The sequence below is a fragment of the Thunnus maccoyii genome, chromosome 14 (assembly GCF_910596095.1).
Source record: "Thunnus maccoyii chromosome 14, fThuMac1.1, whole genome shotgun sequence".
NCBI classification, from domain to species: domain Eukaryota; kingdom Metazoa; phylum Chordata; class Actinopteri; order Scombriformes; family Scombridae; genus Thunnus; species Thunnus maccoyii.
In genome coordinates, this window is record NC_056546.1 from 2,976,638 (window position 1) to 3,264,995 (window position 288,358).

Genomic DNA, 288,358 nt, shown 5'->3' on the forward strand with positions numbered 1-288,358 from the left:
TGAGCGAATCCAGCTTTCTGAATGCTCAGATGCTCTGCAATTGGAGAGCACTGGTAATTGTGGTAATGCTAGGAGAGAGTGAGCAGATCTGTTTAAACAGACACAGTTTGGAAATGACAACTGGATTTACTGAAGAGTCAATGTGTACACTGCCTTTTAAACAAGAGTGACACCTGTCACCGTGGTAACTGTACACAACAAAAATGGTAACAGCTGTAGCCTCAAAATGCTTAGAAGACACAAAAATGACAGAAGACAATGCAGACAGAAATGAGACTAAAATGTCACTGATGAAAACTGAAGACTAAAACAGAATTACGTGTCAAAATTAACACTGTATTCAAAGAAATCAATTCTCTTAATGAAATTCAGTGTCTAATTTAAGTTTTTTTGCGGTATAATGGGAAATTTGGTAAGGTTTATGCTAAATTGATGCATACAAGCTCCTTTACAACCATTACAAAAGGCTTATCACGTGGGCTACAGTAAGCATTATATCGAGGCAACAGGCAGCCCTGCTTTAACTGATTTACAAGCTGGGTAATGTATTATCTAATATGAGCCACCTGCTCTAATCTAAAACAGATAAAACACTGTCTAGATACCCAGGAGCACGGTTGATATCACAAATAGCAACCTGTTTTGCTCTATAATACAACCTACCAAAGCATGTTTTTTGTTGTATTTGTCACGTCGAATCTGTCGGGGTGCTTCAGTGATGTTTTACTTTAAGAAACTAGAAAAAATATCCACATTTGAGGCATTTATCTTATTCTATGTGACTTATGATGATATAGCAGGCAGTAGATTAATGCCAAATGCCGCTTTGACAAGACCGTTCTGTTTGGGTCGCTTATTCTAACCAGTCAGTCAAACTGCAGTTAAGTTGTTCAGGTTCCTGTTGATGTGCATGAACAGTATTAGATTTGTTCTGCACTTTAAGTATGTTTGTAGCCTCTAGGAACAATCAACAAGAAAAATACCAAACAGGGTGAAGCAATAGTTAAGTAGAGAAAAAACACAACACTTCTCCTCACAATAACACGAAAATCCATAAAGCAGAATTCATATGAGGCTGATTTTTTTTAACACCACTTGGCCGAGCAGCAAAAGCCCCCACAAAAATATATGATGTTTGTTCCATCATGCGGCTGCCACAGGGCTCTGTCAGCTGAGGTGAAGTTATGAAGTCATAAAATTATAGTGCCATCACAGCTTTAGTTAGACATGTTGGCTTCTCATTGGCCTCGCTGCAAGGAGAAAGGTTGTACGTCTTCATCTCGTTTTTAAACTCTTGGGCTTCCTTCTCTCTAAAAGTGATATGGCATTGATAAATGGATACCTTACTGATCTCAATGGGAGCTCCCTTCCATCTTAAAAAGATCTATTAGACTGCAGAGCAGCACCACAGCAGCTGGTAGGGATTTGTCTTGTTCGCAAACACTTCAGCTTGGTGTATGCTGCATATGACTTTGAAGCCAGGTCTATCACTTGAAGGCCGTTGGGTCTGATTAATCACTAGATCCAACACGCATTGTATTTTATGCACATATTGTAAACAGTCAAACTGGCAAACTCCTTGACCTGAATGTGTGTTACTGCTTTGAATATGAAGCAAGGTGAGCTCAGCAAAGTCGTTAAGTATACAGTACATTCCTCGGTCAACGCTGAAGACCAAGGGTGACAGAGCTTTCGCTGTTGGGGCTCTCAAGACTTACTTCTGCCGTGTGGCTTTTGCTTAATTATTTATCTATTACTTATTTTGTTATTTTTACGTGTTACTTTTAATTGTTTTATGTGTTATTTTTTTGTGGACTGTGATTTTATATTTTATTGTTTTCCTGCTTTCTTTTATTTGTCCTTGTTTGTGAAGCACTTTGTAGCAGTTGTTTTGAAAAGTTCTATCTAACTATAAAGGAAGGCATCGCTGTCTGTCTGTATGTATGTGTGTCCTGTGATTTTCTTGACAACTGTTCATCTGACTGAATTCAAACTTGGCAGGTGTATTGATGAGGACCCAAGGACGTGCAGTGTCAAGTGTGAAGTTGTTTGGATGAGAAAGATATAAAATACCTCATAAACAATGTTGCGTCTGCTTCTTTACTGCCCGTAGAGTCAACGAGCAGAAATGCGGACAGCGCCACTCCACCATTGCAATGCACATTGTGGTCGGAGGAGGGATTACATCCATAGTGATAGGAAATACCATAGAGAATCAATTGAAAAGTTCAAAGAGTTAAGCTCTACTATTCCTGCTGCTCATGCAAATGTACATTCAAGACATAGTGCAGGATGTCTGAGGCACGTTTTGAATGAGCACTATAGTTTATCTGATTGACTTCAGATCAAAATTGTAGTGTACTCCTGATAGCCTGCATGTGATGCGTTTAGGGAACACTGGTAAATTGTACTGTCTGCCGATAGCCTGCATTTGAAGCGTTTAAGGAACATCTGTAAATTATTCTTCGACCAATAATCTGCATGTGAGGCGTTTAGGGAACACGGATAAATTGTAGCATCTACCAATAGTCTGCGTGAGAGGTGTTTAAGGGACGGGCACTGTTCTCTAGGTATTGAGAAACTGGCCCATTCCCAACAGGCACATTTTGAACGGGCACTGCACTAGTACAAATAAAGTTATGGTTAATATATTATTGTAGTGGTACAGTGCAAGTCCTGCCTTTTTATGGAAGTTGTAATGGCCCTAAAAATGCCTTTTTGCATGAATATTAAAGTCCCCCTCCACACAAAAGTGTATTTTACTTATACTACAGTTGAATGTTTGAGAAATCTGAGTTTAAGATATATGCAAACAAGCAGGATTTTGTGATTTCACAGCTAACTGGAAGCTAATCATGGTCCAATATGAGGCTTGCACAAGTGTGACGTGGACACCTGAAGCCTCCAGTGCACATACACTGAGAATGGAATTTACAGTGAAGAACCAGACATCTTGTGTCCAACCGTTAAACTTTTGAATGAACAACATTTTCATATTCATAGACTCTGTTTTTTTTTTTCAAATAGGGAGAAGGAGTAGTGTAATTTTAAGATTTTTTTATGAGGTAACTGAACTTGAGAAACCCAGACATAACTTATTATGCTAAGTGGGTATTTTTATGTCTTCAAACATGCCTGGAGGTGATCTTTAAACATATTCATGAAGACAGAATTAGACCGCAAAGAGAAATGTGCTGACTCCGTTATGTCACTTGGAGAAAATGATTGCTAGGTTGCTGTTAAGAGGTTGGTAGGATGGTTGCTGGGTTTAAGTTATTGTTAAGGCGTTGGTCGTTAGTTACTATGTGCTATGGGCAGTATTAAGGCATTGCGAGGTCATTGCTAGGGAGTTCAAGTTGGTTTCTATGGTTGCTAAATGATTGTGTTCTTGTTGAGGGTGTTGCCAAGTGCATGCTACGGGGTTCTTGGTCATTTTAACAGTGTTGCCAAGTAGTTTATAAGATGTGGTGATTGATGGGGTGTTACTGGGTGGTTGCTACAGTGTTTTAGTGAACTTTATATAACAGATTGCTGCCAAACAACACAGCTCACATCTCCTCAGTGAGTCACATGTATCAATGAATCATATGTGTATGTAGCAGGAAAAATTCTTGGAGGTTTAGTTAGACCGAACTACCCAGAAGGAGAAAGAGGAAGTTAGCGATTTATTATTGAACTGTGGAGTGTCATAAGGGCACTGTAAGAAAACTGATTATGAATGTATTTGACTGGATTATTTCAGAATTTTTGCGTACGTGGCATTAATGAAGATTTATATTTGTCTTATATTTTCTGACACTTTATGTATGAAATTTTTATCCTGACCATAGCATTTTTTAAATTTTTTATTGGGTTTTCAGCTCTGGACACACAACATCACAAGCACACACACAACAATACAACACTGAACAAATACAACAAAAACAGTTGTCTAGGGCAACTCAGACATATATATATATATATACATTCTCTTTTCCAGTTTTTTCATATCCTAACATGTTCAGCATCATGTTTCACGTAAATGATCCACTTTTCCTTGCTCTATTTCCTTTAACTCCTAGCAGGTAGGTCAACTTGAATAGATATCCCTGACAATCTCAAACTATTGCTCTTTACCCGGAGGATCAGCTTTACGCCAGTTTCTTGTTATATTAAATATTTTTTGCTGGCTATAAGCAGATTTTTTGCCAGATATCTATGTCTTCTTTCTCATCTATCTCATCACAGTTGTTTGGAATAACATATCCCATAATGTCTTTAGTTTTTAGTGCAGCTCCAGAAAACGTGAGTACAGTTGGCCTCCAGGTCACCACAGAGCCTGATTACATGTTTCAATGGTTTCCCTTGTTCGTGTAAAATTTGATGCCCCCCCTTTGTGTTAAACTGTGTGAACTTGTGTGACGTCACAACACTGTTATAGTGTGTGTATGCTGAAGAAAGGCCATCTGTGCATCGTAATAAATTATTTCTCTGTCTTGTGATAAATTATGTGATTGGAGTGCTGTCATTTACTTAATTATTTTTCCTACCTCCCATGAAAAGTAACATAATTAAACACGGACTGCAAACTGAGGAGACAGATTGATGAACCCATCTGGCAAACTTACTTTCTCTGAGCCCGGGCACCAGCTTGAAAATGATCTCCTCCAGGGTGTTGTCCAATCTGGGAATAGAGAGAGAGAGAGAGAGAGAGAAGAGTGTGAGAGGGGAGGCGGAGGGAGAGAAAGACGAGGAGGAAGTGAGGAGGATGTTACATGTGTGGCGAGGAAGGGGAATATAAGGAATGAAAGGAGAGAGAGAGAGAGATCAGGGGGAAGAAAAGCAAAGAAAGGAAGTCAAGTAGGAATAAACAGATCTTAGAAAAGGGGAGATGTGACAAAGGGGAAAATGAGAGAGTTTGTGAGAAAGGAAGAAAACAGGATGAGTATTAAGTATTAAGATGAGAAAAATGAGATGATCAAAGAGTAGAGGGAAGATAAAAAGCAACAGGTCAAATAAAGTCAAATAAAAGAGGAGGTGAGAGTAGAGAAAGTACATCTTACCTGAGCATCTCCAGCGGGTTGGTCTCATGGACCTGAATGCCACATTTCGGACAGTCATTACTCTCCTCAAAGTGCTGCACGATACAGCTCTTACAGACTGCAGAGGAAACAACATTAACATGTTTTACTAAGGTCAAAATTAGTATCTCCAATCGCAACACTTCGTTAAGACAGTTTGACGTCATGTTTAAGTCCTTTAAAGCAAAAAGCAAGAAAGGCACAGCTGAGAACTGCAAGCTACTTAACTTGTTAGCTCGCTCATTAGCAGGTTACAGCAGCTAACTTATTAAAATCTTGTTAAGTCACTTGCTGGTGGGGGAGCTTGCTAGGTCACAAGCTAATTGCCTTGCAAATTAGTTAGCAAACAGAACAGGAAATCCTGGTAAACTTCCCATTATTTAGACTTGTGATGGTTACCCCTGTTTTTAGCCTTGAAGTGACACCATATAAAAAGGTTTTTCCCACTCAGCTGTTCACAATAATAATATTCTGAACAATATGATGTGCTTTAGCTTTAGGCATTAGCTTAAATAGGCATTAAATCTAACTAGCTCATTTTCATGAGTGGATGATGATGATTTTATTCAGAACACTGTGGGACACATTTCAGATGAAGTCAAACCATCTTCATGCACCTTTGTTATTTATTTTCACCCCTTTAAATGAGTGTAAACCTGGTGCAGGTCAGCTTAAAGGACAGGTTCACAATTTTTCAACTCTGTCTTGAAACAACAGTCAGGTGACCAAATGAACGAAATATGTTATTCTTGCTGTAAACGATCCCTTCATAATGCACTTATAGTGTAAGTGATGGGGGACAAAATGTATTTAAAAGTTTATCTGAAGCTAATATGAAGCTTCAGCATCCAAATGAGTCAAATCAAGTAGATATCTTTCAACGTTACAGTCTTTTTAGTGCCAAAGTCCCTCTTTTTGTTACTATACTTCCACTGCAGCTCAACAGGGAAACACAAAGAGGGAATTTGATGCTATAAAAAGACTGTAAATGTGGCAGATATCCACTTTTATTTTACATTGAAAGCACATTTGAAGGATCTTTTAATATCCAGTATGAACAGGAGGAATGATTACAGTGAGGAAAACCTCTTTCACTGTTCATATGGACACCTGACTGCTGGTTTAAAACTTAAAAAATTGTGGACTCATTCTTTAAATAACAAAGGATGTGTGTTAGTCGTTCCACTTACAGGTATGCAGGCACTCAGTGACTGTGGTCGGTTTAATCAGGTAACCTCGACACAGGTAACAGGTGATGAAATGGTTGAAGTCTTTCACCATGTGCTTCCTTCCCGTGGCGGCCATGTTTGGAGTGTTTTAATGGCACTGCAGCAAGACACTGACCAGGAGCGAGAGGTACCGTTTTGAAGCTGAAGGGAAACGTCGCCTTCTAGCTTTAGAAGAGTCAGACGTCCATTCACAACAATGAGGAATGGAAATGTTTACAGTTACAGGCAAATATTGCCAGCTAGATTTTATTTACCAGTAGGATGATTTTTTTTTTTTTAAGTTGTTTTGGACGTAAAGGTTTGGAAACTTCACCAACACTGGCTAATGTTAGTCCAGGCTGGTGCATACAAGTCTTCACAAGCCACAATTTATGAGAGAGATGAGAGATCCTACTGTGTGAAATCCTGCTCCATCCTTGACTTCAAAGTATTTTATAGTCAGTTTTGCTTTAGGAACATCTCCCTCTCAGATCTTATTCCATCTTCACTTTAGTCCCATTTAAATCAAAAAGACACTCCAGTGTGTACAAATCCTGCTTCAAACAAACACCTTGGTAAAAGTCCAAGAATTCCCAGAGAGTATGATGGGTTTCTTCCCTCCCTGTTTCAGCCACAGAGCCATTTTTAATCCATGAGGGGGTCAAAGCTCAGCTGATGACCCCAAAGACTTCTGCGTAGTCGTCCTCATCCCGGTCTGTTCGTTCATCATTATGGTGCTGCTGCTGTTGACGTCTTCATTCCTCTAGTTTGCACTTGACTGTCTGATGACCTTTTAACCTCAGGCTCAAGTCACCTAGAGAGAATAAAACACATGTTAAGAAAAAAACTTGCACCTACACACATATATACACAAACATACAAAAAAAGGAAAGTGAGAAGTTGACGGCTGCTAACAAACATCCTCTAAAAATCAAATCAAACTGTATTATATCAATTATATTAGACAAAGAAGTCAAATAAATGTGTCTAAAACATAAGATTATTTAGTGCTTTACAAGCAAGCATGAAAACCAAAGCAGGCAACACACAATTAGAGCTGCAACTAACGATTATTTTCATTATTAATTAATCTGTCCATTATTTTGTCAATTTATCAATTAGTTGTTTGGTTCATAAAATGTTCCAGATGAGGTCTACAACCCAAATATATACAATTAATTTAATAGTTGGCAACTAATTGTTTAATTAACTAATCATTGCAGCTCTACAAACAATAAAAAGAAAAGGACAAATAAAATATCATCACACCTTTTCCGCTGAAATACCTCTAGCGAGGATGTGGTGGTTTCTAAGGAACGACTGTATTCTTGAGAAACTCAGCCACAAGTTCAAATAGTTGTGTCACTGACACGTCTTTCAACACCAGGAAAAGACAATATTTCCAACCACCAGAGGCTCCAAGCTGTGTGAACTGGCTCACAGTTACTTTAAAGGTCAGTGATAAAACTTGGATAAAAGCCAGAAGCTTATTAACGTGACCTTACTGACTTTCTGAACTCTTGAGTATTTACAAAGTTTCAAACGGTGGATTTAATAACCTTTCAGTGCCATTTAAAAGCGTCACCATACAGTCACCTCGGACAGCTTTACCCTCCATTTAATCAAACACAAATTAACCAGCGTCCAAACTCCTCGGCTGAGCAGCGTCCAGTCCACTGATGGACTCAGCGGGTGGAGGGTTAAGTGCTTTGTTCAACAGAAACTAAGAAGTACTTATTGAAGAAAGGGAGAGAACTTTTTCCCAGAACCATCACCCTTCCTGGACATGAGCCAACATCTCTAACCCATTCAAAAACAGCACTGGTTTTGTACCCGTAGCAGCTACTTTTGTCCTCATTTTACTTGTTTTATGGCTTTTATTTGCTCTCGGCCTGTTGTGAAGCTGTATTTAAAAGTTTATCTGAAGCTAATATGAAGCTTGAGTCAAATCAAGTAGATATCTTTCAATGTTAAAGTCTTTTTAGTGCCAAAATCCCTCTTTTTGTTACTATACTTCCACCGCAGCTCAACAGGGAAACACTGTCTGATGCTAAAAAGACTGTAGATATCCACTTGATATGACTGATTCAGACTGCTGAGGCCTCATATAAGCTTCAGATACGCTTAAACTTTAACTAGTTTTGAGGTTCTAACAACATCATGATACTTTTGTTCCTGCTTTAGAGGGACAATAGTCATTATTTGCACAACCACAAGAAGCTTTATGTCAGTAAAATGCAAACAAAGGTCGTTTTAGGTCTTTGGATAAATGGCCGATGTTGTTGTTTTTCTAGGGAAGGACAGTCTCTTATTATGACCTTTGAACACGTTAGAGATGTCACCACAAGCCATAGAGAATGAAGACTAAAACTTTTTTTTAAATAAGGTTCAGGGTGTGCGCAATCATAAAGTTGACACATATACAGTCTTTTTACTTGTTTTATAGCTGTATTCCAGGTTCAAGGTCCGACCTTCATTTTAATTGTCGTTATAAAATGCAGGTTTACACAAAGAAATTCAGTTGTAGACGCCTCCACAGTACGCAATGTATTTACAAATATTAAAATATTTTAAATTAGAATGGAATTAAACTGTCAATTTGGCAATAAAGTAAATATATTTACCAGGAATACACAGTTACACATACATTATATATAACCACCTGTTTCTACATATGTACACAATAAACATAATATGTGAGTTATAGTGCAAAATAACTTGAGGTAGTAGTGCGAGTGTTTCTTTCTATTGTTTCTTTTTCCCCTTTAGCATATTTTTTAGTTTTCTCTCTCCTACCTGTTTTGTTGTGAAGTATTTTATAGCCTTCAGTAATTAGTGTGATTATTATTAACTAACAGTGACCCGAACATCCACCACGACAGGACTGTTGCAGTTCTGACCTACATGCATCCGTCTCTGGATTACCATGACTATGAATAGCTAAACTCTCCAACTTGCCCCCATTTCATCCCCACTTTGATGGATCTAAATGACTTCTTGGTTTCCCTTGCTTCAAATATAGATACTGGGCTGAATATTAAGTCTCATAGTGGCTGCTACCAGCCCACTGGGTACTTTCATACAACCCTTTTGTAAACCATTTATTTTAATGGGATGTTTTCAGTGCTGCTGTTACAGTAAATGAAGTGAGCAGGCCAGCAAATGTTCCTGGATATGGGATCAGTCACTGATCTCAGGTCTGATTCATTCTCTTAGTAAACACTCAGCGGTCTGTCTATTACTTGATAACAGGCTACCATCAAATACTAACCATCATGCAAATTACTATAATAACAATTACAGAATAAACTGTTTGTTCAGCGGGCAGGTTGCATTTATTTTACCTCATCTAACGTCTCATATGAGTTTGAAACTTCTTACTGTGATGATTGCTATAAATCAACCTGATCTGCAATTAATGTCAGAGTTTAAATGAGTCATTCTGAGTTTTGGTGGGTTTACCTGACACATAATTTACTCATATAATAAATGATGGAAGGATATGGCAATATAAGATTGTTTCACAAGGAAACAACACAGTGAAGTAGTCTCGACAGTATGTGAAACAAGGTGTATATAAATCATAGAAATAAGGTTATTGGTACTATTGTTTGTAGTGTTGTATGTATAGTATGTTGAGAAATAGCAGATTAAAATACCATATAGAATTTGATGGTTACTATAAATTAAATTTAGATAAAAATGGAAATTCCAACACTGGTTAATGATCACTAATTACTAATATATCTGTCAGTATGTATTATGTCTGACATCTCCTGTTGAACTTTCTTTAGATTTTGAGATCTGAAAGCAATTAATATAATATGTTGGCTGGAAAGAATCAGATTTGTTGAAGTTATATTCTGATATGTTTTAAAATAACAACATTTTTGCTGTAATAGAGCATAAGTTTACATGAACAAAATGCTTTATTACATGTTGCTTGTTATATCTTGGTTGTATGTTGCTGTTACGACACATAAATAAAGTTTATATCGAAAACGTTTTACTCACTAAAAGTTTTAAAGACTATGTCAATTTTATATAAAATAATGTAATTACAAGTAAAAATGTCTTAGAGATTTTTAATTTTTGTACATATATATATTTCTCCAACAAAACTTTACCACAAGCTGAATCCTTGTAATAATCACACTTATTGAAGTTATGTGATGTTTTAAAATAACATAAAATTGTGCCATCAAAGATTGTAACATAAAAACATTGTGCCAGACGATGAACAAAGCGTCGGATCCTGCTGAGACTCAAAGCTGCACAATCTGGCAAATTATTTCTAATGTTATAATAGAAAATATCAAGGAACTTTTCATCTCTGTATGCATCTGACTTTGAATCAAAATGCACTGCGATAGACGACCATGTGCCAAACTTTTTTTTTTAATGTGAAGAATTTATTTAATTCCTGACTTTGCAACTAAATGAATCACCTGTTCTTCAGCCCATAATAAAACTTATATTTAAATCAGTCAAAAAGCTTTTTCAGATATTTTGCCGACTAACAACAGATAAACAAGCAAACACAGGAGACTGACAACATAAACTTTTTGGCTTTTTGGTAACGAGATGCCCTGCAGCTATGAGTACCATGATGATAAGACTTCTGCAGGATTTCTGTATGGTTATATTATTATACATCATTATAAGGTCATTATTTTGACAGACAGTAATCTTCATTAGCCTATTAGATACTAAGTCATAATACTGACTTTCTATGTCACGTTTATGATATGAGAGAAATTATTGAACTTCTTACTAATTAGCAGGTGAGCGATGATGTCATTTTAGAGTCCATATTTGTAGTTTAATTCTAGTGGATCACATTATGAGTTGAACCAATTCACCTGCTGTTTATGCTACTAACTTATTATAGATCCCAACATAAATATCATATAAGAAAATACTGTTGCGATGACTTTTAATTAGGGTTGCACTTTATTCTCATTTGCAGCTTCCATCATTTTGAAATTACGTCATAGAAAGTGTGTGTGTGTGTGTGTGTGTGTGTGTGTGTGTGTGTGTGTGTGTGTATGTGTTGACGTGCTGTGGTGTGTCAGTCAGGTGTGTTGAACACATGCAGAGGTGGATTTTAGGCAGCTTACTCACTGCAGAAACAAACTACAGACAGAGGAAACTGTGTGCTTCGCCCCAGACTCCTGCTTCATTCAGCGTGGGTCGCTTTTTGCTAGAAAAATCTCAAGTGCGCAGCTCAGAAATCCCCCTCAGTGTCCGTCAATGAGGCGCGCGCACAACACACACACACACGCACACACACACTTACACACGCACACGCTCGCACACACACACGCGTGTTATTTATTCACACAGAGCAGATCTGCTTATCTCATCGTTAAGGCGCGTCACGGTCTACGTCACCTGTGTCAAAACAACATCAATGGACGACACACACACGCACATTACAGAGATACACACACACACACCGATAGCCTATATAATACATACAAACGCTCGTGTACGCACACGCGCGCAGGCTATATACGCGCATGTCGCATCTCGTTACTGTACTGTATACCAATCTATCTACACACACGCGCCCATACACACACACACGCGCGCGCACGCAGCACGTATCGACAGTAAAAGTTGCAGAGCTTCATGTCACGGCCTTTTAACGACACGAAAGGGAAGCGCGCCGCACGAGGGTTATTTACCGTTTGCGTGAACATACCGTAATCCCGCATGTGAGTGTGCACGGCGACGCACTTTGCGTTTCGGGAGAGAGAGAGAGGAGGAGGAGGAGGAGGGTAGAGAGAGAGAGAGAGAGAGAGAGAGAGAGAGGGAGAGAGAGGAGGTCCAGCCAGCAGCGTCAAAGTTTGGCTGTAACGTAACGCGACCGACGTCGGCTGATGAATTCGCCATCCGCGCAGAATTAATAAGAAATAAAAACACATTCCTCACCTCCGTCCACACTTTCCCTCTGCCCCCGGACTTATGGATGCCGCGGCTGGGCAGGAATGTCCACCATGACACTGCCGGGTCCTCCCGTTCAGTCTGCTCCGCGTACTGGGAGAGGAGAGAACACGGAACTGGTCGGCTCGAATCTGCCCCAGTCCGCCCAGCAGGCAGGCAGGCAGGCAGGCAGGCAGGCAGCAGAGAGCAGCGGTGGGCGGGGAGCCACCAGGCAGGCAGGCAGGGCTCGGAAACTGAAAGCGGTTGTGTAACTGAGTGACTATTGGCCCACAACACACACACACACACACATACACTCACACACACACATATACACTCACTCACACACACACACAGAGCGCCGTGTCTGCTGTGTGTAGTGATGAACAGGGATGAAGCGGAGGCACCGCAACTCAGTTTATTCAGCTGCTCAGGCTGAATGACTGATGTTACTGCAGAGTTTGGGCTCGTTTATTCACTTCCAAGCAACATTTTAATACAAAATACAACCAGATTAAGTATTAGACAGTCTGGATTTAAACTAAAACTAAATATTACAGAGGCTACAACATATAGAATGAGAAGCAGTCTAGACCAGAACTGAATTTCTCATGCATATACAAATATATATATATATATATATATATATATATATATATATATATATATATATATACATATATATATAAAATATGAGTCAGCAGGGAACAAACACACATCTGTATGTTAGTGACAGTTCAATACTATTTCATTTATATTGTGCCAAATCATGACAGAGGTTATCTCAGGGCACTTTTCACATAGAGCAGGTTTAGACCGGACTCTTTATTTTACAGAGACCCGACATTCCTCCATGAGCAACACTTGGTGACAGCAGCAAGGAAAAACTCCCCTTTAATGGGAAAAAAAACGTCAAGCAGAACCAGGATCTAGGTGGGCGGCCATCTGCCTGGACTGGTTGGGTTGAGAGAGAAAGAGGGAGGGAGGGGGGGAGAGAGAGACACAGAGAAGCACAACAACAACAATAATAGCAATAATAATAATAATAGAAATATGACTAATAATAATAATAGCAGGTGTGGGTATCAAGCAGGACCACAGCAGCACAGGGTCCACAGCTGCGACCCCCAGCCATAGACTGTATGTTATTGACAGCAGCCTGCATGATAAACTATTTTCAGTTAGCAACCTGCAGCAGACTGCATGATGTGTAAGCCAAATCATCAGGTAGGCAATAGGTGGTTGTTTTGCAGCATTACAGTAAAGTGATATCATTTTCTGAATTTACCAGACTGTTCTAGTTGTTCTATTATTTGCTTTTAGTCACTCAGTCATTATATCCACATTACTGATGATTATTCATCAAAAATCTCATTGTGTAAAGATTTTGTGAAAGCACCAAATAGTCATCCCTACAATATTGTTGCAATATCGATACATCAGGTGAATGATACCAGGTAATATGACAAGGCTATAGAGGTTGTATAAATTTAGGACCTGAAACCGTCAGTGATTGAAGCTTTTTCTGTGTTGTATTTAGAGTGAGCTACAAGCTACAAGGAGCCACGTTGTGTTTTGTCTGCTGTCATCCGATGAACAGATTCCTTCATCTGCAGCAGTGAGAGACACCAGAATCTGAGCCTGAAGGTTTAGAAAGTTGTTCTGACGCACAACAACACAGAAAAGCTGGTTGAGTTTTGCAGAAGTGACGACATCAATGTTGACAAGAAACCTGCGAGTTGTCATATCGACTTGTCTACAAATGAACACGGAAAAGAATTCAATATCAGTTGACATTTAATTTAATAATCTATTAAAATTACAAGACCTGATTATAACGTGTGCTGTCACGACTCACACTGCCTCGTTAATTTCTTGCGACTTTGATGTAGTAAAAACTTTTAAAACCAACCTGTCTGATGTTCTTTTCAAGTAATAATTGATCGATCTTCTTATTTGTTAGACAAGCTTTGCAGAATGTGGCAATAACTGCCTTTGTACATCCTGCAAAACCAGAGCCAACGATTCAGCCAACGATTCCATATAGACATGTAGGCATCAGCCTTGAGTCTGCTATGATGTAGAATACATCGTGGGTCTTGAAGTGCAAACTGTATCTTTAGTGTTCAAAGCTGCCACATTTTTTTTGTACCGAAGAGACTTTATGGCTCTGAGTAAACAAAGCAGAAGTGCACATTCATAACTCTGATTCAACGTTTTATTCTTCTTCAGGGTTTCTGAGTTATGAAAATAACACATGCAAATATTTCAAACTGTTTAAACCAATCGTGTGTGTGTGTGTTTTTGGCAGGAAATGACTAATCAAACATTAAGAAAGTTACAGTACGTGCAAGAGAACACACAACGTTTTATTCAGTGTTGTCCATTAATTCATCAATTACCAGACTTAATGGATGATAAAGTGGGCTACATTATACATTTTTACATATATGTATTCAGCTATAATATGACTGAGTCAAAACACAGGGGCAAGCAACTGAAGATGAAGAATACAGCAGAATATTAAAAAGATATGGAGAGATAAAACAGATGATAGATATGTTACATAGAGACATGACTGGAAGCTCTCAGTCTGCACCAGTAATAATGACTTTGGGGATTTGCAGTTGAAAAGGCAACAAGGTTCAAACTGAGAGTAAATGTTTAGACGTCTGCTTGGATCTTGGCTCAACAGCATTCAGTGACTGTATTTCAACAAATGCAATTAAATGTAGTAAGTTTAAACAGACTATACACAGTCTATTTAAACACTCACTGTCAGACGACATTTAGTTTGCAGTCTGCAGGTGAACCGGAGGAAATATTAATCATCTCCAACATGACATGAAAACTATGATGGGAATGTTCCATCAATGCAGCTAATCATATCATGAGACATATGAGGTGATTATTGATCTTATGTGTCTATATCTTTTCCTTTTTAAAAAATTTTTTAAGAGAAATGATCAGATAATAAACATGCGAGTGCAGGAGCTGCTGTAACAACCTGACACCTGTGTGATGGATGTGCACAGAGTCACGGTGTTATAAAAGGACACGCGGAGGTTTCATTCTGAGCTGAGAGTGAATTTATGCTGCGTCATATTTGAATGTGAAGACAGAGATCGATGTTCAAAGAAACGACTGATGTGCATTAAAAGGGGAAATGTTTTTAAAGATATTCCTCTAGTAACAAACTGATATCCAACCGGGATTTTGATTCTGACATAGAGAGTGAACCTCCTCTTTGATATCGACTGGATGAATGAGGAGTAAAAATATAGAAAGTAAAGTTAAGTAAAAGTTGGACGAGAGTATGCATGTATGTGCGAGTGAAGTATTCCAGTTTGGCCTCATAGGAAGAAGTATTCAGATCCTTTACTAATGTCAAAATACCAATACAGCAATGTAAAAATACTCCATTATAAATAGAAGTCATGAAAAATCCTACTACAGTAAAAGTACATAAGTATTATGAGCTTGATGTAGTTAAAGTATTGCAGTAAAAGTAGTGGTTTGGTCCCTCTGACTGATATATTATTATATATGACATCATTAGATTATTAATAGTGAAGCATCAGTGTTAGAGCAGCATGTTACTGTTGTAGCTGCTGGAGGTGGAGCTAGTTTACACTACTTTATATACAGTTAGCTAGTTTAGTCCAGTGGTTCCCAACCTAGGGGTCGGGCCCCTCCAAAGGGTCAGCAGATAAATCTGAGGGGTCGTGAGATGATTAATGGGAGAGGAAAGAAGAAAAAACAAAGTTCTGATACACAAATCTGTTTTCAGTTTTTGGACTTTTTCTCTAATCTTTGATTTTTGCTGAAATATTGGATCATTTGAACATTTATTGAAATGAAAGCATGTGAGAAGTTTAGAGGGAAAAATCACTATTTGGTGGAGCTGTTAACAACTCATAGACATGTGAAATGTGACCCCGACTACACACTGCTTTTTGTAAGACGTCAAAAGCCAAAAAGGTTGGAAACCACTGGTTTCATCTTTAACAATGTGTTGTATTTTAAAAGCTTGTTATATTATCCATTGTGTCAAATCTTCATCTGAAAAACTAAAGCTGTCAAATAAATGTAGTGGAGTAGAAAGTACAATATTTCCCTCTGAAATGTAGAAAGTAGCGTCACATGGAAATACTCAAGTAAAGTACCTCAATATTGTAGTTAAGTACAGTAGTTGAGTAAATGTTCTTAGTTACTTTCCACCACTGAATGCAATAATTTTTGCAAATATAACACAACACACCTTTTAACTTCATGATGTAAACTGAAGAGTGAAAATTAAAGGACAGATTCACAATTTTTCAAGTGTGTCTTAAACCAGCAGTCAGGTGTCTGTAATCATTCCTCCTGTTCATACTGGATATTAAAAGATCCTTCAAATGTGCTTTCAATGGAATTTAAGTTGGAAACCACTGGTTTCATGTTTAACAATGTGTTTTGTATTTTAAAAGCTTGTTATATTATCCATTGTGTCAAATCTTCATCTGAAAAGTAACCTAAGGCTGTCAAATAAATGTAGTGGAGTAGAAAGTACAATATTTCCCTCTTAAATGTAGTGGAGTGGAAGTATAAATTAGCATCACATGGAAATACTCAGGTAAAGTACAAGCACCTCAAACCTGTACTCAAGCACAGTACTTGAATAAATGTACTTTCCACCACATAAAAAATATACGTCTTGGTGTGATTCTTGCCACCAGTTAAAAAGAAGTATGACTGATTTCTACTCATATTTCCCATAAAAAAAGTTTTAGATCTGTTGTTTATATGAGTAAGTGGTCTCAAGAGATTTGAAGTCAGTGCTCTAAATTAGTACGACGTGACGTTGTGCATCAATCAGGGGGAACTTATTGGATATCCTGAAGATCTCCTCCAGGACTGAACAAGGATTTTGATGTTATTTAGTTAGTTAGTAACTTTATTTTTCACAATAAAAAAAAAACAATACAATACAGGATCATGATGAGACACTGTATCAACAAACAACATGATTTGAAACATATAAAAACAGTAAAAATATAAAATGAATAAACAGTAAAATTAGATCTTTAAACAGTCCCAGTCTTTGTGTGTCCTCCTCTAGTTGAGCTGTTCCACTGATGCTTGGTTAATCATGCATGCTGCATGCCGCATGAAGACATAATGGCAAAACTTTTTAATAGCTGCACCCAATAAATCTTTTTTGGGAGCAACAGTTCAGTGAGCTGGTGCCTTGTTGTTGATGGTGAATACTTTACTGTTTTTATGGCTTAAGTAAGTTACTTTACCATACAGTTATTAGATAAAAACAATTATATAATACTAAATCATATTAATGAGAAGGTTTTCCATGGGGAGACTTGGTGGATATTTGTTCCCTCATGTTATAAAGTTTTAATTGTTGTTTTGTCAAATATTACAGGTTTTAGTATATTCTTGTCATGTTGGTGGTTCTTTGAAGAGATTACTCTTTTGTTTGTTTTTTGTTTATGAGATTTTCATTGTGAGTTTGTCATTGATTTTGAGCGTGTTATGACCAGGCTCTCTAAGGGGAAGAGAAACAACAACATAAAACCAGATGGATTTGGTGAAATAAAAAGTTATTTATTACAAGGATTGCTCATAATTAACTTCGCTGTGCAAATAACAGAAAAAAAGAGGCAAACTTCAAAGGAAAAAGGAGTCTGAGGCTGCTGCTCGAGTCAAATAAATAAATACAACCAAAAGATGAAAAATTAAACCTCAGCTAACCTGCTCTGCTCTTATTGTACCTGTTCAAAAAGAAAAAAACATTAGAAGAAACACCTCTGCTCCTATTATCTCCTCAGCTATTTAAACTATTTAAATCAAGCCTACTTATCTAACACAAACAGATCCGCTCACATCGAATCACAGCTGCACTGACTAATAACTTGACCGAAAATATATAACACAACGGCCCAAATTGCATCCACTGGATTGGACGGCATCAGGTTGGCTGCCAGGAAGTGAGATGGGCGATGTCTCAGCAACAGGACCGATGTCACACAAACCAAACCAAACTAATTAACCTAATTAACCTTCACGCCCAACCATACACACTAAAAATCACAGGGTTAAATTTTCACCCATTTTAGTGCCATCCTTGAGTGATAGTTGTCATGTGATTAGTTACATTTTTTATGCCCTGAGTGATCATGATTCTACTCAGTCTGTTGTCTGATTGCTTATTTAGTATCTAGTGTTATATTGTTATATACATTGTTATGTACATTGTACAAACCAAAGTCTTATTATCGTAATGTTCAGTTTTTCATCACCCTTTGTTGCCTCTTGTATGTCATAAAGGAGCTTTTCAGACAGCGAGTAGTTGCCACCGCCAGCTCCTCATGGCCATTTCCTCTGTTTTAAGCTACAACTAACAGCAGCCTGTGATGTTTGCTGGTGAGTATCGCAGGTAGATGTTCGTTGTCTGAAAGCACCTTAAAGGACACATATTACGCTTTTTGTGATTTTACTTTGTGATGTTTCTAAAATTTGAGGTGAATGTATGTTAGTAGTCCGGGTTTCAAGATTCAAGAAACTTTATTGTCTTTCACATAGTAACTGAAATTTCTCTTTGACGCGACTCAATCAAAGACCAAGGAGAACAAATGTAACAATAAAAAAGTAGAAACAATAAAACAGTAAAAACATTGCAGTAAAATAAGTTATGAATGCTAACATCAATACTGTTAAAATTTATTATATTTATTATTAACTAAACTGATTTATTTAGGGCAGTAAAGCTTTATTTAGGGTAGTAAACAAAGCAGTAAGCTTTGTTGCAGAGGTTGTTCATGTTGTCTTCTCTCATATTTCAGACTAGATTTGGGCTCCAACATGTACCGATTGATTTGAGAAGTTGACATTTGGAGTAAAGAAGGAGAAAAAGAAGTGAAATCCTGCTACTAAAGTTTGTTTACGTAGCCTCTGGAGCCAAAGGAAGCTTCCTGAAAGCTGACCAATCAGAACAGAGTGGGCTCATCAGGAGGCGGGACTTAAAGAGACAGGAGCTAAAACGGCCTGTTTCAGACAGAGGCTGAACTGAGGGGCTGCATAAAGGACCAGTGTAAGATAAATAAGGAGTTTTTTTAACTACAAATCATGCAAAGATATTTCAGTAGAGCCCCAGAATATAAATATAGACCTGGAAATGTGCTGAATATGCCCACTATCATTTTGAATGGAACACCATGAAATCTGGCGCAGATATTGCCCCCGGAGGATGACTTCCCTTGATCCCCTGACTTTTCCTCTAGTGCTACCATGAGGCTGACATTTTTAATTTTTAGTTAAATGTCCCGACAGCTATTGTAATTTGCTACAGTCATTCCTGGTCTGTGGAGGATGAATCCTAATGACTTTGATAATCTGACTGACTTTTTTTCTAGCGCCACCAGCAGGTCAGAGTTTACACTTATCCAATGAAAGTTTTCAACATCTAGTGGATGGATCAGCACAAAGTGTTGTACAGACATTCATGCCTCCCAGACGATGTATCCTAGTGACTTTGGTGATTTCAATGACTTTTTTTGTGCAATGTTTCAATGACTATTGAATGGGTTGCCATGACATTTGGTACAGACATCATGTCTACCGACAAATTTTCCATTTTGTCCAATTCTTTGGTTCATGATCAAATATCTGCAGGACTAATGGCATTCCCATCATCCTCAGCTGTGCTTTGTGTTTTGTGCTATGCTAACATGCTAAACTGAGGTGACCATGATGAACATTATACCTGCTAAATATCAGCATGTCATTGTGAGCATGTTAGCATATTGTTGTTAACATTTAGCTCAAAGTAAAGTCACAAATAGCCACTAGCATTGCTGTAGACTCTTATTTTGTTTAAATTTGAGGAGCCTCTTCCAGTTTTTTGGCAATATGCAGGCCTGTAGCTCGGCCACATGCACCTTAAACCACTTCTTGAAAACTTAGAATGAAGACTACAAACTGTCTACTGTTAATGTTCACTGTGGCTTCTACACATGGATATTTTAGCATGAACTCCCCCTTCTTGTTTGAGTTTAAATCAGATGTTTAGAGATAGCTTTATGTAGCTGACTTTGCTTCCAGCAGGTTTGTTGGTACAGCACTGACACACATAAGGGGCTCGCTGAAGGGAAAACAGTGTCTCCAGTGATATCACCCCGTGGGATGTGAACTCTTGTTTTGGGAAGTGGAATGTATCACCATGGCAACAACGTTCCTAATCACACAGCGGGACAGTCCTGGAGATAGTAAATTCCAAAAGTGAAAACGCTGGCCTGCAACACATTGAGCAAAAAATGTGTCATTTTCTCTTCAGGGACTGTTATCAGGATTGTTGAATGACTCTCTCTCTCTCTCTCTCTCTCTCTCTCCGTTTCTGTGTCTCATCATCAACATTCCCCCTCCCTCCCTCCGTCTCCAGAGGTGCAGGTGGTTCTATTAAAGTTGGGCCAGACTTCATGCATTATTTCCCTGCCTACCAGATGACTTGACAAAATGGAAATAACTCCTGTTTTTCATCAAAAACAGTGACTCACTCGGTGCATTTTTTTTTTTTTACCACCCAGTTACTGTAATAAGGCAACAGTAAACAGGGAAGGATGCAGGCATCTAATGTACCCATCAGTAATGTGATACATCATCAAGATGAGAGAGGGAGCGTTACAGATATGACTTTAAGTGTTTATTGTAGTTGTTACAAGTAGTCCATACCAGAGAAATATAATAGGTTTCAGGGTATTTTTGTCGGGTGAATTAATTGTTGTGTAAACAGAAGGGAGGAGACTGTCCTCCCAAGAAAAACAACACAATAGGTCTTAATGTCAGTTGCCTAAATAGAACCAGTAGTTACGTTTGAGTGACAGATGCCATGTAGCAGCCATAGTAATTTGAGTAATAGTGCAGTTTAGATGACGTATATATATATATATATATATATATATATATATATATATATATATATCGACAAATTTCCTCATTCAGAGGAGGAGGGTGGATGGAGGCATCAACCCAACAGCGGACTTTGCCACAGGAGACCGCTGTTCCTTTCCTGTTCCCAACCGTTTAAAAAGCGTAACTACGATCGTCCCTCAGCCTTTACCCTGTGGGTATTATTGTAGCCATGACGATGAAGGTGACCTAACTTTAAGGAAGTAGTAGCTTTAACCCATCACATGTTTCTCTAACCCCAACAAAGTGATCATTTTAACCTAAACCATCATCTTTCCTTAAACCTAACCAGACCTGAACCACAGGTTATGCTTGGAAAGCATAAACAGATGATGTCGTCCTGCTGGTTACTGCTGATAGAGGCGCCAGATTAGAAAACGCTCCTATATGTCGTTGTGGAGTCACATGATCAAACCACATGTTTGGTCGTTTAATTTAGAGGACTTGTTGTACTACGGACATACTCTATGTGGATGTATGAAAGTTGTATTAGTGTGTTTTTTTTTTCTTTTTTATGTATGAATGATTGTAAGGATGTTGCTAAGCATCTAAGTAAGCCTGGAGATAAATGCTGTGTGATGCAGCGATGCTGAGCCCAAGAAAAAAATTTCCTAAGAGGACAATAAAGTATATGTTATCTTATCTTATGTAGGAAGAGGGAAAAGAAGAATAAGAATGTTTTTATGATCCATCATTAAAAGTTTAGTCATCTGATTGTGTTTTCAGTGTTAGATTTCGAGTTAAAAGTTTTGACCTGTAATTTCGGTGCTCTCATTAGACCAATTAGTGCCGACTGTAAGGATTAGTGTAGCGAGGTTCGTGTCACTCCGAGTTAGGGAAGAATACTGATTAGAAGACAGAAAGAGAAAAGAGAGAGGGATAGAGAGACATGAGATTACGAGTGGGGGAAGATAGAGAAAGAGAGGAGAAGGGGGTCGACAGGTCAGGAGAAGTTGAAAGAAGAGGAAAAAGACAGATCAAAATATACAGATGGATGAATGAAAGAGACAAGAAGATGGTAAGATAGAAAAAAAATGAGGTAGAGGAGGAGAAACATGGTAATAGAATTGAGGGCAGAACCGATATGAATAGAGAGAAAGAAGAAGAGGTAAAGGGTGGAATAGAGAAGAGATAAAAAAGACAAAATGTGACAGGATACAGATACAGCAGATGGATATCAAAGTAGAGCAGGAACATGCAGACAGCTGCAAAGAAAGAGGAAGGGAGAAGAGGAAAGATAGATTCATAAAGACAGAAAGCGAAAGAAAAAACTGAGACAGAGGATGTGTGTGACTATGTTTTTTTTTAACATGGCAACAGTTTCACCGCTTTGTATTTGTATCTCTTTATTTAAATCACTCACGTCATACTTCATCTATTGTGAAACACACAAGTCTACATAGATACAGGAGCTAAATATATACATGTATAATTTTATATCTCTGTGTGTGTGAGAGAGAGAGAGACAGAGTTTATGCGCATCTTTGTGTGTGTTTATTATAAAGTCTTGAGATTATTCCACCACATATCTTTGTACTATTATAGTACTGCCAAAACATTCAACACTACTTTGAAAAGTGCTCCAAACTAAGTAAGAAAATACTGTACGTTGTTTCTCGTTGCTCAAAAAATGACTCATATTACCATTTTCCAATATAATCCTCCTGTTGGTGTGAACAGTGCCATCCAGAACTGTTTACAAATCATCCATCAATCCATCTTCTACCACTCTGGGTCCAAGTCGTGGTGGCAGCAGGCAAAGTAAAGGCGCCTTTAGACTGTATGACAACAACTACTGGTATGTTTATTGTATGTCAAGCCGCCTGTAATGATGTCAGTTTGAGGATGTCAGATTGTGAGATGAATGCGTGGTGAATCGGAGCGATACAAGGTAAATAAATGAAATGAGAGACACATCATCAGCTTGTCATCCATCTGTAGCTGTGATGTCTTGAAAGTACAGTTTAGTCACACAAACTTCTTTTTCAACTCCATCATTTTGGATGAGTTTTTGTCCCCTAAACTTGTTGTGCCTTCTAGTGTACTCTGTGTTATATCATGTCAAAATCTTATTGATTTGTTGGTTTGCAGATGTGGATCGTAGAGGCAGCCATATTGTGAGAATTTGGTCCTAAATTTCTGAAACTTTCAGAATTTTTCTGCAGGTAAAGTCGGCAGTTGACGTGTCTCATGGTGAGATCTACGACACCGTTTTGGACATTTGCTAACTTTTGTCTCAGATAGCCCAAAATCACACATTGTAAAGGGGCCTTAAGGTATCCACACATCCCATAAACCTCCAGAATGAGGCTTCCAGGAGGCAAACACAAGCCTCAACTGGATGCTATTGACGTGAAGATGCAGCGGTTCTACTTCAGCCTCCTTCTAGCTGTCCGAGGTTCTCACTGTGTCCTTGAGAGTCAGCCACCTTTCAAAGGAAACTTACCTTATATGGTTGCAACCTTGCTCTTCCAGTCATTTAAACAATACTCCGCTGATTTAGCACCGCAAATCTTATCGCAACCCTGATAGAGCCCAACACCCACAGGAAACACACTTGACTTTTTGCCTTCTCACATTACACATTACATTACAGCATTAGATAAATTATCCACTTGGTTGTTTCCTGTCTGTTTGGTCAGGTTTAGGCACCACTTAGTTTGTCATCCCATCTCATTGGAGTCAACTTCTGAGAACAATATGACTCTTTATCTGCTAGATGTTCCACTTTCTTCACTAACTGTGTCTGTCTGCTCTTTGGTGCTGCTCAGGTAATGTGCGGTCGGTTTATTAGAGCTTGTTTGCTGCTGCTGGTTGATGAACTGATTGATTTCATAAAAGTCGGATGTGGCTTTACATAATAATGTTTCTTTATGCGACTGTGCGTTATGAACAAAAGGGAGAGTACTGAGAGAAGCATCTGTCCTCCTCATTTCTCTCATCTAGAACAGGATATCATAGTGTTTCTTTCTACATACACTGCTGGCAGCCACTGCTCTATATCCTCACCATACAAGAATGTTGATCGACTCCTGAATCCCCCGGATTACTGACCGCTGCCCTATGAATTCCCCCTCTTTTTCCTTTCTTTTCCTCCACTCTCATGTGCTCTGTTCTTCTCCTTTTTCTCTGCCATCTTTTTTCCTTCTCTTGTCTATCGGACATTTTTGCTTTCACCACTGTTCCTCTCCCTTTCTTTAACCTCCTCTCCCTCTCTCTTTTTATCCACCCCTCCCCTTCTCTCATCTTTATTTTCCATCTCTCAAAAGGCTCCTTTAGCAGGTTCCTGGCTGACTGACTCATCTTCAGTCATCAGTTCACTTTGTATGACTCATTATTCTCCCTGCATGATTTACACCGGTCACATTCAGAACAATACTTTCACCTATAAGCAATGCCATAGATGAGTAGATGCATGGGTAAAGGGAGCTTTAAATACATGCAGATTTTACATTAGAGAGTTTAAGATACACGTCCAATCATAACACTTTTTCTTCTATTTTTTTAATACTAAAGTCTGAGAGTTTTGTATTTTATTATTTTCATTTCTAAAGCAAAATTCTGGCTCAGGTTGACAGCGACTGTGTGGTTCAGCAAGCTGTTTCCTCCAGGATTTGGAAATCTCTGTTCATTATATATCCTTTACTCACACACCGTGACAGAGTATTCATTTGTTCTGAAGTCAAAAGTAGCTGGACTTTATTTAAGTAGCTGACGAAGCTTCCTGGCAGCCCAGTATTCATTGGAATTACATCCATATTGGACGATTCAGCACCAAACAGTTTACATCCGGTGCCAACATTTAGTGCCAATGCAGGGATTAGTGTGTCCTTCATGTGAGGTGGAGTATACGGGTGTGGAGGTCGAGTTGGCGGGCGGATGGGAGTGTAGTGCATCAGACTTCCATGCAGTGGAGTGGAGTTTGCATCTGGTCACAAACCTGAAACGAACATTCACCTTTTTATGAATTGTGGCTACTATTTTCCCCGAATCTGAAAGTGTTTCAAAAGTTATTGCCTTAACTGCAATCTTTCCCTGATCGTAACCATACCATAGTCTCCAGAATAAAACGTTGTCAGTGAACATAATCAAAGGTTTTGCAGAATCGTCCAATATACTTGCAGCCGTTTTTCACTAGCTGTGGAAAGGTTCAGTGTATTCTGGACTTAAAAGCACGACTCAAGGCATGACAGGTGAGGTAAAAACGTTGAACCTTAATCGAAATCCAAAAACATGCAGAGATCAAAAACACCAGGAAGACAACAGGCCAACAAGACAAAAAAAAAAAGGGACTGGCTGGACCGCTAATGGCAGGGCACAAAAGATGATCTGGCAGAGAATGAATGAGACCAGTATAAATGCTGCCGGGGCTGACTGGGGAAGTGGAAACAGGTGAGCACCGGGGGGAGGGTTTGGCAGGTGGGTGGAGGGAATGGGGTAACTGCAGGAATGACAGGAGAGTTAGTATGTGGCGAGGCAGGAAAAAACAGACAAAGAGAGTTTTCTTCGGCGGTTAAATGGAAATTTCACTGAATAAGTACTTTCCATCACTTGATGAAGTCCTGGACCTCGCGTTAAGCCTCAGTGACATATTTCCAGGGCTTCCCCTTAAGCATCAGTGATTTGAATCATCAGTCAAGAAGCTCCTGAGTTGACTAGCATTTTGTCATACGAGTGCCACGTTAAGTTGTCAAGCTCTCAGTCAGGTGTAATTACTTTTTTTTTTTGGAGCATGAAATGTAATTGATTTACCAAGTATGGTAATAGTTGCCTGCCTACTGCCCATCTACAGTAAGATTTCTGGTCATGTTACTGCACCTTACAAAGGTAGATGACACTATCAATTTCATTGCCATCTGTGCATTCAATACAGAGGTAATCATGCGATGTGTTTACTGTAGTTAAGCCCAAATATCGGATACAGAGGAAACTGGAGACCTTTTAAATCTTCAGTCTAACTCTCTCCAAGCACAAAGCTGGACTCAAGCTCATAGTGACCATGAAAAGATTTAGATCTTAAGACATTAGATTTTTCCCTCTGCATGCTGCATCAACATCTCTTGACAAACATTTGCCAGTAAATGTTCTACCAACTTGTGGAAACCCCAAACAGCTGGGTCATATTTAAATCTGAGGTTTATACCAGCTGTGGTTGATACCATCAAACTAACAAGACATGTCTTTATTAGATGTTGTTCAAGCCAGGATTTGGCTTTTCTGAGCTTCGGTTCAGTTCAGTCCAGCTGAGCAACTTGGCGTTGCGTCGATGTGACAACACCTGCCTGCTCTCAACACGAAAAATAAGATTGAAATGAAAAAAATGGGAACAGAAAAGCTCCATTCTCACTGTAATTCTTTTTTTTTTATTTTCTACGTCCATTAATTAAGTATATGTTTGTCTTTTTTTACGAACATGATATAGGGTAAGGGTTAGGGTTAGGGGTTAGGGTTAGGAGTTAGGGGTTAGGGTTGGGGTTAGGGTTAGGGGTTGGGGTTAGGGGTAGGGGTAGGGGTAGGGTTAGGGTTAATGGTAGGGTAAGGGTTAGGGGTTAGGGTTAGGGGTTAGGGTTGGGGTTAGGGTTAGGGTTAGGGTTAGGGTTAGGGTTAGGGTTAGGGTTAGGAGTTAGGGTTAGGGGTTAGGGGTAGGGTTAGGGGTTAGGGTTAGGGTTAGGAGTTAGGGTAGGGTTAGGGTATAGTGAGTTTTTGTCAATCCTTTTTGCTCCACAACACCCGCAGACTTAATGTAGCCATGGGTGCCAACCGCTTTTAAATTTAACCTTGTTTTGTATTCAGTATTGCCAAATGTTCGGGGTTGGGTGTCCAACCCTTCAAATGAAGCGTGCAGCAGCTGAATAGCAGCTGAGTCAGAAAATACCAAACTGGGATTATTTTCAGGGTGTGCTGGGCACCAGTGGAGTTCCCTCAACACTGTGGCTCTGACCGCAGATATGCTTCTGGGCAGCAGGGCGCGGTGATTCATTGCTGTGCAGAGAAATTAGACTTCCTCTCTGCTTTAGTGTTTCTGGGAACACTAATGACAACAAAACATTTAAAAATTTAGGATTTCAAAGAGCTTCACTACATAATTTCTAAAAAAAAAAAGACAAAACACAATTTTCCTCTTATAAATTAAATGTTGAATTTCTAACTGATGAGATACTAATGTGGTTAATTTTAGCAGTATAACTGACACTACTGAATCACTTTTCTGACTTTATGACCCTTCTCAACTTGTCTAACTGTTAAGCAACATTTTTGTGCCCCAGGAAAACATGTCAACGGTTTTGTCATGAAACTAAGACAAGAAGAGAACACAGTGTACCTAACAGCAGGGAGGGGGATGTTTGTTGTTTCCTGTTTGTGGTCCTGTTCCTCTCACTGTTCCTCTCACTTTCAATCAAGCCACCTAATGATGACGCCTTTCGAAGCAACGGACTGAGGAGAATCTTCAGCCGGTAATTGCTGCTTGTGGCCACAGAGGCTGCTGTTCAGCAAAAAATGCACAGCCTGGCTTTAAGATTTTTCCTTACTTGTGTACAAATGTGGTGCAAGAAGCATCTCAAACAGTCTCCTACAACAAAATACTGAATGATTTGTCACAGGGCAGCATGAACACTGTATTTAACAGCATTTAAATGCAGCTCCTCAAATCTTCATTATAATCTCAATCTCTTGTTTATGTTTTTTCAGGAGTGTGTATATTTATCTTGCCTTTATTGGACAGGAGATAGAAGAGACCAAGAAAGATTGCAAGAAATTATGGACAAAATAAAGTAGCAACACAAATTTCCCTGTTAAAACATTAAACCACAATGTATAAAAGGACAGTGTGCAAGATGTGGCTTGTAGTGATGAACCTACAGAGAATTATCAGGGACTTTACAGAGTTTTATAGTGAGTTTCAGCTCATTGTTTATCTGTCCAGCTGCAACTTTACTGTTTTGGTTCACTCTCAGCGCTCTCATAGCGTCATTTTCAGGGAAAAAGCTGTAAAAAGCCGCTGTACACTACCTGCCCAGCACCAAACGGCAAACAGACACAGTTAGCTGTAGACTAGCTGGTGAACATAGTGGAGCATTTAGCAGCTAAAGAGCCAGATATTTCCCTCAGGAGTTAGTAGAGAGTAAAAACTGAGCTAAAAGAGAGTGAATATTGGACTTACATTCACCAGGTGGACAGAAACACGACTCCAAATGAATGATAATGTTGCTCCGTAACTGCTGGATGTAGAAATAAGCAACTGTTTGCTAACAAGTTCAACATACCAACTTAAAAGCTTCACTTTTTACAAAGAAAAAACTGTAACGACCATATCATCTGACTGCTCGTGTTTCCTGCCATCAGACTTCTTTACAGTGATGTCAGTGTGTTCCCAGATCATTTGGTAATTAACTTAGTAATGTTGTAATTATTGATCATTGAGAAATGATAAAAAAACTACAGAAATAATACTGGAATAATCCTTTAATCTGATATGGCACTAACCTCACCACAGAGGCGCGTCACGTGACAAATGTTTTTCTCTGACAGTGATATTGCTTTATCATTCAGATCATTATAAGCTCTCTCCTCACACTCCTCTTGTCTTTAACCTTGAACCTGAGGATCAGCTTTGATCCCTCTGGAGCTGCTGTTTGCTGTCGGCGAGCCTTTACTCACCACACGGCCCGTTACCGCGCCCGCTCCACCTGTTCATGGCGAGTAGCTGGCATTCCTGTAGACACATATTCATGAACACACACACAGAGACACACATGTATCATACACACACATGCACACATGCCACGGGATTGTTGCCTCTATGTCTGGTTTAGCCTTGGTGTGTGTTCACAGCATGTGGAGCAGCAACTTGAGCGTTTGTCCCAACAATATCCACTGCTGGCAGCTAAAAAAATGATTAAGGTTTTTAAAGGAGAGGTTTAACAGTCTCTCAAGTTTATATTGATACAAGAGTGATTGGTTCATTCCTGCTCTCCACATTGGTTATGAAAAGATCTCTTCCTCGTGCAACAAACACTGTATATCTGATATGATATATCTTAAGTCAGAAGCACATTTAAAAATGACAAATGCAGACATAAAGTCATTAAGATCAATAAGTAAATTAATAAAGATGTAAGAAAAGGTTTGGATAAAACTTTAAAACACAACAGGCATGTTGCACAGAGAACAAATAAACCACAGTCAGGTTTTCAGTATATTATAAATATATGAACACATATTAAATAAAAGAACTAGAAATATGTACATACAGTATTTTAAAATAGATTTTAATTCAATATCTGTGTTTTACACATCAAAAACTACTAAGTATGTCTTTCAACATGCAATATGAACCAAATATTCAACATAAATATAAAGATATTTGACATATGTGATTTTAATATGTTCATAGCTTATGAGAATTTAGAAATGTAGACTTTTTTTTTCTAAATTTAAAAAGAAAATGATGCCTCATATGCAAGTTTCAGTTTGTTATTTGCAAAATGATTATAATAAGACTTGTCATTATTACACATGGTTAAATGACAAAATCTACAGGACTTAAATAAGCCTTGTGTCGGTGCATCGACTTTTTTTTTTTTAAATCAAAATGTAAATATATATAAAGTCGATCTAATGCAACTTGAAATCTTTTAAAGCTACATAAGTAATTTTGATATTTGGGGTATTTATCTAACTATCACCTCACAGTACAAAAAGCTAGCTGGATGTCTAACTGATAACAATATACCTCATATGACAGCATTGATGTTAAAAATATATTCATTTCTATATACATATATCTTTAAAATATATTGTTGCAGTACTTTGAAATACATACATATATATATATATATGTGTGTGTATATATATATATATATATATATATATATATATATATATATATATATATATATATATATATATATATGTAGATTTATGTGACTAACATGTTTTGGACAGACACAGATCAGGGCATATAAATTACACATGTAATTTGCAAGTATGGTCATATAATGTATGAAGCGAAGCCTGTGAGCTATGCTGCCGGTAGCTGCCGTTGATATAATGTTTCAAAAGCCTCACCGCCACCCCAGCATCCTCCTATAGGCTCCCAGGCTCAGAGGATCAGAGTATGTAGAGCGGGGAGCAACGAGGTCAGAGCCTCAACACCGAACACTAATGCTATACATACTCTACATTTACATATTCCACGTGAGTTGGCTGACTGGAACGAGGGTTTTTTTTTTAACTAAACACTGAGCGTGTTGACTTGTGTATTAGTATCCTGGTTATGATCAGGTTTTTGGTTTTAAACATCATATCCTGTTCTCAGATGATGAAGGATCAAAACACATCTGGACACAGACGATCAGACACCTGGATCATGTTAGAGTCAAGTATAAGGCAAGGCAAGTTTATTAGTATGGCACATTTCAACAACAAGGCAATTCAAAGTGCTTTACGTAGAGCATAAAAGGCATCAAACAGAATATAAAAGCAACACAATTAAAAAGACATAAAAACAATTAAAGTGTTAAATTTGGAGATAAATGGTTTAATAAAAGGCAGCGGCAAACAGAAAAGTCATCAGCTGTGATTTAAAAGAACTGAGAGTTGCAGCAGACCTCTAGTTTTCTCCATGTTTAGTTTTGACTCTGGGGACAGAAAGCAGACCTGATCCAGATGACCCGAGAGGTCTGGATGGTTCATAATGTAGCAGCAGATCAGAAATATGTATTTTGGCTTCTAAACCATTCAGTGCTTCAGTATCTTAAAATCAATTCTTTGACATAGGTGATATTAAAACCAGGTTATGTTCCATGTAAACACCAAATATGATGGGATAAGGCTCAAAAACCAGGATGTAAACACAGTCATTTGCCAACAAATTTAAACCCCTTTTGGAAACTGCATGTCTACATATAGAAAAACAGGGTTTAGTTCTTGACCGACACACTGTTCTGCGTTTCCCCTCTACAGCTGGACGTCCCTTTGTTAAACCGGTCTGTGTTGATGCAGAGTGGAACTTTGTTTGAAGCGTGAGGGAGATTAGAGGAGGATTATGGATTGTTTATCATCAACGGTGTCAGACAGAAATAACTTGTATAGGGTGTTATGTATCTGCATGTGTGTGTATGTGGTTGCAGCAGGTGTTGGTTCGCTGACCTTTGCCTCCACTCTTATGAGGGTGATCTCATGTATACATGTGAAGCAACACACACACACATATACACACAGAGTTCTCCAGTGACCTTGAGCAGTGAATCTTCCTGAGAGGCAATTTTTACAGCTGTTCATATGCTGATGCCTGCATGTGTGTATTTCTGCCTGCCTGTACATGTATGTGTGTGTGTTTGTATGTGTGAGTGTGACACCTGTAGTTAATCCCAACACATCTCCACTGTCTTAAAGACCCTCATTACTGCCATCCAGCTCTCCACGGCATCTATTAATACACACGAAGATGCTTCATCGTTAAGCTCTTTTAGCGCTCCGACAGGAAGTGTTTATGTGAGCTTGTTGCTGTGTTTTGGGGGGGGGGGGTCAGGTCAGGGGGAGAGAGAAAGACCAACAGCTCGTCCCACTTAGGACTCGTGCCACAACATCCGAGTTGACCTCGTTCTCACACTGTCGTAAACTGAAGTGTTCAAAACAATCTGTAGCACACAAACAAACACACTAACATGAGGTGACTGTACAGAAGTGTTTATGTTTATTCAATTTTTATTATATTAGTTCTTCACTCTGGTTGTATAAAACTTAAGTTAAAACTATTATAATTTGTGTGAGAATTAAACATGAATGGCTGTAAATGTTTTCAGTGATTCACCTTAGTAAGAAAACAAATAGTAATAAATGACAATATAGAGATGAAAAACAACACGTCTTATACCATTATTTTCTATATTGGGGTACCTTACGCATGATTATAACATGTCTGTTTACAAGGTGGAAAGATTTACTTCTTGTTGGTCTTCTTTATACTAGAAAAGGTAATAAAATGAAAGTGTAGGATGGAGTTATTATTATAACAAAAGTTCAGGAACAAGACCACGCACCTCTCTCTCACTAAATTCAATCACCTGTGCCTCACTAATTCAGGCATACCTGTATAAGCATGTCTAACCCTTTTCTCTCCCGTTCGTCTCAGTTCTCACAGCCCTCCCCCCCAAACCCCATTTTTCTCCTCTCTTCCCTCTCAATGGGTGGCACTTGTGCCTCACAGCAAGAAGGTCCTGGGTTCGAACACTGGCCGTCCCAGGTCCTTTCTGTGTGGCGTTTGTGTGTTCTCCCCGTGTTCGCGTGGGTTTCCGCCGGGTACTCTGGTTTCCTCCCACCATCAAAGACATCCTCGTTAGGGTTAATACTTCTGCATAAGTGATTCTTCTTGTCCTATTCTAGGAACCACAGGGGGATGATGAAGCAGAAAGCACATCGAGACATGCTCCCCCCCACCCTGAGTCTCGACCCCCTGGTTCCTAGACGCTCCAGCCTCTTTGTGATTCCATTTGGTCCCTGGTCATCCCAACGCCATTGACCCCCTTCATCCCTTTCCTCGACCCCCATCCAGCCCATCATACACTATCCTCATCCAATCCTGAACCCTCTCGACAATCCAAATAAAACTACTTTTTATACCGTTCAAATGGCGTGGTCTATGTTAGTGAATTCACATGTCTTTTCATTTAAAGTTTTAAAACAATGGTCAGGTGGAGCCTGTCCTCCCAAGAAAGACAACACAATGTCAGTCGCCAAAAACAACCCGACCTATAGTTACATTTGAGTGACCATCTAGCGGCCGTAATTATGACCTGGAGAAATGCTGCAGTTCAGATGATTACTGTATTATTCAGATGTGAGGGGTTGGCAGATGGCTAGATAGATAGATGGCAAAAAGTGGACTTAGTGGATCTTCCCACTTCCAACTGTGAGTCAGGACACTTTTTTAAAAACTAGGATTGTCATGGTGTTTACTGTTGCCATGATGACGAAGGTTGCCTAACTTTAAGGAAGTAGTAATTTTAACCCAAACCATGATCTTTCCCTAAATCTAACCGAGTGGTTGCATGAGTAAACGACCTATGTGGTCATTTAATTTGGAGGACTTGTTGGTCAGGAGCCCAAATGAACATGTTAAGCTCGCTGTAATCATTCCTCCTGTTGTCATACTGGCCATTAAAAATCCCTTTCTCAATGTGCTTTCAATGTAAGTGATGGGGGACAAAATCCACAGTCCCAGGGCATCTTTATGATTTATCTGAAGATGATATGAGGCTTCATCAGTCTGAGTTAGTCATATCAAGTGGATATCTGCCACATTTACACTTTTTAGTATAGAGTTCCCTCTTGTCCCCTCGTGTTTCCTCAGACAGTGTTTCCCTGTTGAGCTGTGGTGGAAGTATAGTAACAAAAAGAGGAACTTTGGCACTAAAAAGACTGTAATGTTGAAAGATATCTACTTGACTCATTTGGACGCTGAGGCTTCATATTAGCTTCAGATAAACTTTTAAATACATTTTTGCACAGAAGGAGGACTGTGGATTTTGTCCCCCATCATTTACATTGTAAGTGCTATGAAGGGATCTTCTAATGGTCAGTATGAACAGGAGGAATGATTACAGCAATAAAAACATGTTTCAATGATCATTTTGCCTCCTGACTGTTGTTTTAAGACACACTTGAAAAATTGTGAACCCGTCCTTTAGCACAAACGTGGACTGACAGTGAAGCCTGTCAGCATCATCATCGACCTGCTGATGAACATGTTAATAAGCATGACTCATAAATTGAAATTGTTTTATTTCCCACACAGTATTTCCCAGCGGTTCCCAACACAGCCAATAAGATAATGTTGCTTGGCAACAAATAACTTATTTTCCCATAAACCAAGTTTTGGCTGCTGCTGCTTAGCAACAAACTTTATTTCCATGAGTTATTTCAAGGAGGAAACACCTGAACCAACAGGTCCCAGAGCATCTTTGTGCAACAGAGTAGGATTTTGAAGACTATAGCAGCTTTCACAGTGTTATGAGTCTTTTTATTAACATGTAAAATACTGAAAGTGAAGTGTTCCTGTTGCAGTAAAACACTGTGGTTGTAAAGGACGTCAGTAATTGGTTGGTTTATGATATTATTTTTACTGAAGTAGGAGGCAGAAATATTCGAAATGCCAAAATCCAAAAGGTGAGTCATCATCATCTGCAGAGAAAATGAGGTTGTGTCTCCTGTCTTCACTTCCTGTCTTTCCTCCAACAGTTATGTGGGAGAAAGTCCAGTGCTGTGTTTAAAAAGAAGAAGAAGAAAATTAATGATCTCATCAAAAAAAGGCTGGCTTGACAGTTTGATTGAAATTGTTTTGGAGAAAAAGACCAGCAAGAGGGTTCAAAGTGTCGAGGATATGAATTAATATTTTTTTTACATGCTCCGACGCCTCCTCATGAGTATAAAAAAACAGAAGTCAAGTAGCTGCTATGACTTTGAGAGCTGTGATACAGAGCAAAGCAATATTTTCAAAATGTAAGAGCCATTAGCCCAAGTGTGCACCGCTAGCTGTTCCCAGTAAGCTAGCGTTGGATCTTTATTCATTTACGTTATCACAAATATCAAGTTTTCTTACTTCTGGTGCAGAATCCAGAAGTTCAGATTTCACTTTGGCACTCTTTTGCAGGTCTTTGCTCTCCACCTTGTTAAATAAATGACACTAAACGTTGGCGTTGTGCGTAAACTGTAAAGATATGAAGCTAGTTCCTGGGGGATACGGGGCTGTTTGATATAAAATACAGTTTAACACGCATACTAAAACTCGGCATCCTCGTCACCTTTATCTCATCTCATCTCTTCTGTCACGCCTTTGTGTCTATTCTGACAAAACGTGGCAGCGGATTGACAAATCACCTTTAAAATTTCATCTCTGTCAGAGTTTACAGCTCTTTCAGACAGATGGCAGTAGGACAGAGTCTGGGGGCCTTGGAGAGCCTGAGGGCGCTTGTCAGAAAGCAAACAGCGTCGTGAATTACGACCGGACGGTTTGTCTCTCTGAGTGAAGGATTATCTTCATACGATGACACACTCGTAAACAGGACCAAGGCGCTGCAATCGATCTCACAGATGCAGCGCCCCCCCTCGCCCCCTGTCCCCCCCCCTCCCTCAAATGAGAATACCGGGTGTGAGGAGGATTTGCGCAGCTAATAATAGAGTAAACTAGATATATTTCCAGAGAAGGAATTCTGCACGGGGCCTATTAATAATTACAGAATCCTATGATGTATCCCTCTGGGTTTAACGCCAAACCGGTCTTAGACTACCGACATGCATATAAAGATAGTGTCATCTTCACACTCTCCTTTAGACTGTGACAAATATGAGCAAAGGATATGAGGTGTGTGTGTGTGTGCTGGTAATATAGACACAAGGGACTTTATTTCGGTGAACTGTACCTTTTTTATTTAGTCTTCACCGCTGGCGCCAAGCGCTCATTGCAACGAGATGATTTGCTGTTCCTGATCGAGCTATGGACCTGTCAGCGAGGCATTCACAGACTAAAATAACTAAACAAAAAGTTGTTCATAACTTCTGGTAAGTGCTGCTGCTACTGGCACAGGAAATATATGGTAACCCTATCTCCAGATAAGAACATGACCCTATAAATCCCCCCTCCTCGCCCCACATTATATCCAGTCACATTGTCTTACATTCACCTCGTCACATCTGAAAAACTCTCACTTTCTATAAAATTTGTGCAACTGTGGCATGGTTAAAGTTAGAGAATGATCATGATTAGGGTTAATGAAAGAGTTAACTAGTGGTGACAAATCTGCTGCTAGATGTAGAAAGTGGTGTGCGGGACCTCTGAAGGTCTCCATCCAAAACAGTTTCCCCCTTTTACCATCTATTTCAGTCACAAGGTCAGTGTTGAAAATAGCCCGCAGTTATGAATTCACCTTCAGAGGAACAGATCTGAGCCCCGTTTTGACTTAAAATGTACATAGAAGAGCAAAGACTGTTATTCTTATTTTCACTGTTATATATCTTTTCATTTTGCCTCGTGTTGCTTCTATATTCTGTCTTAATGCCTTTTATGTTCTATGTAAAGCACTTGAAATGTGCTATACAAATAAACTTGCCTTTGCCTTCTTCGTTATCTCACTGACCCCACTAATGTCATTTTCACTGATTACTGTGTTTATTTTTCCGTAGGTTGACCTTGGTTCTTGATTCTTGACCGGCAAATTCACTTTTTTGTCATATTTGCGATTTATTTCTGTTCTGTCGTCTGGTGCAGTGTAGTTCATAAACCCGGTGGTTAAAACACCGCCACTAGAGTTGAATGAGAATGAAAGGTTATTGGATCGTAATGCTAGAACATGTCTTTTTATGGACGTATTGTAGCCTTTGAGATCAAAATCAATCTGCTTCATAACCAGCTGAGCTACATCAGCTCTAAAACAGACAATAATGTTATATAGATTTCAGATAAGACAATTTTTTTTAATCAGATTCATGATAAATAATAGTTTGCTTATTAAATGTTATTCTGGATATAAACTTGTAAACTCCTTTACATTGTCATCATTATTTGGGTCTTAATTCTGACATTTTTGACTTAATTTAACTATATGTCATTTTGCCAGTTATACATTTTATAAAATTTGATTTCATGCAATCCAAAAGGGAGATATATTGATTTATTATAATATAATTAATAGCTGAAACACTGAGAAAAGTTGAAATCGACGTGACAGCCGAAATAAAGTTCTTGAAAGAAGTTAAAATGGAAGTGTCAGTTCACTTAAGTTTCAGCGCTGAGTGAACTTAAGGAATCAGTTGAAGTTCAAGCACTTAAAAGGAGTTGAAACTGTCAGACAAACTGAGCAGGAAGTGTCAGAGAAAGTGGAACCCCACAAAAAAAAAAAAAAAATCGAATTTAACGAATCTTTAAATCGATCAAAACACTAAATCTCTCATTTAGATGAAGTTTTTCTCTCATGTGTCACACCTTACGTCTTCATTTTCCGTCCCCTGATTGGTCGACGGTGAGCTCACGCAGCTTGTGACTGTCACATACCGTAAGATGTCATCACTCCCAGAGAATGTACTGTACGCAGCTTTGTGATGTGTAATATGCGCATTTACCAGCAGGACATAAACCATCTGACATAACGTTACCCGCCGCCGGCTGTCAGTCAGTCAGTCAGGCATCCTGCTGACCTTTGGCCCTGATCTGTGATTGGCTGCCGGGGCGGTGAGTGGAGTGTTTGGAAGTGTGACTATTTATTCCTCAACCACCATGAACCTGTCTCCTCACAGTGATATCACTGCATGTCTGAGGCCACATGGTCAGTGTGATGAGACACTGCCAAAGATTGTTTGAGTTTGAGAGGATGAATTACTCTCCACTGATTTAGCATCACTATGGATAGTTTAAAGAAAAGGATCTGAAGCGATGCTGTAGACTAGCTGGTGAACATAGTGGAGCATTTAGCAGCTAAAGAGCCAGATATTTCCCTCAGGAGTTGGTAGAGAGTAAAAACAGAGCTAAAAGAGAGTGAATATTGGACTTACATTCATCAGGTGGACAGAAACATGACTCCACATGAATGATAATGTTGCTCCGTAACTGCTGGATGTTCAACATATCAACTTAAAAAGATGATGATATGTCAGTGTTGTGTTCACTACTTGTTTCTGCTGAAAGCTGGTGAACAAAAACATCAGTTATTGTAAGTTTAAGTCAAACATTAACACAATTGACATGAATGATGGTCTCCATCTGTAATAGGATTTACGTCAACAGTGGCAGAGTGACACCTCTTACCTGACTTCAATCTTTGCATGATGATACAGAAACCAGCAGCAGTCCATACTGGGCAGGACTGGTAGTGGGAGGGGCTGGAGATGGAGATGGTGGGGGGGGGGGGGGGGGTGATGTTGGCAGCACTGACCGTGCCAAATGTACACATGAGGGAAGTAATGTGATCTGAGTTGAATGACAGGACCTCTATTTTTTGGACAGAGGTTTGACAAGGCTATAAAAGAAGCCGACACTCTGGCTGCAGGCAGAACAGAGAGACAGAGAGACAGGGAGCATCTCAGGAGAAGACCAGTGGACTTAACTCTACCTCCAGTTACCTGCAGTGAGATTAAACTACATCCTATCAAAGAAGAAAAATGGTCCTGCACAGTGTTGAGGAACTGGTAAGATCTGCTCATGTGTGTGTTACTTTTAAATGATCGCAATTATGAGAAGGCCTCGGAGGCGGAAAGAGTCCCAAAAATGAGCTGTAGGATTTCTGTGCTTGCAACTTTTTAAATGAGGGGATAGAGGGAAAATTAATTCATTTTCTCTCTCTGGTTTCAAACAATTTTCAATTTGTTCGCATAAGAAAATAAGAAAATAGCTTCTGGTTTTAACGTACTGCTGGAAACTGATGATGCTTTGAACATGTTGGGTGAAAGGATTCATTTCTTGGACAGATGTTTGATTTATTTTGCCTTCTGTCCCTTTTAAATGTAAAAGATGACTAGAAATATATTGTAGTGATGCATTTAATGAGAGATTGAAACAACCAAAGTGAAACTTTTACATGTGATGCCAGAACACCTGAGGAGAAAGATAAATAAAACTAGAAAACGCTCCATTAAAACAACTCAAAATAACCTCAATCATCTCTTAATCTATGTACACAACCTGAAATAAACTCTTTCATTTACCTCATTTTATGGCTCAATTAGCGCTCACTCTGCAAGCTTAAGGGAAAGGCTGCTTAATTACAACTTATGTTTAGGTGAAGGTAATTAAACATTAAGCAACACTGATCACTGCTAAGCATCAAATTGAATTGTTTTATCTGATAAAGTTTCTGCACATTTCAACTTCATATTTTGAATTTCTTACTCCTCCCTGTGAGGATTAAAAGTCGGTTAGAATGATTAATAATGATCCAGTGATTACATGAATGATTCATTAACTGGACATATAAACAGTCGTCCCTCCGGAGCTGAAGTGTGTGTGTTAATGTGTTGAAGCTGTGGTGTGTTAGCAGCATGACTTGGCTCTGCAGCCACTGAATGCTGAGAGCAGCTCCTGTGTTTTAACTCTCTGGATAAGACCAAACAAAAAGCTCTCCCGCTGAGCTTTGATTAAGACATCAAGTTAACAGGGAATCTGTTAACAGCTTCAGTCCTTTTCCTTTGCAAATGTTCTCATGGTCTCATATCATCTTTCACATGTACAGAACAAGTCTCAGGAAGCGGGAATAGTTTGTGTCATCTGTCCCCAGCAGCCTGATAGTGACATTGGTGATTTACAAACTCAGACTCCTTCTTATGTTTCATTAACTTGGAGTCACTGTGGACAAAATGCAGAAAATATAAAAGCACCAACAACCGTGAAACAACTCCGCCAGTGATTCTGTCTTCAACATTAAAGTCATTAAACCTTCAACAAAATCCAACAACTGCACCAAACAGCTTCAAAAATCTTAAAGAATCAAAACTAATACATATAAAATATTAACTTTTGATACATTTTACTCTATTCTACCTCAAAATAATCAAATTATATGTTATTATGTCTCATTCTGAGTCTAAAAAACACTACTGGAACTACCAAACAAATCATCTCACCTTATTTGAAGGTTTTTTTTGTATTTAAATAAATGAGTAAGGCTAAATGTGAATACTACTGTAGTATTTTAAACTTAGACTTAATGTTCACCTTTTTAAAGCTCAGGGCAGATATTTAGACATTCGTATGACCTTAAAGAGACACGTCACGTACAACATCTCCACCTCTTCTCTCCCTTCAGGTGACCGGTAAGAGGTCAGAGGGCAAAGAGGCGGCGGCCAACTTCCAAGACGGCGTGTACGAGACAGCTGTCCATCAAGAGAAGCAGGATGACTGCAGGTCCCACAAAGAGCTGGCGGAGGAGAACGACAGCGGCAGCGAACAGGAGGAAGTCAGCGTGGCTGCTCTCAATGTAAGAATCCACTGATAACAGCAACAAGAGGGCCACTGAAGTATCTGTTGTCACCAGGACAAGGAGAGGAAGTCATTGGGCTGTTATCCATGACTTTGCTCTGTATCAACACGTGTTGGCAGAGCTCAGGATGTACTTTGTTTTTATTTAATGACAAGCATTTGCCTGAAGATGATGGTAAAGCAAAGGCAAAGAGACAAATGAGACTGATACAGTAAATACTATTTAAATCCTGCATATCATCTCTAACTGGGTTTGAATTTAGTCTCCTCTGAGCTTCACTTCAGCTCCATGCTGCCACCTGGAGGCATTCACATATATTTTCATACCAATTTCTAGTAAACTAGACTTATTCTTTCTTTCAGGAATCATTTTATTATCATTTTTAAAACAAATACACATGTCTTTTTCCATCTTTTTATGATTGTGTAAGGGTGACAAGTCAGTATAAATGCTGCAAACCTCATTTGACAGATCAATAATCACTAAAACAATCTGAGGAGCCAATAAGGATCAAGTCCAGCTGTGATGTATTTTGTGGATTTGTGTATGACGCCCTCATGATGGAGTAAAGTAGATAAAAAGAAGAGGTTGTGTTTCTTAACTTTGGGATTTTTTGTAGGCGACTATAGGAAGGACAAGCTTCTACATTGAGATCATGTTTACAAGTTACACAATATCATTAATTCACACTCTGAAATATACTAATATGTACCTTTACTTTTTATATTTAAGCAAATATTTCGCTTTAATCAATGAATACTTTCATAAAGATGAAGATGAGAAGCTGCTTTTCAAATAAGTTTCTTCATTTAGTTGTTGATGTTGTTTGTTGAAGTCCTGTGTCTCGTCTCTGCCCTGTCAGACGGATAAAAGTGGCAAACTGAAGCTGGAGACTGTGGACGACCTGTTCAACATCCTGCAGCTGAGGAAGAGGAGGAGGGAGAGGAAGACTCCCATCCGCAAGAAACGAGAGCCGGAGCCTGAGTTCGTGGTAGGATTATATTCTTCATTTCTTTTATATTTCTAAACATGTCCTTGTCTTGATAAGTTGATATTCAGCCTAGTTTGCTTGAAGGCAGCATCTAGTGGCTGTAAGAGGAAATGCAGCTTCAGAAACACTGATTTCATTGAACCTCTGTGTTCATACTGAAATACTCTGCAGTGACACTCACATGTAGCCACCTTTGATGCAGGAAGTTGTAAAAGCCGCTGCTGCAGGGAACTGACCATATCATACATTTAAGAGCTGATGAGGGAAATACAGTCTTTTCAGATTTGTATTTGTTTTTAAACCTTCTTCTAGTTATTTTAAGCTTCAGAGAAAGAAAGCTATAGATTATATGTAATTTTTTTTTTGCATATATCTTCCAGCCAGAGATTGTGGATCAGAAGCTGTTCCTGACAGCAGCCATGGAGAACAAAATGGCTGTAGTGGAGAAGTACCTGAGTGACGGAGGAAACCCCAACGTAGCCGACCATGTGAGTGTCGCCTCTGTAGAAACATCTCATTAAACACAAAGTATTACTAAATAATCTTTATGTTTGTTTGTCTTATCACTATTTTGCTTTTAAAATTCATCGATTGTTTCATTGAACAAACTGTTGAAATATTAAAAAGGAAACTTTTTAAATCCTATATCCAGTTCCAGAGAACAGCGCTGCACAAAGCCTCGTACAAAGGACACGTGGAGGTGATGAAGAAGCTGCTGGAGGCCGGAGCTGCCATCGAGAAAAAAGACAAGGTGAGAGGATTGAAAACTCCATACTTTCTTTTGTTCCTTCTTTCTCCTTTCACTGTCTCTGTCATACATGCACATAGACACACACACATACAGCAGTCTAACAGTCGAGTGTGTGTTTCAGCTGGAGGCCACAGCGGTCCACTGGGCCTGCAGAGGAGGCAGCCTGCCGGCCCTGCAGCTCCTCCTCGACCAGGAAGCCAAGTTCACCTCCAGAGACAAGGTTTGTCCACACACTGAACTTGGAAATTGGGTTTCCTACAGGTCACCTCTGCTGCATAGAGTTCTTATTCTCTCAGGTGCATCTAAAAGCCAGTACAGTAAGTGTTTGTTACTTTAGCACCATCTGGTGGTTGTATTAAAAACAACACCAGTGCAGGAATATATTTTCACAAAGTGTGCACAAAAATAAAGATTGAGCCTTTAATGTTTTAGTGGAATTTTCAGTATTTTTCCTGCATAAATCAAGAAATCCTCTCTCTGTGTTTGTTTTCTCCAGTTGCGCAGCACTCCTCTCCATGTAGCTGTGAGGACAGGACACTATGAGTGTGCTGAGCATCTCATTCACTGCGGAGCAGACGTCAACGCCAAAGACAGAGTAAGGACTCAGACAGACCGAAGATCCAGACATCTGCAGCTAGTCTTCTTACAGCTACATTAAATCTCCTGCATCAGGACACAAAGCTAATTCAATCACTGCAGGGGTGCTTGTCTGTGGCTTACAGCAGCAAAATGTGCTGCTACAGACTTGTATTTATATTCAATTACAAAAGTCCAAACTAAATATGCAACATGTCACACTCTGACACACAACAGCTTATTAGAAATGAGTGTTTTTATCATTGGGATTGTAAAATGATTCCTAATGAGCTTTACATATGCTGAATGTCTGTTTTCCTCCCTGAGTGTAGGACGGAGACACGCCCATGCATGATGCTGTGAGAATAAACAGATTCAAGATGATCAAGCTGCTGATGATGCACGGAGCCAGTCTCAAAACCAAGAACTGTGTAAGTACAGAGTATCACCTCACAATATACAGTACATGACTCCTCAGAGCCTCCATACTGTTATCAATACACAAAGTCTATGTCAATAATCACAAGTCAGATTTTTACACACAAAACAAATTGCAACCTTTGAAATTATGATGCATTTATTCCCTGAATGTCTTCTTATTGTGTTTTTCTGAACCACTTATTTTCTCAAAACATGTAAAAAAAATATCTATTTAGAGTATCTTCTAAAATTAAGATCCTTTATTATAATTTTAGTGTAGTGACACATCTTATACTTTCTTGCTTCAAGATGCAGTTGAACTGAAAACAGATGGAAATACTCTTTCTGCACTGACTGGTTTTTTTACATTTGTGTTGAGAAAATAAATTTTCAGGACCCATTTATTGATCTTGTGTGTTTGTTTCTTTTTGTGCAGGATGGAAAAACTCCGATGGAGACGCTGTATTCATGGCAGAACGGAGCCAAGAGCCTCCTGTGTAACTTCAGCGAGTAGAAACCAGTAGAATCATGAGTTTCAGCCACAGAATGTACTGGATTATCAGGGAGAAAATGTTGTAGAAAAAGGGAAAAAAACTTGTATTTTTCTAGTCCTGTCTGGTTTGTCGGGCGGGACTGTCCATGGCATTTCCATACTGAGGAAGCACACAAGTCTTTTGTTTTGAAAATCTCTGTTTTTTCAGAGAGGCTTTGCTGAGTGTTCACACTCTCTTTCAGAGAACGCCCTGCATCACATTCAAACTGTCTCACGTGTTGACTGACAGATATTCAACCGGAGTGTTTGGGTGTGTTGGAGAGCATTAGTCGCTAACATCCAGCGCCTCCTTCTGGTTCAGGGATTTGAACCTGTAGGTTATTGGCAGGGTTACATTTTCTCAGATGTTAATTACACATATGTTGTATCTAGTGTAACGTCACATGGGAGAAGAACCTTCCGGAAAAAAAACAGCAGGGATGTGAGCTTTTGATCAAAAATGTGAAATCTAATCAGGATGTTGTTAATAATGTGATTATTAGCACTGGTAGATTCATTGATCGCCAAATATTGCTGGACAATGTCTCGGCTGACAACATTAGGATGTTTTCTTTTTCTCTTTCTTAATATTTATTTGAAGCTGAGTTGAAGTCAGCGATGCATTGAGAAGATGATTTATTTATTGATGAATGATGAGTGTAAGCGATCGCTTTTGATTTATGTCAATACAATACACTTAATAACTGAGTTACTGGTTGTCTAGAGTTATACTGTAGTTGGTTTAAGGATTTTTATGGTCTGACTTTAACCAATTATATAAACTTGGAATTTACTGATTTTTATTTACTGACATCATGGAAACAAATGGGATACTGCTTGAGGTTTTCCAGATTTTCATCACCTGGTTGACACTTTTCTCTCAGTCCCATTGGATCAACAATCAGTGGATCCATTCCAGAGTAAAACTGAAGTGAATCGTTTGTATCAAATTACTGCGGCTCTGTGTGAGAGTGTTTTGTTGTACTTAAACATTCAGAGAAGTTGAACCAAGTTCTTTGGTCTTATGCTTTTTAAGTTTGAGAGACGAGACAGGACAAAGTAAGTTTTTGGATCAGGTCGAGAAGAATCTCTCCACTTACACTTTTAACACTTTACACTTTTTAAATAAGAGCAAATAGGTAGATTGTAAAATAGACAACAGTATAACATTTTATTTCCTGCAAGGACATGTGTTTATATTGCATAATAACAGATCTGGCTCCACAATATTCTGCAGGTCTTATCTGCAACAAAATTTCAAATAAAAGTACAATTTATCATTTTGAAAATTAGTTTCAGGATTATTTTAATGTTTTTTTCTGCTGCCAAATACTCTGTGAATCTAATTTTCAATGTCTGCAAGTTTAATCTTTAGACTAAGTTTGTCTTTTTCCCATTTTCATCTACTGGAGTTCAGTTTGAACATCTGGGGTCTAAATAACTTATCCAACGTATCACATCTGTGATACAAACAGAGCTTCAACTGGCCCCACAGAGGAGATATTCTGGGGATAGTGTGAGAGGGATGGAGCTGAAACTGTTGGTTCAGAGGATGTTTGACAAGTGTTGATGTTGATACAACAGATCTTGATATATGAATGGTTATCGGATTCCTTTTTTATTATTAAAGATGTATGTAAATCTTGCCTTGTATTTATGGATTGATTGAATAAAACAGATTTTGAATTTAAGCTGTTTTTTTTATCGTTGACAGAGCTTCACTTCCTCACTGAGTGCATCAAGTATTCTGAAATAAGAGATTCAAAATCCCGCTGACATTTCTAGTGATGTAAAAAGAAAAAACAATGTTTCATAATCAATGAAAAACATGCCTTAAAGTGACAGGAGCTAAAACGGCCTGTTTCAGACAGATTCTGAACTGAGGGGCTGCATAAAGGACCAGTAGAAGATAAATAAGGAGTTTTTAACTGTAAATCATGCAAAGATATTCCAGTAGAGCCCCAGAATAGAAATGTAGAGCTGGAAATGTGCAGAACTTCTTCAACTGTCTGCAGTTTTAATTGATGGATTGTGCTGAAGGAAGTTGTACAAACAGACAGTTCTTGGTAACTTCGGACAGCTAAGCTAGCTGGTTTATTGGACGATGATTAGCTAATGCTAATGCAATGCAATACTCCTCCTCACTTTGTTTTCTGTTATGATTGGATTTTAATGTGACATGGAAAATTCATGTCACAATGAAAAACAATTTTCCCTGTTATTAAAGACAAAAAAAATGAATAATTTGTCATATAACATGTTTTTCATGTAATTACGCTACTGTAAATGTAAACATGAACAGGAAATACAAATAACAGTGTGTATTGTATTTCACTTTATTTATATCTGTATTTGATTCGTTTTCATTGTGGTATTTAAAACCTTTCATTGAATGCCGTTGTCGTGGCGACGTAGCAAATTTCGATGTTTCGCGATGAAACAGGAAGTTTTTCTAATTCAAATATACGTCTTCCAATCTGCCCGAAATTTCTCAGGCTTGATAAGAGTCCTGGCCTGATGACATCTACATGTCACTATTGAGTCATAGTCATAGCGCCGCCTACTGGCAACAGGAAGTTATAGGACCTTTACTTTTACAAACTACTAGCATGTTAACCAGATCCAGCTAAACTTTGGTCAGCTTATTTGTAAGACCTTGATGATGCTAAATAGTGAAGCTTTTAAGTTTTCATCAAACATTGTTGCCATGGCGACATATTATTCATTTGCCATAAAACAGGAATCTGTTTTTGAGGGGGTTAGGGATGCTCAAAAACTCACGAAACTTGGCACATGCGTCAGAAGGGATGAATTTTGTTGTCTGATATGGGTCTTGGGCTTAGGGTGTGGCAGGGGGGCTCAATAGTGCCCCCTAAAAATTTCAACAAAGGAGCCCTCGAGGTACGTTTCACCTAGACCGTCACATATCAGCCTGTTCTCACTCCCAAGTCGTCACATGCTGAAGCTTGGTCAGGACCCCATGGCATCACTTTTTAACACACTTGATACCCCTTTAGCATGATTTTTTAACGGGCAGGGGAGTCCGATAGACTTCTGTTGAACTCCTACAACGTCTGAATTAGACGCTGTGAGACTGATGACGTCTATATAAGGTGACAAATTTCAGCCTGGTCGCCAGAATAAAACGTTGGCATTGTATGTTTCACTAAACCACAGATACGTTGAATATGTACATTTACCTGTAATACAGAGCATATTAACATTTCAACAGTACGTATCATATCGACATTTCTGAAGTGACGTACTTCACATGACATCTATATAAGCTGACTTTCTCATTAGGAGGTGGATGGCTTGTATTATTGTTGGCAAAAAGTTGGAAATCATCACAGAGTCAGCGCAGAGCACGGCTCGAGACCACCTTAACCCAACCCTAACCCTTAACGTTGTTATTTCATTTTTTATTTAAACCCAAACCATGATCTCTCCCTAACCCTAAACAAGTGGTTTTTATGCCTAAACCTAACCAGACCTTAACCACGGCGTTGTCACACCATAAAATATAACTATTTTTTAACAGTGACTGCCGTGATACTGCGCGTTGAAAAACGATGCTAAAGGGGTACCCAGTGGGTCAAAAAGTAACGCCAGGGGGTTCTGACCAAGCTTCGGTATATGACGAGTTGGGAGTGAGAACATGTTGCACATATCGTAAAGAGTCATCACTGTCAGAGAATGTACTCTACGCAGCTCTGAGATGTGTAATATGCAGTATACAACATTTACCAGCAGGGCATAAAACACATGACATAACGTTACCCGCTTCCAGTCAGTCAGGCATCCTGCTGACCTTTGGCCCTGATCTGTGATTGGCCGCAGGGCAGTGAGTGGATGTTTGGACGTGTGATATTTATATTTATTGCTCAACCATCATGAACAATCATCATGTCTCCTCACGGTGACATCACTGCATTTCTGGAGCCACACGGTCAGTGTGATGAGACACTGCCAAAGATTGTTTGTGTTTGAGAGGATGAATTACTCTCCACTGATTTAGCATCACTATGGACAGTTTAAAGAAAATGATCAAAAGTGATGCTGTAGACTAGCTGGTGAACATAGTGGAGTATTTAGCAGCTAAAGAGCCAGATATTTCCTTCAGGAGTTGGTAGAGAGCAAAAACAGAGCTAAAAGACAGTGAATATTGGACTTACATTCATCAGGTGGACAGAAACATGACTCCACATGAATGATAATGTTGCTCCGTAACTGCTGGATGTTCAACATATCAACTTAAAAAGCTGATGATATGTCAGTGTTGTGTTCACTACTTGTTTCTGCTGAAAGCTAGTGGACAAAAACATCAGTTATTGTAAGTTTAAGTCAAACATTAACACAATTGACATGAATGATGGCCTCCATCTGTAATAGGATTTACGTCAACAGTGGCAGAGTGACACCTCTTACCTGACTTCAATCTTTGCATGATGATACAGAAACCAGCAGCAGTCCATACTGGGCAGGACTGGTAGTGGGAGGGGGGGGGGGGGGGGTGATGTTGGCAGCACTGACCGTGCCAAATGTACACATGAGGGAAGTAATGTGATCTGAGTTGAATGACAGGACCTCTATTTTTTGGACAGAGGTTTGACAAGGCTATAAAAGAAGCCGACACTCTGGCTGCAGGCAGAACAGAGAGACAGAGAGACAGGGAGCATCTCAGGAGAAGACCAGTGGACTTAACTCTACCTCCAGTTACCTGCAGTGAGATTAAACTACATCCTATCAAAGAAGAAAAATGGTCCTGCACAGTGTTGAGGAACTGGTAAGATCTGCTGATGTGTGTGTTACTTTTAAATGATCGCAATTATGAGAAGGCCTAGGAGGCGGAAAGAGTCCCAAAAATGAGCTGTAGGATTTCTGTGCTTGCAAATTTTTAAATGAGGGGATGGAGGGAAAATTAATTCATTTTCTCTCTCTGGTTTCAAACAATTTTCAATTTGTTCGCATAAGAAAATAAGAAAAAAGCTTCTGGTTTTAACGTACTGCTGGAAACTGATGATGCTTTGAACATGTTGGGTGAAAGGATTCATTTCTTGGACAGATGTATGATTTATTTTGCCTTCTGTCCCTTTTAAATGTAAAAGATGACTAGAAATATATTGTAGTGATGCATTTAATGAGAGATTGAAACAACCAAAGTGAAACTTTTACATGTGATGCCAGAACACCTGAGGAGAAAGATAAATAAAACTAGAAAACGCTCGATTAAAACAACTCAAAATAACCTCAATCATCTCTTAATCTATGTACACAACCTGAAATAAACTCTTTCATTTACCTCATTTTATGGCTCAATTAGCGCTCACTCTGCAAGCTTAAGGGAAAGGCTGCTTAATTACAACTTATGTTTAGGTGAAGGTAATTAAACATTAAGCAACACTGATCACTGCTAAGCATCAAATTGAATTGTTTTATCTGATAAAGTTACTTATTTCTGCACATTTCAACTTCATATTTTGAATTTCTTACTCCTCCCTGTGAGGATTAAAAGTCGGTTAGAATGATTAATAATGATCCAGTGATTACATGAATGATTCATTAACTGGACATATAAACAGTCGTCCCTCCGGAGCTGAAGTGTGTGTGTTAATGTGTTGAAGCTGTGGTGTGTTAGCAGCATGACTTGGCTCTGCAGCCACTGAATGCTGAGAGCAGCTCCTGTGTTTTAACTCTCTGGATAAGACCAAACAAAAAGCTCTCCCGCTGAGCTTTGATTAAGACATCAAGTTAACAGGGAATCTGTTAACAGCTTCAGTCCTTTTCCTTTGCAAATGTTCTCATGGTCTCATATCATCTTTCACATGTACAGAACAAGTCTCAGGAAGCGGGAATAGTTTGTGTCATCTGTCGCCAGCAGCCTGATAGTGACATTGGTGATTTACAAACTGAGGCTCCTTCTTATGTTTCATTAACTTGGAGTCACTGTGGACAAAATGCAGAAAATATAAAAGCACCAACAACCATGAAACAACTCCGCCAGTGATTCTGTCTTCAACATTAAAGTCATTAAACCTTCAACAAAATCCAACAACTGCACCAAACAACTTCAAAAATCTTAAAGAATCGAAACTAATGCATATAAAATATTAACTTTTCATACATTTTACTCTATTCTACCTCAAAATAATCAAATTATATGTTATTACGTCTCATTTTGAGTCTAAAAAACACTACTGGAACTACCAAACAAATCATCTCACCTTATTTGAAGGTTTTTTTGTATTTAAATAAATGTGTAAGGCTAAATGTGAGTACTACTGTAGTATTTTAAACTTAGACTTAATGTTCATCTTTTTAAAGCTCAGGGCAGATATTTAGACATTCGTATGACCTTAAAGAGACACGTCACGTACAACATCTCCACCTCTACTCTCCCTTCAGGTGACCGGTAAGAGGTCAGAGGGCAAAGAGGCGGCGGCCAACTTCCAAGACGGCGTGTACGAGACAGCTGTCCATCAAGAGAAGCAGGATGACCGCAGGTCCCACAAAGAGCTGGCGGAGGAGAACGACAGCGGCAGGGAACAGGAAGAAGTCAGCGTGGCTGCTCTCAATGTAAGAATCCACTGATAACAGCAACAAGAGCGCTACTCAAGTATCTGTTGTCACCAGGACAAGGAGAGGAAGTCATTGGGCTGTTATCCATGACTTTGCTCTGTATCAACACGTGTTGGCAGAGCTCAGGATGTACTTTGTTTTTATTTAATGACAAGCATTTGCCTGAAGATGATGGTAAAGCAAAGGCAAAGAGACAAATGAGACTGATACAGTAAATACTATTTAAATCCTGCATATCATCTCTAACTGGGTTTGAATTTAGTCTCCTCTGAGCTTCACTTCAGCTCCATGCTGCCACCTGGAGGCATTCACATATATTTTCATACCAATTTCTAGTAAACTAGACTTATTCTTTCTTTCAGGAAACATTTTTTATCATTTTTAAAACAAATACACATGTCTTTTTCCATCTTTTTATGATTGTGTAAGGGTAACAAGTCAGTATAAATGCTACAAATCTCATTTGACAGATCAATAATCACTAAAACAATCTGAGGAGCCAATAAGGATCAAGTCCAGCTGTGATGTGTTTTGTGGATTTGTGTATGACGCCCTTATGATGGAGTAAAGTAGATAAAAAGAAGAGGTTGTGTTTCTTAACTTTGGTATTTTTTGTAGGCGACTAAAGGAAGGACAAGCTCCTACATTGAGATCATGTTTACAAGTTACACAATATCATTAATTCACGCTCTGAAATATACTAATATGTACCTTTACTTTTTATATTTAAGCAAATATTTTGATTTAATCAATGAATACTTTCATAAAGATGAAGATGAGAAGCTGCTTTTCGAATATGTTTCTTCATTTAGTTGTTGATGTTGTTTGTTGAAGTCCTGTGTCTCGTCTCTGCCCTGTCAGACGGATAAAAGCGGCAAACTGAAGCTGGAGACAGTGGACGACCTGTTCAACATCCTGCAGCTGAGGAAGAGGAGGAGGGAGAGGAAGACTCCCATCCGCAAGAAACGAGAGCCGGAGCCTGAGTTCGTGGTAGGATTATATTCTTCATTTCTTTTATATTTCTAAACATGTTCTTGTTTTGATAAGTTGATATTCAGCCTTGTTTGCTTGAAGGCAGCATCTAGTGGCTGTAAGAGGAAATGCAGCTTCAGAAACACTGATTTCATTGAACCTCTGTGTTCATACTGAAATACTCTGCAGTGACGCTCACATGTAGCCACCTTTGATGCAGGAAGTTGTAAAAGCTGCTGCTGCAGGGAACTGACCATATCATACATTTAAGAGCTAATGAGGAAAATACAGTCTTTTCAGATTTGTATTTGTTTTTAAACCTTATTTTAAGCTTCAGAGAAAGAAAGCTATAGAGTATATGTAATTTTTTTGTGTGCATATATCTTCCAGCCAGAGATTGTGGATCAGAAGCTGTTCCTGACAGCAGCCATGGAGAACAAAATGGCTGTAGTGGAGAAGTACCTGAGTGACGGAGGAAACCCCAACGTAGCCGACCATGTGAGTGTCGCCTCTGTACAAACATCTCATTAAACACAAAGTATTACTAAATAATCTTTATGTTTGTTTGTCTTATCACTATTTTGCTTTTAATTCATCGATTGTTTCAGAGAAGAAACTATTCTTGAAATATTAAAAAGGAAACTTTTTAAAACCTATATCCAGTTCCAGAGAACAGCACTGCACAAAGCCTCGTACAAAGGACACGTGGAGGTGATGAAGAAGCTGCTGGAGGCCGGAGCTGCCATCGAGAAAAAAGACAAGGTGAGAGGATTGAAAACTCCATACTTTCTTTTGTTCCTTCTTTCTCCTTTCACTGTCTCTGTCATACATGCACATAGACACACACACATACAGCAGTCTAACAGTCGAGTGTGTGTTTCAGCTGGAGGCCACAGCGGTCCACTGGGCCTGCAGAGGAGGCAGCCTGCCGGCCCTGCAGCTCCTCCTCGACCAGGAAGCCAAGTTCACTTCCAGAGACAAGGTTTGTCCACACACTGAACTTGGAAATTGGGTTTCCTACAGGTCACCTCTGCTGCATAGAGTTCTTATTCTCTCAGGTGCATCTAAAATCCAGTACAGTAAGTGTTTGTTACTTTAGCACCATCTGGTGGTTGTATTAAAAACAACACCAGTGCAGGAATATATTTTCACAAAGTGTGCACAAAAATAAAGATTGAGCCTTTAATGTTTTAGTGGCATTTTCAGTATTTTTCCTGCATAAATCAAGAAATCCTCTCTCTGTGTTTGTTTTCTCCAGTTGCGCAGCACTCCTCTCCATGTAGCTGTGAGGACAGGACACTATGAGTGTGCTGAGCATCTCATTCACTGTGGAGCAGACGTCAACGCCAAAGACAGAGTAAGGACTCAGACAGACCGAAGATCCAGACATCTGCAGCTAGTCTTCTTACAGCTACATTAAATCTCCTGCAGTAGGACACAAAGCTAATTTAATCACTGCATGGGTGCTTGTCTGTGGCTTACAGCAGCTAAATGTGCTGCTACAGACTTGTATTTATATTCAATTACAAAAGTCCAAACTAAATATGCAACATGTCACACTCTGACACACAACAGCTTATTAGAAATGAGTGTTTTTATCATTGGGATTGTAAAATGATTCCTAATGAGCTTTACATATGCTGAATGTCTGTTTTCCTCCCTGAGTGTAGGACGGAGACACGCCCATGCATGATGCTGTGAGAATAAACAGATTCAAGATGATCAAGCTGCTGATGATGCACGGAGCCAGTCTCAAAACCAAGAACTGTGTAAGTACAGAGTATCACCTCACAATATACAGTACATGACTCCTCAGAGCCTCCATACTGTTATCAATACACAAAGTCTATGTCAGTAATCACAAGTCACATTTTTACACACAAAACAAATTGTAACCTTTGAAATTATGATGCATTTATTCCCTGAATGTCTTCTTATTGTGTTTTTCTGAACCACTTATTTTCTCAAAACATGTAAAAAAATATTTATTTAAAGTATTTTCTAAAATTAAGATCCTTTATTATAATTTTAGTGTAGCGACACATCTTATACTTTCTTGCTTCAAGATGCAGTTGAACTGAAAACAGATAGAAATACTCTTTCTGCACTGACTGGTTTTTTACATTTGTGCTGAGAAAATAAATTTTCAGGACCCATTTATTGATCTTGTGTGTTTGTTTCTTTTTGTGCAGGATGGAAAAACTCCGATGGAAACGCTGTATTCATGGCAGAACGGAGCCAAGAGCCTCCTGTGTAACTTCAGCGAGTAGAAACCAGTAGAATCATGAGTTTCAGCCACAGAATGTACTGGATTATCAGGGAAAAAATGTTGTAGAAAAAGGGAAAAAAACTTGTATTTTTCTAGTCCTGTCTGGTTTGTCGGGCAGGACTGTCCATGGCATTTCCATACTGAGGAAGCACACAAGTCTTTTGTTTTGAAAATCTCTGTTTTTTCAGGGAGGCTTTGCTGAGTGTTCACGCTCTCTTTCAGAGAACGCCCTGCATCACATTCAAACTGTCTCACGTGTTGACTGACAGATATTCAGCCGGAGTGTTTGGGTGTGGTGGAGAGCATTAGTCGCTAACATCCAGCGCCTCCTTCTGGTTCAGGGATTTGAACCTGTAGGTTATTGGCAGGGTTACATTTTCTCATATGTCAATTACACATATATTGTATCTAGTGTAACGTCACATGGGAGAAGAACCCTCCGGAAAAAAAACAGCAGGGATGTGAGCTTTTGATCAAAAATGTGAAATCTAATCAGGATGTTGTTAATAATGTGATTATTACCACTGGTAGATTCATTGATCGCCAAATATTGCTGGACAATGTCTCGGCTGACAACATGAGGATGTTTTCTTTTTCTCTTTCTTAATATTTATTTGAAGCTGAGTTGAAGTCAGCGATGCATTGAGAAGATGATTTATTTATTGATGAATGATGAGTGTAAGTGATCGCTTTTGATTTATGTCAATACAATACACTTAATAACTGAGTTACTGGTTGTCTAGAGTTATACTGTAGTTGGTTTCAGGATTTTTATGGTCTGACTTTAACCAATTATATAAACTTAGAATTTACTGATTTTTATTTACTGACATCATGGAAACAAATGGGATACTGCTTGAGGTTTTCCAGATTTTCATCACCTGGTTGACACTTTTCTCTCAGTCCCATTGGATCAACAATCAGTGGATCCATTCCAGAGTAAAATTGAAGTGAATCGTTTGTATCAAATTACTGCGGCTCTGTGTGAGAGTGTTTTGTTGTACTTAAACATTCAGAGAAGTTGAACCAAGTTCTTTGGTCTTATGCTTTTTAAGTTTGAGAGACGAGACAGGACAAAGTAAGTTTTTGGATCAGGTTGAGAAGAATCTCTCCACTTACACTTTTAACACTTTACACTTTTTAAATAAGAGCAAATACGTAGATTGTAAAATAGACAACAGTATTACATTTTATTTCCTGCAAGGACATGTGTTTATATTGCATAATAACAGATCTGGCTCCACAATATTCTGCAGGTCTTATCTGCAACAAAATTTCAAATAAAAGTACAATTTATCATTTTGAAAATTAGTTTCAGGATTATTTTAATGTTTTTTTCTGCTGCCAAATACTCTGTGAATCTAATTTTCCATATGTCTGCAGGTTTAATCTTTAGACTAAGTTTGTCTTTTTCCCATTTTCATCTACTGGAGTTCAGTTTGAACATCTGGGGTCTAAATAACTTATCCAACGTATCACATCTGTGATACAAACAGAGCTTCAACTGGCCCCACAGAGGAGATATTCTGGGGATAGTGTGAGAGGGATGGAGCTGAAACTGTTGGTTGAGAGGATGTTTGACAAGTGTTGATGTTGATACAACAGATCTTGATATATGAATGGTTATCGGATTCCTTTTTTATTATTAAAGATGTATGTAAATCTTGCCTTGTATTTATGGATTGATTGAATAAAACAGATTTTGAATTTAAGCTGTTTTTTTTATTGTTGACAGAGCTTCACTTCCTCACTGAGTGCATCAAGTATTCTGAAATAAGAGATTCAAAATCCTGCTGACATTTCTAGTGATGTAAAAAGAAAAAACAATGTTTCATAATCAATGAAAAACATGCCTTAAAGTGACAGGAGCTAAAACGGCCTGTTTCAGACAGAGGCTGAACTGAGGGGCTGCATAAAGGACCAGTATAAGAAAATTAGGAGTTTTTAACTGTAAATCATGCAAAGATATTCCAGTAGAGCCCCAGAATAGAAATGTAGAGCTGGAAATGTGCAGCACTTCTTCAACTGTCTGCAGTTTTAATTGATGGATTGTGCTGAAGGAAGTTGTACAAACAGACAGTTCTTGGTAATTACAGACAGCTAAGCTAGCTGGTTTATTGGAAAATGATTAGCTAATGCTAATGCAATGCAATACTCCTCCTTGCTTTGTTTTCTGTTATGATTGGATTTTAATGTGACATGGAAAATTCATGTCACAATGAAAAACAATTTTCTCTGTTATTAAAGACAAAAAAAATGAATAATTGTCCTTTAACATGTTTTTCATGTAATTACGCTACTGTAAATGTAAACATAAACAGGAAATACAAATAACAGTGTGTATTGTATTTCACTTTATTTATATCTGTATTTGATTTGTTTTCATTGTGGTATTTAAAACCTTTCATTGAATGCCGTTGTCGTGGCGACGTAGCAAATTTCGATGTTTCGCCATGAAACAGGAAGTTTTTCTAATTCGAATATACGTCGTCCAATCTGCCCGAAATTTCTCAGGCTTGATAAGAGTCCTGGCCTGATGACATCTACATGTCAATATTGAGTCATAGTCATAGCGCCACCTACTGGCAACAGGAAGTTTACAGGACAGGACCTTTACTTTTACAAACTACTAGCATGTTAACCAGATCCAGCTAAACTTTGGTCAGCTTATTTGTAAGACCTTGATGATGCTAAATAGTGAAGCTTTTAAGTTTTCATCAAACATTGTTGCCATGGCGACATATTATTCATTTGCCATGAAACAGGAATCTGTTTTTGAGGGGTTAGGGATGCTCGAAAACTCATGAAACTTGGCACACGCGTCAGAAGGGGTGAATTTTGTTGTCTGATATGGGTCTTGGGCTTAGGGTGTGGCAGGGGGGCTCAATAGTGCCCCCTAAAAATTTCAACAAAGGAGCCCTCGAGGTATGTTTCACCTAGACCGTCACATGTCAGCCCGTTCTCACTCCCAACTCGTCACACGTCAAAGCTTGGTCAGGACCCCATGGCATCACTTTTTAACACACTGGGTAGCCCTTTAGCGTGATTATTTAACGTGCAGGGTAGTCCGATAGACTTCTGTTAAACTCCTGCAACGTCTGAAATAGACCCTATGAGACTGATGACGTCTATATAAGGTGACAAATTTCAGCCTGGTCGCCAGAATAAAACGTTGGCATTGTAAGTTTCTCTAAACCACAGATACGTTGAATATGTACATTTACCTGTAATACAGAGCATATTAACATTTCAACAGTACGTATCATATCGACATTTCTGAAGTAACGTACTTCACAGGACATCTATATAAGCTGACTTTCTTATTAGGACGTGGATGGCTTGTAATATTGTTGGCAAAAAGTTGGAAATCAGCACAGAGTCAGCGCAGAGCACGGCTCGAGACCACCTTAACCCAACCCTAACCCTTAACGTTGTTATTTCATTTTTTATTTTAACCCAAACTATGATCTTTCCCTAACCCTAACCAAGTAGTTTTTGTGCCTAAACCTAACCAGACCTTAACCACGGCGTTGTCACACCATAAAATATAACTATTTTTTAACAGTGACTGCCGTGATACTGCGCGTTGAAAAACAACGCTAAAGGGGTACCCAGTGGGTTAAAAAGTAACGCCAGGGGGTCCTGACCAAGCTTCGGTATATGACGAGTTGGGAGTGAGAACATGTTGCACATATCGTAAAGTGTCATCACTGTCAGAGAATGTACTCTACGCAGCTCTGAGATGTGTAATATGCAGTATACAACATTTACCAGCAGGGCATAAAACACATGACATAACGTTACCCACTTCCAGTCAGTCAGGCATCCTGCTGACCTTTGGCCCTGATCTTGGATTGGCCGCAGGGCAGTGAGTGGATGTTTGGACGTGTGATATTTATATTTATTGCTCAACCATCATGAACCATCATCATGTCTCCTCACGGTGATATCACTGCATTTCTGGGGCCACATGGTCAGTGTGATGAGACACTGCCAAAGATTGTTTGTGTTTGAGAGGATGAATTACTCTCCACTGATTTAGTATCACTATGGACAGTTTAAAGAAAAGGATCTGAAGTGATGCTGTAGACTAGCTGGTGAACATAGTGGAGCATTTAGCAGCTAAAGAGCTAGATATTTCCCTCAGGAGTTGGTAGCGAGCAAAAACAGAGCTAAAAGACAGTGAATATTGGATTTACATTCATCAGGTGGACAGAAACACGACTCCACATGAATGATAATGTTGCTCCATAACTGCTGGATGTTCAACATATCAACTTAAAAAGCTGATGATATGTCAGTGTTGTGTTCACTACTTGCTTCTGCTGAAAGCTGGTGAACAAAAACATCAGTTATTGTAAGTTTAAGTCAAACATTAACACAATTGATATGAATTATGTACCAAACTCAAAGAAATACAACCCAGGAAGTTGAAAAACTAAGACAATAAAACTAAATTCTTATTGTCTCCCCCCCAGAATCTGTAATACGGTTTATGTCAACAGTGGCAGAGTGACACCTCTTACCTGACTTCAATCTTTGCATGATGATACAGAAACCAGCAGCGGTCCATACTGGGCAGGACTGGTAGTGGGAGGGGCTGGAGATGGAGATGGGGGGGGGGGGGGTGATGTTGGCAGCACTGACCGTGTCAAATGTACACATGAGGGAAGTAATGTGATCTGAGTTGAATGACAGGACCTCTATTTTTTGGACAGAGGTTTGACAAGGCTATAAAAGAAGCCGACACTCTGGCTGCAGGCAGAACAGAGAGACAGAGAGACAGGGAGCATCTCAGGAGAAGACCAGTGGACTTAACTCTACCTCCAGTTACCTGCAGTGAGATTAAACTACATCCTATCAAAGAAGAAAAATGGTCCTGCACAGTGTTGAGGAACTGGTAAGATCTGCTCATGTGTGTGTTACTTTTAAATGATCGCAATTATGAGAAGGCCTAGGAGGCGGAAAGAGTCCCAAAAATGAGCTGTAGGATTTCTGTGCTTGCAACTTTTTAAATCTGGGGATGGAGGGAAAATTAATTCATTTTCTCTCTCTGGTTTCAAACAATTTTCAATTTGTTCGCATAAGAAAATAAGAAAATAGCTTCTGGTTTTAACGTACTGCTGGAAACTGATGATGCTTTGAACATGTTGGGTGAAAGGATTCATTTCTTGGACAGATGTTTGATTTATTTTGCCTTCTGTCCCTTTTAAATGTAAAAGATGACTAGAAATATATTGTAGTGATGCATTTAATGAGAGATTGAAACAACCAAAGTGAAACTTTTACATGTGATGCCAGAACACCTGAGGAGAAAGATAAATAAAACTAGAAAACGCTCGATTAAAACAACTCAAAATAACCTCAATCATCTCTTAATCTATGTACACAACCTGAAATAAACTCTTTCATTTACCTCATTTTATGGCTCAATTAGCGCTCACTCTGCAAGCTTAAGGGAAAGGCTGCTTAATTACAACTTATGTTTAGGTGAAGGTAATTAAACATTAAGCAACACTGATCACTGCTAAGCATCAAATTGAATTGTTTTATCTGATAAAGTTACTTATTTCTGCACATTTCAACTTCATATTTTGAATTTCTTACTCCTCCCTGTGAGGATTAAAAGTCGGTTAGAATGATTAATAATGATCCAGTGATTACATGAGTGATTCATTAACTGGACATATAAACAGTCGTCCCTCCGGAGCTGAAGTGTGTGTGTTAATGTGTTGAAGCTGTGGTGTGTTAGCAGCATGACTTGGCTCTGCAGCCACTGAATGCTGAGAGCAGCTCCTGTGTTTTAACTCTCTGGATAAGACCAAACAAAAAGCTCTCCCGCTGAGCTTTGATTAAGACATCAAGTTAACAGGGAATCTGTTAACAGCTTCAGTCCTTTTCCTTTGCAAATGTTCTCATGGTCTCATATCATCTTTCACATGTACAGAACAAGTCTCAGGAAGCGGGAATAGTTTGTGTCATCTGTCGCCAGCAGCCTGATAGTGACATTGGTGATTTACAAACTGAGGCTCCTTCTTATGTTTCATTAACTTGGAGTCACTGTGGACAAAATGCAGAAAATATAAAAGCACCAACAACCATGAAACAACTCCGCCAGTGATTCTGTCTTCAACATTAAAGTCATTAAACCTTCAACAAAATCCAACAACTGCACCAAACAACTTCAAAAATCTTAAAGAATCGAAACTAATGCATATAAAATATTAACTTTTCATACATTTTACTCTATTCTACCTCAAAATAATCAAATTATATGTTATTACGTCTCATTTTGAGTCTAAAAAACACTACTGGAACTACCAAACAAATCATCTCACCTTATTTGAAGGTTTTTTTGTATTTAAATAAATGTGTAAGGCTAAATGTGAGTACTACTGTAGTATTTTAAACTTAGACTTAATGTTCATCTTTTTAAAGCTCAGGGCAGATATTTAGACATTCGTATGACCTTAAAGAGACACGTCACGTACAACATCTCCACCTCTACTCTCCCTTCAGGTGACCGGTAAGAGGTCAGAGGGCAAAGAGGCGGCGGCCAACTTCCAAGACGGCGTGTACGAGACAGCTGTCCATCAAGAGAAGCAGGATGACCGCAGGTCCCACAAAGAGCTGGCGGAGGAGAACGACAGCGGCAGGGAACAGGAAGAAGTCAGCGTGGCTGCTCTCAATGTAAGAATCCACTGATAACAGCAACAAGAGCGCTACTCAAGTATCTGTTGTCACCAGGACAAGGAGAGGAAGTCATTGGGCTGTTATCCATGACTTTGCTCTGTATCAACACGTGTTGGCAGAGCTCAGGATGTACTTTGTTTTTATTTAATGACAAGCATTTGCCTGAAGATGATGGTAAAGCAAAGGCAAAGAGACAAATGAGACTGATACAGTAAATACTATTTAAATCCTGCATATCATCTCTAACTGGGTTTGAATTTAGTCTCCTCTGAGCTTCACTTCAGCTCCATGCTGCCACCTGGAGGCATTCACATATATTTTCATACCAATTTCTAGTAAACTAGACTTATTCTTTCTTTCAGGAAACATTTTTTATCATTTTTAAAACAAATACACATGTCTTTTTCCATCTTTTTATGATTGTGTAAGGGTAACAAGTCAGTATAAATGCTACAAATCTCATTTGACAGATCAATAATCACTAAAACAATCTGAGGAGCCAATAAGGATCAAGTCCAGCTGTGATGTGTTTTGTGGATTTGTGTATGACGCCCTTATGATGGAGTAAAGTAGATAAAAAGAAGAGGTTGTGTTTCTTAACTTTGGTATTTTTTGTAGGCGACTAAAGGAAGGACAAGCTCCTACATTGAGATCATGTTTACAAGTTACACAATATCATTAATTCACGCTCTGAAATATACTAATATGTACCTTTACTTTTTATATTTAAGCAAATATTTTGATTTAATCAATGAATACTTTCATAAAGATGAAGATGAGAAGCTGCTTTTCGAATATGTTTCTTCATTTAGTTGTTGATGTTGTTTGTTGAAGTCCTGTGTCTCGTCTCTGCCCTGTCAGACGGATAAAAGCGGCAAACTGAAGCTGGAGACAGTGGACGACCTGTTCAACATCCTGCAGCTGAGGAAGAGGAGGAGGGAGAGGAAGACTCCCATCCGCAAGAAACGAGAGCCGGAGCCTGAGTTCGTGGTAGGATTATATTCTTCATTTCTTTTATATTTCTAAACATGTTCTTGTTTTGATAAGTTGATATTCAGCCTTGTTTGCTTGAAGGCAGCATCTAGTGGCTGTAAGAGGAAATGCAGCTTCAGAAACACTGATTTCATTGAACCTCTGTGTTCATACTGAAATACTCTGCAGTGACGCTCACATGTAGCCACCTTTGATGCAGGAAGTTGTAAAAGCTGCTGCTGCAGGGAACTGACCATATCATACATTTAAGAGCTAATGAGGAAAATACAGTCTTTTCAGATTTGTATTTGTTTTTAAACCTTATTTTAAGCTTCAGAGAAAGAAAGCTATAGAGTATATGTAATTTTTTTGTGTGCATATATCTTCCAGCCAGAGATTGTGGATCAGAAGCTGTTCCTGACAGCAGCCATGGAGAACAAAATGGCTGTAGTGGAGAAGTACCTGAGTGACGGAGGAAACCCCAACGTAGCCGACCATGTGAGTGTCGCCTCTGTACAAACATCTCATTAAACACAAAGTATTACTAAATAATCTTTATGTTTGTTTGTCTTATCACTATTTTGCTTTTAATTCATCGATTGTTTCAGAGAAGAAACTATTCTTGAAATATTAAAAAGGAAACTTTTTAAAACCTATATCCAGTTCCAGAGAACAGCACTGCACAAAGCCTCGTACAAAGGACACGTGGAGGTGATGAAGAAGCTGCTGGAGGCCGGAGCTGCCATCGAGAAAAAAGACAAGGTGAGAGGATTGAAAACTCCATACATTTTTTTGCTCCTTCTTTCTCCTTTCACTGTCTCTGTCATACATGCACATAGACACACACACATACAGCAGTCTAACAGTCGAGTGTGTGTTTCAGCTGGAGGCCACAGCGGTCCACTGGGCCTGCAGAGGAGGCAGCCTGCCGGCCCTGCAGCTCCTCCTCGACCAGGAAGCCAAGTTCACTTCCAGAGACAAGGTTTGTCCACACACTGAACTTGGAAATTGGGTTTCCTACAGGTCACCTCTGCTGCATAGAGTTCTTATTCTCTCAGGTGCATCTAAAATCCAGTACAGTAAGTGTTTGTTACTTTAGCACCATCTGGTGGTTGTATTAAAAACAACACCAGTGCAGGAATATATTTTCACAAAGTGTGCACAAAAATAAAGATTGAGCCTTTAATGTTTTAGTGGCATTTTCAGTATTTTTCCTGCATAAATCAAGAAATCCTCTCTCTGTGTTTGTTTTCTCCAGTTGCGCAGCACTCCTCTCCATGTAGCTGTGAGGACAGGACACTATGAGTGTGCTGAGCATCTCATTCACTGCGGAGCAGACGTCAACGCCAAAGACAGAGTAAGGACTCAGACAGACCGAAGATCCAGACATCTGCAGCTAGTCTTCTTACAGCTACATTAAATCTCCTGCAGCAGGACACAAAGCTAATTCAATCACTGCATGGGTGCTTGTCTGTGGCTTACAGCAGCAAAATGTGCTGCTACAGACTTGTATTTATATTCAATTACAAAAGTCCAAACTAAATATGCAACATGTCACACTCTGACACACAACAGCTTATTAGAAATGAATGTTTTTATCATTCGGATTGTAAAATGATTCCTAATGAGCTTTACATATGCTGAATGTCTGTTTTCCTCCCTGAGTGTAGGACGGAGACACGCCCATGCATGATGCTGTGAGAATAAACAGATTCAAGATGATCAAGCTGCTGATGATGCACGGAGCCAGTCTCAAAACCAAGAACTGTGTAAGTACAGAGTATCACCTCACAATATACAGTACATGACTCCTCAGAGCCTCCATACTGTTATCAATACACAAAATCTATGTCAGTAATCACAAGTCAGATTTTTACACACAAAACAAATTGCAACCTTTGAAATTATGATGCATTTATTCCCTGAATGTCTTCTTATTGTGTTTTTCTGAACCACTTATTTTCTCAAAACATGTAAAAAAATATTTATTTAAAGTATTTTGTAAAATTAAGATCCTTTATTATAATTTTAGTGTAGTGACACATCTTATACTTTCTTGCTTCAAGATGCAGTTGAACTGAAAACAGATGGAAATACTCTTTCTGCACTGACTGGTTTTTTACATTTGTGTTGAGAAAATACATTTTCAGGACCCATTTATTGATCTTGTGTGTTTGTTTCTTTTTGTGCAGGATGGAAAAACTCCGATGGAAACGCTGTATTCATGGCAGAACGGAGCCAAGAGCCTCCTGTGTAACTTCAGCGAGTAGAAACCAGTAGAATCATGAGTTTCAGCCACAGAATGTACTGGATTATCAGGGAAAAAATGTAGAAAAAGGGGAAAAACCTTGTATTTTTCTAGTCCTGTCTGGTTTGTCGGGCAGGACTGTCCATGGCATTTCCATACTGAGGAAGCACACAAGTCTTTTGTTTTGAAAATCTCTGTTTTTTCAGGGAGGCTTTGCTGAGTGTTCACGCTCTCTTTCAGAGAACGCCCTGCATCACATTCAAACTGTCTCACGTGTTGACTGACAGATATTCAGCCGGAGTGTTTGGGTGTGTTGGAGAGCATTAGTCGCTAACATCCAGCGCCTCCTTCTGGTTCAGGGATTTGAACCTGTAGGTTATTGGCAGGGTTACATTTTCTCAGATGTTAATTACACATATATTGTATCTAGTGTAACGTCACATGGGAGAAGAACCTTCCGAAAAAAAAAAAACAGCAGGGATGTGAGCTTTCGATCAAAAATGTGAAATCTAATCAGGATGTTGTTAATAATGTGATTATTAGCACTGGTAGATTCATTGATCGCCAAATATTGCTGGACAATGTCTCGGCTGACAACATGAGGATGTTTTCTTTTTCTCTTTCTTAATATTTATTTGAAGCTGAGTTGAAGTCAGCGATGCATTGAGAAGATGATTTATTTATTGATGAATGATGAGTGTAAGCGATCGCTTTTGATTTATGTCAATACAATACACTTAATAACTGAGTTACTGGTTGTCTAGAGTAATACTGTAGTTGGTTTAAGGATTTTTATGGTCTGACTTTAACCAATTATATAAACTTGGAATTTACTGATTTTTATTTACTGACATCATGGAAACAAATGGGATACTGCTTGAGGTTTTCCAGATTTTCATCATCTGGTTGACACTTTTCTCTCAGTCCCATTGGATCAACAATCAGTGGATCCATTCCAGAGTAAAATTGAAGTGAATCGTTTGTATCAAATTACTGCGGCTCTGTGTGAGAGTGTTTTGTTGTACTTAAACATTCAGAGAAGTTGAACCAAGTTCTTTGGTCTTATGCTTTTTAAGTTTGAGAGACGAGACAGGACAAAGTAAGTTTTTGGATCAGGTTGAGAAGAATCTCTCCACTTACACTTTTAACACTTTACACTTTTTAAATAAGAGCAAATACGTAGATTGTAAAATAGACAACAGTATTACATTTTATTTCCTGCAAGGACATGTGTTTATATTGCATAACAATAGATCTGGCTCCATAATATTCTGCAGGTCTTATCTGCAACAAAATTTCAAATAAAAGTATAATTTATCATTTTCAAAATTAGTTTCAGGATTATTTTAATGTTTTTTTCTGCTGCCAAATACTCTGTGAATCTAATTTTCCATATGTCTGCAGGTTTAATCTTTAGACTAAGTTTGTCTTTTTCCCATTTTCATCTACTGGAGTTCAGTTTGAACATCTGGGGTCTAAATAACTTATCCAACGTATCACATCTGTGATACAAAAAGAGCTTCAACTGGCCCCACAGAGGAGATATTCTGGGGATAGTGTGAGAGGGATGGAGCTGAAACTGTTGGTTCAGAGGATGTTTGACAAGTGTTGATGTTGATACAACAGATCTTGATATATGAATGGTTATCGGATTCCTTTTTTTATTATTAAAGATGTATGTAAATCTTGCCTTGTATTTATGGATTGATTGAATAAAACAGATTTTGAATTTAAGCTGTTTTTTTTTATTGTTGACAGAGCTTCACTTCCTCACTGAGTGCATCAAGTATTCTGAAATAAGAGATTCAAAATCCCGCTGACATTTCTAGTGATGTAAAAAGAAAAAACAATGTTTCATAATCAATGAAAAACATGCCTTAAAGTGACAGGAGCTAAAACGGCCTGTTTCAGACAGAGGCTGAACTGAAGGGCTGCATAAAGGACCAGTATAAGAAAATTAGGAGTTTTTAACTGTAAATCATGCAAAGATATTCCAGTCGAGCCCCAGAATAGAAATGTAGAGCTGGAAATGTGCAGAACTTCTTCAACTGTCTGCAGTTTTAATTGATGGATTGTGCTGAAGGAAGTTGTACAAACAGACAGTTCTTGGTAACTTCGGACAGCTAAGCTAGCTGGTTTATTGGACAATGATTAGCTAATGCTAATGCAATGCAATACTCCTCCTCACTTTGTTTTCTGTTATGATTGGATTTTAATGTGACATGGAAAATTCATGTCACAATGAAAAACAATTGTCTCCGTTATTAAAGATAAAAGGCTGAATAATTTGTCATTTAACATGTTTTTCATGTAATTACGCTACAGTAAATGTAAACATAAACAGGGAATACAAATAACAATGTGTATTGTATTTCACTTTATTGATATCTTTATTGGATTTGTTTCCATTGTGGTATTTAAAACCTTTCACCATGAAACAGGAAGTTTTTCTAACTCAAATATACATCGTCCAATCTACTCAAAATTTCTCAGGCTTGATAAGAGTCCTGGCCTGATGACATCTACATGTCAATATTGAGTCATAGTCATAGCGCCACCTACTGGCAACAGGAAGTTATAGGACCTTTACTTTTACAAACTACTAGCAGGTTAATCAGATCCACCACAAATTTGGTCAGCTTATTTGTAAGACCTTGATGATGCTAAATAGTGAAGCTTTTAAGTTTTCATCAAACATTGTTGCCATGGCAACATATTATTCATTTGCCATGAAACAGGAAGCTGTTTTTGAGGGGCTAGGGATGCTCGGAAACTCACGAAACTTGGCACACGCATCAGAAGGGATGAATTTTGTTGTCTGATATGGGTCTTGGGCTTAGGGTGTGGCAGGGGGGCTCAATAGTGCCCCCTAAAAATTTCAACAGAGGAGCCCTCGAGGTACGTTTCACCTAGACCGTCACATATCAGCCCGTTCTCACCCCATGGCATCACTTTTTAACACACTTGATACCCCTTTAGCGTGATTTTTTAATGTGCAGGGTAGTCCAATAGACTTCGGTTGAACTCCCACAACGTCTGAAATAGACCATATGAGACTGATGACGTCTATATAAGGTGACAAATTTCAGCCTGGTCGCCAGAATAAAACGTTGGCATTGTAAGTTTCTCTAAACCACAGATACGTTGAATATGTACATTTACCTGTAATACAGAGCATATTAACATTTCAACAGTACGTATCATATCGACATTTCTGAAGTGACATACTTCACAGGACATCTATATAAGCTGACTTTCTCATTAGGACGTGGATGGCCTGTATTATTGTTGGCAAAAAGTTGGAAATCAGCACAGAGTCAGCGCAGAGCCTAACCCTTAACGCTGTTATTTCATTTTTTATTTTAACCCAAACCATGATCTTTCCCTAACCCTAACCAAGTAGTTTTTGTGCCTAAACCTAACCAGACCTTAACCACGGCGTTGTCACACCATAAAATATAACTATTTTTTACCAGTGACTGCCGTGATACTGCGCGTTGAAAAACGACGCTAAAGGGGTACCCAGTGGGTTAAAAAGTAACGCCAGGGGGTCCTGACCAAGCTTCGGTATATGACGAGTTGGGAGTGAGAACATGTTGCACATATCGTAAAGAGTCATCACTGTCAGAGAATGTACTCTACGCAGCTCTGAGATGTGTAATATGCAGTATACAACATTTACCAGCAGGGCATAAAACACATGACATAACGTTACCCGCTTCCAGTCAGTCAGGCATCCTGCTGACCTTTGGCCCTGATCTGTGATTGGCCGCAGGGCAGTGAGTGGATGTTTGGACGTGTGATATTTATATTTATTGCTCAACCATCATGAACCATCATCATGTCTCCTCACGGTGATATCACTGCATTTCTGGGGCCACATGGTCAGTGTGATGAGACACTGCCAAAGATTGTTTGTGTTTGAGAGGATGAATTACTCTCCACTGATTTAGCATGACTATGGACAGTTTAAAGAAAAGGATCAAAAGCGATGCTGTAAGCTAGCTGGTGAACATAGTGCAGCATTTAGCAGCTAAAGAGCCAGATATTTCCTTCAGGAGTTGGTAGAGAGCAAAAACAGAGCTAAAAGACAGTGAATATTGGACTTAAATTCATCAGATGGACAGAAACACGACTCCACATGAATGATAATGTTGCTCCATAACTGCTGGATGTTCAACATATCAACTTAAAAAGCTGATGATATGTCAGTGTTGTGTTCACTACTTGTTTCTGCTGAAAGCTGGTGAACAAAAACATCAGTTATTGTAAGTTTAAGTCAAACATTAAGACAATTGATATGAATTATGTACCAAACTCAAAGACATACAACCCAGGAAATTGAAAAACTAAGAGAATAAAACTAAATTCTTATCGTCTCCCCTCCAGAATCTGTAATACGGTTTATGTCAACAGTGGCAGAGTGACACCTCTTACCTCACTTCAATCTTTGCATGATGATACAGAAACCAGCAGCAGCCCAAACTGGGCAGGACTGGTAGTGGGAGGGGCTGGAGATGGAGATGGGGGGGTGGGGGGGGATGATGTTGGCAGCACTGACCGTGTCAAATGTACACATGAGGGAAGTAATGTGATCTGAGTTGAATGACAGGACCTCTATTTTTTGGACAGAGGTTTGACAAGGCTATAAAAGAAGCCGACACTCTGGCTGCAGGCAGAACAGAGAGACAGAGAGACAGGGAGCATCTCAGGAGAAGACCAGTGGACTTAACTCTACCTCCAGTTACCTGCAGTGAGATTAAACTACATCATATCAAAGAAGAAAAATGGTCCTGCACAGTGTTGAGGAACTGGTAAGATCTGCTGATGTGTGTGTTACTTTTAAATGATCGCAATTATGAGAAGGCCTAGGAGGGGGAAAGAGTCCCAAAAATGAGCTGTAGGATTTCAGTGCTTGCAACTTTTTAAATGAGGGGATGGAGGGAAAATTAATTCATTTTCTCTCTCTGGTTTCAAACAATTTTCAATTTGTTTGCATAAGAAAATAAGAAAATAGCTTCTGGTTTTAACGTACTGCTGGAAACTGATGATGCTTTGAACATGTTGGGTGAAAGGATTCATTTCTTGGACAGATGTTTGATTTATTTTGCCTTCTGTCCCTTTTAAATGTAAAAGATGACTAGAAATATATTGTAGTGATGCATTTAATGAGAGATTGAAACAACCAAAGTGAAACTTTTACATGTGATGCCAGAACACCTGAGGAGAAAGATAAATAAAACTAGAAAACGCTCCATTAAAACAACTCAAAATAACCTCAATCATCTCTTAATCTATGTACACAACCTGAAATAAACTCTTTCATTTACCTCATTTTATGGCTCAATTAGCGCTCACTCTGCAAGCTTAAGGGAAAGGCTGCTTAATTACAACTTATGTTTAGGTGAAGGTAATTAAACATTAAGCAACACTGATCACTGCTAAGCATCAAATTGAATTGTTTTATCTGATAAAGTTACTTATTTCTGCACATTTCAACTTCATATTTTGAATTTCTTACTGTGTTCTCCTCCCTGTGAGGATTAAAAGTCGGTTAGAATGATTAATAATGATCCAGTGATTACATGAGTGATTCATTAACTGGACATATTAACAGTCATCCCTCCGGAGCTGAAGTGTGTGTGTTAATGTGTTGAAGCTGTGGTGTGTTAGCAGCATGACTTGGCTCTGCAGCCACTGAATGCTGAGAGCAGCTCCTGTGTTTTAACTCTCTGGATAAGACCAAACAAAAAGCTCTCCCGCTGAGCTTTGATTAAAACATCAAGTTAACAGGGAATCTGTTAACAGCTTCAGTCCTTTTCCTTTGCAAATGTTCTCATGGTCTCATATCATCTTTCACATGTACAGAACAAGTCTCAGGAAGCGGGAATAGTTTGTGTCATCTGTCGCCAGCAGCCTGATAGTGACATTGGTGATTTACAAACTCAGGCTCCTTCTTATGTTTCATTAACTTGGAGTCACTGTGGACAAAATGCAGAAAATATGAAAGCACCAACAACCGTGAAACAACTCCGCCAGTGATTCTGTCTTCAACATTAAAGTCATTAAACCTTCAACAAAATCCAACAACTGCACCAAACAGCTTCAAAAATCTTAAAGAATCGAAACTAATACATATAAAATATTAACTTTTCATACATTTTACTCTATTCTACCTCAAAATAATCAAATTATATGTTATTACGTCTCATTTTGAGTCTAAAAAACACTACTGGAACTACCAAACAAATCATCTCACCTTATTTGAAGGTTTTTTTGTATTTAAATAAATGTGTAAGGCTAAATGTGAATACTACTGTAGTATTTTAAACTTAGACTTAATGTTCACCTTTTTAAAGCTCAGGGCAGATATTTAGACATTCGTATGACCTTAAAGAGACACGTCACGTACAACATCTCCACCTCTTCTCTCCCTTCAGGTGACCGGTAAGAGGTCAGAGGGCAAAGAGGCGGCGGCCAACTTCCAAGACGGCGTGTACGAGACAGCTGTCCATCAAGAGAAGCAGGATGACCGCAGGTCCCACAAAGCGCTGGCGGAGGAGAACGACAGCGGCAGGGAACAGGAAGAAGTCAGCGTGGCTGCTCTCAATGTAAGAATCCACTGATAACAGCAACAAGAGGGCCACTGAAGTATCTGTTGTCACCAGGACAAGGAGAGGAAGTCATTGAGCTGTTATCCATGACTTTGCTCTGTATCAACACGTGTTGGCAGAGCTCAGGATGTACTTTGTTTTTATTTAATCACAAGCATTTGCCTGAAGATGATGGTAAAGCAAAGGCAAAGAGACAAATGAGACTGATACAGTAAATACTATTTAAATCCTGCATATCATCTCTAACTGGGTTTGAATTTAGTCTCCTCTGAGCTTCACTTCAGCTCCATGCTGCCACCTGGAGGCATTCACATATATTTTCATACCAATTTCTAGTAAACTAGACTTATTCTTTCTTTCAGGAATCATTTTATTATCATTTTTAAAACAAATACACATGTCTTTTTCCATCTTTTTATGATTGTGTAAGGGTAACAAGTCAGTATAAATGCTGCAAACCTCATTTGACAGATCAATAATCACTAAAACAATCTGAGGAGCCAATAAGGATCAAGTCCAGCTGTGATGTATTTTGTGGATTTGTGTATGACGCCCTCATGATGGAGTAAAGTAGATAAAAAGAAGAGGTTGTGTTTCTTAACTTTGGGATTTTTTGTAGGTGACTATAGGAAGGACAAGCTTCTACATTGAGATCATGTGTACAAGTTACACAATATCATTAATTCACACTCTGAAATATACTAATATGTACCTTTACTTTTTATATTTAAGCAAATATTTCGCTTTAATCAATGAATACTTTCATAAAGATGAAGATGAGAAGCTGCTTTTCAAATAAGTTTCTTCATTTCGTTGTTGATGTTGTTTGTTGAAGTCCTGTGTCTCGTCTCTGCCCTGTCAGACGGATAAAAGTGGCAAACTGAAGCTGGAGACAGTGGACGACCTGTTCAACATCCTGCAGCTGAGGAAGAGGAGGAGGGAGAGGAAGACTCCCATCCGCAAGAAACGAGAGCCGGAGCCTGAGTTCGTGGTAGGATTATATTCTTCATTTCTTTTATATTTCTAAACATGTCCTTGTCTTGATAAGTTGATATTCAGCCTAGTTTGCTTGAAGGCAGCATCTAGTGGCTGTAAGAGGAAATGCAGCTTCAGAAACACTGATTTCATTGAACCTCTGTGTTCATACTGAAATACTCTGCAGTGACGCTCACATGTAGCCACCTTTGATGCAGGAAGTTGTAAAAGCCGCTGCTGCAGGGAACTGACCATATTATACATTTAAGAGCTGATGAGGAAAATACAGTCTTTTCAGATTTGTATTTGTTTTTAAACCTTCTTCTAGTTATTTTAAGCTTCAGAGAAAGAAAGCTATAGATTATATGTAATTTTTTTTTTTGCATATATCTTCCAGCCAGAGATTGTGGATCAGAAGCTGTTCCTGACAGCAGCCATGGAGAACAAAATGGCTGTAGTGGAGAAGTACCTGAGTGACGGAGGAAACCCCAACGTAGCCGACCATGTGAGTGTCGCTTCTGTACAAACATCTCATTAAACACAAAGTATTACTAAATAATCTTTATGTTTGTTTGTCTTATCACTATTTTGCTTTTAATTCATCGATTGTTTCAGTGAACAAACTGTTGAAATATTAAAAAGGAAACTTTTTAAATCCTATATCCAGTTCCAGAGAACAGCGCTGCACAAAGCCTCGTACAAAGGACACGTGGAGGTGATGAAGAAGCTGCTGGAGGCCGGAGCTGCCATCGAGAAAAAAGACAAGGTGAGAGGATTGAAAACTCCATACTTTCTTTTGTTCCTTCTTTCTCCTTTCACTGTCTCTGTCATACATGCACATAGACACACACACATACAGCAGTCTAACAGTCGAGTCTGTGTTTCAGCTGGAGGCCACAGCGGTCCACTGGGCCTGCAGAGGAGGCAGCCTGCCGGCCCTGCAGCTCCTCCTCGACCAGGAAGCCAAGTTCACTTCCAGAGACAAGGTTTGTCCACACACTGAACTTGGAAATTGGGTTTCCTACAGGTCACCTCTGCTGCATAGAGTTCTTATTCTCTCAGGTGCATCTAAAAGCCAGTACAGTAAGTGTTTGTTACTTTAGCACCATCTGGTGGTTGTATTAAAAACAACACCAGTGCAGGAATATATTTTCACAAAGTGTGCACAAAAATAAAGATTGAGCCTTTAATGTTTTAGTGGCATTTTCAGTATTTTTCCTGCATAAATCAAGAAATCCTCTCTCTGTGTTTGTTTTCTCCAGTTGCGCAGCACTCCTCTCCATGTAGCTGTGAGGACAGGACACTATGAGTGTGCTGAGCATCTCATTCACTGCGGAGCAGACGTCAACGCCAAAGACAGAGTAAGGACTCAGACAGACCGAAGATCCAGACATCTGCAGCTAGTCTTCTTACAGCTACATTAAATCTCCTGCAGTAGGACACAAAGCTAATTTAGTCACTGCATGGGTGCTTGTCTGTGGCTTACAGCAGCTAAATGTGCTGCTACAGACTTGTATTTATATTCAATTACAAAAGTCCAAACTAAATATGCAACATGTCACACTCTGACACACAACAGCTTATTAGAAATGAGTGTTTTTATCATTGGGATTGTAAAATGATTCCTAATGAGCTTTACATATGCTGAATGTCTGTTTTCCTCCCTGAGTGTAGGACGGAGACACGCCCATGCATGATGCTGTGAGAATAAACAGATTCAAGATGATCAAGCTGCTGATGATGCACGGAGCCAGTCTCAAAACCAAGAACTGTGTAAGTACAGAGTATCACCTCACAATATACAGTACATGACTCCTCAGAGCCTCCATACTGTTATCAATACACAAAGTCTATGTCAGTAATCACAAGTCAGATTTTTACACACAAAACAAATTGCAACCTTTGAAATTATGATGCATTTATTCCCTGAATGTCTTCTTATTGTGTTTTTCTGAACCACTTATTTTCTCAAAACATGTAAAAAAATATTTATTTAAAGTATTTTCTAAAATTAAGATCCTTTATTATAATTTTAGTGTAGTGACACACCTTATACTTTCTTGCTTCAAGATGCAGTTGAACTGAAAACAGATGGAAATACTCTTTCTGCACTGACTGGTTTTTTACATTTGTGTTGAGAAAATAAATTTTCAGGACCCATTTATTGATCTTGTGTGTTTGTTTCTTTTTGTGCAGGATGGAAAAACTCCGATGGAAACGCTGTATTCATGGCAGAACGGAGCCAAGAGCCTCCTGTGTAACTTCAGCGAGTAGAAACCAGTAGAATCATGAGTTTCAGCCACAGAATGTACTGGATTATCAGGGAAAAAATGTTGTAGAAAAAGGGAAAAAAACTTGTATTTTTCTAGTCCTGTCTGGTTTGTCGGGCGGGACTGTCCATGGCATTTCCATACTGAGGAAGCACACAAGTCTTTTGTTTTGAAAATCTCTGTTTTTTCAGGGAGGCTTTACTGAGTGTTCACGCTCTCTTTCAGAGAACGCCCTGCATCACATTCAAACTGTCTCACGTGTTGACTGACAGATATTCAGCCAGAGTGTTTGGGTGTGTTGGAGAGCATTAGTCGCTAACATCCAGCGCCTCCTTCTGGTTCAGGGATTTGAACCTGTAGGTTATTGGCAGGGTTACATTTTCTCAGATGTTAATTACACATATATTGTATCTAGTGTAACGTCACATGGTAGAAGAACCTTCCGGAAAAAAAAACAGCAGGGATGTGAGCTTTTGATCAAAAATGTGAAATCTAATCAGGATGTTGTTAATAATGTGATTATTAGCACTGGTAGATTCATTGATCGCCAAATATTGCTGGACAATGTCTCGGCTGACAACATGAGGATGTTTTCTTTTTCTCTTTCTTAATATTTATTTGAAGCTGAGTTGAAGTCAGCGATGCATTGAGAAGATGATTTATTTATTGATGAATGATGAGTGTAAGCGATCGCTTTTGATTTATGTCAAAACAATACACTTAATAACTGAGTTACTGGTTGTCTAGAGTTATACTGTAGTTGGTTTAAGGATTTTTATGGTCTGACTTTAACCAATTATATAAACTTGGAATTTACTGATTTTTATTTACTGACATCATGGAAACAAATGGGATACTGCTTGAGGTTTTCCAGATTTTCATCACCTGGTTGACACTTTTCTCTCAGTCCCATTGGATCAACAATCAGTGGATCCATTCCAGAGTAAAATTGAAGTGAATCGTTTGTATCAAATTACTGCGGCTCTGTGTGAGAGTGTTTTGTTGTACTTAAACATTCAGAGAAGTTGAACCAAGTTCTTTGGTCTTATGCTTTTTAAGTTTGAGAGACGAGACAGGACAAAGTACGTTTTTGGATCAGGTTGAGAAGAATCTCTCCACTTACACTTTTAACACTTTACACTTTTTAAATAAGAGCAAATACGTAGATTGTAAAATAGACAACAGTATTACATTTTATTTCCTGCAAGGACATGTGTTTATATTGCATAATAACAGATCTGGCTCCATAATATTCTGCAGGTCTTATCTGCAACAAAATTTCAAATAAAAGTATAATTTATCATTTTGAAAATTAGTTTCAGGATTATTTTAATGTTTTTTTCTGCTGCCAAATACTCTGTGAATCTAATTTTCCATATGTCTGCAGGTTTAATCTTTAGACTAAGTTTGTCTTTTTCCCATTTTCATCTACTGGAGTTCAGTTTGAACATCTGGGGTCTAAATAACTTATCCAACGTATCACATCTGTGATACAAACAGAGCTTCAACTGGCCCCACAGAGGAGATATTCTGGGGATAGTGTGAGAGGGATGGAGCTGAAACTGTTGGTTCAGAGGATGTTTGACAAGTGTTGATGTTGATACAACAGATCTTGATATATGAATGGTTATCGGATTCCTTTTTTATTATTAAAGATGTATGTAAATCTTGCCTTGTATTTATGGATTGATTGAATAAAACAGATTTTGAATTTAAGCTGTTTTTTTTTATTGTTGACAGAGCTTCACTTCCTCACTGAGTGCATCAAGTATTCTGAAATAAGAGATTCAAAATCCTGCTGACATTTCTAGTGATGTAAAAAGAAAAAACAATGTTTCATAATCAATGAAAAACATGCCTTAAAGTGACAGGAGCTAAAACGGCCTGTTTCAGACAGATTCTGAACTGAGGGGCTGCATAAAGGACCAGTAGAAGATAAATAAGGAGTTTTTAACTGTAAATCATGCAAAGATATTCCAGTAGAGCCCCAGAATAGAAATGTAGAGCTGGAAATGTGCAGAACTTCTTCAACTGTCTGCAGTTTTAATTGATGGATTGTGCTGAAGGAAGTTGTACAAACAGACAGTTCTTGGTAATTACAGACAGCTAAGCTAGCTGGTTTATTGGAAAATGATTAGCTAATGCTAATGCAATGCAATACTCCTCCTCGCTTTGTTTTCTGTTATGATTGGATTTTAATGTGACATGGAAAATTCATGTCACAATGAAAAACAATTTTCTCTGTTATTAAAGACAAAAAAAATGAATAATTGTCCTTTAACATGTTTTTCATGTAATTACGCTACTGTAAATGTAAACATAAACAAGAAATACAAATAACAGTGTGTATTGTATTTCACTTTATTTATATCTGTATTTGATTTGTTTTCATTGTGGTATTTAAAACCTTTCATTGAATGCCGTTGTCGTGGCGACGTAGCAAATTTCGATGTTTCGCCATGAAACAGGAAGTTTTTCTAATTCGAATATACGTCGTCCAATCTGCCCGAAATTTCTCAGGCTTGATAAGAGTCCTGGCCTGATGACATCTACGTGTCAATATTGAGTCATAGTCATAGCGCCACCTACTGGCAACAGGAAGTTTACAGGACAGGACCTTTACTTTTACAAACTACTAGCATGTTAACCAGATCCAGCTAAACTTTGGTCAGCTTATTTGTAAGACCTTGATGATGCTAAATAGTGAAGCTTTTAAGTTTTCATCAAACATTGTTGCCATGGCGACATATTATTCATTTGCCATGAAACAGGAATCTGTTTTTGAGGGGTTAGGGATGCTCGAAAACTCATGAAACTTGGCACACGCGTCAGAAGGGGTGAATTTTGTTGTCTGATATGGGTCTTGGGCTTAGGGTGTGGCAGGGGGGCTCAATAGTGCCCCCTAAAAATTTCAACAAAGGAGCCCTCGAGGTATGTTTCACCTAGACCGTCACATGTCAGCCCGTTCTCACTCCCAACTCGTCACACGTCAAAGCTTGGTCAGGACCCCATGGCATCACTTTTTAACACACTGGGTAGCCCTTTAGCGTGATTATTTAACGTGCAGGGTAGTCCGATAGACTTCTGTTAAACTCCTGCAACGTCTGAATTAGACCCTATGAGACTGATGACGTCTATATAAGGTGACAAATTTCAGCCTGGTCGCCAGAATAAAACGTTGGCATTGTAAGTTTCTCTAAACCACAGATACGTTGAATATGTACATTTACCTGTAATACAGAGCATATTAACATTTCAACAGTACGTATCATATCGACATTTCTGAAGTGACGTACTTCACAGGACATCTATATAAGCTGACTTTCTTATTAGGACGTGGATGGCTTGTAATATTGTTGGCAATAAGTTGGAAATCAGCACAGAGTCAGCGCAGAGCACGGCTCGAGACCACCTTAACCCAACCCTAACCCTTAACGTTTTTATTTCATTTTTTATTTTAACCCAAACTATGATCTTTCCCTAACCCTAACCAAGTAGTTTTTGTGCCTAAACCTAACCAGACCTTAACCACGGCGTTGTCACACCATAAAATATAACTATTTTTTAACAGTGACTGCCGTGATACTGCGTGTTGAAAACGACGCTAAAGGGGTACCCAGTGGGTTAAAAAGTGACACCAGGGGGTCCTGACCAAGCTTCGGTATATGACGAGTTGGGAGTGAGAACATGTTGCACATATCGTAAAGAGTCATCACTGTCAGAGAATGTACTCTACGCAGCTGTGAGATGTGTAATATGCAGTATACAACATTTACCAGCAGGGCATAAAACACATGACATAACGTTACCCGCTTCCAGTCAGTCAGGCATCCTGCTGACCTTTGGCCCTGATCTGTGATTGGCCGCAGGGCAATGAGTGGATGTTTGGACGTGTGATATTTATATTTATTGCTCAACCATCATGAACAATCATCATGTCTCCTCACGGTGATATCACTGCATTTCTGGAGCCACATGGTCAGTGTGATGAGACACTGCCAAAGATTGTTTGTGTTTGAGACGATGAATTACTCTCCACTGATTTAGCATCACTATGGACAGTTTAAAGAAAAGGATCAAAAGTGATGCTGTAGACTAGCTGGTGAACATAGTGGAATATTTAGCAGCTAAAGAGCCAGATATTTCCCTCAGGAGTTGGTAGAGAGCAAAAACAGAGCTAAAGAGAGTGAATATTGGATTTACATTCATCAGGTGGACAGAAACACGACTCCACATGAATGATAATGTTGCCCCGTAACTGCTGGATGTTCAACATATCAACTTAAAAAGCTGATGATATGTCAGTGTTGTGTTCACTACTTGTTTCTGCTGAAAGCTGGTGAACAAAAACATCAGTTATTGTAAGTTTAAGTCAAACATTAAGACAGTTGATATGAATTATGTACCAAACTCAAAGACATACAACCCAGGAAATTGAAAAACTAAGACAATAAAACTAAATTCTTATTGTCTCCCCCCCAGAATCTGTAATACGGTTTATGTCAACAGTGGCAGAGTGACACCTCTTACCTGACTTCAATCTTTGCATGATGATACAGAAACCAGCAGCAGCCCAAACTGGGCAGGACTGGTGGTGGGAGGGGCTGGAGATGGAGATGGGGGGGTGGGGGGGGATGATGTTGGCAGCACTGACCGTGTCAAATGTACACATGAGGGAAGTAATGTGATCTGAGTTGAATGACAGGACCTCTATTTTTTGGACAGAGGTTTGACAAGGCTATAAAAGAAGCCGACACTCTGGCTGCAGGCAGAACAGAGAGACAGAGAGACACGGAGCATCTCAGGAGAAGACCGGTGGACTTAACTCTACCTCCAGTTACCTGCAGTGAGATTAAACTACATCCTATCAAAGAAGAAAAATGGTCCTGCACAGTGTTGAGGAACTGGTAAGATCTGCTGATGTGTGTGTTACTTTTAAATGATCGCAATTATGAGAAGGCCTAGGAGGCGGAAAGAGTCCCAAAAATGAGCTGTAGGATTTCTGTGCTTGCAACTTTTTAAATGAGGGGATAGAGGGAAAATTAATTCATTTTCTCTCTCTGGTTTCAAACAATTTTCAATTTGTTCGCATAAGAAAATAAGAAAAAAGCTTCTGGTTTTAACGTACTGCTGGAAACTGATGATGCTGTGAACATGTTGGGTGAAAGGATTCATTTCTTGGACAGATGTTTGATTTATTTTGCCTTCTGTCCCTTTTAAATGTAAAAGATGACTAGAAATATATTGTAGTGATGCATTTAATGAGAGATTGAAACAACCAAAGTGAAACTTTTACATGTGATGCCAGAACACCTGAGGAGAAAGATAAATAAAACTAGAAAACGCTCGATTAAAACAACTCAAAATAACCTCAATCATCTCTTAATCTATGTACACAACCTGAAATAAACTCTTTCATTTACCTCATTTTATGGCTCAATTAGCGCTCACTCTGCAAGCTTAAGGGAAAGGCTGCTTAATTACAACTTATGTTTAGGTGAAGGTAATTAAACATTAAGCAACACTGATCACTGCTAAGCATCAAATTGAATTGTTTTATCTGATAAAGTTACTTATTTCTGCACATTTCAACTTCATATTTTGAATTTCTTACTGTGTTCTCCTCCCTGTGAGGATTAAAAGTCGGTTAGAATGATTAATAATGATCCAGTGATTACATGAGTGATTCATTAACTGGACATATTAACAGTCATCCCTCCGGAGCTGAAGTGTGTGTGTTAATGTGTTGAAGCTGTGGTGTGTTAGCAGCATGACTTGGCTCTGCAGCCACTGAATGCTGAGAGCAGCTCCTGTGTTTTAACTCTCTGGATAAGACCAAACAAAAAGCTCTCCCGCTGAGCTTTGATTAAGACATCAAGTTAACAGGGAATCTGTTAACAGCTTCAGTCCTTTTCCTTTGCAAATGTTCTCATGGTCTCATATCATCTTTCACATGTACAGAACAAGTCTCAGGAAGCGGGAATAGTTTGTGTCATCTGTCGCCAGCAGCCTGATAGTGACATTGGTGATTTACAAACTGAGGCTCCTTCTTATGTTTCATTAACTTGGAGTCACTGTGGACAAAATGCAGAAAATATGAAAGCACCAACAACTGTGAAACAACTCCGCCAGTGATTCTGTCTTCAACATTAAAGTCATTAAACCTTCAACAAAATCCAACAACTGCACCAAACAGCTTCAAAAATCTTAAAGAATCGAAACTAATACATATAAAATATTAACTTTTCATACATTTTACTCTATTCTACCTCAAAATAATCAAATTATATGTTATTACGTCTCATTTTGAGTCTAAAAAACACTACTGGAACTACCAAACAAATCATCTCACCTTATTTGAAGGTTTTTTTGTATTTAAATAAATGTGTAAGGCTAAATGTGAGTACTACTGTAGTATTTTAAACTTAGACTTAATGTTGACCTTTTTAAAGCTCAGGGCAGATATTTAGACATTCGTATGACCTTAAAGAGACACGTCACGTACAACATCTCCACCTCTTCTCTCCCTTCAGGTGACCGGTAAGAGGTCGGAGGGCAAAGAGGCGGCAGCCAACTTCCAAGACGGCGTGTACGAGACAGCTGTCCATCAAGAGAAGCAGGATGACCGCAGGTCCCACAAAGCACTGGCGGAGGAGAACGACAGCGGCAGGGAACAGGAAGAAGTCAGCGTGGCTGCTCTCAATGTAAGAATCCACTGATAACAGCAACAAGAGCGCTACTCAAGTATCTGTTGTCACCAGGACAAGGAGAGGAAGTCATTGAGCTGTTATCCATGACTTTGCTCTGTATCAACACGTGTTGGCAGAGCTCAGGATGTACTTTGTTTTTATTTAATCACAAGCATTTGCCTGAAGATGATGGTAAAGCAAAGGCAAAGAGACAAATGAGACTGATACAGTAAATACTATTTAAATCCTGCATATCATCTCTAACTGGGTTTGAATTTAGTCTCCTCTGAGCTTCACTTCAGCTCCATGCTGCCACCTGGAGGCATTCACATATATTTTCATACCAATTTCTAGTAAACTAGACTTATTCTTTCTTTCAGGAAACATTTTATTATCATTTTTAAAACAAATACACATGTCTTTTTCCATCTTTTTATGATTGTGTAAGGGTAACAAGTCAGTATAAATGCTTCAAATCTCATTTGACAGATCAATAATCACTAAAACAATCTGAGGAGCCAATAAGGATCAAGTCCAGCTGTGATGTGTTTTGTGGATTTGTGTATGACGCCCTTATGATGGAGTAAAGTAGATAAAAAGAAGAGGTTGTGTTTCTTAACTTTGGTATTTTTTGTAGGCGACTAAAGGAAGGACAAGCTCCTACACTGAGATCATGTTTACAAGTTACACAATATCATTAATTCACGCTCTGAAATATACTAATATGTACCTTTACTTTTTATATTTAAGCAAATATTTCGCTTTAATCAATGAATACTTTCATAAAGATGAAGATGAGAAGCTGCTTCTCAAAGAAGTTTCTTCATTTAGTTGTTGATGTTGTTTGTTGAAGTCCTGTGTCTCGTCTCTGCCCTGTCAGACGGATAAAAGCGGCAAACTGAAGCTGGAGACTGTGGACGACCTGTTCAACATCCTGCAGCTGAGGAAGAGGAGGAGGGAGAGGAAGACTCCCATCCGCAAGAAACGAGAGCCGGAGCCTGAGTTCGTGGTAGGATTATATTCTTCATTTCTTTTATATTTCTAAACATGTTCTTGTTTTGATGAGTTGATATTCAGCCTTGTTTGCTTGAAGGCAGCATCTAGTGGCTGTAAGAGGAAATGCAGCTTCAGAAACACTGATTTCATTGAACCTCTGTGTTCATACTGAAATACTCTGCAGTGACGCTCACATGTAGCCACCTTTGATGCAGGAAGTTGTAAAAGCCGCTGCTGCAGGGAACTGACCATATCATACATTTAAGAGCTAATGAGGAAAATACAGTCTTTTCAGATTTGTATTTGTTTTTAAACCTTCTTCTAGTTATTTTAAGCTTCAGAGAAAGAAAGCTATAGAGTATATGTAATTTTTTTGTGTGCATATATCTTCCAGCCAGAGATTGTGGATCAGAAGCTGTTCCTGACAGCAGCCATGGAGAACAAAATGGCTGTAGTGGAGAAGTACCTGAGTGACGGAGGAAACCCCAACGTAGCCGACCATGTGAGTGTCGCCTCTGTACAAACATCTCATTAAACACAAAGTATTACTAAATAATCTTTATGTTGGTTTGTCTTATCACTATTTTGCTTTTAATTCATCGATTGTTTCAGTGAAGAAACTGTTGAAATATTAAAAAGGAAACTTTTTAAAACCTATATCCAGTTCCAGAGAACAGCGCTGCACAAAGCCTCGTACAAAGGACACGTGGAGGTGATGAAGAAGCTGCTGGAGGCCGGAGCTGCCATCGAGAAAAAAGACAAGGTGAGAGGATTGAAAACTCCATACATTTTTTTGTTCCTTCTTTCTCCTTTCACTGTCTCTGTCATACATGCACATAGACACACACACACATACAGCAGTCTAACAGTCGAGTGTGTGTTTCAGCTGGAGGCCACAGCGGTCCACTGGGCCTGCAGAGGAGGCAGCCTGCCGGCCCTGCAGCTCCTCCTCGACCAGGAAGCCAAGTTCACCTCCAGAGACAAGGTTTGTCCACACATTGAACTTGGAAATTGGGTTTCCTACAGGTCACCTCTGCTGCATAGAGTTCTTATTCTCTCAGGTGCATCTAAAAGCCAGTACAGTATGTGTTTGTTACTTTAGCACCATCTGGTGGTTGTATTAAAAACAACACCAGTGCAGGAATATATTTTCACAAAGTGTGCACAAAAATAAAGATTGAGCCTTTAATGTTTTAGTGGAATTTTCAGTATTTTTCCTGCATAAATCAAGAAATCCTCTCTCTGTGTTTGTTTTCTCCAGTTGCGCAGCACTCCTCTCCATGTAGCTGTGAGGACAGGACACTATGAGTGTGCTGAGCATCTCATTCACTGCGGAGCAGACGTCAACGCCAAAGACAGAGTAAGGACAGACCGAAGATCCAGACATCTGCAGCTAGTCTTCTTACAGCAACATTAAATCTCCTGCAGCAGGACACAAAGCTAATTCAATCACTGCAGGGGTGCTTGTCTGTGGCTTACAGCAGCTAAATGTGCTGCTACAGACTTGTATTTATATTCAATTACAAAAGTCCAAACTAAATATGCAACATGTCACACTCTGACACACAACAACTTATTAGAAATGAATGTTTTTATCATTCAGATTGTAAAATGATTCCTAATGAGCTTTACATATGCTGAATGTCTGTTTTTCCTCCCTGAGTGTAGGACGGAGACACGCCCATGCATGATGCTGTGAGAATAAACAGATTCAAGATGATCAAGCTGCTGATGATGCACGGAGCCAGTCTCAGAACCAAGAACTGTGTAAGTACAGAGTATCACCTCACAATATACAGTACATGACTCCTCAGAGCCTCCATAATGTTATCAATACACAAAATCTATGTCTATAATCACAAGTCAGATTTTTACACACAAAACAAATTGTAACCTTTGAAATTATGATGCATTTATTCCCTGAATGTCTTCTTATTGTGTTTTTCTGAACCACTTATTTTCTCAAAACATGTAAAAAAATATTTATTTAAAGTATTTTCTAAAATTAAGATCCTTTATTATAATTTTAGTGTAGCAACACATCTTATACTTTCTTGCTTCAAGATGCGGTTGAACTGAAAACAGATGGAAATACTTTTTCTGCAGTGACTGGTTTTTTACATTTGTGTTGAGAAAATAAGTTTTCAGGACCCATTTATTGACAGAATTTCAGTACTTTTACTTTTGATAATTTCAGTAAATTTCTACTTTAACAGAGTAGTTTTACATTGACGTATTATTAATTTAACTTCAGTAAAGAATCTGCATATGTCTTCCACCATTGACTACAAGTATAATACTTGAAAATGTCAAATGCAGCATCTAATGACCATCTAATGAGCTATAGACCCACCTTACAGTACCAAACTTACCTCAGACTCTTATTATCTTTTTTGTGAAGAAGTCTAAAAATATAAAAGCATCCATTTAGTTTTGTAATCTTGTGTGTTTGTTTCTTTTTGTGCAGGATGGAAAAACTCCGATGGAAACGCTGTATTCATGGCAGAACGGAGCCAAGAGCCTCCTGTGTAACTTCAGCGAGTAAAAACCAGTAGAATCATGAGTTTCAGCCACAGAATGTACTGGATTATCAGGGAAAAAATGTAGAAAAAGGGGAAAAAAACTTGTATTTTTCTCGTCTTGTCTGGTTTGTCGGGCAGGACTGTCCATGGCATTTCCATACTGAGGAAGCACACAAGTCTTTTGTTTTGAAAATCTCTGTTTTTTCAGGGAGGCTTTGCTGAGTGTTCACGCCCTCTTTCAGAGAACGCCCTGCATCACATTCAAACTGTCTCACGTGTTGACTGACAGATATTCAGCCGGAGTGTTTGGGTGTGGTGGAGAGCATTAGTCGCTAACATCCAGCGCCTCCTTCTGGTTCAGGGATTTGAACCTGTAGGTTATTGGCAGGGTTACATTTTCTCATATGTCAATTACACATATATTGTATCTAGTGTAACGTCACATGGGAGAAGAACCCTCCGAAAAAAAAAAAAACAGCAGGGATGTGAGCTTTTGATCAAAAATGTGAAATCTAATCAGGATGTTGTTAATAATGTGATTATTAGCACTGGTAGATTCATTGATCGCCAAATATTGCTGGACAATGTCTCGGCTGACAACATGAGGATGTTTTCTTTTTCTCTTTCTTAATATTTATTTGAAGCTGAGTTGAAGTCAGCGATGCATTGAGAAGATGATTTATTTATTGATGAATGATGAGTGTAAGTGATCGCTTTTGATTTATGTCAATACAATACACTTAATAACTGAGTTACTGGTTGTCTAGAGTTATACTGTAGTTGGTTTCAGGATTTTTATGGTCTGACTTTAACCAATTATATAAACTTAGAATTTACTGATTTTTATTTACTGACATCATGGAAACAAATGGGATACTGCTTGAGGTTTTCCAGATTTTCATCACCTGGTTGACACTTTTCTCTCAGTCCCATTGGATCAACAATCAGTGGATCCATTCCAGAGTAAAATTGAAGTGAATCGTTTGTATCAAATTACTGCGGCTCTGTGTGAGAGTGTTTTGTTGTACTTAAACATTCAGAGAAGTTGAACCAAGTTCTTTGGTCTTATGCTTTCTATGTTTGAGAGACGAGACAGGACAAAGTACGTTTTTGGATCAGGTCGAGAAGAATCTCTCCACTTACACTTTTAACACTTTACACTTTTTAAATTAGAGCAAATACCTAGATTGTAAAATAGACAACAGTATAACATTTTATTTCCTGCAAGGACATGTGTTTATATTGCATAATAACAGATCTAGCTACACAATATTCTGCAGGTCTTATCTGCAACAAAATTTCAAATTAAAAGTACAATTTATCATTTTGAAAATTAGTTTCAGGATTATTTTAATGTTTTTTTCTGCTGCCAAATACTCTGTGAATCTAATTTTCCATATGTCTGCAGGTTCAATCTTTAGACTAAGTTTGTCTTTTTCCCATTTTCATCTACTGGAGTTCAGTTTGAACATCTGGGGTCTAAATAACTTATCCAACGTATCACATCTGTGATACAAAAAGAGCTTCAACTGGCCCCACAGAGGAGATATTCTGGGGATAGTGTGAGAGGGATGGAGCTGAAACTGTTGGTTCAGAGGATGTTTGACAAGTGTTGATGTTGATACAACAGATCTTGATATATGAATGGTTATCGGATTCCTTTTTTATTATTAAAGATGTATGTAAATCTTGCCTTGTATTTATGGATTGATTGAATAAAACAGATTTTGAATTTAAGCTGTTTTTTTTATCGTTGACAGAGCTTCACTTCCTCACTGAGTGCATCAAGTATTCTGAAATAAGAGATTCAAAATCCTGCTGACATTTCTAGCGATGTAAAAAGAAAAAACAATGTTTCATAATCAATGAAAAACATGCCTTAAAGTGACAGGAGCTAAAACGGCCTGTTTCAGACAGAGGCTGAACTGAGGGGCTGCATAAAGGACCAGTATAAGAAAATTAGGAGTTTTTAACTGGAAATCATGCAAAGATATTCCAGTAGAGCCCCAGAATAGATATGTAGAGCTGGAAATGTGCAGAACTTCTTCAACTGTCTGCAGTTTTAATTGATGGATTGTGCTGAAGGAAGTTGTACAAACAGTTACAACAATTACGGACAGCTAAGCTAGCTGGTTTATTGGACGATGATTAGCTAATGCTAATGCAATGCAATATTCCTCCTCACTTTGTTTTCTGTTATGATTGGATTTTAATGTGACATGGAAAATTCATGTCACAATGAAAAACAATTGTCTCCGTTATTAAAGATAAAAGGCTGAATAATTTGTCATTTAACATGTTTTTCATGTAATTACGCTACAGTAAATGTAAACATAAACAGGAAATACAAATGACAATGTGTATTGCGTTTCACTTTATTTATTTCTTTATTTGATTTATTTTCATTGTGGCATTTAAAACCTTGCGCAGCTCTTTCCCTGATGTTAACCGAAGTGTTTTTGTTGCCCAAACCTAATCACGGGGGACTCAAGATGCAAACTACTACCTCTACTCAACATACACTAGAAATAATGCTGCCATGTTATATGATCAAGGCAGCAAAAACTGTCACTGTCAGCCAGTTAGTCTTCATTCTATCCAGTATAAACGCTTCCAGACAAATTTATGACAAACAGATTATGAAACTGAATCAACTGATCAAGATGCTGGAGGCAATAAGTCACATGATGTTAATTCCCATTGAGGAACAAAAGTGCATTTACAATGTAAAAACTGTTGAACAAACAATGACGATTGTTGAGTATAAGTCAGGTTAGGTTTCAGTTATTGCCCTAAAAATTAGGACATGGATGCCAGTCATAAAGTTTATGGTCCGATTGTTCCGTCTGCTATATTAAATTAATATTTGAGAGCTGTTTTAACTCAAATCTGAGACAATGCTGCTGTTTCATCACTAACTTAACAGGTGGAAATGTACAAATAACTGATGTTTAACAGCATTTTGAATGCTAAATGTATAGATCTGCATTGTTCATAAAGTAACAGAACCAGTAATACAAGATTTAATGTCTGTCAGCGCATGTTGTCAAGATAAGAGTCTGCACACACATCCAAACCGAATGTGCTGAGACAATGTGGTGCTTGTTGCTCACAACTGCAGGTCTCCACTAGAATGTATCGCATCTTATGTGCTCGAAAACATTGCACATATGCCAGAAGTCGTGAAAAATTTTATGGGTCTTGTGCATGGGTGTGGCAAAATGGCTTGATAGAGGCCCATTTTAGCCTCAGGTTTCAGGGGTTGGTTTTCAAACAATGTCTTGGATACTAGAATATTTTTTTAGGCGTGGCCTTTCCTCATCATTCTCTAGAAAACCTTTCAAACCTGTCAGGTAATCAGTCAGTCAGACTTCAACTTGTGAGGACGTCTATTAGGTCAATCATGGCTGTAAACATCCCAGGAGTGGTAGCGATGGTGTTTTTCTACCTGCTGGTCCTTGGAACTGGCATCTGGGCTTCCTTCAAGTCCAAAAAGGAACAGAAAAAGAGTGCAGCTACCAGAATGGACATGGTCCTGCTGGGAAACCGAAGCCTTAACCTAGTGGTGGGGATCTTTACAATGTCAGGTGAGCTCGCAGGCATCATTGCTTTTGTCCTGTGGAATTCTGACATTTCTTTTGTGATGATGGAATAGAGTTCAATATCATCTTAAATATTTCAACCAGAAAGGTCTTTGTGAAAATGAAGATCATTCTGGGTCAAAAGTTGCTTTAATAAACACTTGATAACTCATCTTTTTCTGCATCTGTACACACACAGTACTTCAAATTTGAAGGATTTATTGGCGAATCCATTCATACAGGTTTGAAAGTGGTCAGACTTATAGATTAGACATCAGAAGCCTCTGTTTGACACAAAGTTCATGCCTCCCCATTGGTTTACATTGTAAGGGTGATGTGGCACTGAAAATTTGAGGGCTTATAAAATCCAAACAGTTCAAGTTATTACAAAGTTTTTAACAACTTTTTTTCAGCATAGTGTCATAAGTCACCTATTAAAGTTTGAAGCCGATACCATTAACACCCTCGGAGGAGATAACGTTTGTTCGGGGGCCAAAATTGGGGCAAAGTCTTATTTTGAGAGGCTGATTTCGGACTTTGTGTTTGATTTAGGTCAGGGCCAGTGTATGATTTGTAGGTCTTGATGAGACGAATAATTGAGTTTTGGTTTGATCTCTCTACGACATTCCTACAGGCTATGGTGGCCATTTTAGTTACATAGGTGGTGCTAGAGAGCACATTTTGGCAGTTTAGGGGTTAATTTTTACATTTTATCAAATTTTTCACCACACCTGATGTGTGTGCCAAATTTAGTGAGTTTCTGAGCATGTTTAGGGGGTCAAATTTAGGATTGAGGTGGCGTAAGTGTTGTTTTACAAGCAGAGTGTACACTTGAATGGAACATACAGAATACTTATCACTCACAGAGAATCCTCACGCTTTAGACAGAGATACAAACAACCAACACATTGTATAACAAGGCAATGATTCGCCTTAATCTCCCAGCCTGGAGACCCTGACCATAAACACAGATCCCCTGCAAGCACACATTTTATCTTTACAGCTGGAGCCCAGTGAAATAAACCAGAAAACACACACAATGTTGTGAATGACCCTGGCTTAACAGAGACTAAACATCTCAGTACACAGCTTCAGTAATCGCAGTAAATTTCAATCACAGTCAGTAGTTTTTCCTCCCAAACCATTTTAACAGAAATACTCTCCACAACTCAACAAGTCTGTGTTTGACTTCCTGCTTATTTGATGCAATTTTATAGGATTTCACTGCAGCATTATTTTCCAGGTTTGTCATCATATGTCACTGTCCAAATCAGTCTTGCTTTTCAACTTATCTAATATGTTTATTCATTCTGCAGCTACGTGTATTGGTGGAGGCTTCATTGTCGGCACAAGCGAGATGGTGTACACACCGTCTTTGGGACTAATCTGGGCCATCATCATGTTTTCTGCATATGCAGTGTCTTACATTTTTGGTAAGAGTTAAAGGAATTGTAATATGACAATTTGCATTTGTTACAAAACAATTAACAATGAGATTAACTTTTTGAGTCAATGCACCGATGCAATACAACAATACAGCAAGAATAATCCACTTTCAACAGAATATATAGCTCATGCATCTAGGTTCAGATGAACATCGGGTGTTTAATAGTTTTTGATTAGCAAATAACATTTCATCTAATTGCATTATAAGGTCAAAATTTAGATTTTAACCATTTCTTCATTGAGGGCAGTACAACCCTTGAATGTACTGTACATACTGAACCTTGTCCTGCCTGTTTTGCAAACACAGTGCAAAAATGTTCATTTTTTCCTTCTCAAGGTGGCCTTGTATTCGCCAAGCCTATGAGAGACCGAAAATATGTGACCATGTTGGACCCTTTTCAGATCAAGTATGGAAACGCAGTCACAGCCGTTCAGTCCCTGGCTTCACTTATAGTTGATATTACCTGGGTTCCTTCAACACTGATGGGTTTAGGTAAACAGTGTGGCCTTTCACAAAGTTTTCAGTATACAAAACACAATGCAATACATGTATATATTACATATTGTAATGTTAATGGATATAACATAAATCTATATTTACTTTATAGATATTTAAAGTTATTATATTTAAGTATTTCTTATCAGATTTACAGTTATTTTATATGTTAAATAAAATGAATGTATACAGATTTGCAAAATTAACAATATTTAAACAATATTTGGTTGTAAGTTTCTCTTATATGATGTGTTTAATAGGTGCAACTATGAGTGTGATTTTGGATTTGTCCTATAATGTGTGCATCTGGATCTCTGCTGCTGTGGTCATCATTTACACACTGCTGGGGGGTCTCTACTCTGTGGCCTACACAGATATTATACAGCTCATCCTCATATTCATCAGCTTGGTGAGTTTGTTGTATTTTGTAGTTTTGTTAGTTTCGACAGCAGTTTTGTAAGAGGTATCTTTGATTTAGTTATTTCAATAACTGCTTTGAAGTAGTCTCAGCAGTAGTTTGTACACATAACATCTATCTCCTCTGTTGCTCGTCCTGAGGGGTTTTTTGGATTGCATTTTTTCTTATCTGAGTCAGTGGTCTTAGGACGGAAGATGTATTGCTGTACAAATTGTAAAGCCCCCTGAGGCAAATTTGTGATTTGTGGTATTGGGCAATATCATTTTCTTGACTTGACTAGTTTACTTCTTTTTGTTAGTCCCTGACTCATACACATGCATGTTGTTGCACTCCTGCAAGTTGACATTTGTTAAAAAATGATTTTAACCCAGAAATCTATACATCAATATATCTATCTAATAAAGAAACATTAAATGGACAGATTGTTTTCATTGGACCCTCAGGTTTACAGACTTGAAACACAAGAACCTATGTGCAGTGGTGGAAAATACTAAGTACATCTACTCAAGTACTGTGCTTAAGTACAACATTGAGGTACTTGTACTTGAGTATTTCCATGTGATGCTACTTTCTACATTTCAGAGGGAAATATTGTACTTTCTACTCCACTACATTTATTTGACAGCTTTAGTTACTTTTCAGATGAATATTTGACACAATGGATAATATAACAAGCTTTTAAAATACAACACATTGTTAAAGATGAAACCAGTGGTTTCCAACCTTTTTGGCTTTTGACGTCTTACAAAAAGCAGTGTGTAGTCGGGGTCACATTTCACATGTCTATGAGTTGTTAACAGCTCCACCAAATAGTGATTTTTCCCTCTAAACTTCTCACATGCTTTCATTTCAATAAATGTTCAAATGATCCAATATTTCAGCAAAAATCAAAGATTAGAGAAAAAGTCCAAAAACTGAAAACAGATTTGTGTATCAGAACTTTGTTTTTTCTTCTTTCCTCTCCCATTAATCATCTCACGACTAACTGTATATAAAGTAGTGTAAACTAGCTCCACCTCCAGCAGCTACAACAGTAACATGCTGCTCTAACACTGATGCTTCACTATTAATAATCTAATGATGTCATATATAATAATATATCAGTCAGAGGGACCAAACCACTACTTTTACTGCAATACTTTAACTACATCAAGCTCATAATACTTATGTACTTTTACTGCAATACTTTAACTACATCAAGCTCATAATACTTATGTACTTTTACTGCAATACTTTAACTACATCAAGCTCATAATACTTATGTACTTTTACTGCAATACTTTAACTACATCAAGCTCATAATACTTATGTACTTTTACTGCAATACTTTAACTACATCGAGCTCATAATACTTATGTACTTTTACTGCAATACTGAATGAATTTTGTCATTTTGTTCATGGTTCCCAGAAAACAAACTTTCAACAACCAGATGATTTTTTTTGTGTAAATGATTTACTTGCTTCTTGTCTCTGCAGTGGATCTGTGTCCCCTTTCTCCTGACGAACCCCTACTCATTAGACATCACTCAGACGGCCCTAAACAACACCCTACACGCTCCCTGGTTTGGTCAACTGGAAGCAAACATGGCCTGGAGGGCGATCGATTATTTCTTATTTTTGGTAAGTTTTTTTTTCCAAGTGCATTTTATTCTAGTCTGTAAATACAGAATTCACTTGCTGTAGTTTAGTCTGTCAAGCTCTCTAATCTAGCATGGGACATACTGTATTCAGTTTTTAATAATAACAGTAAGAGATTTACTACTCAAACAGTCATTTCTGGAACAATGACATATCCCTGGCAAAATGTCAGCATCCTCATCAGTTGATGATTTATGAAGAAGATGTGCTCTTGTATTTAATGGTATCTACTTAGCCACAGTATCACAGTACAGCAAAGTAAGAAAAAAAATGCTGAATCAGATTTGATATTTTGCACTAACATAAGCCTGTTTGGATGCTTACTAAAGAAAAATGTACCTTGGAAATGAACACAGAGGTTAGATTTATGTTTTATTTTTTTGTATTATTTTCACTTTCACAAGATAAAACAAACTGCGAGGACTTACGTAATGCCAACTCAGGTAATGAGCTTGGCTGTGGTTTCTGGAAAGTAAAATCCAATTAAAAGCAGGGCTGAGAACCTCAAGGGTGTAAGTTCGGTTTAACTTTGTTTGGGACATGTTTTTGTCAGACAGCCAAAATAATTGTGCACGTACACTTGGTCTCCGTCTCTTTCTCTTTCATATGCATGTACGCACACACACAAAAAGACTTTTATCATGATTTTTTTTCTCTTTTTCTCTCTTTTACATTTCGTTTTACTTACCTACTTAACTATAGATTATCAAGTCGGGTATCCTCCCACATCCTGCTCTTTCACTCCTCATCATAATAGTGTACTTTTTTGCTCAAAACACACAAACCTGACATCTTGGCACTCTTTCAAGGGACAATTCAGCATCACCTTCATATTGGTAGAGACATGTCCCTATCATTCGTATCGTATGCCCCACATTATTTTGAACTGATGTAGTAGCATCCGTGATCGGCTCCCACACAGTGCTTATCTGACTCTGAACCAGACTGCCGTGCCTAGTTACAGTTGATACTGATGAAACTGATAAAAACAACTTAAATACTTTACAACAAAAAAACAAAGACGCATACAGGCAGTTATTCTGAACAGCTGATGTCTAAAAGTTTCAAATCCAACACAGAGCAGCTTTAAATTGAACTCGCTTTATGTTTAAGGGAGGCGGGAACCTGGGATATCAGGCCTACCACCAGAGAACCTTGTCGGCTTCTTCCTCAGCCACCGCTCAGATCACATCTTTTGCAGCTGCTTTCTGTATGTTTGTATTTGGGACTCCATCTATACTGATCGGGGCAGTGGCAGCATCCACAGGTATTACACTTTCTCAGTGACTGATGTGAATATTGTAAAATACATACAAGAACAAGACTTGTAGTACAAGTGTATATGACACTTGTGATCACTAATGTATGTTCGTATCCACAAATAAATACTACTCAACATGATTAAATGTCAGTTCTACAAATAAATATGATGCAGTTTGAATAAAATTTAAATATTATGTTCAAAGTGAAAGCCCAGTGTTCACCACAACCACCAACAGCTACACCGGCAGCAGACGGTGCCGAAAAGCACAATGAGGATGAGAATTTAAATGAAAATGAGCTTGATCGAGATGCCTCAGAGCCGATGATTAGCACCACATGTTAAGTGTTTTCTGTGCAGTGCTTATAATATTATTATCATTATTATCTGGCTGTTGTTCACCAAGAAATAGTTCCAGCACAAAACCGACAAGTTGTGTTTATATTTCAGTTTGTGTACAAATTAAATGAACTACGTACAGTTAATTTGTGATCTTTAGAGGTGTTGGTAGGTGTATTTTTTGCTTCCTGTTTCCAGTCTTTATACTATGCTAAGATAATCACCTTTGGCTTCATTTCCATAGTTAGCACACAAATATGAGATTGATATCAATGTCCTCATCTAGCTCTTGACAAGAAAGGGAATAAGCAAATTTCCCCAAAATATCAAATTATTCCTTGTGCTACTTCTTGCATAACAAAAGTAGTTCATGATAAAAGTAAACACATTCACACATAAGTACACATAATATGACTTTGATAACATAAATGATTGTTTATTTGAATTGAAATCATATAATTTCTTGAATGCTTTATATATTAAGCAAGTTGCTTGAAACAATGTTTAGGTTGCAACATTCAAAAAACAAATTGTACTTGCAAATGGAAGATCAGATGGAGAATGTATGATGTTGTCATGTGTCATTAAAGAATGAAATGTGGACAAATAAAGGTGTTTCTTTCTTTATTTTTGTATCTGAGTGGAAAGAGTATCAAAAGATGTTACTACAAAACCTGTCCCTGGAAAAGTGAGTTTTTTTTCTCTGATTTATTCATTTATTTATTTTTTATTAACTCACAAAAATACAAACAGAATTCTGGCAATTGATTAACAAACAAGTGAGTCCTACTGCCTCTACCAGCAGTTCAGACCAAACAGCAGCATGAATAAAATACTAAAGTGAAGTTGACAGATATACTATCTCATTTACATGTTAAACACCTTATACACAGTCAAAAGCTTACTTTAATTGGAACTTGCACCTCGTTTTGGGGCATTTTAGGCCCATTCACATTAAAACTACGATACTATCAACTGTTGTAAATAACAAAAACATTGCACATAAACTGCTGCATGAACTTAAATAATGTTAGAACATATACAGCATTTGATAACAACATAAACAATTTACCAAATACCGATATGTGCCAAAGTGTCTCGTACAGGAAGCCCTACTGTATCTTGCTCAGGTTAATATTTTTATTTTTCACCACTAGATGGACACCTAAGACTGCTAATTTCACACTGATGCTTCTTCAACACAGGTAAGTAATAAGATGTTACACTGTTAAATACATTGTATAATACGTTGCCGTTTAATGCCTGCTATCTGTTTGGTTTCAATCAATGTTACTGATATCACATTAAGTTAATGCTGATTAACCAACAGCCATTGTGATTTTACATTCAACATAATTGAATCCCAATAAGCATACCAGTAACTCCATCATGGTTTTATGTTACAAGAAACAACCCCAGGATGAAATGTTAGGTAAGCATACAAGCCTTAGTTCAATCTATATCTACTTTACAAGAAAGGATGTAGGATGTAATGACAACCGTCTTCCCAGAGGTGGTGCAAGCTGGATGCTGGTGAATAAAGCCACCCGTGTCTCAAGATCTGTGTGTTTATACACACGGCAGTCTGACACACAGGATGAAACTGCAGGGTGGAGCCGTTGACTAACCAGTTACCAGAACTTGGATCTCAACAAAGCTCAACCTGTCAAATTTCTGCAGAGAGAATGTCTAGACTTAACAGTAGGCTATTTTAATTAACTCAGTGTTAATTATACATGACATTACGATTGCCTGGCAGTACTTTGATCAACCATCTATTGCCCAAATGTTGTTCATATGTTATTAAATGTTATTACGGACACAACAACTGTTGCAACACAATTTTTTTTTTTTGTCAGTCCCAACCTAAAGGCTTAGTCTGTCACAAGGCTTAATTTGCCTCTCACTCCACAAGTAGTCATGGCCCTGCTCCTCTTGGCATGGTGTGCTATCAGTTTCTGTGGAAAGGTATGTGTAGTGTCTCAGTGATACCGTGATGTCTTTGGAGCTCCACTCCCATCCACAGTCAGTGATGGCCTGGTCTGTTACGCCATGCTGTGCAACTTGAGCCTTGCACCTCAGGACTGCGGTTTCTGCTGTGAGGTCAGGGACCAGATCAACCTCCTGCATGGTTGAATAGGTTCATGCTCGCTATCTGCCAGGGATGTGAGGGAAGCGGGTGAGACATCATAGTCTCCTTCTGTTGTTCATACTTGTTGCACACAGAGCATTGCTGCACAAAGTCTATGATTTCTCCTTGTTGGCATGTTGGGCCAAAAGTGGGTAGTAAGCCTGTAGCAAGCCTATCCTCCTACTTGGCTGTGGTGAATCTGTCTCAGCATTTCCAGTCGCAAAGGTTTAGGATTGATAACACACTGGCTTCTGAGGAACACAGTCTTGTGCACTTATTTTGTCTCTGGTGGTCCAGTACTCTCTGATGGCGATGGGGAGCTCCTCTATGCAGTCTGATCATCCCCCAAACATGACAGTCTTGAGGTCTGAAGGCACACATCCTCCTCTGTGTTTCTGTTTAACTTGCACAAGGTGTTGGCTGGTGAAGTTCAGGTAGTCTGTCTGCTGAAGCGTTGCAGCATCACATTGCTCCTGCTGCAGGCTGCAGACCATTTCATGTCTGTAAGGCGTGTCTTTTCTCTTGTATACCAGTGTAAGGGCCTCCTCTGGAGGCGCTTTGGTGCCCGGAGGAGGGGCTTTATGAAGATGGACACCAATGGGCGGTGATCTGTCTCTGCTGTTACGTCTCCCCTCCTGTACAGGCAGTAGTGGAATCACTAACAGGCAAATATGATGCTCATGCACTCCTTTTCAATCTGTGCATAGTTTTGTTCTGTGTGGGATAATGCAAGGGAAGCAAATGCGACCGGCTGCCCTTCCTGTAGCAAGCAGCAGCCGTCTGACCGGAGTCACTCCGTATGGTGACTGGCCTGATCATAATACCTTAAGACAGGCACCGCTGTGACCAGCATCTCGGTCTCCTTCATAGCCTTCATGCTTGGGCAGCCAGTGACACTGCACATCTTTATCCAGCAGTTTTTTCAATGACCAGATTACTTATGCAGTCTGTGGATTGTATGACTGTGGTTAAGTGTCCATCTCTCTCGTATTGATTCAACGGTGCTTTGACGGCTGCCTTGAGGACCAGTGGCATGTTTCTGAGAGCGTGCTGAGCAGGGGCCACAGTGCTGTCCAGTTTTAAGTGACCATGCTCTATACTATGCAGCTCCTCGGGAATGGTGAAGCATATCAGGCCAAGTCTCTTGCATTTGAAACCTGAAAGCAAGGGCTCGGATTTTATAATTTCAAAATAAAGTTTGTGTGTCTTGCCTCTAATAACGCACTGTGTGCTGAACAGGCATCCCCACACTGGAGTAAGGTTTCAGTTTGGTGAAACTTGGCTGTGCTGGTAACCTGGGTGCTAGCTTCATTTTGTCTTTGTTGCTCATCACGTTGCAGGTTGCTCCACAGTCGAGCTGGCATCTCTGGCGCCCCTTTTGCAGCTGCAGGTTGACAAACATCTTTTTCCCCTGTGTTTTCACTGTTCCTATGCTCATTGCTGTGTAAATCTGGCCATGATTGTAGTCATCGTCATCTTGGTCCTCCAGCGATAGATGGGGCATCCATGGCATTTAGCTGACGTGCATTTAGGCCTCTTTTCACTTTAGCGAAGTGATTGGCGGTGTCACATGAGTGACACAATTTTTCAAAAGCAGGGCACTGGTCTCACCCACATCTGTGTTGAACGCCACAGCACTTGCATTCGCCTCTGCCCCAGGGTCGGTTTGCTAGTTGACTCAAATGGCCTGCTGGTAGGCCATGGTCACTGGCCACTTTCCCCACGCCTAGGGCTGTCCAGCACCCTAGCCTTTGTTTCCCCTTCTTATTGTTTAAGATTTCTAAAGACATACCTTTCGAAGGTATTGTTCAAGCTCCTCCAGTATGGCCACCATGTCTTCCTGTTGGGCTTGAGTGAGAGCTAGGTTGTGCTAAATGTGACAACCTTCGTTTCCCATCAGGTTCCTGTGCTTTACTGCCTACACATCTACTGCTTTCTCATGGAGTCCAGTCACCAACAAGTAATCCTCAAACTCTGCTTGAAAACTTGCCCAGTTGCTGCTCAAGTCACCAGACATCTTCATCCGCTCCGAAAGCGGAATGGACGACGCCACCTCCTATTAGCCTCAATTTTCGTATCAATACAAATAAACATGCATCGTGTTAGCGACAGGCTACACTAAGCTCACTTTCGGGTCCTAGTCTATCTGACACGATGTTGCAGGTTGGTGAATAAAGGTGCTGGCCAGATTGTGTCTCCAGATCCACATATTCATTCATGCAGCACACTGATTTGGGCAGGAAAAACACACAGCTTGGACTCAATGACCAGTAACTGACAAACAGGATTTAACCGCAGGAGTGAACGTTTGACTAACCAGTTACAACAAGACAGTCTGTGACAGAAGCACTCACCTGAAGCCTTGGATTCAAATAGTGTTTTTGTTGTCTTAAGCAAGTATGAGCAAGCTAGCTTTAAAATCTATGACAAGTTCTAATTCCAGCTTTATGTCAGTTTAGGGTGTGTTTTAATTACTTGGCAATCTACCTCCATGCATTGGAGAGAGAGAGAGAGAGAGCGCGAGCCCAGCAAACATTTCAACATTGAAAAAATAGTTGAAATGACAGGGTTTAAATATATAGCCAGAATGACAGTTGAACTGACGTCAGTCATAACGTCAGTGTTATCTCAACGTGCAGTCTTCAACTTTAAAAATCATTAAATTTCTATGTCCTGACATGTTAAATGAATAACTGCCTTGCAAGATTTCCACCAATGTTTATATTGACATCATGGCTAAGCACATTAGCACTCAATATTCAAGAATTCCTGCACACATCATCTGTTCAGATTAACTTTTTACTGTAAAATAATTACAATATAGTAATTATTATATATATATATATATATATATATATATATATATATATATATATATATATATATATATGGTGTGCTGGACTACTTCAGTCTTGAATGCTGCATTATTCCTGCTCTTGTTGGCACCCTGGACTACTAACACACTACACAAAATAACTTACATTCTCTATTTTTTTACTGTTGAAATTATAGTAGGCAGATTAACTTGTGTAACTTGTGTATCTCTTTTTCAACCACAACAACGAAAATATAATCAAGACATTTATGTTATTTGATAGCAGATAAAGGAAAGGAATGTTTATAACATGCCCTCAATGACTGCATTTTCACACATACAATGCATTGAGAGGAACTGGTTTTGGTAAAAATGGTACGTTTGACACACATGACACAAGTACAAACAGTTTAGTTAATTTTATTTGTGCAAAAACATCCATAGATTCTAACTCTCCATTCAGAAGGGCATTGGCCCCTCGACATACTGAGATTTGGCTGTGCTCAGAGAGGGTGCTCTAAAACAGTTATAACAAATAAATTAACAAATGAAATTATACATCTGAAGTTGAAACTATGACTCTCCTGACATTAACATTCCATAATAAATTTTTTATGACTGCATTAATATAATTGTACTGGGTTTTTAAGTTTGACGCATATAACACAATCCACTAAACTAATCGAAAAGAATCTGGACTGCCTGGAGCTACCACTACCTCCCTCTCCCTCCACCGCCTGCTCTTCCTGAAACATGCTTTAAGTGATCAGACATGGGACCGCTCTATGTCATAGGTTATGCTGTTAACTCTCCATCTTTTCACGGCACCTGTGGAGAGGCAAAACAAACAGTTCCTTGAGATCTGTTCATTCTTTCAACATTGGCCCTTTGCGCAGCAGCAATTTGACTTCTTAAACCCAGCCATCAGAAACATTAATACCACACCAAATGATATTACTTTAGAGTCATGGGTTACTGTGTTTGGTGCACCCTCTATATGAAAGTGGAAAGGTAAATAGTTGACTGGAATGCACTTTATGTTCTTCAAGAAACTAGACAGTTAATTGTGGTTTTAAACTATTTTTTATGGTCAAAACATGACAAACACTTGCCAAACATAGAACGTTCAAAAAAAATTATAATGTTAAATCATTTTTCAACATCAAAATATGCAGAGTAAAATTAAGTGAAATCCTTTTTCCTAAACAAAATAAATATCTTAATAGTAAAATTAAGTGCTACAGTGTGATACAACACATGTAAGATGGCTCAGACTGCAAAGTTAGTTACATGTCCAGTAACACACGATACCGTAAGTGTAACCCATCATCTTGAATTGAGTCTTAACATGAGAGGAAGTAAGACCATTTCCACACTAAGCTGGCTAAATTCATAAACGTATCTTTTTCTCTCCATTTTGGCCCTCCGTCCAGACTAAAATAACATTTTTCTCCCTCGAAAACAGAGCTTTGTAGAAATGGCCTCCAGAGTGTGTAAATGTGAAAACACAGGCTGGTTTCTACAAAGCTCTGTTTTCCCCGTATACACCACAACACCAAGCCAAGTGTTTTCACATTTACACACTCTGGAAAAGCGCCATTTTCAGGGGAGAAAATCAGTATTTTAGTCTGGATGGAGGGCAAAAACAGACAGAAAAAGATGTGTTTATGAATTTAGCCAACATAGTGTGGACAAGGTCTAAGAAACATCTCAGTATAGGGGCAAGACAAGCATCATCATGTGTTGTCTGATATTAATAACAATCTTAATACTTTGGTGGAATTGTGGGAAGTTTGATGGCTGATGGACAGGGTTTTAAATAAGTTAGATAGTAGGAAGGAGAAACTATGTGTTCTGTGTTTTCAGGAATCATGGCTGAAACCCAACTTGGATTTTGTTATGCATGGATATGTGGCAATTAAGCGAGACAGGAGACATATTAGACAAGGTAATCCCTGAAGGGTACTGGGTGTTGGAAATGGACTGGAGTTCATTTGGTGGTGGAAATGTGGGATGAATATAGAATTGAACTATTAGAATTTAAATGGCTTTTAGTCAATCATCCTGTCAATCATTCAATTTCATTTAGACTTTAGTAGATTGAACAATTCGTTAAAATGAATGCAATACTTTATGTTTTCACAATAAAGATATACTAAAAAGCTATTAAAAAGGCACATAACTTACAAGCAAACATAAACAGAGTAAAATCTCAAAAAATATATCGACATAACAGAGAAAGGCGAGACAACAAAGATACAGGTGCCACATAAAGTTGCAAATCAAACAGCATGAGAAGTATTAGAAGTATATATATGTCCTGTTAAAGGCTGTTTCAGAGCTAAGGTTAGTCTTTAAGTGAAATTCCTCTGAGTAATTAGAATGGTAGTGTGTTTTTTTCCAGACAAAGCAGAGTTTCAAAAGCACTGATTTCATTCTTTAAGGCTTTGGCAGAATATTAATGAGCAGCATGCTGTCAATTATTTTGACAGGATACGCCACTGATACTACATAGAGCTTTCTGGCTGGAAGAAACTAAGTAGTATATATTATATAATTAAGACTAATTAAAGCATGTATTTTTAATAATAGAATAGAACACATAATAGAATTTAACAATTGAATGGGCACAAAGCCTGTTCTGTAGGAATGAGTTGGATGCTTTGATCATAGTTTATAGATGAAGATCTCAAGCCTGCATGTTTAATGAAGCTACCCGTCACTGATGGTCTTTGAATTAAACAGACACAATTACATCATTTCCAAATGGCAAGGCCCCTGGTCCAGATGGTTTTGTTATTGAACTGTATAAAAAATATTCTGGGAAGGTGGCTCCCTTTCTTTTGAGGATGTTCACCCATTCATTATTACTGAAAGACAGTAGGGGTGAGACTGAGTGTTTGTCTTTTTGTCCTATTGCATCACTGAACTCAGACATGAACATTTTTACAAAGTTTTGCAAACAGGTAAATAAATATATTTCATCGAACAGCCATGCTGATTAAACTGGCCCCAATAGGTTTTCATTTTTAATGGCAGAAGACTAGAGAGCATAATGTACCATGGGTAAAGGAAGGGTTCTAAGGTGGCTGCCCTTTGCCTAGAAGCAGAGAGGGCATTTGATCAGGTGGAATGGGCCTATATGGCAAAGGTATTGAAGGAATTTGGGATTGGTAGCCAATTTGTCTCATGGATTACAACATTGTATGATCACCCATCTTCCTACATCCTCACAAACCAAGAAAGATCAGCACTGGTTTCATTACATCGCAGGACATGCCAGGGCTGTCCCATCAGCACGTTCCTCTTTGCAGTCATTATTGAGCCCCTCAACTTTAGTATTAGGGATCACCCTTCTATTGAACCCGTCCAATTGGGGAATGTGGATCATCCCATCATATCACATCTGCCCATAGACTGTATAAAAATATGGACGTAGTTACCATGACGTCACCCGTTGGTTTCTGAAGAGCAGTTTTGAAGCTCAAAGTGAGCCGCTCCGGCCGTCGCCATCTTGGCAGTGCGTGACGCTGCCTAACTCCCAGCCAATCAAAAATGGGCAAAGAGGCGGGCCGAATGGCTGGAACAAGCCACCTAGCGGCTGGCGGACCTGTCAGCAGCCATGTCCTTCGTTATGCATAAATTTACGGCTTAATAAAATTTAAATGGGTGAGTTATAAAAAAAAACCCCGTACAGTTGTCAGGAAAGGGGAAATTAGCTATAGAAACCAAAACCGTTTTTTGTACCAGGCTGTAAAAATGTTTATTTCTGCTGTAAAGTTGGGCATTTTAACATGGGGGTTTATGGGGATTGACTCGCTTTTGGAGCCTCAAGTGGCCATTCAAGGAACTGCAGTTTTTGGCACTTCCGCATTGGCTTCATTTTTCAGCCCCTGAGGTTGCCACTTGCATCTGCCTTTCGAAATGACAGATAAACTGAAGTATCTTGGAGTAGTTCTGCCAAAAGACCTGAAACTATTTTTTAAGATGAACATCCTTGAAAAAGTGGAAAAACTGAGGGGGGGCTCTTTCTATGGTGGGCCATATAAATGCCATCAAAATGGTCTCTCTGCTGAATTCTTGTTCCTCTTTCAAAATCTACACATTTTTTGACAGGGTGTTTTTTCAAATCATTAGACTAAATAGTTATGCCTTTTATCTGGGGCTTTAAAGCTCACAGGATATCAAAAACTCATTTACGTAAACAGAGAGAGATAGGTGGAAGGGGACGACTGTACTTCCTGCATTATTACCAGGCAGTGAATGCAAGGGCCCTTGTTTATTGGCAGGAATGTTACAGAATGGAGGTATCCACCGAGGCTGCCCCCTGGGTTGCCATTGAAAAGAGTGATGTTAAAAACAGCACTCCCCCAGCAATCCTTTTCTCAGAACCCAGATCCCCTGCAAATACTAAGGTGGCTAACTTAATCATTTTGAATTGTTTGAAAATATGGCAGCAAATTAAGTCATTTAGCATTTACATATTGTTTCTATCAGTGGCCCTCTACCACCAGTCAGAAAAGGAGTTGAACAATTCAGCAGATTGTTGGCACTGAACACATGGCTCTCAACTGCATGTACTGTCCATTCACTGTACTTTATTGAAAATTTCAACTTTTTCTGGCACCACAGACATCTTTTTAAAGCAGATGGACTTTTCCTTAACAAGTCAGGAGTAAAATTGTTCATCTCTAACTTATTTTACTTCCTGCATCACCCATCTGTTCCCTCTGCCAAGGACAAGAGACAAGAGGAATTAAAACAAGAAGAAGACATAACAAAACACGGCAGAAACCTTGAAAGAGAGCCACCTCAGCCTCCGTCTGAAGAGAGCTTTCAACATGACATCAGAGTCGAGAGGAGGAGTCTCCACCCCCCTCACCAACTTCCACCTTTGAGGATTCACCCCTTTCAACCCCCAAAACCCCATCCAGGTCACTCTCCTCTCCAATCACCCTTTCCCCCTCTTCCCCCTTCTTGGAGTTCACTGAGCAGATGAAAGAGCTGGTCACTGCAGGGACCAAACTTACACCCCACCTTACTTCCATTTCCTCTTCCCTAAACCCCCCTCGGCGTCCACTTCTACCGATGGCTTTAAGTCCTCGACCAGTCTCAGTCACAGTTATGCCCCCCTCCCTATGATGGCTATCATCCTCTCTTTCCCCAGCCTGAGAAAAGCACAGCACATCCAGTTATTTGTGTACAAAATACAGCAAGTTTTAACTGATATGTGCTGGGTCCAGGCTGCAAGGCTATTGGCACTCATGTCTCTTCCCAGGAAAAGCCAGGGTCCAGTGTGCTGGTAGCTTGCCCAATTCCTGTCTTGATACGTAACAAGAAAAGAATGGTGGATCTGCTAAGAAACAGGAAGCACTCAACCAGTTCTGCAAATTTATCAAATATAGCATCCATTCCTCGTCAGCTACAGCTTGTCCCTAAAAACTGTTTAGATAATATCTTTAACACATTAAATTTAGCTTTATTAAATGTCAGGTCTTTGTCAGGAAAAACGTTTTTAATCAATGAGTTTATCATCAAGCACAACCCTGATATTATGTTGTATGAAACCTGGTTAGACCAAGATAACAGTGCAGCTGTTCTTATCAAGTCAACCCCTCCCAACTTCAGTTTTATGAATGAAGCTAGAGTGCATTTGTTTAATGATTCCTTCCAATGCAAATAGATGTCTTATGGAAACTTTGATGCTTTTGAATATGTGGCTCTTCAGTTGAATTCCTCCTCTACAGCTGTATTTCTAAATATCTACAGGCTACCTAAATACTGTGCTACCTTTTTTGATGACTTTGCTGAACTGCTGTCTTTTATCTGTATTGACTTTGACTGTGTAGTTATTGTTGGTGAGTTTAACATCGATGTTGACACCCCCCAGGACAGAGGGACTAAAGAACTGTGTTATGTTCTTGGTAACTATGGACTGACTCAGCATGTGACAGAGCCCACACACAACAAGGGGCACACTCTGGACTTAATCATCTCTAAGGGTCTGAACATTTCTACGGTTGTGGTGACTGATGTTGCTCTCTCTGATCATTCCTGTGTTTTCTTTGAGAGTGCTATCTCCATGCACACAAATGTTCAAACAGAGGTAATCACAAAACAGTATATCACTGACAACACCAGTGAAATATTTATTCAGGCTTTCTCTTCCACACCCGCCCTTTCTTGGGTCTCAGCCAATGAGCTTGTAGATAATGTCAGTTCTAAAATTACAAATGTTATTGATGCCATTGCACCCACTAAAGTGAAGCTTGTCTCTGGTAAGAAAAGATCTCCATAGACAAATGCCACGATGGTCAGAATGGAAAAAAGAGAGTGTTGAAAAGCTGAATGCAGTTGGTGAAAAATAAATCTCCAGGTTCATTATGACAACTATAAAAAGAGACATCACATTTATAATTTGGAACTGAGAAATGCGAGGCGGTCCTTCTTCTCTGAGATCATTGCCAAAAACAATAATAATGCACGTGCCCTTTTTTGCTACTGTTGACAGGCTAACAAACCCTCCTGTGTCAGTAGCCCCTGAGTTTCTATCCACTAAGGCCTGCAATGAATTTGCCTCCTTCTTCACTGACAAAATTCAGAATATTAGACAAGCAGTTTGAAAAGTATGACACAATTCCATCTGTTCATCCACAAAAACCTGGAGGACATTATACCCTTATTATTTAACCTTTATTATAACCTTTATTATATGTTATATAATACCATTATATGACATCTGAAATCCTCTTGCTGCCTTGATATTCTGCCTACAGGCTTTTTCAAAATTGTTTCAAACTACATGGCCTCAGCTCTTCACACATCTCTTCTCTCAGGTGTCTTCCCACAGGCCACTCTTAAAAAAGAGCAACTATAGGCCCATATCAAACCTCCCATTTTTAAGTAAGATCATTGAAAAAGCTGTTTTTCAACAGCTGAACAACTTTGTGGCACTAAACAACCGTTTTGATGTCTTCCAGTCGACCACACCACAGCACTGAGACTGCTCTTGTTCAGGTCTTCAATGACATACACTTAAACGCTGACAGTGGCAGAATTACAGTATTGGTATTATTGGATCTCAGTGCCGCATTTGACATGGTTGACCACAAAATATTACTAGACAGACTGGAAAACTGGGTGGGACTTTCTGGCACAGTAGTAAACTGGTTTGAATCCTACTAAAAGGACAGGGACCACTTTGTGTCTGTAGGAGATTACACATCTGAGCGGACAAAAATGACATGTGGAGTTCCCCAAGGCTCCATTTTGGGGCCTCTTCTGTTCCACATCTACATGCTCCCACTAGCTCAGATTATGGAAAACAACAAAATATGTTACCACAGCTATGCAGATGACACACAAATTTACATAACCGTATCACCAGGGGACTAAGTCCAATACAAGCACTGAGTAAGTGCATTGAACAAATCAACAATTGGATGTGCCAGATTTTTCTTCAATTAAACAAAGACAAAACTGAAGTAATTGTTTTTGGAGCCAAGGAAGATCGATTAAAAGTCAGCGCCCAGCTTTAATCAATACTGTTAAAAACCACAAACCAAGCCAGAAATCTTGATGTAGTCATGGACTCAGACCTGAATTTCAACAGCCACATTAAGACGATTACAAAGTCAGCCCTCTATCACCTGAAGAATATATCAAGAATGAGAGGACTTATGTCTCAGCAGGATTAGGATAAACTTGTCCATGCATTTATTTTCAGTAGATTTGACTACTGTAACGCTGTCTTCACAGGTCTCCCTAAAAAATTGATTAGACAGCTGCAGCTGATTCAGAACGCTGCTGCTTGAGTCCTCACTAAGACTATGAGAGTGGATCATATAACTCCAGTTGTCAGATCTTTACACTGGCTTCTTGTCTTTCAAAGAATTGATTTTAAAATACTGCTGTTGGTTTATAAAGCACTGAATGGTTTAGGGCCAAAAAACATTTCTGATCTGCTGCTACATTATGAACCATCTAGACCTCTCAGGTCATCTGGGACAGGTCTGCTTTCTGTCCCCAGAGTATAAACTAAACATGGAGAAGCAGCGTTCAGTTTTTATGCTCCATATATCTGGAACAAACTCCCAGAAAACTGCAGGTCTCCTGCAACTCTCAGTTCTTTTAAATCACAGCTGAAGACTTTTCTGTTTGCCGCTGCCTTTGATTAAACCAAATTTGAGGGTTAATATTTTACACTGCACTGTAACTTTTATTCTCCTGTTTTATCTGTCTTATTCCTTTTTAACTTCTTTTTATTTCCAAATTCAACACTTTTTATTGTATTTAAATGTCTTTTTACTTGTGTTGCCTTTTTATTTCTTTCTTGACGCCTTTTATACTCTATGTAAAGCACTTTGAATTGCCTTCTTGTTGAAATGTGCTGTACAAATAAACTTGCCTTGCCTTACCTTGCCTAGCCTAAACAAAGAATGTGCTTTTGATATGGTTAAAGTCTCTCTGACCCAGAGCATAACATGTAGCTTCTTCAAATCCCATAGGAGAGACAGAGTTCAAAAGTAGTGCAAGAAGACAACCACACAGCTAGAAAGTCTTATCTTAAAAGAAACCGCACAAGGTAGGCGTAAGCAGCACATGGCCGCCATTTACTAATTTTAATTTAGATCTTTGTTTCTCTAAAAGTAAGAAAAAATCTATATTTAACAGCTCCAATTCAAGGTGATGTGCAGTCTTCATTATTCAAAAACTAAATTGCGCAGAATCTGTCCTACTATTTTCTCTCTGTGTGATCAATGTAAATATCTGGACATGCCCAAAACTGTTTCATTTTTGATGTGACATATTCAAGTGGTTCTCTGACAATTACGGCTGTGTGTTTGAACCTGATCCAGAGATTGCATAATTTGCCATTTTCTCTTTCCCTTCTAAACCACAGTGTCTTCGTGCAAAGCACTATTATGTGGGGAATGATAATCGTAAAGAAAGTAATTTTAAGGCTTTGGAAGTCAGATACTGTGCCTCAGTTTAAGACCTGGTTAACTGAGCTCACTGGTATATTTCTGGATCACCTTGCTCAGTACATCGCTGAATTTGACCAGCAATAAAATCCATAGTGTGCCATTCACCTCTCATTGAGTGCTCGTGCTAAGATGTGTTGTGCTAGTGATGCAGCAGTGTAATTCATTATTTTCTTTGAATACGCCCTCTTTCTTTTTTGTCCTTTGTTTTAATTTGTTTTTTTGTTTTCTGACATGTGTCTCTGTTTCCTGTACTGAACTATGGAAAATCCAAATAAAAATATTATTTAAGAAAAAAATTACAAAATTACAAAACACTAGAATCATCTCTTCAAGGCCGATATGGAAAGGAGACACAATTACAGCAACAAAAAACTGTTTCAATGTAGATGTGAGTGTTGTCTTAAGACAGACTTGAAAAAATAGCAAACTATCCTTTAATGTACAAGTGCACGGCATCAACCAGGGAGACATAAAAACTTGTTAGGCATCTTTCAGTGGTATGAACACACACTCAAAAAAATAACTCATTGGACAGAATTTCCATCCAATAAATATATGTAGCCCCAACTCAAACCAAGAACATCTATGCATTATAATGTATTTGAGTTTGTCCAACTTGCTTTTCTCCTGTTGGTCCAACTCGAACTAAAAACATCTATGTAATATACTTTAATCGAGTTAGTTCTACTCATTTGTGTCAAATAGAGCTTAAATAAAATAACTACATTAAAAGTAGATAAAATGATTTGTGTTTGTTCAACCTAAAAAAATACATATAATTAATTGGAAATAAAATTAGTGAAATTAACCCCCTACCCCTTAGGAAACACATGAGACTATACCTGTTGAGGTGCTTTTATTTAAAAGCAATAAAAACTGAACAGGATCAGCAAAACACCGTGGGGGGGGGCAATTACAGAATACTCCACTCCCACTGGCTCACTGTCCAACCAATACCACATCTCCAAATTTAGTGTGACACTGAAAGAGGGTGTGTTCTTTTAAGACTTAAGAAATTCTCAAAGTTGTTAATCCAAACAAAAAATTTACAATGCCACTGAATCATCTGAAAAAATATCATTGCCACAAAGCTGGCTGTGTAAACTTTCAAAGATAGGTGGTTTTTACTTGACAATGACAATTATCAACCACTCAGACCAGGTTTGGTTCAGTGCAGACTCTTGCTCAGTACAAATTCAGTTCAGTGCAGACTTGGTTCTGTGCAGATTCAGTTCTGTACAAACTCTTGGTTTTGGTTTTGTTTTCTGATTCAGCTGTCAGTAAAGAAAAGGTCTGTGTGTTTAGGGATATTACTGTGTTTCTCTGTGTCACAGCATGCAGGAGGCTGAAAATCCTACCGCTCCCATTATGTCTGACCAATCAGACCTCTGCTCAGAAAATGCCGGTTTACTGAGGTTATGCATGTGCACAGGATTGTTTGTGTGGGGGGGTGTGGATCTGTGAGACTCTCTCGTAGATCACAGTATAGCAGCATTTTCTGAGAAGAGCTCAAACGTCTCTGATTGGTCAAACATAACGGGAGCGGTAGGATTTTCAGGCTGCTGCATACTGTGACACAGAGAAACACAATGATTTCCTCATCCACACAGACCTTTTCCTTACTGAGAGCTGAATTGGAAAACAAAAGTTGCCTACCCCAGCTTTAAGTTTGAGTAAAAGTACAAACTTGAAAATTTATAAAGGGATGGACCCAAAATATTATTTAATTGCAGTAATTTGAGTAGCAATTTGTTTCACCCCTGCATACACACCTACATGTGTACTTACTCCACTTTCCTGGAAGAGGGCAGGCCATCTGTCTTTGAAGTCTCCTATCACTGGCCTCTGCTCCACAAACTCCAAGCATCTGTGTGAGTAGGTCTTCTCCATTTTTGCTTTTATCACCACTTCATTGTCACGCTTTTTCAGTTCTGACAATAAAGTGATTCTCTCATTCTCCAAGCTTTCTGCAGTTTCACCTTTTGGGTGCAGAGGAATGTAGTTAACTTCAGCTTTTCTTGTTTGTTTGTTTTTTATGTTGACTGCAGCTTTGCCTCGGCCTTCTCGTTTGTGCTTCAAGGAGTTTACACGGATTTCAGGATGTCGAAGTCGTCCGAGTTTTGTTCGATAGTTTTGCACTTTATACTGAAGTGACTGCTGCCAATCCCAAAAGCCTGTCTTGGTTCCCAGCTGTGCCAAACAAGGATGGGCACTCCTCAAAGCTTCCGCAACCTCTTCACATTGATAGTCTTTTGGGTATTTTGTGTACTTCATAATTTCTTGAGCTAGGCTATCAAGGATGACTCCTTTCAGCTTTGGGCCAGGGGTGAAGTATGTTCCATTTCTCTCAAACTCTGCATTTTTTTTTGCTGTAGTTCAAATTCAGCCTCGTAAGTGAACTTTGGGATGACAAAAACTCAAGGCCAGGAGGACAATCCCGAGAGCTGGACTTCTGGAGATGAATGTGGGGTTGATGTGCACAAGGTGTCATCACTGCAGGATGAGACTATGGATGAATTTGGGGTTTTGGGGCATTTGAGTTTTTACTGAATAGTCTGACTGATCTAACTGAGTGTTTGTACTGAGGACATGAGCTTTAAAATCTTTTAATGAATGCTGGTTGTGTTTCCTGTTTTTGTGTGTGTGTTGAATGTACTATAAACATTTGTTTCAAATGTATATCCTAGAAACACACATGGAACTAGTTCTCTACATGAGCACACATGACATTGGAATGTAGAGGCTCCTACTTCCTTTGGAGACTGCCGATTAGAATGATTTTTATAAAATGTGATTTAGTAGCTTACTCCATGTATGAAATGTACATGGACAATCTGTGTATGGACAAAGATATCTACAACTACCCCGCAGATTCCCATGGGCCTGCCTAAAATGTTGCAACAACAAGTACCTGGTAGCTAAGTCTAAACTGCACTCTTTACACGTCCACATACATTATCCTGTAAATTAAAAAGACAACTAGTCACGTCACATTAAACAAATAATAATAGAAATAAGATGGTGTCATTAAGTACCATGTAGCCAAGTACTTACTATCACTAAGAGGTTGCCAAGAAGAGCTTTGTAACTGCAAAAAACTGCACAGCATGAGATAACTGCAAAAGATGAGATAGATATTTTAGAAATATGCATATGACCAGTACTTGAAAGGTTTTGCTCTGCAGCAGCTACTCCCACATTTCACAACACCACAGCAGCCCATCTCGAAATCTAGAAACCTTCAGTTGCCCAACCAAAACTTTAATCACAACTCTAATTAATACAAGTGACTAATCATACAAATGATGACATATGAGATGTATTCCAGTATCAGTGTTACATTTCAACAATTGTGCTGTAACATCTATCGCCAGGTCAGATAAATGAAGAATAACTCTGGATTTAAATACCATAGCTTTTTTTTTTAAATTGTTTTTTAATAGTGTTTTATAAATAAATCATACATATTTTATGGTCATTTCAAACTTGTAAAACTGGAACGTAAAAATGTTTTATCTGCATATTGACCTTTCAAAGCCCACCTGCAGGGCTTCACTTCAACGATCACTGCGCTACAGGATTATTTCATGTTTCATGTTTCAATTGCATTTAAACACTGGCTAATGTACACATAAAAACAGTAACATTATGAGTAACTATCACTTGTAAAGCAACTCTGAAGCTACATCTAAGATCAAATCATGAAAGCATGTCAGCCGAATTTTACTCTTTTATTCTGTTTATTTTTTAGGTAAATGTTAAATCATGTACATGAAGAATATTATTAACAATAATCATGGGGTTGGTCAATATTGAAATCAAAATTATTTAGATGAGTATGTTTTGACTTTGCAAACATGATGCATTTATTGAACATTTCTTGAAAATAAACTAAAAGTAATGAGGTCTCTTAAAATGAAGCGCAGTTAACCGCTCGGGCTAAGCCTGCCTTAGCTTGCTTGCTAGCTAATAGGTGCTCGGATTAGCCGTTAGCTTTTAGCCAGACGTGGTCTGGTTCTAATTTAAAAATCCGACTTTCTTTACCGCTTACCTTTTCAAAACTCAACGAACAAGATAACGGCTGTATGTGACGAATTCAGAAGCATCTGGTAACTAGAGTTTGTATAACTGGTGTTGCAACACCGGCAAACCAGACACTGAGCTGATCACTACTTTGCCTCTCAGTGTCTGTCTCGTCTTCTGAACCCCGACACTGTGTGCGTGCGCTCACAACATTCACGACATTCAATCTGGTACACAATAGGAGCACATGAAAACAATGTTATGTCTGTGCTTGCCCACCACTATAGTTAGTAACGTTAGCTGAAAACTCAAATGAGGCTTCTATAGCTACCACCGGCCAACTCTGACCTAAAAATAAACAAAGTGAAATTATTTCTCTACTGTATCACGAAAAGTGCACACATGTCCATCTATGTCATGCACATTATTTCACAGGAATCTATAAGGCCCACTGAATAAACAAAAAAGACTGAACACTTACCCAGAAATAAAACTTGCACCCGACACGCCACTCTTGCTGTCTTAAGCAGAGGCTGGAAATGGTGGACGCTTACTGCTTGGCAAGGTCAGGGAGTGTGAACTCCCACGCATGCTTACGTAGTTCAACTTGTTCATTTTGGGTTGAAGAGTGGCACAGGGGACTCAATTAACTGATTTTACGTTACATTTGTTAAACATATTTGGGTTTTGTTGGATTTAATATATTTTGATTAGGCAAATAATATAGTAATGTGTCACCTCTAAGAGGAGCTTGAATCATTTTTTTGAGTGCAGTATCCACCTCTAATAATAGGCTACATTTATGTTTTAAATGAAGACATCTCCAAAGTGATGTACTTTGAGCTCTTTACTAGTACTTACTAGTCTATAATAATAAAAAACTTTATTTATATAGCAGTTTTCAAAACAGTTACAGCACACTTTACAATAAAAACAGAATACCTCGACATGAGGACCCAAGGAAGTTTGATATAAACACTGTCACATCACAGCAGGACGGGGCTTCTGGGCTCTGACTTGATGAGTGGGACAAAGGCATGCACCTCGCTCAGTTGAACTGCCCGAGAGAGAAGAACGAGCATACACAGGAGCAAAAAACAGAGGCAGAGGCAGTAAAACTAGCCAATAGGAGTGCACACGTTTGATTGGCGGCAGAATCAACCAGTGGAAGGCTGTAAACTGCCTCTATGGTTCAACCTCACTTTAGTCTCACTGATGAACTTTCTGTCTGGATTTAAACCATTTAATTTATTAATTACTATTGATACGTTTGTCAATTGATACATACATATGTGGTTCTCGAGATATAATAAGCAATTTGCCCGTTCCAAACAGGCACATTTTGAATGGGCACTGCACTAGTTATAAAAACACGAAGAGATTAAAGCTAAATAAAGTTCCATAAAATAATAAATGAATTAACCAAAAAGTGGATTTTTAAAAGTGATTTAAAAGAGGAAACAGAGTTTGTTTCAGAGACTACTAATCATTGACTCCGAGGCCTCAGTCTGACTGTCGTTTTTATTCAAATATTCATTCTTGTTGTGTTCTGCGGCGCCACCTATTGGTGTCGCTGGTTGTGATGAGCGCTGGGCTTTCACTTTGAACACGTCCCACTTCTCAGGAAGCAGGCCTTTGTTGAAGAGCAGAGAAGCCAGGTAGGAGAAGAACAAGATGGCCGTGACGGCAGACAGCATGGAGATGGTCTTAACTGGAGAGTATTGGACATAAACACCATCCTCAAGAGTGCATCCTGGGAATTGGAGGATTACTGGTAGTCCCAGTGATCTGTCTCCACTCAGCAGTCTCATCACCGAGCCAATCAGCCAGCCCATAACAGCCCCGTAACCATTGGAGATGTTGAAGAAGAGGACGCAGATGAGTTGGGGGAAGATTACGACGTAGGCCACTTCAGCACCAAGAAACCAGAACAATATGATGCTGTTGCTCATGTTGGTGAGTGACGTACCACCCAAGCCTGCGATGATCACAGCAGCGCGGATCACCCACTGAATCTCTCTGTCTGATGCCTGAAGAAGAAAATAGAGGAAGAAGAACAGGTAAACAACAAGTGACTGAGACTGTCTTGCCTCCAAATACATCTCTTACTGTCTTCTTTTCTTATTCGCTCATCTTCCTTCTTTGTTTCTCTGTCACTTTACTCAGTTTGTACTCTCCTGTTTATACTCTCCTTTTCTGGAGTTAATGAACCGCAACGAGGCAGTGAAATCCATCACAATAGCAAATAACAAGCACATCATTTCACCTGAGGTCTCAGTATTTTCTTGTATATGCCGGAGGAGAAGACAGAAGCTGCAGAAAGCAAAGCAGAGTCAGCTGACGACATTGCGGCGGCGGCCACACATCCGATACCAATAATGGAGATGTAGGGTGGAGTGAGGTGTTGCAGGGCGATGGGCAGGACTTGAGCTGCTTGCCCACGTTCATATGGAGATGGGGAACCATAGGAGGTCAGGTTCCAGTCTAAGGTAGGGATACATAAAGAGGGAAGGCTTAAAAATGTGTTGTCCAATGTGTTGGAGTGATTTTAATGAGCAGAGGTGCCTTCTGTATATACTAAGGAGTGCATTAAACACAATATAAGAAGCAAAACAGGCCCAGTTGATCTTTTCACAAAAACCATCCATTGTTTATATATTTTTGAGAGGAATATTTTCCTGAAGAGGTTGAAATATTAATTGATGTTTTAAAAGGCAGGTTCACAATTTTTAAGTCTATCTTAAAAAAATAGTCAGGTGCCCAAATGAACATAGAAATGGGTTTTCTTGCCATAATCATTCCTCCTCCCATTAACCTTTGAAGTTGTCATTACCTGTGGATGAAACAGCGGCCCCAAGCAGTATAGGAGGTATCCCAAATACAAGTAAGACGAAAGCAGCAACCAAGCATGAGAGCTTGGCTGTGCCCAAGGAAGAAGCCGACAAGGTTCTCTGGTGAACGCACTGATATCCTAGACTCCCCAGTCCCTTAAAAGTAAAACAATAGTTAATTAATTTAATCATTAGTGTGGCATCCCAACAGGATAAAATTTCTGCTTGCTATCATTGCTGATGCAACCATTCGGCAGAAAGGAGAAATGCCTTTACAGAAAGAGGCGGATAGTTAAGTTCACCTTGAAATTTACATATTTTATTTATATATTTTATTTTTTATTTTATTTTATTTGCACACACATACGACTGCATAAAATCCAGATAATAAAAATTAAAAAGATGTGACGGGAGAGGTCAAGAAGCCACAGGCTACATACTGTTTCAGATAATAGCCTCTTCCTATAACATGTAAGCTAATATTTATGGTGTTTATCTTAATTCTGAGAACATTTATCAAGAGTTAAATGCATTTGACAAAGGCCATAGAGTTGTTTCACCTTACCAAGAATAAGAAATCATCAACCATTATCCAGGCCTTTTTAAGCTCTGGTGCACCAATCCAGGGAGCATGTAAAGTGTTGTTCATCACTGTCTGGCTGATGTCCATTGAGTAAGGGCTCATCAGGACAAAGGGCACACAAATCCACTGCAGGAACAAATAAAAATGACTTTTAAAGCTATCCAGTTTTAGATACCTTGTGTAAGAGCCAACACTCTATAAAACAGTTGCAGGCAATTCTGTAAAAATGTTAGGTTTTGAGTTAAATGAACCTCCCTAAAAGTGAAATTTTAATGTATGAATTGTAACTAACAAGCCCTCCAAAATAAACAACCAAATTTGTTTTTTGTCCATGTGACTCCAGAATCTGACACCTCTATCAGCAGTAATCAGCAGGACAACATCATTTGTTTGTGTTGGTGTGACAACGCTGTGGTTAAGGTCTGGTTAGGTTTAGGGAAAGATCATGCAGTCCCTTTACACCTTGCATAGAAATGCGTCTTGTATCCAGATTTTATCAAGATATGATTTAACCTGATTACATTTACACCTGGTATTAACATGTGTCTCCAGTGTCCAAACTGAGATCCGATTGAGATCCGATCGTTCTGTTCAGCTCAACCAACCCAACGTCACATCCTCCTCTCGTTTGCATGGGTCCAAAAAAAAAGAAAGGTAGCCTTAGCAATTATGTATTTCTGCACATGTAGTTGTATGTGGAGTGACAACGCAATTACATTTACGCTTGTGTTCAATATGGTCATAATGCGTCCCTGATCACCTCCGGAGGTGGTTTGGCCGATTGGATCACAATATGTCCTCAATGTGTCTTGGGTGCATTTACACCTGTACTTTCATGTGGTTAAGCACTATCTGATCACCCAAAACACATTTTAATGCAAGGTGTAAAGGGGGCCATGGTTTGGGTTAAAATGATCAGCTTGTTAAGGTTAGAGAAACATGTGGTGTGGATTAAAGTTACTACTTCCTTAAAGTTAGGCCACCTTCGTCATCATGGCAACAATAATAACCATGGGATTAAGGTTTAGGGGGTGATCGTAGTTACATTTTTAAAAAAACTGCCCTGGATCGCGGTTGGAATTGGGAAACAAACAGCGGTCTCCTGTGGCAAAGTCCACTGTTTGCTCTTTGCAAGTTTGGGTTAATCCATCCACCAAACCCGCCACCTGCGAATGAGGAAATTTGTAAGCTTATATAGACGTAATCTGAACTGCGCCACTTCTCTGGTTCATAATTACTACGGCCACTAGATGGCATAAGATAATCCATGAAGTCTTGTCTACAAATGCAACACAGGACATTTTTAGCCTGATAAAAATACACAATACACAAATAAGCTGTAACTTCGTTAGCTCTCACACATTCTTAAACAGTGTTATAAATCAATTCTACTCTTAAATTAATTAAAAGAAACCAGTTAACACCCCTACACCAATGAAAAATCATGAAAAAAACAGATAATGGTTAAAACTAATTGCTGACTCCTGCTATAAAAAAAAACATAAAGTAAAACAAATTCACCAAGCTGATGAATATGAGGATGAGCTGTACAACATCTGTGTAGGCCACAGAATAGAGACCTCCCAGCAGTGTGTAGATGATGACCACAACAGCAGAGATCCAGATGCACACTGTGTAGGGCAAATCCAGGACCACACTCATGGTTGCACCTGTCACAGACATTGTATTCATGAAATTTAATACAACCAATCTTTGTGTAAAAAGAAATATCAAGAGCACAAATTAGTTTTTTTTTTCTAATAGAATAAAAATAGTGATCCCGTATCTGCTGTACCTAAACCAATTAGTATCGTAGGTATCCAGACCAGATCCATAATAAGTGAAAAAAGGCACAGTCCTGCTGCTAGTACTTTTCCATACTTCATATGGATAGGGTCCAACATCGTCACACAGTTTCTTTCTCTCAGCGGTTTAGCAAACACAAAGCCACCTAAAAAAAAAAAAAAAAAACACAGAGCACATCACAAATAGAAACAAATCAGCTGTGAGTGTGTGAGTGGCAAAATGAATAACTTAAATGTGAGGTATGCCTGCAAGTTGAAACAAGGAAAAATTTCACAACACTCTGAGCTCTCATGAGTAATTTGTAAATCCAAAACAAAGTATGGAGACTAATGTACACAAGATTTTTGTTCTACTGTCATCCAGATGTATTAATGCTAAACCACTTACAAATGCTGCAATGGATTAATTAATCTACATTAAGGTTATAAATTCAATACCAATATAGAGTTAGTATCAGTAATTGCTATTTGTAACAAGTGGACAAATTGTCATTAAATGTGCAGATTAATAATTATATTTCATTTCTTTAAATTACAAATATCTATATTGTATTTTTCACTGAGCTCACAAAATGATTTTTAGTAATAATATATTTTTTACTTTTTGCTATTCCACACACTAACATGTCTGTCTGGTGTAATAATTTATTACACCAATCATTTATTTGTCTCCTGCTTTACCTTTTACATTGACATGTAAACTTAAAAAAGCATCTGTTGAATTTGAACTCAAAATACGCATTGATTTTAACTGAATAAAAAGTTCCATAATTAATCTGGTGGCACACTTTAACCTCCATACAAACTTTTACTTTTTACTTTTTTCCTCCTACATCTGGGTTATATGCTAATATTTTTGTGGGTCAGATTATGTAGGGATAACAATTTGTAACTGTTTTCAAGAAACAAGAAAGAAAAAGAAAGAAAGAAATTAGTATTTCTCTTAAAACACTCCCTCACATCCCCATAAAGTTGTGAGGTTTTTAAAAATATTTTTATTATTAATTTGACAGCCAAATTGGACATTTTCCAGTGAATAGACTGGACATGTCATGTTAGTCATGTTATGAGATAACCTAGCTAATCACAACTGCTGCTTAATATACATATATACACAATATATATTCTGACTTTCCAGGTCAGAGCTGTATTTCTTTTATTACTCATGCAGACATACAGTAGCCAAGATGTAATTTTAAACTCTTACAAAGGATAAAAGATGAGCTATATGACAATAACATCTGGAGCGTCCAGGTTAGTCCCATAGATGGCGTGTACATCATCTCAGTTATGCCGACAATGAAGCCTCCTCCGACCCACGTGGCTACAGGATAGAATAACAAACACACAAAGTAATTTAGTGAAGAAACAGAGTGCAACACGTCATACTCTGAAAACCACGCTCACCGGAGGGGAAAACAACCTCCGCCATAATATGCAACCAAGGGCTGAAATGCAAATAAAATGCCTGTGGCTAGCTAAAAACATTAGATTTCAGCATGTCAAAGGATTATTTTTGCACCCTATGTCTACCAGAGAGGAAAAAATAGTTTAGCAGGGCTAAACTATTTTTTAAGGCCAACTTTTAGCTATCCTAAAAAAAAAAATCTTTAAATGTTTTTTTAAAGACCACATTTACATTGTCAATGGGTCCCATTGTTTGTCCTTGCAATGCTATTGAATAGTAAATGTGTTTATAGGTCCGGCCATCTGGCAAACTTTCCGTCAAGCTCATCTTCTTGTTTTATTGGACCAGATTTGTCAAGAAAGAAGTAAGTAACATGCCTTAAATATTTTTTTTGTGATGATTACAATGTCTACAACATGTAGATACTAAGTTATTGTGGAATACATTCATCAAACTTGATTTTGAGCTTGTTTTGTCTATGTTGTAATTCTACAACGCTGGGTTAGAGTGGTAGTCAAAATAGCATGTGCACCTCACACATTACATGGGTACACTGCACTTCTCACATGTTCATATATGGAAAAAATACTAATAGAAATATAATGTCTTTCATGATTCACTACAACTAGGTTCTAAATGTGTTTTCTCTGTTAAAATTAAAAGTTTAGACAAAGATTGAACAAACGAATAAACTGCTTCTGGTTGCAGTATTTGAAACTCTATCTGTATCTTATCAGTTAAAAAACTAGATTTAACTGCTCCAGGGCTTTTTTCTGGGCTTTTTGTTTGCTTGCCCAAATAGTTGCCTGTTACATTAATTAGAAACAGGTTCTGACTGTTCTGAATGTTTTGGGGGATGGTTGTTGCATTGTTCAGGGACAGGTGTGAATAGTCCTGATGTGGGCATGTAAATGTTCCGGGGGGATGGAAGCACTCCTTTGGGTATAATTAGTAGAGAGCATAATAGGCTAGTCAGATAGTATTGTGTGAATTAAGTGTGTGTAAATGAATTAGGATTAATTTGAATTGATATTATTTAGCCTGGAAAATACTTAGCTCTCAATCCTGAACACTTGGTCCACCACCCTATCTATTCCCTCGGGTTATCTCATACAATATAATACTTATATGTATCATTAATACATATATTTATTATTATTTGTTTTTACTTTTTCCATTTCTGAATGCAACCAGCAAAGACAGGTCTTCTATACAGTGTGCAGGATGTGATTGTTGCCATCCAAAATGGAGAGAGTGATTTTGAAATGGAATCAGATGACACTGATGTGAGTGACGAAGAGGCAGATGAAGATGCCAGGGAAGTGGATGAAAAAAAACCAACAACCCACTGACTTCCCAGCCAGTGATTATCATCGAGCCCCAACCAAACAAACACACCATGACAAAGAGAGGACGCTGCAGACACTGCAATAAAGGATAAACCAACACGCTATGTAGCAAGTATGATGTTCATCTTTACTTTTCAGAGGAAAAGAAGAGTCTTTGGGACTTTCATTGCAAATGAACATGGCTGAACACTGGGACAGAGATGAAATTCAGTTTTGTAAATACAATTCTATTCTGTTTTTTAATTAATAAATCACTATTCATAAAAAATATTACTTTGTGTGATTATTATTCATGGTATATACTGTTATGGAGCTAAATAAGAAGTCAACCATACAAATGAACCCTTAGATATTCTGTATATTTGTTCAGAGAATGTGAGTAAGAATACAGAAATTCTGCTCCCAGCTAGGCCCCACGTTGCAATATTACAATATTTCCCTTGAAAACAGAGTTTTTATGAACTGTTGAGTGTTGAGTGAATCGGGATAAGTAACGCAATGATGCATCAGTTAACCAGGCTGAGAAAACTACAACTATGGTCCCAAAAAGAAGTAAAACTACAACTATGGACCCAAAAAGAAGTAAAATTATAACTATGCTCCCAAAGAGATTTAAAATTACAACTATGGTTCCAAAAAGAAGTAAAATTACAACTATGGTCCCAAAAAGAAATAAAATTATAAGTATGGTCCCAAAGAGAAGTAAAAGTACAACTGTGGACCCAAAAAGAAGTAAAACTACAACTGTGGTCCCAAAAAGAAATAAAACTACAACTGTAGTCCCAAAAAGAAGTAAAACTGCAACTATGTTCCAAAAAGAAATAAAACTGCAACCGTGGTCCCAAAAAGAAGTAAAACTACAACTATGGTCCCAAAAAGAAGTAAAACTGCAACTATGTCCCAAAAAGAAATAAAACTGCAACCGTGGTCCCAAAAAGAAGTAAAACTACAACTATGTCCCAAAAAGAAATAAAACTACAACTATGGTCCCAAAAAGAAGTAAAACTACAACTGTGGTCCCAAAAAGAAATAAAACCACAACTGTGGACCCAAAAAGAAGTAAAACTACCACTGTGGATCCAAAAAGAAGTAAAACTACAACTGTAGTCCCAAAAAGAAGTAAAACTACAACTTTGGTCCCAAAAAGAAGGAAAATTACAACTGTGGATCCATGTAATGCTTATCAGTTCAATTTTACATATAAATGAAAGCTGCAAGCAGCGTTGAACAGGCCTTCGCACCCTTGCGCATGTCGGGGCGCGGTGCAGTCCAAGGGCTTCTGTCATAGGCATGTAGATGTCTCCGGACCTGGGCTGACAGGTCTGACTTTACAGACATGTGAAGTTTGGTGCAGATTGGAGCATGTACGATAAAGTTATAGCAATTTCCTCTGTCATTGCGAAACATCAAATTTCGACGGTATGAGGATGACAATTTTTGGGAGGGTGAGACATGTCTGTCTTGCTCACACCTGTGTCATCAAAATTATGCAAGTTTTGGGCCCTTTCACTGTAATTTCAATAAATAAATTGAAAACTTGTGATGAGTTTGTATGTAAAAGAAATTAATTTCCTAATTTTCCTCGTCTTTTTTTTTAAAAAAAGGAAGGACTTTTAATGCACATGACCTGGTCAAAGTTTGATTGAAATGTGTACTGTCAGGTGTGTAGAGACAATAAGTAACTGCAGCTGGACACAGAAAAATACTCTATACTATATATTTGAATGGAGAGTGTGAGCGAACCACTAGGTGCTTGGGCCCGAATAAAGGAAAAACTGCAGTACAGAGCAACAAATTTTAGTTTTGATTTTATTTTTCTGCAGCACTTTATTACTAAACTGTCACTCTCACTCAATGAGCTCCATTCAATGCCCACACCCATCCCACCCTCCTTATCTCTCTCTTTCTCCCTCTCAGTTGGAGAGGAGAATGTCACTCTTCTTGTGAAATATCCTCATAAATCCCATGACTTTGGCCAAATCCTACATTAAAAATCTAATTTTTTGTAGGAAATGTTGTCGCAAATCCATTGATACACGTTTCAAAGTGGTCAGACTTATAGTTTAGACATCAGAACCATTTGTTAGACACAAAGTCCATGCCTAGAGATTGCCTCCCCATTGGTTTACATTGTAAGGTGTGATGTGGCACTACAACTTTCAGGGCTAACAATATCTAAACTGTTCGAGTTATTACAAAATTTTTAACAACTTTTGTTCAGCACAGTGTGATAAGTCATGTATTCAAGTTTGAAGCTGATACCATTAACGCCCAGGGAGGAGATAGCGTTTCTTGGGGGTCCAAAATTGGCGCAAAGTCATACTTTGATGGGCATATTGCGGACTTCCTGTTGGATTTAGGTCAGGGTTGTCGGTGTATCATTTGTAGGTCTTGATGAGAAAAATAACTGAGTTTTGGTTCGATCTCTACGACATTCGTCCGGGCCGTGGCAGCCATATTAGATACATAGGTGCCGCTATAGAGCACATTTTGGCACTTTGGGGGATCATTTTTACATTTTATCAAATTTTCACCAGACCTGATGTGCTTGCCAAATTTGATGAGTTTTTGATGAGGCCCTAAAAATGAAGTTCAAGCAATCATCACGCTATTCTCACACAGACTTTACTTGGCAGCTCCACACCCTGAGTGTGACGTCACAGAAGTGACAAGGAGGCATCTTCACTCTATACAAAGTCAATAGAGAGTAATGAAATGTTTACCCCTCTGGGATGGGCAGGACTTGATTGCGTTATGTCTGCAGTGGTTTGGACAACCGCAGGGTTGGGTGATATTTCAATATCGTCAGTTATTAACCTTCAGTTTGATCACATCTTGACGATATGATCATACCATATTATCATTTTAGAAAGTTGTAAGTACAGTTGGTTATTGCAGGTTTTGTTTTACACATTCAAAGAGTATAGTATATAGTATATATAGTATATAGTGTCAGTCAAGCAATACTGTATGTATACTGTATGTTTAAGTAGTTCTTTTGACCAAAAAAAAAACAAAGTAAGTAGACATATATGAACAATTTAACCTACCTTGAACACTTTGAACTCTAATTACACATGCAGTGCAGATCATTAAAACCCTAACATTTTTTTTTTCTGTTTTCAGCCCTTCATCTCAAAAAATGTAATTTTCAGAAATATTACAATAATAATGTTATAGTTACAGATATATTTGACTATAAGTGTTCTATGTAATCAGAATTAGTGACACTGCTTTTAGAGTTGTTTATATAATGTTGTTGTTGATATAATTATCAGGATTTTATCTTAATTGTGCAAGTAAACGTCTTGTCTTTGTTGGGTAGTTTCTTAACTTGTTTTCACATTTCTCATTCTTATTAACCATTAATTAATTTTGCATAGCCTCGTCACACACATTTATTCTTACATTTACAGACATTTCAGGATTCCACTGTGAAGAACCTCATTCTTTTAAAAAATTCTTTAAGATTTATTTCATTGCCTTAATAATCATGACTTAGTAATTCATAGTCAAACAGTTCTCCTCACCTGTCATCGTGAAAATCCCCACCACCCAGCTGATTTGCCGGTTTCCCAGCAAAGCCATCTCCATTTCAGTGGCAGCACTTTTCCTCTGTTCTCTTTTGGACTTGAAAGAAGCCCAGATGCCAGTTCCAAGAACCAGCAAGTAAAAAAGCACCATCACTATCACTCCTGGGATATTGACAGCCATTATGTACTGGTTGTTGTTCTGGCTTCCCCACTAGCTGATATCCAGTCGACCACGTGAATGACTGGCTGTGACCAGCATCACAGAGGAAAAACTGGATGAACCAAATACCTCCTTAACTGTTAAAGATGTACTGTTGCCCTCTGGTGAAAGTTTTGTATTTCAGGTTTAAGCATGCCAAAAATTCCAGCAGTCATCTCGAAAGATTTACTGCTTCAAAGGAAGTGATGGTAAAATGGAATTAGTTGGTGTTAGTTCTGTTACACTACATTTTTTTTTTTTTGTTTTTATACTCCTGATTTGGTTAAGGAGCTTTTATCTACAGTACTTTGGTCCTGTTGTCTGTCGTCATAACTGCGTCCGCATTCAGAATAAACTGAAACCTTTTCAGTTTCTCTGATTAATTATTGAGTGTGTGTGTGTCACTGTGTTTTGTATCTGTTGGATGGTTGTGTGGTTTGTCAGTGCTTTTGGAGGGTGGATGGCTATCAATGTTGTTTGTTCTTGTGTTTTATCGTATTCTCATGTCACTTGTTGCTGAGTGCACTTTAATGTAAAGAACATTTAGTTTAACTGTAATGAATTTGCAATGTAAATAAAATCATCTTGCCTTGCCTTGCTCATGGTCCTGAGGGAAAGAATATATCATTTCAACTTATTTTTCATGCTTGGAATGACAAATTAACTTGACATTAAACTTAAACCAATTAAAAATAACTTTTGATATAACCTTGTTTACTATTTCAGTAAATTTTACCTGCTAGCTTCTATATATTTTGAATAGTTTAAAGTTATGTTAACCACACCAAAAGCTGAATGTTTCTGTGGTCATACTACGTAACTTATTAACTAACTGGCCTTATTAGCTTGTTAGCTTAGCCTGGAAGTTTTACCTGACTAGCAGCCGCACCTATCCACTCATCCACTAATTGTTACGTAGTTTAACAAATATCCATTTACTTCTTTTTTTTATTTATTCAACTTCAGTTTCACATACAGATAACATAAATGGAGTAACATAACAGAAATATAGAACAAACAAATACACAACGCCAGGGATTACAGATTAATATGAAAAGAAAATGGTGCAGTAAAAATAAAGATATAAAAATTAAATTTACACATTACAATTATATTAGTATATTAAATTTGGAGCACATATGTATAGTTTTCACAGCTTTTCGATTGCATGAGGTAGACACTGTTTTAATGTAGTATTCTGTTTTTTTTAAATGTACAAAAAGAGGGTTTAACTTTTAACACCTTACATTTATGCATATAAAATGTGGCCAGCAATATGATAAGATTACAGAGAAAAAAATTGTTGTCCAATTCTCTCCCATAATTTGTAAAACCAAACAAAACATCCTTAAAACAAAGAAAAAAATTTTTCTTTAACTTTGTTAACCAGTAAATATCTATTAGGGAGAGATAAATCCTGAACAAACGCATTCCAGGTCGTAATTACATATGGAACATTACATTACTCAACACAAATGCTTATCTGACAGTTATACTATGTATGTATGTATGTATGTATGTATGTATGTACGTATATATTTTGGTCGACTTTCATTTCATATCAAACTTCTTGTTTTGTCTCGCTGGTTTGGTTTAAATTTACGCTGTGTCAATTTTTTGACGTCATGTAGTTGCGTTTTCTTTCTTTTTTTCGTTGTTCATGTTAGTTCTGTTCCACCTTCAGGCTAAACTAAATCAGTTACCGTAAACACACCATTATCATTGAAACTATGGTGAATCATCGGATTTACCGACCATAAATTGGAATAATGAATGCAGCACAGAAACGACGCGTGCGCAGAAGCTGCTTGAATCCGATTGGTCCGTTTCAAACTCAGACCGCGGCTGTGTTGTTGTGTTTAGCTTAACGTTAGTTAGTACACAAAAGAGTATTCTTCTGTTCCCGTAGCTAATGTCCCAAGTATAACTGTCAGGTAAGTATGTTTGTTCAGTACTGTCGCAGTTAGAGTGTCATCATTGGGTTATTTTCAGACAAGTTAACAGACATTTGTTAAACTATGTAACAATTATGAGTGGATAGGTGCGGCTGCTTGTCAGGTAAAACTTTCAGGCTAAGCTAACCAGCTAATAAGGCTACTTAGTAAGTTACGTAGTTTGACCACGAAACGTTCCGCTTTTGGTGCAGTGAACATAACTTAAAACTATTCAAAATATATAGAAGCTAGCGGGTAAAACAGTTTTTAGCGTTAGTAAAATGAGCAATGCCGAATTCACGGTGAGCCCCAACGGCTTCTAAGTGTTTGCTTTCACAATTTTTCAAGTCTGTCTTAAAACAATAACGTTAGTCAGGACAGGTGCCCAAATCAACACTGAAACATGTTTTTCTTGCTGTAATCATTCCTCCTGTGACCAACAGGAGATCACTTTCATAATGCACTTGTAAGTGCCAAAATCCAGCCCCCCTTAAAATATATTTAAAAGCTAATATGAAGCTTCAGCCGTCCAAATGAAGAGATGTCAAATGAAGAGATATCTTTCAAGGTTACAGTCTTTTAGTGCCAAAGTCCCTCTTTTTATTACCGTACTTCAACCGCAGCTCAACATCCACTTGATATGACTGACTCAGACTGCTGAAGCCTCATATAAGCTTCACATCAACTTTTAAATGCATTTTTGCACAAAATAACTATGTGGAGTCAAGGGACAGAGGATGTATCAGGCCTATTGTACAGACTGTAAAGCTCCTTTAGGGGGTTTACATACTGGGCTATATAAATAAAATTAACTTGACTAGACTTGGCCACATTGTGGATATTGGGATCTTTTAATATCCAGTATGAACAGGGGGGATGATTACAATGAGGAAAACCTCTTTCAGTGTTCATTTGGACACCTGACTGTCCTTAAAAGTCTGTTGATACCCAGTGCAACACATAGTGCCAGATTTTTGGAGGAAGTTACAAAGACTGAGGACCTGTCCAGGGAGCTAAACCATATTACAACATAGCCACACTAACCTTCTTAATTTTGCCTTTGGTGGAGGACACCCCAACTCAACTCAAATTTATTTATACAACTTTTCACACACAACACAGTTAAACCAAAGTGCTTTACAGCACACATAAAAGAAGGAAACAAACACATCAGACGAGAAGAAAAAGAAAGAAAATCAGAATGATGATCAATAAAAATGATGATAATGATAATAATAGTAAAGGCACATGCTCACACAGAGGCCATAGTGGCAACACAGACCTACAGAGACTTCAGGAGAAATACCTCAGCTGGTTAAGTTAGGCATCAGGGTGCAAAATTAACTTTTTTTGTCCACCGGCCAAATGGCTAGTGAATGTTAAAATTTTACCACTCACTCAATAGAATATAATAGGTTTTTTTTGGCAAGTGAGTGAAGCAAATCTACCAGCTGCTTGCATATATGACCAGCATTTGGCTGGTGTTAATTCTGTGCCTCAGGATTTTAAAATAAGTTCTGTAGCCAACAGGCAGCCAGTGAAGGGAGGCAAGAAGATGAGTAATACGCCCCCTCTGGTTTGACCTTGTCTTGCTGCTGTATTTTGAACAAGTTGGAGATGGGACAAACAAGGCTGAGTGATACCAAAATATAATGAGTTGCAAAAATCAAGGTGGGAGGATATGAAGGCATGGAAGACTTTCTCCAGGTCAGACGTACAGAGGATTGATCTGAGTTTGGAGATGATGTGGAACTACACGAAGCTTAATTTTACCACCTGATTGATTTGTTTGTCAAACTTCTTTAATTCTGAATTGAATATGACTGCAGGATTTTTTTTGCGTGTGATTTAAAAGATGGAGCCAATGGGCCAAGATGAGGAGAAGTAATGTTGGTCAAATGCTGCGGTCTCATTGAGCTGTAGAAAGTTTGCAGCCATCTAGGATTTGATGTCTTCTAGGGGGAGGTAGATCTGTGTATCGATGTGAAAAGTGCCCTCAGATTACTTCTGTGGTGATTTGGTGCTCTACAAATAAATTGACTTGACTTGAAATGTTGTGTTTTTGAATAACGTGACCTAGTGGAAGCAAATATATGGAGAAGAGGACTGGACCAAGTATGGAACCTTAGGGGGACATCACAGGAAGTGAGGGCAGAGGAATAAGATGAATTACTAATAGAGACACTGAAAAATCTGGTTGACAAATGAGAAGTTTACCAATTTAAGGCAGAACCAGAGACCCCCACCCATTTATTTAACCTGTGAATGAGAATAGAATAATCTGCTACTGCTGGTAGAGGACGGAGCAGTTACCTGAGTCAGCAGCTAGATGACCTCCTGGTTATTAGTTATTCTCAGTAATGCAGACTCATTACTGTGAAGAGCTCTGAAACCTGACTCTGAATTTTTCAGAAATGCAGTTTTGAGCCAGATGGGACTGCAGTTGGTTTAAAAACTACTACTTTTAAAGGATTTTAGAAAGAAAGTGAAGTTTGGAGATTGGTCTGTAACTATTGAGGACTGAAGGATCTCCATTCTGTTTTTTTCTTTTTTTTATTCATTTATTTATATAGTGTGGGATGGGACCAATGGTGCCAATAACTTCTTTGAAGAGTTTAGTTACAATAATGTCAAGAGAGCAGGTGGAGGTCTTTATAGAAGACATAATATGATGAAGTTCTGGTAAAGTGACCTGCAGTGTTCTCAGAGGAGATGGAAAGGCTATTTACAGGTGGACTAAAAATTAGCACCAGCCACCAGCCAAACGCTGGTAAAATATTTAAATGTCTGGTAGATTTGCTTCACTCAGCAGCCAAAAAAAACAACGGTAATCTATTTGAACTTTCACTAGTCATTTGGCTGGTGGACAGAAAAAAAAGTTAATTTTGCACCCTGATGTGAAATATTTACTGTCTCTAAAGAAGTTTAGATGATTCTCACATTTAGATACAGAAGCTTTAAGCAGGGATTTAAAGTGGAGGAGTTGACAGAGTTTAACACATTAAAAACTACCCTGGGATTATGACTGGGATGATAAGATTTTGTCAGAATTTGAAATGAGATCTGCAATTTCTCCCCCTTCCACCTCCGCTCTGCCCTTCTGCATACATGCTCTCCTGATATCTCTGGTATTACTGTCATAAAACCACAGTGAGTATCATTTTCAGTAGTGGAAAACAAGTTTAAAACCATTAAAAACAAAATGTACTTACCAGACCTTTTCTTAGGCGACCAAAATGTTACAGTTAACTTTATGGCTGCAGCAGCCGTAGTAAGAAATGACTGCCCTGTGATCAGATAGGTGAAAAATCTTCTATCACAGGGTTGGAGATACGGAGACCTGAGGAGAGGCCTCACATGGACAAAGTTGGTCCACTTGACCTTCGCTCACTTTGAAGCCGTCCTTACTTATATGTTGCAGGATGATGGAATCATGCCTGAACAGCGAGGCTGACAGACGGGAACAAGTAGAGGTCAACGATTTGAAGAGAGAGCTCTCGTCTGATTGCAGCACCCTACCAGACCCACAGGTAGGCCGAGTAATGACAGGGTGAATTATACAGTAGATACCACTATAATGACTGAATATCTAACAGAGAGAACGCTTTATTTAATCATTTATTGTGAAGTCATTTCAGTTTTACCAAAGTTCACAGACAGCTGAGTTGAAGTGCAGCGCCTGTTCAAAATGTGTCTCTCTGGTGAGGTGTGAATGAGTTCATACACCGACACAGATGTTAGAAATATTAAGTACTCTAATAGTACATAAATGTTCTTTTCTCACCTCAAGTAGTGTAAAATAAGGGATTCATTAAAAAATAAAATAAAGTGGATCAATCGTTTTGGGTCATATTAGGCTCCTAGATGGTTCTTATTTTCTGTTCCTTCAGTGTGGATTTGAGTGGGTATGTTGAATGTCGACGGTTTAACCGCTGCTCACGCTGTGTTTGCTCAAAAGATTTGTGCTTAAACTGTAGTGGCGCCACAATCTTGGAGCATATGAGACAAACTGGTTTTGAATTGCCCGTGGCAGTTTTTCCCTTCATTTTATGTGTGTACAGTCTACAGATATTGTTAATTGGGCTCTGGGTGCCTCCAAAACATGGGTGACCTGCGATCAAAAATGTAGCTGAAAGTCTCCTGTGTAGTCACTTGATGCTGCTGCTGCTGCTGCTGATCTGTTACACGTGCTGCAAACGCTACGCTTTCTGTCTTGACACGGAGTAAGAGCTGTCTACTTTTTTCTTTTTTTCGAGCATTTTTCTCTGACTTGTGTCACGCCGCATCTCTGGTCTCTCTCTGTCATGCTGGAGCCCCTGCACAGAGCAGAGCGGCATGCTGATCGCTGGTTTATTCAAAGTTTATTAATATTAAACGCATCGCGTGTCCAAATTGCACCGAATTCGACACGGCACTCCCGTTGTTCCCCAGCAATGCTCCCGCCAAATGTGGAGTTGATCGGATGAACAGTTGAAGAGATACGTGAAGGACATACAGACAGATTCCTTCCTTTAGTAGACAGATGTATGCAGCTGTGGCATCAATTATTAAATAATAATTTAAAGACATAACTGTCAAAAAGGAGACTGAATCATGATATATTTTAGCATATTACCGAAGCCAGTTGTTCAAACATTGATGGTTTTTACCTCTCTAGCTTGTTTCAACAACCAGGAAGCTACATATATTATAAGACCTGAGATACACAGCCTACCTCTACCTGAGCAGCGCTGTGCATCACTGAACAGCTGCGGCTCGCACACGTTTAATCATTAATATCATATAAAATATAATTTCATTGATATTTAGTTTAGACAGATACAGAAACGGATACAGGAAGTGTAAAAATATATATATTTTTTAATGTTTATGACATATCCTACAGATATAGACATTGGAACTATAGTGACAGGTGTAATGTTGCTGGTATGATGTCAGTATGACTATCAACAGATCATCTACACTGTCTAGTTTTACTTAGAACCACTCGCGTCACGTGGAAAAACTAGGCGAGATGCTGAGTGTCTAGATGACGCGGCTCACGCTGGCGGTGTGTCCCAGTTGTAAGCTTTTGATAGGAAAACTAGATAAAACCAGTGAAATCAGTTTGCGTGACAGACATGTCTATATGTTCGGATTTCTGAGTCATTACCGTGTTTTTGAGGTCATGAAAAGTCTTAGAAGTTGTAAAGTTATTTCATTGTTTTTGATTGTGATTCAACCCTGATGTGTTGTGCAGCACTCCAGCACCGAGGAGAGAGAACACCTGCAGGTCTACCTCCGCATCCGACCTTTCACCTCAGCAGAGAGCGATAATGGCGAGTCACAGGTAAAGACAAGAGACGCAGAGAAGTATTTGGTTGAATTTTGACTGTGGCTGTATATTAATACACAGTAAAAATGACTCTGCTTCACCTGCAGGGAGTAGATTAGAGAGTTGAACAATGTTTCAAAGTACTGACTAACTGGATTCTTTGCTTTGCGGCTCCAAGTTTACTGAATTCTCTTGATAACTGCACTTCATTAAATTACATGTTAACAGAAACAGAATAATTCTACACTTTTTGTCTTGACTGTCTCTCTCTCTCTCTCTCTTTTTTTAATGTTTTTAACAGGACTGTGTTACCATCGAGCCTCCTGACACAGTTCTGCTGAAGCCCCCCAGTTTGTCCCTCTCAGCCAGGCTCAGCACCGATAAACCACTTCTACAGACTGGACAGCGCTTCCAGTTCTCTCGGGTCGGTGTTTCCTGGCAGATCAAAGTGTATTAACTACAACTTACTGTAGTTTAATGAAGAATTACTTGCACAGGTTTTATTGTCACTTGTATATGATCCATTTCAGTCTCCTTCCATTTATATTTGGTCCCAAAAAACAAGGTGACTGGCCAGAAAAGGTTAAGAAATAAGTCGTAGTGTTTAAGTTTCTACTCTTTTTTTTTTCCAATAGGTGTACGGTCCCGACACAGCACAGAGAGAGCTGTTTGAAGGCACAGTAAAGGATTTGGTGAAAGATGTTCTGGAAGGAGGAAACTCTCTGGTTTTCACTTACGGAATCACCAACGCCGGGAAAACCTTCACATTCTTGGGTCTGTTTCACATTCTTGAGTCTGTTTCACATTCTTGGGTCTGTTTCACCCCCCCCCCCTCCCCCGTGTGTGACAGATCAGTGTAAACAGCCACACCTTGCAAGATTTTCAGTTAATCAAGTTATGCAACCTTTGTGTTGCAGAGTTCAATTTGTTGATCATGAATTTAAGTAAATATCGCATCATGCACCTTAGACACAGCTGAGTTTCTGCCCTGTGTGTGTTCTCTACTTAGATGAAGCATCCAGTAGGAATAATCCATAGTTGTAGTTTTTTATTTTTTCACAATAGCCTGCTACACATATGACATTTTGCAACTGTTCTGTGCAACTGTAAACCTTATCAGGGGGAAAAACAGTCTCATATCAGTGCGTTTACATGCACTGGTTTATAGACACACGCCTGAGGAACAAATAACTGTTTATATATATTTCTGTCTGAAAATGTAACAGTAATAGAAGAACCGTCCAACAAATATGTCTCTTGTCACTCCAGGTCCAGATGCTGATGCCGGTATCCTGCCCAGGTCTCTGGACGTAATCTTCAGCAGTATCGATGAAAGAGTTTTCACTGGGATGAGCATCAAACCTCACCGCTGCCAAGAGTTCACAAGACTCACCAGGGAGCAGCAGGCGGAGGAAGCTGCGTTCAAGAGAAACCTCTTCAGACAACTTAAAGAGGTACCGTTTTGTCACCAGAAGTTCAGACGAATGAGCCTTAAAAAATAACAACATCAGCATTTATTGATACATTTCAGAATTTTATTTTTCATATTAAGACTTTTAGAATAACAGCAGAGCAGCGACTGTACTGTAGACTGTATATTTTTAAAGAATATGTGTGTCTTTGATGTATTTTTAATGTTTATTCTTTGCATTATAGAGTGAGAGGAGCAACGCCAGCCTGTTGAACTCGACCAATAAGACGATCCTTGAAGGCAAGATATAGATTTATCTTTTTATCTGTTCTGGTTATTAGTTATTGATGCAGCTGCAAATCTGACAAAGAACCCATCAGAACAATTAGATAACATAATTCTGAACGTACTGTTTAATGTCATGGCATGAAGGGTATTTGAAGTATAAAGTTTCCACTGTTACTGCTTCTACTACAGCGAGTGCTACTACAGGGCGATGACTCTAAATGTTTTTGTCTCTGCTGCAGGCTCCTCCGTGCTCGGGACGACTGTAGCAGCAGCAGCAGCAGCAGAAGAAGAAGGAATTAGCCTGGAGGTAGAAACAGACACTAGATTCTCTGTTTGGGTTTCTTTCTGCGAAATCTACAATGAGAACATTCATGACCTCCTGGAGGTGGTGCCCAGCCGGGCCCTGAGGCGGACTCCTCTCCGTCTGTCACAGGATGTCAAAGGCAACACCTTCGTCAAAGGTTTGTGGACACGTGAGAGAAGACTTGAGCTGGATTTATTTTTGTTTTAAGAAAATATTTGAATAGTGGCAAAATGTTATAGGTACTGCAATGAATCTATTTCTATCAACTTTTTCTTCTTTTTCTTTTTATCGATACCTCGGCCAATTACAGAAGCTGGGATGCAGAATTTCTTTTTTTTAATAAGCAAATTTAAAATGTGCATGAACAAAGGTGGATGGATACGTACACACACAATGTATTTAGCCTTTTGCATAAATTGTCATGTGGGTCACATTTCTGTAAATGTTTTGAAATCAAACTATTTCTTTTTTTATATTTCAGCGTATGTTCAATGTGAGAATTTATTGATCAGCTGTGTACATTATAAATATTACAATACAAGTAGTGAAAATAAATACTGTACATGTGCAGAAGTGAAGAGTTTAGTTGTGCAACTTTGCGGCCTTCAATGCAGTAGAATCATGACTCATCGAGAGTTATACTAAAGTAATTTATTTCTTATACATGATTCATTTATGGTTAAAAGTTAAATTTCTGTTCTATCTGTGACAAAAAGTTAAAGTTTAGCCTTTTTTTTCATCCTGAAGTGTTATTTTTTGTTCTGAAAGTCTGAATGTTCCCTGCTGGGGGAGCGAAGGTGGTTTAACATTATTGTAATTTCTCCAAGGATTTTATTTATAGATGCACGTCGCTAAACCTGCTTTTTTTTTATCCTAATGAAGCCTCTTCATTTTCTGAAAAGCAATTCATTTGAGACATTTCCTGTGCAGCATTGACCAATGAGCAGTCATGACTTAAGTTTACCTTCTGTAACAGCAGAAGAAGAAGAACACGCCAAACATGACGGCAAAAAACAACAACAACAACAAATAAAATAAAGAGTGCTTTATCCAGTCAGTTTACTTGAATATCCTGTTTATGTTGCATTTGTACTCAGATCTGCGTTGGGTTCAGGTGAACTGTGCTGAAGAAGCTTACAAGGTGATGAAGTTTGGCAAGAACAACCAGAGCTTTTCCTCCACCAGACTCAACCAGCTGTCCAGCAGGAGGTGAGGACGACGGCGACCTTTACAGTTTCAAACAGCAACTTAACATTGACAGTAAACATCAAATAAGTATAAGTCCCCAGAGCACTGACTGCTCAGCCGATATCGTCCTATTACAGATATAATGTCATCGGTGTATATGTTAAAGTTATAGAGGCTAGGTTTGATCCTTTCTCTTAATTCAAGTTAAATATTTACATATTTTATGTATAGTTATTTATAATTATTAAATTCCCAGTGAAGTTTACTGTTTTATGCATTTATACAACATTAAAGTTTACTGTTTGTCACAAGTGTTTGATAACACCGTTTGTGCTCCGATAATCAGACTAATATGCCGTTTTGACTCATTTTACTTTTTATTTGAATTGTTTAACGTATTATAGTCTCTCTCTTTTTGGCTCTTTTTCAAGCCTCTTCTACCCTCCCTAACGACATAATCTCTCCTCCCCCTTATTTTATTTTCTGGCACTTGCTTAAACATGCCGCGGGGCATTTTGTGTGGGAACAAAGGTTTCATTTACTCCTGGTTGCACACATTACTCACAAGTAGCCTGACACGTGAGTAACGCCTGAAAGAATAGTGCGAAACATATTGTAAACAGTGGTTGTAGTCGTTAAACACATCTGGTTTTTTTCCACTCACACAATCTTAACATGTATCTTCCGTTTTCCTCCTTCTCTCTCTCTCTCTGCAGTCACAGTGTTTTCTCCGTCCGCATTTTGAGGATTGAAGATGTGGGAACTCCAAGAGTCCACACAGTCAGCGAGTAGGTGAAAATCTGATTTGAATGAAACTTGAAATATGCTCGTGTAACGGGGGACTATATTAGCCTCACAGTTTATAATAAGGGCCCCCTGTTAAGTTTCTTTTATATTGCTGATAATAGTGACAGCCTACAGTCTCTACGCTGTGTTGTGATGATGATGGTGGACTAACAGCGAAGACACCCAGACGCTCCAATGTCGATTCAATGATGTCTGTTTATTGCTTACAAGCACTTTGGGATCTGGGGGATACAAGCCCGGTCTGAATAAAACTATTTAATATAAATAAAATCAAAGGAAACTTACAAGACTAATAAATGATTTCTGTGATGAAGCTTAATAACCGTTAAATAACAAATTACAGGGCCGACGGTCTAAACTTGACCAGGATCAAAAACTCACTATATTACAGATTATTGATAGAGATGAATCAGTTCACATAGATAATCACTCTGAATGTCAATATAATTATAATTAGTAATAAAGTCTATCTCAGGTCAGTTATACTGGGGGATACAAGCCCGGTCTGACTTGTTTCCATGGTGATGGGCTTTATGGCTGCATCGTTACCGTGGATACTATGTAGCCAAGTATTAAATATAAGATAACAGCATAAAATGATGAAAATAACACAAATATGTACACTTTACAACTATTAAATAAAGGTAAAATTACTCACAAAATTATATTCTATATTAAAAGATTTTGCTATTAGACATAGTGACCATTTAAAGCACAACTAATGTATTAAATGTAACATGCAAGAGGCAGATGTTACACAGGAAATAGAACGTGGTTGTGAGTTTGTGTGGACAGTATGGTTGTGAAAGTGAACGTTACAGCATGTTTGGGGTGGGGGGGGTTATTCTGTATGTGGATAAAATGTGGTGTTTGTCTCCAGGCTGTGTCTGTGTGACCTGGCCGGCTCGGAGCGATGCGCCAAGACGCAGAATAAAGGAGAACGTCTAAAAGAAGCCGGAAACATCAACACCTCGCTGCTCATCCTGGGGAAATGCATCAACGCGCTACGACACAATCAGCAGGCCAAGTGAGATCATAACTTGTCTTCACGATCGATAGAAGTATAGAGAACGATGAATCAAAGGACAACATGAAAGAGTTGCTCTGTTTACATCCAACTCAGCAACTCTTTAGAGCCTTTTCAGCCTTTTTTTTAGCTCTAGTTTTGGTTTATTTTATGGTTGTATTACTGCTGTTTTCAGCAAAAAACATTAATAAACCCACTGTACACAACCTTCCCAGCTGGAAACACCAGACAGACAACATTTAGGGACTAGCTGGTGAAGAAAGTGGACCATCTAGCAGCTAAAGAGCCTGATATTTTTTCTCAGGAGTTGGTGGAGACCAAACCAGAGCTAAAAGCTTTTTGCTAACTCCAGAACAACTTTATATGTTAGTGACATGTGGTGACTTTCTGTTTGTCGTCTTGTTTTTGCTGTCCTTCCTCCCCCTAGTGGCCAAAAATGGATTAATAATGCACCTTTAATCTTTTTAAAATAACTTCCACAGCACATATATCATAAGGTAAGCTAAGCCGTTTGTATGTCTGCTCCTTCCTCAGGCTGCTTCAGCACGTCCCCTTCAGGGAAAGCAAGCTGACCCACTACCTGCAGGGCTTCTTCTGTGGTCGAGGTAAAGCCTGTATGATCGTCAACGTCAACCAGTGTGCCTCCATGTACGACGAGACTCTCAACGTCCTCAAATTCTCTGCTGTGGCACAGAAGGTGCTTATCTTATAACAGCATGTGTTTCCTCTTTTCTTTTTTTTATAATAAAGCTGCAGATCATGCTGACACACACACACATCATGTGAATAACCAAACTGTCACATACACATCAGATTCAGGAAGTAGCTAAAATTCATAAATATGCTCACATCTTTTAGGAGGAAACTGTGTTAATGGATATATTAGTAATTTTCTTGCTTCTCTTATCTGTTTCCAGGTCGTGGTTCTGCCCACCAGGACCCTTCCCATCATAGCCCAGAGGTCTGCCAGCGAGGTCTCGTTCATCAACAGCGGTGAGACGAAGACTCTTCGCGGCAGCAGGAGGAGCTCCCTGATTGGCTGGGAGAGTAGCCTGGAGGATGTACAGGTGGGATCGCTTTATGAGGTTATCTCTTAAAGTTTAATTGAAAAATCATTTAAATATTGAAACTAAGGGTGTAAAAATTCAATAAGATGCAGCGATATATCTTTTTGAGGAGGTTGGATGAATGAGTCTAATGAAAAACTGCTTCAATAAGCACATCGTCTTTCCATCCACTCCCTGTTTTTTGCCTTGGGTTGATTTTTTTTTTTTTTTTTTTGTGAGAAGAAATGACAGGCAGCAGTAATTAGCCAGATGCAATATGTTCCTCATTAGCTCCCACAGTGGTAATAATTCACATTAGTTTTTTCAGTGGGAACGTCTGTAATTATTCTGCAGAACAGAGCAGGAGAGTTTTATCTTTGAGTCCTGATCCGACGCAAGAGAAACTCTGCTGTGATAAGAACTTTATGACCCCTGTAGAAAAATGTGAGGATTTATGTGTATCAGATAATTTATATTTATTTTATTATCACCACACATGACCGAGAGGGTAAAGTTAACAGTGCAGATTTTATATCTACTAAATATCTGTTTTACAACTTTTTATTACAAAGTTGATATTTTTGATACTTTTACATGATAAATATACTTTTTTTTTTTTTTTTTGTCCAGGAGGATGAGGATGATGAGTATGAGGAAGGAAAGAGCGTGATGGAGGACACTATGGATCAAAGCGGTGGTGAAGAAGACGGCGATGAAAATGATGATAAAGTTCTCATCAGTAAAAAGACGCACCAGGTCGGTTCCTTTAAGTGTTTTTAACAAACAAGTTGCCATTAATTGATTGACATATCAATAAGATCATCTTATTGTAACGTCAGAATAGAAATACAGAAATGATCAATAATAAAAATAAGTGTAAGGACATGAGTAGAAATTAAAAATGCTCAAGTGGAAAAATAAACAACTTTCTGGAGGAGTTTTATCTGTTTTTAACAAAGTGTATTTCAGTCTGTCTGACTTACTTTCATCAGACAGGAAGTCTGGAAGTAAGAAAGGTGTAAATGTATAAATTTGGAGGCTTTTTATTTATTAACGTTCGATAGTGTGTGTTCACGTCCTCGTGTTCTGTTCTGCAGAAGCAGACGACGCTGCTGAAACAGCTGCAGGTCCAGCTGAAGAAGGAGCGAGCGGAGAGCCTCCTCATGGAGGTGCGAGTCAGAGACGAAATCAGCAGAGAGTTCTCCGAGCTCTTCTCTGAAATGCAGAATGACTACAAGTGAGACTTTTGATTTTTTTTTTTTTTTTTTTATACACATATCCAGGAAACTATATCAAAGCCTGCATGTGGTTTTCACTACAGTTTGCTGCCTGGGGCCTAAGATGAGTTGTTGGGTTCTTGTTGTTGGAACTTGTTTTTATTCGGGTGTCATTAAAGTCAATCTGATATAAATTTGTTTTCATCTGCACCATTTTTTGCCACTTAAATAATGTAATGAAATATTTTTTACCCTTTCAGACTGTGTGAGTCAGTGTAAGTGGCTTATTGTCTAAACTAGAAAAATGATACTCTCACAGGCCGTAGTTAATTATATATAATAACTTTTAGACTTTGAAAAGAAAGAAATCCAATAAAGGACATTCAGGACTTTAAGGAACACCAGATACAATTCATTTGTGATTGATCATTGACTTTTTTTTTCTTACATGTCTTCAAAAACAAATCTCCCAGACGGAGCTTTTGGAGAGTTGTCTTGCTGTGAAAAGAATATTTGTTGGTGTTAGATTGATGTAAATATGACGTAAATCTTATAGTCAAACAACCTGTGTGTGTGTGTGTGTGTGTGTGTGTGTGTGTGTGTGTGTGTGTGTGTGTTTGGTTTAGTGACCGCCTGGCGAGGGAGAGAGAGATCCTGGAGGAACAAGCTGAAAGGAGGCTGGAGATCTTCAAGAACCTTATTGACAAAATGGTCACCGATGGATCCAGTCCGGACGCACAAGCCGTGGTAATACAGCCTCTTTTACTGGGATCACACTAAATGTATTAAACCCCCAGTCCACCCAGTTACTTATTGTGTCGTAACATGTTAAAGGAATAGTTTGACATTTTGGGAAATACGTTTATTCGGTCCTAAATGCTAAATATTCATTGATGAGACAATGCTGAGGCTTTGACAGGAATCTTACTGCATGTTGTATATTTCAAACAAGATTCTAGTTCTTCTGTTACACTCATAGTTGAAACAAACGCATCCTTTTTCTCAGTATCAGAGTTTCCTTAATTACTGAGTGTGACCTGGTTCTGACCTTCTCCCGCCTGCAGCTTTCCATTGAAATAATAATGATGCCTGTTGGAACGGCTTTATTTGCCGTGAGAGCAAAGGGACTGACAGTTGTTTGATATCTATATTCTCTATTAATTACCCAAGTAGAGATTTGTATGTCGCTACTGAAGCAGGTATGGGTTAAGTATCATGTTTCAAGATGCTCTTGACAGATGTGGTCTCAGAGCTCCGGGGCAACAGACTCGGATGTTCTGAACGCGGGGATGTGCTCGCTAATCTCCCAGACTAATTTCTCTGATGTTTTCTTCCTCGTGCAAGGGCAACTCTCTGGACTCCTACTCGTCTGACTTGGCCGGCATGAAGAAGGTCCCCGAGGCTGCTGGTAGCTGTCCGGGTTCAGGCCGAGCAGGACCTCAGGGAGACGGATGCGACGCCGTAGAGGAGCCGGAGGTTTCGGAACTGAATGAGCACCGGCGGAAAGTTCAAGAGCAACTGGTTCACAAATCCGCAGGTAAAAACACAGTGTTGTATCATTGCAAATGTATCATCAGGGACTTTTAAAGGACAGGTTTGCAATTTTTCAAGTCTGTCATAAAACAACAGTCAGGTGCCCATATTTTTTTTTTGTTTTGTGGGTTTCTTCTTCTTTTTCCTTTTTAGATATTGTGTATTTATTTACTTATTTAATACATTTTTGCACAGAAGGAGGACTGTGGATTTTGTCCTCCATCACTTCCATTGTAAATGCATTATGAAGGTGTCTTCTAATGGTCAGTATGAACAGGAGGAATGATTACAGCAAGAGAAACATGTTTCACTGATCATCTGGGCTCCTGACTGTTGTTTTAAGACTGACTTGAGAAATTTAGAACGTGTCCTTTTTGCCTAGCGTCCACATCCTGTTGTATCTCTTAAATCTCTGGGCTGTTTCGTAGGTAAATCCAGCGGAGTAGAGGACGAGGAGAAAAGGAGTCTTCTCTCTCAGCTCCAGGAGAAAACATCAGAGGTGGCCCAGCTGGAGAAACAAGTGGCAGACCTCGGGAGTTCACGTGAGGGAGAGCGGCTGCAGGTAAGCAGCACATAACCTGGAGGAGCTGCTTCATACTTTGAAGGAGGAGAAGTGATGTCATTGAGTATCCTGATAATAGGATGAGTTTATCACTGAGGGGCGTGTTGAGTTTAATTATCGTTATCTCCTCTCACAACATTTGGTTTTGAGGTTTGTTTTATCTGGAGAAGTTCCTCTTATTATTGTTATAAAACTCTATTGATTCATCTACAGGCATCTAATGTCGACCAGTAAGCAGGTCCACAGGATCAGGTAGAGGTTAATGTCTTTCCATTTCACTTTGTTTACTCACATCTCAGTGACACTCTGTACATCCAGGAGAGTAAATAACTCAATGACCTGTTCACAAGCTCATCTTTCTAACATCTGGACTTTATATTAGCCTGATGTTCGTTGTAGGGCTTTTAATTGAGAGAGAGTATAATTTAGACTATTATTATCTATCATTTCAACCCAATATGAATGTTTTGATTTTACTAGAACATGACTGCAGTTCTCAGGTTGGGCAATGTACTATATTTTAATTACATTCAGAATAGAGATGCCATTTCTATATATACCGCAGTAAAACATCTGATGGTATCGATATCGCCAACCAATTCCATTAGCGTTGTTTACAGACGACACCGTGAACACAGAGCAGTGCTCCCGCCTTCATCAGCAGTTTTATTTGTGGCCAGTAAGAGTCCAGTATAGCTGTTATTATGATCTGAATTTCTCTGTCTTTAAAAAAAATAATTGAACTGTTAACACCCAGCAGATAACACTCACTATAAAGTTCTTGCACTCCAGAAATCAGTCGATCAGTTTCATCAGGAAAAATGTATGAATTTCCAAAATATGAATGGATGCGTAAAATCTGAGACAACGACACTCAGCTGCATTTCCAGTCTTAAAGTTTGAACAACCTGCTATTGTTTACAGAGTTTAAACTGTTCCTCATATTCCTTTTGCAGTCCAACAAAGCTGCAGTACACAGCGAATAAAATACATTTACCAAATTCACATCATACCTGGAGGGTATGACATCCTAACACTGATATACTTTAGGAAATGGACAACAGTAATGTGTATATCGGCCCCTTCAATCTAGATTTTCTATGACGGTCTCCCCACCTTTGCTAAGTTTATTCAATGTTGTTTAAACATTGAAACAGCATTTCATCAATACTTGTATCCAGGAGTTGTCGGCTGCCCTTGAGAGGGAGAAGAAAGCCAGAGAAGACGCCCTCGCTGTGTTGGAGTACCAAACCATGGGGAAAGAGGAGGCAGTTGCATCCTTGGAGGAGGAGAGAAAAGCAAGAGAGGAGACCCTCATCACCCTCAGAGATCTGAAGCAAAGCAAAGAGGAAGTGATGGCGTCACTCGAAGAAGAGAGGAAGGGCAAAGAGGAAGCCGTGGCAGCCCTTGAAGAAGAGAGGAAGGGCAGAGAGGAAGCTGTGGTGGCACTCGAAGCTGAGAAGAGAGCCAAAGAGGACGCGGTCACAACCCTTGCAGAAGAGAAGCGAAGCAGAGAAGGAGTACTCGCTGCTCTCGGTGAAGAGAAAATCGGCAAAGAAGAGGCTCAGTCTGTCCTGGCGATGGAGAGGAAGGAGATCACCAAGCTGGTTGAGGAGAGAGAAAAAATGCAACAGGAGGGTGACGCACTTCGGCAGGAAGTCAGAGAGCTGACTGACAGGTTGAACGCCACAGAGCGCCAGGTAAACCCGACACCCAGACGCTAACTAAACTAACAATGAATATTGCTAAAGCTTGAGAGGGCATGTTTCTTCTAGTGAGGAATCACATTTTAGTGCTGGGACGACAACGTTATCGGAGAAAGTTCTGATATTTTAGCTCTTTTTTTCAGTGCCTTACATGGTCTTTCGAGTTTTGTGTTAAAGGACGAGTTCACAATTTTTCAAGTCTGTCTTAAATCAATAGTCAGGAGCCCAAATGAACAGCTTTACCAGTCCACATTATTCAAATAAAGAAAATATACCGGAATAATGGTCACTTATGTTTCATTAAATCGACTTACTGCTGCAAGACTAAAAGAAATGATATTTGTGGAAATCACTACAGGTGACCAGCGAGACGGAGAGAGCTGAACAAGCCTTAGTCCAACTACAAGCTGCCCAGACACAACTGGATGAACACGGCAAAGAGATCCAGGAGAAGACTTCCCAGATCCACCGCCTGACTCAGGAGGTTCAAGGCCTGAAAGAGGAGCTGCGGACCACAGCGGCGTCGTCTGCTGGTGTCGATGAACAGCTGAGAGAGGAAGTGTCTGACCTTAAGAAGAATCTGGCCGAGGAAAAGGCCAAAAACGACAGCAAGCAGAAACAGATACTGGAGCTGCAGGACGAGCTAGCACAAGCAAAAGAACAACTCGCTAACAAACAGGTGATCTCAGACCAGCGACTGGAACAGCTCACCGAGAAGCTGAACCACCAGGAAGCAGCTTCCAAACAACAACTCGAGGAGCTGAGAAAGAAACTTCAAGAGCAAGAAGAGACGTCGCGGCTCGAGCGTGAAGAGCACGCCTCCAAAGAAGAAGTGAAACAGCTGAGAGCAAAGCTCGAAGAACAAACACGGGCCTCTGAGAAGCAGGTGGAGGAGCTCAACGAGAAGCCGCGAGAACAAGAAGTGATGTCACGGAAGCAGCTGGAGGAGTTAAAAGACAAACTGAGTGAAGAAAAAGCAACATCTGACCAACTTCTCAACGATCTAAAGCAGCAGCTCAGTGAGCAGGAGCAGACTGCAGAGCTGCTGAAGACCAAACTAGAGGAAGCTAAGTGCAGAAAATCAAACGGTGCCTCTAGCTCTGCCACCGAAGAGGATCTCAAGAGGTTGAACTCTGACCTCCAGACTGAAGTCGCAACCTTGAGGGAAAAAGTCGCCAACATGGAAGAAAAGAAACGGAGTCCTGGTGAACCTCAACTAGCCTCTTCAGAGACGGAGAAAACACTAAAAGAAAAAGAAGATGAGCTGGCAGAGTCTAAGAAAGCGTCAGCGGAGAGAGAAGCGGAGCTGCAGAAGAAGCTGCTGGAAAAGGAGGCGCAGGTAACATCCCTGCAGAAGAGCCTGAAGGAGGCGCAGGAGCGGCGGGAGGAGGAGGAGAGCCAGGCGGTACAGGAGGCCCGGCGCAGGGAGGCGGAAAGACGCAGGGAGTTGCTGGCCGTGGCGCACGAGGCCATCGCTCAGAAAGATGAAGAGCTGGAGAAGAGAGCCGAAGAGATCAGCAGGTAACCGTTCATTTCCATTTTTCTGTATAACAAACACTCGTCAACAAAATAAGTCTGTTTTAACACAACAGCCAAAAGGAAGTCTTGCTTCTTTTGCATGCTATTTTGCTGCTTGCATGCTATTTCAAGTCTGTCTTAAAACAACAGTGAAACCTGTTTTTCTTGCTGTAATCATTCCTCCTGTTCATACTGACCATTAGAAGATCCCTTCATAATGACCTTACAATATAAGTGATGGAGGACAAAATCCACAGTCCTCCTTCTGTGCAAAAATGTATTTAAAAGTTTATCTGAAGCTAATATGAAGCTTCAGCGTCCAAATGAGTCAAATCAAGTAGATATCTTTCAACGTTACAGTCTTTTTAGTGCCAAAGTTCCTCTTTTTGTTACTATACTTCCACCTGCAGCTCAACAGGGAAACACTGTCTGAGGAAACACAAAGAGGGAATTTGATGCTTAAAAAGACTGTAAATGTGTCAGATATCCACTTGATATGACTAACTCAGACTGCTGAAGCTGAATATAAGCTTCACAGAGACTTTTAAATGCACTGAAAGCACATTTGAAGGATCTTTTAATATCCAGTATGAACAGGAGGAATGATTACAGCGAGGAAAACCTCTTTCACTGTTCATATGGACACCTGACTGCTGGTTTAAGACACACTTGAAAAACTGAACTTACTACTACTTATTGTAATTATAGGATTCCCAATAACTGAAATCTATTTGACATCAAAACCATTTCTATAAAGTATAGTATAGTTGCAAAATGGCCATTAAAGATTAAAAAAGGCCTTAAATAACATTGTTGCTTAGATCAACACTGAATAAATATATAATATATATAATAAAGTTCCATTATTATTATGTACCCCTTTAATTTAACTGTCAGAAAGCAGTCTGTCTAAATTGGAATTGTTGTTCTGTTATACCGGAGTTGTTTGTTATCGTCTCCTCTCTGAGATGATCAAAACAAACAGTGCAGACTCTGAATTATCTTGTCTTGTTCTATATTCAACTATATTATTCTGTCATTGTGAAATACATCTTTTCTTCCCTTTCATCTCTCCGCGAGCGCCCTGGTTTCCGGGGGAAGGTTGTATTAATCCATCCATCCTCCCGCTGTATTAAAGAGTCTGACGAGCAGTGATGTTGTTTGTACTGCGATGTACTATCCTGTCTTTTTAAAACAACGCTAGCAGTTCATTGTTATTTTGTCCCAGACTAAAGGTAAATGCCAAGCAGGACTCGGAGAAAGTCAAGAGCCTCGGCCTCGACCTTCAGAGGAAAGAAGACGACACCTCGGACCTCCGAGAGAAACTAGCCGACTACAAGAAGCAGATCCAGCAGGTCCAGAAAGAGGTACACGCACCTCATCACAGAGTAAACAGCTGTCTGTATGCAGCAGTAATATCTATTCATCTTCTTCAAATCGCAGTATGGTTTCTGAAACAATGTTGACGCTCAGGTGGTTACATTTATAATGCAGCTTCTGTATGTTTTTGGCCTTTCAGCCACAACACGCTTCCATTTATCAGAGCGGATATATATGAAAACAACAAGCCAGTCGCACAATATTCTGTAGTTTTATTGATGTTAGATGAGTTTTCACACACAATTTTCTCCACAATATAAAACTTTATTTTTAGTGCCAAAGTAGAACTTTCCATAACACTGAAGAAGGCTGCAAGAAGAAACATTTTGTTCTAACAATAAAGTTCTTTAAGTTTTGCACAAGTTTTGACCTTTTTCAGACTTTTTTCCTTCTTCATCCACCTTTTTAAAGTAGGTGAAGTTGTGTGAGGAGTCTCTGCTCCAGTGTTGCTCTGTTCATTCTGCAACATCATCACTGAGTGGAATTTAATCTGGGGCAACGTATTTAAACGATACTCTAATTATATAATGATTTTTTTAAGAATAAAATGTCCAAATTCTCTGATTCCTGCTTCTCAAATGTGAATATTTTCTGGTTTATTATATTATATCTTCTGTGACAGTAAACTGAGAATATTTGGTTTGTGGACAAAACAAGACATTTGAGGACGTCACCTTGGGCTTTAGAAAACAATGATTGACATGTTTCACCTTTTTCAGGCCGAAATAACTAATAGAGTAATCGAGAAATTAATTGACAGATTATAGATAATGGAAATATTCGCTAGTCGCAGCTCTAGACGTATCCCAGTTAGATGTGGTATCAGATCCTTTCTGTCTCTTTGTCCTTCTGTGTCCGTATTAAAGCAAAGCCAGTTAGAAATGAAATGCATCATTAAATATTAATTTTAAGTCGATTGCTAGTAAATATAAGCAATTAAATACATTCACCAGTAAGTTTCAGGCCAGTTTCTCTGGCAAAAATAGATCTGATGTGTAAAATGTGGTCACATAGTAGATTATTTAAAAAAAAACTTAGAGGGATTAAACTGTCCTCAGATTGCACTCTGCTTTAGATTTTTTACATTTTCATGCTTGTTTGGAGATCTTTTATGGTCCAGAGAAGGAGCAGTTCTCTATATTTAGCTGAAAGTGTAGTTTATTTGCAAGTTGGATAAATTAAATTAAGGGAAATGCAGAACAGCTGCAGTACTGGAAACTTATTAGACACTAACAGCACACAGCTTGAATTCCTTTTATCTGTAATGTTGTGAAAACCTTTTATTTACAGTAGATTGTGCTTTTTCTTTTCTCCCCCTAAAGATCTCAGCCATGAGAGAAGAGGAGAAAGCTTTGAGGCAAAAGATGACTGACGCAGAAAAAACGAAGAAGCAGCTTCAGTCCGACCTGGCCAACAGAGACAGAACCATCCAGCAACTCAAAGTGGTGAGATGATCTTTCTCTTTCACTGCAGAGTTTTTACAAAAAAATAAATAAAAGTTCTGAAGGCTTCGGCTCAGTTTGCTCTGGAAGAACAGCATCCTGTTCAGCACGCACTTCCCTCTGACTGCTCTCCTCCTTTCCTCCCTCCAGGAACAATCATCCGACACGAAGTCTGATCAGACGCTGCAGCTCTACCAGAAAGCCTGTAAAGGTAAAAATAAGCCTGTATGCTTCACTAGAGAATTCATGTTTGCTGAAAGAGTTCTGATCTTAAAATCGGCCTGCGCCTAATAATTATATTTATATAAATTACCCATTAATCAATATTATTTTCCCATTATACCATCATAAATTCCCAGATCTTGTAAACAATGTCAGTGTACAATGATATAAAACATAAAAGCAGCAAATCCTCACATTTGAGAAGCTGAAATCAGTGAATGTTTGATATTTTGGTTTGATAAATGATAAACTATGGACGCCTGGCTACAAATAGAGCAGCAGGTCATAAAGCAGAGTAAATATTTGAAATTTAATTTAAGACTTTTGCGTTGTCAGTAGAGGACATTCCAGGGTTGCTGCATGATGGGAAAAACCCAAAAATGAAACTCTCATGGTCTCAAGTGTTTTCTAATGAAAGCCTTCCAGTAAAACACTGAACCTGCCCTGCAGCTGATCTCTGACCTGTCTGCAGTGAAAAGATAAATACCTGATTAATTAAATGTCTTAGTATGAGAGCCAGGGTGGCGTTCTGCTTGTAAACATGTACCTTTTGTGTGTGTGTGTGTGTGTGTGTGTGTGTGTGTGTGTGTGTGTGTGTGTTTCTGTTGATTTGCAGATCTGGAGGCGAAGGAGAGCATCATGGAGGGAATGCGTTTGGCTCTGACGGAACAGGAGGAGACGCAGGACGAGATGGAGCAGGTCCTGGAGGAGAAACTAAACCTCATCCAGGAGCTCACCGGTGGTAAGAAACACACAGGATCTGAATACAAATCAAAGAGAGAAGATAAGCAAACATGGACGCTGTGAAAGCATGTAGATTTCATTGTTTTGCATTTAAAAAAAAGCGGTCTGGCCCGCAGAGAGTTTAGTCTAATCCTCTTATTCTTGCAAACTGCAGAGAAATAAAAATGTTCATGACATTAAATAGATAAATGAGACTAGAATAAACCTGTATTTTCTCACAGCTACAAGACATTTGGAAGCTAAAGTCAGATCAGTAAGTCAACCAGCGTTACAGGAAACAAACACACAGGATGCAGAGTGTGAAGTACGGAACATCAGAAGAAGATGTGCACATGAGAGGAGATACGAAAAAACACCAAACGAAGCTTTGTTTGGTCCTTATTGCATTCTGATTATTACTACAAAAGAAAAAAAAAGAAACAGAAAGGAAAAAGAAACACACGCTTGGCAGGAAGTGAGGTCACAAGCTTGCCACACAGATAATATCTGCGTGTGTGGCATTTAGGGAGCATCAGTAAATTGTAGCGTCTACTGATAGTCTGCATGAGAGGCGTTTAGGCAAGTTTATTTGTGTAGCGCATTTCAACAGCGAGGCAATTCAAAGTGCTTTATATAGAGTATAAAAGGCATCAAAACAGAATATAAAAGCAACACAAGTAAAAAGACATAAAAACAATTAAAAAGTGTTAAATTTGGAAATAAAAAGAACCAAAAAGGGAATAAGACAGATAAAACAAGAGAATAAAAGCTTAGGGGATGGGGATTGTTCTCTCTAGGTATTCTGCGTGTGAGGCATTTAGGGAGCATCTGCAAATTGTAGCGTCTACTGATAGTCTGCATGAGAGGCGTTTGGGGGACGGGCAGTTGTTCTCTCTAGGTATTGAGTTATGAACGGGAGCTGCACTAGTCTTCTCTAATTTGGAAAATTGATTATTTTGAGAAATTCTTTTAAAAGCAAAACCTCCCAAAGCACCAGTTTTCATTTAGGTAATTAGTCAGTTACAACCTATTTATATAAATCGATGTAGTTGGTCACTTGGGCAAAGATGTTAGATTTAGATTCATATAAACAAAAAGAAAGAAGAAAACTTGAAGACTTGATTAATGAAGAGAAAATTACACTAAAAATTCTTCTTGGAATGTAAATATTAATCTTGTTGAAACTAGTGTCTTGTTCTTTTGGTTTTGATTATTTCAGAGGTTGAGAAGCTGAGAGGAGCATTTCTGCAGCAAGACCGTGGAAACAATCCGCTCTATCAAACAGACAACCCATCAGATGACCTCAAAGCGGCCAAACGGGAAGCTGCTCAGGCTCAGGAAAGCTTAAAGGTAAACGAAGGGAATTTATTTACAAAAGGTGTCTTAGATGGTAGGACCAGAAATGTGTGTCAAACAAGAAATGTGTCTTCTCTAATGAAGTTTGAGTGGAGGAAACATTAAAAAGAAATAGGAATATTGCAATTATTTGTTAATCCCTGTTTAGAATTTGACAGATCAAGAATATTTTACTGTTTTTGAAGATTCTCAGCTATAAAATTGGTGCAAGCAACTGTATTTTCTCCTCCTTTGCATTCCTCCCTTGCTGTATTTAAGGCAGATCCCCAAACAAAAAGCACTGAAAAATGTCAGTGTTTAGACCAGTTTTTTTTTAATTAAGGAATTACAATTCATGAACAACTCCTCCCTGATCACTTGGATGTGTTCGTGCCCTTGAATAAAAATTAGTTAGACTGAAGTCTGTCGTCAGATTTAAGTAGCCTTTCTTATGTTTTTGTTGCAGACAACTGCAGATTACCACTCTTTTTGTTGATGTAGACGTTTTATCAGGCGTTCCAGCTCAAACAATTTTCCTCTTTAAAAATCAACTTGTGTGCAGCTGTGTACAGAGAAACACCAGACAGAACGTAAAAAGTGGCTGGAGGAGAAGCTGTTCCTGATCGGCCAAGCTAAAGAAGCAGAGGACAAGAGGAACCATGAGATGAGGAAGTTTGCAGAAGACAGAGAACGCTACACTCGGCAGCAGAGCCAGCTGGTAAGAAGTGGTTGCGAAACACAGACGTGCCAACAGCTGAGCCAAAATACAGCTAAAATTAGCAAACATATTTTTAATTTAGCCAACATATTTGCTACATTGGTGCACTGATATTCCTGTTTTACAGTTTCACTTTGTCTCTTTTTCTTATTCACACACATACAGTGCACCACCAGTAATTTCCACCACCATACAGTGTTTTGAAAGTACATTTCCCTCTTTGTCAGGAGTCCCTGACGTCCCAGCTGGCGGAGAAGGAGCAGACCATGGAGCATTGGAGGAAGGAGAGAGACACCCTTGTTGCAGCTCTGGAGGTCCAGCTCCAGAAACTTCTCTCCAGCCAGGCGGAGAAAGACAAACAAGAGGTCGGTATAACATAAAGATGATGAGACTCGTACTGGATGCCTTTTCCATCAACTAGACTCATCGTTCAGTTATAACAGATTGATCTGAGGTTGAGGAGGAGAATTAAGGTGTTGTAATATAAAATGAAGATAATCCATAGGAGGTGTCTTTAGTCTTTAATGGACTATTCAACCTTGAATATCAAAAGCTAAAAAAAAAAAAAAATCTGCTCTGTCTGCTCTCTTGTGATTGAAATGTACGTTTCACCTCCGTACCCACTCAATCAGTCATGTCAAAGCAGTTGTTTCCCATCATCAGTCAAGGCAAAACACCTGCTGTGATGTTATTGATTTAGGTTTAGCCGGAGGGGGAAACACGACGGCAAGTTTGAACCTGTAGAGAACAAAACATCAACAGTTTGCTGCCCTCATTTCACACAGTGTTGATTTACCCTTCAGGTAGGATTATTTGGAGAGCAGAACCCTGATGTGGTGTAGAGAAAGGAGGTGAAAAAATCTCTCAACCATCACATTACTGAAACTTTAAAAAAAAAAAAAGAAAACCTTAAAGGACCAGTGTTTAGGATTTAGCCGGGAGGTTGCAGATTGTAACCAACTGAATACTCCTTTTCCTCACCCGCCCCTTCAAGGAATGTAGGAGAACTACGGTGGCCGCGAAACTCGCAAAAAACACGAAAGGCCCTCTAGAGCCAGGGTTTGGTTTGTCCATTCTGGGCTACTGTAGAAACATGGCCGTGCATAAAGGGCTCATTCTAAGCTAACAAAAACACAACGGTTCTTATTTTCATGGGATTATACACTAATTAAAACATACTTATTAATATTATATTCAATTTCTGCTGATATTTTTGCAAGTAGATCCCACTAAATATCACACACTGGTCCTTTAAGGAATAGGGCAGCGTGTAATGTGCGTAGTTGAGCAAGCGGCAGAAAAGTGAGCGGAGCAGAGGAAAAGCTTAGCAATAAGTTATCAATCAGTCAGTTAATCTACAGTACAGGATCCAGTGTGTCAGTTAATCAATGCTGCAGCTTCTCAAGACCAACAAAAGTCTCGTCTGTTGCTTCCTCAACTGCTGGAAAAGTGAAGGTTAGCCCCGAAGTTAGCGACAACAAGTTAGCCTATCCTGACCAGGTTCACTACTGCTTGTTAGAATGATGGTGTTTTAGTGTCTTCCTGTATTGCAGTAATGGTTCAAAACTCTGGATAACATTTTTGGTGAAAAGCATAAAATCAAAAAAGAGGGTGGAGAGAAAATGTCACAGATTGAAAACTTCCTCTTTCAGAGCGTAGACGGCGGCGGCGTCAGTGTGGCAGAACTTCAGGCTGCTCTGTCGGAGAGAGAGACAGAGATCTTGAGACTGAAGGAAGAGCTGAAGGCTGCGACGACCAAACAGGTGGAAACCACCACGCAGGTTAGTCTAAAAAAAAAAAAAAAGAATACGCCACCCCAAATCTGCTCTTATAATTCAATTAATAATTAAAGCAGGAATCTCATCTCCTGCATCATAATCTATTTCTCTGGTGGTCCAAACAGCATCAAAGAGAGCCACATACCAAAAATGTATTTTTTATTTTATATTAATAAAGTTGCACATCACAACTTTACATAAAGTTAGAGAACATTCACAGCTTTGTCGCTATTTTTTGTACTTGAATCCAGATATGACTGAAGGGCAGCGATGCAGTTTTGCTCTTTTTATATTTAAATGTTTTATTACTGATGTTTGTTTTTCATCTGTGCTCAGGTCAGGAGTGAACAGGTCAGAGCACACCACAGAGATAACAGCCTGGCGGAGATAAATGTTTGTTTTTGATTGTTTGCTGAGCATTTTAGCTTGAATGCTGAATGTTTTTCCTTTACTTTTTTAAAGCTCTTCCAAAAACCATTTGTGAAGTGTGAACATAATAAAGGAGAAGGACATAGATCAAGGAGATATAAATCAGAGTTTTATGTCAGTGATAAGGTGAATGTCTTTGCTTTCTGGGCATTCAGCCTTTTACTTTATTTATCCATAAATAATCCTCAGATGTTCTCCGTCTTTAAAGTGAACCTGCAGACTACAGATAGATATAACTTTGATCTTTTTTAATTTCTTGTTTTAAACTTCAGAACATCTTGTCAACAAGGTTAAACGAGGACTGTACGTCATTTACAGGATGCTGACCTTGCTAATCTTAAACATCTTCTTGTCTGTATGTGAGGAGGCTTCAGCTCCAGAAACACTTAAAAATGTATAATGTCTGTAAAGCTGTTTCAATCATTCATCATAGAGGCTGTGGTTGCACCTGGCAGATAAATCTAGGATGAAAGATTAAATAATACATTTATCAACATCTTTTGCATAAAAAAAATTGTTATTTTCAAATTCTTGGCAGAGTGAAACCATTAACAGGAAGTCAGGAGGAAGGAGAGACATCAGAGCGTCAGTCAGCAGTCAGGTAAGCTCATGAAAAGTCAAAATGTTTATATGTTGGGTTTGCAGACTGTCACTGTTGTGGTGTCCTCACCTTGTAGTTACCAACAGATCAGATATTACCTCAACCCTTCACACAACCAAGTGACCCCTGACCTTAAAACCACGCGTCGTTCCACAGGGCTCCGCTGGTTATCCGTCCGTGTTGGACTCCTCTGAGATTTCCACAGAAAACGGCCGGACGAGTCGTTTCCCGCGTCCCGAGCTGGAGATCTCCTTCAGTCCCCTGCAGCCGAACCGCATGGCGCTGCGACGCCAGGGAGAGGAGAACGCCGTCACCGTCAAAATCACGCGCTCGGCACGCAAGAGGAAGAGCGGAGAGATGGAGAAGGTAGGAGCTGCACATTAGTCAGTCGTTCAAACATTTTTTTATATTCACAAGTATAAATGCGCAGCGTGCGGCGGTTTAAATGATGCATTTCTCAGTTTCTTAAAAATAAATCCTCCCTAGATAACTAAAAGTACAACAGATGTGCAGTGTGGACCTCAGAGATGGGCTTTTTCCAATTATTTTCAGAGATGATTTTTCACTTTTCATACATGTTGTGTGGAGAAAATGTCACAGTGAAACCTTTTCTCCCTCAGCCGCCATCAATCCAGCACTTGTAGTGTAGAATTGTCTTACACTCCTGGGAAATAGAGAGCAACAGCAGCTGAAATGGCAGTTGTAAATTTGGCATTTCTACATCTGTACATAGCAGATTCAAACAGTGGTGATGTGCTAATTAGTTTGGCATTTCAAGTAATTATGTTTTTATTTTTCTGGTAGCAGGGCACCGTTACAAAACATGTTACATGTCTGTGTATATCTTCAGTATGCTTGGTGTTTTTACAGGGTTTCTGCAGGTCTTGAAAAGTTTAAAAAAAAAAAAAACGTAGTTCCTTGGAGAAAAGGCCTCACTGGTATTAAAAAATTCCATCTATCCATCCATTAGTGATACCACTCGGGAGAGAGGCGAGGGTACACCCGGGACGGGTTGCCAGTCAATCAGAGAGCTCAGACATCCAGACAGAACACCGTTCACACTCACACTCACCAACGGGCAATCTAGAGTTGCCAATTAACCTAAACTGCTTATTTTCTCTTACCCGCTGTCGGCAGTAATGATAGTTATAAAAAATGTTTTTGTGTCTGATTGTGGCTCATCAGGAGACACTTATAAACTAAAAGCGTGACGTTATGGCAGTGGATTATGCTGCAGGAAGCTGTTTGATTCTTTTTTGTGGAGTTTCAGCTATCAAATCTATATCAAACACAGTAATTACTGCTAACGACAATAAGTAGGAAGCTCATCCAGTCATAATGGGGAAGTGTCAAATTTAGCAAAAACTTAAATTAATAAATAATTTCTTATTGGTTAATCAATCTATCCATTTTATGCTGCCTATCATGGTTCTGGTAGCATGTATTTAATGAACGTTAATAAATGGGATATAATATAATAATAAAGAATTCTAGACCATATCGTCCTTACTGGTTTTCCATTGTACTTTCATACTTTGGCCAGTAGGATGGTGAAATAAGTATTAAATTACATCCTGTGTGGTATTAAACAGTTGCAGAAACTCTATTTTAATACATTCAGATAGTAATGATCAGTGCATTCAGACTGTTAACAAACATATCAAAAGGTAATATCTGTATTTTTGTAGCATCTGGTTAAAATCTGCTGCATTAGATGAAAAAATAAGAGTTTTAAGATGGTTCAGACTCATCATTACTGAACTGGAATGCATAATTTAAAAGTACCCGAAAAATAAAAGGAAGTAGTGACAGCAGCACTTGTCACAGCAGCTATTCTCACTTTAAAGAGTGTTACGCAATCGCTTGGAAGATCTACAAATGTAGTTTGTATACTGAGTAGCAATGTGTGAGTAGTACAAGTAGCAAGGTCAACAAAGCAATCCCATCTGTGCCATCTGGAAATGGACGGCAGAGTTTTTCATCCTGTGAACTGGTTGATACTACGGACGTTCAGTGAAACCAATTGCAAGTCACAGATTGTCTGGGAAACTAATCCCAGAACAGACCACAGAGGCTCCTCGGAAACAAGGCCAGACTAGTGAGGCTTGCATAGAAAAGTGAAAAGCTGCACTCGGAGGGGTGAAGATGGTAAAGGTGGTTTTCAGGACACTGTTTCGCTGGGATTTCATTAAAGGCAGCGATGGAGACACACTTATGTTAATTTGTTTGTTTCGACTAATTAAAGGGAAGTAGGCTAATGCCTCTGTTACATTTGACTCCCAAAGGCATGTGACACATGCTGATGCTGTTATCTACACATACACAGCATGCTTTTTTATCATACTGATCATTTGATATAGATTAAAAAAAACAACCTATGTGGAGCACAAACTCCAGTATAGTTACATGAATCTGAAGTCATTATACACCACATATATGATGAAGTTATTTATTGTGGTGTCATGCATACAATTCCCAGCTGGCATTACTTTCCAAATAGAAGCACACACGTTTTTTCCAAATATAAAGAAAACCTATTATGTCAGTTTTTCAGATCAGAATTAGTAAATTATTGATAACACATATACTGAATGGTTATAATTTCTCTCAAGCTTTTGAGAGAAAGTTATTTTAACATTAAAACACCAAAATTTAACAGCAGTTCCCATCTTTGATCATTTGGACATTGGAAATTTGAGTCACTAAGTGAAAAATTGATGCTCTTAAATTATGACAGATAGAAAAAAACCTTCAACTTTTCTCCAAATCACACAGCTCACCTTTCCCTCCCTAATATTTTTGAATCTGCTAACTTCAAACAGTAGTTTAAACTAACTTAAACTACATCTTTAGGTCTAGATAAGCAAGATGTAATGTGTGATTCAAGGCCATATTTGTGTTAAACATCCATATATGTCCTTAATTATGTATATTTTCATACCATTATTGTTTCCTGTAGATATAAAAGCATGTAGTCGGGATAGTAAAAAAAACACTGTCAGGCATGAACCCACCACTTATAGGTCAGAGAAAACAATCTCATTCATCATGAATAACACTTACAAGGAGAAACTCACACTGTACTGATGACACATGCACACACACACATACACACATACTGTACACCCCCCCCCCCCCCTCCCCCTAGAGAACACATTAAACAAGCATCCCGCTCAGAGAAACACAAGGTCAGGCACAGTTCACTCGTCACATCACTGTTCCTCTGTTACTGTCTGCAGCTTGTACAACTCCTCTGTTTCAGATCTCATTCACAGAGAACTGCTTTCTTTTTCTCTTTGTCTCTTTGGCAAACACATTTTGGAAAAAAAAAGCATCATATCTCCATCTGGAGAAAAGAAAAAAATGTGTTGACAGAAGTATAAAATAGGAGACAGGCAACAGAAATGATACATTACATTTTTTTTTCTCATTGCCTTTTTTTTAACCCAAAATCCAAAATTTAGATGAGTCACCTTTCATTCTTCCCTCTAGATTGCAGATATCATAAATGATCAGTAATTTTTGTCACTCTGTGGCTCTAAACATAACTACAGTAAAGCATTCTCGCTTGCACAGTAATATTATATATCGTTATTATTATAATTTTACAATCTTGGCTGCTTGTTGCTCATCTTATAAACACTGAATTTCTCTTTGTTTACGCACAATCCCAAGTGGCAGTGTGTTTGCGAGGAGGAGGAGTGCTGCTGGTAATTTATACTTCAGCACGTGCTCGCTGTCTTTAGGTTGCTGCTCATTAAGTAACTGTTGTAGCAACGACAATATGAGCCATCACTGAAGTGACCAATTTTGTGCATGGCGAACCAGAATGATGTAAAAATGATATAAGGATAATATCAAAAGGACAAATAAAGGAAACTGTGTTTTGCTTGATAGTCATGATCGCTTGATGATCGTCGCCGCCCTGAAGTGGTGACTTTATAAATGCTGCAATCTACAGGAAAGAGGAACTAATTTCATGCGGTGTAAATCAGAGGTCCCCAACCTTTTTTGTACCACAGACCGGTTTAATGTCAGACAGTATTTTCACGGACCGGCCTTTGAGATGCGGCGGATAAATACAAACAAACTAAAATGATACGACCGGTGCAAAAACTGTGGTATTTTCTAAATATAACAATAAACCTGAACCCACCGTGTACTGTGCGGACCGGTACCAAATGACCTACGGACCGGTCCGCGGCCCGGGGGTTGGGGACCACTGGTGTAAATGATTAACTTGCAAACAAGTTGTGATTTCAAGAATCGCTCAGAAAGACATCAGCAGTCTTTCATCAGTAACATTGCTACATGAACTTTGTCACTGCGACATCTTTGATACCTGACAATGAGTTTCTTATATTATCCAACAAAACCTACAATAGAGACGGAGCACAATTAAGTCCCGCCCACCTCAGAGGGGAAAACAATTCATTGCTCTCCACTGACTTTGTATTCCATGACGGAGCCTCCTTATTGCTTCTGTCTACTAGCAAACAACAGAATAATGCCTAAAAGTCACTGTGTGTCCAGATGCAATAACAACAGGGTAAATAACCCAGAATGAAGTTTTTATAAGCTGCTGAACCGAAAAACTGAGGCAAAAGTGGGGCTGTGTGCTGTGTGATGGGAGAGACAGACTCAAACTGTGCTGCACAGACAGCCTGCAGCTCAAAAGCCTCCGTAAAATCGACACATATACCTGGACACAGAGAAACACGCAGGTTGAAAGTAATAGATGTTTAAATCACAGAATAGCTAACCTGCATTTGGTTAAAACGCTAACTGTTAAAAGCCTGAAAGGGAAATGATTGCACGTCAGTGTGTAATTTCCTGGCCTATTTTTACAAACCGTGCTCGCCATATCAGCTGTTAAGTGTCATGCCAGCCTGTTATTTGGTGGAGTTTGCTATACAGTTGTGCTATTTCTACTGCAGACGTGATGTCAGCCCTGGCATTCATGTATTGCATATTAATGTAACAGGTTTAAACATATGCTATAAACTACTTTTTCCTCTCTAGTAGACAGGTTGCTAAAATAATCCTTTGACATGCTGAAATCATGTTTTTAGCTCTGTCTCTATGGGATTTATTTTTGTTAGTGTTATTATGTTACTTTTATTTAAGTGAAAATCGAAAAGGCGTAGTATATTTTGAAATTAAACGTTTTTATAGATGTTTAAAATATTCACAATCAACAATAACATCTTCACTCTTCATTCTAAGACAGCCCTATTTTGGAGTTGTCATAACTGTTGCTTATAACCCCACGGTGATACATGATAATCCCATAATATACAAGCGTAACCCTGTTGTCAATGACAGTATATACATGTCATGTAAACCAGTTTTACTCCTGCTGTACAAGAGTGTTTAGCTCCTCTTTTTTTTTTTTAAGGGTCGATCGTGTTTACGGTGTCGTCTCATCTTAGAGGTTGGCACATATACATCAGTTTGACACCTTTGCTCAGGGACTATTTTGACAGCAATTTTCACACCTTGAATCACAACCACAAGCCTCCCTGAATAACTTTTTTGTCACCAAGGGCAAGGGTATGAAATGGAAGTAAGCTCTGAACATGTTGAAAATAATGAGACTGACAAAAGCTTTACTCGAGTAAACAAAGCTTTGCAATGATATAGCAAACAAACATGAAAAAGACCAGTGGATGTCATCGCATCATAGAGAAAAATCTGTCCATGGCACAATTTTCCAAAACAAAATCTCCCTAAACAAAAGCTATTTTTACAGAGAGTTAAGTCACATACTTTGTCAATTTAGGGTTAAATAATGCTACATTTTGTTAAAATAAACAACACTATTTTAAAGTGTACGCATATTGGAAGGGAGGCAATTTGATTGCAGCAGTCAGCTGATGTTTGCTGTAACTGAAAGTAACCGAAATTGCAATTAGTGTTCATATAAATGTTCTTGAGACTTGAGTTTTCCCAGATGTATCTTTCCGCCGCAGTCATCTTCATCCCACAGAAAGTGAACCTCGCTGAATAAAAGATGAAGATCGTTTTGAGATGGCACCAAGAGGAAAGCTGTTTTAGAAATGGGATTAGTCAACTTTGTGAAGCAGCAACTTAAAAGCATGTTGCTCACTTAGGTGTTTTTGAGTGTTTGGAAATCAAAGGTGAAAAGAAAGAAGTCTTCATTATAAGTAAGGCTGGGTATCATTTTTACAATTCTACTGTCAGTATGATACCAGAGTTTTTCATACTAAAACAATCAACATGTTTTTCTACAAAACACTTGAACAAAAGAAGCTGTCTGAACACAAGCAGCCTTGACAGTATTCAGTACTCTGTGTAATGGGCACATTTTGGTCAGAACAAAAAAATTATTGAGGTTAGATATCCAGCCCTCCGTATAAAAAATCATTAAAAAGTCACTCATACAGGACCATAGAAAAATTACAAAAAGTACAGATATTTAAACAATTTTGTGAATGTGCCAATCATATAATTGGTTTCATTAGTTTGCTGCTCTACCCATAAGACTTGCAGCAGCAGGAAGGACTCCCTGTTAATGTTCATCTTTCCTCTTTAATATTTTAAAACTGTCAGCAGTAAGAACTGTGTGAAAATGTGTTAGCGATGTGCCTACATGCTCTGACAAAAGCTCATTAGCTGGAGCATATTAGGCCACGTTCATGTAACAAGCCCTCCTCCAATGTAACTAGGCTCTTTTGACTCCTTGTGCTCTCGTGGTATTACCATATTTTCTCTTTTGATACCAGCAGTGGGAGTATTTATACTGGAGTGAAAGCTCTGCGATGAAACTCCAAAGTAATTTCACTAATGACTGCCGTTCTGCTGACTGGGCTGGGTTCAAGAGAGAGAACTGGAAATGAAACGGAGTGGAAGTGTAATGAAAAGCCCACAAAAAGATGTAATAGGCTTTTTCTATACACACATACTGGCGTGGCTCGATTCGGTTTGACTCGGCATCCCAGTGCGGCAGGGATTTGCATTTCCATTACAACAGTGAAGGTGCGTCTTTAACTGATGACGCGCTTGTCTTGAGTCAAAAAGCAGTGGGCGGTATACATCATGGCTGTGACTAGTGGTCAACGGTGTGGCTGTAAAACGGTGGATAAACACATTTAATTTCCTATAAATTCTTCACAATAAAAGTTCCCCCGTTATTTTGTTATTTAAAAGCTTTTAATATGAAGCAGCAGGAAATGTGTTTTCATCAGCAGTAACTTAACACGGCTCCATTATGGCTGAAAGCAATCAGGAAATGTTAAAATAAAGGAAATATCTAAAAGTACAAACGAGGACGCAGGAGAGAAACTAAACTTCAAACCACAGAGATTCAGTTAGAAGCTACAAAAGTACTGAGAGCTGAACACACAGAGGAACAGCTTTCTCTCTGGTCTCCTGCACAGACATCAGTCTCACAACACACACTTGTTTGACGGGACAAGCAGGAGAAGGGGGGGTCATCACGGGTTGGTTGCGGTTGGAGGTGGGTCGGGCGTGCTTTGGCCCAACTCTGGAGATGGTCCATCTCGGGCACAACTCCACACAGTAAAACCAGTAACGGAAACAAAAATCAACTCGGTGCAGCCAAAAGTGCAAATGGCAAAACACTATAGGTGTTTGTGTTGAGGAGGGGTTCTATAACACATCCAAACTGATGTGATGTAACATAAGATTGTGTTCTGGGGTTCTGGGGCAGCTCAGTCAACATTTATGAACATGAACACGTCCCTTTTTAAAAAGGAAAAAAAAAGACTGAATCAAGAAGATGGGAGACCCAGACAGATTCTTGATGGTTATAAAGATATTTCTGTTATCCTTAACAGAGGCTTACGTAAAAAAATCCTTTGTACTTAATAGCCCAAATGTGTCAAGAGTCCTCCAAATGAGTCTCCAAGCAGTGGAATGAAAGGAACACCTGAAATTTGGATTGCCATTGATGCACAGTTCTTTTTCAACATGAAAAAACCCATTTCAGCATCATAGAGATGGTCTGACTTTTTTTTTTTTTTCTTTTTTTACACTTTGTTCTCTAACCAATACCTCTATTCATGCTGCTGCAATGACCCAGTTTCCACTTAAAAAGCAGTGAAATGAACTGAACATATGAGGAAAAAATGATACAGAGGGAGTTTCAAGTGTCAAGAGCCTTAGGGTCACGAGAGCGTCAACACATCAATGACCCCGTCAGCCTTCATACAGTATGAGGCCAAAAAAGGAGGGCGTAGAAACATTTTGTACCCAAGAACAGAAAAAAGAGAGAGAATAAGGTGTTGAGAAAACAAAAGGGGAAAAGTGAGTTTTAAACCAAAATAGAAATGAGCCAAAATAATTCGAGAGGAGAAGAGTGCTGAGGGAGGTGGAGGCAGCACAGAGAGAAACAATTGACAGAGATTGGTTAAGGGTTAGAGGGAGGAAGAAAGCAAAATGAAACAAGACAGGAAGGAAGGACAGATGGATAAAGAGCGGAGGGAATACAGCAACAGAGTAGAGAGGAGGAAAGATGAAGAAAAGAGGAGAAACCAGGGTGGCAAGGGGAGAAAAGGAAGATAAAAGTGGCTAGCAAGCCAAGTCAAGACAGAGATAAGGGGGGTTGGTGGAGGGGAGTTAAGATGGCAAGATGAAAGAGGAGGGATTGTGGGTAGGGTGGCTGGATAGGAGCAGAGAGAATTAAAAGCAATGGAGGAGGGTAAAAACATAGCAGAAGAAAACTGACACATCAGTGACGGTTACTGAGAAAGTTTAGATCTGAGCGGAGCCCAACTGTGCAGCCTGTACTTAATATACACATCCATTAACTCAACATCTCCTTCATGTTCTTTATCACACACAGACACATGAAGATGTGTATACTTACTGTACCACTGGAAACCCACTGACTTGCGGAGAATATAGGCTATAATTATTAGCTGTAAGACACGTGGTGCGATGTTGCCTTAATGTTAAAATAAAAACGCAGGATACGCTAACTTTGATATACTTGAATAGAAACCCAACAAACATGACGGTGTCTTGACTTATTGCTCAGTCACATTCATGCAAGTAAAGACAGATATGTACAGATATGCCGGCTGTTTGCGTCACTGCATGTACACGCAAAACCACGCGGTATGAAGTGACACAGCCTATACTTACCGAAATGTACTGTCCCCTTTCACACAGCCTGTAATGGATCACCGCGATCCATCCTTCAGTTACACAGCCTGTAATAGAGGCTTTCCAGTTCCATCACAAAACTACCAACGTCGTCATTTGTCATCATGGAGACCCACTGGAGAAAAAGCATGGAAATAACTGCTAAATATATACTGTAACAGCCAAGCAAGACAAAAGTACTATTTTGATGGGTTACGTTTTACCCAAGGAGGTCCTGCATTTGGAAATTTTACTTGCGTCACCAGTTGTGGTGGAGTATTTTGACAGGATAAGATTCCTCCTAAACCCGTGCTCAGAAGACTCAAGTTACGTAAGAGTGCACTGTTAATAATAGAACAATTATTAGTTACAAACTTGACATTTAACTAATTTTGGAAAAGAACATTCATGATAATTGCATGTGGTCCCAGAATATTCTGTTATGTGATATTTTTTATATTAGCATAGAACTGACTCAGCATAATGTTTAAGGGTCACTCGTACTGCAGAAACCCTTATGAATAACTCTTAAAGTAGCTAAAGTGTACACTACTTGCCCAGCACCAAACAGCAGGCAGATGAAGTTAGCAACAGCTAAATAATCAGATATTTGTCTCAGCAGTCAGTGGGGACCATAACAGAGCTGAAATGAGGGTTCATGTTTGTCTCTGATAATATGGACACGAACATGATTCCAATGATTAATTGTGGCTACGTGTCTGCTAACAACCTGAAGTAAAAAATAGCTTAACACAGGTGCAAGATTCAAATGTCACAGAATTTACTACTGTTAATATGCTGGTGGTGGTGGAGGACCTTTTAAGTTTGCTGAAATACAGATATCCCCCACCAGGTGACCAGAATGGCATTGATTGATATCACAGGAATGATTCCCAGCCGCGGAAAAAAAAAAAATCCAATCCAGGCTACTCAGTTAGTGTTGCTGTAGGCTTTAGGGGAGAAGATGTGCAGTATGCTCACCAGAGGGCGTTTTATATCGTCTGCAATTGACCCATAGAGCCATATCTCTGTCTCATCCCTTCAATCAGTGTCTCTCTCTGCGGGTCGTGTCTGCCAGCAGGATCTTAGCCTATCCTTGATCCAGCAGGGAGTCAGCAGGAGCACAGGCAGAGAGCACGTTCACCGCTGATTAATGGCGCAACACTTAAGAGAGCTTCACAGAGGTCAGAGAGAGAGTAGTGAGAGTCGGAGAATGAGACAGCGAGGTCTTTCAGCTAGAATTGCAGATTTGCATTTATTGTGCTCATTCGAGTGAAAACAACAACCCATCCAGCTCCTTTGGTTTCACTTTTTAGCTCTTCATTAATTGGATAGAGTATTTATAGTATTTATTTGTTTGGCTTTGGTTGTGATGCATTAAGACAAATGTGGAAGAAAGTGACTGAGGAGAATATCCTGCATTAAATAAAGTTTTGCTGTCATCAGTGATTCTTAATAGATTAATAATTCTAATATGAGACCATATTAGCTGGGCAGCTGGGCATCACATGACAACAATTAGTGAAAAATTAAATAGTTGTTAGTTAAAAAAATAGTTGCAAATATGTCTGCTTTTACATGCAAACAGTCATTTATTTTCGATGACTTCATTTAGGAAAGCAAATTTGTAGAGGAGCTCTTTTCAATTAAAACCAGGTTAGTGTGGAGGTTTGAATAGAGAGAACATCCTTCAACTGAAGTACCTGGTTTCAAGCATCTCTCCTCTTCTCTGCCCTATTACACTAAATCTGTAGGGGTTTAGCAGTTCACAAAGTTCATGGTTCATTAAGTCCTGTAGTTTGGGGGTCACGGTTAAGTGGGTTTTCAGTTAAGTCGAGAATAGAGGGAAATGAAAAAGATAACATTCACTCACCATTTTATTTGAAGCCTTTTGTTTTCTTTGTGGCTTAGTTACACATGATTAAATGAACAGTTGGAAAGTAAACATGCGAGATGTTAAAGGGACGGTTCACACACAAATAACAGTGTTTCCCGAATATTCATTCAGCAGCGGCGCACCACTGCTACAAAATTGTGAGCGCCGCTGCTACAATTTCACCTGATCGTTGATATCAGTGGGCTACTAATGATTTTCACTCGCACACTGTGTGAGCACAATAACACCCTATGTTACTGTGGAATTGTTTTGAGTCATCCTCCCTCTCTTCATTCGTCAAAGGAAATCTACGTGAAAGGTACAGTGGAAACCGCTTATAGTGATCACGTCCGTCCGGGTCAAATTGATCACTATAAGTGGATGATTATTATAACCAATTTTTTTTCTTTTTCTTTATTTGTCATGCAGATTACCATCTAATGGACGTTTGTATATTTATTACATGAATATAAAGTAATGAAACAGGCAGCTTCGCTATTCACTGAATTTTATTGACTGTTTCAAAATACAGCACAGCTGTTTCAAATGCTTGTTGTTTTGCTGCTGCATCTTGTCGGCTTGTTTTTGGCAGTTTGTCATAAGCTTCAAAGAGACTACTTTTTTTTTTATTTTAATCTTTTTCCCATCATGTTTCAATGTGCATACAGCACCAGCCTCCCAGTCCCAAGCAGGCGGGTTGTGCGTTTAGGCTGCGGGGGTGGGGTTCGCAGGGGCACCACAGCAAGAAAGTTGAACCAGATTCAACTTTTGGAGAAACGCAACCTGTAACGCTTATACAGCCCTGCCATGAGGGAAAACAAAAACATTACTAAGAGGGGAGAACATTTCTCTTCATTTGATAACATTAAAAGTAAAGTTAGGCTTTGCTGACTGCTTCCCAACTCATTTCCGGTGAATGAGAGGAATAAAACATTATTTTCTGATTATTTCATGGTGGTTACAAATAATCATGCCCACACCACGCACCTCCACACAAACCTGCAGAGGTGCGCCCATCGCCTGATAATGGTGCCTCAGCCACTAAATACACATCATATGTGTACTATGGGAGTAAGATAATACATAGTTTTTATGTATGAAAAGACCCAAAATGAACACTGTAAGTGGACTACTTGATTACTAAGCGAATTAAACAACATTTGTATAGGAATGATTCTGTCCCGAGCTTTTTGATCCATATAAACGGTTGATCACTGTAACTGTGATCGCTGTAAGCGGTTTCCACTGTACTGTTATAAGAGTAGCATAGCTTCGTTAAGGTATAGGGCAGTGCGTAATGTGTGTGTAAATAAGCGTGTGTAGTTGGGCGAGTGCAGAGAGTGAGCGGCAGAAAAGTGACGGTGAATGAAGGCAGAGCAGAGGAAAAGGTCAGCAGTAAGTTGTCAATGTGGCAGTAAATGTACAGTACAGGCTACAGTGTGTCAATTAATAAATGCTGCAGCTCCTTGAGACAAGGAAAATACTCTGAAGTTAGCAACAGCGTGTTAGCCTAACCTGACCGGGCTCACTGAAGGTGGACTGACCTTTAAGGTAGAACAGCAATTCTCATTCTCACACCAGCACTTAAATCATTAACAATGCTTCCATCGCTTTCATTTTGGGTATAAATGTGTTTTCTTTTTTCTGTATGTTCCTCGTGACGCTTAGATAGCTATGTTTTTATGGCTTCCTCACAGACTGAGTTGGGATGTGCTTGTAGATACACGTGCATATACACATAAAACACATACTGTAGACATATACAGTACATATTGATGTCCTCCCTCTGTGACTTCAAAATGTACCCTGTGTGAACAACACAGAATTTATACCCATAATATGCATCTCCAAGAGAGCCTATTGGTTTTGAACATTATACATGTTCAAAGAGCAAGGAGTAGTGAGACACTTTTGGTCCGGCAGAGCTTGATGAAGAGACTCTGAAGCCCATGGTGGCACCAGTGGCACTTTACATCTAATCCCGTCAGGAGCCTGAAGTATAAACTTTTAATGCCTTCTTTTAACATGACATGAAACATTGAACAATGTCAGAGCTTCTATCATGTTAGTGGCCTGAAGAAAGACGTGTTGTTATTTATGTATATATTTTTTGTGTACCACTTCTACAGACAATGTTAGTGCTGTGCAGTGAGTGCTGTGGACAAAGAAACTACATATATTAACAAGCAGAAAGCCATAATACACAGATAACTTGTTCTGTTCAGTGGAAGTACAGAAGACTTTGTACAGGGAATAGCCTTTAAAGCAATAGTTTCTCTGTTGCCAAGAGTTGCTTGAGAAGATTGATACCACGCTCATATCTGCCCAGTAAATATATATGGTAGCCGATCACAAGAAGACAGCTCTAAGTACAGGTTGAGGATGCACTGAGATAAAAGCTAGCCTGACCCTATCCAAAGGTAAAATTAAAACCTGTCAGCAACTCTAAAATTCTCTAATTAACGCATCAAATGCCATTTGTTTCATAAAAAGCAACAAGATGTGGGGGTTCTATGCAGGAATATTTCTTGGAATGGAACAATAACTTCCTGGTGTCTTCACTGGTTGCCGCATTGTGCTGCCTACTGCACATGCACATCAGTGTTTTTGGTGCTGGCCCTGCCTGCGCGTTCCGGATTGGCTACATTTGGGTGATGTTATATGAACAATGAGTAATTGTTGCAGTACCATGAATGGCCACTGGGGCAAATTGGCAGCTGAGTGGCAGTAGCATATCCAGCTCTCTTAATACATTCATCAGGCTGCCTTATCTGAAATAAAGATCACCTTTATGAGCCCAAAATAATCTATATATGCTTGAAGGTGCTCTCAGCAATTACTACAAACTATATCATGGGTGCAAGAGGTCTATCTACATACGGATTTCTGTCAAAAGTGAATTATGTGTTCCGTCATAGTCCATTTATTTTTACAGCTAACGCAAAAAAGATTTTACTCTGCCACCACTTTTCGCTTTGCATACTGTTTAACAGCAAGGGAAAGAGACACTCATTGTTCCAGACATCAACCCTTGTTCCAGCTTCCAGCAGTTGTATATGCATTGATCTATACGAAGGAAGGAAATGGCATACGACTTGAAGATACAATTTTTTATCTTATACTTTTCATGCATAAATTGGTGTCTTTGCCAGGGATAAAAATCATGGCCAGAATGCCATGAAAAAAACCCGGGGGGCATTCCCCCACCCCCCTTGGTGACTTCGCGCCTTTGGCACTCGTCGTTTCTCACCAGCACCCATGAACTACTTACAGATACCAAGAAACAAATAGTCCCTTACCTCTTGTGAGCCTTTAGCTTTCAGGCGCGTTCAGTATTTAGCATGTAATTGAACTTGATCAGCTATGACTGGGTGGTTATTTTCTGACATCACCACTATATTGGCACACAAGGACGTAGCTCATTTTTTGAGTGATGTGTTTTTCTTACTCAAGTTCTGGTAGTTTATTAATGCCCTGTCATAGAGAATTGGGAAGCCATCGGCTGCAATGATAAACTTTTCTTCCATTTAGTTTGAAGGTCCTTTACTCAGTGGAGGAGAGTGAAAAAAATATTTTCTGAGGGAATTGAAACAAGCATGACTGGTTTTCACACCCAAGCATTGGAGACATTTGTTGTTGAACTTTTCTTAACTTCCACACATTGTGCCGCCAGACACCTTTTTGTGTCTGTGAATCTCAGCGTTTTCGAGGTCTTTAAGTCCATATGTGTAAATGAGCTCCAGCAATACATAATTTTAACATTGCAATAAGACACTTTAAACATGATTCCAGACAACAGCTTGATCAACATTTTAAATCTGTGCTCAGCTTATATTAGACTGCTAGTAAACAGTACAAATTACACCAGTCAGTCAGTTTTCTCGTTTTGTTTTTAGTTTTTGATTTTGAATATTAGGACTTACAATGCACAAAATGTTCTGATATGGAGTAAATAGTTAATTATTCAATTACTGATAACACATTACAGGCTTGTTTTAACCAAGTTGTTTGTTTTCTGAAGTCTCACATTTTCAGGAGGAGTAAACGGCGCACGACACGTGAGGTACTTTGGTTTTTTTTCTTTAACTAAACAGCATCATGTTTCCATTCTTCAAAAACTCAGTCACACGATCAACGATCTTCATCACAGTCATCACATTCTTCATTATCATTCACCACATTAGCATAGTTTTCACTTCACGGCCAAATAATGCAGCAGTACGAAACGGCTTATTCATCATGAACATGTTGAACATGTTGCACCATTTGGAAAGTAATTTTATGCAGAAAGCTCCGGTATGGCGGCAGTAGAAGTGTAAATATGAACAGAATGCCTCTGACTGGAAAGCTGCTGGTCTGAATCCCCAACTTTTGTCAAGGGCAAACCTTTCTCTCAAGAGATACTGAGTTGTTATCCTGCAGTAGTCTTTTTCACCTTCAGTTTCTTCATCGGCTCTTAGCCAACAGTAAATGTAAGTATGAGTTAGTAAGAGGATGTGATGCAGAAAACAACATGTGTTCATCCAACCATCCCTGCATCAGTAAAGATTTGAAAACAGATGGTATCACTGCCTTGCTTTCCCCTCTGAGCTATACAGCGGGGAGAATGAGGCAACTTTCACATGTATATAATCTGATTGTAGTCAGTAAAAAGAGTGAGGCAGCACACCAATAAAAATGTTTACATGAACTGCCTGCTGGACTGTTCCATGAATTTACTTGTTTCCGTGCCACAGAGCAGAGTCTGACTAATAGCTGAAGACTCCCCCTTCACATTATATTACAATGTCACAGATTCCCTCCAGTATTCACCCTCAAAAGCACATTTTCTGCATGATATGGTATTAATGTGGTATAACCTTATAGTACAATATAGGGATACAGCATGTTCCTATGGGACTTGACACAAATGTTAATGGTGTGGTACATATTTAATGTGATTTGTATGAGCAGTATGGAATGAGATTTGATATATGACAGCAGGGCGTTTCCACCGCGGGAACTTTCCCAAGGGACCAAGAACAGTACCTGTAGAGAGCAAAAGAGGCAGAACGCGTTGGCCGAAATGTAATCTCAGAAGCCATCGGCTATCGTCTGACGGCGATTTAGCTTTTTATTATTATTATTATCTACATTCATATGCATATATCTGTTTATAGAGATTAGCTGAAATGTCGTCTGGACCATCTCAAGTTGCTAATTGGACTGTAAACAAAGACCAGAACAAGGAAGAGGAAGTCTTGGCCTGGATATTGTTTTACAGATATCCGCTTGCTACACTGGTAGCCCTGAAATATTGGCCAATGCCTCCAGAGGCTAAATTGTCATCAGACAAATAGCTGATGGGTTCCAAGATCTTTTCATTCATTTATCCATTAAATACAACTCAAACATCAGTCATACAACAGTTAAGACATAGAACAACAGAAACACTGTGTTGTTTCCTGTGTATAAACTTGCATCTCAAATGCTGCCGTCATGTTTAATCGTTGCCCGACTAGTTTGCTTAATCTACACGGTTCTTCAGATGTGGTGAAAAGCAAACAAAAATGAGCAAAAGTGACTTTTAGTAACTGAGTTTAGTTTCTCTGGTCTCATAGTCTCTGGAACTTTTCAATCGTAGGGCTGCAACTAACAATTATTTTCATTATCGATTAATCTGCAGATTATTTTCTCAATTAATCATTTTGTCTATAAAATGTCAGAAAATAGTGAAAACTACCTTTTGTGGGTTTATTTTTAACTAAACAGTGACGTCCTCAAATGTCTTGTTTTGTCTGATCAACAGTTAGAAATCCAAAGATATTCAATTTACTATCATGTATGACACAGAAAAGCTTTAAATCTCATATCTGAGAAGCTGAAACCAGCAAGTCTTTAGCATTTTTGCATTAAAAAAAATGTCCCCAAGGGATACTTGTTTGTTATTTTTGGGATAGAAGAAGAATAATTTTTATTAGAAAGTAACTGAACATTTTGAACATGCACTGATGAGCAGCTTGATTGCAATGTGCTAAAAACTGCTACCAGTCATAGTTGGATGTGGTGTTTATAGGTTTAAATGCCCCTCAGTCATTCAGCTAAATTAGGAATATCCTACACCTTTTGCTCTAATTTTGCAACTACAAGCCTAATGTCTTAAAATCTAATCATAGTGTAGTCTTTTGGGGTTTTTTTTAAACTGTGCTCCACCTTGCTTGTATCTCGGCCTTGATTGCATTTTCATTTGATTGTCAGAGCAGAGTAAGTAATTTAACTCTTCCATTGATTTTCTCTTTTAACAGCCTCTCAGTCTCATATTTTCACCTTGTTGACTAGAAAGTATTTGGGCAAATGTCTGTAGAGCCTTGATGTGCTTTGCCACAGGCTCATGGTGTCATTGGAGGGGAGTACAATCGAGCTTTAGCTTGTTCCTCCCTCCTGCAGGGAGGTCAGGGGTGAGGTTGAGCCGCAGAGCAGCGCTCTAGGAAATTGTTGGGAGTCAGTTCCTTGTTCAAGGACACTTGAGCGGATAACTTGAGGTCGAAAGGTAAAATTATTATTACAGGGTTGCCTGTGTGTACACAGGTCCACACTGCTCCCAAGTGAGTCACTACTGGAGTTACTTCTTCCTGTACAACTAGACATTTAAAAAGTATCCTCACCAGTGAAAAAATGTAATTCTTTATAAATAGTTTGTTCCATGTCCTAAACATCATTTATACATCTGATGAAAAATTAATTTCATGAAAGATTTGGCTGTTAGCGTCTCACTTTTCATCTTTAAACAGTAGGTTTTCAAAAGCAGATGATGATCATGCTCTTTTTCTATCAGGAGGTTTTCTGTGAAAGCTTTTATCTTGGAAATGCTCAGACTGGCAGCTTTCATGTTTTAAATTATTCAAGGAAACCTTCTAGCCTTCTGCTCCATAACATCGTCGGTCTTTGCATAATTACTTTCCTCAGATACTGGAAGCGAGCGTTAGTTCGTCCAATCAGCACAAATCTTTGTATCATAGATGTATCGGCATTTATGCTAGCAAAAGGAAAAAGGATACGTTACATTTTCTTCTTTAAGATTCATGCAACATGTTGTGTTTTTGGTTTTATTTAATAGGTACAGTTTACAGTTTTTCTACTACTGCTGATTAGTGCATGAGAGGAACAACAACTCTTGCATTCTTTTAAAGCGGTGCCAAATACAAAGTAGAGTAGATCCTCACCAATTACCTTGTTTTTCAAAGTAATTATATTGTTAAAATCAATGGAATAATTTAAATTCAATTGATCCCTATCAAACAGACTGCTCGTATTTCATCCATGTGACACTCGGGCAGGGAGTAGCATGGTAAAGTGGATTCTTATCTGATGGGTTTGACATCTGTAGGCAGTGACCCGGCAGTGATAAACGCAGCCGGTTTCATAAGCCTTCCAGACTCCTGCACCATTCACTTATCATCAGAGATGAACACACGAGTGAATAAACGGCTTCACCTTTTACTCTTTGCACACAGTCTTCCTCCGTGTTGCTCCGTTTTCTGTTTCTCTTCTTGTCTTTTTTGTCGTTTAACCTCTTTCATTCAACTCCTCCATCCTCCTCTCTTCCGTCTCTCATGATGCCGTGTTCCTCCCTGACAGCCACGTCCGTCTGTTCAGCAGATGAGCTTTTAATAATTTCTTGATAATCGTGTGGCTTCTTCTTCTTCTCTTTGCTGCTGTCCCAGAAGATCTTCATCTGAATTTTTAGCTTTTATGATTTTTGATGTCAGAGTTTTGTGGCCCTGTCAACAGAAATGCTTTGCTTTCCTTCACACTGATATACTATTATACAACTGTCATTTTCCTACATCTTACCCCTTTTTTATCTGTTCTCACAGACATTATAGTTTTATTAGCCTGTATTCTAGTCGTCCAAATCACAGGTTGCGCGTTTAGATGAGTCAGTCAGTGATGGTGGCTGTCAAAAAAACCTTCTGCTCTAAGTTTTATCAATTTATTCTAAAATGTTGTGTTTTGTTTTTGACGTTTTTGTCGCTTATTTTAGCCTAATAAATAGTGCAGGCCGATGTACCGTCCAATATCAGCTAATTGCAGAGATTTCTGTATCAATGTGCAACGATTAGTCAGTTAATTGATTAGCTGTCAGCTATTAAAGTAATTACCAACTATTTTATCGTTTTGAGTTCCAACTTGTCAGATGTGAATATTTACTGGTTTATTTAATACATTAAACTGAAAATCTCTGAACAACTTGGGCTTTGGGAAAGAATGATCGATATTTTTCACCATTTTCTGACATTTTATGGACCAAACAACTAATTGATTAATGGAGAAAATATCTGTTAGACTAATGTCGGCCAATAAAGTAACAAGACGCTGCAGGACAGAAATGCCAAGGATTAATTTTAGGTCATTTTTAACTTTAAAATGTCCTGCCAAGTAAAATTCTTAACTAAACATTTGCAAGGGATCCTTATCAAAAATGTACATATTTTGAGTTAATATAAAACAAGAAATTTAAAAAGTATCCTTGTTGGATTTTTAAAACTCTGAAATGCCAATTAAACTTAAAAAAATCCAGTATGAGTCACGCTGCTACTGATACCAACATGGCAACTTTTTTTGACACTTTACTTGAAAAAATGCAAATCTGTTTTTCTTGAAAAACAGATTTTAATTAACTTTAATTAACTTTTAATTAACAAAAAATACTCAAATGGTATAAAGGCAAACAGCTCGGATGACCTACCTGATTAATGAGGGTATGAAACCATGAATTGGCAGCTTTGGGTTACCAACAGTTCTAGTACAACTGTAATTACATAACATTTACAATACATCTGCAATGGATAAAATATGAGGATATGAAATGTATATTATCTTAAAAATGTAACAGACACCAGTTTGTCTTTGCTTCAGGGATTAGTTTAAATTAAACACTATAAAAATTTGAATCTATTAAGAAACAATCTTCCTGCAGCACATCTTTGCCTCTAACTATCTTCTCTGCATCTTTCTTTGTTTCCGGTCTTGACTCACATTATCTCGTGTCTCATTTACTTTCTCCACACGCTTCCTTTATCATCTCATCTCTCACACACTCACACACACACACACACACACACACACACACACACACACACACACACACACACACACGATGTTTCGTCTTGTTTACTTCCTCCACACACTCCAATTACGGTTTATCACTTTCACTTATAGCTACTCTATCTGTGTGTTTCCACTTCTTTCTTCCTCTGTGTCACACACTCAGAGTCCACCTCCCCTCTGAACTTTTGTATCTCTACTTCCACACTTTGCTCTTTCAGTTCCCTTCTTCCTTCCTTCCTTCCTTCCTTCCTCAGATTATATTTAAAAACGTCCACTGAGTCACCGACTCCACATGTTTTGACCGTTTTCTCTCCTGCTTTTTTAAAGTGGAGCCTGCTTATGTCTTCCACCACGCCCACTCCTTCTGCCCAGCTGGTGAGCCTCCCTCGCAGGTCAGGCTCATCCCCAACGGCTCCTTGTGAGTCAGAACCGCTTCGATTGTTAGAATACCAAAATATGTCCAGGGATTTGTTGCACTGAAATTGATGCAGGAATATACTGAAAAATACATCCGAGTCTGTTTTTTGTTGGCACTTTTTCTTCCAATTTGGCATAAACAGTCCACCTGTGGGTTTAAGGCACTGGGACTGGATTAGGTGTAGACAGTGGACCATGTCGGCGCCCCCCCCTCCCCCAACATGCCAGGCTGGTATACTTGCAGATATATTGGTATCGGTGTAAATGCCGACTGATAAGTAACAAGAAATTGACATGTTGTTATGTAGTTTGTCCACCAGAGAGAAATGACAAGTTGATTTTTCAACTGTTGACTGTTTTCTTGATCAGGTTTTTGTGCCTGAATCAGCCTGTGGAGGCGGAGATGAGCCGCTGTCTGAGACACTAAATGTGTCTCAGCTCGGCCAGACAGCCGCTGGACAGCTTTGTCTTTCTGTGTCGGTGTTTACATACGTGTACCAGAGAGCGCTTCAGTTATAGTGATTGTGAAACCACCTAAAATTAAAACATATCTTTGTATCTTCATTTTCCAAAAGCCGATCATTTTTCCCTCCACGAGACCTTCTGTTTACATACAGTGAACCTGGTAGCTAGTTACATGTATGTAATGTTCTTGACATGTTAAAGGACAAACAGCCCGTACCTGTACATACTCCTCGTGACACCCAGGAACGGGTCCACAATTGGAACACAAGACCGCCAGCAGCTTCTGTAGCCATGATTGACAATATTCTTGACCCTCCTCCCCGACGACCTATGAACTCGCCCAAGGTCATGAACAATGATTGGTCAGGATCATACTTGTAGTGCTGCCAGTCTTCTGACCAAGACACAGCAGGAATTTTAACAGACAGAGCTGGCGGGAATGTGACCCGGGTCTTTATGTTGCTGGAGGGCTGTTTTGACCCTCCACCAACAAATATTACAAAAGTCAAATGACGAATGATGAATCCCAAAGAGTACTGGTATTTCCTGATTCTGAGTATTCTTTCTATGCACAAAGTAAGTGATCTGATTAAAAACCCGGTAGAAAAGCAGACAAACTAACTGGAAACAGATACTGAAGAGTTTTGTTGATTTGTCTGTTGGTTGTGATTGTAGCAAAATAATCTTTACATTGTGGATAATATTTTCTGCAAAGTGAAAAGATGAAAAACTAAATTAACTCAGTTTTATTATATTATAGAACAAAATAAAAATGTCTTTAACAGACCCTCTTAGTGGTGCAAAAACACACAAATCAGCAACATCTGTGAATTTTAACTCGTGAACTGAAGGTTTCACGTTTCAAAACTTGAAAAAAACATTTCATTCAATCATTGCAATCATTCACCGTTTCTTCACACGCCATCGCCATCACGTCATTCAACTCATCACCTCTCTGACAGCAGCCCAAGGAGAAAAACGTCAGACGCTCGACTTGATGAAAAAACACCTGCAGGCGACGTCCTCAGCTTGCTCGGGTACAAAAAAAAACATTTTAAACCGTTACTTTCTTCCTGAAAGCCAAAGGCCTCCTTCCAAAATTGTATTGACAAGGAACTGAAGAAAAAAAAAACCCTTCAGACACCTATATTTTTCTTTGTTTAGCCTTAATGAAAGGTTTTCTACACATGCTTGACAGTAGCGCTCGTCACTGACATCAGAATCTCATTCGAAAGAGAAAACGAAGATTAATTGGGTGTTTCGGAGACACCCAGACAATGTATTTTGACTGGTAGCAGTTGAGCATGTCAACTTTTCAAAACCCCCTCTGGCAGGTAAATAACACTAAATTGAAGCTTGTTTTCTCTCCTTTTGAAATGAGTCTGGCTGGTAAAATGGTAAAAGTGGAACTGACCACACACTGAGGCTGGTGTTTTTCTCTTTGATGTCTACCTTGTATTAATGATCGGCTCCATCTCGTCCAAACCTCTCTGCTCATCAGCTTCTTACCAATCCTCTGCTACAGATGACTCAGTACACACTGTTAACGCTTGGTTTGTGTGTGTGTGTGTGTGTGTGTCGACAGGAAGAGGTGGAGGCAGAGAACAGAAGGAACACGAGGACCAAAACGATGCCAAAGATGACCCCACACCAAGAGGAGGTGACAACCAGACACAAACACACAAACACATGCATAACCATGAACATGTGCTCTGATATATTTATGTATTAACATAAATGTGACACGTCAAACATATTTTGGATGATGGAGAAGATCAGTACGAACTAGAAGTCGTCAGAGTCTTGTGTTAGAAGATTATTTCTGTTGGTTTTGCCGTTGTTCCAGTTCAAACTATGATAATATTTAATATTATTTAAGTTTAGGGTTGCTGAAGTTTTCATTTTATGATCAATGATGTAGAGAATCAGGTGAAAATGGTTTATTTTGTGATATATTGTGGATCTTGCAGTAAGCGAACGCTCTCTCTGTCTCAAATTGTAATACTAAGTCTAACTGTTTTTAAACCTATATCCTTTTTTGCCAGGCTTTTTCTTTTTTTTTCTTTTTTTTCATTTGCCTTTTTTGTTGCAATTGTCCTTGTGTTATGTTAAAAAAAGTGTATTGATTTGAATTATCATTATTATTATTATTAAAGCTGAGCAATCATCCAAATAATTAGACTAGTGAATAACATATTAGCAAATCCAATAGAAATTCTGGCTAAAACTATAAAAAAAATAGGCCCCACCTGTAAAAAAAACAAAACAAAAAAAAAACTATGAGGAACAGGATTATGACTCACTATGATCTGTTGTTTTTTCATAGATATTAGAGTATTATATTGCTGTACTGTAATAGTCTTCATTTAGCAGTAAATTAGCGAGTTTAATATGTATTTTTCAAAAGCATCTTTATGTTGTCTGAAACTCCACATATTTACAGCTGAGTTGTTTGTAACTTGAGGTGTCACCGCTTCAGCAGTTACTGCTTCAAATCCCCTTTGATACATTCAGAAATACATTTTAGCTAGGGATGCACGATATTATCGGCACGTCATCGGTATCGGCTGATAAAAGCTCTAAAATGACATATCGGCATCGGCCATTTCTGCCGATTATGAGAAGCCGATTTGTCGCCTTCTCCTCCGCCGCCTGACTGCACTTCCCTCCACAGATTGTTTCACCCTGACGATCCTGGTGTTTCCTCCGCAGGCTCCACTTCACTCAGCTGCCCGTCAGACCCGCTGCTTCTTCCCACTTTAACCTGAATAACAAACCGGGGCTCTGTGCTCCGGTTGGATCCACATGGAGAACCGGGGCTAACGTTAGCTGGGAGGCTAGCTGGCTGTGCTTCCCTCCGGTGCCGGTGCCGCTAGCCTCTAAGCTAACATTAGCCCCGGCTCTCCATGTGGATTCAACCAGAGCACCAAGCCCCGGTTTGGGCTCGATGCCGATACCGATATATGCACATATATCGGTATCGGCAGTCGACCACAATGAGTTGGAAACATCGGCATATCGGATATCGGCAAAAAATCCAATATCGTGCGTCCCTAATTTTAGCAAAATGATGTCACCCAGCTGCTTGTTCATGCTCGTACTGTAAACCACACAGTGTTTTTTCTTCAGATATAAACTCTACATGCTGAGAGGCTAACTGCGGTTCACTGTCGTCTGTGATCAGGTCTCTTCCCCGGCGAATCGCCATGACTCCCAGAGCAGCATCCGCAGCAAAAAGGAGGGAACGCTGCAGAAGATCGGAGACTTCCTGCAGAGCTCCCCCACGCTGCTCGGCACTAAAGGTCAGTGTGTCAGCAGCGTGTGCTTTTTTCCTCTGTGGATACTGAGGAAGATGTCTAAGTTTGACTTTATTCTCTGTAGAAGTGAATCATGAGAGTGAAGAAGACAAGAGGCTAAAGATATTAAGTTTAAATATGATGAAACAGTAAAAGAAGTGCACATATCATTCAGTTTATTTAAATGTTGTGCTATTTGTGTATGATTGCAGTACAAAGTGTCCCGTATGAAGAAGACAATAGTAAGAAGATTAAATCAGAACAAATAAAATTTAATAAAATATGATAATCTTTATTAGCAGAATGTTACAAGACACCAAACTAAAAGGCAACAATAATAAAATGTAATTGCAAAAACTTACAGCTAAATAAGACAATAACTTTGCCAGATGAGAATATATAATATAGTAAACCCTGTAAATAAAATGAAATAAAAAGCTGTATATGATACTAAAAACAATCTAAAACCTTGATACACAGCAAAACGACATTCATACAACAACCCTTCACAAAAACTCAATTGCAAAACATTGTTTTTCTCCTCTCCTCTCTGGACTTGCGATGCATGCAATCCTCTCTTGTGACTCAACAGATTTTTTTTTTTTTTTTTTTAAACATCTCTAAGTGTTCGGTACGACACACACCTGTCAGTGTCAGTCTGGGGTCAGACAACCCGAGGCTATCTGAGATGTTTGGCCTGACGCAGCCTTACAGGTGTTTTTTTTTTTTTAATGCAGTGAAGGTGTTGATTTGTCTTCAGAACAACTAAAGGTCAGCGTCTGGATCTGGAGGGGACATATAATACAATCCTTAAGTCTATTTTAAAACCAAAAGACAAGCAGCAAATCTATGCTGCCCTTCTGTTCTCGGTGAGCACACGAGCCGCTGCGTTTTAAATGATCTGCAGCTCATCTAAAAAGGTGGAATAAAAAAAAAAAATCCTAAGTGAGAGCTGCAGTCATCAAGTGTCTTAATAATGAAAGTCTAATCTGCCCTTTACTGATGCAGTATGTCTGAGCTGATTGAGCTTCAATAATCAAATGATGATCACCAAGGTCACTTAGCTTGAGGCTTTTCATAGCCAGTCTACCCACAAATAAACGCATAAACACGTCAAAGCTTGCTTACACACACACACACACACACACACACACACACACACACACACACACACACACACAGACAGGGGTTTAAAGTTCTCAGGCACAACTTTTCAGGCTCACTAATCTCTTCTTGCTTTAATCCCTGTATAGAATATATTCCATCTATTATATTTATTCACCTCCAGTTGTTTACTGATACAATCCAGGAGGCAATCACATGGCCCAGATGGGTTTTTTTTTAAATTTCCCACCTGAAAACCAGTGTGCAGGAACGAAGCTCAGGACACACAAGGACAAAACCTCCGAGTCCCCGTCGGAGTATCACAGGACGAAGGATAACGCAGGGCAGCGAGCTCGGGACACTAATGATGGCTTAGGGGAGAGAGTTGAGAACAGGGAACATATTGGAGTCAACTCTACGTTTTATCCTCGGGCGCGGGCCAATTAATCGTCTCCTCGGGGTTCTGACACGAGGGTGCTGTCGTCTGCCCTCCATCTCTCCTCACCGTCCCTGATTCCTCATCTCCATCTCTCACCTTCACTCATCTTTTGTCTGTTATTTTACTTCCTCCAGCACCTCTCTCTATCTGTCTCTCTCATACCTTCCTCTCCTTCCTGTCCCATCACTTTCTCTCCCTCCTATCCTGATTCTCATCCCTCTCTTCCTTTGCTTTAACCTGCAGTCTCCTCCTCTCGTTGTTCTCAGTTTTCTTATACCTGGACAGTATGCGACAGCTAGACATTTTCAAGATTAATGTCATTGATTAGAGGGTAAAACTGACATTAGTTTATCGTTTTTAGCAGCAGCAGTTACCCTGAAAAGACCAAAACCAAGTATTATCTGAGAGAGTAGAGGCAGACAGTCTTCATCAGTAATTATACTAATGCTCCAGAATGATTTGTTCACTCTAAAAAAAGCACCTTTACCTACGTCACATAAAGCAAAATGCATCAATTAAAAAGATGCATCTATTCAGCATGTTTCTCCTGTTTTTTTTAAATTTCTTCTCCTCAGCCAAGAAGATGATGAGTCTGGTTAGCGGTCGGAGTGATGCAGACTTGGCAGCCCCATCGTCCTCCTCCTCCTCTTCATCCCTCAGTCTGAGAGCCAAGAAGAAAAAAAAACTGTACCGTCCTGAAATCTCCTCCCCCATGGACATGCCCTCACACCCAGTAAGTCTCACACAGCTTCAGTACATCCTGTACATTGATTCTACAAGTCTCTGAACTCTACTGGAGGGATGAACACCGTTCCTCTAAATTATATTTGATGTTGTGATGATGATGATGATGATGATGGTGGAGAGCGCTGTCTAACACATCAGCTCCCCTAGGTGTTCAATCAGATCTGGTGACTGTGAAGGTCATAACAGATGATTCACATCATTTTCATACTAAACCATTCAGTGACCCCTGCGATAGAAATGTTTCATCATAGGATAAACTTTGTATTGATTAGCAGCGATCCTTCCCTCTAAAGGGGACAAGTGGACCCAAACCCATGCCAGCAAAATGCCCCGTACAGCATAACAGAACCAGTGCCGTTCTCTTTGTGAACGTCACTCGCCCACGTGTTGAGAATATAGTGAAGGATGACTCATCTCACCACTTCTCTGTAGACCAGCGCCGATGGTTTTTGCACCACTGAACTCTTCAAATGTGCGTTCGTCTTTGTAATGAGAGGTTTATGCACTGCAGCCCTGCTATAATATCTCTCTCTATGTAACTGTCAACAGACTGTTCTCGCTCACAGTCTGATCATATCTCAGTCACCTGAGGAAGAGCTGCTCTTCGGTTTTTCTTCACATATCACACTAAACATCACGGTCATCAAATGCAGGTTGTCGACCACACTTTCCGGCCGTGTTTACTGATGTCTTTCCCACAGATCTAAATGCACAAGTCGGTTTAGTCACTGTTCCTATCAACCCTCTCTCAAAGTCACTCAGATCTTTTCCTGTTGCCTTGTAACTTATTAAAATAATGTAAAAAAAAAACAACTGAAAGCTGTGACTATTATCACATCAAATTCCTTTCATCTCTTAGTTTTAAAAGGTAGAAATCTGAGTAAAAAGTGCAAAATTTTAAAAATTGTACTTCGACGTGCCAAAAACTTCAGACTGACTGTTGTCGCGTTTATTTCTGCTGATAGTGCCGACAGTAGGCTTTGATAGTTGTATCCTCACTAGTAAAACAGTACAGTATGTTGTAAAATACTGTGTAGATTAAGAATAACAATTGTAATATTCATCTACACAGACATTTCGCCACAGCTGGTGAAGACTAAACCTCTCAACCTACCGCTGATTTACATTTTCTTTGCCAGTTTTTTTGACATATCGCCTCAGAGCTTTGGCAAATGTCATCTTCATTTGCATAAGGTCACTACGTTGAGTGGATGTTACCCATTAAGATAATACATCTATGTCACTAACCTGTGAGAATAACAGAGTTGATGTAATTAATTGATTTTAATGGCATAAACGAGTGACTTAATGAGCACTGGCCCCTTCTGATGGGCTGTTAAACGTTTGTACCTGTGACCCTCTAATTACAGCCCTGCAGTTCTACACAAATATACACACACACGTTTAACATTTTATTCTCTTTTATTTTATTGTTTCAGATCATCACCAGAGAGCCGGAGGAGAAAGACAGCGACCATCAGATCATTAAAAGGCGTCTTCGCTCCAGGCTGGTTAAATAATTAACCTTCATACACTTCTGGACACCTTTTTTTTATTATTATTATTATTAACACTATCTTAAATGAAGGAAGCATTTAGCTGCTTACAAGCCCAGCACATTGATATATATATTCTAAGTAATCTTATTTAATCTTAACTTCTCAATATTTAACAGTTTAAGTAGATTTTTTTTATAGTATGTACAGCTGGTTATGTGGCTGTTAAAGGAATAGTTCTTGTAATGTGTATACACTTATTCACTTTCTTGACAAGAGGTTGATGAAAAGATTGATATCAGTCATGTGTTTGTGAAGTACGGAGCTAAAGTCCTGTCAAAAGTTAAAAAACAAAATCTGCCCAACAACACTCCAAACATTTGGTTTGTTTAATCTGTGGTTCTAGAGAAACTTAAGCTAAACTTCTTATTTATGTTTACTGTTTATTGCTGCTCTGCATGTATCAAAGTATAGTTGTAGTAAGTGTTTGCTTGGTTATATGTGCCAAAACGGTCTGTTGTTGTTGTATTATTGTACGAATGTTTTGCTGTTTCTTGTGGCTCGACATGACTTGTGTTCTGTCTTGAGAATTGTTTTGTTGTTGTTGTTGTTGTTGTCTTTATGGCGTCTTGTTGTCTTCGTTCTGTAAATTTCATTACTTTAGGTTTCAAAACATCTCGCCAAAAGACTGCAGTTGAAAATTAGCCGGCCGGCTAACACATTTACACGTTGTACACTGGCACATTTACAGAAATGTTGATTTTGCTTCATGAACAACAGTTTATCCATCTGAGCAGCATCTCTCCTCATGCAGTTTGCAAAGAAATAGTTCCAAACAGAATTTTAAAACCATAACTTGTATTTTTTACATTTTTGTTTGTATACGGATTTAACAAAATAGCTGTGTGTTAATTATTGTGAGTAGTTGACATATTTTTGAATGTTGGGCAGAAGCTGTTTCCACTTGCTTCAGTCTTAATGCTAAGCTAAGCTAATAGCGTCCTCGCTCTAGCTCCATACTTAATGCAGAAGCTTGAGTGGTATCGATGTCCTCATGTAACTCTCAGTAAGATGAAGTATCTCAAAACTATTCCTTTACAGTACTGCTCTATAACTGAACAGCTGCTGAATAGTTTCTTTAAGTGATGTTGCGTCCAGATCTTTTCTGTAAATCTTATAGACGAAAAATGATTTTTTTTTTTTTTTTTTACTCAAAGTGCAATTTTGTATTGAAAGTTATGGGCTGTGTTGGAGTTTTCATTGTTTATTTTTACTTCATGTAAGTAAACTACGACAGTTAAAATGTTGTCGGTTTTCCAATGTTTCCAATGTTTCCTGTTTGTTAAAGGCAGATGCAACAGAAACTTTTTTTATTGTAACGTAAACCACTAACCAGACTATTTTCTGAAAGCAATAGTAACACTTTGTCTCACGTTGTCTTAAGCAATTTTTTATTTCTTTTTCATAACAGTTCAGATAGAATATCGCTGTGTTCACCTCATATTCAGCTGTGAAAACACACTCGCTAAACTCCTACTGCACTTTATCTCTCTCCTCGAACAAATGTAAGAAAAAGAAAAACATATGATTGCACACTTAAGCTACATAAATGTATCGATGATTCTGTCGTAGACTTTTTACTTAAACATCTTCGTGCAGTTTCCTAGTGATAGTTCAGATTTGGTGTCTAGTTGTAAAGAAACTGACATATTGAGCTCATTGAGTTGAAGCTTCATATTTGTCTTTTGTACATTAAAGTTTTGTCAGGCTGCCTGGTTTAAAAAAAAGTTTCATTCCTGATTTGTTGACTGTTTTCTGAAATCATGCACTTTTCTATATTTTCACCTCTTTTTTTAAAAAAACCTAATACATACTCTGCTGCCTCACCATCATGTTGTTTATTCTCTTTTGTCATACTGTACGTTCTATATATTAAGTCTTTAATTTAGCATTTACAAAGTAAAAATAAGAAACTGTTGCTATTTAAATATGAAGATTTGCTGCATTTCTATTAAACCAAAGAATATCTTTGGGGTTTTTTTATTGCTACTCAGAGAAAACAAGCATTTTAAAGACATGTATTACCAAACTGACCTTTTATATCATAAATAATAATATTAAAATTGATAATGAAAATAGTTATTTGTGGTATGTGTATTGTTATTTAGCTTCTAAATGCTCTTCTACACACATAGAAAAGCATTTAGTTGGTTGATATTAGAGCTGCAACCATCAGTCCATAAAGTAATCAACTATTTTGATAATTCAGTACTTATTTCAAGTCATTTCGTAAGAATAAATGCTAAAATGTTCTTGCTCCAGCTTCTTAAATGTGAATATTTTCTGGTTTTAGTCCTCTGTGATAATAAACCAAATATCTCTGGGTTTTAGTTTGCATCTCGGGCTTTGGGGAAACACTGATCAACATTCTTCACCAATTTATTTATAGATCAAATGACTTACTGGTCAATTCAGTAAATAATAACAGATTAACCGATAATGACAATAATTGTTAGTTGCAGGCATAACTGATATACTGGTTTAACATCCTCTAGTCTCCAGAGGACTCATCAAACTGAAGGCAGTGAATCAATCACCTGCAACACCTACACAATCACACACAAGGACACACAATCACACACAAGGACACACAAGGACACACATTTACATTCAAACACTTCAAGAACCAGTTTTGATGTTTGCAATTAAAGACACTTTTTCACACAGGACTTTTACTTTTAATAGAGTATTTTTACAGTACTGTAGTGGTACTTTGACTAAAGTAAAAGGATCTGAATACTTCTTCCACCACTGCTGATATCTTGTGTGCAAAGTTAACATTTTGGCCTGAAGTTGGTGCTAAAGGAACGCTGAGGGTCCAAAAAAGTGCGTTCATTTGAAACGTCATTTGGATATTTGTGCAAAAATTGGAAATTTTTAGCTGAGGGTTGAATTAGAGGAAAGGTAATATCATGGTCACTGAGGCGTCACCGCTGGCAGAGCTAAACAATCAAACATTCATTGTTTTATTAACCACCGGTGGTTCAGACACAAACGCATCACTTGAAGCCTGACAAGATGGATTCTCCTGTGATGTCGTGCAAATCCAGCTGCCTCGCAAGATAATTACTTCACAGTAAGCAAATTATCTTTATTACAGACTGAACTGTTATTCTCTTTACTTTCCAGCAACACTAGGTGAGTCCTTACATACAGTATACAGTCCAGACATCATGACTTTAACTGGAGTCTGATGATACATCAACAGACAAATTACATCAGCTGATTTTAGCTTTTTGCAGATAATTCAGTATCTGTATTTATGTAAAGTGATGAGTGAGAGAAAACTGAAGAAGTGAAAGGCCAAAGATAAGTGCTTGAACATCAACTGGAGAGAACTGCGACTCCATATGAGTTCACTGTGAGACAACGCTGGTGAGTCAGTTTGTGTTTGATCAGAACTTGTTTTCATAGCAGTTCAGAAAGGCCGCGATCAAAAGGAGGATTGAAACGTTGGCTGTCACAGAGAAACAGAACAGACATAATATCCTTTAAATACGGGGATGACTGTCTCAGCTGGAGGACATTCATAATGTTGCACCCGGTTGTTCATGTGAAGAGAAACAAACTGTCAAAAAAGTCAAGAATGAGAAAGAGCTGAGAGAAAAGTTCACACCCTTCCTCCTTTCTTGCCTCCACAGAGCTGACCAATCACAGCGTGAGGTGAGTGTGAATGTCCAATCGTTTCAGAAATTGTCGGACGCGGACGCGGGGGGGGGGGTGAAGCTAGCTACTGTGATGACTCAGTCAAAAGGAAGATATGATCGTCTTGTTCATTCTGCCTAACTGACGTATTTGTGACTCATATTTCAGTGGAAATACGTCTGATTTTCCTCAGAGAAATTACAGCCCACCGACACCGAGGCGAAGCACCTTTACTGAATTACTGACGTCTGATCATCACAAACCAAAACAGTGAGCTAGAACTGGTCACATTAGAAATAAATACGGTACGTGCACATTCCCTTCCTGTCGTTTGTTTTATTTCTGCATCATTACAGACGGCAGGTTTTAAACAGTGTTTTAAGTCTGTCGAGATAAATAAAGGTTGAAAAATGCTCCTCTGTGGCTGACTGCTGGACTGGAAACAAGAATACATGAAAATGAAATAGTTAATGGTAACTATTGTAATTATCAAAAATTCATTTAGCACGGTATCTATCATATAATTCGATTTTTTTTGTCTATAAAAGAAAACTCTTGCTTACTAGCCAATTATAATTTACATGAATCGCAAATTAAAAGACATGTAACTATTAATATTATTAATTAATTTATCTAATTTAGGAAGAACAGTGAATGAATTAAACATACTCAGTTGTCTGGGGTCAGGGAAGGAAAGGTTTCTCTGTTAATTATTGACTTATTAGCCACATTATTTTCTATAAGACAGGTTAACTTGGTTTTGTTTATTTGGAAAGTAGCAGATATGTAGATTCATGCTGATTGTTGCCTCGTTGAGTTTCTGTTAGAGAGGAAAAGAAAAGACAATTAGCTGCATAATGTCTCACTCAGTAGTCAGTAGTGAAGTGGATCCTTATCAAAAATGTTTCTGTTAAATAAAAAAAAAAGAATATAATCTTTTTTTTTTATGTCTGCGTGCAGTTCTCACTAGAACAGTCGTCTGTTTCCCCTCAATTTTTTGAAAAACCTCACACTCACTGACGATTTTTGCAAGTTTATTTGCTTTGGATAACTGTCAGCTGGATGTCAGACATGTAAATATATTCAGCAACAGGGGGTTTGGGGGGAGGAATGGGAGGTGTTGCTCATACACACACACACACACACACACACACACAGACAGACAGTCTCAGAGTGTTTGGGTGTCTTCTTCATGGCTGCTGTTGCTGACGTCGGACATTTTCAGGCCATTTTTCCACAACACAGACAGCGTCACTAACTCTCCCTGTTCCAGTCAGCGGTGAAGTGACAGGCGGGCAGATTAGCTGTGGGTGTGTTTTTGTGTGTGTTTGGAAAGGTTCTGCGACCACAGGCTTTTATTTAGTGCAGTATTTTCCAAAAAAAAAAAAAAAAAAAAAAGCGTGCAAAGCGAGGTTGAAGTAGCAGGCTGACGGTCAAGTGAGGGTCCAAAAATCGAGCCTGATTTCATTTTCTTTCTCAGTCTTGCAATCGTTTTATTCCTCAATTTTTTATTTGTTTTTTTGAGTCCTTCAACTTCACAGTGATGGAGACGCTGAGGTCTGTGTGTCCCAGGACAACATATATGGAGGAAGTTATTGAAGACAGAGATCAAAAGGTTGTTATAACACGTTAATAATAAAACCAAGAGATCTAGAAACAATGTGCACTGTTGGGCTTTTTCTCATGATTAAAAAAAAAAAAAAAAGTCAGCACTTTTCCAAACACAATAAAAAATTCTGTGTGAACGCAGCATTAATAGAGTTCACAATATTATTTAAAGAAGAAACCTTTAATCTCTCCAAACACGCTGAGTGTGTGCAGACACAAGCAGAATGGAATAAAAGGTACCTGTGTTAGCTGCAATATGCAACCGTTTTAGACTAAAGTCAATACATTTGATACTATAAATTCTGTCTGAACACCTGAAACCACATTTAACTAAAGCTGGAAATTCCAGTTACGCTGGGAACACGCAGGAAGTGTTGCTGATATCACCTACTGGTTTCTGAAAGGGAAGTTTTGAAGTCTGGCATTTATGATGATTGATTTATAGTTTCAGTTATTTTTAAAACAAATGACAAACATTCTCTGCTTCCAGCTTCTCATATGTGATGATTTGCTGTTGTTCTTCGTCATACGACAGTAAATTGAGGATCTTAAGTCGGACAAAGCAAGCAAATTGAAAACCTTGAATGCCATTTTTCACCATTTCTTAAACATTTCATTGACTAAACAAGAATATAACCAGCAGATTTATTGATAAGGAAAATAGTCGTTGACCATCTTAACCCACAAAGTCCACACTGATGCCGACAGGAGGACGTCTGGGTGGAGCTGAGGTGGGACAAGCGAGTGGCGACCAAGCGGCTGAAAAATGAAGCCAATGTGGAAGTGCCAAAAAATGCAGTTCCTTTAACGACCACTTGAGGCTCCAAAAGCGAGTCATTCCCCATAGACCCTCATGTTAAAATACCCAACTTTACAGCAGAAATAAACATGTTTACAGCCTGGTACAAACAATGGTTTTAGTCTCTTTAACTAATTTCCTCTTTCATGTCAACTGTACGGGGGGTGAATTTTTTTACAACTCACCTGTTTAAATTTTATTAAGCCGTAAAGTTATGCATAATGAAGGACATGGCTGCTTTGAGTGACAGGTCCGCCAGCCGCTAGGTGGCTTGTTTCAGCCGTTCGGCCCGCCTCTTTACCCATTTTTGATTGGCTGGGAGTTAGGCAGAGTCACGCACTGCCAAGATGGCGACGGCCAGAGCGGCTCACTTTGAGCTTCAGAACCGCTCTTCAGAAACCAACGGGTGACGTCACGGTAACGACGTCCATGTTTTTATACAGTCTATGGTAGGAACTCCTCATCACACAGCACATATATCAATATATATATTTTTAGTCAATAGATTTCTAATTTTTCATCATTGACACATAAAACTAACTTTATTTTCATCGAGAACCTCCAGTAGCTCCAGAGCTATCATGAGTTTTTTTTGTTAATAACTTTTATCGTAGAAACGTCAGACCAATTTTATTTCTTCAATAAAATTGGAGATACAGATACACAGCTTTTATTTAGTCTCAGTTTAAACCCTTTTTTCTTTTTTTTTTGAAGGGATTCAAATACAAATTATGTTTATTTGACTGATTCAGGTACATATGTAAAAAAAAATGTATTGTTGTCATCAAGTGTCGGCAGCTGAACATATAGATATACAGTATTTATCAGGATCTCTGGGTGTGATTTATCAGTTTTATCAGTCCAACAAAAACATGAGAGTCAGATTAATACAAGTTTCCTGCATTTTGTAACTATCCTTCATCTGCAGCTCGGCTGTTTTTCAAGCTTAAAAGTAAATTTGAGTAAAGTGTGACTTGCTTCAACAACCTGAGCGATCACATAAATGCTCCTCCTGCCCTCGATGATTACAGGACACTTAAATCATCATAACTGAGATCTGGGAATTATAATAATTTGGAAGAGAAAACTAACATTAATAGTAAAATTACTACCCAAACTGTCTCGACGAGCTGATCCCACAGAGCTCATTAGACAGCTCATCGAGAGGAGTGACGAGTGCTGAAGCGTGAAATTATCTGACTGAGCAGCTTTAACATTAAACAGTAAAAGTCATGAAAAGCAGATTTAACTGTAAGTGAGACATCAAGTGCAGAGCTGATTATAGAGACTGTAAGGGGGCCTGAGGGTTAAAAACTGTGATTATTAAGGAATGAATGTGTGGTTTTGAAATGGTTGCAGTTTGCATTTCTTTGCCTCTGTGTCACATTAATGCTTCCAGAACGTCTCCATGCAGCAGAGTGCAAACGCTGAGCTTCAGATAACACTTTAAGCCAAAGACATCATAATCACCACACAGTAGAGAGACAACCACTGTAGGTAAATGGAGAGAAAATAGAAGAAATCAATGGAAGAGGATGATAGAGAGCTTACAGAACAAAGAATAAATGAAACAAGAGGATGAGAGTGAGCAAGCGGAGGTGAGAATTCAAATAAAGGACACATCCGTCCCCAACTACGGCTTTGGGTTTTTATTTTTTTCTTGCAGCTCAGGAACTCAGAGAGAGAAAGGAGAAGCAGTCATGTGTTCTGTGAATGATGGAGAGGCTGCCATGATGCAATTTTAGCAATCACTTCCCACACAGCTGGGCTCTTTGTGCTGTCTGAACAGTCTTCCTGTTCTTACATCTACACACACACACACAGGAACATGAATATATGTGTGTGTGTGTGGAGTTCAGTAAACGTTTTATTGAGATATGAGCCACAGTACAGTATGTTAATGTTGTGTCTGTCTTTTTCAGGTTCAGTTTTAGAGTTTTAGACTGAGATCGTTGTCAGCAAACTCAGGATCTAAACATTGTCAACTATACGTGATCTATAACTGTGGTGAAGCGTGAGTTTCTGCTGCTTCCAGAAGTGTTTTTACCCATTTTGTATTCCAATTTCTTCAAAGATATCCTAAATATTACTTAACGTAGACACTCAAGACATAATTAAGTTAATATTATGACCACCAGTTTCAAAATTTTTAACATTGTTTCTTAGAAATTATTACTGTTTTTCATGATTTTGGCTTAGCGGATGGCTAAAAGTGCTAAAAAAAACCCAGGAGCCTCAGTTACTGTTGCTATGGAGATGGAACAATTGAATTCAAAACTTTCTGTTGTTGAAGTTGTAAAAAAACAACAACATAGTTGCCACATTCACCCAAAAGTGATCCAGAAATAAAATGAATCGATTTACACCGTAGATTGAAAAATCTGTTTTCTCGACACCGTTAGCCGTTAGCGTCGCCTGTGACAGAATTTTAAGCTCTGGGATTGAATGTTTCTTGACAAAATTCAGCTTGTACTTAACTTCTCCTCCATTATTTTTTATTGTACCTTCAACTTTTTATCAAAGAGCAAGATATGTGGTTGTTCATCTTTTTGGAATAGTGTACAATTCCACCAAAGAGTTTATTTATAGGCCACAAAGAGATTTGTACCTTGTTTTATTTTAAAAAAAAAAAAAAAAAAAAAAAAAAAAAAGCTGGCAGAGAACGTGTCATAGTCGGCCATTTAGCCGGCAGCCCGCACTTGTGCACACTGACAAATACCTTGATGGATTTTGGAGACAAAACATAATTTTTCGTCTGCTGAGATGCTGTTCATGGTGTTGAAAAGTGAAAAGTGATCGTGGTTTGGGGCTTTGAGAATACGTTCACCCTGCTGGGTAGTTACTGTGAGCAGCAGGACAACAACACTGTGGCTTAAAAGAGACAGAAAATCCAAGAAAAGGACGTCACATCGTCCCACACAAATGACAAAGCAACAAATTTCTGAGGATTGGAGGTAATTATTTGCAGAGTGACGGTTACCACTGTTAGATTTTCTTTAGGCCCCAGGTCTTCTCGTTCTGACTAGTTAAACTCTTATTTCACCTCTCTTTGAAACATTAGGTGGGATTTTCTTTTTTAAAAATTCACTGAATCACAATCTCCTGGTGTTTTAATAAAATTTACAATAAAACTCATGTTCAATTTATTTGTCAGCTGGTTTTTAAAGCCGACCTGTGTGTGTCGTTACAACATGTGGAGAGGAAGCAGGGAGGCAAATCATCAACAGACAAGGAAGTGACACCAAAGAGTCATTTTAAAAAAAGATACATCTGACAGACTGAACGCCTGAGTCAAAGCAGATTTATAGCTTAACTTCAGACCGCTGACACAGAGACTAACACATGCATTTATTTCATCCAGATTTCATTACTGTAATGTTCTGTTTTCAGGTCTGCTACATGCTAGAAAAGCCACATTCTAGCCTCCCTTCATTGGCTTCATATCCGTGTTAGATCAGACTTTAAAAGGTGCTTCTGCTGACTTATAAAATCCTAAATGGGTCCCATCATACTGTCTGATCTCTTTAAACTTTATATTCCATCTCAAGCTCTTTGCTCTCAGACTGCAGGGCTCCTGTGTGTCTCCAGAGTTAGAGAGAAGTCAGCAGGCAGCAGCAGCACCTTTTCCCATCAGGCCTTGTTCTCATGGAATAACCTCCCTGCTGACGTCAGACGATCCGAGTCTGTTGTATCTTTTAAATCTAAACTTAAAACCCATCTTTTTGCCTTTAACTGAGTGCTTCATGACCTTGTACTGCGCGGCGGGTCGGTTTCTGTCTCAATGAATTTACTAAGCGCCGTCCCGCCGTCGAGATTATCGATCACAACTGTTCTGATAACCGCTGCATCTCTCTAACCTTCTGTTTGTTTGTTCCACAAGCCCCTGAGCGTCCGAGCTGCGTGCCCCTCTCTCTTTTCTCCCACTTTCTCCCTATTTTCTCCTCCCGTCCTCTATTGTCTCTCAGGCATCTCTTGCTGGACCGGCGCCCCATCCTGGAACCTTTCCTGAGGTTTTGGATCTGGTTCCCCATCCTGCAGGAGTTCAGCTTCACCTCATGTCTCTCTCTCTCTCTCTCTCTCCTGTGTGAATTATGTCTTTTATTGTTTCTGGTGTGATGTGAGTCCTCCTTGTGTGCATGTGTCCTCCTGCCAGGTCTCCATGGTGATGGAGGTTGCGTGACTCAGGTCCTATTCTGTTCTGTTCTGGTGGCACCTGGTAGCTGCTTGGCATCCTCTTCATCACATTCTTCATATACATTATAAATCCATCCTTTTTTAAATACTTTATTTATTATGTTTCCTTCATCATCTTCCAGAGAATTGTTGACTTCATCACTACTTTTATGAAAGTTAGAGTAAGAAATACAGAAAATGGCCGAGATATGAACAAAAATGAACCAAAAAGAAAAAAAAGGAGGCATACAGTGAGGTAGAAGAGGGGGCATTGGGATTAAATGGGGGAGGTGTATCTGTTTATTGCAAATCTTGAGCTAGATTGAGATAATATGTTATTTTACAGAGTCTATTTTTGGGGTAAATCTAATTCCATTTCTTTGTGTGATATCTGAAGGTTGATCTTTCCACGTCCTTGACACCTGCTTCATGGCCGTTGCATGCTATGAGATACATGTCAGCTGATTTTATCTTTTTCCTATTAAATTAATACCCAAAATAGTTTCTAGTGTCAGAGGTTCTTTTGAGTCAAAAATATACTTTAAGTTTCTCTCAACCTCTTCCCGCAAGAGTATTAATATATGACACGGAAAGAATGGTTTATATAATTTGCTACTTGTTCTGCACATCTTCTCCTGCAGCTGGTCCCTGCTGAGGGGAAACATTTCCCATACTTAATAAAATATCTCATTCTCACTTTCCAAGTAAAGTCCCACCACAGTATTTTGATTGTGATGTCTCAAAGCTTCCACTGAGGGAGTCTTTCCAATCTTCTGCTGATATGTTAACTTCTAATTTAATTTTCCCCATTTCTCTCTTACTTACTATCTACAATGGTGAGCAGCTTTTGCAATATTTTATAGATATTTGAAAGATTTTCTTTAGCTTTATTTCTATTTTGGGTCAGCTTTTTGTATTAAATGAGAAATCCTTTTTTTGATTTGTCCTCTTCTTAAATGTTTCATGATATAACTTCTCACCAGTAAATACTTAATGAAATGTTTTTGTTCTAACTCATATTTGGAAGCTATAATTTCAAATGAATTTATTGTGTATTTTGTAAGTAACTGAGAGTATGTTACTAAACTCATACTAGACCAGCAATCTGAGATATTATTAGATCTGTTTGGAAGTCAGGGTCTTGTGCCATTTCTCTGAGATACACACATTCACTATTTATTTTTAGGGTTTTTATTACAGTATTTGAAATACATTTGCTTTGCCCTCTATGTTTTTTTTTGTGCTGCTTTTCCTATAAATGGTAATGCCCCAGTTGATATTGTTGCCATTCCTTTTTCTATATTGATCCATTTGGCCTGTTTTCTTTTTCATCCAGTTCACTATTTTGAGAATTTGTGTTGCATGAAAATAATTCTGTAAATTTGGAGTACCTAACCCTCCTTCTTCTTTCTGTTGTAGTAATGCTTTAAATCTGGTCGTCTGACAAATAAATATTGTGGGAGGACCATCATTTTTATTATGTCGACCCTGCTTAGTATTCCATCTGGTATTAATCTATTGACAGGAAACTCCAGTGGACCAGCCATCTGTCTAACATCTGCAAACATGCAGGACAGTGTCTTGGAGCATTGCGGAAGTTGGCCAGCAAGCTTGATCCTAGAGGTTGAGTCAATGTCTACAAAACCCAGGAGCATCATGGAGTTCTCCTGCCTTGCCTGGATGAATGCCTCATAAACCGCTCTTAGGCAGCCAGATATCATCCAGGAAAAGGCAATAAAGATCATTGGTGTGGATGAGGACTACGTCCTAAAGGATTATGCCATCATCAAGCTGAGCCATCCGAGAACAGTTGCTGCAGCATCTGTTCTTTTCAACATGCACACTCCCAACTGTCCAGCGGACCTGAAAGCACTGCTATACCCTCAGCTCATGTCCCAGGTCGAACCACCTGGAGGTTACCGCCAAGTCATGCCTTGTCACTCCCCGGAGCTAACACCACATGCCTTGACAGGAGCTTCCTCTACTCTGCTGTAACAACATGGAACAGCCATCCCCCCTGCTGTAGTCGGAGACATCACGTCAAGTAGTGTTCCTGCCTTCAAGAAGAGACTCAACAAACACCTCTTCAGCATGAGACTGCAATCCTAAAGCTCAAGGACTTTCAAAATATATACAGATCAGTCTCATATATATTCCTGGGTAGTGGCAGATCAGTGATAGGCTCTCTGAATGGTATCCATGAAGCATGATAATAAAAAAACCCTCCATCTGTTCAAATCTTATTTTACTTTCCAAAACACAGTGATTATTCTCATAAAGTTCATCTGAATTCTTACTAATATTTATGGCCAAGCATCATTTAAGTTTATAACCATCTTTCAAAGCTTGCCTAATTTGTTTTTCTATTATTATTGAACAGTTGTTCTCCTTCAATTTATATCCTGAGACTTTACTTCTTCAATTGTTTTCATTAATTTATGCATCAATTCCACTGGTGATGTAAGATAAACTATTATATCATCTGCGTAAAGTGCTAATTTATGTGTTTTTTTTCCTGACTGTATTCCTTTTATGTTTTCATTTTGTCTAGCTGCTTCCTGCTAGTATTTTAATTATATATAGCAAATAAAAGGGGGGAGAGGGTCTCCCTGCCTGGTTCCTCTTTGTATTGTGAATCTTCTTGACAGCGTACCATTCGTTTTTACTCTGAAAATTGGATCACTGTTAATTGCCTGTAACCATAAGCTAAATGCCTAAAGGCCTTGTCTGCATCTAAAGTTATTAGCAGAAAGTCTTCATTTTGCTTTTGAACATAATCAGTTAAATTTATTGTGCACCTAATGATGTCTGCCAAGAGCCTTCCTGGAATAAAGCCAAACTGATCTTTGTCAATTATATCTGTAATAATGGCTGTTAATTTATTGCCAATAATATTTTATAGTCTGTGTTGAGCAGTGAACGGGCCTGTATGAAGAACACTTTGTGGCTTCCTTCTCCTCTTTATAAGCAAGAGTTATTATAGAGGATCGCCATGTTTGTGCCCATTTTCCTGTATCTAATGCATAATTGTCTGCTTTTCATAGTAAAGGAGTTATTTGGCTTCAAAATGTTTTATAAGATTCATGTAATCTCCTGTATTTGTTGTTTGAGTTCCTCTGCAGTTATTGCTTTTATTAATTTGGTGTTTTTTCATGCTTTTTATTTGGGACAGAGCAGCAAACAGCAGTGCAGGCATCTAAACAGAACAAATGATCAAACGAAGATTCGACAGAAAACCAGAACTTAAAAACTAACTGAACTAACGAGGAGATGAGGTGCAGGTGGGGAGATGGGTGGAGAACTCAGGAGAGGGGAGTGAGGTGATGAAACAGGGGAAACACAAGGAGCAGGGCAGGGCTGACGAGTCTAGATGTAGGGCAGGTGTGGAGAGACAAACAGGCTGGGGAGGAGCACAGCAGGGAAACAGAGCAAACCGAAAACCGAAACTCAGAAAACACAAACTCTCAATACAACCTACACGAAACCGTCCAAGAATAACCATGATCACAAACCCAAGTACACAACACCCTAAGCTAACCAACAAAGGCAGTCCTCTAAATCCATCAACCATATCATATCAACAAGCAAAACCATAACAACACAGGAAACCCCAAAGAACACAAAAACACAAAGAGTCCAAAAAAACAAACAGAAAGTCCAGACAGGATGTGACTTTTGGTAGTTTAAGGTTACTCAGAAAAGTCTTAATTTGATTTCTATCCACTCTTACTTCATTTCTTTATAAAGTTTTGTTTTATAAACTCTTTTGCAATATTTTCTTCATCAGTTATTGTTTCTGACTGATCTGTTTTTAATTTAGTGATACAGGCTTTCTTCATTTGTCTTCTAAGTTCATAGGCCAAAATTTCAAACTGTCGTAACTTTCCTGTCTTGTAAACCTCATTAATCTATTGATCTCCAATGTATGTATTCTATCTAATTCATTTTTGTTTCCTTTTAATTGAATTTAACATCTATCTTCCATTAGGTTTATTTGCTCTAATAACTGTTTTTGTTGAGTTTTTCTGGCCTTTTTTTGCAGATGAATATGAAGTTATGTTACCTTCCATGACTGCTTTATTGTTTCTACATATTCAATCAGTATCTTTTGAATTTTTTCTACAAGTGTCAGACTATTGTAGCATCTCAAAATGTATTTGTATTTCTCACATAGTCTATGACATGTTCTGTAACACTGGATATTTCTAACCCTATCACCTGTCTCTGCTCCTTCACCATCACTGCATGCAATGAATGGTTGGGGTTCAACAGGTAGACTGACGTATCTCTTGGCCACGTCATGGCAGGATTTTAAAGTAATACGATCAAGTAATCTGGCAGAGTTACTATGTGAAAAGACAGATGTCATGTAGTCTGATCAGTCTGATTCTGATCTGTTCTGTTAACCTCTGGGTATTTTGTGAACCTTAGGCGAGATTCAAGGATTAGATTGGAATCAACAAAGTGATTCATAATAAGTTAACTCCAATGATAGGTCATTGGATGGAGAGGACCGCTGAAGAAGCACCTGATTTGAAGGCTGCATTATTCCTGAAGAGGCTTTTTTTCATAGATGACATTTTGCATGAGACAGTTGCAGAAGCACAGGTGTAACTACTTGAATTAATTTAGCTGCTCCAGTTTCAGGCTCTTGATATTGTGCAAGCTGGTAGCCAAGTTCCCATTCAAATGTAATTTTGAATTTTAAATGAATTTACAGATAATTGGCAAAAGGAAATGTTTCCATCCACTATTGTTTGATGAATATTAAGAGATAAACATTTGGTGGCGCAAATTCTCCAGTCGATGTCATTAAACCATTGCAGAAGAAGAGGACACGACGAGATGATGTCATCAAAAGAGCGACAGTCAAGGCTCAAACGATGGAAAACCATGTGGAAAATGTGTTCATTTCATGTTTTCATTTAAGTGTCATCGCTCCGCACAGATCTGATGCTTTCGTCTCTTCAGTGATGTTTAAGTCACACGCTTCATCTGCGTTATCATTTATTCATTAAGTCTGCTTACGCTGCACTTTGTTATATTTTGCTTTTATCAATACACAAACTTTTCCAGCTCAGCCAAGCTTAAAAACTTTTTGGGGCTATTTTGACTTTTTGTTCCCTATTTCTGGTGTTTTTTTTAATGTTCAAATTGAAAATATGCATCTAATGTGATAACTTACTACTACGCTGTTAATGTTATAAGTTACACCTGTGCTTTTCCTACTGTAACAAGTCAAAAACGTCTGCAGTGAAAAAGGCCTATTGACTCGAGACTATTTTCGTGCCTCAGTGCTGTTCTTTGTTGCCACAGTACATATACACAAAACACTGTGGAGTGTGAATGCACCGTCTGTGTTGATCTGAGTGATATTGAACAGCCTCCTTCAGCGGTGCTGTCTAAAGGGCTGAAAGACTGCGCCGATGGAGGGAGAGGTGCTTGAGGATCCCATTAGAATCCAATTATATTTGACACTTTTCAAAAAACAATGTTGGCGGTTTGACTCAAATGTTTCCCTCACTGGAGAGATATCAGCTGTCATTCAAGTAGTCATCTCCAAAACCATGGATCTCTCTCCCTGCTAGAAAACAAATTGTACTATCAATCACACAGAAGTTCATGTCCCTACTTTCCTTTTTTTTAATATCTTGAATATATTGTGTTGGAAAGAAACTCCTATGAAGGGAATAAAAGTTTGATGGACCCGACTCTTACTTTTCAGTAATAATTTTTGTCAGAAAAATGTTTCAAACTGTTTCAGTTCTGCATTATTTATGTTCTCAGATGGTAAAATTGGAGGTTAAGAGCTGAACGTAGGACAGCAGTGAATCCAAGTCCAGATGGTCATGTCTCTTCCACTATCCAGACCTGGATTTTGGCTGCACTGAATGGGCTGGCAGTGTATGTGTGTGTGTGTGTGTGTGTGTATGTATTATCATTATTATTCCGCCTCTCAAATCTTTGAATACAGACAAAGCATTAAAATCACATTAAATTGGTTTATTGATGACATATCTGTGGGTGTCCACATGCATCTTTTGGTGTGTGTGTGTGTGTGTGAGAACAATTATTAGCATATTTAAAATCCTTTAGAGCTGACCATTCAGACTACATTAAATGGTCTATTTAGTAAGTATCAGCATGTATGCATGTATTATGATTAATCTGTCATATCCTTAATTGTAGACAACCACATTAAATTGGTTTATTGATGAAATGTGTTTGTGTTTTGACTCCATCTTTCGAATCCTTGGCTCACCCGGCATTAACGTGCATCTTGGGTGATTCGATCACAAGAGGACAGCTATAAGTACGTCAGTTCACACCTGGCATTAGAATGCGTCTCCACATGCGTACGAGTACATCATTTCCGTTTGCAAGGACAAAATGCATTGTTTTTTGTAACTGACAGCAATGCACTTCCCGTGCCTACTCTGCTAAGATTGAAAAGATGTTTGTAAAGAGGTATATAAAACAGCATGTTTTGTATGTACTGCATCCACAAGTATCCATATTGCCTGTTGTTGTGGCTTCTATTTATTTCGCACCTTAATGATGCCGTTGACGCGTGAATGAGTACGTACTTCTACATCAGTTGAGTGGGTGACCCCTCAGTGTGGCCTGAATGATCGGATCTTAATGTGTCCTTGATGCATTTTGGGTGCATTCACATCTGTACATCTGTACATCTGTACAGCTGTCCACTTGTGATTGAATGCATCATTCAAGATGCATTTTAATGCCCGGTGTGAACAGGCTCCTCGATTATAAATGCTGCTTGTATGATCACATGGACGGTTATAGTCTCAAGTTTTCTTGTGAGAAATCTTTGCTTTCCACACAGAGAGGTACAGTTAGAAATCTAAAATGATACACAAGTATATGATATACATAGCTTTCATATAATAATAAACTATCTGTCTTACCTATTAGTCCATATCACGATTAGCTTCACCATTTCCAAATACTGGTCAGATAGATGTGGCTGGTAAACTGTGGCTGCATCAACCATGCACAGGTGCAGTTAGGGGTCACCTGAGGTCACAATGTTCCCGCAGTAAAGAAGCCCAAATTCAACCTGAAACCCAAACATGGAACCTAAGTCTATGTTGGGATTTGCCGGGCTTAGGCTACATACCAAAACTTTAACCCTGTTCATACTCTGACCTCGGGACCACATGTGATTTCACGCCGTACATCACACAGGTTAAATGAAGTCTGTGTTTTATTTAAATTTTCTCATCAGTGAATCATTTCCACCACAGCTTCCTTTGTTCTTGGCTTGAAAGATGAAGAAAACATTTAATAAAACGAAGAACTCCTTGTGAAAAAAAGAGATCCCATTACTGAGATGCCACCAGGAGCTGAATTAACCTACTGAACCAGGGGCCCCTACTGACCCCCCCGTTTCTCCCACTCTGTGCATTGTGTAGATACTTGTGAGTAAATTGTTTGTGTTGATTTTATTAAGCTCAATATTATTTAGTAAAATGCACCATGTAAGCACAAGATAACCTGAAGTAATCATGGTCTTAAAACCTAAAAAACATTTTAAGTCAGGACTCGTCTACATAAGGAATCGAACTTGGAGAGTGTGCATGTCATTCATTCATGATTATCTATATTCAAACAATGACCTCCATGTATGTGGCACCTTCAATTACTTTCATTTCTGCTTAAGTTCTGTCCGTGTTACTCAGGTAATTGAGGGGTATTGCAGAGTCCATTTGAAGATCTGTCAGTCTGAACCTCATTTGAACTGTGGGTAGTTTTTGATTTAAGGACTTAAAAGGCAGAAGACAAAAAGAGAGCCTCCATCACTTTCCATTTTCCCCCTGGCTTCATCCATCTCTCCCCCTTTATCTCTGTCTCTCTCAGAGCGCTTTCCCAAAAAGCCTCCACACCACTCCATCCAATATTCACCACAAGTGCTCCAATGTCGAGAGGAAGGTGTGAGTGTGTGCGTGTGCAGTGGGTACAATGCACGGTGTGTTCAGGGCTCGTTCCTGCAGCTTTTACCAGTCTACCTGAAATCAAACGCAGCCACTCCAGGTCAGAAAAATGCCAGTAAAAAAAGTCAGCAGATTGTCCTGAAATTGTACTGTAAGTCCCCGAAGGTTTAAAGATTAGAAGCGAAAAGGGTCAATCTGAAATCTTTGAACACAGACATTATCCTGGTGGAATTATAAAAGGGTCACCTGTATCTGGAATCTGACTCTCTGCAGGGTTGCATGTACATGCAGACGACACTGAGCTCATGAGACACTCACAGAAATGCAGTTTCAGTTCATTTAAAATAAACTGTCTTTGGCATGAATGGTGTATATGAAATTATTCATCCAGCAACATAACTCATACTAGAGTATGTATAATAATAGGGAAATAGTCCTTCTCGTTGGCCACACAAGAGAGGTCAATTAGAATTATGATTGTTATTAATCTTAATTATGATTTTGTGAGGATATAGGTCTTTTAAAGTTAAGTGACTGAGACGCAAGCACAGGACGACACCAACAAGTTCACTTTTAGTTACATACACATTTATTGCTAATACTACAGCTACAAGCACTAAACATTACAACTACAACATATTATAAACAAGACACAAGAGGGAAAGGGAACCTGGTACACGATGCTATGGCTAGTGAATGATTTGTATAAATGATGCAGAGTTATCTATTGTGTAGTTGGTTTGAGAAACATGATAAACACATGAGATGACTTACCTGAGAAGCAGTGAGTCAGATCAACGGTACAACAACTTAGTTACATATTATGAAAACATCAGGGTTTTAGCAAGTTGATGAAGGTTTTGTAGAAATACTTGCTTGATCCCTGGGGTGGCTTCTCACAGAGAATGGAGTTTGATGTGCTGGGGTGAAACGCTGGAGTCTGGATCTTGTAATAAGGAGTAAGTCAGCCTGTCCAGATTTGAAAAGAGCTCCTGGTTTAGGTTCTTCTAGTTTTGATTCTTAACTCATGACATGGCAAAGAGGAAGCATTCCACCAGCACTTTCATTCATTCACTCCAGGCATATATTTATTTAGTTATTTGTAAAAATCGTCTTTTATGAATTTGGGCCCCTGCCCCTCTAACATCCTCTGCATGTCCCTGCTTATAACAAATGCATGATTTCTAATTTAGCATTTCTGATAGTAGCTTTAGCATTTTGAGAGTGAAACAAGCAGAGTTGTTCTGAATATGACAGTGTTATCAAAGATGATGGACTTATGTTAGTAGTACACTTCTTAGCTTAAAGGCAGTAGTATAAAAGTCTAACTAAAGCAAACAACTATTATATACATACACATACTAATACACTATATTAATCGTTTTAGAGTCCATGCTTTTATGCTGGTTTGCCCAGTGATCAGTTCTTCAGTTGGTTGTTCAAGTGCTGAAAATCAAAGTTCCCAGTGGGATTAAAGTGGGTGCCAGCTCGTCTCTGTGGGTGACTGGCTCTTAGAGGTGAGTTATGATAGCCGATGGTGGGCGTTGTTTATCCACGTTGTGCTAACAGCTCACACTGGGGTGAGAATTGGTCTTTCCATCTTGCTGGCTCTTGGAGATCTTGGAGGGTCAAAGGTGGTTTGGGTCAGTGATCTTGTTTATTGGCCATGTTGGAGAAAAAGGGTCTTCTTATCTCGATCGCTGCTGTTTGCAAGATGTTGTAAATCTCACTGACTGTCTGTTTGGGGGTTGAAGAAAGAGCTGGTCCTGTTGTTTGAGGGTTGTGCTGAGACTTTCCCCTATAATGACTAAGTATCAATATTGCAAAAACATGTCAGTTGATCTCAAGATAATTATAGTTAATTAGACATGAAAAAAGTTATTAATCCATAGAAAAAAGGAGATTAAAAACAAAAACAGAATAGACGATTTGACGCGGCACATATTAAAGACAAGACAAACTGCATTACTTATTGGAAATTACCTTCCATGTGTTTCTATTATCTTAGGATTCAGTTGAAGAATTCAAATCAAAAAAGGAGCTGAAATAAATTAATATTTATTTATGGGTTTGTCACATGCTGAGGAAAACATTCTTGCAAAAACACACATGAGGTTATTTTCCTCTTCACCATCTGCAAGCGTGAGAAGAGAAAAAAAAAACAGAACAAAACAGAGTATTTGTTTCAAATTCTCATATTGGATGATAAGATTGGAAATGTTAATGTATCTATGACTCATTCAGTTCACAGTGTTGAAGACAGTTAATGTGTTACACCGATGATCAGGGTGCTATAAGCTTTTACACTCAGACTATTTGTGAAGTTTGTGTTTTTCTGACTCATTCTGGAGATGAAACTGTCTGTAAATGTTCATAATTTGGGTAAATTAGAATATCACTGACCTTAGACTTTAAAAAAAAAAAACTATTTACATGCTGTGTTTTAACTCATTTACCACACTACACACCAGATTTTTCTTTCTCTCAGGCAGTCTTTTGTTCTAGTTATTCTTGTTACGGTACAAAAATCAAACTGCAGACACCTGAAATGTGTCTGAGTAAATTCATCCATCACAGTGAACATCAAGCCTAAATTAATTTTTGTCACGGGTACCTCACCGCTGCGTGTGCTGATTTGAAAACATCGCAGGTCTTCAGGTGTGTGTGTGTGTGTGTGTGTGTGTGTGAGTGCTGCTGGGAAGCTCAGACATCTGGGACTGACGATTTTAAAAAGCTGTAAAGCGTTAAATTTGTGTGCTGCTGCTGATACAAAAACAAATCCAGAGGAGACGAATGATAAGAGGTGATAAGCAAACATTGATGTTGCGAGATGGATGATATGAATAATGATATGAAAGTTGTTTTTGTTTTGGTGGCTATGATGTACAAAGTAAATTTTTCCAACTTGGACGCCCTACATATGGAAGCTCTCGTTAAAGCGTGACTGATGACGGCTGCCTTGCTTTGTTTGAATTTCTACAGGCGTTACCCTCTGCTGCCATGACAGACTGGAGTCCATGAGTCATCCTGGAAACCATAATGTTGCAGTTAAAGTGAGAAACACATGACGTATTGATCCTTTGAGATGCTATGGAAAAAAAAACTGCTGTGAAGGTCATCATCGGTGTCTGCTTCAAAACCAGCTCCACTTTTTTTCAGTCAATACTGACACACAGTGAGCTGAATTCTATTTTTTAACCCGTGCTGAACTGTGCTGTTGGAAAATGAAAAATACCTGAAGTGAGATGCTGGAATTTTCACAATAAAGGAAAAATACCTGAATGAACCCAGAATTTTTAGTATTTATTTACCTGCATGATCATGTACTAAGAACTATTGTATATATTGAAACAAAGATATCTTCTCCAAACCTCATTAACACTACTATGCAGTACTGTACTTGAGTACAATTTTGAGGTACTTGTATTTTACTTGAGTATTTCCATGTGATACTACTTTATACTTCCACTCCACTACATTTCAGAGGGAAATATTGTACTTTCTACTCCACTACATTTATTTGAGAGCTTTAGTTACTTTTCAGATGAAGATTTGACACAATGGATAATATAACAAGCTTTTAAAATACAACACATTGTTAAAGATGAAACCAGTGGTTTCCAACCTTTTTGGCTTTTGACGTCTTACAAAAAGCAGTGTGTAGTCGGGGTCACATTTCACATGTCTATGAGTTGTTAACAGCTCCACCAAATAGTGATTTTTCCCTCTAAACTTCTCACATGCTTTCATTTCAATAAATGTTCAAATGATCCAATATTTCAGCAAAAATCAAAGATTAGAGAAAAAGTCCAAAAACTGAAAACAGATTTGTGTATCAGAACTTTGTTTTTTCTTCTTTCCTCTCCCATTAATCATCTCACGACCCCTCAGATTTATCTGCTGACCCTTTGGAGAGGCCCCGACCCCAAGGTTGGGAACCACTGGACTGAACTAGCTAACTGTATGTAAAGTAGTTGAAACTAGCTCCACCTCCAGCAGCTACAACAGTAACATGCTGCTCTAACACTGATGCTTCACTATTAATAATCTAATGATGTAATATATAATAATATATCAGTCAGAGGGACCAAACCACTACTTTTACTGCAATACTTTAACTACATCAAGCTCAAAATACTCGTAATTTTACGTAATTACAAAACTTGTAATGGAGTATTTTTACATTGCTGTATTGGTAGTTTTACTTAAGTAAAGGATCTGAATGCTTCTTCCACCACTGCTGCTGCTATGTTGTAGATATAGTTCAACCTTGAAATGCTGTTATTACAGTAATATAACTGGGTCAACTTCTCAGCTGCTGCTGTTTCTTTCACTTGTTTTTCATTGCAGTTTACAGTCCAACGGCAAACAAGACGTGTTATACGCCAGAAAGAAAGTCTCTCTCTGATCAGCTCTCTGTACTTTTTTTTAGCTTCTAACTGAATCTGTGGTTTGGAGTTTAGTTTCACTGTCACATTTCTGTTTGTGCTTTCAGACATCTGCTTTATTTTGCTGCTTACTGATCGCTTTCAACCACATCAGAACTGTGTTAAGTCACTGCTGATGCAAACCAAACATTTCCTGCTTTTTCTACTAAACAAAAAAATGTTTCCACCAACAGATCTTTTTCATGTTTGTCAATCCATGGAAGAGGGATCCCTCCTCTGAAGTTTCTTCCATTTTTTTTACCCAATAAAGGGAGTTTTTCCTTATCTGAATCAATGGATAGACGGTGTTGTATTGCTGTAAAGATTGTAAAGCTCCCTGAGGTAAATTTGTGATTCGTGATATTGAACTATAGAGATAAAAACTGACATGACTTGAGATCAGTGGGAGGCTTTTATTGTTAAGCAGCTAAAGGGAATGTCAAGATATGAATATGTTTGGTGCTATTTGGTCAGCGGATCAGTTTTGAACATTGCATCAGGAATATTACAAGAAGAAACAGCCACACTGAAGTGTTAGATGCAGAGCTGCAGGACACAGGCTCTTTATTGTGATCTGTGCCGACCATCACACCTCAATGTGCGTCATTAACACCTTTTACCTAAAAAACACTCACATTGTGCCAACATGGCTTGACTAGTCGTGGTTACTCATGGCTTAGCGTTGGTGTGAGTATTATTATAAGTGTACACATAAATTAAAATATAAAGTTCCCGCCTGAGTTAAAATGCCAGGACGTACTTTGAGGATGAGCTTCGGGTTTGGTCCAGAATTTTTCTTTTACAAATGCTTTTGCTACTTGATGGCTTCCATCAAAATGATCATCTACATCCAAAATGCCACCTGTGTCTTTGTCTTACAGTAATCACTGGACATGTCTGTACCTTCACCTGCTGACGGCCACAACGCTCTGGGGCAACCGTGCTGTTGTTTTACTCTCCATGATCTTCATTCCCATCAGCTTCCATCCATAAAGAGCCTCCATCATACTCCAGGGGAAGAGAAGCGTACGATATGTGGATGACCGGGGGAACATCACACACTCATACATGTCTGATGTTGTTAGTGAAACTGTCAGATAAACAGTCAGCTTAGATATAAGTTATCTGACTTGATCTTATTTCATGATTTAACCCTTTATTGTTTTTTTTAGATAATCTGATGATTCATAACCAGATACCTGACCAAACACATCAACACATTTGTAGTAATTTACCACCATCAAGGATCAAATCGTGACATGAGTCACTCTTCTGTTGATGCTTTTTTCTGCCGTCTGGCTTCATATTGTGTTTCATTTCACAGCATCTTATTTAAGTAAATAAATGTGATGAATTAAATGATGTGATTGATTTCACAAGATAAAAATGTATTATTAATAATGTAATTTAAATTATTTTTATGTTTTCCTGACAAGTGATCTTTTTGTGGTCCTGTCTAGAGCTGCAACGATTAGTTGATTGACAGAAAATGAATCTGTTACAATTCTGATATTCTGAATTCTTTCATTCATTCATTCATTCATTCATCATTTTAGTCTTTTTTTAAGCAAAAATACCAAATATTTCATTGCTCTACCTTCTCAATGTGAGAATTTGATGCTTTTCTTTGTCATACCTGATGGTAAACTGAATATTTATGTTTTGGACTTGACAGACAAAACACAATATTTGAAGACATCATTGAGGACGACATTTAATAGACAAAAAGATTAATCGAGAAAATAATCGGCATATTAATTGTTGTTGTTGTTGTGATTGTTTTTCTTCTGTCCCCCCTCCCCCTTTCCCTCTCTCTTTCTCTCTCTCAACCCAACCGGTCAAAGCAGATGGCCGCCCACCAAGAGCCGGGGTCTGCTTGAGGTTTCTACCCGTTAAAGGGGAGTTTTTCCTTACCGCTGTCGCCAAGTGCTGCTCATGGGGGAATTGTTGGGTCTCTGTAAATTAAAGAGTACGGTCTTGACCTGCTCTATGTGAAAAGTGCCTTGAGATGACTTCTGTTGTGATATGGCGCTATATAAATAAAAATTGATTGATTGATTGGTTGATTAATTGATAATGTAATAATAATAATAATAATGTAACTGTTGTCTCAGAGAAGAAAAATTGGAAGTATTGCAGCAAAAGCTCTTACAGAAGAGGTCGCGATGGGTCAACAGAGCCTGTAACTTTAAAGGTGCAGACTTCTGTTCACACTGTCTCCAGCCAATGGTCAACATAGTTTCTTTTAATCATGATGGCAACCCTTCTCTAACTTTGAGAAAGTAGCTTTAGTTGCCCAAATAGTTTATTTCCACATCCAGCAGTTACGGAGCAACATTATCATTCATCTGGAGTCATGTTTCTGTCCACCTGGTGAATGTAAGTCCGATATTCACTCTCTTTTAGCTCTGTTTTTGCTCTCTACCAACTCCTGAGGGAAATATCTGACTCTTTAGCTGCTAAATGCTCCACTATGTTCACCAGCTAGTCTACAGCTAACTGTCTGTTGGTGCTGAGCAGGTAGTGTACAGTGGCTTTTTACAGCTTTTTCTCTGAAAACAGCTGCCTGCTGCATCTGAAAATGACACTATGAGAGTGAACTAAAATAGTAAAGTTAAACAATGACCCAAGCCCCAACACATTACACACTGTAATTTGATACACTGTTAGTATATTAATGTAGATTATAGATGCTTTAAAGCAGCTATAATCAATAATAATAGTAGTGATGAACCTAAAGAGAATTATGACCCAACACTTGTAACTATACTGATCTTGACATAAAAATGGCCTCTATAGAAAAGCCATATTCACGTTTGCCTGCTGTTAATTGTAAAATATTGCTTTTTATTACATTAAAAATCACCAAACCTGCTGAAAAATTCAGTTCTCATTTAATTGTGATTGTGCAGGAATATCTCAAAAGTGTGTGTGATTTATTCTGAAGGATGACCTTGCCCTGACCCCTGACACTTGAATCCTTTAGTAACGGTTGCTTTTATTGTTCGTGTTGTGGCAACCGTCCATTTAAAACTCCCGTCCGGTCAGATTTCGTCAGCAGAGTCAGTGAACATAAAATGTGTGTGTGTGAATGCTTTTTTTCCCCCTCTTTCCTCTTGACAATGTAATGAGGCGTAAAATATCTGTAAGTGTGACTTCTCTATACGTTAGGTCAAGCTCTCTTTTCTTTTTTTTTTTTTGCAGCTTTACTTTCCTCGGGGATGTTGACTGCTTTCACACAACAGCCAGATTCACAGTTTAATAAATAATTCTCCCTCTGAGCTCAAGAGGAAGTACAGCCTCTTCCCATCGACTGCTGCTGTTGCACTCTGAGAAGCTCCACTTAATTTGGGGCTCTGGACATGCATGACAAAACTCTCCCTTTGGAAAAATAAACGTTAATGTAATTCAACGCACTAAATCACTGCAATTTCATCTGATTTCTGCCCCTGACCTGTTTTCTTCTTTTTTTTCCCCTGCCTCTGACCTTGAAAAATGCAGGCTGCTGGTGCGAATTAGAAAGTGTCAAATGCAGGTTCAAGTGCATTAGCAAGCGGAAAAGCGTCTTTTTCCACTTAGAGTACATCACATTGCGAATGTGTCAGATCCATCTGGAATAAATCTGTTTTATTTCTTGCCTATAGCAGAGATTGGCCATGTGTTCGGTGGTGTAACAGACATTCAAGGTGCCAGGTCGCCTTACATCTTCATGATGAGTGTGGAGTCGGTAGGAAATAGAAACAAGGGTGAGCTGCACCGTACGATCGTGACCAGATAGAGAAATGGAGATTAAGAGATAAACATGCGGGGATATACATACATTAGACAGGTCTCTCTTGAATTATTTACCATATAAACCAGTCTAAAGCCCCGCTCGTAAGCTGCAATGTTCATTACACCCACTACTGAATTGTCCTTCTTGGATAAATAAAGTCGTCTGAGTGAGGATTTATCTTATGTGGGTACAACATTTGTCTAAGAAAAAAACCCCAACACAATCAGTCATTTCAGCAAAGGCCACAAAACAACATAGTGACAGAGGGCAAGAGGAAAGCAGGAAATCAGCAAAAAGGAGGAAATCAGTTATAACATTATTATAGAGTGACAAAGTCCTCATAGGAAGACGTTGGGGTGGATGGATCAGACTTTTCCTGTTTCCAAACATGACACAACATCACCACAACCATCCTCTAACCTTAACCACGTGGTTATTATTGTAACTACGGCACGTTTTCAGGTCTATATTTTCTTTTTTTTTTTTTTTTTTTTAATTCTTGGGCTCTACTGGAATATCTTTGCATGACTTACATTTCAAAAAACTCCTTATTTATCTTATACTGGTCCTTTATGCAGCCCGTCAGTTCAGCCTCTGTCTGAAACAGGCCGTTTCAGCTCCTGTCTCTTTAAGGCTTTTTCTCCTTGAAATATAAACCTGAAATGCAAGAGTAGGCAACATCAACATCAAGATACATTCACCTCAACTTTTGAGTTGACCATGTTTAACATGGACGTTATAACAGTATATTAATATCACAAAATCACAAAAAGAATATGTTCCCTTTAACCCATAAGAACCCATGGTGACACAGGTGTCACCAACCCTTTCAATGTTCTGGAAAATTCCTTATACAGCTTTTATCCTTGATTTTAACTCATGAAGCCCCTAAAGTGACATCTACTGAACATCCTGGTGCAGTCATGTGACAATGTGTGAATCTGTGACATCACTTCCAAAATGGCGGTGTGCCCAGTCAGCAAATGTGACAGAACTGGCTAATTATAAAAAAGCTTGTTTTTTTTTAAAAAACAAGGAAAGGTTTCAACCCATTTAATAATTCTGATGCTTTAATAAGACGTCCTGTATTACATTTAACCTGTTCTGACCACATTTCTTGAACAAATTGATATAAAACAAGTTAGGGAAATATCGTTATTACATATATGTGACATTACAGATCTTTGACACGGAAGGTAGAATTTCAAAATAAAGTTCAGAAATGTGTTCCTTGTGGTCCATTTGGTCTGTTTTATATTCCCCATAATTTTCCTTTAAGGAGAAATGGGTTAAGGAAGCAGTAGTTTTAACTTAATGCTTCTCTAACAAAGTACCTCTTTTAAGGAAATATCAGGTGCTCACCATAACATTAGGAATGATCTTGTGGGCATTATGACATTCCACAGGAAAGGACACTGCTGCACTCACAGTAGGAATATGAGTACTAATTATTCAATTATCCATTGATTCTTTTTGACCTGATCAACTAATCATTTAGCCTTTAAAAAGTCCAATATCTGAGAACCCAAGGTGACATTTTCAAGTATTGTTTTGTCCAAACAAACATTGGCTTTTCCTTTCAGCATTAACTCAGTTTATTAAGTACTATTTTAGGACTGAGTTTTATGGAGGAACTATTAAGTATTTTGTGCTCCCTGAGTTTTGAGAAAAGTTGTAGTCAGTAATAATAATTGGTTAGGACATTTATAATGCTAGAAACTGAAGCTTGATAAAAAAAATATATATATTCATGTATTTATTATTCATTTCATTCATGCTTCATTTATCCAGGTTAGCTCCACTGAGCTGAGCGCAAATGTCTTTTCCAATAGAGGATATTCTGAAACAGCATCAGCAGCATATTAAATTAGAGAGCGAGCAATGACAAATAATTCTCATTTAAAGTCACTCTGTAGAGGAAAGAAATAAGTGAGAGAAGTGGAGAAGTGCTGGAACAATCAACTTAGTCAATCATCATTATCATCATCATAAATTAACTGTCTTATGGAGAGAATTAATGTCACCCTTTCTGTACATAAAATTCTTTCATTTAATAATACACATATTCAAACCAGTATGTCAAAGTAAAAAATGTATATGCTTTATTTGAAAATAAAAAAACAGCTTTGATGTTGACTGTCACTGACATAAATAACAATAAAGAGATATAATTTTTCAGGCAGTTTAAGCTTGGATGATCACTGGTTGATAGAAAAGCTCAGTCAATTCATCAGGTAATAACTAAGAGGTGCTGGTGCAGCATTTGCTACAAAATCCCATTATGTGCTCATACAAAAATGATCACAGTTGTACTTAAACCTGTTTTAAAGACTGATTTGAGATTCAGGTAAGGCTTGTGTGCATGTAGTGGTGATGGTTAATGTAGGGTTAGGAGCCAGGTTTCCATCCAGATGTAGCACAAACTTCCAGAAAATTCATCAGTGCCATTAAACCATTGCAGAAGAGGAGAACACAACAAGACGACGTCATTGAAAGAGCGACAGTCAAAGCTCAAACAAGGGAAAACCATGATGGAAAACATGATGGAAATATGACATTTCTGTTTGCTTCATATCTTAATTTGAGGAACATTACAGTCTCCTCATCGCTCCACACAGATGCTTCATGTATGTCATGATTTATTCATTGAGAATGTTTCCATTGCACTTTATAGCATTTTGTTTTTATTGATACACCAACTTTTCCATCTCAGCCAAGTGCAAAAACACTTTTTCCTGATTTCCAGCATTTCCACATTTTTATATACAGATTAAAAATGTGCATAGAAACAAGTGGATGGAAACACACTTTATGTCAATGAGGATCCTTCCAATGATGAGAGTACCAGCAGTGGGGTTAGGTGTGTTTATTTGTGTTAACTACTCTGTGAAGACTCTGGTCTTCTAGTCCTCACAAGGTTAAATATTGAGGTTCATAAATTATTTGAGGGTTAACAGTAGAATTAGAACTACATTAAAATTAAAGTAAGGTTTGGGGTTACATATAAAGTGACAAACATGTGTTGAACAACTTAAAGCGTAGAACTTCTTATCGGTCACAAATCATTACACACAGTTACCAGTGAGCTACATTAGTGTGTAAACATGTGTCCGTGTTTCAACATTTTAATGACAGCTGTGTGTACTGAATCATTAAAAAGTAGGCTGAAACAATTGTTTAATCGATTGTTGACAATTTTCGACTAATCTGAATAATAAATTGTCCAAATTATTTATTAAACAAAACATATAGGTGTTATCTTGGGATCTGTGAACTTGTGACAATTTTCACTATTTTCTGACATTTTATAGACTAAACAATTGATCAATAAATTGTAATAAGTGAACACATGATACAGATTCATTATGCAAATTATGTGTAGTTGCAGCCCTATTAAGAGGTTAACATTTTATTTTGTGTTATTTAAAAGTTGAGATTATGAACTGTACATGCAGTGGAAATGAGTCATTTAAGACAGTAATATTATGTTGACACCTCCATAAAGACCTATTTCATACCACAGATATTTCTCATTTCCTTTCTGCTCTGCTGCTACTGATATGACTGTTTGCCAATACAGCATATATTTCTGCTCCATATCGGAGTACAAAAGTGCTCTTTTGTGTATGTTTATAAACCCACATTTGCCATTTACTTATTTATCTCCTTATTCCTGTTTGATTTATCCCATTACTACCTGCTGTGGCTACAGCCCAATTTCCCCCTTGGAGATGATCACAACTAATCTAGTCTATTGATATTTCCCAGTAGCTTTATGTTGTATAATCCTAACAAACTGCTCTGAGCTCACTCCAGCTCTTTATACGGTTTTCAGTTTGTCAATCCCCAAGGCCTCAGGATTTACAGATAGAGTGTGTGTTTGTGTGCACATGTGTGCTGTCTTTGTATAAATCAACTCGCACTCGTGGTGTGTGCCCTTGAAGGAAAGGCCGTGCTCCAGATCCATTATTAAGATGATTTCTAATAAGAGTTTAAGAGTTTTATTAACAGTGTCCCCAGTCAGAGTAATTTTTGGCAAATTTGTACTAACAATGATTAGTGGAAGAGTTGGCCTGCTGGTTAGAAAGACCCTCAGAGACTTAATCATAGCTGGATCCTACAATGTGTCCTTGAGCACTACATCAACTCCCCTGGCATGATGTATGAAGATTACAGCCACAATGTCAATTTGGAAGATAAAAAAAAAACCAAAATACAGTTCATCCTCATGATATAACAAGAGTTCTGTCTGCTGCTGGATTTACAGTTTAAAACCATTGGGAAACATAATGCATCAAGAATATGTCATATGCTTGACAATAGGCCTTCAGTCTTTGAGTTAAAACTCTGTTTCCCCTTATTGTCTTACATATTGTCAGTCTTTTAAGGTCAGCCTCAAATAGACGGATAGAAAGTGAAGTGAACAAGTAATTTAAGGCTTTCATTTTCAAGTTTTTCATTTTTTTCATTCCTGAGCAGGTAGAATTTATTTCACTGCAGGTGATTGGAAATTGCAGTATCATATTCTGCATTTTGTACAGCGTCTGACACTTCCAGTGTTACAAAGTTCCATTCCCAGTGGAATTACACAGTAGCATGAATGCTAAAAATGCTTTCACGGTATTGGATGGAGACACCTGGGATCAAAGTTGCCACCAAATGGTGGATTTTATGTTAATTTACATTCACAGGACAACATAGCTAACCTTGAAAGTGCTTTAAGATGGTGAGAGAGGTGAAGGTGGGGGCGTAGAGCTCACAATTTGTACAGGCTGCAGGGAGGAAGCCGTAATGAAATTCCACTCAAGACAGTACTTGACTCCAGAGAAAGGTAAAGCCCATTTATTTGTGCAGCAACAAATTTTAAGATCTTTTATGACATCTTTTTAATAAGATGTAGCAAACATCTCCCAGTCCTCAATATGACAGAAAAGTTCCTCATATTTAATCATACCTATATCATGTTGTTGATTTGGAAACCTGAAGGGACCCGTCACCCTTTTACAAGTTATGGTTAGTGTTACTCATCCTGTGAAAATGAGACTGTTCTTTCAAGAAAAACAACAAAATTAGCTGTCCCATAAACACAGTTGTGTTTATGTTCAAGTGATAGAAGCCCTCTAGTGGTAATTATGATGGGAGAAAGGAGGACATGAGGTGATGTTATTATAGAGTGACAAAGTTGGTGTAGGCAGGAGGTTGAGGTGGATGGATGGAAAATATCAGACTTTAACAAGGGAGATCTGTCAGGTTGGGGAAGCAGGAGTGGATCCAAATGCAGAGGCCAGAATGCAGATTTGATGAAGAAAAAACTCCTTTAATCGTGGATGTTCAAGAACAGGCAAACAGAGCTGAACAGAACTAGCAGACGAAACAAAACGAATGATCCAACAAAGACTCAACTCAAAACCAGACCTTAAATACAGACTAAACTAATCAGGGAATGGGGACCAGGTGACGAGACACAAGGGCAGGCTGGGAGTGATTGGCTGAGGGAAACACAGGAAGCAGGGCAGGGCTGACGAGACTGATACAGGGCAGGTGTGGGGAAGACACAGAGCAGAGCAGGGCTAACGAGGGTGAAGCAGGGCAGGTGAGGAGGAGTACATGAACACACAAGGGAAACACACCAACAAAACCAAAACCCAAAAAACACAATACTCTAAATACAACCCACACCAACCTGTCCAAGAACCACCATGAACCTAAACTTAAGTATACAACACACCAGGCTAAACAATAAAAGGCAGTCCAAACCCACCACCCATATATAACAAGAAAACCCATATGACCAGAAGGACTAAACAGAACTGCAAACCAGGAGACCCCAAAGAACACAAGAACATAAAAAGACCAAAAAACACACAAAGTCCAGGCAGGGTGTGACAAGATTGCTGTTCATTTCAGATTACCAACTGTGACTCAGCATTGTTTTTTGACACAATCATCCTCTAACCTCAACTATGTGGTTGTTATAGTAAAGCTGCGTTCAGAGCAACTTGAGCGCTACATGAAAAAATGCAGCCCTGTCATTCATTTGAATGGAGGAAGTGCGCTGACGCAATGGGGATGCCAAAGCAGAAAACTCTGAAAAAACAAATCAGGGTCGTCCGGCTAAAATGCTTAACCAGGCTCAACTTTTGCTGCAACGCAATATGACGTCATCCGGCAAGGCCTGTGTTGGCCAGTCACTTAGATGCAAGCACACATTCCTGGTGGATTACTCTCTAACATGAACGTTGTATTTGACGGTTCTGTCTGTGAGTATTACAAACCGCTGTGCAGTGTTCTGGCATTTGATAAGACTTTGAATGCATTAACCTGTTGCTCCAACTGGACTTCCTGGATCGTATTTCATTGTCTCACCTCTACCTTAAACAACACACTGTCACCAAAGCAGCCCCTTGTATTGTTGGCTGTTTTACCATTAACCATGACAACCAAGGTTCCCTAACCTTAACAAAGTGTTTATTTTAACCTAAATCATGAGCTTTCCCTAAACCTAACCACGTCATTTTTGTGCCTAAACTTAATCAGACCTTAACAACATCATTGTAACATCATAAAACGTAGTTATTTTTCAACAGTGACTCGTAACGGTTTTGGAAGGCCGATAGAGGCGTCAGATCAGAAAACACTTCTATGTCTCGATCTGGAGTTAATGTACCAACAATGTATTTCGTCATATAATTGGAAGGATTTATTGGTGAAACAGTATAAAGTCTTCTGTGGCTCTGTCAGTCTGAGAAAATAACCATAACATGTTGCAGAGATGTCTGTAGGGTCTGTTTCAGCTTGTCAACTTCAGCATTTTAATGGACCTTCTCTGTTACAAACTGGAGGGTGTGGTGTTTGAAAGATGTGGGTGTTACAGTAAAAAACTGTTGCAGGAAATAAATAACAGTTTGGTATTTATTTTATTTTATTAGTTTATCCATCAGTTTTCATTAGCAAAAAAAAGTAGGTCTAATTTCTATTTGATGTCCATGACCACAAGTTTAAAAAAGACACTGTATAAAATACAGTAAAATAACATGTCTTATGAAGTTAAAATGCTCAACATACTTCATAAGACTAAACAGTACACAACAACAGTACTGGCAGTGGTAAAGTGAGTTGGATTGGTGACTCATAATTGGCTGATTGAGATTCAAATGTCAGTAGGAGCGTCTCTGTAGTTTTGTCATTTATTCTTGGTAAAGGCTGTATAATTATTGAAATTGTTCTGTATTATGCATCTCACAATAATAATCTTAATTTTAGTTTGAATTACGATGAGTCAGATGTGACCGAGGCTGAGGAAAAAGCACACAAAAGTTCCTCTGAATGATTAACTCCTGTCCTCCTTTATTACCTCATCTAAAACTATTAATGATAGAATAAAACAGCCCAGAGCGCTGCAGGAGAGTGGATCTCATCAGTCCAGTACTCAGATGTGGTGGCTGCAGCTCAGGAGGTAGAGTGGGTCATCCACTAATCAGAAGGTCAGTGGTTCAATCCCTGACACCTGTATCAAAGTGTCCTTGGGAAAGATACTGAACCCCAAATTGCCATCGGTGTGTGAGTGTGTGTGTTGTGAATGGCTGAGTGAGCAGCAGAGACATTGCAAAGCACTTTATAAATGCAGCCATTTTAACATTTATCTTTACACTGGCTTCCTGTCTGTCAAAGAATTGATTTTAAAATACAACTGTTGGTTTATAAAGCACTGTATTGTTTAAGTTTCTGATCTGTTGCTATGTTATGAACCATCCAGACTTCTCAGATTGTCTGAGACAGGTTTGCTTTCTGTCTCTAATGTCAGAACTAAACACAGAGAAGCAGCTTTCGGTTTTTATGCACCACATATCTGAACAAATTCCCAGAAAATTTGAGGTCTGCTGTAACTCTCAATTCTTTTAACTCAAGGTTGAAGACTTTTCTGTTTGCGACTGCCTTTTATTAAAAAAAATATGGGACTATTTGTTCATATTTTGTGCTGTATTCTCTTCTTCTTACCTTATTTTATTTTACTCCTTTTCAATCCTATTTTTATGTGTAATTTTATATTGTATTGTGTTTCTTTTCTTAAAGCCTTTTATGCTTTACGGAAAAACACTTTTACTTGCCTTGTTGTTGGCTATAGAAATGCTCAATTATTCCACCTAAACCTCCATCCTCCTGCTATGCTGCGACCACATGCACATATTCTGCATAAGTGTGCTGCTTCATGTCAATTACACCAAGTGTCCTCGTTAAGTTTATCAGCTATAAAGGTGCAAAACTGAAGGAGAAAGTACTCTGATCATTTTAACAACTCCTTTCGGAGTCCTTCACTAAATACTCTGAGATAGAATTTCTTCCAGTAATTCATTTAGAAATCAGTCCTTTTCTTGTTATCGTCCCTCTGCACAATGCATACTATTTTTTCTGGTGATGATGAATGAATTGCAGCCTGTTCCTCATTAAAAGACTTTACAAAATGACCCTAACAACTGATTAGTTGCTAACTGGCTAAATGGGGGCAGCTCTACACTCCTTCCTTCCATCTTACACTATTTATTGAAGCAAAAACTACTGATTTCACCCTGGATTGCACACAGTATACAATACCTTGTAGCGTACTATTTTCTGTGCTCGCCCAGCTGCTGCTTTGTTCATCTGTTTGAAAGGTGGAACACAATCAGACTGAATGTTTCATCCGCTATTACTCTGCAGGGTTTCAGAGGATGAGATAAGAGTCATTCACTTTTACTTTTCTTGGCTGAAAACAAAAACTTTTGAGTTGGACTCACAGAGCCGCCGGAGTCAAGCCTTCCTCACATTGTCCAAACGTCTGGCAACTCTTCTTGTCCGACCCTCGGGGTGTTTTCAGAAGGCAGGTGGCCTCTACAGCAGGGATGTCACTGTCATTCTCGCTTTCAGATACTGAAGGCAGAGGAGACAACATATCTGTTTGTCGCATGCTGCATGATGACATCAACGCCACTTAAAGAGTTGTTTTGGCTCGCTTGTTACTCTGCATTCTTGTAAAAGAGGGATCTCATTCCTCAGAATCCTCTGTCCATGTGTAAATAAAGGCTGAATGTATTAAAACTCTCAACCTGTATTCACTCTCAAATGTATTTGTAACCACAGTTTAGAAAGAGATGCTGAACAGAGACCAAAAAGCTAAATGTATTAAGTTTTGGTTACTCTGTGGGAAGCGTTTGAAACGCTCCTGCTGTAAAAGCTATTATGTCAGTGACAAGGAGCTACAACTATAATTAAAACAAGTGTGGTCTATCTTACTACAGATACAGAATCATTGTGCCTCTGGGCTGTGATTGTCTTTTGTTGTGCTTTAGAACAATGAATAACAGACGTTTCATTTGCAGCTGCAACAAAAATCTCCAAGGAGCCACATCTGGTGTCTGTATAGAAGTACAAAAGGGAAGTAGGACTTGCTTGCAAACATGCAAAAGAGATCTAAAAAACTAGAGTACCCCCGGTTGGATGTTTGAATGGATTGTTTGATGTTTGGGCCGTATTGACCGCCCACTGCTCTGTCAGCATTATGTATGTATTCTGGTAAATCCAAGTTCCCATTAAGCCCAACACACTCGAGAAGACTATACTTCACATGCCTAGAGATGCAGAAACTAGCCAGTATTTTTATGCTTGGAGTAATACTATCTATCCCCCAAGTTCTTAAGTAGTAACGTACTTAAAACTAGATGTTGATACAAGGCCCGTCTACAAGATGGATCACAAGATTAGTTTACTTACTCACAAGATTACTTCTCTCTAGAAAAACTAAGTAAATCATTGTTTTCAATGAGTCATTATGGTCTCAATATCTAGAGATGACTCTCCTCAGTGTCAGGAGAGGGGACTCTGATAGTGAAGACAGACTGTTCACCTGGGCTTCGAACAAGCTCCAATGAAACCAATGGGTGACGTCACCCCTCGCTACATCCACCTTGATACAGTCTGTAGATTAGAAGCCCTAGGGCAGTTGCCCACTTTGCCCAGTGGGTAGTCAAGCCTTCTTAATACCTGAAACAACTGTGAAGCTGTATTGAGTAAAAATATAAGTGAGAGAAAGTGTCCTGATGTAAATTGCTGTGAGCATCTACTCCAAACAAACACTTGAATTAAAGGTGACAAGAATCAGATCAGTTAAAGGAAAAATTAAATGAATCCACTCACCACATACTATTATTATATTATTAGTCATATTAATACCTACATTCCTTGAGACACTGGCCGAGGAGGTGGAGCTGCAGCCATTTTCAGCTCAAGCCTATTAATCAATGCTAGACCTAAACTTAATTATCACTCATTTGAAAGCCTTGTTCTTAGTCTTTCACACACAACCCAGAAAACATTACAGCCAGTTCTGTCTGTTATAGTGTATCACTCTCCTGGCCCATACTCTGAATTTTTATCCGAATTATCAGAGTTTTTATCAAATTTAGTCCTTGGTACAGATAAAGAAATTATAGTAGGTGACTTAAATATTCATGTGGATGTTGATAATGATAGTCTTAGCACTGCATTTATCTCATTATTAGACTGAATTGGCTTCTTTCAGAGTTTAAATAAACCAACTGATTCTTTTAACCACACCCTTGACCTTGTTCAGACATATGGAAAATCGAACATTTAATACTCTTTCCACAAAATCCTATTTTATCAGAACATTATTAAATTCCTTTTGGATTCCTACTACTGGACTACACGCTATTGGACTACAATGTCTTCATTAGATGTCTATCTGATAGTGCTGTAGCTATTCCATCAGCATTGGATGAAATGCCATGTCTTAATACAACAGAGGACTTATGCTAGCTTTAGTCCCTCTCAAATTGATCATCTTGTGGATAATGCCTCAGGTTCACTGCAAATGACACTCGACTCCATTACCCCTTTAAAGAAGAAGATGATAAAACATAGGTTAGCTCCGTGGTGTAACTCCCAAACCCGTAACTTAAAGCAAACCCTGTAAAAACTTTAAAGGATATGGTGTTCCACCAAACTGGAAGAGCTCGCTTAATCTGTCATGATAGTCTTAAAACATACAGGAATACCCTCTATAATGCCAGAGCCGCCTATTATTCATCATTAATAGAGGAGAATAAAAACAGTCATAGGTTCCTTTTTAGTACTTTGGCCAGTCTGACAGAGTCATAACTCTATTAATCCATGTATTCCTATAATTCTCAGCAGTAACAACTTCATGAGCTTCTTTAATGATGAAACTTTAACTATTAGAGACAAAATCTATCACCTCCTGCCCTCAACAGGCACCGATTTATCCCCAAACACAGGGAGCTTAGAAACTAAGTAATAAATCTGAACCATCAACCTGTCTCTTAGACCCCATCCCAACTAGGCTGCTTAAGGAAGTTTTACCCTTAGTTAGCATTTCTTTACTAGATATGATCAAGCTGTCTTTATGAACAGGTTATGTACCACAGTCCTTTAGGGTATCTGTAAATAAACCTCTTCTTAAGAAGCCTACTCTTGATTCAGGCTTTTTAGCCAACTATAGACCTATATCTAACCTTCCCTTTCTCTCTAAGATCCTTGAGAAAGCAGTAACCAATCAGTTGTATGACTTAATACATAACAATAGTTTATTTGAGGATTTTCAGTCAGGATTTAGAGTGCATTTATTCAGAGACAGCACTGGTGAAAGTTACAAATAACCTCCTAATTGTACATATAAACAATGAATCCTTCATACATGCAAAAGTTAGACATGGAGTTCCACAAGGTTCTGTGCTTGGATCAATAGTAGTCACCTTGTATATGCTTCCTTTAGGTAATATTATTAGGAAACACTCCATAAATTTTCAGGTATGCAGATGATACCCCATTATAATTATCAATGAAGCCAGATGAAACCAATCAGTTAACTTAACTCCCAGCATGCCTTAAGGCCATGAAGACCTGGATGACCTGCAATTTTCAACTCAGACAAAATTGTAGTTATTGTGCTTGGCCCTAATTACCTTAGAAACACATTATCTAATGATTTGGCTACTCTAGATGGCATTGCCCTAGCCTCCAGCACCACCATAAGGAATCTGGGATTTATTTATGATCAGCATATGTCCTTCAACTCGTACATAAAACAAATTTCAAGGACACCCTCTCTACGTTTAAGAGTAGGCTTAAAACCTTCATTTGTGTTAAAACTTATAGTTAGGGCTGACCAGGCTCACCTTGGACCAGCCCTTAGTTATGCTGCTATAGGCCTAGACTGCCGGGGGGCTTGATGCACTGAGCTCCTCTTCCTCTCCATCTGTAAGCATTCATGTACCATTAATGCATGTTACTAACTTTGCTTCTTCTCCGGAGTTTTTGTGTTTTCTCGTCTTGCAGGAGACCTTCGGCTGTGGACCAACTGCTCTCTAGCTTGATGCCCACCACTAGTGCTATTATTGTTGGTCATTTTTCTACTATTATTGTTGTTATTGTTATTATTATTGTTGCTGTGCTTCTCTGTGTCTCTCTCTCCACCCTCCCCCTCCATCTTTCTCTCTCAACCCAGCTCTGCTCGAGGTTTCTTCCCGTTAAAGGGAAGTTTTTCCTTGCCGATGTCGCAAAGTGCTTGCTCATGGGGGAATGTTGGGTCTCTATAAATGAGAGAGTACAGTCTAGACCTGCTCCATGTGAAATGTGTCCTGAGATAACTTCTGTTGTGATTTAGTGCTATATAAATAAAATTAACTTGACTTGACTCCTCTTCTCACCACCACAATAATGCAATAGCCATTTCACTGGCTAAAAATGAGGTTTTAAACCAACATGGAAACAAGTCAACAAAAACAGACATTTCCTCTGTCCTGTTAAAAAATGTGATATTGGTTTGTTCATATAGTATACCCATGTATGTGTGTGTGTTTGAATGCTGCTGCTGCCTGGATTAATAAAGTTTATTTTGGCCAGACAGCTGAATCTAATGAAAAGGTATAAAGCGCTCCCATATATCCAGCTTAATGTTCACAGTATTCCACTTTGGACTGTAAATCTGGGCCATTGCCACCATACCAATGGCTGTTAATGCTGAGATGACTTTTCAAACCCTATGAACCTCTTCAGCTAAATCACAGTAAAATAGCACTTCTGACTTTTCTAAGGAAACAAGGCACCTTAGAAAAAGTTTTAAATAAAGAAATCACATTTTTCCCTTTTCAACACCCTGTAAATTTTGAAATAATAGTATTGGGGTTGAACAGTTTCCAGGAGAGGAAAGATGAGGGTACAGAAATACATTTGAACATATTTCACTTTAAGCAGGAAGGAGAAGTCATTGAAAATGTTTTGGGCACTCTAACAACAGCAGCAATTATCTATATCAAATACAATATTTATCATAGAGTAAGTCCAAGGGCCATTATTTAACAACTTTAAACAAACCAGTGCACCATTACAGTATATCAAAAGGACAGACAATAACACACATCACATGAAAAGTGTGATGAGTGAGGTGGCGGAGAGGCCTACAGTAAAGATTAGAGACCCTGCCTTCATCCAGAAAGAGTATGAGGTAATTTAAAGGATAGGTTTGGAAAATCCAGAGCCCTTGTTCTATACACAAATGCATCTAAAGTTCAGGCAAAGTTAAAATGAAGCTTCAGCTGTCTGAGTTAGCTAAATCGAGTCAGTATCTTCCAGAGTTACAGTCTGTTTAGAATCAAATTCACTTTAAGTTCTTCACTGAGCTTTAGTGGAAGGATGCACTCTGGTAGTACATGTAAGTTTTGTTGACATTACCAGCTTTTACCACTCAGGACATGCTCAGAGAAAACTTCAAAGTAACTTTTTCTCTTTGCAGATTTGATAGTGGGAGTATTGTTGCACTCTGTGTTTTAAGACACAAATTGATTGATTTTATTAATGGATTAAACAGACACATAAAAAACAAAATTCCAAGTATAGCATGTTAAAGTGAAAACACTAATTTCCAACATTGTCCCAAGATGTTAAAAGACAAAGAAAACATAAAGAAACACAAGACATTCAACATAAAAACTAAACAATATAATGATGAATCCAAAAACACATCACCACAATTTAAGAAATAAAAAATAACACCCACATCAAAATACAAGGACAGCTAAAGTAACATTGTCATCGCAGATTTCATTATAAATCTGTTACCCTGTTCCATAAAATAGCCCTAACCTGACTTCTATCAGTCCCTCTCATATTTAAAAACATGACATGTAGCAGAAGGCTGTTCCACAACATGGCACCAGTGTAAAAAAAGGAATTGGCAATATTATTCACTCGAGGCACTTCACATGAACGCACACTGGCCCCGGTATTATATTTATGCTGAGTATGGACTATAGTTATCTGAATCTGAGTTATCTGTAAATATTGTGAGTGTTTTTGTGCGTGTGTGACACCTCAGATTCGACTTCCAGCTTTTCTTGTCTTCCAGACGTTCTGGATTTGCGTCTGCCTCTGTGCCCAATAAGACGTGGAATATGGTTCAGGAAAAACCTTGAACGTTGGAAGCTTGCCTGGAAGGAGAAATGAAAGGAAGCAGGCTTAGCTTCATCATCAGAGCCATCTACGATGTTCTTTCCATTCTCAAGAACCTGAACAAGTGGCTTGAGGAAGACCCATCATGTCTCCTTTGTCAAACACCAGCAACCCTGCGGCACATACTCACTGGCTGCATGACTATCCTCACCCATGGATGCTACACCTGGAGGCAAAACCAGGTCCTCTGGCAACTGACATTAGTGGTGGAAGAAAGGAGGACTAACAGCAATGCCCTGTCTCCCCCAGCCCCTGGCTTCCCACCACAATGGCCTTTGACCAGCAGGAAAGGTACCAAAGAGGTCAACTGCAAGAAAATAATCAAGCTTACTGGACAAAGCCCGGGACTGGATGATGTCTCAGTCTCAGGCTGGATCTGATCCTGTTGTCAGCCTCACAAAAGACCCTGTTCATCATAGAACTGACAGTGGCATGGGAGGATGCAGTTGGTGAAGCGTACACATGCAAAAAGCTAAAGTACTGCTATCTAGCAACTGAAGCAGAACAAAAGGTGCTCCCTGTGGAGGTCGGCTGCAGGGGTTTCGTGGCCATGTCAACCACCAGGCTGCTGAGAGGGATGGAAGTCTGAAGACAGGCCCTCTGACAGGCTATCAAGTCACTGGCAGAGACTATCAAGCAAAGCAGCAACTGGCTCTGGCTGAAAAGAAAAGACAAGAACTGGGCGGCAAGATGACTATCAGCCAGCAGAAGGGGGTAAAAGTGGAAGAGGCTGAACCTGGGAGGTGTCACCGTTGAGCCCTCTGGAGGTATCGTGGGCCTATCAACAAAACACCAAGGAAGGAGGAAGTATTTACCCCTATCCCCACTCAAGGAATGATTGACAATTACAACATGGGATTGTAAAACCAAGTCCTATGGGCTCAGCAGTCTGAGTTTATCTGGTGTGTTCTGAAAGAAACAAGCAGTAAATGCATATCAGACATTCTGTAAAGAGCGAGTTATGGCTAACAGTGTCAAAACGAACATAAACACAATGTTTGCTCAGTAGAAGAGGGGCTGCGAGACCGGTTGAGCTGACAGCAGCTGACGAGGAGGTCAGTGTAAATAAAAAACATAGTATGTAGTAGTATCTTCACGCCGTAACATGTGAGTATAAAGCAACAAATCTACACTCTACATATACTAGAATGTATCCCTCTGCCGCAGCTTGGCAAGAAGAAACAAAAAGAGGGGATTTTGTTGTAATTTTGCAAGATATCGACTGGATTTAGCCAACTCAGACTGCCGAAGCCTCATATTAGCTCCAGCCAAACTTTAGAAAACTTTAGAAAGAGGGCTGAGGATTTTGTCCCTCATTTCTTACAGTGTAATCTCATTCAGGGTCAGTATGGAGGAATTATTAGAGCAACAAAGACCCATTCCTACATTCATACTGGCATGTCAATATTGAAGACCTGAAGAAAACTGAACCCATCCTTTAATACTGGATTACTCAAAGTTCATCAAATGAGTATGATATTCATTTAATACAAAATTGCTGAATGTGATAACAGCTGAAGCATAAAAAAATGCTGACACCATGAAAGTTTGAGTCCTGCTGCATGCACTGTCAGATGATTTTTTTTTTTTCAACAGTGGGTTTTTATGACAAGATGACAAGAGAAGAGACAGAAGCAAAGAAGAAATGCATGATGCAACAGAGGAGACAGAAATATGAAGATATAGAAGAAAGTGCAACCGATTCAAGATTAAAAGAAAAAATGAAAAAAGGGAAACAGACAAAAACAGATTCAAAAGGAGTCAGATGATGGTGAGATGTATAAATTCTGAGAGGGCAGAAAAACAAATAAGACTTGATTTTATTTTTCATCTGTAAGTCAAACTATTGACTTATGTGTTTGTGGCTTCAACACGTTCATTCTCTATCAGTTCTGTTATGTTATATTCCAAACACGAATGCATAAATAAGACCATATACTGTATCGATTGTGAGTGGAATGAGATCTTTTTTTTCCGTGTATCCATCTATCACTGTCATCGCAGCCATGTTAAGAGTAGCTGAGGTAAGGTAGGGTTCACCCCACCTTTTATTTACCACTACAGCAAATGTCTTTGCTCCTTTCAAAAACTCCCAAGCAGTTCTCCAATCTAAACAATAAAACAGAGTGCCTATCATCTCTTTCCAAAATTCGAAATTATTCATGTGAGACACCACTATTGGCAGAGTAACATTCACATATGACCATTACAAAGATTATTCATATGACTGTTTTCTGACCTGCCACCTCTTCTTTAAGGTTCAGTTAGGTTTAGGTACAAGAACTTAGTTAAGGTTAAGGAAAGATCATTAAAAACAAAGAAAGACATCAACATTGACAGTTGGGAGGAAATGGGATGCAAACTGAGCTCTTCATTGTCAAGGTCACGATTTCTGGGCCAAATCATCCCCCTCGACTTTCTGTCTAAGAGGTTTTGTGGTGCTATAGTGTCATACTTGAGTATATGCTTGTGAGAGACAACACCCACAAAAATTCCCACAGCCTCAAGAGGTCCTCTTCAGGTTAATATATGGTCTTTTTTACAGAAAAAAAAAGAAAATCTTAGTACAAAGTCATAAACTGGAAATTTTTCTCATGGGGTCAGTCTCAAAACTCCTTAAACCTACCTTCCAAAGTCACAGGCTCCCAGTGTTCCTCATTAAACCAGACTACAGATATCATTGATGAATATAAGTTTTTCCCAACATGACTTAACATGACTTTTCCTCTGTGGACATGCTTTCATCTCTTCACATGTAATCATTGCAGGATGTAACTACTTTTAATACGACTGCAGTGATCGTGACTTTATAAGTCTCTTAGCGTATAAGTAATCTTAGCGTCTCCTACCTTATAGTGATGGATTATATTCATCAGTTCAGCGGCGAGTCTATTTGAACAATGACTCTTGGAAAGAATGGGACCCTGTGACTGACACTCGAATGAGAAAAGCTGCAGTGAAACAGAGAAGTGGCCTCTGACTGCGAGGTGAGCCTTTACATGAATATCAGGATAAAACAAATTAAAACATTTCACTTTACATCTTTTAATTTAAAATGTATGCATGGGATTGTGTTTTGTTTAAGCTCCTTTTATTCTTTTCTCTGTGCACTTTGTGCCAGCAGTCGATTGGAGCCTGAGAACAAGCCAGAATAATGAAGTTCACACTTTTATCTGTTTTGTTTGTCCTGGGTGGAAAAATAAATTGGGGTGAATTGGAACTTCTATTGTCTGTTGATGGGAGAAAATAATAGCGATAAAAATGACTTTGACTAAGTAATTAACTCTCAGGTGACGTGTTTAAAGTCGAGAAAGTGGGATTTCTGTGCAACACCATGTTTGATTTTAGAGAAAGAATTTGTGCAGTGGTATAAAACGGGTGACACCTGCCTTTAAACCCAGTTCAAATCCAGGTCTATGTTTATATTCTGGGGCTACATTGGAATATCTTTGTATGATTTACAGGTCAAAAAGCTCTTTATCTTATACTGGCCCTTTATACAGTCCCTCAGTTCAGCCTCTGTCTGACACAGGCCGGTTTAGCTCCTGTCTCTTTAAGGCCCGCCTCCTGATGAGCCCACTCTGTTCTGATTGGTTAGCTTGCGGAAACTTCCCCATAGCAGTGGGATTTCACTTCTTTGAATCAGATCTGAAAAATCTGAGTGGACAACATGAACAACTTGTGGAACAACCTTAGCAACAAAGACTTTGTGGGCATGTGCAAATAACCTGATGTCATCACGATGAGGAAGTAGAGGCTACTTTGCAAATGGAATATTCGGAGCAGCTTGCAGCCCTGGCTTCAGGAAGCATTTTTACACACCTTCACCTCAAATTCTGGACCTTCGAGTACATATAACATGGACATCATAACAGTATAAAAATAACATAAAAATCACAAAATGCATGATATGTCCTCTTTAAATATAAGTATCAAGTTGTTCTGCAGCCCACCAGTAGATGGCAGTAGAGGGAACACGTCCACAGGGATAACACCACTTCTTCCTAAACTACATAAAGACACAAAACAGCATCTCCCACTTGAGAATGAAATGAAATCTGAGCTAATGTGTATAGATAATAAAAATAAAGATTGAGGCTACTGAGATTTCCTTGTGATTAAGCTGGAGAGAAAAGAAAAGAAAAAAACCTGTCAAGGCCATTTTCTCCTGCTGAGCAATTACTGCTATATCTCTTTGTAGTCCACAGACTCTGATCTTACCAGATGTAATTTGTTGTTTTCTAACCCGAGCTTTAAGGATGAGTTGGTTTCCAAAGCTCAGCAATCAGTCTGTCTTACTGTATCTGAGCCAGAGATCTCTAAACTAACCCGCGACTCATTAATCAGCACGTGCGAACGGGACGAATACAACAGTGGCTGTAGTCTCTCCAGGCGTGCTTATCAGCAGATGCACAGACATTGCAATATCACACACACACACAAACACATATACTGACACATCAACATACTACATATGCAGAGACACATGTTCTATAATGCATGTTGCATAATTGCATTAATTCCAGACACACACACACAAAATGGAAAGAAAGTACTTGTTAATAAGCTTCTAATCTGCATTCCCTCTTTGTTTACTTAATGTAACTGTTAATTGGTCATGGCACCACTAATTAATCATTTGCCTTTGTTGAACAGACACTGCAGGACAAACTGCACATGTTTCTTGTTTTTGTAATGGAGCCATTTCTGGGATTTGGCATGCTTTAACTTGTTTAAAGACAGCTGGATTGTTTTTGTAGAATAGAGAATGTGCTTTAATGAGCACAAAGATGAGACGGTGTGCAGCGGGGTTTGAGTTAAGACGCTCAGTTATTGGTGGAAGAAGTATAAGAGGCCGTACAGTCCTTTCATTTTGCAGAATCAGAGGTTCAAACTTCATTTGTGACCTTGGAAACAGGCGTTGTGAGAACAGTCTCACCACAGTGTCTATTTAGTAGCTGTTCTGGAGCTTTCAGTCATATCACGTGATCTTCACCAGCTGTTGTCATAGAATTGTAGATGTTCATATTTCCATTTTTTGTGCACTTTTTGAATTATTACTGATACTTTAAGATAAAAGTGGCATTTTATTATTGACTAGTGTGGAGCTAATTTCGGGTTTAATGTACAATACAATAATGTTTGCATTATAACATATACTACTTTATTTTCACCACAATGTATATGCTCACAACAATGTATTATATTTTATATGCTTATTATAAAAGTGTATCATCATCTATATGCTAATAACACTGTCACTTCTATATACTCAATATAACAATTTATTATATTTGATATGTTTATTATAGGTTTTTAACTAATCAGTAACTATAGCTATCAAATACATGTGTTGTTGCAAAAAATACCACATGTGCCTCTGAAATGTTGTGAAGTATAAAACAAAACTTTAAGTTCCCCTGTTCAGAATTTATGGGCAAAATACAAAATGTGAATAAATGGTTAATAACATGCTATGATGTAGTTATAAGCAGTTATAATAACATTGTTTACAGTTAATTTTTATACAGTATTTGTGAAGAATGATAACTTCTATGAAAACAGTCATAGTTGCGGACAAATACATTTATACATACATTTATATAATACGTTGTATTTACAAAAAACATTCATATCTGCTTACACCTACATTAAAGTGTAAATCAGTTATTAAATGTTTGTATATTGCGTAAAAATGCTAAATAGGGGGACTTAAAATGTTAGTACCTCAAAGTACCTCAAAATTCTACATAAATACAGTACTTAATTTTATATAATTAGCTATGTTGCACCACTGGATCCAAGGTTTCTTACACTACAGAACCATTTTACAGGGGAAAGAAGCAGGTTTTTATTACCTCATACACACATTATGATTATATGACCTGCAGGAAATTCACTGAGATGCTGATCAATACCAATGACTAAACCATTAACTGCACATCTGCTGAGATTTCTGCCAGACACAAGTATAGGACAAACAAATTATATCTTGTTGCAGTTTCAGAAGGTTACACATTGATCATAGATTTTGTGAATCCACCTTTAATATGACAATTTAATCCTCAGCAATAACCTTGTTCAAAAATATCTTCCATGATATGTCTCTTTAGCACTGTTACATCATAGAAACAGTTTTTAACCCGAGTGCCAGGAGGGAAGCAAATGTTCACAAGGTCGAAATCCTTTATCCTCATTCTGGCCGATGAGCCTCCAAAATGGCTCCATATTTCTTTCTCTCTCTGTTGGAAGCAACTCTTGGCTGCAGAGCTCATATATTCTCCCCAGAAATCAATAGCCGAGGCTGGCCAGGCTCGACAACTTTCTTCTCCTCCCATCGTCTGAGATATGAGGCCTGACGGTCAAACGTCAGCTCTGCTCTCGCTTAGTCGGACGTCTTGAAGCATGAATTCAATAAACTTGAGTCAAGTCGGATCTCTTCAGTCCTGTTTCCTTTTGTCTCTCCGTTGCTGCCCTGCTTCTCCCCTCTTATCTTCCTCTGAAGGGGACACTAAGGGAGTGAACGTCCGTGGGGACTAAAACTCAAGTCGAATCACATCCTTTTGCACTGTAGACTTTTCACAAAGGGTTTGTCTCAACATCAGGATGGACTTTTTTTTTTTTTTCTTACAAGGACTTTCAACCCCTGTGGCTAGCACAAGTCAGGTTATGCTCCTGTTATATCAATCACAAGTTTTCACAAGTTTCAGGACCTGGGTTGCTGTAATTTGAATGGGAACTGGAGAATGAAACTGGGCTAGGTCCATTGGGATAATGCCCAAAAGTTGTAGTCCACATAAACCTTCCTATTCTGGTTTTACAGCTCTGATGAGATTCAGATTTTGGTTTGAAATATAATGTAGCTTCTGTAGCACACATAATGGACTTTGTAAAGTTTTATGTCATCAAATAAATGAATTATTAAATGAATGTAAGGACTAATTCCTCTTAACAAGAGACTTTAGTTGTCAGACAGTTCAGATGACGGGAAGCTGCTAATTGGAGGCTTTTCAGTTCAGATGCCGTGAGTGGCTGGAGGTTTAGAGAAGGGGGCCAATCACATGTCTAGCTGTGATCCACTTCCTTCAGTTAGTTTAAAACTGTCTGGAACAAAAAGCATTAAAAAAAAACACTCAAATAACATCAAACGTGTGCATTGTCTATAAAACTTTGATGCTTATAGTAGTTCCTCATTTAACTTGTCAACTTTAACAATATGACAACCTTGCTTTGAAAATTGGACTAATTTTGATTCTTTTGTCCTGAACTAAACCTCTGAGGTGGTGAGGGGACTAAACCAAGCCTCTAAGGGAGCACTTCTGTCAAGGTTTTCTACCAACCCCCTAGCAAAATACTTTCATCTAATGCTTTAATGGACGGGTTCACAGTTTTTCAGGTCTGTCTTAAAACAACAGTCAGGAGCCCAAATGAGCACTGAAACATGTTTTTCTTGCTGTAATCATTCCTCCTGTTCATACTGACCATTAGAAGATCCCTTCATAATGTACTTGCAATGTAAATGATGGGGGACAAAATCCACAGTCCTTCTTCAGAGAAGAAATGTATTTAAAAGTTTATCTGAAGCTAACATGAAGCTTCAGCGTCCAAGTGAGTCGAATCAAGTGGATATCTTTCAACGTTACAGTCTTTTTAGTGCCAAAGTCCCTCTTTTTGTTACTATACTTCCACCGCAGCTCAACAGGGAAACACTGTCTGAGGAAACACAAAGAGGGAATTTGATGCTAAAAAGACTGTAAATGTGTCAGATATCCACTTGATATGAATAACTCAGACTGATGAAGACTCTAAGTATATAAGCTTCACATCAACTTTTAAATAACTGTGTGGACACACTGTGGGTTTTGGCCTCCATCACTTACATTGAAAGGACATTTGAAGGATCTTTTAATATCCAGTATGAACAGGAGGAATGATTACAGCGAGGAAAACCTCTGTCACTGTTCATATCGACACCTGACTGTTGTTTTATGACATACTTGAAAAATATTGAACCTATTCTTTAAGGTATAGATAGGTATGGATAAGGTTAGGGTTTTAAAGTAGTCCCTTCAGCTCCTTCCACAAGCTCCACAGTCAAACGGTTAAGTGAAAAAATCCAAACCACTGTGTTAAAAAAGATACATTTAGACCATCTTAATTTTATTTGATCTTATGTATCATAACAGAAGAACTAAGCAATAAACAACAAAATCTCCACATTAAAACCCATTAAATATGCAGTTACTGTATGCTGCAACTAATAACATGACAGATCACAGTTGCTGGATGTCAAAGTAGCACAACATGCGTTCTGGCTTGTTTTTCAGGTACGCAACAGTCAGAAAAAGCGACCATCAGGGCATAAGATGAAGAGATTTATAAATGTAATATAATATAAACTGATACATCTCAGCACTCGACACAACCTCCGACCAAAACAGCAAATACTTAAAATTACTTGGCTTTCAGCTTTACAGGTTTTGGCTGCTTATGAGACACTTATGAGACACAAATATCCATCATTATCTGCCCAACATCACATCTGTGTGAGCTGGCTTTCACATCCCTGGTTTACATGAACAAGTAAAGAAAAACGTTTTTCAGTGAAATCAGACCTGCGAGTTGTGCTCTCTTCAGTATCTCCAAGCATCAAAGACTCACATGTCAAATGCATTTGGCCCAAAAATATTAGCAGATTTTAATTGAAAGAAAATGTACAAAACACAGTTATCATACTTAATTTTATGCACCGTTTGAATCAAATATTTGATTCTTTTTTGATTCTGATTGACTGACAATAGATCAACATTATTTCACTCTGGTTTGGGGTGGGGTGGCAACACACCCTCTGAAGTGGTACAGAAGGTTATGAGTTATGACGGTAACAGCTCTTTCAACAACTGTGACAGCAAATGACACTAAGCAAGTGACACTAAATAGATTCACCAGCAGCCCATCATTCACTTTCACTACCTGTCCAGTGATGTCTAGTAAGTAAAGTGTTTTGAGCATTAAATTTTATATATATGTTTTTTTATTTTTTATTTTTACCACATCTTTCACTTTGACGTTTTACACATTCGCCACTTTAGCATCAGGACGTGTGTGTGTGGAGGTATTTGACTTGATCTGATGGCTGTGAAAGTGAGCACGACAGGGAGCACAGAGTCTCTGTAGAACCACAGTGATTCAGAGTCAACCCACACCTTCCTCATCCATGCTATTTCATTGAGAGATGGAGAATAGGGGTGTGCCCGAATACAAAGCACAAATAGTGGGTTTTATACGAATATTTGTTTCATACAAATATTTTAAAAATTATTTCTTGGTGGTGTTCCCCAGAGATAAAGCTGAGCTACTGACACAAGCTAAGTGCTCCAAAGGGACTCTCCATAACCTGTTCTTCCCCTTCTCCTTTCCACAAAATTAGGTTGTAAAAAATAGGCAATAAATGAAAAATGCAAAGCAATAATTGCCTTTGAAGTTCTTCCCTACATGTTACATGGTGTGCTGTCTCTGTGTTAAATAAAAAGTTTAATCAAAACAAAAATGGGATTTTTAAGCCTCTTTCCACTTTTATTCGAATACAAATACAAATAGTTTTGCTGCCTCAACAAATACAGATACAAATACAAATACTGGGATCTCTGCACATCCCTAGTTAATGACAGCAAGCACTGATTCATGATAAGCAGGGTTAGCTAATCGCCCCAAATCACACTTGGGACGACCTTTTTGAACTTTTTGTTGACATATATTTGACACACAGTATATTATGATATAGCAGAACAAATTAATGCACAGATACAGCGTGTGGTTAATTTCAGTCACACCCATTTAAAACAAAACCCACCACATCGTCTCCAGACTGGGACTACAGTCTGCCAGAAGGAACTTGTTTGAGTAATTTATTTGAGATATTCTACATAATGAAACTCAACATAACACGTTGATGTAGTGTTTGACAATATTTAGAAGTTAAATGTGGTTCTAAATGTGAGTTTTAGAGCAGCTGAGAATATTTAACTCTCTGCATTCGTATATATCATTAAATACAATGAACATGTTTTATTTACAGTAGTATAACTTTATTTATATATCATGCAGAGACAAGCTGAAAAAAATAAACCATGTCAAATACCAGAGTGCAGGTCGGTTACATCGCTAACTCAGTGCCTCTCCTCTGCTCCGCTGTGATGTCTATCAGTAGGTCTCAGTGAGGGGAGTTACATCCACCTGCTACATGACGCATATTTCCTAATTTGGACATCACTCCCAGAGTTGTGAGTGTTCCCCAGAGATAAAACTGAACTACTGACACATGCCTCATAAACAAGCTTCATGAACACTTATTGTAACACTTTAATTTTCTAAAATTAAAAGCGTAATAAAAACAAAAACAGGATTTTTAAGCCTCTGTCCACTTTTATTCGAATACAAATACAAATAAATTTTGCTGCCTCAACAAATACAGATACAAATACAAATACTGAGCTCTCTGCACATCCCTATTATTCACCCAGTAGGATTATACAATAGGAAATATTACTGATGATTTAATTCATGTCGAGGCATTGTCATTTACATATAGCATCACCACACAGTGTGAGTTATATTAGAGAGACAACAGGACCTCATTTGTCCTGCATGTATTCTTTCTCTGAGTGCCTGAGGAGCGAGTGGATGAATCCACCTTAAAATGTACATGAACAAATGAATTCTGAATGGTGACAGAGGAAAAAAGAAAATGGCCTCAGAGAGAGAGAGGAGGAAACTTCTGAATTCGGCCTCGAGAGACCATCATGACACTTTGATAAATGTCTTCTGCTTAGAGAGGCAGCAGATCCCCTAGCAGGTTCTCAGCCTCGGCGCCACGAACCACCACCAGGCAGCCGTGAGAAGATTTTAGCAGGTCTGCGATATGATTCATGTGATCTGAATGAAATTTGTCATGTTTGTAAGATTTGTGACAAATGCCTTTTTCTGCCTTTCATGACATAATACTAATTTATAGCCACGAGCTGTCGAGAAATACAATGAATATTTACAGATGTCAGGAGGTTTGTGGTAATTAATCAAATGAAATAGCAAGAAAATCTGAGACTGAGCTTTATTTTAATGGATCAGTGAGATGTCGAGGTTGAGCATCACCGCTCTGAGCAGCTGTGGTCCTGTGCTCAGTACACTGGGGAACAGAAAGAGAGACTCACATTTATTCTATATCAGATACAACATGTCCCCGATGGTGACGAAAGGATGTCTCATTCTGTTTCTGGGTCTCACCTTATCTCTGAATCACATGCAAGCACACTTTCTGCTCAATCCATTTCTGGGCTGATGCACTCATTCATGTTTGTCTAAATTATTTGCGGGGTGTTGATGCTGTGCTGGCTCTCAGACAACTGCACTGCATAAAAGGGAATGATGATGGAGACACAGAGAGGGAGACAGAGAGCGCGAGAATTACATGCCATAGCATTGTAATTACAAGGTTCCAGCTGGGTTTCAGTGTCATTTTGAGATAATGAGCATTGAAGTTTTCACCTCCCATAGACCAAAACGAGTAGAAACTTTTTAATTAATGGCTTATACCCTCTGGAAAAAAATCCATCCTCAGCCACATTTGAAGTGTTTATAGAGATGTATGCCAGAAGTGCACAACATGCTACAAAAAAATATATTTTCTGTCCAGAACTATTTTATTTCCCTTTTTTGTGTTATTTTAATTGGTGTTATTGAGATATTGGTAAAAAAAAGGTCAATATGAGATGTTAATACTTCTCACAGATAAGTAGTCTTTATTAGTTTTCACAGCCTATATATATATATATTCCACATAGAAACATACAGATATTCATAATATGTGAAATACAAACTCGTTAACATCTACACATTGATGCTCCCGCCTCCTGCCAGACACACAAATAAGTCTGGATCTATACAACAATTTGTTCAAGGCTGTTGTGGCAAAAAGGAACTAAAAACTCCTGCCAAAGCAAATTCTTCTCCATTTTTAAAGTGCTGTATCTATGACCAGACAGCTGTGATGTGAAGTCTGGATCAGCGGTGGGGGGGTGGGGAGGGGGTGTCATTATCAGGTGTGTGATGGCCCCGTCCTTCATAGTCGACAGATTGGGGTGTAGGGAGGCGGTATGTGTGATGCTGGGAAGTTTGTTTTTGTGGGAGAAGGTCAACATGGTGAAGAGGCAGCAGGAACAGTACAGCTGGGCTGAATTAGACTTGTTTGCTTGGATTGTTTATGGATATCAGTGATATATTTATCTAAACTGAGTTTACTGTCTATAATAGACCTCCTGTAGACTAAAGCTCTGCATTATATTTATCAATAAAGCCATTCTTGGCTTACAACCACCTTATTTATCTAAGTTCATACACGTGTGTAAATAGTTCTGCTCTTTGTTCCAAGGACTCATATTTATTAATGGTTGCTAAGGTCTGATGGTCTAATGTTTCCCAGAAAGCAACTCAAGACAAGAGGTTGTTTGGACCCCGATTTTACTGTTGGGTTATTTACCCAAACTAAAGCTTGTTATAATCTACTCTACTCTTTTTAAACTTACATGTCACGGTTTGTTATTGATTGTTAATAACTTGTGCATCCTTTGAATGTCATATCCACATTGTTTTTTACAAGAAACAACACATTTATAGATTTTAGTTACAGCTTGTTGTGTATAACAGTGGGTCAAAATAGAAGATTGCCACTGAGTAAAGTTAACCCAATGTTGTGTTTGTGCTGTATTGATCCAAACTGGGTAAAATTGTAACCTATTGATTTTTACTGTGTCTGCACATCCCAACATGTTATCAGCTGTGTTGGCTAAAAGGCGAAAACAATATCGAGAACAAAGAATGCCTGCACACCGAGTAGATGCTCCAAAATAGGCGATTTATTGAGTACAAATACAACATTTCGACCTTACCTCAGGTGATATTCAGCATGTGACCAAGAGGGTCTGTACATCAACATATAGATCATACATTGAGTTATTTACAGTATTACAACATGATACTTGAAGCTGTGTGCAGTTGTAATTCCCATCCCTTCATACATCAATATATTCAGATGGTCCTTTTCTCAGGGCATTTAATTGTAAACCAGCAGTGGATACTAGGGATGTGCAGAGGGCCCAGTATTTGTATTTGTATCTGTATTTGTTGAGGCAGCAAAATTATTTGTATTTGTATTTGTATTCGAATAAAAGTGGAAAGAGGCTTAAAAATCCTGTTTTTGTTTTTATTGCGCTTTTAATTTTAGAAAATTAAAGTGTTACAATAAGTGTTCAGGAATAAACTACCTTACAAAGGATGTCCCCAAAGCAGATCTTGAACTGGAGTCTCCCAGATCAGAGGACTGCACTGACTACTGAGCTAAAACTCATCGCCTCTTTGCAGACAGACCTCTACCTATTTATACACCCGTAACACAGAAACAGCACACCCCGTAATGTGTAGGGAAGAACTTCAAAGGCGATTATTTCTTTGCACTTTTCATTTATTGCCTATTTTTTACAACCTAACTTTGTGGAAAGGAGAAGAGGAACAACAGGTTATGGAGAGTCCCTTGGGAGCACTTCGCATGTGTCAGTAGTTCAGCTTTATCTCAGGGGAAAACCCTGAGGCGTGATGTCCAAATTAGGAAAGGTGCATCATGTAGCAGGTGGATGTGACTCCCCTCATTAAGACCTGCTGATAGATGTAACAGCGGAGCAGAGGAGAGAGACTAAGATAGTGATGTAACTGACCTGTGCGCTGGTATTTGACATGGGTTTTTTTTCTTCCCGAAAACAAATAATTTTTAAAATATTTGTATGAAACAAATATTCGTAAAAAACTCCCACTATTTGTGCTTTGCCAAATAACGTATTTGTATTCGGGCACACCCCTAGGGGATATTAGGTTGATAACTTCAATGAAACTGAGTTTCATGTTGTAAATATTGTAAATAACTCGATGTATGGTCTGTGTGTGGCCTATATGTTGACATAATTGATTGGCTCGACTTGGGATCCACACCTGGATCGAATGAGGTGAAGTCTACAGTATATATGAAGCTTCTTGGTCGCATGCTGAATATCACCTGATGAAGATGTAAAGTTGAAAAGTCGTGATTGTACTCAATAAATCACCTCTTTGGGAGCATCTATTCGGCGTTCTTGGTTCTTGAACTTACTCTGGATTGTTTTAAGGAATTGTAATTTGTCTTCAAGATGTAATGCACTATAGTGTGATGTATTTTTGAGACATATTTTTGTGTCATTAGTTTTATGTTGTTTGTCTGTACTCCTTGTTGCTGCCTATCTTGGCCACGACACTCTAAGAAGAAGATTTTTAATCTCATTGAGTTTTTCCTGGTGAAATAAAGGTTAAATTAAACATAAAAGATTCCAAGATATTCAAAGTTGTTGACCTGTTCAGCTGTCTTGCTGTAGATAGAGATGATGTTTGGTGTGTTTGGTGTGTTCGGTGTGCAAATGATCAGTCCTTTTGTTTTGCCCACATTCAGCTGGAGGCAGTTATCAGTACACCATTGTGTGAAGTGAGAAATGGAGTGTTGATAGGTTATAACAGAATCATTGTTATTGAGCTACCTGAGTGCGGCTGTGTCATCTGAGTAATTTCAGTTTCATCTTATCATGTCGATATGACCACTTAGCAGACAAAAGCCTTGAAAAAAGAAAGTCCTCCAAGATAATTTCACTTTCATCATGCAGCTGTCCTGAAACAAGCTAACAACTTTATTTGGAGAAAAGAAAATGGATCAGATGGATTTCTGGAAACTTAAAAATTATCTGCCAGCGCTGTGCTGTAAGATTATTTCACTAGAAACATCTTGAAATAAACCTGAGAAAAAATCTTAAAGTCACTTGCCAAGTTTGCCGAGCAGTGTTGGCACCAAGTTACCACTGAAACAGAAATACCACAAATAGAAACAGCGTGGGTTGGTTGTTCCCAAAAGGACAGACTGAGGTCAGTTTTTCACCCTTCTTCTCTGTCTCCAGTAGCTTCCATCATAGTTTGTTTCAATGTCATTATTGGCGTTTTGTCAATGTGAGTCAAAGGAACCGATCCAGCATTTTCAAAAGTGTAATTCACAGCACATCGCCCTTGAAAAATTTGATTCAGTAGTGACAGTGAAAGTCAGATAAGGTCAATTCATACTGTATTACATATTCTATTTGTTGGGCTTTTTAAAATCTATATCAATGCTTTTTTCTCTAACTGCCAATAAAGGTGTGTCTTAAAACAATACTCACATGCTATATATATATACACACTGAAAGAGTTATTGATCACATGACTCATTCCTCCTCTACACACTGGCTGTGAAGAGATTGATCACTAGGGCGACTCCAATCTACAGAATTGGCAATAAGAACAGTTCTCATTCTGTGCAAAAAATGCATTCAAAAGTTGATTTCAATGAAGGTGCAAAAAAAAGTGCAGTCATTCAACTGACAAAACAAGGCTCAAATCAGGAGTTTCACGATTGATGATTTGAACCGTTGATGTTTAGGGGGGGGATGCCCTACTGGGAAGTACGATCCATACCTGGAGCAACAGCCTGGTCGCCAGAATAAAACGTTGGCATTGTACGTTTCTGCAAACCACAGAAATGTTGAATATCTACATTTCAACACGTGAAATACATAGCATATTAACATTTCAACATAATGTATTATGTCAACATTTCAAGTGACGTAGTTCACATGTGATCTATATGAGTTGATCTTTCCTATATAGGAGGAGGAGGGGCAGGTGAATGGTTAGTAAGTTTGTTGGCAGCACAGAACACGGTTCGAGACCACCTCAAAACCAATGTCTGCTTCTCGTTTCAACCAACAAAAGCGGGTGTTTTTAGTGAGACGTCAGGACGTCAGAAAACCGGCTTTTTTTTAGTGAGACATCAGCCATTTTTATTTGATTTTTTATTCTTATTTTTATTTTAACCCAAACCATGATCATTCCCTAACCCTAACCAAGTGGTCCTTGTGCCTAAACCCGTAGAAATGTTAATATGCTACATTTGTAGAAATGTTGATATGCTACGTATCTCACGTGTTAAAACGTATATATTCAACGTTTCTGTGATTTGCAGAAACGTCCAATGCCGATGTTTTCTTCTGGCGACTGGGTTGGGAGCAAAGTCTTAGTTAGACAAGCTGGATGGACGGACATTAGTGTCCTAATGGGACAGCACAATATGAATTTCAGCTTTATTAATTTATTAATTGAACTTAAAGTGGCTATAATCGGTATATTTTTTTATAAGAATGTGTGAAATGACAATGAGTGATGAAGTGATAAACCTACAGTGAATTATCAGTGAATTATCAGCAGCTCCCCTCTGCTTTATGGAACTAAATAACAAGTTTCAGCTCATTGTTTATCTGTCCGGCTGAAACTTTACGGTTTTGGTTCACTCTCTGCACTCTCATAGAGTCGTTCTAGTCGCAGAAGGCAGCTGTTTTTGCTGGTAGAGAACAAAAACAGAGCTAAAAGAGATTGAATATTGGACTTACATTCACCAGGTGGACAGAAACACGACTCCAAATGAATGATAATGTTGCTCCATAACTGCTGGATGTGGAAATAAGCAACTGTTTGCTAACAAGTTCAACATATCAACTTAAAAGGTGATGATATGTGTTATGTTCACTGTTTGTTTCTACTGAAAACAAGTGGACAAAACATCATTTAATGCAGGTTTAACTTTATTAATTAGCTCTTTAACTGAGTGTTGTATCTGGACACTCTTATAATATGCACCTACTCTGGTGAAACTTTCCTGCCTCCACCATTCAAAATAGAAGCGCGCACACACAGCTGACCCCATACAAGGTACACCAGGAGAGTGAAAGACATAATGAGTCTAAATGTGATGTAACATCGTCCCTGAGGGTGAACAAACACTAGCTCTCTCCTCTTTAGTCTTTTTATTTGACATAAAAAAAACATTTTTTATTCCTGCACTCATTTCATTTTCTCTATAACACAGTCAAACTGATTTAAGCACATGCAAAATTTAATGAAAGCATGCACACACAAATCTGCATACGTCACACACTCACACACACACTGCAGTAGAAGCTCACATACCTGAAAATACCTCTGTGTTTCTGGGTCAGTGGTAAGGAAAGCGCTAACATGTGTGATGGAGCGAAGAGGAGGAGGAGGTCTGGATCAGTGCTCTGGGTGGACGGATGGATGATTCCCTCGGTTTGATGTTTACGCTACACTGATGTTCACCAAAACTAGAGGTGCACTGAGGGATGTTTAATAAAACAAAAGAAACTGATATTGGAGGGATGGAGGCTGCTGAGTGTTTCTGAAGTTCTGTGGTATTTTTGTTCTGAGATGCGATATTCACAATTTGTGACAAAAGTGACTCAGATTAGCCAACAAGAACTGTGACTGAGCAGGAAGGAAGTGTTAAAGTGTTAAAAGTCTTTATTCCTCTAATGGTGTTGTTATGGCCATGTGGTCTGGGATGGTCTGGTTCGAATCCCACTTTTCTTTGGAGATTATCCTCTTCACTCTCCTCCAGTTTTTTTCTTCTGTCAACTATCAGCTGTTGAATTAAGGTGAAATACTAAAAAAATAATATTTAAAAACTTTTTCTACCACAATATCAAAACACTGTATGATATCATACATTTTCAGGAAATTAAATTGAGAGACTTTGATAGAAATATCCGTTTTTGGCTAATCCGTTTAATTAAATTCTCATCAAATTGACGTACATGTCATACTGACGCCTAACAGAGCCAGAGATATAAGTGTTAGTAACCAAAGTATTAATATAGAAATCTCTGACAGTAAACACATTTCTATTGTCTAACAGCGTATTTCCATCATACATCAGCCAAATCAAATCAAATAAATTTTAGGTGAATTTCCAGATTCTTAATACTTTCAGTGTAGAATATCAGTCCTGTTCAAATGTGATCATTTATGTGAGAGTCAGAAATGATGATGGTCTTAAAAACAAGTATTAACACTCAATAAGGCTTTAAAAGACAGTAATTTTCCTGCTAGAGCTGCAACGATTGGCTGATTAATCAATTAGTCAATCAACAGAAAATTAATCTCCAACTATTTAGATATTAAACTAATTGCTTAAGTCATTTTTCAAGCAAAAATGGCAAAAAATTGATAGTTTCAGGTGAGAATTTGTTGCTTTTCTTGGTTTTATATTATAGTAAATTAATATTATTGGGTTTTGGACTGTTGATCAGGCAAAAGAAGAAATTTCATGAAGTCGATTTGGGGTCTTGGATATTCTATCTCTGTTTTCTAAGATTATTGATTAATCAGAAATAATTTGGTAGATTATTTGATTATTAAAATATTTGTTTGTTTCAGCCTTAGTTGCTATTACATAACAACACATAAAATTCAGATTTCGGGTTAATCCACTTATGTACTATAATTCTTGCACTGATTTGACATCACTCAGGTTAAGAAATAAAATAATCTTCCCTATAAATCTCCCTCATTAAATATGCATGATTCATTTTGCTAAATTTATATGTGAGTACAACACATATTAATCTGCTGTTTTACACCTGAATGCAGTAAGTCAGAGTCTCTCATAAACTGTCTAAAAGACAAAAAGTAACTTTTATCTAACCGCTGGAGTCATTTGGAGCTGGTGATGGCTGAAAACAGACAGCTCCATCAATCAAGAAGCTCACGCATTTCACAGCCCTGTGGACCTGAGTAATTTGTCTGAGACCCCAGAGACGATCACGCTGTCTCTGAGGTTTTTAAGTATGCTTAAAAATGTATCAGGCTCTGTCTGAGTGTTAATGCCTGTCTGAGAGAACAGGATCTTAAAAAAACCCCCCAAAAAACAACAACTGTGTCTCAGCCGAAGACTTCACCCATCTGGTGCAGAAGGACTTTAAATGCAGGAAAAATGAATATAAAATTTAACAGAAGGAGCAGTGGATGTGAGAAATGTGCCCACGCTAAGGCTGTCAATCAACTGTGAGATTAATTATGATTAATTGCAACAAATCCTGTATTTGAGCACATGTTGAAATACCATATTTCAGTGCTGTTTCCTTCTGCCTGAAGGAAACCACTGGTGTATCCCATAATACAAAGTGCACCAATCAGATATTCAATGGTGCATTCAGGCGATCCTCGTCCACTTGTAAAATTAAGAAACATTAAATGTTCATGTTGTACTTACTAGATGTTAAAGCTCAAGAGGTCATCAATTGGTGTTAAATATATAAGTTTAACTGGACTAGTTAATTATATGGATATATTTATCTCTAAACTGGGACACTTTAGGAATTGTTTTAGGAATTTTACATTGCACTTTTACTTACTTTTACTATGCCACATATTAGAAGCAGAGAAGAAGAAGCAGCTCAAAATGTATTTTTATAGTCTTGCTTTTAATTAACTCAACCTTTTATTTGCCTTTTACTGTTATCTGCTGTTTTTTACCACCTGTTTTATCTTTACTATCTCATGATTTTACTTTTTTTTTAAATCTTCTAACCTCTTTTAATCACTGTATTTTTTATTGTTTATTGTATTTCTTTTTTTTCTCCTTTCTTTATATATTTTTAAATATCTGTTTTGTTTGTTTGTTTGTACCTCTTTCTGTAAAGCACTTTGAGCTGCATTTTATGTTATGAAAGGTGCTATATAAATAAAGTTTATTATTATTATCATTATTATTATCATGCACTGAAGTAAAACACCACAACTCAGTATCATTGAACTTGTCTGATATTCCCAACTGTATTAGGGGGGCAACTTTCTGGCATTAGTTTTCCATTTTTGATTTTGCAAGGTAAGGAAGAGCACCTAAATGCACCTTTAGATTTGACCTTTGTGAAGATGGAGTGTCTCATTTGTGGAGGAAGAGCAGATTCAGCCTTCTTTATGTGTGACGTCCTGATTATTAATGTCACTAATGTGTCTGTTTGTTGTGTTCAAATGTCCTCTGTGGTCTATTCCTGATCTATAGTATGTTGCCGTCATGTATAAATCATACTGTAGGTGTGAAAGAATGATCAAACATTGACATTATTAAATGTTACTGAGAACTTGGAATCTTCCTACAAAAATGTACACTCTACATCTTTTTAATGAGGGAATACTGTTGTTAACCCGTGAAAGTGCATAACTCTTTTATGTGGTTTTAATTATTTATGAGTGATAATGGATTTCACTGGAGGCATAAATTATATAGTTCAAGGCTGTGGCTACAAGAACGATGCTTGTTAGGAGGATATATTCATTGATGGTTGTGATCTTCTCAATGGGTTTGTTATTTAAGAGGATAAAAATATCTTGGACGTTGGAGTTTCCAGTTTTTGGAACCTTGGTGCTATCTAGCGAACCGGCCCACGTCTCCACCAGTTTTGAGCAGACTCACTGTAATCAAGGATGTGTCATGAATGGAGGGCGTTGCACAATAGAAGTAAACAGTACTAGCAAGATGGCTACAACCTTTTGTTCTGCATGGACAAACTATTAATTACAATTATCATAATAATCATTGTATTGTAATGTACCCTTTGTGTTCTGCATATCTTTTTTTTTTACTGCATATGCAGCTACTGCATTCTGTATATATTTAGTTATTGTGCACTGTTTTTATGGAACCCAGTCGAGAGAGACAGTGACATTTCTGGCGTTTCAGCGTAGTTCTTTATTAAAAGAAAATAGAACTTTTCTTTTTTTACATGCAACAAACGAAAAAAAAAAACAGCCTGTGTGAATGCCTGTGGTAAAAAAAAATATTCTTTCAAAATATTCTTTAACACTGTATGTTAACATAAGTCATTGAAAAGCAAGTATGAAGTATATACAAGTATAGAAACGTCACTGACTCTAACTGTTTTTAGACAAAAGTAACAGTGCAAATAAAAGTAATTTGTGATTCTGATCATGTTCCTGATTAAGACTGTGGGCTCCCTCTATGGCAGTAACCATTGGAAATCCTACTTACATAAAAGTACATTACATATTATGAGCTGGATGTAGTTAAAGTATTGCAGTAAAAGTACATAAGTATTATGAGCTTGATGTAGTTAAAGTATTGCAGTAAAAGTAGTGGTTTGGTCCCTCTGACTGATATATTATTATATATGACATCATTAGATTATTAATAGTGAAGCATCAGTGTTAGAGCAGCATGTTACTGTTGTAGCTGCTGGAGGTGGAGCTAGTTTCAACTACTTTATATACAGTTAGCTAGTTTAGTCCAGTGGTTCCCAACCTAGGGGTCAGGCCCCTCCAAAGGGTCAGCAGATAAATCTGAGGGGTCGTGAGATGATTAATGGGAGAGGAAAGAAGAAAAAACAAAGTTCTGATACACAAATCTGTTTTCAGTTTTTGGACTTTTTCTCTCATCTTTGATTTTTGCTGAAATATTGGATCATTTGAACATTTATTGAAATGAAAGCATGTGAGAAGTTTAGAGGGAAAAATCACTATTTGGTGGAGCTGTTAACAACTCATAGACATGTGAAATGTCTATGTCAAAAGCCAAAAAGGTTGGAAACCACTGGTTTCATCTTTAACAATGTGTTGTATTTTAAAACTATTGATGTCTTGGCTTTTGCCAAAATAATTTTGTTCCTCTTGAAAATGAAAATAAATATATATTTCATTAAAAACAGAAAGCGTATTCAAAAGAGTTTGTCGTAGTTATCTTTCTCTGTCAGCTAAGCAGTACAAATTACCTCCTCCTCTACCTCAGCCCTGATAACCGGAGGGGACTCAGACAAAGACGGAGGGGAGTCTGGATGAAATGCAACAGGCTTAAACAAACGGGACAACTGGGGTCTCACTTGTTTAACCAGAGCAGAGATTCAGCTGGTGTTGAGTGTGCAGCACTTTGGCTCGACTGACGTGTGCGTATTACTGATTATTTCTCGCAACGTTGACTGTTGACATGTGTTCAGTTCCTCAGTATCGATGTGTTTCATGGGTCTTGTTAGAATCATTTAGCATTAAAAGAGCATCAAGTGATCTGACCTCTGTCAGCCTCCTGAAAACCAGCAGTGTCAGCAGCTGCAGCAGAAGTCAGAGTCTTGACAAACAAAGCTGTCAGATACACTAAACTCATTTCATGTTCAGCAGTAAAACTGTACTTACTTGAGACTTTAACACTATATGTGATGTGACATTTTGCTGTTAAAGGTCTTTCTAGGTAACATCTCATTTTAATTCAAATCATTCAGTTTGAAACTTCAAAGAGGAGACGGAAACTCTACAGAGACTGAAAGGTAAATTGAACTAAAGCACAGAAGAACAAAAGTGACCCATACTCATTACAAACAAGTCCTGACTCATCCTTTTCTGCTACCATGCTTGTTACTTTTGCACCAGCTGCCATGTTTCAGGGGTGTATTTCACAGCCAAATATATGTGGACACCCCAGTCCATACACCAAATTAAACACCAAATACATTGTTTGAACATGTAACTTTTTCTAACTTTTCTAATCTGAAAGAACTTGACTGGCCACATCAACATCTTTATGATAAACTGGAATGCCCAACATTAGTGTTGGACTTCTCTAATGCTCTTGGATGAATGGGAATCCCTGAAACCTGTTTCCAACATGTGCTGGAAAGCCTGAAATCAGGAGTGTGGAGGCTGTTGCAGCAGCAGATGGAATCAAAATTAGTCATTCAACTAACTCATATGTGTGACATCCACATACTTTTGCTCATGTAGTGTATGAAGAGCAGGAAAATTGCTTTATGTAACAATAAAAGTTATAATTTTTATACTACTCTGCCACTTCTTAAACATAACCTGTTGGGTTACTGAAACACTGATGTTTTTGTTTGTTCTTCTTTTTCTTCTTCTGTACTTTTCCATCTTCACCATAAACTCCCACAGCACTTGGATTTGGTGCACAGCTTTCAAATCATCCCAACCACTCAGACAAGAGAGATTACACCAATCAGCCAAATGGTGTTATTTCTGCACAAGTAACTTCATAATTTGGCAAACAACTCCTGAACTCCTAACCTGACGCGCCAGATGGTTTGTCACACAGAACCATCTGAGAAGTCTAACCTGTTTGGAAAAGGGCCGACACTTTCAAAAAATACTTGCTAGGTGATTGGATGAACCATCTGTCCCCGTCTTACCTTGCGAGGCAGCTGGATTTGCAAGATCACATCATCACGGGAGAATCTTCATAGGATGCTGATTGGTCCAAACATCCAGTGGTTCGGACACAAGTGTGTAACTTGAAACCTGACAAGATAGATTCTTGTGTGATCTTGTGAATCCAGCTGCATTGCAAGGTAACTGAATTCCTGCAAAGAGGAGAAACTCAAAATATTTTTTTTTGCAGAAATTGGAAGCATGGACCAAACTTTGATCATTAACAATGTCAATCAAATCAGTAAACAAATAAACAAAATCAAACCATAATCAGGACAGAGGAGTATTAAAAGTATTAAAGGAGAGGAAGCTGAGGGAAAAAGACGTGCTGTGACATGATGGAACCAACAATAGGTTGATGAAGATGGATGGATGATGAATGTGGTAAACAGGCATGCAAATTGAAAACAGAGTGATCAGTCGCTGTTGTCAGAAGTTGATCGAGACAGGTTTCTCATCTGAGAGCATAAATGACAGAATCACAAAGATGAGATGTGAATGATAAAATGAGTCTTTTTATTAAATAAACTTTGTATCAACTTTTAACTTTTAGTCTCTGTTCTCTTGTTTTTGTTCGTCTCTGGTGCCCATATTTGGATCTAAACTCAGTTTAGGATTAATTTAAACTTGCTCCTCTAAAGGCCTTTTGAATATTTAATATACTTTCAGATTACTGAACTCACTTTTGGCTGATCAAAACTCAGAGAAGCGGCTGAGATTGTAAATGAGAATAACTGGTCCACCTTAAAGGTCAGTCCACCTTAAGTGAGACTGGTCAGGTTGTCGCTAACTTGAGGGCTACATAATGTGTTGCTGTCTTTCCAACCATTGAACTACTGACACAGACATTTTTATTATTTTAACTTTACCAGTATGTAATATAGGGTGCACAATAGCCAGCAGTAAATTTAGGGAAGGCTTAGCTTGTTTGCCAGTAGTTACTGCCCAAAAGAAATCATGATTCTATTGAAGGTTAAATTTCTTCAGTGATAATTTTGGGGAAGCTAAGCTTCCCTTAGCCTCTGAATAGCACCGTTTGACAAAATCTCACAGTGCAAAGGGGCCATCAGTGTAGGGATGTGCAGAGATCCCAGTATTTGTATTTGTATCTGTATTTGTTGAGGCAGCAAAATTATTTGTGTTTGTATTTGAATAAAAGCAGAAAAGGCTTAAAAGTCCTGTTTTTGTTTTTATTATGCTTTTAATTTTAGAAAATTAAAGTGTTACAATAAGAGTTCATGAATAAATTACCTTACGAAGGAGGTCCCCACACCAGGTCTTGAACTGAAGTCTCCCAGATCATAGAGGACTGCGCTGACTACTGAGCTAAAACTTTACTTTACCCAACGTGTAGGGAAGAACTTCAAAGGCGATTCTTGCTTTGCACTTTTCATTTATTGCTTATTTTTTACAACCTAACCTTGTGGAAAGAAGAAGGGGAACAACAGGTTATGGAGAGTCCCTTGGGAGCACTTCTCGTGTGTCAGCTTTATCTCTGGGGAACACCCCCAACTCCGAGAATGATGTCCAAATTAGGAAATGTGCATCATGTAGCAGGTGGATGTGACTCCCCTCGTTGCGACCTGCTGATAGACATTACAGTGGAGCAGAGGAGACACACTGAGATAGCGATGTAACCAACTTGCACACTGGTATTTGACATGGGTTTTTGTTCCTTCCTGAAAACAAATTATTTTTGAAATATTTGTATGAAACAAATATTTGTAAAAAAACAAACAAACAAAAAAACACTATTTATTTTGCTTTGCCAAGCATCGTATTTGTATTCGGGCACACCCCTACTTCGGTGTGACTCAAGTTCAAGTCTCAAGTCTACATCAGCTCTGGTATTTTCTCATGTAAATTCTGACTGGGTCTCAGGCTCTTAATGTGCCATGAATTTTTAATCACAGCCCAGTTAACATCCAGGCGTAGAGGACCACTGTGACCACTCACACTGATAACTTTGCCCTATTTACTAACTTGGACAGCATCCAATTGCCTTGAAGAGCTTTGAGAATGAAATCCAGTGAGCTTCTTTTACAGTTCATAAAGAAGATAAATATAGCAAGATGAAAAGAGACAATAATGGATAAAGTATACGATACAGCAAAGGCTTATTGGGAATGAAAGAATAATCACCTGAATAATAAAGTGTCTAAAGTTAGCTGGCGGTCGGAAACATAAAAGAGAAAGTGCTTGTCTGCAGAAGTACCATTAAAATTATTATTAAAATATAATATTTCAATATTTCAATTAACCTCATCCTTGTTCAAAGGCTCACAGTGCACAACATGGATCTGCTATTTTTATTAAGACAACTGTGTTTGACAGAACTTTGATGTGAGAAAAGACTCTGATCCTTAAATACTGAAGCAAAGTAAATGTTAAACCTCCAGTGCTGAACATCATCTGTGTGTTCTTCCTGTTCTGAAGACAGATCTGACTGTAAACCTTCAGTGCAGTGAAGAACTGACTGTCTGGAATCTGGGCAAATATCACAATGGATTATTATGCATATTAAAAATGAAAAATAAAGCAAGATATATATTTATGATCCTTCAGGTGGGTCATCCACCGCTACCTCTTGATTCGGTAGGGGAAGTTGTGGGAGAGCTGTGTACACCAGATGATGGGATTTTGAGAGGGCATCTTAAAAACTCTGAGTCACTTGTCAATCTGGATGTGATGTTTAAGCATTTAACTGAAACAAAGCGAACTGAGTTGGTGAATCTAATTTCAGATTATCCCTGCCTGTTTGCAGATACTCCATCTCGCACTCATCTTATTGAGCATGACATTGATGTGGGAGATGCCAAGCCAGTCAGACAACGGTTTTACCGTATGTCTCCAGACAAATGTGAGCAGTTAGAAGCAGAAGTCAGATATATGCTGGAAAATAACATTGCTGAGCCGTGTGCATCTAGTTGGTCTTCCCCATGTTTGCTTGTAAAGAAGCCAGATGGTACGTTTAGACCATGTACTGATCTCCATAAAGTCAACCAAGTCATCAAGCCTGACTCTTTTCCACTCCCGCATATGGAGGACTGTGTGGACCAGGTCGGACCTGCTAAGTTTGTCAGTAAGTCTGACTTACTTAAAGGGTACTGGCAGGTTCCATTAACTTCTAGAGCTAGGGGGATTGCTGCCTTCATTACACCCAGCGGGCTATATTCCTACACTGTTATGCCATTCGGGTTGCGTAACGCCCCAGCCACGTTCCAGCACTTGATGAACAAGGTGGTAACAAAACATATCCATGTTAAAGACCATAAAGCATCTTCACAATTTTGTTCCTGTCAGACAGGAAGTCAGTGATCCACCTGCAGGTGGAGTCGGGCATGAGCAGCTGGGATGATGGTGTTAAAGGCGGAGCTGAAATCCACAAACCGGATCCTGGCGAAGGTTCCTGCAGAGTCCAGGTGCTGGGAGATGAAGTGGAGGGCCATGTTTGCTGCATCGTCCACAGACCTGTTGGCTCTGTAGGTGAACTGCAGGGGGTCCAGGAGTGGGTCTGTGATGGATCTGAGGTGGGACAGTACAAGGCGCTAAAAGGACTTCAGGAGCATAGAGGTCAAGGCGACGGGTCTGTAGTCTTTAAGTTCTGTGGACCTTGTGTTTTTGGGGACAGGGATGATGGTGGAGGATTTGAATCAGGCTGGCATGTGGCATGTCTCCAGTGAGGTGTTAAAGAACACCAGAGACAGCTGGTCAGAGCAATGCTTCAGGGTGGAGAGAGAGACAGAGTCTGGTCTGGCTGCTTTGCGGGCATTCTGTCTCTTGAACATCCTGTTAACGTCCTTCTCCAGGATGGAAAGAGTCGTTGCTGTGGTTTGGGAGGAGGCGGGTGGGGCTCTGAGGTGGTCGGATGAGGTGGGGGAGCTGGAGATGATAGCTGGAGTCAAGGGGAATGTGTCAGGATGTCCTTTTGTCTTTCCTTGACTCAATATCAATAACTATCAACATCTGTATTGGCCTCAAAAATCAATTATGGGCTGGGCTGTAGTTTCTTTTATGTTGGAGTTTGGTTTGGTTTGACTGCCTGGATTTGGAAATAGGACCACATGGACAGTGAATATTGCTAATTTAGAGGCCGTCGCTGCTTCAGTACAATGTTTGTGGTTATCATGCAGTTGCTGTATTTTTGCCCTGATGTAATACCCACACACCCGACCTCTGCAGATGAGATGAGAAGTGATAGTCAAAGCAACATCTTCATGTGATGAGGACTGACAAAGATGGAGACATTTTCTAAATGTTTAAATGACTTTTCATGATTTGTCAGATGCTCTGGGGTAACAGTCTAGAACATTATTACAAAAACATTTCTTACATGATGGGGGAGCACTTGAATGAATCTGAAGGGTTTGCTAACACATGCAACAACAGTCACAACACTGCTCATTAATTTGCAAACAGTAACCAGGGAAAATGAAAAGATGCCAGCATGTGGACTAGAGGCCATGCACAGGGCACGTCACTTCACTCACTGCAACTCTGTCTGACTGGATCTGAACTGTTGTTTGGGGAAAAGCATGCAAACAACTTCAAGCTGGGATAGGTCCATTAAAATATTCTCCTCGCAAATATAAATGGATTTTTTTTAAACAAACTGACTCTCACTTTAAATCTTAGGTCCTTCATGAGCAGCGTTGAACAAATATCTCTCATGATGTCTGAAATTATTCCTCTAAATATTGAGCCCTCAAACAACTGACAGCATGATTCCTCAGTAAGAAGAAGAAGAAGAAGAAGAAGAAGAGAGAGGAGCGAGGTAGATTAGTAATTAACACTCCTGTAATGCCAAACCATTAAGACCCACACTTAAGACCCCAGCACCCCTCTGCAGAACAGAATAGCAGACAACTGTCATTATGTTTATAACACTGAGTCAAATTTGATTTAGTCTGCTTTAAATTTCCCCATTAAACCTCCCAACCTTTATGTCTTGGCTGGGCATGATATGAGACCACTAACCACTTTGGTTAGTCATTAACAAAAAGACAAGGAAAGTCTCTGGAGAGGCATTACTGCCTTTAGTATAGAACCCAAACGTGTGTGTCAGCTACATTTGTTTTACTTTAAAGAGGTGATATTACTTTTATTAACTTTGTGTGTAATCCAAGAGGACGTTGCAGAGAGGTAAAATATATGTGGGCTTTTCTTTAAATTACGCAGGTTTAAAGGATCAGACACACACACAGAATACAGCCTTTAAATAAAGATTCAATTAAGGGATTATAAACAGTTGAATGATGACATAAAATGTGCAAAGAAAAGAAAAGTCTGCAACAAGCTGACACCTGATAGCTACTTGATAAAACTTTAAGGCTAAAGAATAAAGCAGGTGATATTTTTTAGAATATAGAAACTCAAACCTAATTGATGCACTTGATGCAAATACACTATTTCCTACTGTCTGAGTAATGCTTGCTTAAAACTACAATGACCAGCTGTTTTTTTTAGGAATATACTGAGACCTTTTAAACGAGACAATTTTTGTATGTATTCAGAAGGAACCAACGTGCTTGGAGCTGAGAGCTAAAAATAGTCCTCATACAAATTATGGCAACGTGTAACTGGCCTTATTTGCCCTGCCCATTAAGTTTTGACGGAGACATAGTGCAGCCGGGATTATGTTCACTGGCAGAAATGTGATTTGTTCCAGTGCAAAAACACCGGAGACATGGATTTATGACTTTACTTAAAGCAACAATAATGATGATGAGGATTTCTTTGGCCACTTGAAGGCAGCGAAACAAGCTGTAAACATAAAGTCATATTGTCACTTTATGAAGTTGTTGTGGCATGTGGTTATAGGCATTATATTCTAGTTTGCTGTTGTCACATCATGTCTCACTGTGCAGAAGAAGTTAGAGACAAGCTTGAAATAACAATTTACACAGGATTAATAGTCCTATATCCAGTGTTTTATAATCATTTGGAGGTTGTAGATGATCCATGTAAGTCTTTAATTTGAAAAATCATACAAATGAAGCCATCATTTGTTTTCTCCTTCTTTTCCCTCTAGTCTCATCTTTCCATCTGTCATGAACAATCTAGACAGCAGCAGAAATAATGAAGGAAGGTTTTGTGTGAGCTCCATTTACTCCATCAGAAAGTCACAAACTGAAATCTTGATACCTTGAACCCCAGATTAATATTATTCCTGCCTGGATAGATCACTTTTTACTTTTCCATACATGAATGAAGTTATAGCTGCTTAAATAAATTGACACCTGACTCCTGATCTGTCACTCTTTCTAAAAAATAATCATATTATTTTCTGTTTGACTGTCTAAGGGTAGAAATGTGTTGCACACCTCATAGCTTCAGCGTCCACGCTCCACATGTGTCACAGGCTTAGAATTTATTCCATGCATTTCCATCCAATTCAGTGCAACTATTTCATGGTGGCTTCCACTGTGCTGATGGACTCACACCTGTACAACTTTGAGCTACAGCATGAAACACAACCTGAATACATATGATTCCAACAAATATTAGGTATTGCAGGTTGCATGTATAGTCTACATGTTTGATGTATCACGATGTGAAGGATTTTGGCTAAAAAATTATGATTTTTTTTCAGGATTTGTCTGAAATGTCTCTAATAAAAAAAGCTGCCAGGCAATTAAATGAGACAATAGCACAGAGCTATTGAAATGTTTTATATTGCTTTGGTCACTGGGGATGCAAACCGAGCCATGGGGTTTCTGGTGACGATAACAAGAGTGATGAGTTTTAAAGAGTGTGGGGTGCGGGACTGGAGTAAAGACGCTGCAGACAGCCCCCGAGCTCAGAGAGTCTAAGAACCTTTGATAGGCTCAAAAAAAACAGCCTGTGGTTTGAAAGATTGTTGGACTCAAGTGTAATTGGACTGAGACATTAGTCTCAGAGGTACTGATAACCTGGACCCAGGACATGTGGTCGCATGATATAAAAAGGTTGACTTCAACAGTCAGCATCTGCCAGTGTTTGTCCACATGTGGAAAAATGGTGTTAAAGTTTTCAACCTCAGCTCCACCAAGGTTTCAATCCTGTTGCCAGAACTTGGATTTTATAGTTTCAATAAGTGTCAAAAATAGTGGAAAAAAACACACTTGTTTTTTTTTATTGTTACATGTTGCTGATGCCTTGCGACATGATTTCTGGTTCAAGTCTTCAGTTTAATATTTACACATTTGTCTGTTGTATATTCTTATAAACATCACTCTATTTGCAGTGTTAAGTCATGGACTGTGTCTGAAATCACTTTCTCACTACTCTCTAGACACTCAGTAGTTTACTCTATGGTGAGCAGTAAATTTTGGACACTTACAAATCATCATAATTTTGCGTCATCACTAACAGGTGGTTGTGTCGCACAGCTGAAATTATGATAGCTATAAAATAAGATGCATGGTGGGAATATTAGCAGAAAGAAGTGTACATGGCACTCAGTGTTTTCGGACACAGCCCAGTTCACACAGTTTATTAAAAGAGAAGTAATTGTAGCGTCGATTCCTGTCTCATAACTGTCTGCCAGGCCTTTGGAACAGTTTATACTCCAAAAGAGGAGAATTAAATAATAACGAATGGTGCAACACAACCAATAAGCTAAATTCATACACTGTGGACCCGCTGGCTCTCCGTTCCCTCAAAGTCAAAGTCCATCAATTTTAAACTCGACACGAAAGATTCATGCTGAATTATTTTGCCCCTGCGAGCGATCTGCTGGTCGCGGCATTTGAAATGATTTTTCCACACAATTTTGGCCTTTTTAAGTGCTGGTGTGACCGGGCCTTTAGACCAAACTCCCTCTTTTTCTGTCTGTCTTGTGTGTGTCTCTCTCTCTCTCTCTCTTTTCTCTATCACTCTCTCTCTTTCTCTCAGGCTAAATCAAATTGACATCAGAGTCACTGGATCTAATGACTGTTGCTGACTTTATCCAGGAGAGAAGTGGAGGCTTAAACTTTAGAAACTCCTCCGGAGAGTCTGGTTTCTCATCAGCTAGAACCAACTGACATCTGTAGCCGCTCTACAAGTGGTAGATTTACACCTAAAAATTGTAAAAGCAGTTAAATTGTTGACAGTTAACATTCTGTCTGTTTTACTTCAGACTTTAATATATCTAATGTGTCTACTTCATTTCAGCAATAGATTTTGGCTGTGTACGTGTGGTGCATTCATGTGTTGGTGTTAGCTCCAGACATCCAAAAACCTGACTTTCATCTGCCAAATTGTGGGGGACGTTTTCTTTTTTTTCTTTTTTTTTTATCCAATCTGACATTTAATCCTTTGGGGAACATAAATATCTGTACCAAATTCTGTGGAAATTCATCCAGTATTTGTTGAGACAGAAATAAAACCATAAATGTCAACCTCATGGTGTCTATACAACCTTTCATGGCAATCCAGCCGATATTAGGTTACATAAAGCTACATACAGTATATCAGGTTTTTCTCACTGCACACAAACAACATTCACATTGGCTGCTTGCATTTAAATACTTAGTTTACCTCTTTAGATTTATCACTTTGTTTATATGCCACATAGCACAAAACAGAGTGCTTCACATTACATAATAATGATGAAAAAAATAAAACATTTAAATTGAGGTAGAAAGGATAGACAAAAAATACATGAAAGAAATACATGAAAAATGACACAGGTGGTGCCCACATAGCAGCAGGGAATAAACTGAAGTACCAAATTCTGACAATGTTGCATAGTCAGTTATCAGACTACAGATGAGATGAACTGTCCCTGTGAAAATAAACTCAATGAGGTAAAATGTGAAAAACATAATGACTTGGGCGTAGAGAAGTGCACCAGTAATTATCCATCTGCTCCCTTTTTCTCTCTCATGATCATTCCTGTTCATTATTCTACACTTCTTTTCCTCCCATTTCACTCTTTAATTCACTCCCTTCCTCATTATCATGCTGGAGCCATATGATAGCCTCTCATCTCCTCCTCTCCTCCCTGTCTGTCTCTCTCCTGTTGCCGGGATTATTTTTGGGATGGCAGGAGGCTCAATGGGACGTTGGGGGTTTACGCTCCGAATCCAGCAGAGACTGAGAAAGAGAAGAAAACACGGAACAGGTTGAGGATGAGGAGGTGGGGATTGACTGGATAATGAGATTGATGCTATGGGAGGAGGATGCATTAGGCCTAATGGGATGATCAGTGATCTAAAGTAAAAAAGAGAAGCTAATGATGAGAAATGGTGGTAATTCAAAATGAATGGAAGGGGAGGAGACAAAAAAAAAACCCTGTTTTGTTTTCCCTGTACACTAATGAAATGCAAATTATGAATTCAGCCTGCCGATTGTGCAAATATGCTGATGACATGGTGCTGTTCGGTCTTATGCGGACAAGGGATACCTCAGTCATTATTTTCCACCCGTTTTGGTTAATGGTCAGCCTGTTGAAGCAATAGAGGAGTTTAAATATTTAGGAACCTTTTTAATCACACTTTAAGTTTTTACAGCCAACACAGAATACATTTTTTAAAAAGCAATGCAGCGCTTGTATCTAATCAAGAAATTGGATTTATACGATATAAGCATGACTATTTTAGAGACTGTTTACAGAAGTCTTGTTGAAAGTGTTTTTACTCATATTAATTAATAATTAATATTAATATATATACGTGGTCAGACGCAAACAATACAGAATGACAAACATGGCCAGTAAAATTATTGGGAAACAGCAGAAACAACTGGAATGTACACATAAAATACAGGTGAAACAAAAAGCCAGACAAATTGTGTCCGATCCTGTTCATCCCCTTTTTAATGAATTCATAAAAACGCCCTCAGTAAGATGCTATAACTTTGCTAAATTCGTAAACACCGTTCACACTGAAACTATGTCTGTTATTGTTGTCTATACTGTGCATATTATGTTATTTATTATCGTATGTATTGTGATTTACTATGATGTGTTTTAACCAACCTGTGAAGAGTATTTTTATTATTATACTCACTTTCTCTCAGTCACTCACACTAATACCAGATCAGTCTTATTCTTTCTGTTTTCTGTTTTTATTTCTGTTTTTATACATCAATTATAAAGTATATTATGTTTTTTTTAAAGACATGAATACGTTTCTTTTCACCAACAAGCAAAAATGCCAAACATCTGGTTCAAATTGAACTCCTCAAATAAAAAGATGATAATTTATAATTTAGGCTCCAGGAATCTGTGATGGGTATTTTCGCAGCTTCCTTGCATTTTATAGATTAGATGCATAAATGGAATAATGGGTTAATGGAAAAAAAAATAAATTAGCAAGAGCTTAATCAATACAGAAACTAACCATTAGACCTGGCACTTCATTCATTTACTTCCCCACAGTCATGCAAGGAAGCGCTTAGATACACCCATCAGAGATTCAGACCACCATCCTCAAACATAAAAAATGAAACACGAGAGGAGGAAAAAAAAACAAGATCAGACACATATCTTTTTAGCAATTACATAATGTTTTGGATGGTTTTGTGAAGATGAGATTTAAACTGACTTTCACACCTTTTTAGGGGTTAAGTAAGTGTAACATGTGCTAACAGGATTTGGACTTGTGACTAGCAAACTGACACAACAGATAAGATATGACAAGAGCAGTCTTGACTTGAAATACTAATGAGCTTACTGTCAAAAACAGGCAGGCAGGCAGGGAGGTCTGGTGCATAAATCCGACAAGAGCTCAGCAGGTGAACTACACAGAGGCTATTAACACTGCCACTTATGGGTCATGTTAATTGATCAATTATATTGTTAGGATATGATTGTTAGGATATGAGTGTGACTACACTGTAAGAAATGAGGGACAAAATCCACAGCCCTTGATCCAAAGTTCAGCTGAAGCTAAAAATGAAGCTTCAGCAATCTGAGTTAACTAAATTTAAATTGGTATCTTCCACAGTTACAGTTTGTTTAATACAAAATGCTGTGGCGGAGGGATACATTCTGAGAGTCAGTAACTGGTAACTAGGGGTGTGCCCAAATACAAATACATTATGCGGCAAAGCACAAATAATGGGTTTTATACGAATATTTGTTTCATACAAATATTTTAAAAGTTATTTGTTGGGGGTGTTCCCCAGAGATAAAGCTGAGCTACTGACACATGCAAAGTGCTCCCAAGGGACTCTCCATAACCTGTTGTTCCCCTTCTCCTGTCCACAAAGTTAGGTTGTAAAATAATAGGCAATAAATGAAAAGTGCAAAGCAATAATTGCCTTTGAAGTTCCTCCCTACATGTTACACGGTGTGCTGTCTCTGTGTTATGGGTGTACAAATAGATAGGTCTGGTTGCAATGAGGCGATGAGTAAAGTTTTAGCTCAGTAATCATGATAATTTTCTAAAATTAAAAGTGTAATTAAAACAAAAACAGGATTTTTAAGCCTCTTTCCACTTTTATTCGAATACAAATACAGATACAAATACAAATACTGGGATCTCTGCACATCCCTAAGGGTAACCATTACTCAAGACATGCTCAGAGGAAACTTTAAAGTGATTATTTTTCTTTGCAGTCTGTGTTGTTAGACACAAATATCTGGTAACAACCTTTTCCAACTCCTGCTGATCTCCGGCTGTTCTCATCTTCATGTTATATGTTTATCAGGTGTGTTCTGAAAGAAATAAGTGATGGGAAAAATGTTTACCAGAGATTTCCTTTGACAGATCCTGAAAGCCTCGTATTAGCTTTAACTGAACTTTGGAATGAGGGCTGTAAATTTTTGTCCTCCATTTCTTACAGTGTAGTCTTCAGGCTTCATATGGCGAGTAGGAATTGTTACAGTGACCAAGACCAATTTCCATGTACATATGAGCATGTCAGTATTGTATTAAGACAGACTTGAAAGACACTCTGAGCAAACACTTAAACTGCACTCACAGATTTGACTTTAGGGTTTATTCATTAGCAGACATAACACCAAGGCAACAACAGCTCAGAGGTGTGATCGACAACCTCGTCACGTCAGGTGAGGCAACGCTTGTGGTCATCAATCAAGTTTCTGTATAGCTGTGGTGCCACCCTGGCTTTTCCCTGACATGACCCGGCGCCCTACATCCTGTTTCAGCACCAGAATCATCCTGTCAAAAAGTCCATTAGCAACATAATTAGTGACACGCTTTGTTAGACTTTCTGGATGATAATTTAGTCTTCGAAATGTAAATGTAAATTTTAGTGAAATTGTTGTCGCACACATTGATATCTCATTTTTTTGGTTGACCGATGAGTCGTAGCTGTCCGTGTCTAACAGCGAGGAGAAAGTGTTTGTATGTGTGGGAAGCACATGACCGAGCTCTCGGTTCACAGCAGCATGTGCGTTGCATCACTATGATCCTGCTAAGAGATTATAGGGAGCCCACACAGAGCAGACTGCCCACACACACACACACACACACACACACACACACACACATAACCACAAATAAATGGAGAATTTTTTTTGTTGTTTCATGTGAGTGAAAAACACAGCAGTGGGCTTGTGAGGAATGACTCTGCGTCATCACTGGGGAATAAGGTTTGATTTGTGTGTATGTGTATTTCTATTGTGAAGACCAATTTTAGTTTTAAATCATTGTTGTGAGTCCTCACAACAATGAAAAGAAAAAAAGATCCCCCTCAGTCATGTTTGAAGACACTAGAGTACTCTGCTTGGACTAATATTTTGTGTATGATATGTTTTTCCCCTCAAAAATATTTATAAATACATCTACTCCTTCTCTCTTGTTGAAAAAAATCAATAAATATGCAAATATTTGTTATTTCACAAGTTTAACTGCTGGAACAAGATGTCTCCTACTTCACTGTGAAGTCCATTCTCAGTTTTTGTGCACTGGAGGCTTCAGGTTTCCACATCACATTTGTATAAGTTGAATAGTCACAAATCATGTTTGTTATAACACACCTTAAACTTTCAAGATTTACAGTGAACTCAGAGAAACTTTCCACTGTCAGCAGATAAAATGTGGAAACAAACTCTGCACATACAACATTCTGCACAGAGAAGAAGAACAACATCCAAGGAACAAGAAGAAAAACTGATTTTTGAGTGGAGGGGGACTTTAAGAGGGTTGAATTCAGGGTAAGGGTTGGGGTTAGGCATTCAATTATGATTGTTAAGGTTATGTTTAGGGACTATAGGGAATGCAGTATGTCAATGTGAGTCTTCACAAGTATAGAAAGACTAATGTGTGTGTGTGTGTTTCCTGCTTAAACAAAATGACAAACAGCATTTCACTGACTTGATGGCACAACACTTAATATTTGTAATGGATGATACGTCTGCCAGCCAGTCACACACCCTTCATTGTCCTCAGTGTTAATGTTGTGAAGCTTGTAAATGCAACTGTCATTCCTCTAACTGTTACATAAAAACATATTGATTCCGATTAGTTTATTACTCCCTCATTGTTTTATGAAGGTGATAAACTGCTAACGTTAAAGCAGCAGTATTTTTATTTTCTCCTAAATGAAGGTGTAGAATGCCTCTAATAAGAGGTTCGGATAAATTGGTCGTGCTTGCTGTTGAAGTTGTGATAATATACTATTTATTCAAATAAATAGAGCTCATCACTGTAAACTGAGTAATAAAGGTTACTGCCCATACAAAACTGGAGCACAAAGTGCTTTAACAGCAGGAGTTTCTACACAGCCATCTCTGAGATATAAGTAGTTCATATCATCATGTTCAGAGTATATACTGTAATGATTATGTTGCTTTTAAATATGAATACTGTATTGTATTATATTGGATATTTGACAAAGATTAATCAACATATGGATAAAAGTTTGGTTTTTTTGAGTGACTGTGAGCTCAGTTGGTCATAATTAATTGCACATGTCAAAGTGCCCTTGAGCAAGAAGCTAAACCTTGTATATCAGCTCAAGTCAATTTCATTAATATAATCCAAAATAACAAATTAGATTAATATATTGTATATGACAACATCTTTCCTTAAACTGCACTACTGGTTTAAGAACATCTTGCAAAAGGACTTTTGTAAATTAGCTGGCTGTCTGGCAAACACTGGAACATTGACAGAAATGTTGACTAATGCGTGTTGTCCTTATAATTAATTATAAATAAATGAAACCCTTGCATTGGATGAGGAAAACTGTCCTTCAATAGATGATAAAAGAAAGAAACCTCAGGAAAAGAAACCAAGGAGGACTTCCTCTTCCACGACACACAAACCTGCAATAGATGTTACAGAGTAAACAGAAAAACAATAGTGAAATTACAATATCAGAAAAACAGAAGGAGAATATTAAGTAAATACGTTGCAAACATACAATATGTGAAGAATATGAATCTTGGAAGATGCTGATGTTGTTCACACAGGGAGAAGAGGTGTATGTGTGTGTGTGTGTGTGTGTGTGTGTGTGTGTGTGTGTGTGTGAAGTAAATGAAGTTCGATCCATTTACCATCCAGTGGGTTCAACGTCAATGGGCGGAGAAATGGATCGAGTGCTTAACAAACTTATTAGCATCCACTATTAACTTATTTATTTCAAATGCAATTTGAATTTTAATGATTAACAACAACAACAACAACAACAAATTATATCTGTTACTCTGCTTATTTGTGAATATTTGCATTCTCTGTTCTCTGTGTCGATTCTTGAAAAAAAAAAAGAAAGGCTCACTAGATGCAGCCTGCATGTAGTCTGTATGGATTGAATTTGATGCATGTATTGGATTGTTCTTCTTATACACACTGCAGCTGCCACAATGTGTGGGAGTGCAGTGCCACATACCAAATGATTCAAACTTCCTTTGCAAGCCAACAAAACAATAGACTCAGTATGTACAAAAAATGCTAAAACGTACTAAAAAAGCTCAGCTTAGAGAACTAAGTTGATAAAATTTCACACTTCCTTACTAACTGATAACATGCAGTGTAGCTTAAAGTTAATTTTTTTTCTCTTTTTTACTAAATTACAGCCAAAAACATACTCTTTTTTTAAAAAAGAAGCCGTTTTAACCATCTAGATTTTATGTCCTTAAATGTCGCAATTCCTGCAGCAAGAAGATGCTGATCACCGAGGAGGTTCTGTTGCGATTATCAGTTTGTTTTTATCAATTTCTTGTTAAAATTCAAAATAAAAACAAAAAATATGATGCACAAAGTTAGCCAGGTTAGCTGGTTGTTGCTCATATCTTAACATCATGAACACTGAACAAATGAAACAATAAGTCACTGACATTTACAATTTGAATATATTTGACCCTTGAGGGACCCTGAGTCCCTTTCATGTCATTCAGCTTTTTACAGGTATGATGTTGACCAAAATTCAACAAACTTTGTCTCATGAAGTTGAACTCAGGTAATTTATTTCTGTCTCCAGAGCTGCTCTGCTGCTTCTGAGAAATTCAACTACAACTGCATGTCTTCCTGATGTCAAGGGTCTGAGGAGGAGAGCCGGCGCTAAATTTGATTACAGTACAATTAAATTTTTGGAGTGGTTGCCAAAATTATTAGCAACCAGTATTAATTTATTTATTTCAAATGCAGTTTGAACTTTAATGATTAACAACAACGAGCTTGAATGAAAACAAAGTCCAATCTGCTTCTCCAGAAAGTGAATCCAGGTGCAGTTTGCTTCTCGCATGTGCGGGTTTAATGTGTTTGTTTATGTGTGTGTATGTTGCATGACAGATGAGTCATCTGTCATCTTGTTCTCAAGTGAATGAGTGCATCTGTAGCGCTCGCCAAGAAAAGTCAACAGACCCGAGCGCTTGTTTCCCACAGCGAGGAGATCTGGCAGCGCCGCTGTGATCCTGGCTGTGTTTTCTTGGCATGGTTTAGGTCAGAGATGAACAGTTGCTGAGGGAGAAGAGGCTGCAGGGTTTCACTTCCATCCCTCCCCCCCCTAACACACTGATTAACACACCTTCAGTTCAAATGTTGTAGTGTTTTTCCTGGATAGGAAACAGTTTCCCAGTCCTGGTTTAGGGCCACTTAACACCTCAGAGAGCTATATAAAAGCCATTCTGAGTGACTATATTCATCCAGCATCTCCTTCCTGGCAGGAACAAGATGATGATAAGAAAATGGTGTAATCCATGGAAGCACTTTGCAAAATACCATTTCAGCGATTGGGGGAGATGTCTCAGATGTCACAATCGGGCCTTAGAGAAAAATGCTTTTATTTTTCAACCTGGGTCTTATTCTCAAAATTGTGATCATTCAGACAATGAGTCATGCTAACTAAACTAGTCCCACTCACCAGCTAACCAAACAAGCTGCCAATTTATCTCAATAAATTAAAAAAAAACAAACATTTCATTTATTGCACAGGTCTGTTTAAACAAAGGTTTTCTTTAAGGGTTTGATTTTTTTGGTAGTGGTTTTTATCAATCTTGCTTGCTAGAGATGACTGTCCTGTCCAGCAAACTTCTGTCTTTTCCTCTTGTTGGTTTAGATCAGGTGAAACACCACAATTTTGATCAGAGCCATGAGTTTATTAGTTGTAGTATTTTTAGTATTTTTTATTTGCACAAAGGTTACAATAAAAATATTTCACGGTCAAAATTATATTATTATAATTGTGCAGGAGAGGAAGGAAGCCCAGAGGGCTTATACAAAGTCCTCCCCTTCATTTCAACAAATCATAAAAACATACAGTCATAAAACAATATAACATCAAATAGACAAAGACACGTGTATAGCAAAAAACAAGAGAAAAAGAAAAAAAAAGAAAAAATAAGTATTCACAGTAGTCACACAGCTATGGTCACTCTCATCTGAGGAAACAACCCTGTCTCCTAGAAATTATATTTTTTTTTATATGACTAAATTGTTTTCCCAATTATGTTGTGTTGGCAAATGTAATCACAGCCAGGATTATGTTCACCAGCAACATTTTTAAGGTATTAAGTGTTGAATTAATATATTGCTCTGAAGTCTGTAGGAGGAGGTTGACGAGGATGTGGGGCGATGCAGGACTCGGGCATCATATGGTTAGTTTAGCACTTTGGTTAAGATTAGAACGATCATTGTTTTGTTGAAATGTTCATAAACATGTTAGGTGTCAAGTCATTGTGGACTTTATTTCTTAATCAAGTGCTGCCAGCGCCTAAACATAACAATAAAAAGTGTAATGATGCTATAGTTACTGCTACAAGATATTGTACTGTACTGTCAATATTAACATATTTGGAACTAATGTTAATTAACATTTTCTTATTACGTTTAGAGAAAACATAGTTTACAATTCAGGCGGCACTAAGTTCCTAAAAAAAATGTATTAATGTATCGTAATTCCCCCTTAAAAAGTCCTGCACGTTGCAACTGACGTTCTCCTCCTCAGTCAGCTTTGTAGAGTAGTGACCACAGGAACACTCGTCTCCTGAGGGAAGTTGTGTTGCAGGACGATCATCCTGTTGTCTTTTTGCCTCTGCCCACATTCTTTGGTTGGCTTTAGCCCCTCGTCTGTGTACTTTGGTTTGAATAAATATAGTCGAGCATCAAAGTGAAATGAAACTGCATAATCAGCCACTGCACATACTGGAGTTTTTTGAATTTCCTGACGATAATGTAAAAAAGCTCCTCTGCTTGCCCAGATGTGTTGTTTTCCTGGACTCAGGAATTAATAATTGAAGTCTTACAGTTTTATGTCCTCCCAAGAAAAACATCATGTGTTGACGTTTGAAAGAATCTATCGGTCATAGCCACACATAACCATCAGGAGCAAAGGAGGAAGATGGGTGACATCATTATAGATTGAAAAAGTACATAGAGTAAGGAGGTCAAATGTCAGATTTCAACACAGGAGACAGCTGGTCATTTCCCATTTACAACCATCAGTCAACGTTGGTTTCTGTTATTGTAACCATGACAATGACAGTCCCTTTACCTTAACAAAGTAGTTATTTTAACAAAAACCATGACTTTTGCTGAAACCTAACCAAACTTTAACTAAAGTGTTGTCACAACATAAAATGTATTTGGGGCGTTGCATCATGAAAACGGTTCAATGTGTCGTTCTAAAAGTCAGTTACAAATGATGCATTTTGTCGCAGTTTGGAGAACTTGTTGAGCGTTACAGTACTTTTACGGTGGGACTTATGCAACCTGGAGACCTGCTGTGATATGAGGGCATCGTCTGAGAACGTTTGATGCTTGGAAACTGTCATCTTCTGTGTTTTGATGTAGGCTGAGGTTTACTGATCTCCTGTGTGAATCAAACTTTCATTTGGTTCAGCACATTTTATGTTTCTTCTGCTTTATCTTATTTCCTCTCACAGTTCTATAATGTATAGAGAAGAGTTTCAAATACATTTCCAGCTCTGACTTCAGGTTCTTCTTTGGTAAATCAGGACAATGTAAAAATCATGACCTTTGAAAATTGCACCTGGCCCACCAGTGACTTCACTGACCTTCACATAATAATACAAGGTACAGCACCGCCATTGAAAGGCGAACTTGCTGTGCCTCATCTCTCCAGTGTGGCATTGTGGGATATAAAAGGAGAGGAGCCTGTGTGATCTGGTTGAAGTTGAAATGGATATGCATTTCATTATCTATCACCCATCATCTTGTTGCATGAAAACATCTGTTGTATATGAATGATGAATGCCAGCTCCAGTACTGTTGATATTAGACTGTCTATCGTACAGTACACGTGTTTCTGTTATTGTGTCCACCCCCCTTTGTGCAAAGACAGGCCGGTCTCGCAGCTTATGTTGGAAACTCAGCGGTATTTCTGTCATTGTACATGAATATCCTGCTCAGCTGCGTGGTGGTCATCTGTTCCTCCCACCACAAGAAACACTCAGCTGGTCATCATGTTTTTTCTCAGTGTGACTTCCTGATTGGTTTTGTCTGTTCTTCCCACTCACAGGGCAACACGGAGGGTTTCTATATAACCCGGACTGATTGGAAGCAAACTTCTCCTCATGAACCAAGTGGGAACAATATACATTGTACAAAAAAAATATCAAAACATATCCTTTAAACTAAGTTACAAAATTATATTTTACTCATCCTCAGACATAACATTCCCTTTTTTTAAAAAAAATCCTTCTGCTTTTTCTACCTTATCTATACATATGTAGGTGTATTGTGTAGCTTCACTTGCTCAGTGTTATTTGTTGAAACAGGAGGTGGTTTTGTCTCCTTAACTCAGACAGACACATTACATTACATTCATTCTGCAAATGCTTTTGTCTAAAGCGACTTATACATTGGGAGCAATTGAATTGTGTTTTTGCTCAAGGTCACTTTGACATTTGTCGCTGAAACGGGCTGGATAGAAAACAAAATCCATCAATCCTGAGAGTGAAGTGACGTTGAGTGAAGTGCACTGGATTTGACATCACTGAAAAAAAAGTCCAAAGTATAAAAAGGCCACAACATATTAGTTTTTATATTAGTCGATTGTTCTGCTAGTTTTCGTGTTTGGTTGTGACCCCTCGCTGACACAACGGAGTCAGCTAATGGTTTATCTGAGGACGATAGTTAAAAATGAGATCAAAGTTTCTTAATCTTATGATCAGGCAACACTGGTATTGGGCAATTCTGAGAGACCTCAGATTACATCCAATGCCAATGATTTAAAAATGATCACTTTCTACAGTATCTGCATGTGGAAACAGTGAGGTTAAGGTTGGGAAAAACCATGGCTAGATTTACAAAAAAAATGAACTGTTTGATTGTTATGGGATGGAAACTATGAAAGTTGCTCTATGAACCCATCCTCCTCTCTGACCTCCACACCCTTACTTTCCACTTTGCTGTGGTGCTGGGAAGTTTGATTGTTATGTTGCCTCGGTATACCAGGGTCTGGACCTCTCTCTCTATATATATTGAGATAATTTGAGTATTGGGTATTGTGCACCTGTCAGGCCACCAGAGTAAAGGGCACACTAACAGGATGTGGGGGTATTGAGTGGAAGTAAAGTAATTTACTCTCTCAAAATGTGAGGCTGCATGCTACATAAAGCTGGTTACTAAAATTTCACTTTACTCCATTGTGATAGTTGTGCTGATGTAAGAAATGACCTGGAGATGATAATAGTGTCAAAATGCAAAACAAATAGAAACAGGCACAAGAATTGTTTGTTCATTTTTTGCCAGCACTACTTTGCTATACACTAGTTACTGAAGTAACACTGAATATTGGCACTGGATGTAAATCCAGCTGCAGAATCATCTAACATTAATCTAATTCTTCAGGATACTGAGCTGGATCAGAATCCCAAATAACTTGATATTTATGGTCATGGGAGATCTCTGACATTAGTTGAATAAGTTTCAGATAATACAATTGATTGACAGACTGCACAATCATCCCCCCTTTAATTAAATGGACCTATCTCTGTGCTCTTAAAAACAGAATCCATTAGTATATAACAACAGTCAGTCACTGAAGACCAGGTTCCAGAGTAGGACTTACACTACTGCTGTTTGTAGTTTAAATTAGTCTGGCACCAGTTTAATCAATACATTTCACACATTGTCATTGGGCTGCTCAACTGTGTTGCTATTTTCTATTATCTCACCTTCTATCTATTAATTGATTTGTTGTACAAAAAGCAGGAGTGAGTTAACACTCATTGAAACTGAAGGTTTTTTTTACAATCAACCTGTTATAGAAATTATGATTGCACTGTGTATGTGTGTTACTATTTTATCTAGATCATGATGAATTGTTCCTGTCTTGTACTGCAACTCTGCAACATCAGCAGACTCATCAGCTAAGGTTAAAGGAAGTTCAGCAGTATATTTGTAATGAGGAAGATGTAGAAATTTGAATTTGTTGGAGACAGGGTGAGACATATAATCTGGGGGTCAGTTGGGCAGGATGGCTCCTGGACAGAAGAACTGAAAACAGACATGACGTTATCTATAAGTCTGTATTTGATAGATTAAGAAAAGAACTGTAACTCCCACTTAAGGTGTATAAAACCCCCACAAGGAGCCTTTTTCTTTGTAACCTCATCCTGTGTGTTGCACTGCGAAACGCTCCTTCTTGTACAAGAAAATAAATTCTGTTAAATTTTGATACCTCGGCTCCGGTCTCTATTGTTTAATGGTCATTGTGAAGAAATTCTCTTAACACAACCCAAACAATTTTCCCATTCACAGACAGTAACTCCAACATCAAACTGCATCATCTAGTCTTACAATAAATGAAAGGACATGTTCACAATTTTTCAAGTGTGTCTTAAAACAACAGTCAGGAGCCCAAATGAACAATGAAACATGTTTTTCTTGCTGTAATCATTCCTCCTGTTCATACTGACCATTAGAAGATCCCCCCATAATGCACTTACAATGGAAGTGATGGGGGACAAAATCCACAGTCCTCCTTCTGTGTAAAAATGTATTTCAAAGTTTATCTGAAGCTAATATGAAGCTTCAGCATCCAAATGAGTGAAATCAAGTAGATATCTTTCAACGTTACAGTCTTTTTCCCTCTTTTTGTTACTATACTTCCACCTGCAGCTCAACAGGGAAACACTGTCCTAGGAAACACAAAGAGGGAATTTGATGCTAAAAAGACTGTAAATGTGTCAGATATCCACTTGATATGACTAACTCAGACTGATGAAGCCTCATATAAGCTTCACATCAACTTTTAAAATGTATTTTTGCACAAAATCCATATTTGTGCACTCCTATCACTGTGTGCTGTGTGACATGCAATAATACACTGCAGCAAACAATCTGTGGAGACACTGCACAGTGCCAAAACAGACACAGAGAGATTGTGATGGAAACTGAGGTGAGGAGCAATATCTGCTGTGTGAAATTGCTATTTAACGTCCAGACGCTGAAGATAAATCTCATCCTGACCAAACAAAACTCAAATTTATATGTAAATCCACCTCCTCAACTGAAACGTAACATTAACACAATAGAACTCAGGTATTTTTAGTAGATATTTGCTTCATCTGCTAGCTGAACTACCAGGGAAGACAAGCTTAGTTTTAACTTGTTTTTTTCTTTTTTTATTGGTTTAAATTATTTTATAGTGAGAATGATAACTTTGTTATAGCTATCTGTGCGATGCTTAATGCTCACTGCTGCTTATTGTCCAGTGCTTTTCCTGGCTGTAATTATCTTATTATTCAATTAGTCTTTCTGGGAACAGAGTCTCGGGAAGGGCCCACTCACTCCTCTAACATATGATTATTGATGTATTATTTGGTGTTTTCCTTGCTATTACCCTATATGTCTAATATCCTGCAAAAAAATTTCAGGGAATGAAATTTCCTCCGCTCATCTGATCTCATCTCACAGCTCATTAACTGGCTCCTTGACACAAGGATAAAAACATAAGAGAAAAATCTTTAATCCTGTTTGTGGAGGTTTGAATCCAAACCAGCAAAGCTTTTCAAAATCTCACCGCAAAACAAATACAAAAAAAGATTTGAAATTTTAAAAGATGAACCAACAAACATTACACTGTAAGATCAAATGCCAGTAGAACAAATAGATTTAAGCCACTGCGTTGACCTCTGGAGAAGGTTGTGTAGTTGTATATGGTTCGTTAACGATTTCAGGTTAAGATCATTTGTCACTTTATGTGTGTGAAATAAAACAAACACACTGTACTGTACTGTATGTACCTCTTACTATTGGTGTTGTTATCCTTGTTAAATCTCATATTGATATATTTGTCAGAAGTGGTGAAACAGGTAGAAATGTCAGAAGAGTAACAGTGACAGCAGAATCTTAACCAATCAGAGGCAAAATAGAAGTGATAAAGAGACGATGAGCCTCGTGCAAGAACCACTCGTACCAACAGATTCGTTCTTACGAGGCATGTACGGGACAGAAACACATGTATGACTTAAGAATTATGATAATGTCCTAATCTTAATGGATTTGGAGTTCAAATAAGATACTGAAATCAACTAAAATAAAATGTATAAATAAAACAAACTTAATTCAGAATTAATATTTGGTTCAACATATCATCACCACGGCTGAGAGGTATTTTAGATTTTATTTTTAATGGCATATTTTGGTGCAGTAACTTCTGCATTTCAGTAATTGTTGAATAGTAGTAGTTGGTGCCTCAGGGTGTTTCTGCAGCTCTCTGTTCAGTATCATGCTGTGTACTGTAGGCTGTAATATTATCTCTGACTGTCACATGACGCCTCTCATATTAGTCACGGAGCATTTTGCTTTAGAAAGACGTTTTTTAGCGTCTAACTTCATGTCAAAACGTTCCTTCTTTATTTCTGTCACAGTACATCTCTGCTCTGACGACACATTTCAGGTCCCCTACTGCTGACACCCCTAAATTTATTATGTTCTGTTCTGCTCACCTTATATGGACATTTTAGAGTCATTTATTATGCTAATGATCAAATCTCACAAGTGCATACTTCCTCATGAACAAGTGACAGTTCATGAGGCTGAAACAAGTGATTTACAACAAGTTCAGTTAAGAGTTTGTTGACTCCAACCAAACGTCAAAGAAATTTATGCGAGTTTTAGGAGATGAATATGAAAATGGTTTTGCATGAGGCCCGATGGCACCTAAACCAAAACAAAACAACTAAAGTAGAGTCAGCCACACATTGGGCGCCATATGCGACATCCAAGGCTGAATTACAAGCAAAGCAGACAATGCCAGACTTCCAGGGGGGCCCCCAAATCCCCATATTCACTGAGTTTTCACATTCTTTGAAGATTTGTTTGTACATTTGCATCACTAAAGAGCATCATCAACCGGGTTTCACATTATTACTTAATCTTGCGGTCCAGTCTTGCGGCAGTCGAAATCTAGTTCTAACACTTTAAAATGTGCTCACATGGTGCATTTATCTACATAGAATGAAGATGTGTTTCATTAAATGATCACAATCTAAACAAAGCTGCCATTATGTACTTCATGGGAACTTGGACGAAATGGCCCCCAAACCAGTTCTGACCATGGCAGCATCATTTGACACCTTATGTTCCGAATTCAGAAGAAAACAAAGGATGGAAGATCCTTTCCTCCTTTATTTTATTTGCTCCATCTTCATTTCTCACTGGCTTGAAAGAAGTGATTAATCAGAATCTGTTTATTAGCCAAGTATGCAAGTATACAAGGAATGTGCTTTGGATGTAATCAGTGCACTGTAGGCTAACTTGAAAATCTGCAACCTAAGTTTAGAAGGTTGTTACGATGGATGATGCAGTCTAATTGGTAATATTTTGTATGTTGAAGCTGAGCCACTTGTTTTTGGTGAAAACAGTTGATGTGTACCTGTGTGTTTGTGTCTGTGGAAACCATTTATATGTAAAATAATGTATGTTTTATTACTCTCAGTCATTAGCGACAAAGAGAGGAGAGCCTGAGGTATAAAAACAGACGACTGGTTTTGTTTCACTTAATTAAAATATATCAAACATTTGATGACTGCAATAATAGCTGTAAATAATGACAAAATTGTATTGTATTTATTTATCGGGACAGTGTACAGTTTAACATAAATAATGCACTGTACCAGATTTAGCTTCAAGCTAATTTTCATCTGCAGTCCCTTACAATTAAAACATATAACAGCACAATAACAAACAGTACAAAGCAAAAAAAACAAAAAACACACAGAACACATTATACAAAATACAAAGCTACACACAATGTCAACTAGAAATTAATAATGTAAACTTGTCGAATTGAAAGAAAGATTATTTACGTTAATGAGAAGACCATAGATGAAATTTAGATTCAGTGGTTACAGAGCCGTGTGGTTTTTACCAGATTTCTTAATCCTAAACTTAGGTACTAAGATTTAATCATGCTTAAATATTAAAAAGTCAACATGCAGAAATCTCAGCAAGAGAAAGAAATCTCAGCTCAGGTTGTCTGAGCGGAGAGTATCACTAGTTGCTTTTGCCTTTTCTCATATTCCCCCTCCTTTGATCTGTCTTTACTAAACATTCAGACTCATTAAAGTGAGTGTGTATTCTGTGCTTCAGTTTAATGAACACAAAATTAATTTAAGCTGAAAGAACCTCAGGGATATTTTTTAATAAAGTGCTCTGGTATCCTATGAGTGGCAGACATGGTTTTCAGCCCTGCAATGACATGTAATGATGATGTATGCTAAATCTCTGACATCCCAGCACCAACCTGCCAGCAGGTTTCTATCCTCTGAAAATGAAAAAGGAGGCTTCTGCACATAAGTTTTGCTGTGCTCATTTACTTTCCATATCGGTTTTTTTTTTCCCAGTTCAGCTGCATGTCTCCACTCTCATCCCTTACTTGACACGTGTCCCTCATGCACCCCTGTTGCATTTCTGCTCAGGAAACCCCAGAAATTGCCACTTCATAGGCAGACCTCCTATGGAGTGCAGCTCTGTGGTAGGTGTGATGTAGTTTAAGCTGTTATGGCATGACTATGGGTGCTCTGGAGAGTGCATGTCCTGTGATAAGACTTTAATCGACACACGGACTACCTTGTAATCAAAATCTGAGGAGTTTGAGATGAAGGTGCTAGATTCTAGCAGCTCGTCTAATGCTTCCCCTCTGTAGTAAAGGCAGGAGTGTCTTAAGATCTGTCTCATGAGGAAAAGTAGAAGTGTAAATTCAAGTTGTTTGTCACATGACTCTATCTCTGCTTTGCCCTCTCCCTCTCTGCACTTTATCTCTATGATCTCCATAGTTAAGCATGACTCAGGATGAAGACGAAGGCAGGAAGCCCCTGCTTTTTCCAGTTTCCACAAAATGCTTACCACACATCAGCTTTTCTTACTTGAAAAGCTTAATGCAGAGTCCTCATTTGTTCCCACAGTGCTGCAGACTGCTGTTGGCTACCAATCCCAATTGTGGTTATTGACTAGGCTGAAAAGTACAACCCCCGCAATCCCCTTTGAGGCAGAGGACTCCACTCAGGGTCCTGCATTTTAATAATACCAAATGATACAAAGAGCTTCAGACCTGTTTGTCGATTTAAATAGGAGACACACATAGTACTAAGTATATTAATGTCTTTTGGTCCAATCGACACACAAGGCAGTGAATTGTAATCAGCAGCTACATGCCTGATATCAGCAGAGGAAAAACTACGATGAAAAAAAAAAAACTAGCATGTTGCCAATAAATGTCTCTCTAAACAGCTAAATTTGCTGTCAGTGTTCCTAAAATAAAATGAATGTCTGAACAACAAACCCTATCAGCTGAAAGCAAGTACCACAGACAGCTCCAGCATCCCTGAGGGTCCCAGGATCAGCACCTTGGACAGCGATCATGACACATTGCTGTATAATGGTTTAAATGATTAACCTGAGCTGTTCAGGAGAACAAGTGGAATACTGACTGTAGGCTGGTACATGGATGTCTTGAATCTCTATCAAAGCTAAATATAATACTATAATCAATAATAATAATAATAATAATAAGAATAAGAATAAGCTGCAACATCCAAATAGTACTGATTATTTCATTATTGATGAATGTGATCACTATTTTCTCACTTAACTGATTCATTGTTTAGTCTATAAAATGTCAGAAAATATGGAAAAATGCAATTTTGAAATAGCTTATTTTGTTCAACCAACAGTTCAAGACTTAAAGATTTTCAGTTTACTGTCAGAAAAGACAAATAAAAGCTGCAAATCTTCACATTTGGGACACGAGAACCGTTCGGCATTTGTGTTTTGAAACTGACTTTAATAACTAATCTGTTATTAAAATAGCTGCTTCAATTGACTAATTGATTAGTCAGCTAATCTATAATCAAACTCTGACTTTGTGACACATCTGCCAGTTAAAACCTTAATATTACACGACACAAATAATGAGCAGTTGTATGCGGGATAGTAGGACAGTATATCTGCTATCAACACCACATTCTAACATGAAGTGATTTTAGCCTGAATATGTACATTTTTAACTGTATTTTAATCTGTCTTCATTTGGTTTGTTTTGCAGTGTGGTGGCACTATATACACAAAGGATTCTGCGACCCAGGTCCTGACAAACCTTTGGGTTCAGGTCGGGTACAGTTTCAAATGTCATTATTTAAGAAATGTCTCTCTTTTCTCTTGGACGTTGGGAATTGTCTGCATTCATGTGTGTCATATTTTGTCATATGTGAGTGAGAATACAGAAAGAAACATTGCATTGCATTAATATGGTGAGCTAGTAAAATATTGCTTCAGGTTGCAGGTTCAGGTTTCAGATGTAACAGTACTAGTTAGGTTCAGTCAGGTCGGGTCTTGAAAACACATCTATGGGTCTCAGTTTTAGGTCCATACTGTTTTCCTCACAGACTGGATGTATGTACACAAACATAACTCTAGAAAATAAAGTACATAAGGTGTCATTTTATTTTATTATTATTATTCACTGTGACTTTTCTTACTGTATATCAAAAATATGTGGTGTAAGAACATTTTTTTTAGTATTGTTCCTTTTACTTCATCAAATATTTCCCTGTACAAATGCTTTGGCAGTGCAAATCTATTTCAATTGTCATGCAAATGAAGTAAATTGAAATAAAAAAAAAAGTATATATATTACTTTGTTTTTCAGTAGCTACAACTCAAAGCTCTGTTATTTATTATAAGAATGTGGGTCTGGCAGTCCAGCCTAGATGAGGTGAGTAACTAACTGAAAATTATGTTTTTGGGTAAAGTATTCAGAATCTCTTGGGGATTTAAGTATGTTCAACTATAAGAGCAGCGGTGTGCCATCAGACTAAACTGTATCGCTTGTATTTCCTTAATTTAATAAATCTCTACAGGACTTGGAGGTGCCTGTAATGTGTGGTTGGAACTTACATTAACTTAAATATCTGACAACTTCAAGGAGGCGCCCATCCCACAATTTAAGGCAACTGGATTTCTGTTCTGGCTCAGTCCCAGTCCGTGCTGCAGTGACTTTATGACATTAAATATCACTTCCAAATGGAAAAAAAATCTTAAATTAAGCTTAACAAAGGTTTCATTGGAAGACTGTCACACCTGTCATCTGCTCTTTGATTCACCACCTCTTGGCTTGTTCCCTTTTTCCCACTTTATTTGGAAACAGCTGATGAAGAGGGCGCTAATCTTTTTTTCTTTCTGACAGTCAGTTTCTCCCCTGTCACTAGCCATTCGTCCTCATGTTTCATGTTTAATCAAAGCAGCTTTGAACTGTGTCATAAACTAGTCTCATTACTGAAATCCATTTTTAATCCTGACCCGATGAAGCCTTGTTAGTTCTCCTCTTTCTGTGATCGGGTTTGTCCGCCCCTCCTGTCTACAAGACACTTTACACCTTACAGCCCATCTTAGAGCGATGACATCTGCCTTTGAAAATGTTCACGTCTTGATTTTCCAAAAGGGGAGAACATTAAGGCGGTACCTGCCAAATGGGGTCAGAGAAGTGGCGAGCACTCAGCTGTCTGGGACTGGTAGTGTCTGCCAAAAACCCTGACCTGGCATCTCGCTAGTGAACATCTTTGATCCATTCAGCTTTGTTCCTGGCGCACAGCTTAATTTCACTTTGTTGCATCTGCAGATAGTCTGAGATTGTTGTTGCTTTAGGGTGCTGGCACCATGCACAGACAATTTTCTCTGCCATTCTCTTTAGCCTCCACTTCTCTTTAGCTCATCCTTTTGTTTTTCTCAAAGTGGAATTAGGATTCTACTCGCAGCAGCTTTGTCTTTCAGCTCTGTCTGGTGCTGTCGATGGATTCTTTTCCTTTTCTAATCAGGCCAACGGACTTTTCCCAATGTGTCATCTTACCACATGCCACATGCTAACAATGAGGAGCAATATGACATCTTCTCCAGGTAACCCTAACTGAGGCCTTGCCAGTTTCTTAACAACTTGGGTTTATGGGCCAGCTGGCATCCAGCTGCACAGAGAACATTCAGCCATCATTCTGCTAATTCATCTAATACTAACTCTGAGGAATTTGTATGATCATAGAGAACTGTCTCACACAGACAATGTGCACCATGAACTGCATACAGTGTTGCAGCCCATTCATGAACACTGACAACCAGGTGCATGTGCCAAAAAGGTTTTTCAGGCGTCCAGAGGCCAACTGATCACCTGCTGACTCCCCTGCATCGAAGAGATAAAACTGTGACAATATAAATATTGTTTTCCCAATGTCTGTGACCATCCACAAACAATTTTCTTCATTGTTTTAGTTTCTTTTGTACTGACCATGTGTAGGGAAGTCTTTCTGGGCCATGATGTGCATCATGTGACCTGCAATGCCAACTGTGACAATAACAAACAAATTTACCACACAACGTAATGTAGCATGAGGAGGGTGGGCTTATCGTATCAAAGCCAACCAATATATCATCAATATAACAATGAACAACTTGCATCATGTTCATTCAAAGTAAGACCATGTAGATGTTATCACTTGTTAAAAAGGAAACTTGGTTAACTAGTACTTCTACACAATAGAAGTACTACTAATGACCCTACTTCTCACTTGATTTATAACCTCAGTAAACAGTTTCCTAATGTGTTCATGGTCTCAATTGCTAGTTTCAAATCTTCTTCAATGCAGCATGATGTTAATTTTGTAATTTATGGTCCCATTTAGAGTAAAATAGATGATAAAGCAGGGTACGCTTTAGGGCATGGCTACGTTGTGATGGCTATGTGTCACTTCATGGCTACGTGTCACTACCATGGCGACAACAGTGGTTATGTACCTTGCATAACGTACACCCCCATATCCCACTCCCTGCCAATAGAAATCTGATTGAATAACTCTATTGTCATGGTTTAAGCACATTAACCCTTTCATTTCTGAAGCAAACTTGACAGAAAATGAGACTAAACTTAGAATTAGAAGAGAATAATTGTTAAATGGAAGAGATTAAATGTAACATTTAAAATGCTGATATGTTTGGCCTTCTCTGAAGGCCTAGAAGGCCCTAAGGGTTGCTGCTACAGACTAAATGTCCATGAAAGATTTATTTTACCTTGTTGGCGCACTTTGTCAACCTCAGATAACTGTCAAGCTTCTATTTCACTGCCCATTAGGGCACTTAAACAAAATGTATCCCTGTTGAGGCTGAACCCTGAAGCAACAAACAGCATTTTAAACCTCTTGATTTTTTATTGAACATTTCCAGGGAATTAAAGCGAGAATAGGAGCTGGTGTAGCCTCAGAATTGTTTCAGACTTCTTTTTTCCAGATGACGTTTTGCAGCTGCTATTAAAATATTTAAATTTTCAAACTATTTGCCTCAGAGAGAAGTGATATTACAGCACATTTGCAGCAGCCGTACAATAAATATGGCACTTCTACAACAGCTAAATGTATGTTTGTAAAAGATGGAAAAGTCAGCGTGATGTAATTCCTTTCTGTATTCATATCCTGCACTGTAACTACAGTCCTTAATCCTTTTCACACATTGTGATGCAGAAGTGGGAATGAGATGACACCCTGATGGGAATGGATCGCTGTCTTCACAGGAGAAAATGAGATGTAAGGAAGAGATATGTGGAGGAGATGAAAACTTGGCACTGTGTTCAAATTTTATTTATTAGGATAAACCCCCTGAGGCGTATCATCTTGTTTTTGAGGAGGTCCCAACATATACTGTATCACAATCACTACATAACAACAGAGCAGTGACAAAATAAATGAAAAATAGAAATGCAATTATCAATACGGCATGACTGACAAACTCCCTGAGTGGAGATCAAGTTTGCTAGTAGTGATATGGAGGTGTGTAGAGAGACAGCCTGTGGCCATAAGAGACCAGTATAACTGTAATTATGTCCTGTGTGTGTTTACAAATTTATCTCCCTTTAATAAAAAATTAATTTCATGGTTAACACCCAGCAGATAACACTTACTACAAAGTAAATCAGTCCAGAAACTAATTGATCAATTTCATCGGGAATAATTAATGAATTTTCAAAATATTAATGGAGACACTGAGCTGCATTTAAAGTGATTTTCAGTCAACTCTGAAAAACCTACTTTTGTTTACAGTGTTTAAGTTGTTTTTAATGCAGAGTCCAACAAAGCTGCAACATATAGAACGACCGAATAAAAATCCCAGGTGATCATGGTGTGAAGTTGTTTAACCTCTTAAAATCCACCGGGTCGCCGGCAACCAGCTAAAGCCAGTTGTAAGCGGTAGCATCACGCAGTAATGAGTCAAAGCAATTGGCACAATTTGGCCCATTGGAGATCATTGGAGAGGTTCGGGGACACCAGTGACACCACAAACTAAAAACTCCCAACCTCCCATAAGGTTAGGCCTAGAGGTCTGGAATTTTATACAGGTTGACAAGATGTAGAAGGTTTATGGTGTTCTGCATAGATCTGGTATAAAACATGTCTTAATTATTGTTATTCAAATATGATGATATGATGACATGATAGACAAGGACCAAAAACACTTTTTTGAGCCTTATTTGAACTGATGTAGTTTTGTTTGTGTTTTAGCCACATGCTAAATAAACACATTTCCAGAAACTAGAAGATGTCAAATGAAGCCTAATACATGCATCATGGCCTTACAGTTCTTCTGTTATAAGCTTTTCCATTTGGGTGTGCCAAATAGGCAAAAATTCTATAAAAAAAAGGGTGGATGTTAAGGGGTTAGCTATATTTTAGCACTAATAATCTCAGGTTTTCAAATATCGTGATAATACCGTTGACTGTGATATTTTATTTATGATAATCATAGCATGAAAAATTTGATACTGGCACATCCTTACTCTGAGCAACCCGCATTAGCTTTCCTGCTAAAGACTCCTTCTTATCTAACTTACAAACATTAGCACCCATCTTGTCCTGGATATTAGCTTGTTGAAGGAGCCACCAAACAAACATTCACCGGGGAAAAGTGCAGCGCTAACATCAGTTGGCAGGCTAGATAGCTAATTATCTGCTTGGCTGCAGCATGTAAACATAGCTGCAAATGTCACCTCGTACTTGTAAGATGCTGGTTTGGTCGCTGCTCTTCAGAATCCCTGTTAGCGACATGTTGTCTGTCCGTGACCTGTAGCTACAGTGCGAAATTATTTACTTCATCTGCGGTGTAACACTGTGACTCTGGCAGCCTGGCAGCTAATGTCTATCAAACACAGTCATCAACATGGCCATCCATCTGGCTGAGGCTTAAAGACACATTTCTTTCCCAAAGAGCTTTTTTCCTCCTTTTAATAATAAACACTTCATTTTAGACTGTAAAAAGGGATTACTAAATATGATTTCAGTTGGACTTTAAAGGGTAATTCTGGTGATATTTCCTCATTTTTCACAAATCCCATGAAAAGACCAAAACCAAAAAAGTTTATCTATTCAAATCCTCTATGCACAGACAGACCACATATCTCATTCCTCTGTGCCATAGAGCTCCATTGTTGTTCAAAAACTATTAAAAACACATCAATGAACCACGCTGTTGTTCCTTCATCACCATATGCTCACTGTTTATTATTATTATTTATCTTGACCCAATCCCACACACTGTCCTGCAGCACAAAATACTCAACAGAGAACCAAATCTGGATTATTCTGCTGCTAAAAATAGAGATTAGCAAATGCACTATTTCCTCCTGTTTGAGTAATGTTTGGTCAAAACTACAGTAACCAGCTGCTGAGATTTTTTAAATTGGGTGTTTTTAAAAATGTGCATCTTCAGAGGGAACAACGAGTCACAGATGGGAAGTCAGTGAGTACTGAGAGATGAACTAACACTTAACACACAAGAGCAAAATACAATATAAATGCTCTCTGAGCATGTGCCCCCTGAAGCCCAACAGGCATGACTTATTTGTTCCTTTCAAAGTTTCAATTTAACCTTGATGGCAGGAAATACTGAACCAGGTGGACGACCTGGCACAGTGGTGCCAGTCCAGCAACCTGTAGAGGGCTGTTGGACTGATGCCAGGTTGTTGGACTGGTTTCAGTCCACGTCTCATCCTCCATCCTGAAAACCTTGTACTCTACGGCTGTGGAGCGTGTCCTGACAGGCAGCATCACTGCCTGGTACGGGAACTGCTCTCTCCACGACCGTGGTGCCCTGCAGAGAGTGAACGCACAACCAGAACACCTCTTCCTACCCTGCAGGAACCAGGAGGGTGAGGCTGAGAGCCCAGAATATCATAAGAGACACTTCACACCCCAACAATGCACTGTTTAGACTGCTGAGATCGGGCAGACGCCTCTGCAGTCACATGGCTAAAACCGAAAGACTGAAGAGGAGCGTCTGTCCTCAGGCCATCCGGATCCTCAACACACACATTTCACTTTAGCAAAAACTTCCACACACACACACACACACACACACACACACACACACACACAGAGACACTCTTGCAGTACTGCACACACTGTTTGTTACTGCCATTGTCACTTTTGCCTACACACCAGGTCACTTTAACTGTAAGTTCTGTTAGATTCTGGAAAGATTTATATGTATGCATAGTTTTCACCTAACTTTAAGATTAGTATATGTATTTATATAGCTTCATCTTGCACTAGTATTTTTTTATTTTACCTTATTCTATTTATCTAGTTTTATCTATTTACTAATTTTATTGTTGATGCCTTGGATATTCTTGCACAGTAACGAGCATCCCTTTCATTTCACTGCACATTTTACTTTGTATCTCTGTGCATGTGACAAATAAAGCTCCTTCAATCCTTGAATCCTTGAAATAACAATAAAGCTGTAAGATATAAGAGACCTGTGATGTCACTCTTCATGCAATAAAAGAGGAAACTAAATCAGCTGAAGGAAACAACCCCTGCTGGCTGTTTGACATCTAATAGTGAGGAGTTACTCATGCATGTAAAGCCGAGCACAACAAAGTGAAATTTAGACTAATGCTCATATTCGGCTAATCCTTTATGCCCTCTCAACTAGCAGTGTGAACACCAGAGAAGCTCAATTATAGAAAAGTAGCAGAAGTGTCATTTTGTTTGTGTGCATTGATGTTCTGAAAAAATAACAGATCAGAAAAAAAAATTGACAGCAATGAGCTGCTTTTGAGTGACAAAAACCAAATCCAAGAATGCATCGAATTAAACTTTTCCACTCTGACTCAGATCAAAGAAAATGAACTGTACTGTACCTGCTGAACTAAGTCACTCTAGATAAGCGTTTCAGCTGAATGAAAATTGGTGGCAGAGAGGAAGTCAGCTGAAGAGAGAGCTGCAGACAGACAGACAGACGCTGAGAATAAAGCAGAAGAAAGGCAGCAAAGTGTGGGAAGCACAGGAAGAAAGAGACAGAGCAACAGGGCGAAGACGATATGAATGAATGGCCAGAGGGAATGAATGAGAGCGATGTGAGGATGTTTCCAGAAGGTGTTTAAGAATTAATCCAACAGTGAGTAGTACACAGAGCACAAATACATCACACCCAGCTGCAGAGCTCCCTGTGCTGAGGCAGCTGAAAGGGAATATTATAAAGATGCAAATGTGGCCCATTTAACCGAGGTGCAAAAGCTCAGATTGAAATTTTGGGTGTGTGTGTGTGTGTGTGTGTGTGTTCTGTGTGTAAATGCGCATAAAATCTGAGACTAGGACAAGGAGATACACTCACTCTGGCACACACCACTGATCACACATATAAACACGCACATTTTGGACTTCTATACTTGTAAGGATGCTAATTGGCATAATACATTCCCTTGCTCCTTACCCCAACCTGCCTTTATAACTCATTTTAACATAACCTGGTTTATTACAAGTTTTTGGTTTGGTTTTATTCTAATAGTTTTAGCAGGTAAGACACAAAGTTCTTGCACTCCAGAAAATCTTGTGGGCAGGTGAAAAACTACGACTATGAAAGGACCAAGAAATCCTGCAGATTGTCGATCACTTGCACTCTCACGCTGGATGTAAACAAAAGAACAAAAGAGTATCCACACACTGCTAAACTGTTCTACAATCTATTGGTGGCTACTCTTATTTTTTTTTAATCAAATTTGATCAACCACAACAACATATCAATCTTAAACTTTTCAAAACAAAGTTCAGGTTTCAGGTGCTTTAACACATGTCTTAAAACTCAAACTGAAGTGGGGACCAGAAACAAATGTCCTCACTTTCCAAACTTTCTAGACTGGTTCAAGACTTCTGATATGTTCAGTGAGGTATGCTTTTCTCTTATTTACGACTGTTTCTGCAGTGAGAAGAACAGTCGACCAATCAGAGCTTCATTGGTGGGATTAAGTTGAGGATATACTGTTCCTACATATCTAGCTACCTGTAGCTTCATTCATGAAAAACACCACACCAACTGTTACTTCAGTTTTCATATCAAATTAAAATGGTGATGGCAGGACAAAAACATGATTATCAGGCAACTCAGTGTGGAGGTCTGAAACTCAAACTGGTCCTCACTAAGACAGAAATATAAGAAGACACACACATCTCTAATTCAGCCGGCTCTGAATAGATTACCCCACAGAGGCTGGAGGCGTTGGCCATTAGCTCTCTGCAAACGAACACCAAACCCTGAATGAATCCAAACATCATAACAGCTACAAAGGTAAGAAGGTGCTGCGGGGAACAAAACATTTCCCCAAAGGAAAACCTCCTCATGAAGACTCCTCCATATGTTCACAGTGTGCCTGTTTTCCAAGGCGAGCGCTCAGTTCCACTGAACTTTCAGTGTGCTGAATGAATAAACTTTCAATAAAGGGTTTCAGTCAAATAGTGCATTTTCAGCTGTGCTGCTTAATGAGAGAGGACGATTTGAAAACAAGTCACCTTCTCTGCTTCTCAGCATTGTGTTGCTGTCCTCTGTATGCGCTGATTGCTAAGCAACTATGAAATTATGGGAATCAAAAATGCCAGCTTATTCTACTGGAGTAATTATTTTAGCTTTAAAGTGTTGCTGTCTCACAGCGGCAGCTTAATGCCTCCATTATAATTATAATTAGCGTGAGAGGGTGTCCCACCACCAGAAGGTCACAGGTTTGATTCCAAGACGAGCCAACATGTCCATCGCCATTAAAGTATCCTGATGCTAAAATACTGTATTAAATGTACTCTGATTAGAAGATCACTTTGCAGATTATCAACCAGCTTTCTTTTGACATATTATTTGAAGAAGCTGTATTTTTAAATAAGACATGTGTTTCTCTATGGAGGAACACTGAGCAAATCATGGAGTAGACCTGTTTTGCAAAGGTCTACAGAACATTTTGTTTTCATTACAAAACTTTTTTTCCTCAGCTCTCTTTTAAATCATACAACCACTCACACACATTGTTCTACCTCATTAGCAGCACTAAATCTCAGGCTCACAGTTAAGCTATTGCACAGTTCAGCACCACGGACAGCACCCAGAGCATTTTAGTGCACACTTGAGAAAGAAAGCTTCTAATGTTCAATTTACTCCTCTGAGTGAGTCAGATAAGTATAGATTCAACTTGGAAGGTAATTCAGGAGGTTGAATGTTGTACTTAGTCTTTACTGTATCGTGTTACTTTGCATTTTCTCCCATATACACAGATAATGAACTCTCTTCAAAAGTCAAGTATACATCCTTCCTTACCCTTGGCAGTCATTCTAATTGTTCTAATTGTTCCGACTGTATACTGCTAGTCAGAGATAAAACTACAGAGACAAGGTTTAATGGTTCTTTATGTAAGAATCAGAAATTCCGTCTCATTAGTGACACAAGTGGTAGTTAAGTGAGCTGCAATCAGCATCCTGCTGCTCCTGTAGCGGTTAGAGACTATGGTAGGTGATCTCTTTTTCCTGGCTTACAATTCTAATAATAACGTTGTATTTTGCACCGTGTTTCAGCAAAGCATCTTTCACCCCCACATACAAACACACACACACTCCTACTGCGCTGTGGTCACACTGCCCAACTCAGAAACATATGAGTTAATCAACCACCCGCATCTCACTCGCAAACCTCAAACTTTTTTTTACCAACTGTTTTACCAAACACCTGTAGGCTAAGCGAGCTGTGTCTGGGGAGCAACACACTGTGGTTTTGTTGTGAAATATGCTTATTAGCACCTTTGGACTACCAACAGAAAAAACAGAAAAGGGTTAAGCTATGTTCTGCTATCGCTCTGGAGCTTGTTTTCTGCTCCTTTGTTGAGGAAATAATGTGTGTGGGTGCATGGGAGCCGTCTCATTAGCTGGAGAGCTAATATCTGCAGGGTGTTTCTAGTCGGATAGCACCATTTTTGTTGTGGTAGATTCTGGGCATTTTTTGATGTTAGCAGGAGAGAGGCAAGGCACACAGGAGTGCGCAAAAACATCACGTCTTTTGCATTTTCGTGAGTCCCACACATAGATATCAGTTCACAGGCTGTTAGACAACCGAGAATGTTGGAGAAGGTCTCATTTTTTAGTTAAGTCACAACCTGTTCACTCATTGGCAATAAAAAATGATTAATACGTGTAAATTGCTTCACAGTTCTTACATATAGGACCTTGAGAGGTCTAGAGATCTTAATTAGGCCTTTGACAGTAGAGTAGCGTGCAGCAGACTCAAGCTGTCATCTAAACTCTGCTCCGGTATCACTAAGATTGAATGTGATGGTGTAATTAATTTTTTGACTCAGGTTACATCTTAAATAACAGCTTCCTTCCTTCATAGACATAGTGTGTGGGTCATATTTCCTTCCTGTGCCTTTGTAAGATTTTAGAGCAAACTTTCCCCTTATACACAAGTTTGTAAATTGAATTATTGTAGGTATTTTGTCAACACATGTTGTATTGTGTTGATATTTCTGATTAGATAGTTTCATGTCATTTATGAGTTGCGTGATTTAAGCTCTAAAGGTTCTCATAGAATAAAAATTGTTTTTTTTTAGAAGATGGAGGGTAGAAACTATATAAGAAATGCAATTGTAAATGTTTTATACATATATATATATATATATATATGTGGAGCAGCAGGAATGGACCCAAATGCAGAGACTGAAATGCAGAAAAGAAAACCTTCTTTATTCTTGGGACTGGACAGGCAAAACAGAAGCTGGCTGAGCAGCAAAGCACAAACTCAACAGAACAGACCAACAAAACTCAACTGAAAACCAGACCTTAAATACAAATTAAACTAATCAGACAATGAGGAACAGGTGACAAGACACAGGGGCAGGCTGGGAGCTGATAGGCTGGGCTGATGAGACTGATATAGGGCAGGTGTGAAGGTGACAGCAGACTGGGGAAGAAAACACTGAGACAAGGGTAGGGCTAACGAGGACGAATGCAGGGCAAGTGTAAGGAGGAGTACATGAACACACGAGGGAAACACAGAGTAACAGAAAACCAAAACCCAGAAAACACAATAGTCTAAATCACAGCCATAAATCAAACTGTCCCAGAATTATATAAACTTGAGCACACAACACTACAAGCTAACTAATAATGCAGTCCTCTAAACCCACCACCCAAATAACAAGCAAAACCAGATGACCCGAAGGACCTGACAACAGAGATGTAACACAGGAAACCCCAAAGAAACAAACAGAAAGTCCAGGCAGGATGTGACAATATAACCATGAAATGTAAAATTAACAAACATTGTAGACAGGTTTCATATTTATTTATGAAGATTATTTTCTGAGTAAAGCTCAGGATGATTATCTTTGCTTTATTAACCAAAGACATTTTGAAATAATCACATTCAGTGGGATATTCTGACCCCTATCATCATCCTCTATCAGCACAGTATTCAGATGACATTGTCAAGAATGTTTCAGCATCCTAGTTCAATTAAATTCAAAATACTTCATTCGTTCATCAAGGGGGCGAAATTTGAGGTAAGCAAGTCTGCAAACAAAGTACACATGTACAGTTCATTCACACACACAAAGACAATCTAAAAATATGAAAAAAGGACAGTGTTATAAAGAGTTAAAATAAATGAGGATTAATGGCAGTGGCTGGTCTGTAGCTGACCAGCAATATCCAACACCACTGTAAGAGCCACTTAGTCACATACTGGTGTTTGGCAAATTGTTTCTGTTATAATTACATGGTTTATACAGTATGTTCTAACCATAGACTGTATAAAAATATGGACGTAGTTACTGTGACATCACTCGTTGGTTTCTAAAGAGCAGTTTTGAAGCTCAAAGTGAGCCGCTCCAGCCGTCGCCATCTTGGCAGTGTGTGACGCAGCCTAACTCCCAGCCAATCAAAAATGGGCAAAGAGGCGGGCCGAATGGCTGAAACAAGCCACCTAGCGGCTGGTGGACCTGTCACTCAAAGCAGCCATGTCTTTCATTATGCATAACTTTACGGCTTAATAAAATTTAAACCCCATACAGTTGTCATGAAAGGGGAAATTAGCTTTAGAGACCAAAACCATTTTTTGTACCAGGCTGTAAACATGTTTATTTATTTTAATATGGGGATCTATGGGGATTGACTCGCTTTTGGAGCCTCAAGTTGCCGTTCAAGGAACTGCAGTTTTTGGCACTTCCACATCATTTTAAAGCCCCGGAGGTTACCACTTGGTTCTAAAATTAAGTTCATGCATAGGTTTATCCATAGTATATATACAGTTCAAGTATATTTTGAAGAGGATTGTAGGTGGACTTTTGTTAATGTTATGTATATACTTGCTATTATTCTTGGGTGCTGGAATACAGCGACATATATCTTTGTTGTTTGTAAAACATGCTGCTAAGTTGTAGATGAATCTGTCAAGATCGAAACAAGTTTTTGGTCGTGTGTAATGTGTTTAATGTTTACATGGGTTTGTTACAGTTTGGAATAAATGATGACGTCGGTAATGGACCAGGCTTTATCTGACTTCAAATACATTTACATTCAATGTTTTCTCTGCCTTCTGTGCACTTGTGAGTACACTGGTTTAACAAGAAAAGTGGATTTAATTTTGGATACTTTGCAAATAAAATGGCCTAGGAACTTGGAACATGGTGAAATGGCCACTATGACCACAAAGGCACATATTATGTAAAAAGTGCATTTATCAGTCAGGGTAAACTGACCATGTCTTGTCCTGTAACTGTTCACAAGTCTAATGGCTGCTGGAATAAACTTCATTTTGTTTGTTTTACAAGACACCCTCTCTACGTTTAAGAGTAGGCTTAAAACTTTCCTTTTTGATAAAGCTTATAGTTAGGGCCGACCAGGCTCACCTCGGATCAGCCCTTAGTTATGCTGCTATAGGCCTAGACTGCCGAGGGACTTCCCATGATGCACTGAGCTCCTCTCTCCTCTTCCTCCTCTCCATCTGTATGCATTCATGTAACATCAATGCATGTCACTAACGTTGCTTCTTCCCCGGAGTTTTTTGTGCTTTCTCATCTCGCAGGAAACCCTGGGTTGCAGGCTGAGCCTTCGTGGTCCTTCGCAGTCCTGTTAGCATCCTTCCCTGGCTATTGCTACTGCTATTGCTGCTGTTATTGTTATTGTTATGATTGTTGTTATTCTGCCCCCCCCCCCCCCCCAAATGGCCACCCACCAAGAGCCGGGTTCTGCTTGAGGTTTCTATCTGTTAAAGGGGAGTTTTTCCTTACCGCTGTCGCCAAGTGCTCACTCATGGGGGAATTGTTGGGTCTCTGTAAATTAAAGAGTACGGTCTCGACCTGCTCTATGTGAAAAGTACCCTGAGATGACTTTTGGTGTGATTTGGTGCTATATAAATAAAAACTGATTGATTTATTGATTTACAAACAGGTCATCTGAAACTAATTCCTGATGGTTAAAATAGTCATAGAGGACATGTGTGAGGTCTGTGATAATATGTTTTAGAGCTTTGCTTTTATATGTAATGTTGCTACTGCACCAGAGGATCTATGGAGACCGGAGTCGACACACACTGATGCAAGTTTAATGCAGGTATGAATGTAGATTAGCCTTCTCAGAACATCTTTTAAAATTTATTGTACCACAAAGTCTATTGTAACTACAGATGCGTGTATTGAATAAAGGATTATTTCAAACCATGCATCTTTTATTAACCAGGCTTTTAGTATCACAGGAAAGTGGAATTTATTCAAGATGTATTTTTAATTAACATTTCTGTGTATCTGTGACTTCCCACCTGGTGCCTCCTGCAGTCAGGTCTCTCCTCTCCTTTCAGTGATCCATTTTTCATCATGCACCGTGATTGTTTCAGCTGTGAATGGCTGAGAAGATAATGAATCATCACCACTTCTCCCTATTTATATTTCACTCCAGCCCATCATTTTGCTCATACATCATCTGAGCATATATTATTGAAAATTGCAACTGGCGCAGCGCAGGTCACTATGACTGATTCATACATTAATAATGTGAACATTATGTTCTTCCATCACAGTGTGGGTTGTGTGACAATAACACAAAGAGGACACCTGTTACTTGAGAGGCTTGGTAACAAATTTAACCAATCAAAATGCTCGTTTTTTGGCCTCTATTAAAAGTGAATCTATATATTTAAGTTGCTGCAAACGCAGAGCATTAATGTCTCCAGGTTGTCCTTTAGGGGCAAACATCAGAGGCTGCATCTATTATTTACAGAACACAGCAGCTGTGTGTCCAAAGTTTGTCTGAATACTGAGGAAACACAGAGGGCAGCGGACAGAACGTTTTCTTCCAATTAAGGTAAAGAACACTGCATGTTCTGTGGTAGCTCACAGCGGCAAATACCACGAATGAATAATACACACAGCAGTGATACGATACATAGCCAGAGAGTAGAAAACAAGGAAACACATAAATCTGGGGAGGTTAAAAACTGTGTGAGGCTTTGATGCATTTAATTATGACATTTGAAAGCTCTTGATGAACTATTTCTATTGATTACAGGGAAACAAAGTCTATCATTACAACAATTTTAATATTACGGGAAAATTGACGTGTGAAAATTCAAGGTTACTCAAAAAACAAAATGTGAATTAATTTTGACATTTCTGTCTACTTTTATTCTTGATTTTGAATGTGAAATGTTCACAAAACACATTTGATGCTAAATACATTTTCTGAAGTCTAATCTTTAAATAAGAAAAGAATTGCTGTAATAATTATGATGTCTTTCATTTAAAAAACAAACAAACAATACAAGCCATTGTTGTATAATTGGTAAAATTCACATTCAATCGCCAAACTTCAAAAGAAGAAGGATAATAAAATGCAAGGATAATAAGGATAGTCTTTTTAGGTTTAAAAAAAATGCTTATTTAACTGAAAAAAACAAACCTCAGAAGTGCAAAATTGCCCAATTAATGTTAATCTGTCAACAGGCTGTTGAGTTATTATGCCAGCCAAAAAAACAAGACAGTAGCAGTAAAAAACAAGAAAAATATCAGGTGAGAAAGCTGACTAGTAGTACAATAAACAGTCATATTCATAATTATATAAAATATTAATAGTAATAATATATAATAACATTAATATAATAATGCAAAATAATCTTACTAGCTTGTTCTGGAGGTTTCAACCATATAACAGGTTGAACATAACTGTGATAACAGAAGGTTACATGTGTGGAGACTCTATGATCCATATGAACAGAGACTAAGCCAGTCCAGACATGTTGAAGGGAAAAGCCAGTAACTAAACCTTAAATTTGGATTATTTTGTCAAAAAATAATATTGCTAAACATTAAGTAACATTAAATATTAAGGGATTCAAATAACATGCGTAGCTTGAAGATAATGTAAATGTGACAAAATAATTATTTGTCTCAATCACATTTCAATTCTCTGCAAGTAAAATTTCATTCTGCACTGAAATGAAATGAAGCCAGTGTCTGTGTGGAGGTAGGGAAGTCTACATACTGTATATCAACCAATAGTTTGGAAAATGATCAATGGGAGTGTAAATTATATGACATTTGTAGCACAGTAAGACATAGCAAACTATCAGCAAAGAATAAGGAATCTTTTATACTTTACTTTTTGTCAAATGCAGTTTCATATTTTAAAAAAAAAGGCTTAGAAATTTCCTTCAACACCCAGACACTGTAGGATGTTGTCAAATGTTACTCAAACAGGAGTAAAAAGTACATTTGAGTGAGTATTTTTTAGCAGCAGGACCATGTGTGTGGGGTAAAATATCAATGTGTGGGTCACAAATGAAGGATGCAACTTAGTTTCCTGTATAGGAGCAGGTCCTGTCTCCCATTGTGTAATAGGAAAAGGATTGTGGAAGCAGCCTTTCTCTCTGTATTGGATTATGGCGACGTTATTTATAGACATGCTTCTATCTCTAATCTTAAACATCTGGATGCCGTCTATCACTCAGCTCTTAGATTTATTACTGACGACCCACATGGCGCCCATCATTGTGTCTTTTATTAGAAGGTGGGCTGGCCCTCCCTCTCTGTTAGGAGAGATCAACACTTTTATGTATTAATTTATAAAGGACTCCTTCAATAACTATCACCTTATCTATCGTCACTCCTGCGCCCAATGCATTCCACTTTTAACAGACGCTGTCAGGACTGGCTGACACTATGTTCCTGCAGTAAATACTGATCTCAGGTATTTTGCCCCATTTGTCTGGAATAATATACAGAGCAGACTGAGACTTAACACATTGATATTGATAAGACAATCTAAAAAATTTGGTTTGAGCTTCTATTGATTTTAAGTGTGACTGTTTTACATAATATGCTTTCATTTTTATTCTTTTTTTATACCTACACCGAGGATATTTTAGAGTCCACTTATTTATAATTTGTCACGTTGTTGTCTGTATGCATGTACTGTATATTTTATATGTATGTATATATATTTTATATGTATATGTAAATCTCTACTGTTTTATTACAATTTTATATTGCTATATCATTAATATTTTATTTCATATATATATCTTTTTTTAAGTCTGTACTCAGATCTCACTTGCAAATGAGCAATAAATCTCAGTGTGACCACCTGAATAAATAAAATATATACTATATCAGGCTTTCGATTGTTAGCGGGCCAATTCATTGTAGGTTTTCATCTTTTCATGGGATTTGTTAACAATAAGAAAAATGTTGAATATCATCAGACTTATCCTGTCAAAGTGACCCATTTTCTTGTGCAGCAGTCTTCATGGTAAATGTGTGTGTCTCCTCGCACTGATGTCTGATGACACGCGATCCCACAGCAGTGCTGCTGAAACATTCATGTGACGACACCAGAACAAACGCTGAGACGTGATCGAGCCGTGTTTGTTCTGTGTTATTTTAGTTTAACTTTCAGGTTGTGTTGCATCCGCCTCTCTGTTTGTCTCTCTCTCTCTCTCTATGTGGCACACACACACACACACACACACACACACACACACACACACACACGCACACGCACGATAATAGCATGTTTGTTGTGCTGTTCCAATCATTAGGACAGATTCATTCAGATGCAGATTCATTCATTCTCAAAACCCTGAAGTCAAATCTTAATAATTATCCTCTTTGACCCAAAATCTCTCTCTCTCTGTCTCTCTCTCTCACACACACAAACACACAGACACACACACACACACACACACACACACACACAATCACAGACTTATGCTATTTTTGGAGATAATTAATTCATGAAGGATGCTGTGTTTTACGTCTCTTAGTGATGGCTGCTGGTCATGTGACCTGACAGGCCAGGCAGGAAGTGTCAGGTGCAAAGACACTGGACAGCTGGCCACTCTGCGGGGTGTGTGTGTGTGTGTGTGTGTGTGGGTCTATGTGTGTGTGTGCATTCATAGCATCCATGCTTTTACGTGAGACTCCCTCGGTCTGTTTCTGTTTGTGGATTTCCACATTTGCATTTATGCATTTATGTATTTATGCATTTGTGTGTCTTTCAAAGAGATGGGCCACTGGGGAGGTAAATAAGCTTAGCCAGCACATGTGGTTCACTTGATTACATAAGAGCAGAGAATGATGTTGCAGGAGAAGGAGGACGATGGATGGATGGAGGGCAGAGAGGAGGAGAGAAGGAGGAAGAAGAGGAGAAAGGTAGAAGAGATGAGGGAGGACAAACGATGGATAAAATCTTAAAGCAGCATGAGGTGACAGAAGTGTTTGACATTTAGGACATCATTATCCAGAAATCCTGGAACATGTCATTCGTTTCTCTCTGGAAGGATTTAAACAAAAGTTAGAGCTCCATTTCTGTGAGCTAACAAGCCAAACTTTTAAGTAAAAGTATAGACATCTTGTTACAGCTAAAAAACATAAAATAAACAAAATGTGCATTAAACTTCTCTTAAGTACTGAATCCCAGAAGGAACACGGTGGTAAATATTTTAGATGGGAGGAAGATAGCAACTCTTCTGCAATAGCTTGCAAAATCTATAAGTGACACAAATAAAACTTATCTGTAAAAATATTTAGAATTATCCTGAAAAAAGATTGACATGAAACTAATCTTGCAAAACAACTTTTTATATATATATATATATATATATATTTTTTTTTTTTTTTCCTTTCATCTACAATACATGCCCTCCAGGACTCCATATATTTAAGCTGAGCTTTCTTTGCCCAAATTTCTCCAAGTGTATCTTTATCTTTTGCATTTTCCTTCTGGACAGGATTTGTTACAGAAAACACCAACAGTAAGAGCAGAATACCAACACGTATGTATCAAATGCAAATTATTGTTATTCAGGTGCTGATTAGGTAACTTTTAATGGACCCTCAAATTTGATACCATATTATTAGTATTTAAGAGAGTTAAGAGTTAGTCTGGTATCTGCAGTTCATACATAGCATATATTTTGATACATTTTCTGTTTTCTACACTACTCACCTCACACCTG

At 38.6% G+C, this 288,358-nt stretch overlaps 8 protein-coding genes, 1 long non-coding RNA gene and 1 pseudogene across 15 annotated transcripts in view; 7 read left to right on the forward strand and 3 right to left on the reverse strand.

The window, feature by feature from the left end:
* Positions 1-12,750, reverse strand: part of pcgf5b (polycomb group ring finger 5b) — a 29,728-nt gene extending 16,978 nt beyond the window's left edge. Inside the window, exons 1-4 of one of the 4 annotated variants that reach the window (XM_042432766.1) lie at positions 12,206-12,750; positions 6,251-7,082; positions 5,043-5,139; positions 4,608-4,663 (exon numbers count right to left, since the gene is read on the reverse strand). In XM_042432766.1, coding sequence (XP_042288700.1) covers positions 4,608-4,663; positions 5,043-5,139; positions 6,251-6,365 — 268 coding nt within the window. In that variant the 5' untranslated portion in view covers positions 6,366-7,082; positions 12,206-12,750. Of the gene's footprint in view, positions 1-4,607; positions 4,664-5,042; positions 5,140-6,250; positions 7,083-7,537; positions 8,229-11,392; positions 11,665-11,975; positions 12,034-12,205 lie in introns of those variants that run through there. The other 3 variants (XM_042432769.1, XM_042432767.1, XM_042432768.1) reach the window with 3 other exon arrangements.
* A 21,366-nt stretch (positions 12,751-34,116) lies between these two features.
* LOC121911365 (ankyrin repeat domain-containing protein 1-like) lies at positions 34,117-43,544 on the forward strand. Its single transcript, XM_042432754.1, has 10 exons — positions 34,117-34,327; positions 38,157-38,338; positions 39,952-40,122; positions 40,988-41,116; positions 41,497-41,604; positions 41,769-41,867; positions 41,989-42,087; positions 42,364-42,462; positions 42,776-42,874; positions 43,300-43,544. The coding sequence occupies exons 2-10, from the start codon at positions 38,312-38,314 to the stop codon at positions 43,375-43,377; spliced, it is 909 nt and encodes a 302-aa protein (XP_042288688.1). The 5' UTR covers positions 34,117-34,327; positions 38,157-38,311; the 3' UTR covers positions 43,378-43,544.
* Positions 43,545-47,992: 4,448 nt separating this feature from the next.
* On the forward strand, positions 47,993-53,672 carry LOC121911364 (ankyrin repeat domain-containing protein 1-like). The gene is made up of 9 exons (XM_042432753.1): positions 47,993-48,181; positions 49,801-49,971; positions 50,836-50,964; positions 51,337-51,444; positions 51,610-51,708; positions 51,830-51,928; positions 52,205-52,303; positions 52,617-52,715; positions 53,139-53,672. Exons 1-9 carry the CDS (start codon positions 48,155-48,157, stop codon positions 53,214-53,216), a joined length of 909 nt encoding a protein of 302 aa, XP_042288687.1. The 5' UTR covers positions 47,993-48,154; the 3' UTR covers positions 53,217-53,672.
* Positions 53,673-57,907: 4,235 nt separating this feature from the next.
* Positions 57,908-63,198, forward strand: LOC121911363 (ankyrin repeat domain-containing protein 1-like). The gene is made up of 9 exons (XM_042432752.1): positions 57,908-58,115; positions 59,735-59,905; positions 60,770-60,898; positions 61,271-61,378; positions 61,544-61,642; positions 61,764-61,862; positions 62,139-62,237; positions 62,551-62,649; positions 63,073-63,198. Exons 1-9 carry the CDS (start codon positions 58,089-58,091, stop codon positions 63,148-63,150), a joined length of 909 nt encoding a protein of 302 aa, XP_042288686.1. The 5' UTR covers positions 57,908-58,088; the 3' UTR covers positions 63,151-63,198.
* A 4,711-nt stretch (positions 63,199-67,909) lies between these two features.
* Positions 67,910-73,009, forward strand: LOC121912114 (annotated as a pseudogene).
* Positions 73,010-77,807: 4,798 nt separating this feature from the next.
* LOC121911366 (ankyrin repeat domain-containing protein 1-like) lies at positions 77,808-83,217 on the forward strand. The gene is made up of 9 exons (XM_042432755.1): positions 77,808-77,894; positions 79,521-79,691; positions 80,557-80,685; positions 81,067-81,174; positions 81,337-81,435; positions 81,559-81,657; positions 81,934-82,032; positions 82,341-82,439; positions 83,140-83,217. Exons 1-9 carry the CDS (start codon positions 77,868-77,870, stop codon positions 83,215-83,217), a joined length of 909 nt encoding a protein of 302 aa, XP_042288689.1. The 5' UTR covers positions 77,808-77,867.
* Positions 83,218-86,597: 3,380 nt separating this feature from the next.
* Positions 86,598-95,113, forward strand: LOC121912115 (high-affinity choline transporter 1-like). Its single transcript, XM_042434198.1, has 8 exons — positions 86,598-86,781; positions 88,092-88,208; positions 88,559-88,714; positions 88,978-89,126; positions 90,613-90,756; positions 91,888-92,041; positions 94,401-94,477; positions 95,039-95,113. The coding sequence occupies exons 1-8, from the start codon at positions 86,598-86,600 to the stop codon at positions 95,111-95,113; spliced, it is 1,056 nt and encodes a 351-aa protein (XP_042290132.1).
* Positions 95,114-97,724: 2,611 nt separating this feature from the next.
* Positions 97,725-111,056, reverse strand: LOC121911375. The gene is made up of 4 exons (XR_006099844.1): positions 110,812-111,056; positions 109,362-109,423; positions 108,096-109,267; positions 97,725-98,148 (listed from the first exon to the last, which is right to left on the reverse strand). It is a non-coding gene; the product is annotated as an uncharacterized LOC121911375 (long non-coding RNA).
* A 133-nt stretch (positions 111,057-111,189) lies between these two features.
* Positions 111,190-122,234, reverse strand: LOC121911359 (high-affinity choline transporter 1-like). Its single transcript, XM_042432747.1, has 8 exons — positions 121,837-122,234; positions 116,757-116,873; positions 115,540-115,695; positions 115,266-115,414; positions 113,727-113,870; positions 113,164-113,317; positions 112,597-112,814; positions 111,190-112,360 (listed from the first exon to the last, which is right to left on the reverse strand). The coding sequence occupies exons 1-8, from the start codon at positions 122,018-122,020 to the stop codon at positions 111,803-111,805; spliced, it is 1,680 nt and encodes a 559-aa protein (XP_042288681.1). The 5' UTR covers positions 122,021-122,234; the 3' UTR covers positions 111,190-111,802.
* A 1,629-nt stretch (positions 122,235-123,863) lies between these two features.
* Positions 123,864-180,469, forward strand: LOC121911357 (kinesin-like protein KIF20B). 4 transcript variants are annotated; one of them, XM_042432741.1, is made up of 35 exons: positions 123,864-123,972; positions 127,394-127,502; positions 129,212-129,301; positions 129,588-129,710; positions 129,922-130,060; positions 130,556-130,740; positions 130,943-130,997; positions 131,225-131,446; positions 132,387-132,498; positions 133,194-133,265; positions 134,165-134,311; positions 134,846-135,008; positions 135,229-135,378; positions 135,988-136,113; positions 136,455-136,594; positions 137,201-137,321; positions 137,919-138,111; positions 138,536-138,669; positions 139,851-140,369; positions 140,734-141,896; positions 143,122-143,260; positions 144,596-144,718; positions 144,866-144,926; positions 145,554-145,679; positions 146,880-147,010; positions 147,558-147,713; positions 147,941-148,078; positions 149,366-149,494; positions 149,828-149,878; positions 150,459-150,521; positions 150,678-150,887; positions 173,084-173,158; positions 174,683-174,800; positions 176,913-177,070; positions 178,524-180,469. In XM_042432741.1, exons 2-35 carry the CDS (start codon positions 127,395-127,397, stop codon positions 178,602-178,604), a joined length of 5,721 nt encoding a protein of 1,906 aa, XP_042288675.1. In that variant the 5' UTR covers positions 123,864-123,972; position 127,394; the 3' UTR covers positions 178,605-180,469. The 4 variants fall into 4 exon arrangements, with proteins under 4 accessions (XP_042288675.1, XP_042288677.1, XP_042288676.1 ...); XM_042432743.1 differs by having other exon boundaries at positions 149,828-149,842; XM_042432742.1 differs by having other exon boundaries at positions 137,201-137,318.
* The last annotated feature ends 107,889 nt before the right edge of the window (positions 180,470-288,358 follow it).

Coding starts and splice junctions, on each gene's coding strand:
- LOC121911365 (XM_042432754.1), top strand. CDS start 38,312: ATGGTCCTGCACAGTGTTGAGGAACTG. Junction 42,463..42,775: donor ACGTCAACGCCAAAGACAGA/GTAAGGACTCAG, acceptor CCCTGAGTGTAG/GACGGAGACACGCCCATGCA. Junction 42,875..43,299: donor GTCTCAAAACCAAGAACTGT/GTAAGTACAGAG, acceptor CTTTTTGTGCAG/GATGGAAAAACTCCGATGGA.
- LOC121911364 (XM_042432753.1), top strand. CDS start 48,155: ATGGTCCTGCACAGTGTTGAGGAACTG. Junction 48,182..49,800: donor TGCACAGTGTTGAGGAACTG/GTAAGATCTGCT, acceptor CTCTCCCTTCAG/GTGACCGGTAAGAGGTCAGA. Junction 52,716..53,138: donor GTCTCAAAACCAAGAACTGT/GTAAGTACAGAG, acceptor CTTTTTGTGCAG/GATGGAAAAACTCCGATGGA.
- LOC121911363 (XM_042432752.1), top strand. CDS start 58,089: ATGGTCCTGCACAGTGTTGAGGAACTG. Junction 58,116..59,734: donor TGCACAGTGTTGAGGAACTG/GTAAGATCTGCT, acceptor CTCTCCCTTCAG/GTGACCGGTAAGAGGTCAGA. Junction 61,379..61,543: donor ACCCCAACGTAGCCGACCAT/GTGAGTGTCGCC, acceptor ACCTATATCCAG/TTCCAGAGAACAGCACTGCA.
- LOC121911366 (XM_042432755.1), top strand. CDS start 77,868: ATGGTCCTGCACAGTGTTGAGGAACTG. Junction 79,692..80,556: donor TCAGCGTGGCTGCTCTCAAT/GTAAGAATCCAC, acceptor CTGCCCTGTCAG/ACGGATAAAAGCGGCAAACT. Junction 82,440..83,139: donor GTCTCAGAACCAAGAACTGT/GTAAGTACAGAG, acceptor CTTTTTGTGCAG/GATGGAAAAACTCCGATGGA.
- LOC121912115 (XM_042434198.1), top strand. CDS start 86,598: ATGGCTGTAAACATCCCAGGAGTGGTAGCGATGGTGTTTTTCTACCTG. Junction 86,782..88,091: donor GGGGATCTTTACAATGTCAG/GTGAGCTCGCAG, acceptor TTCATTCTGCAG/CTACGTGTATTGGTGGAGGC. Junction 94,478..95,038: donor ACTGCGGTTTCTGCTGTGAG/GTCAGGGACCAG, acceptor CTTGTATACCAG/TGTAAGGGCCTCCTCTGGAG.
- LOC121911359 (XM_042432747.1), bottom strand. CDS start 122,020: ATGGCTGTCAATATCCCAGGAGTGATAGTGATGGTGCTTTTTTACTTG. Junction 116,874..121,836: donor GGGGATTTTCACGATGACAG/GTGAGGAGAACT, acceptor TCTATCCTGTAG/CCACGTGGGTCGGAGGAGGC. Junction 115,415..115,539: donor TACGATACTAATTGGTTTAG/GTACAGCAGATA, acceptor TGTCTGTGACAG/GTGCAACCATGAGTGTGGTC.
- LOC121911357 (XM_042432741.1), top strand. CDS start 127,395: ATGATGGAATCATGCCTGAACAGCGAGGCTGACAGACGGGAACAAGTA. Junction 136,595..137,200: donor GAAATGCAGAATGACTACAA/GTGAGACTTTTG, acceptor TGTTTGGTTTAG/TGACCGCCTGGCGAGGGAGA. Junction 144,927..145,553: donor CTACCAGAAAGCCTGTAAAG/GTAAAAATAAGC, acceptor GTTGATTTGCAG/ATCTGGAGGCGAAGGAGAGC.